Here is a 288,358-nt window from a genome sequence, read left to right on the forward strand (position 1 = left end):
TACAAGCCTGGAAAAGGACAAATGGTAAGAAGTTCATAAATATGTGCAAATGGTGGGTGGACATGTTTCAAGAACCTTAATGTATCAGTAACTCAGCTTATTGCAGAAGAAGTTGGTAGCAAAAAATATAGTTGCTGCAAACCTAAGGAAACCTATTTTACTTCCTTCTTGGATAGAGACACTTTGGGAGAAGTCACAAGAGAAAAAAATGACTAAATATACTGATATAAACATGGAAGACTTCAGATATTCTATTTTTCTTTGTTGCATAATCTGTGTGACTGGCTGATGTAGTGCAGACAGGAAGGCATTTCAGCAACTGACAGTCAAGTCTGGCAGTCAGTAGATGGGACAGCTGAAAATGAATGAATGTACATACCTCAGTGTGCAAGAACCAAAAGGTCAAAAACATGAATGTGCCAAGAAGTGGAATGTACACTGTATGACCCTACAGTGGTTTTTTGACAGTATTGAAAAAGGGTTTTGCCAGGATGAATCCATGTACAAGACAATCTAAACGATGGGGATAAATTTTTTATATTGGTTTTAAATCTTTAAATTTTACTGAATTATTTTGTTAGTTCTAACAGCTGTTTAAATATTTAGGATTTTCTATATGTACTTTCACATTATCTAAAAGCAAAGACACTTTTTATTTTCTAAATGGATTCTTTTCTGGTCATTTTCTTGACCTAATTTCTCTGGCTAGGACTTCCAGCACAATGTTGAACAAAATTGGTGAGAACAGGAATCTTTGACTGGCTCCTGATATAAGTAGAAAATCTTTCACTTATTCATCATTGAGTATGTGATTTGCTGTGAGTTTGTCATTTATGGTTTTTATGCAATATAGTAAATGGGGGGATGCCTAGATCACCACTGACTCCAGAGTATAGAAAGGATAAAGGAGGAAAGAAATCTACGCGGAGAAGAAGAAATGGAGTATAGGAGGTAACAGGAAGCAGGGTCAGGGTCTCAGGCACATCAAAAATGTGAGGGAGGGGGTGACCCTGCCTACCCTGCCCAACGAAGAGGAACTCTTCTATTGTCCCCCTGCCCGCGGTCTGGGGCTCTGAAGCTCCCAGCCCTGCCTCGCTGCTCTTAGTCACCTCTTCTCACTGCTCTGAGCTCCAGGTTGTTCAGGGCATGTCCTCACTTTAGGGGACATGGTCTCAAAAGGGGTCGTGGCCTCCTTTTGGAGCGGCAGTCGCTAACGCGGACGCAGTTATTTCTCCCATTCCATGTATCGCCCTTTGATCACAATCTGTATAACCTATTCCTCTGAAGAATACCCTGGTCATCTTAGTCACTATGTGCTAATAGTCAACTGGCCTACCCTATCCTAATTTCACAAAAACTGTTAGTGAACACATCAAGCTGCACAAAAAGACGAGAGCCCCACATCTTCAACTGAGGCCCCTCACAAGCTAAGAAAGTGCGCCTGACAGTAAAGCCCATAACAACATGAAGAAACAGTGAAAATCCCCACCGCCAGGAGAGATGGAAGAGAGGATCTCAGAAACCTCAAAAGGGACTTCCCAGAAATACAATCTCCTCTCAGATAAAGGATTCAGAGAGGAAATCATAAAGATGGTTGACGAACTCAAAACAACTATGGAACGAACATCCAATAAATTAAGGGAGGATATGGATGCAGCTTTGGAATGGTCCACCAAGATAATCCAGGAAGAAATGAGAACAGAAATTTCAAAGCTACGAACAGAAGTGACACAATTAAAAGAATTGGTAGATGAAATAAAAAACTCAGTAGGAGCCCTCAATAGTAGAATGACTACAGCCGAAGACAGAATCAGTGAGCTGGAAGATGAGCTGCAGAAAGCATATAGGCAACAACAAATAATGGCAAAAGACCTCAGAATGGGTCTAGGGTGAATTAGAGTCTTAGGAGATGACCTCAAGATAAACAACATAAGAATCATTGGAGTACCAGAAGCACAGGGAACCAATTCCAATGAAAAAACCACAATTAAAGACATCATTGCTAAGAAATTACCAGAGCTAGAGAATGCAGGCATCCAGATCCAAGATGTCCGAAGGATGCCAGCTAAAAGGGACCCAAATAAGAAATCCCTAAGGCATATCATAATCAGAATGATGGATGCCGTGGATAGAGACACAATACTGCAAGCAGCAAGATCAAAGAAGGAAATCACATACAAAGGAGCACCCCTTAGATTCACAGCAGACCTATCAGAGGAAACCTTCCTAGCCCAAAGACAATGGTGGGATATAGTGAAAAAACTTAATGAAATGAACGCCTCACCAAGAATACTTTACCCAGCCAAACTCTCAGTTAAATTTGAAGGAACCATACACTATTTCACAGAGAAACAACAGCTCAGGAACTTCATAGACTCAAGACCAAACTTAAAAAAAGGACTAAAAGGGGTACTATAAGACAAGAAGAAACCCTACAAGAACAACAAACCCTACAGAAAGATGGCACAAAACCCCATGACAATAATTTCTCTTAATGTTAATGGTCTAAATGCACCAATCAAGAGGCACAGAGTGGCAAAATGGATTCAGAAACTAAACCCAACTTCCTGCTGCCTACAAGAAACACATCTGAATAGCCAGAACAAACACACACTCAAAGTCAAAGGATGGAAAACAATCCTGCAAGCAAACAACTCCCTCAAAAAAGCTGGGGTGGCCATAATAGTATCCGACAACATAGATTTCAGGCTGAAAAAGATCAGAAGAGACAGTGAAGGCCATTTTCTATTCATCAAGGGATATGTACAACAGGAAGAAATCACACTCTTAAACATATACGCACCTAATGAACGACCAGCAAAATACTTAAAAGAATTCCTAACAGAATTTAAGAGGGACATAACTAGCACCACGATAGTAGTTAGAGACTTCAACGCTGCCTTATCACCTCTGGATAGGTCGACAAGAACAACACTCAGCAAGGAAACAATGGCTCTGAAGGAAGAAATGGAGGAGACAGGGCTAATAGACCTATACAGGGCTATACACCCCAAAAAGAAAGAATACACATTCTTTTCCAGTGCACACGGAACATTTTCCAAAATAGACCGTGTTCTGGGCCACAAATTATACCTTAATAGAATCAGGAAGATAGAAATTGTATCAACTATCTTTTCAGACCATGATGCACTGAAGATGGAAGTTAATCACAAACAGATGCGGAGAGCCAAATCAAACACCTGGAAATTAAACAACTCACTGTTGAACAATGAGTGGGTCATGAAGGAAATCAAGGAAGAAATAAAAAAATACCTCAAAACAAATGAGAATGAAGACACAAGCTACCAGAACCTATGGGATGCAGCTAAAGCTGTGTTAAGGGGAAAATTTATAGCTCTGCAAGCTTTCCTCAGGAAGAAAGAAAGGGCCTATATAGATAGCTTGACTTCGCAACTCAAGATCTTAGAAAAGGACCAGCAAAAGGAACCCAAACCAGACTGAAGGAAATAATAAAATTTAGAGCAAAAATTAATGACATGGAAACCCAGAAAACAATCTGAAAGATCAATGAAACCAAGACCTGGTTCTATGAGAAAATAAATAAGATTGATAAACCACTAGCAAGACTCACAAAGAGAGAGAGAGAGAGAGAACCCTAATAAACCGAATCAGAAATGAAAAGGAGGACATCACAACAGAAACCAAGGAGATTCAAAAGATCATCAGAGACTACTTTGAAAGTCTGTATGCCACAAAACAAGAGAACCTAAAAGAAATGGACGAATTCCTTGATTCCTACAATCTCCCAAGACTGAACCAAGAAGACTTGAAATACCTGAATAGGCCCATAAATATCAAGGAAATCGAAACTGCAATCAAAAGTCTCCCCAAAAACAAAAGCCCAGGTCCAGACGGATTCACTGGCGAATTCTTTCAAACATTTAAAGAAGACTTGTTGCCACTTTTCCTCAAGCTTTTCCAGAAAATTTAAAAGACAGGAGCCCTCACGAACAGTTTCTATGAGGCACATATCTCCCTAATACCAAAAGCAAACAAAGACACCACTAACAAAGAAAACTATGGACCAATATCCCTGATGAACACAGTGAGCCACATCTATTCAAGTGTAATCGTCCAATTCGGGTTGTTAGGCATTTGAATGAATCAATGCTAATGGCCAAGTTTGTGTTGACAAGGACACCAATGCCACCAACACCTCTGTTGTCACATGTTCTGAGGAACAATTCTTCTCCAGTGTCGAAAATGACGTGATGTGATTGATGTCTCCTCATTTCGGCCAGACCAATGATGTTGTGCTTGATCTTCTGTGCTTGCACCATCAGGTCCTCCATGGATTCTTCTGATGCCAGTGTCCGTGCATTGAAAGTATAGACAATCATTTTAGTCTTTCTTCGTTTTGGCAGTCTAGTTCATCCCCGAGATTTTTTCAGCCTCTCTTTGCTCATCTTTCTTAACGCTGCCGTATTGGGGGCTCTTTCGGTGACAGGTGAATGAGGCCAATTGTTGTTACTGTTGTTGGCATTTCGAAAACATGACAGGTAGCTTGCTAGGCTCTGCCGTTTGGGCAAGATACTCTTGGTAGCTTGCCGGGCTCTCTGAGAGGGATGGAGGCTTTTAGGGTGGCCTCCAATCACCCTTAGAGTTGTTACCATGATTCACACCAAATTTGAACCCAATAAAGTATGGTGTGGGAATAATAGGTATTAAGTGTTTTGTGGTATGTTGCGTGGCCGCAAAGCGACCACGCAGTCCAGAGAGCAATCTGGAGGGTGGTGGTGGTTGGGTAGTGGATGTAATGGGGGTCGGCCAGTGAGGTATTTATTTTGGGTAGGGTGGGGTGTCTGGGTTGGACCCCTCCCTCAGATGCTGGAGATTGGAGGAGGCAGACAGAAGATCTTGTTTCCAGGTTTCGTTGAACCTAGAGCTAAGGTCACAAAGTTCTGCTTACCTGGCTTTGCGGGGCTTCACTCGTGTATGAGGTTCGGCCCAAGTTTCCAGAGAGCAACCTGGAGGGTGGCAGTGGCTGGGTAGTGGATGTAGTGGGGGTCGGCCACTGAGGTATTTATCTTGGGTAGGGTCCCAGAATGACCACCAACTGGGAGCTCTTTGGCACTATTGCAGCAATGTGGGATGATGCCGTCCTTGACAACATCGACGAGGAATATGATTGACTGGTTCAGCACCTCCATGTCTGTGTGAAGAATAATGCTGAGAGTGAGAAAGCCACAAACAGATGCCTGTCTTCGAAAACTCTCTAGCTCATTCGTCAACGTTGTATGGCATGAGCCTCCGGCAACCACAAGCTAACGTCTGAGCTCACAAAGCTGTGCAGAGATGGAATAAAGGAAGACCTCAAAGAGAGAAGAGCAGCAGTGTTGGCCAGTGCAGCAAAAGCCAGGAAAAGTATTCGCAACGCTTGCCTGTCCTTCGCCAACTACAAGACAAGATGACTGTGCTCCGATGTCCCGATGGATCTATCACATCCTCGAGAAAGGCAATGGAGAAAATTATTCACGACTTCTACTCAGATCTCTTTGACAGCCATGTCCATTTGCCCATGTACCAAATTCTGCAGGATGGATATGTCGTTCCCAATGTTCTCCCTTCTGAAATTCGACACGCCATTTCGCTAGTAAAGACGCGAACAACGCCTGGTCCACACAAGGTCAGACCCGAACACCTGAAGACTCTGCAGCCAGTACTCATCAATACACTGGCCCAATTCTTCACACACTACCTGTCTGAATGCAAGGTTCCGTCCCAGTGGAAAACCAGTTGGACCATTCTGTTGTACAAGAAGGGAGACATCCACTACATCAGCAACTATCGCCCAATCTGCCTGCTGTCTGTCATCTACAAATTGTTCACTTGTGTCATCCTGAATAGAATAGGCAGAACACTAGACAAAGGACAACCATGTTAACAAGCCAGGTTCCGAAGGGGATTCAGCACGATAGACCATATCCACACAGTGACCAAACTCATTGAAGTTTAGCGAGAGTTCAAGATGCCGCTCTGTCTAACGTTCATTGACTTAAAGAAGGCCTTCGATTCTGTTGAGACTGAGGCGGTCATCAAAGCCCTGGCCAAACAGGGCGTTCAAACTCAGTATATCAAAATCCTCCACGAGCTGTATTGTGGATTCACTACCAGGATCTCACCATTCTACCATTCTACAAGGAAGTGATCATTAATGTAAAGAGAGGGGTGCGGCAGGGTGATACCATTTCACCGAAAATCTTCAGTGCTGCCCTTGAGAACATCATGCGACGACTGGAATGGGAAGGAATGGGAATGAAGATAGATGGTCGGCAATTACACCACCTCTGCTTCACTGGTGACATTGTTCTCATAACACCAAACATTAGCCAAGCAGCACAAATGCTGACCAACTTCGACCATGAGTGTGGAAAGGTCAGATTGCAGCTGAATCTCAACAAGACGATGTTCATGAAAAACGAACTGTTCCCTGAAGCTCCATTTGCTCTCAATGGAACAAACATCTCTGAATGCAGCAGCTATGTGTACCTGGGTCGAGAAATCAACATGAGGAATGGCTTGGTGCCAGAACTGTGCAGGAGGAAGAGAGCAGTGTGGAATGCATTCAAGAGCATCAAAGAGGTGGTTAAGAGAACGAAGAATCTCCGACTTCGGGCACATTTTTTCAATTCCACCATTCTTCCTGCACTAACATATGCCTCAGAGACCTGGGCCCTACACAAACAGGATGAGAATGCTATAAGGGTATCCCAAAGAGGAATCGAAAGAGCTATGCTGGGAATATCATGTCTCACTCAAGTGAGAGAAGGAATCCGGAGTTCTGACCTCCGTCGACGGTGAAAAATCAGGGATGCTGTCTCATTTGCCAAGGCATCAAAAATGAGATGGGCGGGTCATGCAATGCGATTCAGAGAGGACCGCTGGACTAGAGCTTTTACCGACTGGATTCCACGGGATGTCAGAAGACCTCGTGGCCGCCCACCAACTAGGTGGTCAGATTTCTTCATCAAATCTCTGAATGAACGATTTGAGGCTCTTCTTGTTCCTGGAGAGAGCAGATATCACTGGGCTGCACTAGCTCGCGACAGGAACAAATGGAGATGTTACTGGCACCCATTTGAGCAAATCGAAGATCAACGGGTCTACAAGTGATACAAGAGATTTATTATTGTATTATACACCCCTATTATGCCTAGTACAGGGCCCTCAAACTCTGTAAAGATCCAGACAGGAACATCTTATGCTGTGTGAGTTTATACAGCACAAGAGCAGACTTAGAAAAAATAAGAAAGAATTAGCATGAAAGACTTCAATTAAACTTTATATTTGGAAGCTGAAATAAAAATTTCACATATAGTTTTATGTCATAAAGCATTACTCTTCTTTTTAAATTTTTTTTTATATTTTATTAAATCACCATGAGATAGTTACAAGCTTTCATGTTTGGGTTACAATCTCACAATGATCAAACACCCATCAATACACCAGTGCACATTCCCCACCACCAGTATCCCAAGTATACCCCTCCTTTCCCACCCTCCCCCTGCCTCCATGGCAGACAATATTCCCCATACTCTCTCTCTACTTTTGTGCATTATAGTTTGCAACACAGACACTGAGAGGTCATCATGTTTGGTCCATTATCTACTTTCGGCATGCATCTCCCATCACAACTGGTTCCTCCAGCCATCATTTTCTTAGTAATCCCTTCTCTATTCCATCTGCCTTCTCCTCTCCACTCATGAAGCAGTCTTTCAGCAATGGGGCAATCCCCCTGACCCTTGTATCTACTGTACTTGGGTGTCAGCCTCATGTGATGTTATTTTATACTCCGCAAATGAGTGCAGTCCTTCTATGTTTGTCCCTCTCTTTCTGACTCATTTCACTTAGCATGATACATTCTATGTTTATCCATTCATAAGCAAATTTCATGACTTCATCTCTCCTAACAGCTGCATAGCATTCCATTGTGTAGATGTACCAAAGTTTCTTTAACCAGTCATCTATTTTAGGGCACTTGGGTTGTTTCCAGATTTTGGCTATTGTGAACAGTGCTGCAATGAATATATAGGTACAGATGTCATTTCTACTGTGCTCTTTTGCATTCTTGGGATATATTCCCAGAAGTGTTATTGCAGGGTCATATGGAAGCTCAATTTCTAGTGTTTTTTTTTTTTTTGGAACATTTTATTTATTTATTTTATTTTTTTAAATAAATATTTTATTTTATTAAATCACCGTGTGGAAGATTACAATGCTTTCAGGCTTAGGTCTCAGTTATACAATGCTGAAACAACCATCCCTTCACCAGCACCCATATACCACCACCAAAAAAAAAAAAAACACACAGTTCACCTCCCATCCCACCCCCCCTACCCCCCGCCTTGTAACTGATAAGTTTCATTTTACTTTCTGTTTACTTTGGTTAAATTCAATAATTCAACACAAACCTCACTATTGTTGTTAGGAGTACCCCACTAGATTCAGACCTACTGTGAAGACAAATGAGGTTGCGCGGCCGCACTAGTGGCCGCATGGTTTTGAATTTCCATACTTTAACAACTAAGTCCAGGAAGATTTCTACCAGATATTGGATCATTTCAGGCTTGAAAATCCAATCTGTGGTCGTCATAATATGGCGGACACTGCGCCCTTCATCCCCGGAGAGAAAGAGGCGAGAGAGAGAGAAATACCTTTCCCCTCCTGGGTGGGCATGGGGCCGAGGCTTAGTTCTCAGGCTGGAGACATTCTGGGAGGAGTTGCCTATGCCGAAAGAGGTTTTGCTGGGTCTGGATTCACACTCGTGCAGCTGCGGAGAGGTCGCACATGCGTGCGGCCCCCGGGATCACATCTCGGCAGTGGGAGGGGCCGGTGCCACCCACCTTCCCAAGAGCACCCTCGTGTCCTTTTGCCGCAGTTTTTGTCGTAAATCCCATCTGTGGTCGTCTTAATATGGCGGACACCGCGCCCTTCATCCCCGGAGAGAAAGAGGCGAGAGAGAGAGAGAGAGAGAGAGAGAGAGAGAGAGAGAGAGAGAAATACCTTTTCCCTCCTGGGCGGGCACGGGGCTGAGGCTTAGTTCTCAGGCTGGAGACATTCTGCCTCAATTTCTAGTTTTTGAAGTACTGTCCATATTGTTTTTCAGTAAGGCTGGATCAGTCGGCATTCCCACCAACAGTGAAGGAGCATCCCTTTTTCCCCACATCCATGCCAGCACTGGTTGCTTTTATTCTTTTGAATGTGTGCCAGGATCTGTGGTGTGAGATGACATCTCATTGTTGTTTTGATTTGCATCTCCCTGATGACTAGCGATGTGGAGCATTTTTTCATGTGCCTTTTGGCCATTTGTATTTCTTTTTTGAGGAAATTTCTGTTCATTTCTTCTCCCCATTTTTTGATGGGGTTGGAGGTTTTTTCTTATACAATTCTACTAGTGTCTTGTATATCCTGGATATTAATCCCTTATTAGATGGGTATTGGGTAAATATTCTTTCCCATTCTATGGGCTCTTTCTGTATTTTGATCACTGTTTCTTTTGAAGTGCAGAAGCTTCTTAGTTTGATGTAGTCCCATTTGTTTATGTTTGCTTCCACTTGCATGGTCAGTGCTTTTCGTCCTTAAAGATGCTTTTAGCTTCAACGTTATGGAGAGTTCAAAGCATAACTTTTCTGTTGGTATCCTTCACCCTAATCACTTCAAAATATAAATAAATATTCTCAGAAGAATCTAGAAGTTATAGCATACTGCATGGACATATATTATTAATCAATTCAAGTATATAGTCAAAAAGTTAAATTGTCTAAAATGACAGAAAAAAGAAAATGAAATTAGTTGACAATTGAGTCTTGAACTAAATGTATCTATCTATCTATCTATCTATCTATCTATCTATCTATCTAATATCTTAAATACAGAGAGTGATTTGGAGTTAGCTGGAAGATATCTGGCTCAATGTCAGGTAAATATGACTAAACTTAAAAGAAATTTAATATTATAATAGCAGTATTAGCAGTGTCCTCTCTTTCATGAAAATAAAAGTTTACAATGACAGACCTTTGTACTCATAACTTTCCAAAGGTTTGACAACATTGGAAAAAATAATTTTGCCTTTTCTTTTATTACAAGATAATAAGGAGGTTTTAGAAATACGGGGTAAAGCATGAAATTACTTAGTGAGCTCATTTTTCTTATACTGCCTCTTTGAAAGTGAAACTCTGTTTTAATGGCAACTCTCAGGAGATTCTGCTTTAAATAAAGCCTTAGAGAGGCACCAGCTGCAGCTCTGTGGAAATTTTGTGTAAGCCATTCTGACAGTTCTTGGACTTTGTTTTCCTCAGGTCTCTTACCTCTCAGTGGGAACACTCTTTGTCTGAGAGAGCTGCTATGTGTTGTTGCCTTATGGCTACCGCATTGAAGAAAAAATATTGAAGCTCTTACTGAACCATGGGTACAGCCCCCAGATCAGGAAACAGTTTTCCCACAATTTATTTGAAGAGAAATAAACTAAAGATAGCATTTCAGTGTCCTTCCAATCTCGGGTTTAAACCTTTTATTTGCTGGCTCCTCCTACAAAATATAAGTTCTCTGCAAACCAGGATTGTTATCCAAGGACAAAATTCTGTACAGTTGCTAGAATGGATTTTAAAAATCTATCTGAGAGGCCAGAATGATAGTAAAGTGGGTAGGACACTTGTTTTGTGTGCATCTAATCGGAGTTTGATCCATGGCACTGTATTTGATCCCTGAGCCCTGATCAGAGTGATACCCAAGCACAGAGCCAGAAGTAAGCCCTTAGCACAGCAATGTATGGCGCCACCTCATCCCCAGACACACAAGAAAGCAAAGCAGAACAAAAGTCCACCTGAGACTTAAAAATCAATAGCAAGTAGCAACAAATGCAGCAAAACGAAAGAACTGATTCATACAACTGAGTCTGTGTGTGTGTGTGTGTGTGTGTGTGAGAGAGAGAGAGAGAGAGAGAGAGAGAGAGAAGGGGCAATCATTATTAACAATACTATGAGTCACAGTGTCTCAGTAATAACAACAACAACAATAGAATTAAAACTCCACTTGATTCCAAACTTTTGAAGTCAAGCATTCCGTCTGGCCTTTTGTCATATCTCTCATAGCTACTATTAACCACTTATATGTGCTGTACTGTGGAAATGAATTTAAAAATCCTACTTTTTTAAGTTATTTGTTGAAGATAAACCAAAAGAAAAGAGAGTAGCTTGAGTCAGGTAATAGCTGGAGATAGACCATAATTAATCTATGGGATTCTTTTCATGTTTTCAGAAAGCTAACTCCAGTGTACTGGCACACAGACCCTTAATGTGATGACTTGGATGCCAAAGACACAAATTGTCTGAATTGTTCCAATTTTCAGGAAAGAAGAATGTGTGTCTTTTAGAGTCATTTCTTACTTGAGAATGGGTCCCAAAAGGAGACATAATGGTACCTTTTTTTTCCTGGAAGCCTTTTACACAATGCAGTCATTGGTCAAGGAAGACCTCAATAAACTGTGAGTTCTAGGCAAATGTAAGATTACCTTTATTATTATACAAATGTTCTTTTGTTTTCATTTTGTTTTTGACTTTGGGCCATGCATGGATTACTCCTGGCTCTGTGCTCAGGAATCACTCCTGGCAGTAATGCTCAGGGGACCACAAGTGGTACCAGGGATCCAACCTAGGTCAGCCACATGCAAAGCAAGTGCCTTGCCCACTGTACTATCTCTCTGGCTCATCAAACAAATGTTTTATTTTATCAAAAATTACTTAGTTAAATGTTTTGACATTAATAGTAAGATGAAAGAACAAACCATAACATTTTTTGAAAAATAGGTCTCTTGTGCACCAAAGTTGCATGCTTCCTCCATGGGTACCCTTGTAAACAGTGAAGTTATGTCTCTGACCAGCCCTTCACTGATGGCACAATGTTCCTTCTATTCCTTGCAGGAACTGCCTGAACCCAAGCATCAATAGGAGACTCCAGATTTTGGAACCATGTCTTACGTAATCATTATAACATTTATGCAAAAATTAAAATATAGACAGTGTTTTAAAAATAGATCCAACTGATGGCATCACCTCAGTTGGATCTTACTGCAAATGTCTTTAAAATGTAATAATTTAGAGACCAGAGAGATAGCTCAACAGGCTGAGGGCATGCTTTGCATTAAAAAGGCCCAGGTTCTATCTCCAATACTGCATCGTCCCCTGAACAATGCTCAAAATAACTGCTGAGCAATAAGGAAAGTGACCTGCAATCATTGCCAGATGTGGCTCAAAATCACTTAATTGAATGTGCCATTACAAACCAATCATTTAATTGAATGTGCCAAGGGATATACAACCTAAGAACAAAAAGAACCATGGAAAAATTCCTGAACTGTTTTTGAGTAATCAGCTATTGAAGGAGTGGTTGATGTGGAGAACTGTTGCCCAGATTTCCTTTTAGGGAAGGGAGTGTGATGTGATTAAAACAAAAAGTCTCATGTAGGAGCACCAACAATTTCTGGAACCTCAAGGCAAACCCAGTTTCTCCCCCATTTCTATTCTGTTTTCCCGTGTCTGGTTTGAGCACTAAACAAGCTCTCTCACTATGGTGAATGGGCGTCAACCATCCAGGTCAGAGAACATTCTCTCTGGTTGACTATGTTATATCCTAGTCACAATCTCCTGGTCATTGTCAGAGCAAGGAACAGAATTTGCCCTTGAAGCACCTGCATCGAAAATAGGGGAGTGAGCTTTCTAGAAGAAAACGTGAACCTGAGAGTTCCAGAGGGAAGAAGCCACCTAGAGAAAGATGCTCATGAGCAAAGATAATCAATGAAATATCCAAACAAATGCATTAGAGATGAGTAGTATGAGGCCTGGGAGATAGTGTGAGTGTGAGTCCATGGGTTGCACCATCAGGACCTTGAAACAAGTCACTAAGGCAACCACCCCACCTCCAGGCAGATACTGTCCAGCCTAGTCCTACATCTCTAGGAGTGGTCCCAGTTCTCCTCACTATCACTGTCATCCCCATAAAAAAGAAGCATACTGTTATGTAACATAACTTTCAGTTATGTTCATTGAAAGTCTCTCTAGGGTCAAGGCAAATCTGATTTTCACTGCGTTTCTGGAGGCCATTTCCCATGCTCCTCCAATTCTTCTTCAGAATTTTCTTGGGAGCATTTGTAGTTTCCACTGTGTTTAGGGAGTGTCTTGACCAGTGACAATTCTTAGAAGAGAAGAGCCACGGGGCTGGAGAGATGGTACAGGAAGTGAAGAACTTACCCTGCATGTCACTGAGTCTGCCACAAACCTGGCTTGAATCCTCAACTACCACCACGGGTCACTCCTGAGCACAGAGCTGGGAATAGTCCCCTGAGCACCACGGTATACGACCCAACCCCGAAGTAAGTATATCAACACATTGCAAAAATGGATTAGTTACTAAAGGAACTATAGGATTTGAGAGCTAATCTCAGTCCCCTGTGGATAAGTAAGTCACTCATTGAGACTTAGACACCTAATACTAGATGTTTAGGTTGTGTCTTTGTTGTTGTATTTATCACTATTATTTTTTAAATATTATTTTATCTCCAAAGATCAGTTCTTTTTATATAATATTCTTAGTCCGGGTTACCCAATTTCTTATTTTCATATATATTCTAAAAGCCCACCATTTCCACCCTAAATTCTTCCTCCCATCTCAGAAATTTCCTATTGCTCCTTTAAAGTTCAATTAGATTATTAATTTCCTTTGTCTAAACTACCCTAGCCACCTTGAGCTATTAGCCGCACCACCCTCCTTTACTAATACATTTCTGATAACTAAAGACTTTAGTTATCTTTAATGAAATATAGTTTATATACAATGAGCTGCACTCATTTTTACTGTATAGTGCCCTGAACTTGGTAGGGGTGGAGGGTTTGGTCTATCCCTGGCTGTGCTCAGGGATCACTCCTGTATACTCAATGATCACTTCTTGGCAAGCACCTCACCCACTGTAGTATGTCTCTATCGCCAAGTACTATGAATTTTGACAAATATTTATACCTGCTTATGCACTATCATAGTACAAAGAACAGTTTCATTACTCCCAAGAGTTATTTCATGCCCTTTTCAAATAGTCATTTCCTACTTCCACCTTCATCTGAGGCAATCATTCATTCACCCTCTGTCACCATAAATTAGATTTGTGGGTTTTTTTTCAATTTCTTATAAATAAAATTCAACAATAGTCCAGTTCCTGACATTTTTGTTTAGGCTATTATTATGCAACTTGACCACAATGTTGCTACATCAGTTGTTTGTTCATTTTCTGGCCAACTATTCCTTGTATCGATATGTTGTATGGATAGAACAGATTTCATTTTTCGACACTCCTATTACATTTCATTTCCACAATGCTTTAAACATTAATTTGCACTATCAGAGTTTTCAAGGTAATTGCCATTATATTTAATAAGTAGAAAAGCTTCAAAGCTAGCTCTAACATCTAAGCTTCTGATTCTAAGATAGTGTATGTGAATAGCTCAACATAGATACATCAAATGGTAAATACTAACTGTTGTTTTTCTTTTAGCTCTGTGACGACAGGAAGTTACAGGTCCTCTCTGAGTCTCAGTTTCTTCCTATGGAAAAGGAGAAGATACAAAGCCAATATGCGCTGCAGGGTTCTCCATCTCATGAGTGATGTCCTCCCAGTGTGGGATTAAAATAATTTGCTATCCCAATTCAGAAAGAGGTACACAGAAGCTCACCATAAAATTAAGATATTCAGTAGAACTGCAGTAGGAGGAGGCAGATGGGTGCAGGGAACAGCAGGTTCATGGGAGGTCATACGTAGAAATATGGGACATAGGACAGAGTATTCCTCTGAGTGTCAGAAAGCATTTCCAGGATGGACTAGGTGCTGAAGTAAGTGATTATCCCAAAATAGCTTTGCTAAGGATATCCAGTGATGCTTAAAGTTGCACAAGCCTTTAAAGTTGGCCTTAAAGGCCTTAAAGTTGCACAAAGCCTCATACTCAGGCCCCCTTCCTGGCACTGCTTTCCTTCACTAACTAAATTAAACTCTTCTTGTCAATAAGGTAGTCTCCCAAAGACTGGAAGAGTCATTTTGCACACATTATGATTTGGTATTTCAGTTGTCTCAGGCTATACACCTCAGCTCAAATTTCTTCTTTAGCTACTGTCTTCTTTCACCTGCCAGTAATGCTTAGTGATGCTTGATCCCATTACAGGCTGGTGGCCTGCCAGGTATAAGCTGCTCACTAATAATCACAGTGGCTGCTAATTCGTAGAGGAAAGCCTGTGAATTGCTCATGTATCTGTATAGTGTTCTCATATGTATTTCAGTTGTAGTTACAATGTACCTCCACTACCCAGCTACTGCCATGCTCCAGGCTGCTCTCCAGACACTTGGGTCGAACCTCACGCAAGCCCCACAAAAACAGGTAAGCAGAACTTTGCGACCTTGGACTCTAGGCTCAACGAGACCCGGAAACAAGATCCTCTGTCTGCCTCCTTCAATCTCTGGCACCTTGGGGGGGGTCAAACCCAGACGCCCCAACCTACCCTACCCAGATAAATACCTCACCGGCCAACCCCCACTACCTCCACTATCCAGCCACCGCCACGTTCTAGGCTGCTTTCCAGACCGTGCGGCTGCAAAGACACTTAATAAGACACACCATAAGACACTTAATGCCCATTTTCCATAATTCCCACACCATATTTGATAGGGTTCAACTATGATGCGAACTATGGGAACACCTCTAAGGGTGCTTGGAGGCCACCCTAAAAGCCTCCATCCCTCTCAGAGAGTCCAGTAAGCTACCGAGAGTACTCCGTCTGCACAGCAGAGCCTGGCAAGCTACCTGTGGTGTATTCGATATGCCAAAAACAGTAACAACAATGGGCCTCATTCACTTGACACTGAAAGAGCCCCCAGTATGGCAGCATTGAGAGGGAAGTGCAAGAAGAAGCTGCTAAAATCTCAGGGCCGAACTAGGCTGCCAAAATGAAGAAGGACTAAAATGACTGTCTGTACTTTTAATGCTCGTTGGCTGGCATTGGAAGCATTCATCGAGGACCTGATGGTGCAAGCACAGATCAAGTACGACATCATTGGTCTGACCGAAACGAGAAGACATAGATCACATCATGCCATTTTCAACATTGAAAAAGAATTGCTCCTCGGAACATGCGACAACAGAGGTGTTGGTGGTGTCGGTGTCCTTGTCAACACAAACTTGACCACGAGCATTGATTCATTCAAATGCCTAACAACCCGAATCAGACAACTACGGTTGAATAGATGTAGCTCACTGCCAGCAGTTTTTATCTTCATCGTCTATGCACCAACATCCAACTACGATGAAGAAAAAATTGAGAAATTCTACATGGAACTGGAGAGGTTCTATAAAGAAGACCACACCTTCTACAAGATCATTGTTGGTGATTTTAATGCCAAGATAGGACCGAGAAAGTTGCCTGAAGAACTCCACATTGGGACCCATGGCCTAGAATGGAACTATCAGGGTGAGAGACTTTCTGAGTTCATCATATTGACCAAGACCATCCATGGTAGCTCACAGTTCCAGAAGGCTGAATCTAAATGTTGGACATGGGAGTCTCCCAGTGGACAGTTCCACACCGGGACCACATCATATTCAATCAAAGGTTTTCCCTGACCGATTTGCTGTTGTCCCAAAATTCCAAACGGGATTGGACCACTGTCTCCTTTGTGCAAAATTCTACTTCACGGAGCGGGGAGAAAGGTCTGCAAAGTTTAAGTTTAAGAAAAGAACTCCCAGAACGACCACCAAGTGGGGGCTCTTTGGCACTATTGCGGCAACGTGGGAAGATGCCATCCTTGACAACATCAACAAGGAATATGATTGACTGGTTCAGCACCTCCATGACTGCAAGAAGAATGCTGAGAGTGAGAAAGCCATAAGCAGACGCCTGTCTTTGGAAACTCTCGAGCTCATTCATCAACGTGGTTTAGCATGAGCTTCAGGCAATCACAAGCTAACGTCCAAGCTTGCAAACCTGTGCAGAGAAGCGATAAAGGAAGACCTCAGAGAGAGAAGTGTCAGTAGTGTTGACTGATGCAGCAGAAGCTGGGAAAAGTGTTCGCAACACTCGCCTGTCCTTCGCCAAGTACAAGACCAAGATGACTGCCCTCTGACGTCCCAATGGAGCTATCACATCTTCCAGAAAGGCAATGGAGAGGATTATTCATGACTTCTACTCAGATCTCTTTGACATCTACCTCCACTTTCCCACATACCAAATTCTGCAGGATGAATATGTAGTTCCCAATGTCCTCCCTTCTGAAATACAACACGCCATTTCGTTGGTAAAGACGCGTACAGCACCCATCCAGACAAGGTCAGACCCGAACACCGGAAGAATCTGCTGCCAGTACTCATCAATGCACTGGCTCGGCTCTTCACAGGCTACCTGTCTGAATGTAAGGTTCCGTCCCAGTAGAAAATCAGTAGAACCGTTCTGTTGTACAAGAAGGGAGACATCCACGACATCAGCAACTATCGCCCAATCTGACTGCTGTCTGTTGTCTACAAGTTGTTCACTTGTGTCATCCTGAATAGAATAGACAGAACACTAGGTGAAGGACAACCATGCAAGCAAGCTGGGTTCCAAAAAGAATTCAGCACGATTGACCATATCCACAGTGACCAAACTCATTGAAGTTTCGCGAGAGTTCAAGATGCCGCTCTGCAAAGAAAGCCTCTTCAACAAATGGTGCTGGCATAACTGGACAACCACATGCAAAAGAATGGGCTTAGACCTTGACCTGACACCATGCACAAAAGTCAGATTTAAATGGATTAAAGACCTCAACATCAGACCACAATCCATAAGGTACATCGAAGACAAGGTTGGCAAAACCTTCACAATATTGAAGCTAAAGGTATTTTCAAAGATGACACGGAACTAAGCAATCAAGTAAAAACAGAGATAAACAAATGGGACTTCATTGAACTAAGAAGCTTCTGCACCGCAAAAGACACAGGGACCAGAATACAAAGGCAATCTACAGAATGGGAAAGGATATTCACCCAATACCCATCCATATCAAGGGCATACAAAGCACTGGTTGAACTCTACAAGAAGAAAACATCCAACCCCATCAGAAAATGGGCCGAAGAAATGAACAGAAACTTTTCCAAGAAAGAGATATGAATGGCTAAAAGGTACATGAAAAAAATGCTCTGCATCACTAATCATCAGGGAGATGCAGATCAAAACTACCATGAGACACCACCTCACACCACAGAGAATGGCACACATCCAAAAGAACAAAAGCAACCGCTGTTGGAGAGGATGTGGAGAGAAAGGGACCCTTCTACACTGCTGGTGGAAATGCCGACTGGTCCAGCCCCTTTGGAAAACAATATGGACGATTCTCAAAAAATTAGAAATTGAGCTTTCATTTGATCCAGCAATGCCACTTCTGGGAATATATCGTGGAGAAACAAAAAAGTATAATCGAAAGGACATCTGCACTTATATATTCATCGCTGCACTGTTTACAATAGCCAGAATCTGGAAAAAACCCAAGTGCCCAAGAACAGATGACTGGTTAAAGAAACTTTGGTACATCTATACAATGGAATACTATGCAGCTGTTAGAAAAAATGAGGTCATGACGTTTGCATATAAGTGGATCAACATGGAAAGTATCATGCTAAGTGAAATGTGTCAGAAAGAGAGAGACAGACATAGAAAGATTGCACTCATCTGTGGAATATAAAATAACAGAGTAGGAGACTTACACCCAAGAATAGTAGTATATAATGCCAGGAGGTTGGCTCTATAGCTTGGAAGCTGGCCTCACATGTTGGGGGAAAGTCATCCCAGATAGAGAAGGGAACACCAAGTAAAATGTGATTGGAGATCCTGTGCAGGGAGGGAGATGTGTGCAGAAAGTAGACTAGAGACTAAACACGATGGTCACTCAATACCCCTGTTGCAAACCACAACACCCAAAAGGAGAGAGAGAGGACAAATTGGAATGCCCTGCCACAGAGGTTGGGTGGGATGGGGGGATGGGACCGGGGAGTGGGAGGGATACTGGGTTCATTGGTGGTGGAGAATGGACACTGGTGGAGTGATGGGCTCTCAAACATTGCATGAGGGAAAAACAAGCACGAAAAGATGTGAATCTGTAACTGTACCTTCACTGTGACTCACTAATTAAAAAAACAAATAAATTATTTTTTAAAAAAAGATGCCACTCTGTCTAATGTTCATCAACTTAAAGAAGGCCTTCAATTCTGTTGAGACTGAAGCGGTAATTGAAGCCCTAGCCAAACAGGGTGTTCAAACTGAGTATATCAAGATCCTCTGTGAGCTGTATTATGGATTCACCACCAGGATCTCACCATTCTACAAGGAAGTGATCATTGACATAAAAAGAGGGGTTCGGCAGAGTGATACCATTTCACCGAAACTCTTCAGTGCCACCCTCGAGAACGTCATGCGACAACTGGAATGGGAAGGAATGGGAGTGAAGATAGACAGTCAGCAACTACACCACCTCTGCTTTGCTGATGACATTGTTCTCATAACGCCAAATATTAGCCAAGTGACACAAATGCTGGCCAACTTCGACCGAGAGTGTGGAAAGGTCGGACTGCAGCTGAACTTCAACAAGACAATGCTCATGAAAAACAAACTTGTCTCTGACACTCCATTTGCTCTCAATGGAACGAACATCTCCGAATGCAGTTGCTATGTGTACCTGGGTCGAGAACTCAACATGAGGAATGACCTGGTGTCAGAACTGTGCAGGAGGAAGAGAGCAGTGTGGAATGCCTTCAAGGGCATCGAAGAAGTGGTTAAGAAGACGAAGGACCTCGGACTCTGGGCACATCTTTTCGATTCCACCATTCTTCCTGCACTAACATACACCTCAGAGACCTGGGCCCTATGCAAACAGGATGAGAACGCTATTTGGGTATCCCAAAGAGGAATTGAAAGAGCTATGATAAGAGTAGAGTATCATGTTTCACTCAATTGAGAGAAGGAATCCGGATTTCCGACCTCCGTTGATGGTCAAGAATCAGGGATGCTGTTTCGTTTACCAAGACATCAAAAATCAGATGGGCCAGACATGTAATGCGATACAGAGATGACTGCTGGACTAGAGCTGTTACTGACTGGATTCCACGGGATGTCAAAAGACCACATGGCCACCCACCAACAAGATGGTCAGACTTCTTCAGCAAAACCCTGAATGAATGGTTTGAGGCTCTTCCTGTTCCTTGAGCAAGCAGATATCATTGGGCTACACTAGCATGCGACAGGGACAAATGGAGACGTTACTCAAGGCGCCTGCTTGAGCAAATTGAAGATCAACAGGAAGACAAGTGATGCCAAGTGATAAGTTACAATTCAATGAAATGTAAAACTCTTCAGTTACAAATAGAAACACCGTGTTCTATTTTTAGGATCATGTGAGTGGCAGAACCAAAGCCAGCAATCAAGACAAGGAAAGAAAAGGCTCAGAATTAAAGTTTGTCTTTCATTTTTTACCTGCACTCCGCGGTCATGGCTCCCGGTTCCTTTCTGCCCAAAACACACAGTTTTCTTATACTGGTTCTGTCATGAAACTTATTCTCCTGTAGTCTATTTGTATTCCATTAAAAATACAGAAAACCTGTGTTTCTAACTGCCAAGAACCCTTGAATGTTTGTAAAGTATTTCAGTGCTATTTAAGTTCCTTTGGAGAACTATAATTCAACTCATAATGATTCCTAGACTAAGAATTCCAAGTGTTTTGATTCATTGCAGTTAGATTCTTGTCGTAGACAGCTATTGAAAATTTGTTTTCTTCACATCAGCCCCTAATGCTAGCTGAAAAAACCTAGGAAATGAGTAGAAATCGTTTACAATGTTTGTGATTCTACACAAGATTCTACACTTTATCTTACATGATTTTGTTGAAAACTGAATCAGGAGCTATTATCTGAAAAGCAAAACTGATTTTCACATTATCAGCATAAAATTCAGACATATGAACTGAGCCTATTACTTGTTCATGTCCAGTTCTTCTATGGCTGTCTGAAAAGTGCATTTTAAAATACATGTCTATCTCTGGGAATTAGTAGTAGTATCCTTCATAAGGAACGGAAAGAGCCATCAGATATTAAATCATAACCAGGCCAAAGAGATTACTCCAAACTGTAATTTGTCAGAATTGTTTTTATCTAGATAGACTTTCAGAATTTGGTGTCCTTTGAAAAAGCCAGTTAGTGTCAACATGTAACCGGTGTATTTACCTTTGATGAAAACTACTGAAGTTTTGTATATAGGTGGTTTTGTTTATTTTAATTTGTAGTTGTTGTTTTGGAACCACACCAGGCAGTGCTCAGGGTTCACTCCTGGCTCTTCCCTCCAGGATCACTCCTGGCAAAGCTCATGGGACATGTGTGGTGCTAGGGATTGTTTTCTTGGTTCAAGTTGGTCTTGCTGGTTCTGTCTCTCAATGTCTCTGTGTGGTCAGTGGCCTGCTGGTCTGGTGGTGATGCTCTGTGGTTTGCCTCTCATTGCTGCTGGTCTTAGTCCTTTTGACTTCCTTTGATTTCCCACACACACGCACACACGCGCTAGAACTCACTCTCTCTCTCTCTCTCTCTCTCTCTCTCTCTCTCTCTCTCACTGTCTGAGACACATACACACACACCCACACACACAAGACTGGCTGCTTTCTCCCATTCAGCCAGGCACAAAGAGGCTGCAGTGTGTTGGAGAGGGAGACTAGGATCCATGAGGAGATTGACTGACCTGTATTACTAGCTTCTTCCTTTAGGCTTTTCCATGATATAGGTCACTGGTTACCCCTCATGTTGATTTAAAATGCACTATCAAGAGGCTGAAGAAAGAATGCAGCAAAGTGGGTGTATGCCTTGCACAAGGCCAGCCAGGTTTCAATACCTGGCACTACTTACGGTCCCCAGATGCACCTCCAGTTTCACCTTAACAAAATGCATTTGACTATTCATGTTGAAAATTAGACCCACCAGCAGGTTGTATATTTTAGCTTTTATAAAAATCCACATATTCAATGACATAGACAAGACTATTTCAAAGAAGAGTTTCTTCTTCCCCTCCCTCTCTCCCCTCCCCTTCCTCCTCCCTCTCCTTTCCCCCTTCCCTCTACTCCTCCCCCTTCTCCTCTCCCTTCTCCTTCCCTTTCCCTTCCTTCTCCTCTTCCTCCTCCTCCTCCTCCTCCTCCTCCTCCTCCTCCTCTTTCTCCTCTTCCTCCATGAGATGCACAGTTACAAAGTTGTTCTTTACTGGGGTTTGTTCCAACACCTGTCCCTTCATCAGTGTACATTTCTCACCACCAATGCCCCCAATTTTCCTTCTGCCCACCACTGCCCCCACTCCCAGCCTCTATGGCATGCAATTTTCTTCTCCCTCTCTCTCTCTCTCTCTCTCTCTCTCTCTCTCTTCCTCTCCTCTCCGCCCCCCCGCCTCACTACTTCTGGTTTGCAACACAGATCCTGAAAGGTTATCAGGTATATCCCTTTATTTACTTTCAATACTCAGTTCGTATTCAAAGTGATCATTTCCAGCTATTATCATCATACTGATTCCTTCTCTATCCTAACTGCCCTTTGTCCCCTTATGGCAAGCTTCCAAACGTTGACCAAAGTTCTTGACTCAAATTCGTAAAGTTTCTTTGCCATGAAGGTAATAGACTCATGTGTGTTCTAATGTGAACATATTTGGTGTGGGGGCATGAATCTGCCTATCTCAGGATCCAAGATAAATAAATTCCCACAGAAAAGAAGTTTTCCTTCTATGGAAGGAAAGCTGTGTTGTGAGGGATTTGAGGGAAAATCCTCAAAGGTAAGCTGAAATGTCTAGTCCTAGCCAAATGATAATTTTTTATTGCTTATAGTTACAGTATACCTCAGAATATCATGATATGGTCCATAAGAAACAAAAGCAAGAGTGACTTCAATTTATTTTCATAAATCACCAAGTACCATCCACTAATCTTGTGATTAATATTTCTTTCATTACAAATCCTTTCCAATTCTTTTTGAATATGTATTCCTTTTCACAAAAGCAGCCTTATTTTAAAAGACTTCAAAAATAGTCAATAGAAATTAAATAATTTCTTTTTAATCATAAGTTTGAACCTCAAGAGAAGTTGAGTTTTACCAAGGTTCCAGAATTAAAGCTTGTTGAGTCTTGCAGAGACCATACTGCTGTCTGTCCTCAATATTACAGGAATAATGAAATGTCTGTAGCTTTTTGAATAATTGGGGATTCCTCTCTATAGAAGGAAAACTGAAAACATATCATCAAACAGAAAATCATAAAACCATAATACCTACATACTTGGAGGACATTTGCATATTTCCTTGTTTGAGAAAAAAAAATCAAACCTCATTTATAGATAGATGTCTGTACAATAAGCTGAGACCATCTAACAGTGGACAGCTGTCTAGGATAGCTGCCTTCAGGGATAGCCCTACAGAACAATGGCATAGGAGTTTCCTTCCTCTAAATAGCAGTGAGCAATGTACCTGCGTGTTCCTGTTGGGAGTGAAAGATGATCAGAAGTAAGAAACAATATTGCTTCAAGGGTAGTTGCCAATTATTGGGCTGATGTGTCAAAGACTTAAAAAAAATACAATTGAGGGGGCTGGAGTGATAGCACATCGGGGAGGGCGTTTGCCTTGCACATGGCCGACCCGGGTTGATTCCCAGCATCCCATAGGGTCCCCTGAGCACCGCCGGGGGTAATTCCTGAGTGTAGAGCCAGGAGTGACCCCTGTGCATCGCCAGGTGTGACCCAAAAAAGCAAAAAAAAATACAATTGAAATATTGGTATAGGAAGTTTTGGAGAAGTATGCAAACGGACCCCTGTAAATGAGAAACGAGATACTGCAACAGTATGTTTGAGATTTTAAAATGGGCACACACTAAGAAGGTAAGTGTGATTTATATGAAAGCCCACCAATTCTCTGAGTGATCAAGCAGACAACATGGTGCTCTCTGAGTTGTGTCACTCTCCCCAGTCACCCCAGGGTTTGCTCAATGCTGTCCCCTCAACAATATGGGGGTTTTGTATGGGCTCAACTAGATGGACTTACCTTTGCAAAACTGAATGTTCTCAAGCTGAATGTTCAATTTTATAAATCTAAGTCTGTAGAAAAAATACAAGTGCTTTGTATAATTTCTGCTTTAAGGGCTGTTGTCCATCCAGTTGATTGCACAGAAGACATCAAATGTGAAGGAGACTTCAATACTTGCCTTTGATCTCAAATTGATGCAATCTATTTAGGTTTATGCTTTTGTTTCAAAGTCTGAAAAATAATAAATCCTTGTTGCTGGCTTATGATTACATAATTTTATCTTCTATGCTTTTGAGTTAGTTTTCATGCTTTGTTTACACTTGGAAATTGGCTTGACCTATAACTCTGTAGGGTTGTTTTTTTTTCTTTTCTTTCTGAAAATCTGATACTAGTGATTTTTGTTGGCTGTGTCTTGTCTGGGTAGTTACAAAGCTCATGAAATGTCCATTTGATCTCATCCATCATTCCCATAGCTGTTATTTTAGGTGAGGACTTACACATTTCTGCTCTTCAGTTTTATCCCTCTTGATCACACTCAGTCTTCCATACCACATCTTGGTTATCTTTGTCAGAGCACAGTTATGCTCCCTGAGTAAAGAAATGATGACTGCTTCCCCACTGACCAGCTAAAATTTGTGCATCAGGACCTATTGTTTTCTGTCCTTGGCCTGCTTTTCTGTTCTTTTTAATGCTCCCTAGGGCTTTCTAATGCTCCCTAGGGCAACTCATCAAACTCATCCCTGCTCTGTATCCCCATCTTGTGCTTTTCTTTCTGTCTTTGCTTTAAAGTCTTTTATCCACCCCTACACATCCTGGTCATGCTGCTCTTAGGCACTGTATAAATGCTTGCTTGTTTAGTATACTCTCCATTCTCTATTCCTAAACTGGAAGTAATATTTCTCTATTCTGAATGGGGGTGCAGGGTTGTATTTTTTTTTATTCTGGTACATATGGCAGTGCCTCCTGGCTCTGGGTTCAAGCATCCTGGTGGTGTTCAGGGCAATGTTGGAAGGCAGCTACCTGGGGATTGAATCTGGGTAGCTCTACCTGGCAGGTACCTTGACATTGAACTTGGACCATACACTTGAAGGCAGCTGTCCAGGACTGAACCTGGGTAGCTGCCTTCAAGGCTAGCGCCTAAACTGTTGTACTGTCTCTCTGGTCTCTAAGCAAAAAAAAAAAAAAAAGATTTTCATTTCCTCTTTACACATCTCTGGTGCTGGAGCGATAGCCCAGCGGGTAGCTTGCACGAGGCTGGCCCTGGTTCGATTCCTCTGTCCCTCTCGGAGAGCCCGGCAAGCTACCGAGAGTATCCTGCCTGCATGGCAGAGCCTGGCAAGCTACCCATGGCGCATTCAATATGCCAAAAAAAGTAAAAAAAAGTCTCACAATGGGGATGTTACTGGTGCCCACTCAAACAAATCGATGAATAGGACGACAGTGCTACAGAATTTAAAGGTGTCCTTTTAGTTTCTTTTTCCTTCTTTTAAAAAATTTTTTATTTTTTAAATGTTATTGAATCACCATGAGATAGTTACAAGCTTTCACATTTGGGTTACAATCTTACAATGATCAAACACCCATCCCTCCACCAGTGCACATTCCCCACCACTAATATCCCAGGTATACCCACCCTTTCCCACCCTCCCACTGCCTCTATGGCAGACAATATTCCCCATACTTTTCTCTACTTTTGGGAATTATGGCTTGCAACACAGACACTGAGAAGTCATCATGTTTGGTCCATTATCTACTTTCGGCATGCATCTCCCATCACAACTGGTTCCTCCAGCCATCATTTTCTTTTTCTTTTCTTTTTTTTTTTTTTTTTTTGCTTTTTGGGTCACACTGGCGATGCACAGGGGTTACTCTTGGCTCTGCACTCAGGCATTACCCCTGGCGGTGCTCAGGGGACCATATGGGATGCTGAGATTCGAAGCCAGGTTGGCCGTGTGCAAGGCAAACGCCCTACCCGCTGTGCTATCACTCCAGCCCCAGCCCTCATTTTCTTAATGATCCCTTCTCTATTCCATCTGCTTTCTCCCCTCCGCTCATGAAGCAGTCTTCCAGGTATGGGGCAATCCCCCTGATGTGGCCTTTTAGTTTTTCTTGTTAAAATATGATAGAAAATTTAACAAATAATGAATAAAAAAATAAAATTTAGGTGACCTGTAACTCACTACCAAAGGTTAAAATTTTTAAAGAATACTTTTTCAGACAGTATTTATACACACAAAACATGTTTATAATATGGCACAAAAGATTTGCAACAGACATATATCCAATAGCTTATTAACTGATGCTTTACCTACTAATATTCACCACAGTTTTATTGAACATATATTAGGTGAACAAGCTGTAACTCCTGTTCCCAAATTGCTCATTAGACTTTTTAGGTAGACCTATATGGAAAACATAAATATAAGTGTAATTTTTAAAAAAATCACTATACTCCCAGAAATTGCCCCAGTGAGTGGCAGATGAACAAAAAGTGATGATAATAAAAATAAACTATAGCTATCCAAAAGGTAAAAAACTGAAAACTTTTCATAATCCAATTTAAAAAAAGCTATGCCATCTACATAAATTTGGTGTTTTATTTTTCTCAATAGCTTCTATCTTGAAACAGATTTATAGAGACAAAAGATAAAATTACATAGATTTATGTTTCCTTAAAAATCACATATTTGAAACCATCTAATAAAATTGACTTATATTCTGCTTGGAAATATGTTTATTCTAAATATTTTTCACACATTTAAATTCTTTTGTATAAGATTATTTTTTAAAAATCTTGGGACATTATTGGATTCATCATGATTAATTTGATTAACTATTGGGTAACTAAATTCTACAGTAAACTAGTGTTCCTATCTGATGGATATTGGATAACTAATTTTTTCCATTTCATAGGATCTTTCTGTATTTTGATCACTGTTTCTTTTGAGGTGTAGGACCTTCTTAGTTTAATGTAGTCCCATTTGTTTGTGTTTCCATTGCTTGGTCAGTGGTGTTTCATCCTCGAAGATGACTTTAGCTTCAATGTCATGGAGGGTTCTGCCTAAATTTTCCTCTATGTACCTTATGGATTCAGATCTGATATTGAGGTCTTTAATTCATTTTGATCTGACTTTTGTGCTAGGCCTTAGACAGAGGTCTGAGTTCATTTTTTTGCAGGTAGCTGTCCAGTTTTCCCAGCACCACTTGTTGAAGAGGCTTTTCTTGTTAAACTTCACATTTCTTGCTCCTTTATCAAAGATTAAGTGGTCATATATTTGAGAGTCTGTGACAGAATATTCAACTCTGTTCCACTGGGCTGTGGGTCTGTTTCTAGTCTAATACCATACTGTGAAGTTGGGGAAGGTGATGCCACCCATATTCTTTATCCCAAGGATTGCTTTAGCTATCCATGGGGGTTTATTGTTCCATATGAATTTCAGGAGTGTTTGATCAATTTCTTTGAAAAACTTCATAGGTATCCTTGTAGGGATCACATTGAATTTGTATAATGCTTTGGGGAGTATTGCCATTTTGACAATGTTAATCATCCTTATCCACGAGCAGGGGATGTGTCTTCATTTCCTTATGTCTTCTTTTATTTTTGAGGTAGTGTATTGTATTTTTCTTTGTACAGGTCCTTTACCTTTTAGTTAAGCTGATTTCGAGGTGCTTGATTTTCTGAGGCATAATTGTGAATGAAATTGCTTTTTCTTCATAGCACTTCCTTCTCTTTCATTATTTACCTATAGAAAAGCCATGGATTTTGGGGTATTGATTCTGTAGCCAGCCACTTTACTATATAAATCTATTTTTTCTAGAAGCTTCTTGGTAGAGTCTCATGTCATCTGCAACAGTGATAGCTTGACTTCTTCCTTTCCTCTCTGGTTTCCCTTAGTATCTTTTTCTTCCCTAACTGCTTTGGTAAGTACTTACAGTACTATATTGAATAGAAGTGGTGAGAGTGGGCATCCTTATCTTGTCCTTAATCTTAGAAGGAGGGAAGGCTTTTAGTTTTTCCACAGTGAATAATACTTGCTGTGGGCTGTGGTAAATGAATTTGACTATATAGGAATGTTCCTTCAATTCCCATTTTTTTGAGAGTTTTCATCATAAGTGTGTGATGTATCTTGTTAAATGCATTCTCTGCATCTATTAATATAATCATGTTTTTTCATTCTTTTATTGATATGTTGCATTATATTAAATGACTTGCAAATGTTAAGCCATCCTTGCATTCCCAGGATGAGTCCCACTTGGTCTTTGGAAGAGTCATTGAATCTATTTGCTAATATTTTGTTGAGGATCTTTGCATCTGTGTTCATCAGGAATGTTGGCCTGTAATTTTCTTTTTTGGTGGTGTCTCTGTTTTTCGTATCAGGGTGATATGTGCTTCATAAAAACTGGTAGTGTTTCTGTTTCTTCAATTTCCCGGGAAAGCTTGATAAAGACTGGTAATAGGTCCCCTTTAAAGGTTTGGAAGAATTCACTTATGAATCATCTGGACCTCGGCTTTTGTTTTTGAGAAGACTTTTGATTACTGTTTTAATTTCCTTGATAGTGATAGGTCTATTCAGTTATTATAAATTTTCAGCCTTGGGAGATAAAGAAACCAAGAATTTATCCATTTCTTCTAGGTCCTTTTGTTTTTGTGGCATACAGCTTCTCAAAATAACCTCTGAAGATCTTTTGAATTTCTGTGATTTATATTGTGATGTCCCCCGTTCATTTATGATTTTCTTTCTTTCTTTCTTGTGAGTCTTATGAGTTAATCAACCTTGTTTATTTTTTCAAAGAACCATATCTTGATTTCATTATCTTTTGGATTGTTTTTTGGGAATACAGTTCATCGATTTCTGCTCTAAGTTTTATTATTTCTTTCCTCCTGCCTGGCTTGGGCTCCTTTTGTTTGTCATTTTCTAAGATATTAAGCTGTGAAGTCAAGTTATTTACATGGGCCTTTTCTTCCTCCCTGATAAATGCTTGCTGCACTATAAGCTTTTCCCTTAATACTGCTTTAGCTATTATGTACCATAAGTTCTGGTAACTTGTGTCCTCGTCCTCATTCTTGTTTGTTTCCAGGAATCCTTTTATTTCTTCTTTGATTTCCTCTCTAACCCATTGGTTATTAAGCATGAGCTGTTTAACTTTCAGGTGTTTGATTTGATTCTCTATTTTTGTGTGTGTTCAGTGCATCGTGGTCTTAAAAGATAGTTGATACATTATCTATCTTCCTGATTCTACTGAGGTATGTTTTGTGGCCCAGAATTTTGTTTATCTTGGAAAATGTCCCATATGCACTGGAGATATGAGTATCTCCAGTGTATTTGGCTTTTGGGGCTCTATAAAAGACATATAATAGTCCTCCTTACATCTATTAGCCCTCTCTCTTCCATTTCTTCCTTCGGAGCCAGTTCTTCTTTGCTGAGCTTTAGTCTTTTTGATCTACCAAGAGGTAAAAAGGTGGTGTTGAAGTCTCCAACTGCTATTCTATTGCTACCAATGATCTCCTTGAAGTCTATTAGAAGTTGTTTTAAGTATTTTGCTGGCCCCTCATTGGGTATATATATATTTTTTTATTGTAGTACTGGTATTTATTCAGTCATTGATTAAGCTGATTGAATTGGGCAAAGTCTCTTGCCTGCACGCCTGGCTGTCTTCCCCGGGGCCCCTCGGAGGGGATGGGCTCCAGCTTCCCTCCCCACCCCGAGCAGAGCTCCCGGCGGCCGAAGACCACCGGAACCTAGCTACAGCCATGCTTGAGGCCCTTAACCACACATTCGGACAGGCCTCATGCATGAAGGTACCGGCAGAGGAACCCAGGTGTGTGTAATCCCATCAACGGCCAACATCCAAAGACTTAAAAGCAAGCTCCTAGAAGTGCGTGTCCACTTCTTGGCTGCGCGATATTTTGTAGCCTACTTCTCCCTCTGGGAGAAACTGGCAAGCTTCTGAGAGTTTCCTGCCCACATGGGACAGCCTTGCAAGCTTCCCATGGTGTATTCATATGCTAAAGCCAGTAACAAACTGGATCTCATTCCCCTGACCCTGAAAGAGCCTCCAGTGCGACATCGTTGGGAGGGCCGAGTCAAGAGAGACTTCTAAGATCTCAGGAAAAGGACCAATTGAGAGGTTACTGAGCCGGCTCGAGAAATCGACGATTAACAGGATTTCGTGATCGTGATTATGATCATGTGAATTGGGTATGAACTCCACATTACGTTTTTTTTAATTGAATCACCGTGAGATAGTTACAAAGCTTTCATGTTTGAGATTCAGACATATAATGATCGAACACCCATCCCTCCACCAGTGCACACTTTCCACCACCATGTCCCCAGAATATTCACCACCCCTATAACAGTCCTCACCTTGTCTCCATGGCAGACAATCTCTTTCTACTTTTGGGCATTATGTTTTTCCAATTTTTTCCAAATTCCAAATTTGAATTTTCCCACCACCATTCAAGCCGGTCTGCCAGGGTCAGATGCTAGATAATTTATTGTCCATTGCTCATTTTGAATTTCATGGGCACCATGGCCATGTGCAACTGGAACCCTAGATTGTAAATGGCTGGGTTCCAGAGACATTTCTGTAGGGTACTAATTCATTTTGGGATTCAATTGTGCATCTCTGGACCAGTGCTGTAGGTGTGTTAAGATGATGCCTGGAGGCACATTGTGGGGGTGATAGTCAGGCCAATGAGTGGGCAGGGAGCTGGGGAAGGACAGCCTGGCATCTCTGCCGCCATAGAGCATGAAGATTTATTCCTGGAACCCTCATACCTGGGTCTTGCTGTAGAAGCTCTTGGTCGCCAGGATTCCATCTGGAGTAGGCGGGGAGACTGCACCTGCTCCATCTGGGGTGTTCCGGTGAAATTGGCCCAGTATGGGGCCCGGAAAGATCTCCAGCTCTGTAGTGTCTTCTGGGAATCACTGCTATGTCTCTTTCTTTTGATCTCTTTCAAGATTAATTTATGGGTCTCTGAAGCAAGGCCAGTAATAGAGTTTACAGGGTGGGACTGTAGTTGGTTTATGGGGGTGATTGCCAGTGCTTCCATGTGTATTGGGAAGTGGGGTGAAGTAGCCTACCTCCACTCTGAGAAAGACTGGAACTTTCCGTCACAAAACCCACCTACCCAAATTTTCAGCAGATTATATCTTGGTGAGGTCCATCCTGAGATGGTGGAGTCAGGCCGGGCATATGGCTGTGATTTTGGATTCTGGAAGCAAGCTGCTGTTGGGGGCTCTGCTTGGGCAGGCATAGACCAACCTGCCCCCTTCCGGCTTACCCCAGTCTGTTCAGTCATGTGCGGGTCTGAGATTAACTGTGGCTTCTGATCTCTTTTGAGATTTATCTATGGGTCTCTGAAGTAAGCCAATAAATGAGCTTGTATAGCTGAGCTGTAGGTGGTTTGTGGCATGGCTCCCACAGTCCTAAGTTTTGGCCATTTAATTTCTTGGTAAACTTGGTCCCAAGTTGTTGGGGTCCAGCCAAAGGCACAGCGCCAATTTTGGGGTGTCAGGAAGCCTGAAGGCACCATCAGGATGCTGATGCACTCGCCCTGCAGGTACAGGTTGACCTGTTGGCAGCATCGTACCCCCTGCATATATGTTGAGGAGCCTAATTTCTTCTTGGTGTACACATCGCTTGAATATTAAGCAATGGCCTTCACTATCCCTTCTAATCTTTTTCAGCCTGAAATTTATGTTTTTATTTTTATTTTTTTTGCTTTTTTTTTTGGGTCACACCTGGCGATGCACAGGGGTTACTCCTGGCTCTGCACTCAGGAATTACCCCTGGCCGTGCTCAGGGCACCATATGGGATGCTGGGATTTGAACCCGGGTCGGCCGCGTGCAAGGCAAACGCCCTACCCGCTGTGCTATCTCTCCAGCCCCTAAAATTTATGTTTTTAGATACTACTATGGCCACTATGTCTTTTCTGAGGGAGTTGTTTACTTGAAGGATTGTTTTTCATCCATTGACTTTGAATTTTCTGTTTTCTCTGACTGTTCAAATGTGTTTCTTTTTTTTTTGGTGTTTTGTTTATTTTTTAAATTTTTAAAAAATTATTTATTTTATTGAATCACCATGTGGAAAGTTACAAAGTTCTCAGGCTTTTGTCTCAGTGTCACAATGTCACAATGCTCAAAAACCCATCCCTTCACCAGTGCCCATATTCCACCACCAAAAACCCCGTTATACCTCCCACCCCTCAACCCCCCTGCCTGTGTAACTGATAAATTTCACTTCATTTTCTCTTTACCTTCATTACATTCCATATTTCAACACAAAACTCACTATTGTTGTTGGAGTTTCCCCCCCAAAAAAGAACAGCCCTACTGACAAGGAAGCATTTGATAATTAGTTTTCCATTGCTGAGAATGAAGAGATATGCAGATATGCTACCGCAGCTGCATGGTTTAGGATTTCTGTATTTTAGTATTTTAGTAATTAAGTCCAGGGAGATTTATGTTAGAGATCGCATCATTTCCCTTCCTGGGGAAGTATGGGGTTACCGCTTATTTCACAGTCTAGAGACATGGCTGCAAGCAGTTGCTGGTACCAAAAGTAGTCTAGCTGGCCTCCGGATCGTGGATGATCAGCAGCAAAGCGGCCGCACATAAGTGTGGCCACCTGGGTCGAATCTCAGCGGAGCACGAGCCAGTATCGACCCTGGCCCGAGACTGCCCAAGCGTCCCGCTGTTTCAAGTTCATAACACTTTTTTTTTCTCCTTCCCGCCAAGTTTGTACCTGCTTAATAGTCCTCATAATATGGCGGACGCCACGCCGCTTCTCCCCATAAAGGGGGAAAAAATGAGAAAGGAGGATATTTCCCCTTCTCGGCCGGCGTGAGGCTATGTCTTAGTTCACAGTCTAAAGACATGGCTGCAAGCAGTTGCTGGGACCAAAAGTAGTTTAGTTGGCCTCTGGATCATGGATGATCAGTAGCAAAGTGGCCCCACAAAAGTGTGGCCACCCGGCTTGAATCTCGGCGGAGCGCCTCAAATGTGTTTCTTATAGTAGTAGAATGTTAGCTTCAGTTTTTCAATCCATTTTGCCACTCTGTGTCTCTTAATTGGTGCATTTAGTCCATTGACATTGAGAGAAATTTTTATCATGGGGTTTTATTCTTCTTTCTGTAGAAGTTTGTTGTCCTTGTGTGGTTGTCTTGCCTTACAGTAGCCCCCTTAGTCCTTCTTTTAAGGTTGGTTTTGAGTCTATGAAGTTCCTGAGCTGTTGTTTATCCATCAAGTAGTGTATCGTTTCTTTGAGTCTGAGTGAGAGTCTATTGGGATTAAGTAGTATTCTTGATGAGGCATTTGTTTCACTGAGTTTTTTTCACTACATCCCACCACTGTCTTCGGGCTCAGATTTTTCCTCTGATAAGTCAGCTGTAATCTAAGGATGCTCCTTTTTATGTGATTTTCTTCTTTGATCTTGCTGTTTGCAGTAATATATTTTTATCTATGGTATTTACCATTCAGATTATGATATGTCTTGGAGTCTTTTTATTAGGTTCTCTTCTATTTGGTACTTTTTGGGCTTCTTAGATCTGGATACCTGCATTCTACAGCTGTGGGTATTTGTCAGCAATGATATCTTTAAAGTGTTAGTACCTCATTGGGGTTGCCTCCTTATCCTTCTGGTAATTTGATGATTCTTAGGTTGTTCCTCTTGAATTTATCTCATACAGTTCTCAGTTGCCCTTAAGCTATTTTCAGGTCTTTTCTCATCTTCTGTTGTAGTGTGTATGCTTTCTGCAGCTTCTTTTCAAGCTTACTGATTCTTTCTTTGTCTATTGTCATTATACTGTTGAGGGCACCAACTGAGTTTACAAGTTCAGCTAGCGAAATTTTTTTTTATTAGTGACACTTTTGTAGCTTTCTTATTTCTGCCTTCATTTCTTTCTATATTTTACTGGCTGTCTGTTCCACTGTTTCGTTTATATCCTCCTGTATTTTATTATATGTCTATTCCACTGTTTCTTTGAGCTCATCGAAAATCCTCACCATTTCATCTCTGAATTCTTTATCAGAGAGACTGTGTATGTGGGTTCTCCATTGAGTCTTCAGGGTTCTTTTGTTCTTCCACTCCTCTTGCTGGGTGTCTGTGTTGTTTCTCTTGTTGCTGTAGTTGTATGGAGGTGGATCCTTCCAATTCAGTATTGGTGTCCCTCTCCCACTGCCAGGGAGGACTCTGAACAAGCTCGATTGATGGTGATCTCCTCTTTCCCCTTCAAGGATATTAACTTCCTCCTTGGTGCTCCTGTGTGACTTATGTGGGGTCTCTAGTCAGCTTCAGGGAATATGTTCTTTTAGATTAGGTTTGTACAGATTCTTGAGTTCACCATTATTTTCGTGAGTTTGGGGAGTATTTTGACTGGAATAGGCTAGTAGACTATTGAGGGCTGACTATTGGCCTAATGTGGTTGGGGTAGCCAAACTGCCCTCATAAGAGGTAGGTAACAGAGGTTGAGATATAAGTCCAGTGCACTGTGAAAGGGGAAATTAACTGGTGGCTGCCCTGGAGGCAACACCCCCCACCACTGATTTACCTTTGGGGGAGGGACCAATCAGCGTTGTTGCTGATTTTGGGATACAGCTTGACTTCCGATATACTTCTCAAACAGCAGGTGTCCCCTGTCATTTGGGCACCTTGGCTGAGGAGGGGCCTTCCAGTTTACTGTGCCTGTTTGCTTGGCATGCCACCCTAGAGCTACCATATCATTCTTAATGGTTGCAGTGACCCATCCCACAGACTGCAAGAATGTTTAATTAGATGCCTTCTGCTGAATATTTAACATGGAATTGCAAACAGCTTTGAGATAATCATCCTTACTGTTAAGTCCTTGCATACTTCTTTTCTTCTTTCCTTATTATAAATTTCAGTAAGTGGGCAAAGGATAATCCAAATTATAAAAGTTTGATTTGGCAGAACTATTTACCATTTATTTCACAAATAAATAAATTAAGAATGTAATAGTGTCTTAGCAGATACAGGTCTTAGCAGTCAACTTTTCTGAATCCCAAATAGAGATCATTCAAAGACTGCCATCACATGAGCATGGAAGCTGCTCACCACTGTACCAGGTTTTGCTCCCCAAATGACTGTGTCGTGGGAGCTGCTGTCTATTATTGCATGTCTATTCTACTGGTTCTTTGAGCTCCCCCCCGACACACACACACTGTTTCAACCCTTCCCCTGCTTGTGTGTGGCAGGCAATTTCCCCCATACTCTCTACCTTAGTTACATTCGATATTTTGACACCAGTTTCACCACCACTCAAACCTGCTGAAAAGGCAATGCTCGATGATTTGTTTTGTATTGCTTGTTATGGATAGAATATAATGTCCAGAAAAATCTGTGTCATTTTCTTCTGGGATCTTTAGTTTATAGTCTCTGGGTCTTGGCCATTGATGAGATTACATGGCGCCATGGGCATTTGTGGGTGTTACTGCCAAGCTTCTGGAAAACTGGGGATCTGGGGAGAGGAGGCCCAGTCCTGATCCAAGCATGCTTGGAGATATCAGTCATGGGTTCTCGCATATCTGGGTTTTCCTGCCAGTCTGCTCTCTGGTGAGGTTCATCCCGTTTTGGGTGAAGAGAATAGTGCTCTTGGGCATGGCGGTGGTTGGGTTCTGGAGGGTTTCACCTGCTGGGAACAACTGATCTTAAAACAGTGCCTGTCAATATGGCAGGGTGGGGGTGGGAGTTGGGGGTAGGGAAAAGAACCTTGGAACCCTGATGGAGGGTTGACACTGGTGGCAGGATGGGCACTGGAACATTGTATGTCTAAAAGTCAACCATGAATAACTTTATAAATCAATGTGCTATAACAAAATAAAATTTAAAAAATGAATTGTGTCTAACACATAAAGAGAAGCTCAAAAAAAAATAAGTGATATTGAATACTTTCAACCACAACGCCAGAGGATTTCCCCTTTCCCTCTCCCAATCCTTTTATATGTAGCTGTTCTAGTTGATATGGTTTCTGTGGTCCTCTAGGGCTGTACTGCACTTGGGCATGGTGCTAGGTGTGTTGCCTGACTGTGGGCTGTGGTGTGAGTAGAGTCTCACCGCAGGCTGCACTACACACACTTCTCTGAAGCCTCTCCACCTAAGAATTGTACTTCTCCAGCTGCTGCACTGGCACATGCCCTTGTGTTCTTAATTGGGCACACAAATCTTGTTGAGATGCTCTTACAGGGGTGGCTGCTGCAGCTCACACACAGGCTCATACCAGAGGTCGAAATTCCTGGTTGTGACATTTATACATCTTTTAGTTTGCTCACTGGAGGCTGTACCTCCTTTCTTGATGATGCCCTCTCTCTCTCTCCCACACACAGCCTTACTGTGGTGCCATTGTAAATGCATATCACAGACATCAGAGCTGCAGGAGCAAGCTGGTGCAATCTGCAACGCATGGGGCACTTCCAAGGTAGGTGCACTAAGCTCTGTGCCCCAGCATTCAGGAAATTTCACCACTGAACATATGCTTCTAAGATTTAGCGTGCTGGATGAAAATGGCTGTAGACTTTTGAGAAGTACACTTTTATTTTTAAAATTTGTGGCCATAGAATTGTGTTATAAAAGTTGTAGTATTTTGTGTTACTCTATAAGGGGTATGGAGATTAGGAAATCAGCAAAGATGAGATGCTGCGTTGTCGTGTTTACTTTTCTATTCTTAATAACTAGTACAAAGTTAAAATAAGCAAAGATTTATCCAACACCTACATGGCATAGGGTAAGCTAATTTAAAGAATCGCAAAGAAATAGAATTCAACTGATTTTAAAAAAACTGGCCAGACTCTGATCTACATGAAAGTTAACTTGTATTTAGTTTCCTCCTGTTGAGGAAACAGTTTAAAATACAGGAGCACACAGACAAGCCCTAAGCACCACAGGAGATTCCCCGAACATCACCAGGACACACTTCTGAGAATAGTGCCAGGAGGAGCTGCAGAGCACCGCAGTGGCCAGGAGGCTCTGCCTTTTACCTGCTTGTGTGTGTGTATTACTACTGAGTCTCCCTTGACCATCAGATCGATCATATTTGCTAAAATAGAGTTCAAATTCTACAAACACTTTCACGCTTGTTGCGTTTTTAAGAAATGCTTTTCACGTTCGTAAGGTATTACGACCCTTAAACAATCATGTATTCTCAGATAGGGAGGTTTGGAGTGGGAGATGTTTTAAAATTCCTGGGGTTAGATATACAGCCGGTCAGGTACTTGCCTGCCACGGAGCAGGACCCTGGAGAGAAACGGCCACGGAACATTGCTGGGGTCATTCTGAGCAGAACCAGCGACAGCCTCCCCAGCGTCGCTGGGTTTGGCTCAAACCTCAAACTACCCCCAAACGATAAAAGTTTTTATATACGATAAATACACAGATGAAAACACCTTTGCCACCGACAAAGGGGAGCGGCAGGGATGCTCGGCAGGGGTGCTCGCGGAGGGCGAGCTGCACGCGGGCGGAGGTGGCCCAGCTCCTCTCTCGGACTGCCCCCTGCCCCGCTGATCCCGTCAAACACGACAGACGGAACCGCTTTCCGTGTGTTTCCCGAGCCCTGAGACCGCTTCAGTCTTTCCCAAGACTCCGAGCCTCAAGGTGGAGGCTCCCTTTGTTCTTGGGACAAGTCAGTGTTTATCCCGACTGTGCCCTGCGCGCTGGCTCAGGGGAGGCTGGATCTGGCAGCCTGGGCTCAAAGCGGACCTTGGCGTCCTATCGCCGAGTCCGCACTGGCGTTCCCGCCACCCGGTGCGGGCACAGCAAGTAGGCGGCAGTACCTGGACCAGCCGCGCCGCATTCCCGCGGGGTGCGGGGCCTGGGGCGCGGGTGCGGTCCCGGAGCCTGATGTGGGCGTCGGTCCCGCAGGACGAAGCTTCCGTGCGGCTGTGAGCGACTGGGAGCCGGGTCGCAGCACTCGCCGCGCGCCTCGGTGTCCAGCGGAGCCAGAGACCGTCAGGCCTCGCCCCTGAGCGCGTGCCCGCTACTGGGTGCGTGCAGCCGGCGGGTCCTGGGCGCGCGCTCCCGCCCTCCTCCCCCCCCGCGCGCGTCCCCGTCCCGCTCCTCCCACCCGGCTCGCGCGCTCCCGCCTTCCCGCGCGCCCCTTCCCCGCCCCTCCCCCCCGCCGCGCCCCCGGCCCCGGCGCGCTCGAGCCCCGCCCGGCGTGCGGGGGGCGGGGCGGCGCGCTGACGTTGGCCGCGGTGCGGCCGGTTCCGCCGCCGCCTGGCCGAGCCGGGTGCGTGCGGGACGGCGGCGGGGCAGGAATCCGCCGGCCGCGGGCGCCCAGCCGTGCCTCGGGGCTCCTCGCCCCGCAGCGCCCAGCCCGAGCCGGTGAGCGCCGCGGCCGCAGGCGGGGGGCGGGGTTGCCCCTTCCCCGGGGCGGGAGGGAGGGAGGGAGGGCGGGCGGCGGGGCCGGGTCTGCGCGGCGCCTCCGCCCTCCCGGGGCTCCGGGCGCCGGGCTGCTCGGGGCCGAGCCCAGGCCAGCGGGCGGGGGCGTCCAGTCCGGGTCCCGGTCGGGCGCCGGGCGGGCACGCGGCGCGGAGGCGGGCGCGGGGCCTCCGGCGGGCGCGCAAGACGCGGGCGCCGCGGCCCCGTCAGCGAGGGACTGGCCGCGTCTCCTCGGCCGACTGTCACCGGGTGCCGGATGGGAACCCGGGCCCCCTCGCCGGGGACAGTGCGGAACGTCCAGCAGCCCGTTACTTCCGTAAGCCTCCGGTCCCCCGAACTCCGCTCTCGCTCGGCCCTTGGACCCTGGCAGCCCCCATCGTACCCGTGCACTCGGGGCTTTCTCTCTCCCTGGGCGTTTGTCACATCCTGATGTAGCTGGACCCTCCTAATTGGGTCCCTGTTTGTGTCACTGACCCCGCACCTGTCCCTTCAGTGCAGCAGGCACGTCGGGACACTTGGAAATGTCTTGGGCTATGCAGAATGCAGGGGTTAGTACCGGAGGGATCAGCGTTCTAGTCCTGGACCGCTCATCACAAATCTTTTGATTGCTTTCTTTGCGGCTCATGCCCTTTATTGTAAACTGAGTCATTACTTTGTTTACTTCTGGAATTCTTACCAATTCTCCCAGTCCGGCTGGAGTAAGCCATAAAGTTACTTTTGTAAATGCACTGTGAAATATTTTCATTTCGCTAAGTCCCACAAGCAGTCGTTTATTTCAGACAGTTTAAATAGTCCATATCTTAAAATGCGCCAGATGATCAAACAAAAAACCCGAAGGGTCTGTAATCGTTTCTTAGTGATCCCCATGAGTGAGTTCTGATCCCTCTTTAATTTCTGTTTTGGAGGTTTATAATACTGCTTGTTGCCATTCCACTTTCTTGAGTCCAATTCCACAGTGCTTTGCCTGCTGCTGCTGACCCTGGTTCCAGCACAGTAGGGAGTAACCCCTTTCCCTGCCCCCTTCCTCCCCCTCTCCCCCCCCGCCGCCCCAATTTACAGTGAAGTTTTACTTTTTATTCATTTTAAGTTGAGTTTTAGCATGTAATGTTCTAACACCATCCCAACACTAATGTCCGCAATTTGGGCCTTTCTCCACCCCACTTCCCCCCAGTCTGCTACCTTGACCGGCACATTTTAAAGTTCGGTGGTTGTAGTTTGGATCTCACGTTTCAGTATTGCTGAGTCTATGTTTGGATGTATAGTTTTACTGTCTGTTCTCCCTCCTTCCTCCCCACATTACTGATGTACCTGAGGTCCCCTTAATGAAGTTTTATTTTGTGGGGGAGTGTATACCTGGTGGTGCTCTTGGCTTACTCTTCGCTCTGCACTCAGGAATTACTCCTGGAGGTGCTCTGGGGACTGGTGATCATACCCAGGTCAGTCCTGTGTGCCCTAACCGTTGTACTACACTTCTGACCCCCAAGATTACTTAAGAAAAAAAAAACCCTATATATAAAAGTTAGGACTGTGATTTATAGAATTTTTAATAACAGCTTGGGGTATTCAGTGTTCCTGAAGTTTACTTATAATGATCTCAAACTGCCTTGAACTGCTTCAGTCTATATTTGAGGGTAAGACTTGGAACTATCCCAGTACTAGCTGCTACAAAAACATTTAAATGTGCTGAAGTGTTTTAAGCTTCTGCAGGAGCAGCTTTATAAAGATTTCCCAATTTACTTGTATTGTGATACTTTCTTTAGAATAGCCCAGCTAATCTCCCATGTAATATGCGTGTGTATGTGTATACATATGTGTATATATATGTACATATGAATACATCTCTATTAGCAGGATGAAGAAGTCCAAGAGTTGTGAAAAGATCTGTTTGTCTATTGGCATAAAAGTAAATCTCCCCACATTCACCTTCCTACATTTACTCTTCTTGCCTGAAGCCCCCTAGTACCTGGAAGTAGTGGATCAATTAGAAACTTTCTTGCAAGTTAGGAGTGTTCTGTGAGCATTGGCATCTTAGCATAGAAAACAAGACAACAGTAGAATGGGCAATGAATTTTACACTTTCTTGCCTCCTGTTAACTGAGCTGTGTCTTTGTGCTGTGGTTAGCATGTAGTATGGAGTGGTTTTGTACAGTGGCTTCAGAGTCAGAGTGGCTGCCTTTGAATTCTGGCTTTGCTGTATACAAGTGGTTTATACTTTTTGTGTTTTTGAGAATTAAAGGCCCCAATCTAAGACAATTGAAAACACCTCTGATTTAAAGAGCTAGGTGATCAGGGCTGGTGAGACAGCAAGGGCAAGTGCTGACCTCGCACTCTGCTGGCCTCTGTGTTCCTAATTTGAAAGAGGGGCCAGTAGTTGTATATAGCTATAAGATCCTGACTCTTACATGAGTTAATAGGTATAAAGTGCTTATCCTAGGTGCTTAGTGCAGAGTAAGTACTCAGATTATTATTACTTCTGATTTGTCCTCAATGTTCCCGGGATCTAACAATCTAAAAAAGGACTTGGGGTTGACTGAACATTATTAGCACATATTAATTTCATTTTGGCCCAATTAGTGCCTTGGGTTCAAATGAGAGCATAGTTTCACTGTCCTTCTTAGGGAGCATGTAATTTAGTTTTAAATAGAACAGCTCTAGCCATGAGACACGGCCAAGGGGCTGCTGAGGTGTTGCTGTCGCTCATGACAGAGCACTGGATGGTCTCTCTAAGTTGGGATGGCTGCTGTTTTAATCATCTGTCTTGGATTTGTGGTGTTATTTCTTTAGAATGTGTCACTTGAGAAATTTTGACCTGTCAGTCTGTTAATGTGTATGAGTATGTGTTTTTTGATCAAGTTATTAAACATTGTTCCTGGAATTTACAAAATCACTTTTATCTAAGCATTCTGTTTTGTTTTATTCTTTATTATACAGAGTAAAGTTAGCCTTGATTTGACATTGGGGCTTTGTGTTCCTTTTAAAGTTCTGTGTAACTTTCCTAATAAAAATATTTTTCAAACTTTAGACACTGTGATTTACACAGTTGTTCATAATATAGTCATTACAGGCATTCAGGACTCCAACAACAATCCCACCACCAGAGTGACCTTCCCTCTACCATGTCCTAATTTTCTCAACCTTCACCCTTAACGGGCACAAAATAACTTACTTTATATTGCTTGTTACAACTAAATGACTAATAGAGTTATTAAGAAATAATTCAGTAAAAGGAAATTTGTGAAAATTGTTCTATCTCACCAGGGCATCATTAAGTTCTTTTCTGAGAGTTCAATAAACTATTGAGCCTTTCCTGTTATTGTTTTCATTTATTTATTTAGCCTTTTTAGGGGGGGGTCCACCAGGCAATGCACAGGTGTTACTTCTGGCTCATGCATTCAGGAATTACTCCTAGCAGTGCTCAGGAGACTGTATGGGATGCTGGGAATCGAACCCAGGTTGGCTGCATGCAAGGCAAACACCCTACCCACTGTGCTATCGCTCCAGCCCCCTGTTTTTGTTTATTGAGCTTAGTTGCTTTCCATGTTACTTTCCCATCTCATTTGGTGTGCTCTTACTGGGCTGTGAGTTATTGTGGAATTTTCTTTTTCTTTTTTTTTTCTTTTGCTTTTTGGGTCACACCCAGCGATGATCAGGGGTTACTCCTGGCTTTGCACTCAGGAATTACTCCTGGCGGTGCTTGGGGGACCATATGGGATGCCAGGGATCGAACCCGCGTCGGCAGCGTGCAAGGCAAATGCCCTACCCGCTGTGCTATCACTCCAGCCCCTATTGTGGAATTTGGAGGTGTCGCTTCTTGAGGATATGTAGAACTGAGCAGATGAGTTTACGTGATGGGCTATAGAATGTGTGTGTGACTTCTGGGGCTTCTGGGAGTACAGAGGTCAGTGGGTGTGGGGAGTCTTCCCGCCCCCATTCCAAAAAAAAAGCCCAAAACTCTCAGTCTGCACGTTTATCTGGAATTTTCATAGGTACAGCTTCTCTGCGGAGATTAGTCAGAAGCAGTGGAGTTGGGCCATTGGCACAGAGGACGCTGTGGGGTGTGGTTGCCGCTGCTGGAACTCCAGCAGTGGGAGTCTCGGCTCACTACCCTCCTGATGGTGTCCCAAGGATATTAGCTGGGAGACTGGCATACCCACAAATGTTAGCATCTCTTCTGAGATTTTGTCATGACTATGTAGAGATGGGCCGATGGATGAGTTTACTTGTTGGAAGCTGTGGGAAAGTTTTTTTAAAAGAATTTTACGGGTTTTTGTTTGTTTGAGGAATGCTGCATTCTTACTTATTTTTGATATAAATTTTTGGTCTTTAGGTCACACCCAGATGTATTAAGGGCTTACTCCTGGCTCTGTGCTCAGGGCTTATTCCTGGCTCTGCACTCAGGGATCACTCCTGGTGGGATCACGGGACCATATGGGGTGCCCTGGATCAAAAGCCAGGTTGGCATTGTGCAAAGCAAGTGTTTTATCTGCTGTACTATCTCACCGGACCCTAACACCTTGTTCTTTACATTAGATGGTTTTATTTATTTTATTTTAGATTTCCTTTTTCTCAAAAGATTATTGAGCATCCAAAGAACTTTTTTGATTATTCTACAAATTAGGACAGTATACTTTCATTTTATTGATTCACTTACAGTGACATTATAAACCCATTACATGTTAATATAAACACCGTATTTGTAATGTAAAGTGAGTTTCAAAGAAAAGATAGTGAGAAAATGGCATTTACATTTTTGTAAATTTCTAATAGAAACAACTTATTTCTTTTTCTGCATTGTCTATTGCAGCATGTTTGAGTTCCTATATATACATGTATATATATACACACACACATATGCATTATGTACATAGAATGTTTTATATATGTATACATCTGTATCCTCATGGTTAATCATTGGAAAGGGAGGAATATTTTAATAACCTTCCAGATAATTGTGGATATTTTTCTTGGTACTGTATACAAAACAGCATGTGATAGATTTTAGTTGCAATATGGAATCTGAAATGTTAGGTATTTCCCTTTTTTGAGGGGGTGTTAAGTGACACTCAGTAATGCTTATGGCTCAGTACTCAGGAATTACTCCTAGCAGTGCTTGGAGTGCCATATGGGATGCCAGGGATTGAACTCGTGTTAACCACATGTCAGGCAAGCACCCTCCCTGCTGTACTGCCTCTTCAGCCTCAATGTTGGATATTTCATACTATTAAATTAATATCCATTGGTCTGAACTTTGAATTGATCTTATGCCAGAATTTTTAATTCATGCGTTGGTCATTTGTAAATATTGCAAGTTATGCAAAACTTCCAAATTGGATGTTTTATTCTACACTAGTAAAAATCACATTTGTTGACATTACATCCTTACTATGTCAGAAACTTTACTGGGAATCATGGTGTGATAGTGGAGTTTTCAAGAAGTCAGTTTTATTTTTGCCTTAAAAACAAAAATACCACAGGTAACAAATAATACCTTCTAGGTATTACCTTGAGAAGTATCTCTTCACTTGTATCACTTGTCATCTCCTTGCTCATCGATTTGCTCAAGTGGGCGCCAATAATGTTGCCATTCATCCCTGTTGTGTGCTAGTGTAGCCCAATGGCATCTGGAACACGAAGAGCCTCAAACAGTTCATTCAGGGTCTTGATAAAGAAGTCTGACCATCTCGTAGGTGGGCGACCATACAGTCTTTTGACATCCTGTGGAATCCAGTTGGTAACAGCTTTAGTTCAGCGGTCATCTCTAAATATCATTTCGTTTCCAGCCCATCTGATTTTCGACGCCTTTGAAAACGAGACAGCGTCCCTGATTCTCGATCGTCAACGGAGGTCAGAACTCTGGAAACCTTCTCTCTCTTGAGTGAAATGTGATACTACAAGCATAGCTCTTTTGATTCCTCTTTGGGAGACCCGAATAGCGTTCTCATACTGTTTTCATAGGGCCCAGGTCTCTGAGGTGTATGTTAGTGCAGGAAGAATGGTGGAGTTGAAAAGATATGCCCTGAGCTGGAGGTCCTTTGTCCCCTTAACAACTTGTTCACGCTCTTGAAGGCGTTCCACGCCGCTCTCTTCCTCCTGCACAACTCAGGTGCCAGGTTGTTGAGTTCCCGACCCAGGTACACATAACTGCTGCATTCAGAGATGTTTGTTCCATTGAGAGCAAATGGAACATCAGGAACTAGCCCATTTTTCATGAACATCGTCTTCATGAGATTCAACTGCAGTCCGACCTTTCCACACTCATGGTCGAAGTCAGCCAGCATTTGTGCCACTTGGCTAATGTTTAGTGTTATTAGAGCGATGTCATCAGCGAAGCAGAGGTGGTGTAGTCACCGACCATCTATCTTCACTCCCATTCCTTCCCATTCCAGTCGTCGCATGATGTTCTTGAGGGTGGCACTGAAGAGTTTTGGTGAAATGGTGTCACACTACTGAACCCCTCTCTTTATGTCGATGATCACTTCTTTATAGAATGGTGAGATCCTGGTGTTGAGTCTATTATACAACTCATGGAGGATCCTTATGTACTGGGTTTGAATGCCCTGATTGGCTAGGGCTTCGATGACGGCTTCAGTCTCAACAAAATCAAAGACCTTCTTTAAATCAATGAACGATAGACAGAGCAGCATCTTGAAAGCTCATTGAGGTTTCACAACAGTTCAAGATGTGAGAGTTCCTTGAGCAGTATCAAACTTTCTTTATTTCTGAGAAAACTAGGCCAAAATACGTAAGTATGATGGACCATTATCATTCATTTTTTTAGATAAAAATGTTGTTTCTTGATAAAAGGGACTAGTCCAAAATCTCAGTGAAGTTATGCTTTTTTATGATGCTCAGTTATGCTCAGTGAATCTTATCCTTTTTTAAAATACTTTTTTTTATGAATATCCATGAGATGGACCATTACAAAGCTGTTCGTGATTGGGTTTCATTCAAACAATGATTCATCATCCATCCCTCCACCAGTGTACCTTTCCCACAACCAGTTTCCCCCGTTTCCCTCCCAACATTCCCATCCCCCAAATTTCCCCCCACCCCCAGCCTTCCTGTATGGCAGGAACTTTTCTTCTTCCTCTTTTGTGCAGTATGGTTTGCAATACAGGTACTAAGATGTCATCGTGTTTGTTCAGGGTGTTGCACTATTTTTGAGAAGGTAAGGCTGGAGTAGCTTTATTTTTAACTGGGTGGCAGCCTTGGGGTGTGGACATGATTGACAAAGCTTCTGGAACCCAGGGAGGTTGGGGGAGGTAGCCCCTTTGCCCATCCAGACCCCAAGAAAGCTTGGAGATTTTGGTCTCAAAACCTGCGTACCCAAATTTTCAACAGATTGTATCTCAGTGAGGTCAGTCCCAAGATATGAAGTCTGGCCTGGGCATGGCAGTGATTTTAGATTGTGGAAGCAAGCAGTTGCCATGGGCTCTATTTGGGTGGGCACCAGAATGACCTGCCCCCCTCCAATCTATCCCAGTCTATTCAGCCTTGCGTGGGTCTGAGTTTAACTGCAGTTTTTGATCTCTTTTAAGATTTATTTATGGGTCTCTGAAGCAAGGCCAGTAGAAGAGTTTATATGGTGGCACTGGAGTTGGTTCGTGAGGGTGACTGCCAGTGCTTCCAGGAGTATTGGGAAGTGGGGGGAGGTAGCCCATCCCAACTCTGAGAAAGCCTGGAGATTTCAGTCACAAAACCTCCATCTCTAAATTTTTTTTCTTTTTCTTTTTCTTTTTTGGCTTTTTGGGTCATGCCTGGTGATGCACAGGGGTTGCTCCTGGCTTTGCACTCAGGAATTACTCCTGTTGGTGCTCAGGGTACCATATGGGATGCTGTGAATTGAACCCGGGTTGGCCGCATGCAAGGCAAATGCCCTACCCGCTGTACTATCTCTCCAGCCCATATCTGAATTTTCTGAGATCCGTCCTGAGATGGTGGATTCCAGCTGGGGGCATGGTAACAGTTTTGTATTGTGGGAGCAAGTGGCTGGCCGGGGCTTTGTTTGGGTGGGCACCAGGCAAACCTGCCTCCCTCTGACTTACCCCGGTCTCTTCGGCCTTGCATAGATCTGAGATTAGTTGTGGTTTTGATCTATTTTGAGATTTATTTATGGTCTCTGAAGCAAGGCCAATGAGTGAGCTTGTATAACTGATGGTTTGTGGGCATGGCTCCCACATACCTAACTTTTGGTGGCTTAATTTCTCAGGAAACTTGTTGGAGTTGTTGGATTTGTTGGAATCTGGCCAGAGCACAGTGGCAGTTTTTGGGGTATCAGGAAGCCTGAATGCACCATCAGGCTGCTGATACACATGCCCCATGGATCCAGGTTGACTTGCCGGCAGCACCGCACCCTAAGTACTTATCCTTGAGACAGCCAGCCAACCATTGTAGTTTATGTAGTCCAATATGGCACCATTGGAAAGGATATGTAAAGAGTTCATAAGTTTGTAACTGTACATCACAGTGATTCTCTAATAAAAAAAAATAAAACAACAACAACAATAACAACAACAAAAGAGAGACTTCTAAAATCTCAGGGCTAGGACGAATGGAGACGTTACTGAGACCGCTGGAGAAATTCCACCATCAATGGGATGATGATGATGATGATGATGATGATGATGATGATGATGTAATCGGAAATGTGCCAAATAGGCATAGAAATATTAAATGGACTTATTTTAACAGTGGGATTTAATAAATTTTTAACAATCAGGGATATTCTTAAGTGAAAGAAGTGCAAGAGGCCTCCCTCCATCCCTCGACCCCTCCCTACTGAAGAGTTCACAGAAAGTTGAGAGGTTTCTTATTCTTTGTTGTTGTTCTAGGGCCATATCTGGCGGTGTTGAGAGTCACATGTGGCTGTGTTTGAGGGCTGCCTCTGGCTGTGTGGTGGGAACTGTGTGTTCCTGAGGGTGGAGTCTGGGCCTCTTATGCAGAGCATGTGCTTGACCTGTCGAGCTGCCAGGCAGTTTCTTGAAGGTTTTAGTCAGCTGCTGATACAGTAGTAGAGTTTATAGGCAACTATTAGTAATCTGAAATTACACTGAAAACAAGAATCAGGCTTGGCCGTTCATTTCTACATGTTCAAATTATTTTTTAAAATTATAATTCTTTACTATAATGTTCTAAGCACAGTGGGTAAGGCATTTGCCTTGCACGTGGCTGACCTGGGTTTGATTCCTCTGTCCCTCTTGGAGAGTCCGGCAAGCTGCCGAGAGTATCCCGCCTGCATGGCAGAGCCTGGCAAGCTCCCCTTGGCGTATTCAATGTGCAAAAAACAGTAACAAGTCTCACTATAGAGATGTTACTGGTGCACGCTTAAGCAAATCGATGCACAACAGGATGACAGTGATACAGTGCTACATTGCTACTATAATGTTGATCATATTTATGTATCTGGTGTGCAGTTATGCATGCCCACTACCACCAGTGTGCCAAAAATCATCTGCCATGATCCCTCCCCTGCTTTATTTGTGAGGAGGGAAGCCACTGCCAGCCATTCTCAGGGCTTACTGATCTGTGCTCAGATCCCTTCTGAGTCCTTGGGGGAAATATATGTGGTGCTGGGGAGCAGAGGAGGCGTGTATTGGTCACATTTAAGGCAAGTGCCTTGACCCCCAAACTGCCTCCCTACCCTCCCTCCACCACCTAAGTCACTTTTAGTCTATCCCTCCCTTCCCAACCTTTGTGAGTCCCCAGTTCTGCTGTCAGAGCCCAGGGGTCTATTTCCGTTTGCCACTGTTCGTTTTTCTCCTTGTTTCTTGACACACCACAAAGGAGCGATGGTATCTGGCAGCTCCCACTCACTTAGCCTGGCGACCTCTAGTACCACCCAAGTTACAGCAAGACCAGGGTTTCATCTGAGAGTGGAGTAGTATTACCTTGTGTATATTGCTATAATTTATCACTCATCTATCATCTGGTAGCTGTTTTGGTTCTAGACCATGGCTATTGCAAATAGTATTTCATTGAACATTGGTGTGCATATATTTTTTCAAATTAATTTTTTAAATTCTTTGCGTAGATGCTAAGAAGTGAATTTGCTGGATCACATCATAGTTTCAGTTTAAAGTTTTACTATTTTGCATAGAGGCTGAACTGGATGACATTTCCACCACATGGAATGAAGGGATTCCTTTGTTCCGCACTGCATCTATACCAATACTGGTTGCTTCTTGGCGTTTTGATAGAGGCCGCTTCTTACTTATGTTAGGTGGCATTTCATTTTGATTGCATTTTCTCTAGTATTTGATGATGAATACTCTTATTACATGCCCTTTGGCCATCTCTATGTCTTTGAGGAAGTGTCTATTCAGTGCCTTCCCCATTTTATGATTTTTTTGAGCATTATGAATCTTTATATATTTTGTGTATTCACCTATTATCATATGTATGTTATGAAAATACTTTCTCCCATTCTGTAGGCTCTTTTTATTTCAGTTATTTTATCAGTGCAGGAACTTTTTATTTATTTTTGCTTCTGTTCTTTTTCCTTTTTGCCAGTGAAAGGGTATCATTGAAGACATTCTGAATTCAATATTATGGAGAGTTCTGCCAATATTTTCCTCAAATTGATGTATTTGGGTCTAATTTTGAGGTCTGTAGTCCATTTTGAATCAAGTTTTGTTAATTGTGTGAGGTAGAAGTACAATTCCATTTTTTTGCTAATTAGTTTTCCCAGAATCATTTGTTGGAGAGACTTTCCTCCTTCTCCTTAATGCTCCTGTGTCATAAATTGACTGTCTATATTTTTGAGAATACTCCTGGGCTCTGAGACTATTACACCGATCTAAGAGTCTGTTTTGTTTCTAGTACCACACTGTTTTGATTACTATATAAGGTTTGGAAATGTATTGCCTCACATTTTTGTTTTTAAATTTTCTATTTTCAGAATTGCTTTGGTTAATCAGGGAATTGTATGATCCATACAAATTTTACTTCTGTGTTTTTGAAGAATGGCTTTGGAAATTTGATACAGATTGCAGGAAGTCTACGTAATGCCTTGGATAGGACAGTCATTTTAACAAATGTGACATCTTTCAAACTATGACAGGGAATATTTTTCTATTTCCTAATCTTTTCTTTCTTTCCCTACATTGCCTTTTCTTGCCCTCTCATTTCCTTTCTTTTCCTCCCACACAGGGACCACAGCCTGTGGTACAGGGGCCCATACAATATTGGGGACTGAACAGGGGTCAGCTGCATGCAAGGCAGAACTTTGGTACTATCTTTCTCACCTCTATTTTTAATAGAAAAAATAATGGGAAGCGTTCTGTTTTGACTTAATACTATGAAAGTATAGTAATCAAAGCAATGTAGTTTTTGCATAAAAGTAGGCACACGGAATAGTGTAATGGAATTGACAGCATAGAAATAAACCTTGAAATCAGCCCTAATGTACATGTTAATCAAAATTCATTTGCAACAAGAGAGCTAAGAACATATATTGGAGAAAATAAGCTTTCTTCAATAAATGTTACTGGACAAACTGTATAGCTATATGCAGAGAATGAAACTGGATTGTTGTGTGAAGTTGGGCACAGAAACATTCAGAATGGGTCAAAGACTGGGTTGTTAAGCCTGAAGCCCTAAAACACATAGAAGAAAACATAGGCAAACACCTCCTGATGATAGGCTCAGTGGTGGACTCCTTTGGCATGGAAAACAAAAACATGAATAAGCACACAGACTTTGTCACATTATAACAGGTTCTACATAGATAATAGTCATCACTATCATCCCGTTGCTCATCACTTTGCTCGAGCGGGCACCAGTAACGTCTCCATTGTGAGACTTGTTACTGTTTTTGGTATATCGAGTACGCCCCGGATAGCTTGCCAGGCTCTGCTGTGCAAGTGGGATACTCCAGGCTCTGCCATGCGGGCAGGGTACTCTCGGTAGCTTGCTGGGCTCTCCGAGAGGGACAGAGGAATCACAGACAAACGCCCTACCTGCTGGACTATCGGTCCAGTCTCCATCTCCTCAGGCACTCTGATGATTCTTAATTGTTCCTCTTGAACTCATCCTCTAGTTCTCTGGTGTCCTGCTCATTTCTTTTCCTTCTTTCATTTATCTTATTTTGGTTTCTAGAGGTTTTCTGTGTCCCACCTTGGAGTGCACTAATTTTTCCCTCAGATATTTTCACTCCGTTTTGAGGCCTTCCTTTGAGGTTGTTATGATTATTTTTGATTTTACCCAGCATACTCTTCAGTTCTGTCATTTTTTATTCTCCCCCACTCCACTTTATCTAAACACCGTTGTTACAAAGTTATTCATGGTTAATTGTTACAGATACACAATATCCAACACCAGTCCCACCACCACTGTTTCCTTCCACCACTGTCTGCATTTTCCCACCCACACCCCTCAAGTCTGCCCCCATAACAGGCCCATAGTAATTTATTTTATGTTGCTTGTTACCACTAAATAGCTAACTGGATGATCAAAAAATATTTTTGAAGAAGAAAATTTGTGGAAGTTGTATCTCATCATGGGAACTGTAAATCCTTGTCTGAGGAATTTACTAAACTGTTGTTTTAAGTTAAGCCTTCTGTATTTATGCTTGTGTTAGTTGAGATTGGTTGGCTTCCCATCCAATCTGGTATACTGCTACTACTGAGATGTCAGTGTTTAGAATTGTTCAGAGTTTGGAGATGTCCTGAAAATCCAGAATATTTAACAAAGTCTGGTCAGAGGCATGGTGGTGCCTTTGGGCTGTGGGAGCGACCTCCACGAATTTATTTGGGTGGGAGCTGGCCCACCCACCATCCAGGATTGCCCCAGAAGTCTCAACGGGAATAGGTTACAGAGAAATTTTTGTGGCTAGTTGATCTCTTTCAGGATTTAATTTTGTGTCTCTGGAACAAGGCCAGTAGATAAGCTGACATGGTGGAAGTGGTGGGATTGGACGGGTCTTCTGGAAGTACAGTAAGGCAGGGGGAGGTCTCTATCCCAAGAAAGCCTGGAGTTTTAAGCTACCAGGACCTCTGTACCCGGGTTGCCAGCAAATTAGATTCTCTGTGAGACTCAGTCCTTAGGCAGGGGGCGGGGGAGGGGGTGGCCAGCCAGAGGCATGGTCGTGGCTCTGGGACATGGGAGTGGCTGCTGGGGCTTTGGGTGGTTGCTGCCTGACCCCTTCTGAGATGGCCCTGGAAGCTCAGCCTGGGACTGGTTTCTGAGAAATCGTTGTGGCTAGTTGATCTCTCTTGAGATTTATTTATGAATCTCTGGAACAAGTCTGGTAGATGAGTTTGCATGGTGGTGGCAGTAGGACATGGGCGTCTTCAGTCCCCGTCATTTCTGGTTGTAGCTTTCTCATTTCTGTGCTCATGCTTCCTTGTGTTTGTACCATTGTATTTTTTTTTTTTTAGCTCCCTCATGTCGTGGTGTCTCACTCATCATTCATATCATGGTGTCTCCAAAGTTTATCTGAGAGTTATAGAACTGGTTGTTGCAGGTAGTCTTGTAGGCTGTTATCTTCATTTCTTGGAGTTTGTGAACTCTGGGGTTCTCTGGGGTGAATTTTCATAGTTCACTCATGGAGACTTTTAGTGATTCAGTCTCTGGAGGCACGAGGGTTTTGTGGACTTCATTGAGGGCTAGTGTGTCTTTGGGGTTAAGCTGGAGAAAGTCTTGTGCTGATGCAGGTTGAGTACTTGGTAGTGGAGAGAAATGTTAGGGCTCTGTTTGGTTCCCTTTGAGGTTGGAATGTCACTAGCAGCTGCAACCAGAGGCTGCCACCCAGAGCTGCTCTGGGACAGGAGACTGGCCTGACATGCTTGTTACATTTATGTCTAGTCAGATAATAGAAGCCACATAATAGTAGTGAAATTTTAATATAAATGATTATAATAGGGACTGGGCCAATAAGGGATTAAGCTGCTAGCAAGTAAAGGTAACAAGGATTAGGAATCTGGTGAATAGAGCCCCACCAACGCTGAGGTGTAGGCCTTGGAAAGGACACTGTTAAGACAAAGCTCTGCTTGTGGCACTAGTGAGATTTGTTGACTATCTGCTGCTTGTGCCAGAGAAAGCTTTTCCCGGGGGGCCTCCTGGAAGGCTCTGAAGTGGCTTGCCTCCTATGAGAAGCTGCATCTGCGTAGAAGCCTGGAGCGTCTGTTTCTGGGATGCCAGCCTGCTTCTAATGGATGCCAGCCTCTGGATCCTGGAGGACCTTTGCCTTCCGTGACCAAGTGAGCACAGTCCTGTCCTGCAGTGTCTGTCCAGTGCTCTTTTGACAAGGCTTACTAATATTCTAGCTTGCAAAGAAGTTATTACCACATGGGGCATAAATTCATTCTCAAAAAATGGACAGAGCGAATTTGGAATTTGGGGCATTTGATAAAGGTTGCTACTGATTTGTTGACACTATAATTTTTTTGATCAGTAATATGGCATGGGTATAGTAATCGGTTCACAAAATTGTTTGGAGATCTAAAGATGTAGGTTGAACAAGTTCTTTTTTTTTTTTTTTTTTTTAACTTTTGTCTACACCCAACACTGCTCAGCACTGAGCCCTGACTGCGCTCAGGTATCACCCTTAGCAGAATTCAGGGGACCACATGCAGTACCAGGGGCTGAATCTCTGTTATATTTGCTGGCTGTAGAAGAATCATCCTGGACTGAATCATGCTTCAGTATTGCCTGTAAGACCCTAAATTAGTGTTTTTCGTCTCTATAACTTGAGGAATGTCTAAAGCAGTTTTCAGAGTTTCAGAGAGCTCCTTCATAAACATGAGATTTACAGCTCGATAGTAATTAAACAGAAGATGTATAGTAATTGTTCTTTGGAAGGGGGAACCCTGATGGTAAGGAGCTCGTTAGCCCCGGGGGCAGACAGTGGGGAGAGTGCTGCAGGAGCAGTACCCAGGGAGAGCTGCAGGATACAAGTGTGGGGTCTGAGTTTGCGTCACAGGAGGAGGCTTTGTCAGGCCTCGAGGGAGTATGTGAGTAGTTTAATTCTCAGCACAAGAGGCACTGGAACTCCTTAGGTGGAGGACCCAGTTCATCGACACTGGGACTAACTGGGTGAGGAACCTTCTCTGCTCTATGCACCCTGACTGATGGGAGAAATCTCTGTGGGTATTGGGGTCCCAGCAGGCTCAACCGTGTTCACTGCAACATTCTTCACAATAGCCAGGATCTGGAAACAGCCTGAGTGTCCAAGAGCCTCAGAGTGGATAAAGAAGTTGCGGTATGTATCCCAATGGAATAGTACTTAGTTGTAGGAGAAGATGCATTCATGAAACTGGCTGCAAGGTGATGGAACTGGAGGGTGTCATTCTGAATGAAGCCTGGCAGGAGGAGCAGGACAGATGCAGAGTGACTGTCAGAGGAGGGAGAAGCACGTAACTCGAGCACCTGACCGGAGTTTGATCCCTGATACCACATATGGCTGCCTGAGCCCCTCTGGGGTTGGTTCTTGAACCCAAGAGTCAGGATTAAGCCTGCCACAGCTGGGTGTGCCTAAACCCTGTCCCCATTACCCCACCCCAAGCTCTGTGGAATTGATCGGGAAGTGGGGTAGATGGAGGGATCCTTGGGATCCCTGTGAGGTGTGCGTGTGGTGAGTGTGGTGTTGCAGTCTTGTGTGCACAAAACTATCATCATGATGTCTCAATTAAAGTCAAAAACAAAGAACTAAAAACGCCAGAGTAATACTTTATATTTTAGCCTTTATAATATAATTCTCAGGTAACGATTGCTGATGTTTTTTTGAGAGACTCTTTTTTCTGTCCATCTTTATTTTTGGCCATGTAATTAACCTCCTCTTGTGTGGGTCTCTGTTCCCACAGAAGACATCAGTGTTAATGAAAATAATACAGACAGAAAGCCATTTCTCTGAACTCAAATAAGAATTTTCCATTTTAAAATTTCCTTAAATTCATTTTTTTAATATATTGCAGTAGTGTTAAAATACATGGTATTGATGTTCAGTTAATGTTGTTCCCCCCCGGCTCCCGAAATTGCCCCTGGCCCTCCACGCTGTCCCTGGCCATCTCTGAGTGCCCCTGGCCACCTTAGTCTCCTCTTCCTTTCTCAGACTCTCCCTGCTGGTGGTCAGTTTTATGATCCAGGACCAAGGGTTTGTCACTGATACTGTCTCTTTGTATTCTACAGATGAGTGAGTTAAATTTCCTTATTTCTTGTGTTTGGGGCCATGCCCATCTGTGCTCCAGGGATGCTCCTGGCTCTGTGCTCAGGATCATTTCTGTGTTGTGCTGGGCCCGTGCAGTGCTGGGTATTGAACCAGCCATAGTCAGGGCTTTTATGCTATCTTTCTGGCCCTAAATAATCTTTTATTAAAAATAGTTTGAGTGATCTCAGAGTCTCGCCACTTCTACTATTCAAGATACTAGTAAAGCTTTACTTGTTTTCAGTGTGTGAAAATAGCATTTTTTTTTTTTAAAGCAAGTAAGTGTTTAACAAATCTTGAAAGAACAGAAGTAAACTTAGTAACCTTTCTGGAAACTAACTTTTCTTTTCATGATTAAAAATACTTTTTTTTTTGTTTCTTTCAGTTGTTGAGTATCTATGTTTTTGCAAATGGCAGAAGCATTTAGCAACAAAAAAGAATTTTTAATGGCAGAAACATGTATCAGTAAAAAGAATTTACTAACAAAAAGAACTATTCTTTTTGAATGTTGAGTAATTGTTATATATTATATAATTCTATATAACATATGTCTAACATGACAGCTTGTTCATCCATGGATGGGTCTGTAGATTGTTTTTATTTCTTGGTTATTGTAAATATTGTGCAGTGAATATGGGGATTTTCAAATGAGTAAACTTTTTTTCTTTGGCTAAATACCCATAAGTGAAATTGTTGGTTTGGGCCATAGCTCTAATTTCTGACAAACCGCTGTTTCTTATTGTGGCTTTACTGAATTACATTCTCAGTAGTAGTTGACAGAATTCCCTTTTTCCCTCTACTCTTGCCAACAGCTGCTATTCTAACAGGTATGAGGTTTCCAGCTTTTTGTGGTTTTGATTCCGTTTTCCTGACAATGGGTTGTGTACCTTTTCATGTATCGGTTTGCTGTCTGTGCCTGTCTTTGGAAAAATGTCTTTAGATCTTCTTCCCATTTCACATTATTTGCTTTTTTCAACTGTTGAGTTGTCTGGGTTGATGTATTTTGTATATAAACCCCTTGTCAGTGATTTATATACATTTATTTACGTGATTTGTAAATATTTTCTCTGAGTTAATTGTTTTCATATGAAATTTTTTTTTCATGTTGGAGTACTGCTATTTATTCAGCCACTAATGATTAAGCTGACTGAAGCAGGCATAAACTCCACATGACTTTTAAAAAATTATTTTTTAAATTTTATTTTCATAAAGTTGTTCACAATAATTATTTATATTCAACATTCCAACACTAATCCCACCACCATTACACCTTCCCACCACCATTATTTCGAATTTTCCCACCACCACCCAAGCTTGCCCCATTGGCAGATGCTAAATAATTTATTTATTTTTGTATTGCTTGTTATGAGTAGTGTGAGATGTTGTGAGGCTGCAAAAGCTGCTGTGCACTCCTGGAATTCTAAAATTTTTAAAAATTTGGGGTTCAGAGTTATCTCTGTGGTGTGCTGCTCTCTTCCGAGATTCATTTGTGAGTCTCTGAATCTTGGCTGTAAAGCACTTAAATGGCGCCCAGAGGCAGTTCTTGGGCATGACTGCCAGGGAGCCCTAAGGGCGGGGAGATAGGGGGAGGTTGTCCATCCCCTGCGCCATGAAGCCTGGAGTTTCAGTCACTGATCCCACATACCTGCTTTTTTCAGCGGATTCATTTTCATACGTCAGGGGGCTTCTGAGGAATCTGTGAATTTCGGCCATGAGCGTGTTGGCGATTGGGTTCTGGAGGTTTGTGGCTGCTGGGTCTCATGTTGGCCAGGTGGAGGGACACATCTGCCCCCCTCTGAGGTGCCCCAATGAAATCAGCCTGGTGCAAGGTGGGAGACTTCTCTGTGGCATGCTGCTCTCCTTAGAGATTCATTTTTTAAAAAAAAGTTTATTAGTGAATCACCGTGAGGTACAGTTACAGACTTACCAACTTTTGTGCTTGCATTTCAGTCATACAATGATCGAGTATCTATCCCTCCACCAATGCCTATTCTCCATCACCAATGATGCCAGTATCCCTCCCACCACCCCCACCCCATCAATCGTGGCTGTTACTGTGCTTCAATGGCCTGATTTTGGTCTCTTTTGAGATTTATTTATGGGTCTCTGAAGCAAGGCCGATAAAGGAACTTGTATAGCTGAGCCAGAGGTGGTTTGTGGGTGTGACTTACACACTCCGAACTTTTGGCCGTTTAATTTCTTGGGAAACTTGATCCAAAGTTGTTGGGATCTGGACAGAGAGGCACAGTGGCAATTTTGGGGTATCAAGAAGCCTGAAGGCACCATCAGGCTGCTCATGCACTCGCCCTGCAGGTACAGGTTGACCTGCTGGGTGACCCTCAGTGAAACTTATTTTTATTTTGCCTTGTTGAATTTGAAATAGCCATTCGCATATTTTTTTTAACTGATGGGAGATTACTACCTCTTAGTATGTTTGTGAGGTGAGAAAAAGTTTTCCATTTATTCGCAGGAATGAAAACTTGAAATGAGTTTTCATGCTTTTTTTTTATACATCTTATTTAATAAATACTTGCATTTTTATTTGTTTGTTTAGTTTTTGTGGTCAAGTGGCTTTTAACAAGCTACAGCCCCTGCCTGTGCACTTCCTTTTTTGTGGGGGGTGGAGGTGTGCATAGCAGGTGCTCAGGGCCTGGCTGTGTGGTATAGGTATCCCGTCTGGGCCTCTGATGTGCTGAATGAGGACTGCACCCTGGTTGGGCTATCTTTCTGGCCTGACAGGAAGGTTATTTTTCATGGGAATCTTTAGCAGTTTGGGGATGCATCGGTAAACCTCATCTTGAGTATATAATCAGATTGTAACATAATGTGTACAATTTGTAGTATAAAGCTTTCAGCTTGAGCTTAATGTTCAGAGAAATGGACGTTCCATTCAGCAATACACACTTGAGCTGAAAGGGGGGATTTGTTCTTTTTGCTAATTCATGCATGTTGAATTGGCTATTTTAAGTCATTCTTCATACTGCAGCTAGGTACACAGACTTTAGCTTAATGTAGTTGTGAAAGTACCCTTGCATTTTTGCCTTTATACTGGGATATTTTACTGAAAAGTCTTCCTCTGTCTAGCTCTTTATTAAATAAAATAATTAAAAATATATTTTATAAGTATTACTGTAGCACTGTCATCCCATTGTTCATTGATTTGCTTGAGTGGGCACCAGTAATGCCTCCATTGTGAGACTTGTTGTTACTATTTTTGCCATATCGAATACACCACGGGTAGCTTGCAAGGCTCTGCCGTGCGGGTGAGATATTCTCGGTAGCTTGCTGGGCTCTCCAAGAGGGGTGGATGAATTGAACCCAGGTCGGCTGTGTGCAAGGCAAACGCCCTACCCACTGTGTTATTGCTCCAGCCCATATTTTATAAGTACATAAATTAAAAATTAATACTATTTTGTGTTAATAAACTTTGTGTTAATTTTGTGTTAATAAATTTTAAGATTTACATAAAATAGATAAATTCTAAAAATGTTAAATTTAGGAAGACTGAAAAGAATTAAGAAAACTTTAAGGGGAAAATCTGAATAGGTCTATAAAGAACAAAAGAGTGTTTTATCCTAAGAAAGGGAATATTGACTTTATGTTAGAAAATGTTTTAGATACTCTCTAAGCATCAAAAGATTGTAATAAAAATCTCCATGGGTGTGAAAAAAGAACTACCTTATTCAATAGATGATTCAGTATAAATGGAGTGTGAATTTATTATTGAAAATTCATTATTAAAAATGAAAAAACCCCTTAGCAAGCCCGGAGTAAACAAACGGTTCTTAATCTGTTAGAGGGCAGCAGTAAGTGCCAGGAGCGAGTCTTACCTCAGTGTAAAGGACTGTGGAGTTTGTTCTTTAAAGGAGCTTGTTGCAAAACTGGGTTTAATGCTATGAGTTCCCTAAGCTGTTGCCTGTCCATGAAGCTCTTTGTCTTTCTTTCAAATCTAAATAATAATCTAGCCGAGTAGAGTGTTCTTGGTGAGGTGTTCGTTTCATTGAGTTTTTGGGCTGCATCTCTCCTTCTGTTCTGGCTCTGAGTGTCTCTTTGGATAGATCTGCTGTGAAATCTTATGGGCATTCCTTCGCATGTAAGTTCCTTTTTTGTTTTTGCTGCTTTCAGTATTCTGCTTCTGTCTTTGGTTTTTGTCATTCGAGTACAATGTGTCTTGGAATATTTCTCCAAGTCTGTTTTAGCTGGGACCCTCTGACCCTCTTGGATCTGGGTAGCAGTATTCCTGAACTCTGGGGAATTCTAACCAATGATTTTAGAAACTGTTGTTTCTTCATTGAATTTGCCTCCCTGTTCCCCAGGGACTGCAGTGATGGCTATATTGTTCCTCATGATTAGTTCTCTGTGCTATTGATCTTCTGCTTTTTTCCTAGCTGTTTTCTACATTCATCTAGGAGCTCCTCAGCCTTCGCCAGCAGTTCTTATTCTGCTGCTCAGACCTTCTGTTGAGGTGTTTTTTTTTTTTTTTTTTAATATGACCTCCCATGCTCTTAACTTCTGATATTACTGATTATAATGGCTGGAGTGATAACACAGCAGGTAGGGCGTTTGCCTTGCATGTGGCCAACCCGGGTTTGATTCCTCTGTCCCCTCTCAGAGAGCCCAGCAAGCTACCGAGAGTATCTCACCCGCATGGCAGAACCTGTCAAGGTCCCCTTGGCTTATTCAATATGCCAAAAACAGTAACAACAGGTCTCACAATGGAGACGTTACTGGTGCCTGCTCGAATAAATCAACGAGCAACGGGATGACAGTGATACTGATATAATGTTCTCATGTTAAGGTTTTTTTAATTAATAAATTAATTTAAAAATTTTTTAAAAATTTTATTGAATCACCGTGAGATAGTTACAGGCTTTCATGTTTGGGTTACAATCTCACAATGATCAAACACCCATCCCTCCACCAGTGCACATTTCCCACCACCAGAATCCCAGGTATACCCCCCCTTTCCCACCCTCCCCCTGCCTTTAAGGCAGATAATATTCCCCATACTCTCTCTCCACTTTTGGGCATTATAGCTTGCAACACAGACACTGAGAGGTCATCATGTTTGGTCCATTATCTACTTTCGGCATGCATCTCCCATCACAACTGGTTCCTCCAGCCATCATTTTCTTAGTGATCCCTTCCCTATTCCATTTGCCTTCTCCCCTCCGCTCATGAAGCGGTCTTCCAGCTATGGGGCAGTACCCCTGGCCCTTGTATCTACCATCCTTGGGTGTCAGCCTCATGTGATGTTATTTTATATTCCACAAATGAGTGCAGTCCCTCTCTGTCTGTCCCTCTCTTTCTGACTCATTTCACTTAGCATGATGTTAAGTTTTATTCTTTCTTTTGTTCTGCTATCTATGCCATTGTTACTCTGAGTTCTTCAAACACCCTCACAGTGTTGTCACTAAAGTCAGTCTCAGATAATTTACGGAGTTGGTTGGTGCATGCGAGCCTGCCATGTTTCTGTTTCCACCTGCTGGACTTGCTGGGCTCTTCAGTGTTCTCTGTGTGCTTGAGGACAAGAATACAGCTCTTGGGGTCCTCAGCAGTGGGTTTGCAGTGCTCCTGCTGTGCTAAGGTTGAGTCTTTGCAGCTGGTCTCCTCTGGGGTCTCTGAGGGGTTTGGCTGGGAGCTGCTCTTTTCCTGCCCCTGGTGTTCACTCAGTGAGTGGATATGTGGGTATGTGTAGTATGGGATTTGATGGGAGGCCTCAGAGGTGTGTGGCTGGGCCTGCTGACATGGTCATCAGGTGGTGGTCAGGCTGAAGGCTAGGGAACTAGCAGGAAGGGAGGGGATGGCTTTTCATTCCCATAAGGGCCCAGAGGGGTCAGCTGGGAGAGATATTCTACTTGGGAGGGTCGGTGACTAGGCAGAGGTTTTCTTTTCCCATCTAGAACTTTTGATAACAGGCAGACCTCTTTAAGAAAACACTGTTTGTAAAGTTCCAGCATTTTTGTTTAAACAAGAGTGACATAGTTTATAGAACTGACCATTGATGGGATCTGTATAGGTGGCAGGGTTGTTTTTCCAAGACATAGCTTTTCTTTTCCGATAGGAGGCCCACATAGCACACACCCTGTCTTTTGCTGGTTGGGGCCTGTGCTCTAGGAAAATAATTTTTAAAATTTCATCATCTAATCTTGTAAATATACTTATGAGCACCTAATTCATTTTTTTAATTACTAAATTTTAGGACTGGAGCGATAGCACAGCTGGTAGGGCATTTGCCTTGCATGTGGCCGACCGGGGTTCCATTCCTCCATTCCTCTAAGAGAGCCCGGCAAGCTACCGAGAGTATCCTGCCCGCACGGCAGAGCCTGGCAAGCTACCTGTGGCATATTCAATACGCTAAAAACAGTAACAACAAATCTCACAATGGAGACATTACTGGTGTTCGCTCCAGCAAATCGATGAACAATGGGGGGGTACAGTGCTACAGTGCTATTAAATTTTATTTTATAAGGTTGTTCACATTAATTGATTATATTCAATATTTCAACACCTGTCCCACCACCATTACATCTTCCCACCACCATTCAAGCCTGCCTGCCATAGGCAGATGCTAGGTAATTTATTTTCTGATGCCTTTTTATAAATATCATGAGTGGTTGCATATCCGCACTCCTGGAATTCTAAAATTGTAAATGATTGGGGTCTGGAGATATCTCTGTAGGGAGCTAATCCGTTCTGAGATTCATTGGTGAATCTCTGGATTATGTGGCCTGGACTCTTCAGTCCCTGGTCCCGAGTACCTGTTTTTTTTTCCCTGGAAGTTTGTGACCACCAGGGGTTTATTTGGAGTAGGCAGAGAGAATACCTGCTCCATCTGAGGCACCCGGTGAAATCAGCTCGGCATGGGGTCCGGAGAAATCTCCAGCAAACTGCTGTCTTCCTGGATTCACTGCTGAGTCTAATCCAATTTTATATATACTACAGGTGATGAACACTGTAGATTTATCAATCTAGGTGGAGTAACTGCATGTTTTGTTTGTTGCAGTGGCCTTTAAAACCATGAAGTGTCAGTCTGTTAGCTTACTTCACTAATTACATTTTTTTTCTTTTTAAAAAATTGAATCACAGTGAGATACAGTTACAAAGTTGTTTATGATTGGGTCTCAGTTATACAGTGTTCCAGTACCCAATACCAGTGTACATTTCCTACCACCAGTGTTACCAGATTCCTCCCCTTTATCCCCATGGCTCTATGGCAGGCACTCTTTTCTCTGTCTCTGTCTCTCTCTCATTCTATATCTGTCCCTCTCCTTTGGACTCATTTCACTCAGCATGTCCATCCATTTATTAGCAAATTGCAAATTTCATTTTTTTTATAATGGCTGCGTAGTTTTCCATCTTGTTAGATGTATTGCATTATGTAGTTCTTTATCCAGTCATCTGTTCTTGGGTACTCAGGATTGTTTCCCGATTCTGAGTATTGGGAATAAAGCTGCAATGAACATAGAATTACACATGACGTTTCTAATCTGTTTTTGAGCTCCTAGGGTATATTCCCAGTAGTGACATTGCCAGGACAAATGGAAGTTCAATTTCTAGTTTTTGGAGGAATGTCCACATTGTTTTCCAAAAAGGCTGAATCGGTCGGCATTCCCATCAGCAATGAAAGAGAGTCCCTTCTCCCCACATCTGCACCAGCACTGGTTGCTCTTTTTTTAATTTTTTTGATGTGTGCCAGTCTCTGTGGTGTGAGATGATACCCCATTGTTGTTCTGGTTTGCATCTCCTTGCTGATTTGGGATGTAAAACATTTTTTCATGTGTCTTTTGGCCATTCGTATTTCTTTTTTGAGGAAGTTTCTGTTCATTTCCTCTTCCCATTTTAATGGGGTAGGATTTTTTTTTCTTGTGAAGTTATACCAGTCTTACATAACTTTAATGTAAGTAACTTTAAAAATCCGTTGGGTATTGGATAAGTAATTTTTCCCATTCCATGGGACTGTCTTTGTATCTTGGTCATTTTTTCTTTTGAGGTGCAGAAGTGTCTTAGTTTCATGTAGTCCCATTTGTTTTATCTTTGCTTCCACTTGCTTGGTTAGTGTTGTTTTATCTTTTTCTTCCATATACCTTATGGATTCAGGACTAATGGTGAGATCTTTAATCCCCATTTTGATCTGACTTTTGTGCATGGTGTTAGAAAGAGGCCTGAGGTTTTTTTTTTTTCTTTTTTCTAACATGTAGCTGCCCATTTTTCCCAGCATCATTTGTTGAAGATGCTTTCCCTGCTCCACTTCATTTCTTTTCCTTTCTCAAAGATTAAATGGTCATATATATGAAGCAGGATGTTCAACCCTATTTCATTGGTCTGCAGGTCTGTCTTTATTCCAGAACTATGCTGTTTCAATTCTACCACTTTGTAGTACAGTTTGAAGTTGGGGAAGGTGATGTCTCCTATCTTTTTTTCCCCCAAGGATGGCTTTGGGTATTCATGGGGTTTTATGGTCCATGTGAATTTCAGGAGTGTTTGATCTCTTTCTTTGAAAAATGTCATGAGTATCCTTACAAGGTTTGCATTGGATCTGTAGAATGCTTTGGGGAGTCTTGCCATTTTGACAATGTTAATTCTCCCAGTCAATGAGCAGGGGTTGAGTGTCCATTTCCTGGTGTTCTCTTTTATTTCTTGGAATAGTATTTTGTAGTTTTTTTCTTTACACAGGTCCTTTACCTTCTTAGTTAAGTTGATTCTTAGGTACTTGGTTTTATAAGGCACAACTGTGAACGGGATTGTGTTTTTATAATATTAGTTTCTCCTCTTTTATTATTCATATATTGGAAAGCTATGGACTTTTGTGTTATAAATGTTACAACCTGCCACTCTACTTTATAAATCTATTATTTCTAGGAGCTTTTTGGTACAGTCTTTAGGTTTTTAAGTATAGTATCATATAATCTCCAAATAGTAAGAGTTTGACCTTTACTATCTGGGTGCCCTTCATATCTTTTTCTTACCTAACTGCTATGGCAAGTACTTTTAGTACTATATTGAATAGAAGTGGAGAGAGTGGGCATCCTCGTCTTGCCCCTGATCTTACAGGGAAGGCTTTTAGTTTTTCCCCATTGTGGATAATGCTTGTGTTGTGTTAGATGTCTTTTCCCTGTTGTGGATAATGCTTGTGGACTTGTGTTAGAGGTCTTTGACTATATTGAGGAAAGTTCCTTCAACACCTGTTTTGTTGAGAGTTTTAATCTTGTCCAATGCTTTCTTTGCACCTATTGTTATGATCATATGATTTTTATTTTTTATTTTATTGATAACTTGTATTATGTTGAGTGACTTGTGTTAAACAATCCTTGCATCCCCCAGATAAATCTTTTTTTGATGAGTCATTGGATTCTTTTTGCTAATATTTTGTTGAAGATCTTTGCATCTGTGTTCATCAGGGATATTGGCCTTTAATTTTCTTTTTTTTTGGTGATGTCTCTGTCTGCTTTTGGAATCAGGGTGATATGTGCCTCATAGAAACTGTTTCAGAGTGTTTCTGTTTCTACAATTTCCGGGAAAAGTCCAAAGATGAATGGCAGTAGGTCCTCCTTAAGGGTTTGGTAGAATTGACTAATGAATCCATCTGGACCTGGGCTTTTTTTTTTTTTTCCCCTTGGAAAGACTTTTGATGACCATTTCAATTTCCACGATAGTGATAGGTCTGTTCTGGTATTCTAGATCATCTTGTTTCGGCCCTGGGATGTTAAGAGAAATCCAGAAATTGATTTATTTCTTCAAGTTTTTTTTTGTTTTGTGGCATTCAGATTCTCCAAGTAATCTCTGATGATCTTTTTAATTTCTGTAGTTTCTGTTGTGATGTTCCCCTTTTCTTATTTGATTTATTAGGATTCTCTCTCTCTGTTTTAGAATCTTGCTAGTGGTTTATCTACCTTGTTTATTTTTTCAAAGAACCAGCTCTTGGTGTCATTGATCTTTGGATGATTTCTGCTCTAACTTTATTATTTCTTTCTTCCTGCCTGAGTTGGGCTCCTTTTGTTGATCATTTCCTAAGAACCTAAGCTGTGAAGTTAAGTTTTTTATGTGGGGCTTTTCATCCTTCCTGAAAAACGCTTGCAGAGCCATAAACTTTCCTCTTAACAACTGTTTTAGCTGTTCTGGTGGCTTGTGTCATTCTCATGTGTTTCCAGGAATCTTTTGATTTCTTTTTTGATTTCCTCTCTGCTCCACTGATTGTTCATTCAGCAATGAGCAGTTTAATTTTCAGGTGTTTGATAATTCTCTGTTTCTGTGTGTGATTAACTTCTATGTTAAGTGCATCATAGTCTGAGAATATAGTTGATACTCTATCTTCTTGATTTTATGGAGGTAAATTTTGTTGCCCATCATGTGGTTTACCTTGGAGAATGTCCTAGTGCATTGGAGAAGAATATGTCTTTTTGGGGATGAAAAGCCCAGTTTATATCTACTTGTCCTCTCTCTTCTATTTTTTCCTTCAAAGTGAGTATTTCCTCCCTGAGATTTAGTCTTGTTGACCTATCAAGAGGTGACAAGGCGGTGTTGAAGTCCTATTATGTTTCTGCCAATGTCCTCCTTAAAGTCTACTAGCAGCTGTTTTAAGTATTTTGCTGGCCCCTCATTGGGTGTGTATATGTTTAGGGGTATAATTTCCTCCTAATGTACATATCCCTTGAATAGTAAGAAATGGCTTTGCTGTACCTTTTAACCCTTTTTAGCCTAAAATCTATTTTGTCAGATATTAGTATAGCCACCCCATTCTTTTTGAAGGAGTTGTTTGAAGAATTATTCTTTCATCCTTTGACTTTTAGTGTGCGTTTGCTCTGACTACTCAAATGCGTTTCATGTCGGTAACAGAATTTTGGATTTAGTTTTTAATCCATTTTGCCACTCTGTGTCTCTTTATTGGTGCATTTAGTCCATTGACATTGAGAGAGATTATTGTCATGAAGTTGTGTACCATCTTTCTGTAGAAATCTGTTGTATTTGTAGGGTCTGTCTTGCCTTATAAGGTTGGTTTTGAATCTATAAAGTTCTGAGCACTTGTTTATCCATGAAGTTGTGTATCATTCCTTCAAATCTGAATGAGAATCTAGCCGGGTTAAGTATGCTTGGTGAGGCCTTCATTTCATTTAGTTTTAAAATTTTATCCCACCATTGACCTCAGACCTAGAGAGTTTCATATGATAGGAAATGTAAATAAGGGACTATTCTTTGTATCTAATTTCCTTCTTTGATCTTGCTTTCAATATTGTATCTCTATGATGTTTGGAGTTCTGATTAGGATATGTCTTGGGGTCATTTTATTGTCGTCTCTTGTGTATTCACAAAATGAATGATTGGAGGTGAGGGTGGGCTGGTCTCTCCTGCCACATGCAGTCAATGGCCATCAGCTGCTTCCCCACCACGGCCTGCAGCAGCTGCCAACAGATGCAGGAAGGGGGGAACAGGGCTGTCCCGCTGCTTGGTGGTCAGTCGCAGTTTATTCCAGTTTCATCTACCTCTGCTTCCTTGCAGTCTCACCCACTGTTCCTCCTGCCCCGCCCCCCTCCTCCCTGTGCTCTGTCTTGCTGTCTAGCCCCAACCTCCCCAAAGGTTGGGGAAGCAACTACACCCAGAAGAGCTACCGAAGAATCAACACATGAAAGCCCCTCCTTCCCAGGAAAGCTCTTCTGAAATAAAACAAAGATCTCCTGCAGCCAGGAGATCTGCTCTAGGGCAAAATACAGCTATGGGTATGTTTTTCCTTTCCTTATTCTAACAACCATTTAAACATTCATCTTAATTCTGTTTCTTAATAATATTAGTCATTTTGTATGGACACAGTAAGAGATACAGTAAGCTTATAGGGTGGCTCTCCTGGAGACATCTAAATACAGATCCCAGACTACAGTACTCAGGCCAGACGAGCCCTTCCTAACCCTAAGCAGGGTCCTTGTCCAGTTGTTTCTCTTTGGATCATGACATAATTTGTCCATGGCTGTGCTCTTAACTTATACTTAAGTATGATGGCGCTTGGCCCATTTTGATGCCAGGATAGCTCACAGCTTACCACCTAGTCCCTTTGTCAGGACCCTGCTTCTGAGGTGGTAGGAGCTAAGGGCAGCTGAGGCTTACGTTGAGAAAATATGAGTGATGTCCAGGAGTAAATATTATTCAGAGATAATTAACTTCGAAGTTACAAAAGCATAGCATTTGTCTTCCTGTGTCTATACAAAAAGAGCATTGCTCTAAAGTAAACTATGCAAAAGGACATAAGGGAAGGAGAAAAGCAATAACTCACAAATACAAATCCAGAGATCTCTGAAGAGTTTGACTTTACAAGTCACAGGTACTACTTAGGGGATATAGGTGATTAGCCTGTTGGGGAAGAGAGCACAGAGAAGTTATAGATAAACACAGAGGAATGGGAGTGTCTTGGGAGCACTGTGATGGGTGTAACCCAGTAAAACCTAAGCTCCCTGCAGCAAGAAAGGACAAACTAATATTATCCTGCAGTGTCTTTTAGCTGGTCCTTCAGGCTTCTTTGATCTGGATGCCTGCATTTTCTAGCTCTGAATTTTGCATCTTGCAATAACTTTTCAGTGTCATAATTTTACAACCTTTCTTTGTTCTTAAATTCTACTAATAGCTTCCAACTTGAGCCTTTTCATCATAGGTGATTTTGTGGGGAGGGGCTTCACCTGTGTTGCTCAGAGTGTTGCCTCATTCCCAGGCCCACCTGACTCAGTGATGGGGCTGAATGATGGGGTGCTGCTCGGTGCTGAGGTGCTAGGACCATTGGAAGCACCCTGAGTCACACTTGGTGATATCTGGGTGGTCCTGTGGTTTGGGGGATAGTTCCCTGGTTTATATGTAATTTTAAAAAAGATTTTTGATTTTTTTGAATATGCAAAATGGAACTTGCAAAATGACTAAAATGTGTAGTCAGGCTTTGATCCATGCCTCTGCATTTGTAAAGTTGTTTTCCAAAGACAATGCAAAATAGGACTGTGAGTTCTAGCACACGTACAGCCTTTGATTAATTGGTTTTCATGGTAAACTTTCTTCATTTCTAGTTTTGTTGCACTAGTATACTGAGTAAGTTGCAGTTCTCCACTATTTTCATTGAATTTCCAAGTACATTTGTAATTAATACAAATATTAGTATGTAAGCCATCAGAGGATAATAACTGAGTGAGAAAGACACATGCAGAACACTTACAATAAAGGTCTCTTGTAATTGTTTCAGCCCAGGTTTTGAAGGATTCATACCAACAGCAAGACATTAGAAACGGGAGCATTAGATTGTAGGGTGTAAATATTTTGTGTTTCCATTAAGATTGAATTTCTTAGACTTTTTCATTCTGGAGAAGCCTGTGTTCTCTCTTGAACATGTATTTCTTTTCTTTCTCTCCCCTCATGTTTTACTAAGTAAATCTTCATTTGATAAAAACTAACTCGTTTCACTAAAAATTTATATCTATATATATATAGATAGCATTTTCCTTGTATTTTCATCACATTCATAGGACTTGTTTTTTGTAAGCCAATTGGAAGTGCTTAAGGGGAGATTATGAGAGGTAACTTGAGAATGCAACTGAGAGACTCAGTTTATCAATCATTCACTTGCTCTGTTTCATGCAGCTTTCAGTGGTACAAATTTTCAGTTCCTGTGATGCCACCATTGCCTGCTGCGCAGATTTCCTTCCCACTCCCCCACAAAACAAAACAAAACAAAACACCCACCTCAAAAGCTCTTTAGGTAGGTCCATAGCAAATGGACCTCAGGCTAGAAATCCTGCACCAAAAAAATTAGGAGTATATTAAACATGTCTGTGCTTCTAGTTTTCTACACCTTTCACAGATTATGCAATTGGTCTTATATGAAGCCAAATATCTGAAACCTGCAGGGATATATGGGATTTTTTTCCTTTACAGTATTAGAGATTAAACCCAGGGCCTCACACATGCGCCACGAAAACCACATCCAAATTTTTATAAGCCCCCATGGTAGAGGTGGATCTAATGTGTCATGGTACCATATTCACTTTACTGGCGGATTGTTTAAAATGAAGACTCCATAGGCTGGAGAGAGAGTACAAGGGGTAAGGTGTTTCCCCCATGTTCCACTAACCCGGGTTTGAATCCCTAGTACCTCCCCTGACCATGGCCACTGGTCTCTTAGCACAGAGTGAGGAATAAACCCAGAATACTGCTGGGTGTGACCAAGAGCCCAGGGATTTTCTTGTTTGCATAAAACGTTTTCTCACATTTAAAAATTTAGCATATGTAATATGCTGGCAGTAGTATAGATACCAGGAGCCACTTAAGGGAAGAAAGCAAAGGTTTCAGCCCTCATGGAGAAAGGCAGATAAATGTTATGCATAATTAAGTTCTTAGGTTTATAAGGTCAATGACTCTGGCGATTCAGTATATAGTCATGTAATTTCTTTTGTGGTTCTGTCAAGAATCATGGGTTTCTACCCACTTTTTCTTCAAATCCTGGAGGAATTGAAGGAGCTGTTTGTGGTTGCCTTCGTGATTATAAATGGCGATTAGCTGTTAAGGGTCTGGAACAAATTAGAATACATGAGTGATGCCTCTTGAGGGGTATTGAGTATTTGTAAATTTATACAACTGAGCTGACCCATTCTAAATTGATTTTTTTTTTTTTGTTTTTGGGTCACACCCGGCGATGCACAGGGGTTCCTCCTGGCTCTTGACTCAGGAATTACCCCTGGCGGTGCTAAGGGGACCATATGGGATGCTGGGATTAGAACCCGGGTCGGCCGCGTGCAAGGCAAACGCCCTACCCGCTGTGCTATCGCTCCAGCCCTCTAAATTGATTTTTTACATGTGTAATTAGTTATTTAATTTCTTTTTATTGTTTATTTTGCTCAGGAGTTACCCTTGGCTCTGCTCAGGGATCACTCCTGGCAGTGGTTGGGGGACTTAGTGATGTAGGGGATTGAGCTGGGGTAGACCACATGCAAGACAATTGCCTTAGTCCCTCCATTACTGTTCTGACCCTTGCTGTTATTCATAGAATTTTGAAACTGTTCAGGTGTGTTTAGAAGATGGATAAGTACTCTGGAGAAAGACAAGCTAGGTTCAGACAGGGCGGTGGGTGTGCTGGATTTCAAGGCAGTTGGCGGTCTATAGAAGAGGTGGGCACAGAGTTGAAAGGGTGCTCTCCTGACAGGTGGTGGTTGGTTATTGGGCATCTGGTGGAAGGTCATTTCGTGCATACGCCTTTTTCTTGGGTAGGAGTGAGCCAGAGGGGCTGCAGGGGAGCAGGAAGCCCTGGCTGTGCTGGAGGGGCAGGGAATTGTCGCAAGGTTGTCCCTCAGTGAGAAGGCACGCAGGTCAGAACTCACCACAGTGATGTTTATGAGTGGGGTGGGGAAGCCTGGCCTCGGTGTGTTCCACAGTGAAAGCACTGGGGAACTGGCCGCCTGTGCGCGAACAAGTCTTCTTTTCCGAGCGGACCAAGGATGGTGGCAGAATTGAAGTGGGAGCAAGGTGATTTCTCCCTGAACGGGAAATCAGAAGACTTTACTGTGATGACAGCCACCCAGCAGAGAGGAGAGAGTGAATTCCACAGTTGGTAGTTACTGTCCCTCAAAGAGACTGTACTTTGTTTCTTTCTTGTTTTATCACACTTGTTTGGCAGAGCCACAGCATGGTGAAATTGCTGTCTGTTCTTCCTGTTACTACACCATCCTGTAGTGAAGACAAATTACTTTGTTGCAAAAGTAAAGACATCTCCGGCTTCTGCAATAAAAGTTCTATGAGAAGCACACTAGGTTTAGCCCTGGGATAAAAGGTTAGTTTGGGAGACTCTTAAGTAGTCCCAGAAGGTAAAAAAAGTCGCCTCTTGGGATTCTGGCTATTAACCATTTCCACAGTGGTCAGCCGTGATGTGTGTAGGTGGTAAGAGGTTCCTCTTCTTCATTGTCTTTGGCATTTCAAGTCCATAGCTTTGAGTTTCCAGTTCTTCTGCATAGGGTGCTGGAGGGCACTAAAGCAACAAAGTTGCTTGGGAAGCGGGGCAGATGGTGCTTAACACTTTGGAAGTTGAGGGGCTGGAGCCCTCATAAAGTGGATATGGCACATGCCTTCACACGGCCTGCTGGGTTCTGATGCCTGATACCCCAAGTGGTCCCCTGAGCTCTTCCAGGACTGATTCCTGAGTACAGATCCAGGAGTACCCACTGAGCACCTCCACGTGTGACCCCAAAACAAACAATCAAGAAAACCCAAAATAAAACCCTTTGTTAACTTGGAGATTGCTTTGACTTTGTAGCTGGTTAGGAGTGTAGCACTCTTCTTCTCTCCCTCACTGCTCCTCCCGCCCCCACCCAGCTCTGTTTTCAGCCAAACTGCCCCTAGAGATTGCCTTTGGGCCAGAGGCAGAGCCCCGTTGGGAACAACACCTGAGGGAATGTGTGCACAATGCAAAGTGTCTTTAAAAGCACACTGTCATGGTATACCATGTGTGATGACTCTTTTCTTGGTTGTAACAGGCACTTGAAAGAACATTCCGAGTCTTGCCACAGCCTGGAAGCAGCAGTCCAGTCCGTTCTTTTGGAGGGGAACTTTCCAGGTGTTGCCTTTTGCCCTCTCCATAGAGAAAGGAAAGGACAGGACCTGACTTATAGAGGTGGACAGCCCAGAGAAAGGTGCCCGGTGGGAGGCCTCCGTGCTGTGTACTAGCCAGACTGAAGGAAAGGGCTTCCAAAAGGAGGCAGCCAAAGAAAAAGGTGCTGTTTAGGTTTCCAGCTTTAAGGTATTTCAGGGAAACTTTCTTCCCTTTTTTTCTCTTTCTTTTTTTTTCTTTTTTTCTTACTAAAAGACTTTTCTAAAATTAAATCACTGTGAAATAATCACGAAACTTTCATGATTGAGTTTAATTCATATGATGATCTAACACCCATCCCTCCACCAGTAAACATACTCTACCACCAAAGTTCCCAGTATCCCTCCTGCCAACTCACCCCACCCCATCCCCTGCCTTTATGGCAGACAATTTCCTTCTTACTCTCCCTACTTTTGGGCATTACGGTTTGCAATATAGATACTGAGTGCCATTATGTTTGGTCCTTTATCTACTTTCAGCATGCATCTCACCATCTGGACCAATCCCTCCAACCATCATTGACTTAGTGATGCCTTCTCTATCCCAGCTGCCTTCTCCCCCAGCTCATGAGGCAGGCTTCCAACGATGGAGCAGTCTTCCTGGACCCTGTGTCTACTGTCCTTGAATGTTAGTCTCATACTATGTTGTTTTATATTCCACAAATGAGTGCAGTCTTTCTCTGTCTGTCCTCAGTAATTCTAGGTCTGTCTCTCTCATTCTGACTCATTTCACTTAGCATGATATTCTCCATGTCCATCCACTTTAAGCAAATTTCATAACTTCATTTTTCCTAATAGCTGTGTAGCATTCCATTGTGTAAATGTACCCAAGTTTCTTTAACCAGTCATCTGTTCTTGGGCACTCGGGTTGTTTCCAGATTCTGTCTCTTGTGAACAGTGCTGCAATGAACACACAGGTGCAGATGTCATTTCTACTGTGCTTTTTTGTACCCTTGGGATATATTCCCAGAAGTAGTATTTCTGGGTCATAGGGAAGATCAGTTTCTAGTTTTTTGAGGAATTTCCATATTGTTTTCCATAAGGAAAGGACCAGTCAGCATTACCACCAACAATAAAAAAGAGTCGCTTTCTTTCCACGTCCATGCCAGCACTGGTTGTTCTTGTTCTTCTTTGGCATGTGCCAATTGCTGCGGTAAAAGATGATGTCTCATTGTTATTTTGATTTGCATTCCCTGATGATTTGTGATGTGGAGCATTTTTTCATGTGTCTTTTGGCCATTTGTATTTCTTTTTTGAGGAAGTTTCTGTTCATTTCTTCTCCCCATTTTTTGATGGGGTTGGGGTCCTTTGTTGTATAGTTCTATTAATGCCTTGTATATCTGGGATATTCACCCCTTATCTGATGGATAGTGAGTAAATAATTATTCCCATTCCATGGGCTCTCTATGTATTTTAGTTACTTTTTTTTTTTGAGGTGTAAAACTTCTAGTTTAATGTAGTCCCATTTGTTTATTTTTGTTCCCACTTGCTTGGTCAATGGTGTTTCATTGTCAAAGATGTTTTTAGGTTCAATGTCATGGAGGGTTCTGCCTACACTTTTCTCCATGTACCTTATGGATTCAGATATGATATTTCAGGTCTTTAATCCGCTTTGATTTGACCTTTATGCCTGGCGTTAGACAGAGGTCTGAGTTCATTTTTTGGCAAGTAGTTTTTCCCTATTGTGGATAATGCTTGCAGTGGGCTTGTGGTAGATGGCTTTAACTATACCAAGGAAGGCTCCTGCAATTCCCATTTTTTTGTCTTTTTTTTTTTTTTGTATCCGGAGCAGGTGCTGGATTTTGTCAAAGGCTTTCTCTGCATTTATTGATATGATTATATGGTTTTTATCTTTTTTTTATTGATATGTTGTATTATACTGATTGACTTGCGATTTTTTTTAATAATGTAGGAATACTGCTATTTGTTCAGTTATTGATTAAGCTGACTGAGTTGGGCATGAACTCCACATTACTTTTATTTTATTGTATCACTGTGAGATAGAGTTACAAAGCTTTCTTGTTTGAGATTCAACATACAATGATGGAACACCCATCCTTTCACCAGTGCACATTTTCCACCACTCACATCCCAGTCCTCATCCTGCCTCCATGGCAATTTCTCCAATACTCTCTCTGTAATTTGGGCATTATGTTTTGCTCGAATTTTCCCACTACCGTTCAGGCCTACCTGCCAGGGGCAGACACTAGGTAATTTATTTTCTATTGCTCATTTTGAATATCATGAGAACTCCCGTGGTCGTGATTGTAAATGTAAATTTCTAGATTGTAAATGGTTGGGTTCCAGAGACATCTCTGTATGGTCTGTTTGGCACTAATCCATTTTGGGATTCAATTGGCAGTCTCAGGGCCAGGGCTGTTGATGTGCTAAGATGGCACCCAAGTCAAATTGTGGGCGAGACAGCCAGTCTGATAGGCAGGTGGGGCCTGGGGAGGGACATTCCAGATCCTCTGCTGCCATTTGGTCTGGAGATTTAGTCCTAGAACCCAGATACCAAGGGGGCTTGCTTGTGGAAGCTCTTGGTCACCGGGATTCCATCTGGAGCAGGTGGGGAGACTGCACCTGCTTCATCTGGGATGCCCAGGTGATATTGGCCAGGTAGGGGACCTGGAGAGATCTCCAGCGCTGTGGTGTCTTCTGGGACTTGCTGCTATGTCTCTGGGCCAGGGCTGTTGATGTGCTAAGTTGGCGCCCAGAGGCAAATTGTGGGTGTGACTGCTAGTCTGCTGGGTGGGCGGGGATCTGGGGAGGGCAGCCTGGATTCTCTGCTGCTGTGCTGTCCGGAGATTTAGTCCTCACTGTGAGTAAGTCAGTCTTCTTTAAACATTTGGAAGAATTCACTAGTGAATCCATTGGGGCCAAAACTTTTTTATGGGGAAACTTTTTATTACCATTTTAATTTCTTTGATGGTGATAGGTCTGTTCAGATATTCCAAGTCCTCTTGGTTCAGCCTTGGGAGGCTATACTTTGGAGGCTATAGGAATCCAGGAATTTATCCATCTCCTTGAGGTTTTCTTGTTTTGTGGCATGAAGATTCTCAAATTAATCTCTGATGATCCTTTAAATTTCTGTAATTTCTGTTATGATGTCCCCCTTTTCATTTCTGATTCTCTTTATTAGGGTTTTTTTCTCTCACTTTCGCTGTGAGTCTTGCTAGAGGTTTATCGATCTTGTTTGTTTTCTCAAAGAACCAGCTCTTGGTTTCATTGATCTTTTGGATTGTTTTTTTGGGCTTCCATCTTATTAATCTCTGCTCTATGTTTTATTATTTCCTTCCGTCTTCCTGATCTAGGCTACTTTCGTTGGTCATTTTTCCAAGATCTTAAGCCATGAGATTAGCTTATTGATATGGGTTTGCTTTTTTTTTCTGATAAATCCTTGTAGAGCTATAAACTTTCCTCTTAACACTGCTTTTCCATGTCCTATAAATTCTGGTAACTCATGTCTTCATTCTTGTTTGTTTCCAGGAATCTTTTGATTTTCTCTTTGATTTTGCCTGTAAGCTATTGGTTGTTCAGTAGTGAGCTGTTTTATTTCCAGGTATTTGATTTGATTTTCTGTTTGTGTGTGTGATTCACTTCTATTTTCAGGTCTGATACAAATATCTTCTTAATTTTATGGAAGTATATTTTGTGGCCCAGCACATGGTCTGTCTTTTTTTTTTTTTTTAATTTATTTATTTTTAATTAGAGAATCACCGTGAGGGTACAGTTACAGATTTATACACTTTTGTGCTTATACTTCCCTCATACAAAGTTTGGGAACCCATCCCTTCACCAGTGCCCATTCTCCACCACCCGTAAACCCAGTGTCCCTCCCACCCTCCCCAATCCCATCTCCCCCCCACCCCACCCTGCCACTGTGGCAAGGCATTCCCTTCTGTTTTCTCTCTCTAATTAGCTGTTGTGGTTTGCAATAAAGGTGTTGAGTGGCCTCTGTGCTCAGTCTCTAGCCCTCATTCAGCCCGCAACTCCCTTCCCCCACATGGCCTTCGACTACAATGTAGTTGGTGATCGCTTCTCTGAGTTGACCTTTCCCCGGAACGTGAGGCCAGCCTCGAAGCCAGCACATGGTCTGTCTTGAAGAATGTCCCATGTGCACTTGAGAAGAATGTGTATTCAGCTCTTTGAGAATGAAATGTCCTGTATATATCTACTAAGCCCCTTTCTTTCATTTCTTCCCTCAGAAAAAGTATGTCCTTGCTAAGCTTGAATCTGATCTATTGAGAGGTGATAAAATGGTGTTGAAATTTCCCACTAGTATTGTGTTGCTATCATTGTCGTTCGTCAAGTCTATGAGTAGTTGTTTTAAGTATTTTCCTGGTCCCTCATTAGGTGCATATACATTTAGGAGAATGAGTTCCTCCTGAGATACAGATCTCTTGATCAATAAGAAATGACCTTCACTGTGTCTTGTGACCTTCTTCAGTCTGAAATAAATGTGGTCTGATACCACAATGGCCACTCCAGCTATTTTGAGGAAGTTGTTTGCCTGTAGAATTGCTTTCCAGCTTTTGACTTTGAGTGTTTATTTGCTCTGACTGTTCAGATGTTTCTTGCATGCAGCAGAATGTTGGGTTCGATTTTCAGATCCGTCATGTCACTCTGTGTCTTTTTTCATTGGTGCATTTAGTCCATTGACATTGAGACAGATTATTGTTAAGGAGTTTGTTCCCTTTTTCTGCCAAACTTTGCTGTCTTTGAGGTCCTTGTCTTAAAGTAGCCTGTTTAGTTGTTCTTGTAACCATGGTCTTGAATCTATGAAGTTCCTGAGTTGTTTGTCTGTGAAGCTGTTTGTTCCTTCTGTTATGAATGAGAGTTTAGCTGGGTACAGCATTCTTAGTGAGGTGTTTATTTATTCGAGCTTTTTCACTATATCCCACCATTGTCTTTGGGCCCTGAGGGTTTAATCAGATAAATTGTCTGTGAATCTTAAGGAGGCTCCTTTCTAGGCAATTTCTTTCTTCAATCTTGATGCTTTCAGAATTTTATCTGTCTATGGTTTTCATTGGACTGAAGCGATAGAACAGCGGGTAAGGCGTTTGTCTTGCACGTGGCTGACCCAGGTTCAATTCCTCCGTCCCTCTCAGAGAGCCAGGCAAGCTACTGGGAATATCCCACCTTCATGGCAGAGCTACCTGAGGCATATTCGATATGCCAAAAACAGTAACAAGAAGTCTCATAATGGAGACATTACTGGTGCCTGCTGGAGCAAATCATTGAACAGTGGGATAACAGTGCTACAGTGCTATGGTTTTTAATCATTCTGATAAGGATGTGTCTTGGAGTATTTTCATTTGGATTTTTTCTAGCTGGTACCCTTCAGGCCTCCTGAAACTGTTCGCATGTGCTCTTCAGCTCTGGGAATGTCTCAGCAATGATGTCTTTGACACTTTCTTCTTCATCAGGGTTTTCTTCCTGTCTCTCTAGGACTCCAACAATTCTTATGTTATTCCTCTTGGCTTCATCCCTATTTTCTCTTGACATCTGTTGGTTTATTTTGAGGCTCTTTTCCATTTTCTTCTATATGGAGATTCTCTGCAGCTCATCTTGGAGCTCACTGATTCTGTCCTCAGCAGCTGTTCCTCTGCTGCTGAGGCCTTCCTCTGTGTTTTTTAATTCATCTACCAGGTTTTTCAGATCTGTCATTTTTTTTTTGTGATTTCATTTGCATTTTCCTCATTTTGGCTCTCAAATTCTCTTGGATTTTATTGGCACTGCCTTCCATTGTTTCTTTTAGCTCCCTATGCATCCTCAGTAGCTCCCTTCTAAATTCCTTGTCAGAGAGCTTAATATAGTTCACTATTACTGTTTGGGGTATCTGGGCTAGCTTCACTTACTAAGCCTGGTGGGCTTCTGTGTTGTTAACCATCCGTTTTTGTTGATCAGGCTGCTGTAGTGAAAGTTCCACATAAGAGGCTAATTTTTCTTATGTGACGTGGAGGGGGAGATTAACCCAAGGTGCCATATCCACCAGGCCTCTGACCTGAATTGAGAGCGATTGAGTTCCTGGAGCTTGGGTCCTTGTGGTGGAGGCACCCCATTTTGGCTGCTGTTCCTCGTAGGTCCTTTTTTCTTATTTTTAAAACAGTGAAGTGACTCCAGGGGCCATAGAGATAGTACAATGGGTAAAACACTTTCCTTGCATGCGGCTGACCTGCGTTTGGTTCCCTGAGCATTGCCAGGAGTGATCCCTGGGCACAGAGCCAGGAGTAAGCCCTGAGCACAGCCCAGTATGACTCCAACACAATCAACAAGAAAAAAAAAAGTGACTCAAATTAAGATGATGAGACCGGAAACCAAATCCTTGTTCTATCTCACTCTGCTTTCCTAGCAAAACAAATCATGTACCGTTCAGGTTGAGGTCACCACTTACTTGCTCTCCTGCATTCTTGAAAGAAAGAAAAAAATGTTATTGCCACTGATTTAGCCATATGAAACTCATATCTTTGCTGCTGTCTCTAAAAGTCCATCTCATGGTGCCTTATATTGGTTAGTGCTGGAGAAATCTTGAATTGTTTATATACAAACCTTTTTATATTATTTTGAAACAACTTTGCTTCTGTAGGGTTGGGCACAGTGACCCACCTGGTCTGGGCTGCAGTGTGGTCTTTGAAAACATTCCTTCCTTCCACCCAACTCCCCATTTTTAGTGAGATTCTGTGAGTCTGGTCAGTGTGCATCTACGCTGCAGCTTAGTGACTTAAAATGCCGTCTCAGTGGTTTGGCCTCTTTGGAAACCAATGGGGTGACAGGGGAACCAATAATGCAACTGTTTTGATACTGAAAAGTGACATGTGTCTTTTTGAAATAAAGAAACACTCCTCCACTTCTCCCCTACCCCCAAAAGAAAAACGGTAACAATTTAAAATTTCCTACAGGCTTTAAACATAGTTCATGTAATCTGTGTAAATAATATTCAATATGTTTCTTTTTTACAATTCATTGAATTAATAGAAAGTGATGTATATTTTAAATTTTAATTTGTTTTGTTTTTGAGCCACACCCAGCAGCAGGGCTTACTCCTGCCTCTGTCCTTAGGGATCACTCCTGGCTGTGCTCAGGGAACAATATGAGATGCTGGGGATTGAACTGGGTCAGCTGTGTTCAGGGCAAGTGCCCTACCCACTGTAGAATCGCTCAGGCCCCTAAAGAATTGTATTTTTGAATTAAAAATTTTGAACATCCAGAATACTTGTATTTTCTAGATCCTATTATGTTAAGGAATTTGAAGCCTGTCCCCCCCCTTTTTTTTTTCCGAAAAATTATTTAGGTAGCGTTGCCTTACATTTCTCTACATGGTTCAGGAGCGCTTGTTCATGTATCTTCCAGAACCTTAAGAAAGCCCCCTGTGCCGGCTATGGAGTGCTGAGACTGCTCTGCCACTGTTGCTTGGCTGTCTTAGCCCCTTTTCTGCCCTTTATCCTTCTCTCTGCAAACTGAGGTCTGTGGCCAAACCCTAAGTATTAGCTTTAGATTGGTTTTTGTCTTGCTTTCTTACTTCACATTCCATGTCAGGCGGAATACCTGATATTTTGTCTTTCTCTTCCCAGCTTATTTTTCTTAACAGTACCTGCTCATCTATTCGTGTTATCAGAAATGACCTGACTTCTTCTGTTGTTCAGCTTCATATATTCTTTTCTACCACATATATTTAATTCACTTGTCTGTTGTTGTGAAGTTTGTTGTTTTGCTTACTTTCATTAAGATATATAGCATGTTAATTTATAGCAAAGTAGTTGTGAGTGACTTGTTGAATTGATAAGGGTTGTTTACTTTACTGTCATCCCGTTGCTCATCGATTTGTTTGAACGGGCACCAGTAACGTCTCTCATTGAGAGACTTATTGTTACTTTTTTTTTTTTTTGGCATATCTAATACGCACGGGTAGCTTGCCAGGCTCTGCCGCACAGGCTCAATACTCTTGGTAGCTTGCCGGGCTCTCTGAGAGGGGCGGAGAAATCGAACTCTGGTCAGCCTTGTGAAAGGCAAATGCCCAACCGCTGTGCTATCGCTCCAGCCCCAAGGGTTGTTTACTTAGTCACAAAATTCTGCTCCAGTGAGCACTGATAAGTAAATAAAAAAGTATTAATTTTCTGGGTTTGTTTTTGTGTTGGGGGCCGCACCGGATAATGCTCAGGGGTGCTCAGTAACCTGACTGCACTCAGGAATCACACTTGGTGGTGCACGGGGAGCCTGGGTTAGTTGCATGCAAGGCAAACACCCTACCCCACTGTACTATTGCTCCACACACAACCTCCCCTCCATATCTGCATTAAAAAAATAATTGGGATAAATAATTCTAAAAGAAATTTTAAATATTATAAAATAGTATGAATCAAGATTTAAGGTTTAGAAATTATAGTATGTGTTTTCTAAAGAAAAATTCTATAGTTTTTGAAGGAAAATATATACTAGGTATATTATATGAGATGATACTACAGAAAGTTTTCATTATACTAAACTGTTAACTGAAAGATGTGAATAGGTAGGAACACACATACATGCATGCACAGACACACACAAATATTTGCTTTGTAAATAATGGACAGTACCTACACTCACCAAAGTTTGCTATCACTAGGGTCTTTAAGGTGAGATTAAAACAGTAAAGGTAATCTGAACTGTCATGGAAGAAATTTTAACACTAGTAAGCTGTGTTATGTTAGATGTTTGCATTTTCATAGTTTCAGGATTTTTCATCTTACTGGTTGATTTAGGTAATTTAATTGTCACACATTGTACATTAAAGTTACTGTCAGACACCCAAGGACAGTAGATACAAGGGCCAGGGGGATTGCCGCATAGCTGGAAGACTGCTTCATGAGCGGAGGGGAGACGGCAAATGGAATAGAGAAGGGATCACTAAGAAAATGATGGCTGGAGGAACCAGTTGGGATGGAAGATGCATGCCGAAAGTAGATAATGAACCAAACATGATGACTTCTCAGTGTCTGTGTTGCAAGCTATAATGCCCCAAAGTAGAGAGAGAGTATGAGGAATATTGTCTGCCATGGAGGCAGGGGGAGGGTGGGAAAGGTGGGGTATACCTGGGATATTGGTGGTGGGGAATGTGCACTGGTGGAGGGATGGGTGTTTGATCATTGTGAGATTGTAACCCAAACATGAAAGCTTGTAACTGTCTCACGGTGATTCAGTAAAATTAAAAAAATAAAAAATAAAGTTACTGTCAGAAGCATGTAAACCTTGAACTTGCTCCTTTAGTTTTCAGTGTTATTTTACATTGTAATAAATTTCAGTTGTATGGTTTTATGGGCTGGAATGAGATCGCAGTAAACTGAGTGCATGCTTTGTGGGATGCCTGGGTTTGATTCCTGATTATGTGTTTTTGTGAGCACCACTCTGTGTGTATGTGTGTCTGTCAGTCTGTCTCCCTTTCCTCAACTCCTAATATCAACTAATATCATTAACATTTTTCATTTAGATTTTCTGCAATGGTGAAATGAAGTAACTCAAGATGAGCAAGTTAAAAGTGATATCAGAGAAAAGGTATGGTTATTAAAAATATCAATATGTGTAAATTGCAGAAATACGAAGAACTTATTTGAAATTTATTACTTTAAAACTGCTTAGCAGTTAGCCCCCAACCCCAATACATATATTTTCCCCCCTAACTTTATTTAAACACCGGGATTTACAGAGTTGTTCAAAAACAACAAATAGAGTTGTTTTGGGCATTCAGTGTTCCAACCCCAGTCTTATCACTAGTGTGACCTTCCCTCCACCAGTGTCCCCAGCTCTCCCCTGCTTCTCCAAACCTGCTCCCTTAGTAGCACAAAATTTATTTTATATTTTTGCTGCAACACCATGCTTGAATCTCTCTGGTCTGATTATAATTCTTCACTTCCACCCCGTTTTTCACCTCAGACAGCTACTGATTTGCTTTCTGTCACTGTAGATTTGTTTGCTTTTCTCGAGTTAATTTAATAGAACCATGTATTGTGTCTTCTGGAGGCTGTGGGTCTGATTTCTTTTGCTCAGCACAGGAATGGGATCGTTGAATCATATGTTAGGTTTTTGTTACCTTATGGCAGAGCCTGGCAAGCTACCTGTGGCGTATTCGATATGCCAAAAACAGTAACAACAAGTCTCACAATGGAGATGTTACTGGTGCCCACTTGAGCAAATGATGAACAATGGGAAGACAGTGCTACAGTGCTAGGAAATTGCCAGCAATGATTTTTCTCAAATATGTCATCTTAATATTTCTCTATCTCTCCTAGCATGTATGAGTTTTGTTTATATGTTGTTTTATTTATTTTAAAATATACGTTTATTTTAGCATGTATGAGAATTAATAAACTAATATTATTAATTTATTTTGGGAGATGGCCACAGCTGATGGTTCTCAGGACTTCTATCTCTGCACTCTTGGCAGGGATCCAGGGATCATTTGGGGGTGCCAGGAATTGAACCTGTATTGACTGTGTGCAAAGCGAGTGCCCTCCCTGCTATACTATTGCTCTGGCACCGAGAGTTCTATTTGTGCATGTTCTGCGTTAGGTCCCACCATCATTTATGACCATTGTGACTATTCTTTTAAATTTATTTATTTATTTATTTATTTATTTATTTATTTGCCACGTTGGGGGTGCTCAGGCCTTAACACATGGCTCTGTGCTCAGACATCACTCCCGGTGTGGCTGTGTGGGTGGGTCTTGGAGGCTTGGTCCTGGGCTGGCCATTTGCAAGGAAAGTGCCCACCTTCTTCACACCCACTCAGCTGTCCTCAGCTAATGAATTCTTCAGTTCTTAGGGTTGTTATTTAAAGTAATGGTCATCCTAATAGGGTCATATCGATACCTCATTTTAGTTGTAATTTGTATTTCTTTAATCATTAATGGTGTTGAGCATCTTTTTCACATTTTTATTTGCCTTCAGTGTACCTTTTTTTATTGCCACATTTGGCAGTGCTCAGGGACTACTTTGATACTCAGGGATCACTACTGGTTGTGCTGGGGGAACAGATTGTGGTGCTGGGCCCTCCCCCCCGCTTGCCGAGCATGCACATGGCCACTGAGCTGAATTATGATCATGGTGTCCTTAGAATTTCAGAGTTTCTAAATGTCTCTTTGAGCTCTGGATGTACCCTCTACCCCCAAGGTAGGAAGCTGTTATGTCCTGCAAGTTGTTCCAGAATCAGGAACATGATGATGATGATTTTAGTTTCTAGAATAAGAAGGAAAATTTTGCTCATCCAACTTTTATAACTTAAATTTTTTTTATAGGGTTAGAGGAGCCTTTTACTTCCAAAAAAGAAATAAAGAGGATTGGGCCAGTGTGGTGCTTGCCTTGTGCACAGCCTGCCCCGGATCAATCCCTACCACCCATATGGTCCCCTGGGCACTACTAGGGGTGATCCCTGAGTGCAGAGCTAGGACTAAGCCCTGAGAACTGCTGGATGGGGCCCCTCCCAATCCAATAGAAAAAAACCTAAGTGAATAATGATTTGGACTTAGATACAGGATTTCATATTAATTCACAATGATTCATTCATTATTTGTGCACATTAGGAGGGCTTTCAAAGTCTTGTGCATTTGTTGTCTTAAAATGGGGGAAAAGTTCTGGATTATTTACTTCCAGGTTTATAACCCATCTAGTGTTCTTTGTTATGTGCTCATGAAATAGGAATCTATTTTCTAAAGACAAATCCAGCTTGTTCAGAGTCTGGAGTTTCTCAGGAGCCGGGTCTGTGGGAGCTGGAGTTCTCCCATAGGTTCTCTGCCCTAAGGTCCAATGTGAACAGTTGAACTAGTCACAACCAGCAGGGAGGCTGTTCGGGCAACAGTCTTCACAAGCCAGCATACTATTGCAGTTGCTACATTAGGTTCATTTTCAGGTACCTGCAATGCCTGAGAGCTTTAATATAAAGTTAATATATTATTATATTATTATTAAATAGAAATATTTAACTTTAATAATAATTGCAGAGTTTGTCAGCAAGGTTGTTTCAGTTTTTTTTTTGTTTGTTTTTGTTTTTTGTTTTTTGCTTTTTGGATCACACCTGGAGATGCACAGGGGTTACTCTTGGCTCTGCACTCAGGAATTACTCCTGGCAGTGCTGGGGATACCATATGGGATATCGGAGATCGAACCTGAGTCGGTCCCGTGCAAGGCAAACGCCCTACCCTCTGTGCTATTGCTCCAGCCCCCAGCAAAGTTGTTTTGGACAGTATACAGAACTAAGTTAGAAATTTACATCTATGTGATTAGAGAGCTCTCTGTGTAAAAGACCTTACCCCGAGCAATGCAGATATTAAGAAAATCTATTTTTTTTTCCTTTTTGGTTCACACCCAGCGATGCACAGGGGTTACTCCTGGCTCTGCACTCAGAAATTACCCTTGGCGGTGCTCAGGGGACCATATGAGACGCTGGGATTCGAACCCGGTTTGGCTGCGTTCAAGGCAGAGTTTCTTTTATCAAAACCCCTCTACCAACCCGTAAACAGACATTTCCTATTACTTCTTCCAAAATGATTGTGGATTGGTCCCGCGCTACCCGGACCAATACGGAGGAGGGTCTCCAGGCCAGGGCCCGCACCTCTCCTACTTCTGAGACCCTACCCGCTGTGCTATCGCTCCAGCCCCAAGAAAATAAATATTTTTAAGTCATTCAGCATGAGTTTTCAAAATGTAATTCAATTGTAAGATGACACTGTAGTTTATGTATTTTATATATTAAAGCATGTGTTAAGGCCTGAGCTATAGTACATGGGTAGGGCACTTGCCTTGCGCGGGCCAATGCCAATTGGATTCTGGCACCTCATAGAGCCCCCTAATACCAGAGATGGTCCCTGAGCACAGAACCAGAGTTTTAAATGTTTTAAAGCTTGACAGTAACACTCAAAAGACCTAGAGTTTCTCTTATCAAAACCCCTCTAACAACCCGTAAACAGACATTTCCTGTTACTTCTTCCAATATGATTGCTGATTGGTCCCGCGCTACCGGGACCAATACGGAGGAGGGTCTCCAGGCCAGGGCCCGCGCCCGCCCCTCCTACTTCAGAGACCCTGCCCGCCCCTGTCCTGTGAGCCTGCTTGCCATGTGGCCCCTGTGCGCCCAGCGCCCCCGGGGACTGCAGGCCCCGGGCCCCTAACGGTCCCCAGTCCCCAGACTCAGCGCTGGGGCTCGAGGCCACAACTGCAAAACGGGCGCAGGGCGGGCGGGGCAGAGCTGCAGCGTGGCCGACACCGGGCGGGGGGGGGGGGTCACCGCGCACCCCGGCTTCAGTGTTCTTCCGGGCCAGCTCTGCACTCCAGTGCTCCTCTGGCCCCGGCTCCAGGCTTGTACAGTGCTCTCCCAGACTCAGCTCTGTGCTCCTGGCTGCAGTGCTCTCTCAGGCCCAGCTCCGCGCTCCAGGCCCCAGTGCTCCTCTGGCCCCAGCTCTGCAATGCCGCTGCCCCTGCCTGCAGGGGTCGGGCAGGCCCCTTTGAAGATCACAAGCCCTCTTGCAGGATAGTTTGTTGCCAGATTCCCGTCTGAGAGTCAAACTCATATTTTTATAGCCAGTATTTGTCCTTTTCTTCCACAAAAGTTCTATAGTTTTATATTAAGGCCTATGCTTCATTCTAATGCACTTTTTCTATATAGTGTGAGGTAAGTTTGAGGTGTGTGTGTGTGTGTGTGTGTGTGTGTGTGTGTGTTGGGATGTCCAGTTCCAGCACCACTTTTGGAAGTACATTCCTTTCCTCGCTGAACTATCTTACAATGATCAAACACCCATCACTCCACCAGTGCACTTTTTCCACCACCAGTGTCCCCAGTATCCCCCCATCCCACCCCTACCCATGTTAAATATCAGTTGTCCTTGTGTGTGTGTGTGTGTGTGTGTGTGTGTGTGTGTGTGTGTGTGTGTGTGTGTGTGTGTGGAGTGTCTCTTTTGAGTCTGTCTATTCTCTGATCTAGTAGTTGGTCTTAATGCTAGTTCTGCGATGCCAGATCATTGAAACTTTGCAAGGAGACTCAGAAAACTTGGGTCTCACTAACTTGACTTTTCTTCTTGAGTGTTTGCCTGCTTTAGGTCTTTGCCATCCCGGTGAATTTAGCATGAGCTTGACAGTTTTACATGCCTATTGGGATTTTGATGGTCGTTGTATTAGTTGCATGGATCAGGTTAAGAATAATTGGCCGCTGAGTATTGGGTCTTAGACATGGTGGGACTGTTTTCTGTTCATGATCTTTAACTTCTTTCAGCAGTATTTTGTAGTGAACAGAGTGCTGGTCTTTCAGATTATTTCTCAAACTTATGCCTACAGTTTACACAATAACTTTTGGGGGATTCACAGTAATTTGTAAGAGCATGACAGTGTTTTGAGATTTTTTTAAAAAGACACTCTGGGCCTTCACATCAGGTTAAAATGAAGCCGAGAATGATGTTAAAACCCTGTTAAAAGGGTCCCATAAACCTGGTTAAAATCTGTGGTGTGAAAGATAGTTATTGGAGAATGCTAGCAATTAACTTTGGGGAGAGGATTTAAAGGACATTTTGGTAAATTATTCCTGGTTCTAGTATAAATTTATGTAGTGAAGTAGAATTTATTGTTTAATAAATATATATATGTATATATGGTAATTATAAAAGAATATCTTTTTTTGGCCATACCTGGCACTGCTCTCAGCGGAGACTTTTGTGGACCAGGAGGTGTTGGGATGGAGCTGGCTGCCTGCATGCAGTGTCTGTAGTCCAGACTGTAGAGTATCTCTCTGTCATGAGTACTTTTTTTTTCTTTTTGGGTCACACCTGGCACTGCACAGGGGTTATTCCTGGCTCTGCACTCAAGAATTACTCCTGGCGGTGCTCAGGGGACCATATGGGATGTTGGGAATTGAACCTGGGTCAGCTGCATGCAAGGCAAAAGCCCTACCTGCTGTGCTATTGTTCCAGCCCCTGTCATTAGTATTTTTTAAAAAAAGTTTTTATCGAATCACCATGGGATACAGTTATAAAGCTTTCGTGTTTGAGTTTCAGTCATACAGTGATTGAACAGCCATCCTTCTGCCAGTGCACATTTTTTATCACCAATGTCCCCAGTGTTTCCCCCCTCCTTCCCATCCTCCTCCTGCCTCTGTGTCATACAATTTCCCCCATACTCACTCTCTACTTTGGGGCACTAGGGTTTGCAGTACAGATATGAGGTTACCACATTTGGTTCTTTATTTACTTTCTGTACATACCTCCCATCCCAAATTATCTCTCCAATTATCATTGACTTAATGATCCCTTCTCTATCCCTGCTGCCTTCTCCTCCAGCTCATGAGACAGGCTTCCAACTATGGAGCAATATTCCTGGTCCTTGTTTCTACTGTCCTTGGGTGTCAGTCTGTCATGAGAACTTTTACCCAGAGTTATATGTTTAAATATTTGACAGTCTCTATGAAGGAATGATGGTGATATTTTTACTTTTATTGTTCTGTGTTTTGTGGTGGAGCTCAATATTTGGAGAGAACTGTGATAAAGCAGAATAAAAATGGAGGAAAAAAGTGAAAAAATAGAAATGAGGATCAAACACTTGAGATTAATGTGCATTTTGAAAAACGTTTGAAATTAGATCTGATATTTGTTTTAAGTCTAAAATTGTTTTTGCTGTCAAAATATTTTAATTTTATTGACAAAATCATCCTTATTACTTGCATTCATTTTAAGTCTTCAGGTAAAAAAAATGAAAGTGAAAATGGATTCTCTCTTCTTTGGAGGACTTGCTTGGGAATTTATTGCAAAGAAAATCTCTGTGTACCATGGAACTTTTTTAAATTCCAAGATTGTTTTCTTTTTTGAAAATAACCCTAAATAGTAGGAAGACTGCTGTGAAGCTATTTGAGTGATAATGTCTTTAAAACATACCTTTTAAAGTTAGCTTGTTTCACGTTGATCATATTTTCAGCTCCGCAATTTTCTTAATTATAAACTAAAACTAATTATAAATGATCCTTCCCAAATTTGGTTTGGGGTAGAGCAGGGATAGTGAATCCTTTTTCTGCTTTATACTGTATCACTGTATCACTATCTGTCTTCCCATTGTTCATCAATTTGCTTGAACAGGCACCAATAACGTCTCTATTGTGAGACTTGTTACTGTTTTTGGCATATCGAATACGCCACGGGTAGCTTGCCAGACTCTGCCATGCGGGCGATATACTCTTGGTAGCTTGCTGTGCTCTCCGAGAGGGGTGGAGGAATCGAACCTGGGTTGGATGTGTGCAAGGCAAATGCCCTACCCGCTGGGCTATAGCTCCCTTCAAATTATTCATTGTTAGTTTTGGTGTCTCTCAGACTCTCTGTAGTCTTAAGATTGTTCCAGGGCCAGAAAGATGCCAGTGGCTCAGAGTGCTTGCCTGGTGAGTGCTGGTTTTGTGTCCCCAAATTAATCTTTGTGTAAGGTGAGAGACAGGATCCAGTTTCACTTTTGACAAATAGTTATCTAGTTCTCTTGCCTTGATCCACTCACGATACTTTCGGTAGGACCACTCCTTATTTGCTAAGATATTGTTTAGGGTCTTTACTGGTGTGCTAATCAGGGATGTTATCCTTTAATTTTATTTTTTAGGATTATCACTGTTTGATTTGGGTTCTGCAGTAATGCTGGCTCTTAGAGTCTGGAGTCTGTTGGAAAAATTCCTGTTTCTTTGATTTTACAGATGAGCTTGACTGTAAATAGTACATTTTATTTGAGTGTTTGGTAGAATTCAGATGTGAGCCTGTTCAGACCTGAGCTTCTGTTTTGTCAGATTCTTGAATTCTGTTACTATGTGGCAACAGCCTTACTCACTATTGGGTCTGTGCAGTCTCTCTTGTTCCTTCTGACTCAATCTTGGGAGGTTGCGTGAGTCTAAAATGCATTCATTTCTTCTAGGTTTTCCTCCGTGGTGATACCAGTCTTTTATGATCTTTACTGTTTTTGAGGCATCTTTTGTGTTTTCTTTAATTTCTGGTTCAAAATTTTTGTGTTTTCTCTCTTCTTTCTTCATAGACTAGTTACTAATTTCTGCTCTTTTATTCTTTTCTTCTCATCTTTGTTCTCTTTTTCGGTTTCTCAGGTTGTGAGATAAGTTTATTATTTTTAAACATTGTTTATTTTTGGGGTGGTGTTGGGCCAGACCTGGCTGTGGTCAGGGATTTTTCCTGGCTCTGTGCTTAGGGGTCACTCCTGGTGGTGCTTGGGGTACCATATCCTGTGCTGTGTTTGAACTGGGGTTGTCTTCCTACACGTCAGCCAGTGAACTTCTTGTATCATCACTCTGGCCAGAAGGATAGATTCTTCCTGGAACTGTATTTTGATCCTGCTAAAGGCCTGTATGCTTTCATTGTATTACTTTCCTCTGAGTACTTCTTTTCTCTTAGAAAGTATTTACTATATTCCATAGTTTCTGATAGTTCGTATTTTCATTCTCATTTGTTTTCGAGAACTTTAAATTTTTTTTAAATTGTATTTTCTCTTTGACCCAATAGTTTTTCAACAATATATTTGAGACTCACGTGGTGTTCTTTTTCTATGCTTAGTAATCACCTTCATGGCATTATGGACTGAAGAGGGACTTGATTTCTCCTTGGCTTTCTAGCCATTGATACAGTGTCCTATTATATAAAATATCCTGGAGAATATTTTGTATGTGCTAGAAGAATGTGTATTTAAGGGGAAGAGCATCTTATATATGTCTGTTAATTCTAGTTTTTATTTCTTATTTAGAACTTTTATTTTTTTATTTGCCCTCTTGTTCAGTTGTCCCATGATGGGAGTGGGGTATGAAATTCTCTTATATTGTTATGTTGCTGTCAATGTATCACTGTATCACTGTATCACTGTCATCCTGTTGTTCATTGATTTGCTTGAGCAGGCACCAGTAATGTCTCCATTTGTCCCTGTTTCATGCTAGTGTAGCCCAGTGGCTTTTTATTGGGGGCTTTTTCAGGGTCAGGGGGATGAGGACCGTCATTGTTACTGTTTTTGGCATATCTAGTACACCACGGGTAGCTTGCCAGGTTTTGCTGTGTGGGCGGGAAGCTCTTGGTAGCTTGCCAGGCTCTCTGAGAGGGACGGAGACTTTTGGGGCAGCCTCTAATCACCTTTACAGGTGTTCCCAGTCTAACGAATGTAAGCTTTTAGTCAACTGGCATGTTGTAATGATCTGCACACTGATAAACACGCACCTGCCTGCGTCTCTGGGCAGCACCTGGGACATCTGCGGCCTCAGGTTGATCTCCTTAGGTTGATGGAGTGCAACCAGAGGTTATTGAGCAGCTGGCAGAGCAGAACCCCATTGCGGGGGGGTCTGTGCCAGGTCGAATACCTGCGCCGAGTCCCAGGTCACCTGGTGGTTGGCAGACAGCACCCACAGTGGATGAGCCACTGTGCACACTGCAGCCACGGCTCTATGTCTGATGGCGCTGTGACTCGGCCCGGCCAGGGCAGGTAGTGACACTGCGGCCGCTGCCACGGTTTCTCCGTGCCCCACCTACAGCATTCTGTTCGAATCTTGCAAAACAACTGGCAGTGTCCATCAGGAATCACATGAAGAGTTCCAGTAGGGATCACGCGTAGAGTTCCATGCTTGGTGTGCTGAGCCGCATGTTGTCGAGGGGAGATGGTGAACCGGGTTTGGGAGAGCGCGAGGGGTTCGGGTGGCGTCGGTGCCTTCTTACCTCTGAAGATGTCAATGTAGGTAGATCCTTAAATCTTACAAGTGGTTTGTGAACCTTGCTACCACATTGATGCATATATTAATAAGAGTTATGAACTCTTGATTGATCCATCTTCTAAAATTGTGTGTGTGTGTTGTTTTTTGGGCCACGTCCAGATTTTTCCCTATCTCAGAGATCATTACTGGTGATGCTCAGTGCTGGAGATAGAACCTGAGTCAGTGGTGTGCAAGTAAATTACTTGCTGTACTATCTTTCTGGCTCCAACCACAATATATCTTAAGTTTTCTTCACTTAAAAAAGCATGAAAGCTTGTAACTATCTCATAGTGACTCAATAAAATTTAAAAAATTTAAAAATATAAAAGAAAAATGAAAAAAATTCTTTTCTGTTACCTCTTCTTTATTGATAAGGTGTGTGGCTTGGGTTTGAGGTCATTAATTCAGAACTGACCTTTCTGTTAGGCTTCTGTAGGTCTTTTGTTTGCTTCCTTTCATTTTTCTTCAGGTTTATTTTCTTTCTTTTCTGATGACTTCCTCAGTTTAAGGAACACCGAGTGGATTGCTGCTTGTACCATTCTCAGGCAGCATTGAGACTTCTGATGTACTTGTAGACTTGTCTGGGTCCCTTTCCCGATCTGTTGATCTGATTGAATTCATGCATTTTCTCATTATTCCCGGCAATTCTTGGCAGCCAAGTTGTTGCTCCAAATTTTGCTTACCCGAGCACTTATGCAGTGCTTCCAGTTACAATACCAGTTTTTGGCTAATGTTTATGACTTTACTGATTTCTGGCAGCCACAGATTTCTTAAATGATTGCACATTCTGTCTGGTTCATGTGGCTGTGATCTGTGTGACAACAGCAGGGGATTTGTGCCATGCATGCCCTGCAGCTGCTGTTGCTCTGAGGTCTGGCTGGCTTGGACTCTGGCCTGGAATCCCAGCTGGTGGTGTCCTGCAACTGGTGCTGATCACAGTCCACTTGCCTAGGATAATGATGGGAGGCTGTGATCATGTGCGCCCAGTCACTGCCTCCAGCGGGCTCTTCACTGTAGGGTGGGGTTTGGCTAGGGGGTGGCTGCCTGGACCTGTAGTTGGTGGGCTGGCTTCCTCCGAGATGTGTGCTCCCTGCTCCCATGGGCTCCTACCTGTGACTGGGACTATGGTCCCCAGTCTGTGATGACCATGGCTGGTTCTCAGTCTCCCTGATAAAATGGTATGGGCAAGGAACTGAATCTTTTTGGATCCTGTGGGCTTGGTGCCCTCCAGCTCCGGTAGAAGATGAGGTCTGGTGTGGGGAATCTTCCTTTGCTCCTGAGATGGTGTGTGTACATATGGGCAGATAACTTGCAGGCTGGACTGGGCACTGTGTTGCTTCTGTGGCGGGGCTGTGGTTGTCGCCTGCTGGCCTGAGTTCATCCTCTGACTGTAGCCAGGCTGGACCTTAAGTTGGTTTGCAGTGTCTGGACTCTCTATCTTTGCATATCCAGTGCAGACTGAGTTTTGTGAGAAGCTTGAACTTTGACAGTTAATGTAAGCCTATGGAATGGTTTGAGGCTCTATCAGCTCCGACTGTCCGGGCAGAGCCACGGCGGCAGCCCACTCGCTGATCTGCCTCCTCTCGGGTTGGACTGCTGCCTGTCTGCTTTGCTGGCCTTAACAAGTCCCTGGTCTGGTTTTGACTGGTATAAAACCAGTCATCTGTAAGTCCTCTGTATTCATCAGACTCTTGCCCTAGCTTGGTGTTTCTGGTCCAGTAACAGATTGCTGGACAGATCGAATAGCTAGAATAGATTCTCTTCCCTAGAAGACTGCGCCTCCCTTCCCCCCTCACCCAGGGGCAGCACCCCCTACCACTGCACCGCATACATTTGGGATGCCCTGAGACTATTTTCTGCAGTAAATTTCTTCCGTGAGACCCCTGATGGTTGCTGGGATCCTTTCAGGTTTTACGTGCTACTTGTGCTATCTGTGGTTGCTTATTTTCATCTGTGCGATAGCCAGACGGTGTATACCTGCACGTGAAGAATCCACACCGCCAAATCAAGACTTAGTCCGATGAATTCTTTGGATTTGTTTTAATTTGGGGCCACATGTGTTGCTGTTTGTGGGCTGCTCCTGCTCTGTGCTGGGGCTTGTTCATGGTGGTGTCTGGGAGTGCAGCTGGGCCTCCTGTACGCAGTGTGCACTCAGCTTGATGAGTTATGTTTCTGGCTTCAATATCAGGCCTCCCAATGCAGCTGCTAGTTTGTAGAATATATAGAGGAAAGGCAAATATTCATGATACCATGGAAGTATAGTGGGCAAACTCTAGAACCTGAGAAACTCTAGGTGACACCAGCATCTTCAGATAGTGTGAGCCTGTCATCATGTTTGTGTGCACGTGGATGTGGTCCAGTAGGAAGGGAGAGATAGATGATGGAATCAGAGAAAGGAGAAGCAAAATGCAGAGACTGAGGCTAGTGCACAGTTGAGGCAACTGCTCTGAGATTCACAATACATCAGCCAGAGGCTTTCAAAAGCATAGTTCAGTGGGTAGGGCGCTTGCCTTATATGAAGCTACCCTGTTTCAGTCCCTGACACCCAGTATGGTCCCCTGCACCCTCCAGAAATGATCTGAACACAGAGCCAGCAGTAAGCCCTGAGCACAGCCACAGCCAAGTATACAGCCAAGTATACCTGTTTCTCCCCCCTCTCACCCCCCCCCGCCCCCCGCCAAAACCAAGTCAGAGCGTATCACTCTCCTGTTCAAAAACATCCCACCTCCCTTAGAGTAAAAGCTCAAGTTCTCAGGCCTGCAGATGGCCTGCTCTCTTCCTGTGTTTGGTTTTATTTCTCACTCAGATCTCAGCCCTCACTGTTCTCTTTCCAGTATGCTCTGGCTTCAGTGCTCTGACTGCTCCAGCCTCAAAGTCTTGGTGTGACTTCTTTTTTTTCTGACAGGTAGAGTTCCACTGATAACTGCTGGGCTTCATTTCCAGACCTTTTTCTGACTGCCCCCTTTCATTGAGGCTGTACCTTACACACTTCGTGGAAGCACACTGCTCTTCTGTTTGTCTTACCCTGCTTTTTCCCACAGCACTTCCTACCATATCTATAGCATATGCTTGGCTTTATTTTGCCTGTCATCAGTAGACTGTTATTCTTTGTTCTTTATAGGGAATAAGGATGAAACTATGGGTAGAGAACTATAGGAAGATAATAGAGAAAGCTAAGGTGTGGTGGGAAGATGAGGTTATTCTTGTTATATTTAATTAAATCATTCATTTTTGGTTAGGGGAAATACCTGGTGTTGCTCAGGGGCTGCTTATGACTCTACTTGGGGACTCCTGGTGATGGCTCGGGGACCAAGTGATGCTGGGAATGGAGTCTGAGCCTCTCATATAGAGCACATGTTCCAGCTCTGTTCTCTCTCCAGCCCTTCCTTCCTTCCCATCCCCTTCCATTTTGTTTTGGGGCCACATCTAGCAAACCTGAGGGCTTACTTCCAGCCTTGTGTTCAGGAGACACACCTGTAGAGGATTGGGGACAATTGGGGTGCTGGGTACCCAAGCTTTAACTGTTGTACTATGTCTTCAACATCCTAATTTTTTTGAAAAAGTTTTTTATTAGTGAAACACCATGAGGTACAGTTGTAAACTTAAAAACTTCCGTGTCTGCATTTCACTTGTACAGTGATTGAGAATCCCTTCACCAGTGCCCATTCTCCACCACCAGTGATCCCAGTATCCCTCCCACCACCCCCACCCCATCCACCCCCCCCCACCCCGCCTCTGTGGCAGGGCATTCCCTTTTGCTCTCTCTCTCCTTTTGGGTGTTGTGGTTTGCAATAGAGGTACTGAGTGGCCGTCGTGTTCAGTCTATAGTCTGTTTTCAGCCTGCATCTCCCATCCCAAGCGGATCCTCCAGACCCCCTTTACTTGGTGTTCCCTTCTCTTTTTGGGCTTCCCTTTCCCCCAGCACGTGCAGCCAGCTTCCCAGCCACGGAACAAACCTCTTGGTACTTATCTCTACTATTCTTGGGTGTTAGTCTCCCATTTTTTTGCTTTATATTCCATAGATGAGTGCAGTGTTTTTATGTATGTCCCTCTCTTTCTGACTCATTTCACTATTTTCCATGTTGCTCTACTTGTATGTAAAATTCATGACTTTATCTTTTCTAACCAAGGCATAGTATTCCATTGTTAGATGTACCAAAGTTTTTTTAGCCAGTCATCTGTTCTCGGGCATTCGGGTTTTTTTTTTTTTTTTCCAGGTTCTGGCTATTGTAAACAGTGCTGCAGTGAACATGAAAGTGCAGATGTCACTTTGCTATACTTTTTTGCCTCTCTGGGATATATTCCCAGAAGTGGTATTGCTGGGTCAAATGGGAGCTCAATTTCTACTTTTTTGAGAAACGTCCATACTGTTTTCCAAAAGGGCTGAGCCAGTTGGCATTCCCACCAGCAGTGAAGGAGAGTCCCTTTTTTCCCTTATCTGCACCAACGCCGGTCACTTTTGTTCTTTTGGATGTATGCCAGTCTCTGTGGTGTGAGGTGATATCTCATAGCTGTTTTGATCTGCATCTGCCTGATGATTAGTGATGAAGAACATTTTTTCATGTGCCTTTTGGCCATTTGTATTTCTTCTGTTTCTTCCTTGAGAAAGTTTCTGTTCATTTCATCCCCTCATTTTCTGATTGGATTGGATGTTTTCTTTTTGTAGAGTTCAACCAGTGCCTTGTATATCTTTGATATCAACCCCTTATCAGATGGATATTGGGTAAATATCCTTTCCCATTCTGTATATTGTCTTTGTTTTTTGGTCACTGTATCTTTTGAGGGGCAGAAGCTTCTTAGTTTAATATAGTCCCATTTGTTTATCTCTGTTTCCACTTGTTTGGTCAGTGGCGTGTCATCTTTGAAGATACCTTTAGCTTCAATATCATGGAGAGTTTTGCTGACCTTGTTTTCAGTGTACCTAATGGATTCTGCTCTGATGTTGAGATCTTTAATCCATTTTGATCTAACTTTTGTGCATGGTGTTAGTTCGAGGTCTAAGCCTATTTTTTTGCATGTGGTTGTCCAGTTATGTCCAGTTATGCCAACACCATTTAAAAAATCATTTAGTTTTTATTAGTGAATCACTGTGAGGTACAGTTACAGACTTAAAACTTTTCATGCGTGTGTTTCAGTCATACAATATTTGAGTACCCATCTCTCCACCAGTGCCCATTCTCCATCACCTGTGACCCTCTCTTTCCTTCCCCCCCCATCTCCACTCCCCCCCCCAACCCTGCCTCTGTGGCAGGGCATTCCCTTTTGTTTTCTCTCTCCTTTTGGGTGTTGTGGTTTGCAATAGAGGTATTGAGTGACTATCGTGTTTGATCTATAGTCTACTTTCCGCGCATATCTCCCATCCCCAGTGGGTCCTCAAACCATACTTTACCTGGTGTTCCCTTCTCTAAGCTGCATTTTCTTCCAGCATATGAGGCCAACTTCGAAGCCATGGAGCCAACCTTCTGGTATTATCTATACTATTCTTGAGTCTAGTCTCCCATTCTGTTACTTTATATTCCACAAATAAGTGCAATCTCTCTTTTTGACTAATTTCACTTAACCTGATACTTTCCCTTTCCATGTTGATCCACTTATATGCAAAGGTCATGACCTCATCTTTTCTAAAGCTGCATAGTATTCCATTGTGTAGATGTGCCAAAGTTTCTTTAACCAGTCATCTGTTCTTGGGCACTTGGGTTTTTTCCAGATTCTGGCTATTGTAAACAGTGCTGCAATGAACATGCAAGTACAGATGTCATTTCTACTATACTTTTTTTTAACTTCTCTGGGATACATTCCCAGAAGTGGTATTGCTGGGTCAAGTGGGAGCTCAATTTCTAATTTTGTGAGAAGCATTCATACTGTTTTCCAAAAGAGCTGAACTAGTCGGCATTCCCACCAGCAGTGAAGGAGGGTCCCTTTCTCCCCACATCCTCCCCAACAACAGTTGCTTTTGTTCTTTTGGATGTGTGCCAGTCTCTGTGGTGTGAGGTGGTATCTCATAGTTATTTGTTTCTGCATCTTCCTAATGATTAGTGAGGAAGAGCATTTTTTCATGTGCCTTTTTGCCATTCATATTTCTTCCTTGAGAAAGTTTCTGTTCATTTCATTGCCCCAATTTTTGATGGGGTTGGATGTTTTCTTCTTGCAGAGTCCAACCAGCGCCTTGTATATTCCTGATATCAACCCCTTATCAGATGGGTATTAAGCAAATATTCTTTCCCATTCTGCAGACTGTCTTTGTATTTTGTCTCTGTATCTTTTGCAGTGCAGAAGCTTCTTAGTTTAATATAGTCCCATTTGTTTATCTTTATTTCCACTTCGTTGATCAGTGGCATGTCATCCATCTTTAAAGATACCATTAGCCTCAGTATCGTGGAGGGTTTTGCCGACCTTGTCTTCAATGTACCTTATGGAATGTGGTCTGATGTTGAGGTCTTTAATCTATTTTGATCTGATTTTTGTGCATGGTGTTAGGTCAAGGTCTAAACCCATTTTCTTGCATGTGGTTGTCCAGTTATGCCAGCACGTTTGTTTATGCCAGCATAAACAAATAAATACAAAACTATACCAGAGGCTTTTTTTGCTCCACTTCACATTTCTTGCTCCCTTATCAAAGATTAGATGCTTATACATTTGGGATTGTGTGTAGGGATATTTCACCCTGTTACATTGGTCTGCGGCTCTGCCTTTGTTCCAGTACCATGCTGTTTTAATTGTTACCGCTTTGTAGGAGAGTTTGATGTTGGGGAGGGTGATGCCTCCCATCATCTTTTTCCCAAAAATTGCTTTAGCTATTTGGGGGTTTGTTGTTCCATATGAATTTCAGGATTGCTTGATCCATTTCTTTGAAGAATGTCATGGGTATCCTTACAGGGATCACATTGAATATGTGTAATGCTTTGGGGAGTACTGCCATTTTGACAATGTTAATTCTCCCAGTCCATGATCAGGGGATATGTTTCCATTTCCTTGTGACCTCTTTTATTTCTACTAGTTTTCTTTGTACAAGTCTTTTACTTCCTTAGTTTAGCTGATTCCGAATTACTTGATTTTCTGTGGCAGGATTGTGAACGGGATTGCTTTTTTCTTGTCAGTTTCCTCTGTCTCATTATTTTCTTATAGGAAAAGCATGGACTTTTGGCTATTGATTTTATTGCCTGCAACTTTACTGTACAAGTCTTTTGTTTCTAGGAGTTTCTTGGTAGAGGATTTAGTGTTCTCTAGATATAGTGTCATATCATCAGCGGATAGTGAGAGCTTGATTTATTCCTTTCCTATCTGGATGCCCTTAATATCTTTTTATTGCCTAACCGCTATTGCAAGTACTTCCAGTACTATATTGAACAGCAGTGATGAGAGTGGGCATCCTTGTCTTGTCCCGGATCTTAGTGGGAAGGCCCTTAGTTTTTCCCATTGAGGATAATGCTTGCAATAGGTTTGTTTTAGATGACTGACTATTTTGAGGAAGGTTCCTTCAAAACCCATTTTGGTGAGAGATTTTATCATAAATGGGTGATGGATCTTGTCAAATTCTTTTTCAGCATTTCTTGATAATGATTATATGGCTTTAATCTTTTCTTTTGTTGATATGATGTATTATGTTGATTGATTTCTGAATGTTAAACCATCCTTGCGTCCCCCTGGGATGCATCCCACTTGGTCATGGTGTATGCTCTATTTGATGAGTTGTTGGATTCTATTTGCTAATATTTTGTTGAGGATCTTCACATCCATGTTCATCAGGGATATTGGCCTATAGTTTTCCTTGTTAGTGGTGTCTTTGTTTGCTTTTGCTATTAGGGAGATATGTTCCTCATGGAAACTGTTTGGAAGAGTCCTGTTTCTTCAGATTTCTGGAAAAGCTTGAGAAGAATTGGAAATAGATCATCTTTAAAAGTTTGGAAGAGTTCACTAGTAAATCCATCTGGACCTGGGCTTTTGTTTTTGGGAAGACTTTTGATTAGTTTCAATTTCCTTGATATTAATGGGTCTATTCAGGTATTCCAAGTCTTTTTGGGAGATTATTGGAATCCAGGAATTTATCCATTTCTTCTAGGTTCTCTTGTTTCATGGTGTACAGACTTTCAAAGTTGTCTCTTATGATCTTTTGAATTTCATTGGTTTTCTTCTGTGATGGCCCCCTTTTCATTTCTGATTCAGTTTATTAGGTTTATTTCTCTCTCTTTCTTTGTGAGCTTTGCTAATGGTTTATCAATCTTGTTTATTTTCTCAGAGAACCAGCTCTTGGTTTCACTAATCGTTTGAATTGTTTTTTGGGTTTCCATGTCATTAATTTCTGCTCTAAGTTTTATTATTTCTTTCCTTCTGTTTGGTTTGGGCCCTTTTTGTTGGTCCTTTTTTAAGCTCTTGAGCTGTGAAGTCAAGTCATTTAAGTGGGCCCTTTTCTCCTTCCTGAGAAATGCTTGCTAGCACTATAAATTTTCCCCTTAACATGGCTTTAGCTGTACCCCATAGGTTTTGATAGCTCTTGTCTTCGTTCTCGTTTGTTTCCAACTATCTTTTGATTCCTTCCTTGATTTCCTTCCTGAGCCATTCGTTGTTCAGCATTGAGTTGTTCAGTTTCCAGGTGTTTTATTTGACTTTCTGTGTCTGTGTGTGATTAACATCAATCTTCAGTCCATCTTGGTCTGAGAAGATAGTTGGTACAATTTCTGTCTTCCTGATATGTTCCTATCTTCCTATTGAGATGTGTTTTATGACTCAGCACGTGTTCTGTTTTGGAAAATGTTCTGTGTGCACAGGAGAAAAATGTATATTCTTTCTTTTTGGGGTGTAAAGCCCTGTATAGATCTATCAGTCCTCTTCTATCTCTTCATAGAGATAGCCAGTGTTTTCTTGGTGAGATTTATTTTCGTTGATCTATCGAGGGCTGATAGGGTGGTGTTGAAGTCTCTGATTACTATTGTGTTGCTAACAATGTCCCCTTAAAATCTGTTAGCAGTTGTTTTAGGTATTTAGCTGGTCCCTCATTGGGTGCATACATTTAGGATTGTGATTTCTTCCTTTTTTTATATATCATTTGATAAATAGAAAATGGCCTTTGCTGTCCCTTGTAATCTCTTTCAGCCTGAAACCTATGTTATCGGATACTAGTATGGCCACCCCAGCTTTTTTGAGGGGGTTGTTTGCTTGCAGGATTGTTTTCTATCCTTTGACTTTGAGTCTGTTTGCTCTGACTGTACAGTTGTTTCTTGTAGGCAGCAGAATGTTGGTTTCAGTTTCTGAATCCATTTTGCCACTCTGTCTCTCTTAATTGGTGCATTTAGACCATTGACAGTGAGAGAGATTATTGTCATAGAGTTTTGTGCCACCTTTCTGTAGGTTTTTTTTTTTTTTTTTTTTTGGTGTTTATAGGTGTTTTTCTTGTCTTACAGGAACCCCTTTAGTCCGTTTTTTAGGTTTGGTTTTGAGTCTATGAATTTCTTGAGCTGTTGTTTATCTATAAAATGGTGTATCATTCCTTCCAGTTTGAGTGAGAGTTTAGCTGGATCAAATATTCTTGGAGAGGCATTCATTTCATTTAGTTTTTTCACTTGTCTCAGTATTGCCTTTGGGCTTGGAGGGTTTCCTCTGATAGGTCTGCTGTAAATCTTAGGGTGATCCTTTGTATGTGATTTTCTTCTTTGACCTTGCTGCTCGCAGTATTTTGACTCTATTCGTGCCATCCATCATTCTGACTATGATATGCCTTGGAGTGTTTTAATTTGGTCTTTTTTAGCTGGCATCCTTCTGGCTCCCTGGATCTGGATGCTTTCATTCTCTAACTCTGGGAACTTTTCAGCAATGATTTCTTTAACTGTGACTTTTTCATTGGGGTTTCCTCCCTGTTCTTTTGTTATTCGATGATTCTAATGTTGTTCCTCTTGGAATCATCCTCTAGATCTCTAGCTCTGATTTGCCTTAGAGCTATTTTGAGTTTTTTCCCCCATTGTTTGTTGTTGCCTGCAGGCTTCCTGCTGCTCATCTTCAAGCTCACTGATTCTGTCTTCAGCTATAGCCATTCTACTGTTGAGGGCACCCAGTGAGTTTATTTCATCTGAGACACTTTTATTAGTGACACTTATCATTGTAGCTCTCTTACTTCTGCTCTCATTTCTTCCTGTATTTTGTTGGCTGTCCATTCCACTGTTTCTTCTATGTCCTTCTTTAATTTACTGGATGTCTGCTCCATTGTTTGAGTTCCTTGAACATCCTCAGCATTTCACCCTGGAATTCTTTATCGGAGAACTTGTATTTGTGGGTAACCCCTGTTAAGGTTTCCAGACTCTTTTGTTCGGCCTCTCCCCGTACTGGAGATTTGTGATTTTCTTCATGTTGTTGTGGTTTTTGGAGATGGAACCATCTAATTTGCTAGCACTGTTCCCTCTTATTGCAGGAAATGATTTTGGATGGGCTTAGTCAATGGTGGTCACCTTTCTCCCCTTCTAGGATATGTCTTTCCTCACAGGCCTCTCTCTGTGACTTATGATAGGCATCTAGTGAAGCTTTGGAGGATGTGTTCTTTTATGTTGGGCTTGTACAGCTTCTTGTGTGCACTTGTCATTTGGTGAGATTGGAGTAGGCCAGTGGACTATTGTCCTATTGTGTTTGAGGTGGCCAGGGTGTTCTGCACAGGATTAGGTGATGGAGGTTGGGTTATGAATCTAGAGTGCTGGGGAGGGGGAATATAGCTGAGGCAGGTGAGTGATCACCAGCCACATAGAAGGCCATGCCCACTTCTGTGGAGGCCACGTCCCCTGAAGTGGGCCACCCCAACTCCCCCCCAGCCAATCCCAGATGCTAGTCTCAGAGCCCAAGGTCCTGAAGGGGTGCACAGACCCATGAACCTGCAGGGAAGAGTGGTGGGGTGGTGGCTAGGAGGGCGGCACTCAGGCGGAACTGGCCAGATATCCCGCAAGGCAGCTGGCAGCAGCGGTGGGGGAACACTGCGCTGGGCAGGGGCGCTTTGGGGAAGGGCAGCATCCTAATTTTTTTTTTTTTATTCTTTAATTAGTGAGTCACCATGAGGGTACAGATACAGATTTACACATTTTCGAGCTTGTTTTTCCCTCATACAAGCATCCTAATTTTAAAAATGAGTTTGAAGCAGGGAATTAGCTGAGAATAAAATGTATTAGAAGAAGGATACCTTAGAAGTTTTGTTTTTGTCTTTTTGTTTATGATTTTTGCTCTTTGGGCTTTACCTGCCTGTGCCCAGGGCTTACTCCTGGCTCTGCACTCAGGGATCATTCCTCGTGGTGTGTGGGGGACCATGACTGGTGCTGGGGATAGAAACCATGTCAGCTGAACGTACCTGCCCTTCTTCAGCTCTGAGGAGCACAGAGAAGTTATAAAATGTCTTGGAGATGGAAAGCGATCCCAGAGGGTGTGGTGAAGACAGAGGGACAGGATTGATAGCACAGTTATAGTCTGTATTTTTTCTGAGATAGTGTTTTTCCTCACTTAAATAACTTTAGCAACATTAAATTATAAGCAGTCAGAAAATGTGGTGTGTTAAAGAAATTTTAGAAGATAATGGTTTTGTTTTTATAGTAGTGATGTTTGTAGTAGTGGAATTACAATTATTATGGAATAAGCCCTAATTTATAATAATATTCTTTTTAGCCTTGCCAATAATTCTAGGATCGTGGGACTTCTGGCTCAGCTGGAGAAAATCAATCTGTCAGCAGAATCTGCAGAAACAGAAACTGCCAGATATGTTACATCAAAAATTCTTCATCTGGCTCAAAGTCAAGGTATATGTTAATTTGTGTTTGGGAATGCTTTTCTTCTCTTGTATTCTGTCAAGGTTTTTAGTATGCTTTTTAGTTCTTTAAGAATGTTCAAGTTTTTGTAAATGGATGTTTTTCTTAAAAATAGAACCATACTTAAAAATGTGCCTGTCAGGGTGGCAGTCTGGGGGTGGGAGTGGAAAGGAACTGTGGTGGAGGCACTTGGCACTGGTAGTGCTGGCATTGGTGCTAGAACATTGTAGATCTAAAACTTAAATATGAATATATCTTTTAAAATCATGGTGCTTTAAATAAAATTGAAATATTTAAAAAACGGAATTTAAAAATAATCCACCTAGGAAGCAGAAAACTGAGTAAGTATTGAGAAAATTGACCTACAAAGTTTGTTTCTAAAGATTACAATTTTGTTTATGTACTATTTGAAAACCATGCATAGTGGTATTTTTAAATATCCCTATTTCCAAATATCTAATCACAATGGCCTTTTTTCTTAGAATGCTGACAAAATTAAAAAAAATTAAATGAGTCACAATGAGATATACAGTTATAAAGTTGTTTGTGATTGGTTTCAGTCATACAATGTTCTAGCACCCATCCCTTCACCAGTTTACATTTCTCGTTGTCTATGTCTCTGCTTCCCCCCACCTGTTTCTATGGCAGATACGTCTCTCTCTCTCTCTCTCTCTCTCTCTCTCTCTCTCTCTCTCTCTCTCTCTCTCTCTCCTTTTTAGGTACTGTGGTTTTCAGTATTGTTACTTAAAGTACAAAGAGTATCATGCATAGCTCTCTCCTTTTTGTTTTATTGAATCACGGTGAGATACAGTTACAAACTTTCATGATTAAGTTTTAGTCATACAATGATCGAACACCCATCCCTCCACCAGTGCACATTTTCCACCACCAATGTTCCCAACCACCCCCAGCTACCCCCACCCAATCCCACTTTCTGCCTCTGTGGCAGATACATTCCTTTTTACTCTCTTTCTACTTTTGGACATTATGGTTTTCAATACAGATACTAAGAGGCCATCATGTTTGGTCCTAAGTCTACTTTCAGCATGCATCTCCCATCCCGAGTAATCCCTCCAACCATCATTTATTTAGTGGTTCCTTCTCCATCCCAACTGCCTTTTCCCCCCAGTACGTGGGGCCGGCTTCCAGACCGTGGAGTGATTCTCCTGGCCCTTATCTCTATTGTCCTTATGTTAGTCTCACATTATTTTACTTTATATTCCACAAATGAGTGCAGCTTTCTGTCTGTCCCTCTCTTTCTGACTCCTTTCACTTAGCATGATATCGTCCATGTCCATCCACTTATATGCAGATTTCATGATTTCATTTTTACTGACAGCTGCATAGTATTCCATTATGTAGATGTACCAAAGTTTCTTTAACCAGCCATCTGTTTTTGGGCACTCAGGCTTTTTTCAGATTCTGGCTATTGTGAACAGTGCTACAATAAACATACAAGTGAAAATGTCATTCCTACTGTGTTATTTTGCATCTCTGGAATCTGTTCCAAGAAGTGATATTGCTGGGTCATATAGGAGCTCAATTTCAAAGTTTTGGAGGAATGTCCATTATTATTTTCTAAAAAGGCTGGACTAGTTGGTATTCCCACCAACAATGAATGAGAGTCCCTCTTTTCCTTGTATTCACAGCAGCACTGATTGTTCTTGTTCTTCTGTATATGTGCCATTGTCTATGGTGTGAGGTGATATCTCATTGTTGTTTTGATTTGCATCTCCATGATGATTAGCAATGTAGAAGATTTTTTTATATTACAGGCTAGCTTTATTTTTTTGAAGTTTTAAATTTTCATAAGGTTGTTCACAATAAATTGATTACATTCAATATTTCGACACCAATTCCACAGTCATTATACCTTCCCACCACAATTATTTCTAAGTTTCCTACCACCACTCAAGCCTGTCCCACAGACAGATGCTAGATAATTTATTCTGTATTGCCTGTTATGAATATTAAGATGTCTTTAAGGGTCTGTCTTGTAGTGATTCAAAAAACAGCAAAAAAAAAATTGTTTTCATGAGATATCGGCTGTTTGCTCCTGAGAACATAAAATTTAAATAACTGGGGTCCGGAGCCATCCCTGCAGCTAGCTGCTGGGTTCTGAGATTCACTTGTGAGTCTCTAGATCATGGTCATCAATGCGCTTAAATAGCATCCGGAGGCAGTTCGTGGGCATGACAGCCAGGACCCCAGAGGGATGGGGAGATGGGAGGGAATGTCCCAGTCCCAACTCCATGAGGTCTGGCGTTTTCAGTCACTGATTCCTCATACCTGGGTTTTTCAGCGGATTTAGCCTCTTGTGTGGGAGGCCCAGGATAAGCCTGTGATGAAGGTCAGCCATGAGGTTGTTGGGGATTGGTTTCCGGAGGTTTGGGGCTGCCCGGGTTCATCTGGTGCAGGTGGGGAGAGAGAATGCCTGCTCCCATCTGAGGTGCCCAGTGAAATCAGCCTGGTGCATGGTCTGGAGCCATCCCTGCAGTGAGCTGCTCGGTTCTAAGATTCATTTGTGAGTTTCCTAGAGCATCTTTTTCATGTGCCTTTTGACCATTTGAATTTCTGTTTTGAGGAAGTTCTCCCCATTTTTTGATGGGGTTGGAGGACTTTTTTCTTGTAAAGTTCTACCAGTGTCTTGTCTATCCTGTGTATTAAGCATCTATATGATGGATATTGGGTAAATAATTTTTCCCATTCCTTGGGCTCTTTCTGTACTTTGGTCACTATGTATTTTGGGGTTCAGAAGCTTCTTAGGTTGATGTAGTCCTATTTGTTTATGTTTGTTTCCACTTGCTTGGTCAGCAATGTTTCATCCTTGAAGATGCCTTTAGCTTCAATATCATGGAGGGTTCTGCCTACATTTCCCTCCATGTACCTTATGGATTCAGGTCTGATATTGAGGTCTTTTTCCACTTTGATTTGACTTTTGTGCTTGGCGTTAGACAAAGGTTTGAGTTCATTTTTTTGCAGGTAACTATCCAGTATTACCAGCACCGCTTGTTGAAGAGGCTTTCCTTACTGCACTTCTCATTTCATGCTTCTTTATCAAAGATTAAGTTGTTTGTGATTGATTTCAGTCATTGTGTTCCAATACCCATTCCTTTACCGTGTATGTTTCTCATCATATGTGGCCTTGCTCCCTCTCCCCCACAGCCTGCTTCTATGGCAGACACTTCACTTCTCTCTCTCTCTTTCTCCCTCCCTCCCTCCCTCCCTCCCTCCCTCCCTCCCTCCCTCCCTCCCTCCCCTCCCTCCCACCTTCCCTCCTTTTTGGTACTGGTTTGCAGTATTGTTACTAAAAATATCATGCATATCCCTTCACCTTCTTTCAGCACTCAGTTCTTGTCCAGAATAATCATTTTCAACTATTATTGTCCCACCCCCCTCCCGACACACACACTTGTGGCAAACTTCCTATCATGGGCCAGTCCTACTGGCCCTTGTTTCTGCTGAGAATGCTGACAGAATTTTTCAAGTAACTTAAAACATAATTATTAGTGTGGCTGTTACTTTGAAATGAAAACTCTGTTGTTAAGTGGTTGGATGACATTATGGAAAGGTTAGAACTTGGTTGACCATCTCTGAAATAAGTGCAGTATGCATGGGATTGTCATGAAAAAGCGATGATATTTGTGAATATACATATTGTCTCTTATTTTATTGATTTTTTAAATTTACCATTTTATTTTATTTTATTTACCATTCACTGGTAAATGGATATCAAAACCTGTGTAGTGTACAAGAGGTATTTGTACTTACAGCATAATTTTGAAAAATCTCACAGAACATTAGTGAGTTAAATATATTGATACCTTTAATATGAAAAAGTTTATGTCACTGAAAAAAAGACTCCCAGAATGTAAAAATAGTGTCATATTAAGAATTTTGTTTGTGATTGGTTTCAGTACAAATATCATTAGTTGAACAGGTAAAAATAAAATCCTTCTAATTATCTTAATATGTGCTTAAAAGTCTTTGATTAAGGCTCTTACATTTTTGCATAACTGAAACAGAAAAAGTAGCAGTCTCAGTATTTAACAGTGTCATATTAAAGGGATTTCTTTGAAAACTTTGAAAACTGATTTCCAGAAATTCACAATATTTGACTTTAATGTATTCATATCATTCTGGAGGTTTAAGTCTTTGATTTTGCTTATCTAACTTTCTCATAGTTTAGATACAGTGCTCATAGTGATTTTGACATGGGTGGTCTCTCTTTACACATGAGCCAGAGTGGGTGAGACGCTGCCCGAGCCCCGTGTCTGCAGGAGGCCACCTGCTGCCCCGCCCTGTGTTCTGTTTGTAGCCCAGCACCCAGAGTTCCTTCTTGGTCTGTACCGTTGCTATTGCTCTATGTGGCTCAGGCCAGTTTATGGTGTCTTGGTGCTCTGGATGTGGGTTTTTTTGTTTGTTTTTCTCTTGAATCACTGTGAGGTACAGTTACGAAGCTTTCATGTTTGAGTTTTAGTCATACAATGATTGAACACCCATCGCTCCACCAGTGCACACTCTCCACCACCAGTGTCCCCAGTATCCCGTCAACTCCCCATATCCTAACCTTCCCCTTGCCTCTATGACAGACAGTTTCCCCCATATTCTCTCTCTACTTTTGGGCATTATGGTTTGTCGTACAGATCCTGAGAGGCTATCATGTTTGGTCCTTTATTCAGCACACATCTCCCAGCCCGAATGATCCCTCCAACCATCATTGACTTAGTGATCCCTTCTCTGTCCCAGCTACCTTCTCTTCCAGCTCATGAGTCAGGCTTCCAACTATGGAGCAGTCTTCCTGTGCTTGGGTGTCAGTCTTATATCATGTTATTTTATATTCCACAAATGTTTCTGGTTTCCCTCTACTGTAGGGATTTTCAGATTTTTTTCAACAATGAATTAACATTTTATTTATATTGAATGTTCTATGTCTTTTCACAGAAAAGGTGATTATTTTACATCTACTGATATTTTTATTATAATCCTTTATTAATGCTGCATTATCTATAATATAGTATTTCTCCATAATAGCTCCAAACTAAAAGCCCATTCAATGTGCAAATGGATAAACAAATTGTAATATTAACATAAAAATGGAATTAAGGAGATAAACTATTGCTACAGTAGTAGCATTCATAGATTAATCTCAAAATAAATATACAATTTAAAATAACTCAGTTAAAGTTCTCCATAATATACAATGCCATTTATCTTAACTTGTGTGAAATATTGGGTTAAAATGAGGAGGAGAGATGAAAAAGGGAAATGATGGAACTTTGGTGGGTTCACCATACTGATTGTGATGTTGGATTTGTAGGTCTATAAACATGTCAGAATGGATCACAATGTACACTTTCCAAATGCATGGTCTGTGTGCAAGAACCCTTCCTCAATAAAGCTATTTTATAAATAAAATAAAGCTATTTTTAAGAATTTCAAAATAAATATGGACCATTCATATTTACCTTAGATATAACAATATGAAAAATTTGGAGAACTTTTTGAACTGTTGTACGTCAAGTGAGAGGATCAGGTGGGATTTATTCCAGAGATGCAAGGATACTTCACTTAGCACATGCAGTCAGCCCACATAATCACCATGTCAGCAAAAGAAAAGATAAATCCACATGGTCCTTACAACAGGTACAAAGCTTTTCACAAGTCTCACCATTCATGAAAGAACCCTCACAAATAGTTACATGAGGAACATTCCTGAAAATAGCATTGACAATTTACAATAAAACAGTCAAAATTATACTCAGTGGCAGAAAAATCTGAAAGCCTTCCTGCTGAGTTCAGACACAGTCTAATCTACCTTTTTCACTGTTATTCAACATAATGTATATTGAAAGTCCTGGCAAAAGACCTCCTCCCCCTATCCCTCTCCCCCCACAGAGAAATGAAAAGCATTCAAATTGAAAAAGAAGTTAAAGTTGTCACTATGTGCAGATGACACAGTGTACATAGAAAGCCCTAGAAACTTCACTATGTAACTCTCAGACACAGTTACCCAGTAAGGTAATCTAACAGATTTCAAATCAATACACAAAATCTGTCAGTAGATAAGGGACATTAATATCCATGTCATGCAAATGTATCACTGTCATCCTGTTGATCGTCAGTTTACTCGAGCAGGCACCAGTAACATCTTTATTCCTCCCAGCCCTGAGATTTTAGCAACTTCTCCTTACTCGTCTTTCCCAATGACTGGAGGCTCTTTCAGGGTCAGGGGAATGAGACCTATCGTTACTGTTTTTGGCATATTGAATACACCATGGGTAGCTTGCCAGGCTCTGCCAGTGTGGGCGGGATACTCTCGGTAGCTTGCCAGGTTCTCAGAGAGGGTGTGTGTGTGTGTGTGTGTGTGGTGTATGTATTATTCTCTATGATTTGTTGCCTACTGTCTTAATTCCATCAAATATGGTGTGGTAATTATGGACTGGAAAGTGGCCTGGAATGTGGCGGCAGTTGGGTAGTGGAGGTCGGCTGCCCGGGCTAGGTCCCTTGGAGCGGGGAGGGTTCTCACCGGCCCCCCCTCTAGGGCGCCCGGAGTGAAAACAGCCTGCTGCAGAGTCCCAAGAATGGAAGTATGACCATATAAATAAAATTTTAACTGGAAGGCATCTTCACCACTAAGTAAAACAAGATAAACTGAAGTGCTTGGTACATTTTGGTGGGAATCTGTTCTCTCTTAAGAACCAACATGAGACTTTTAGCACCAGAGAACTGGAACGCGCTGGTGCTTGGTGCTGCCATCGGGGTTAACCAATCCATTACATTCAAGTGTAATCACAGTGGTACCTGTGTGTTACCAAATTTTATGACTAAGAAAAGATTCAAAAGAGTTGGCATGAAGTGAGCGAAGGGCAAAAGCCAGTACTAGAACTCAGCTCTTCTGGACAGATGTTTACTTGCTTCTCCAACCATCATTTGAGGAAACAAGATTCACATTCTGTAGGGGCAGAATAGATTATTCCATGCTGATGCTTTTACAAATATCAAGGTGGTAAAAATCATGAATTTACAATATAGGTAATGAAAAATCAAGATAATGGTGCTAATCACAACAAAAAACACTGACATACAATTAATTAGAAAACAGCAGGGCCTGTCAAGCCAAAGAATCGTTCATGTGGGGTCCGGCACATATCTACATATTTTAAAAATTCATGCATTTCATACTTTAAAGTGATCCCATAAATAATTCATTGTGCTTTTAATTACTGTGAAATTACTTGAACTCTAAATTTATTAGTCAATGATCCATCAATTAGTAATGACAAGATGGATATTACTAGAGATTCAATATAAAGCAAATAGGCAGTTATAACTATCCTTCAATGTAATTATCACAACGACCCTACCACCACCCTCTAATACTACTTATCATAATAATAAAATAACTACCCTACTGCCTTATAGGTGAGACCCTTGCAGAGATTCTCCTATTCAATAATAAGGTTTGATGGTTTACCATAGACAATTCACGTGTCCCAGCATTTATAGGTCAGTTCTCTCTGGATTTCTGTGAACCCTTTATCGATACCTTTCCTCCCAAACTCTCGGTCTTGTCCCCATTCCAGGTTCCAGCCTGTGCATGGGCTCAGCTGCTTAGCTTACCAACCACCCCATGTCCAGGCCCTGTCACACACACTAGTCACCTCTTCCCCCCCCCCCCCGCAGTGTGTGAAAAATGTGCAACTGCTCTAGTGGAAAGGAATTGTTTTTTTATCAACTCTTCCCTAATGTTTAAAAAGCCTAAAGAACCTTCATTCTGTATCCAAATATTTCTCATCAGGATATAATTAACCCAGAAATCAACAATATGATTAGTAATAATAATAATAATAATAGTAATAATAACATGATAAACTAAGAAAGAGAAAAAATTAAAAATAACCGCATTTATAATTGTGCCCAAAATATTATAAGTATCTAGGAATCAAAAAAGGATGTGAGACTAATACATCAAACACTATCTATTTAAAGAAATAGAACATAAGGAAATGGAAAAATATTGAATGATAATGGCTTGGCAGGAATAACCATGTCAAAGTGACTATCCTGCCAAAACGTGTTATTTTAAACTGTTAGGAAGGCTTCCTGTCTCTTTAATATCTGGAAGAGCTTGAGGAGTAAAGATTGTAAGTTTTTCTTGAAGATTTGATAAAATTTACACAGTGAAGCCATCTGGACCAGGGTTTTTGTCTTGGGGAATGTCTTAATTACAATTTTAATTTTCTTGCTTGTGATTTACCAGTTCAAGTTTTCTATTTCCTCCCTGATTTATTTATTTATTTATTTATTTATTTATTTATTAAGTAAATAATGTTACTTAGTTATTTTCCCCATATTTCCTCTTACTTAGTTTTGGGAGGTTAATTGACATCTTGAACTTCTGAGGGATCTGTAGTAATATCTCCCTTACCATCCCTGTTCTGAGTCGCCTACCTGCCTCCATTCTTCTCTCTTTCCTCCTATCCTCCCATTTGAATGACTCTTTTTATTATTTTCTTAATTTCTTTAACATTTATTGCTGCCTTGCTTTTCTTCCTTTCTTGTTCTATTTTTGGGATTTGTTTGTTGATCTTTCTCCAGGTGTTTAAGATGTGTGTTTAGTTTAAGCATTTTTTCTTATTTGCTAATGTAGGCCTGAATTACTATGAATTTCTTATTTAGGAAAGTTTGTGCTGTTTCCCACAGATTCTAATAGTTTGTTTTTAAATCCCATTAGTTTCTCATAGTCTTTTTTTCTTTCCTCCTTGATTTCCTCTTTAATCCAGTTATTTAGTATTGTTTCATTTAACTTTCACTAGTTGGAGTTTTCCCCCAACTTTTTTCTAAGGCTGATTTCTGCTTTCATGCCACTGTGATCTGAGCAGATGCTTGGCATGATTTCCATGTTTGTAAATTTATGTATGTTTGAGTTATATCCTAGTATGAGATCTATCTTGGAGAATGTTCCATGAGAAGAAGAGAAGAATGTATAGTCTGCCTTTTTATATATATGGTTCAGTGTAAGCCAATCAATTTCAGTTCTTCTAATTTCTTATGTAAAGCTCTTAATTTCTTTACTGGTACTCTGTTTAGTTGATATGTATGTCTAATGGTGAAAGTGGAGCGTTAAGGTCACCCATTATTACTTTATTTTCATCCATATGTTTCTTTAGTTTTTTTATTTATTTTTTATTAGTGAATCACTGTGAGACAAAGTTATAGACTTAAGGTCTTCATGCTTACGTTTCAGTCATACAATGATTGAGTACCCATCCCTCCACCAGTGCCCATATTCCAACACCAATGGCCCCAGCATCCCTCCCACCACCCATACCCTATCCCCTTCACTCCACCCTGCTTCTGTGGCAGGGCATTCCCATTTGCTTGCTCTCTCTTTTTGGGTGTTGTGGTTTGCTACAGAGGTATTAAATAGGCATCATGTTCGGTCTATAGTCTATTTTCAGCCCATACCTCCCATCCTTAGTGGGCCCGCCTAGCACCCTTTGCTTGGTGATCCCTTCTCTCTTAGAGCTGCTTCTTCACCTAGCATGTGAGGTCAGCTTCCAAGCTGTGGAGTACTCCTCTTGGTACTTATCTCTACTATTCTTGGGTGTTAGTCTCCCATTCTGTTACTTTATATTCCACAAATGAGTGCAATCTTTCTGACTTTCAGAAAGTCCCTCTCTTTCTGACTCATTTCACTTAACATGATACTTTCCATGTTGATCCACCAATATGCAAATTTCATGACTTCATTTTTTCTAACAGCAGCATAGTATTCCATTGTGTAGATGTACCAAAGTTTCTTTAACCAGTCATCTGTTCTCGGGCACTTGGGTTTTTTCCAGATTTTGGTTACTGTGAACAGTGCTGCAATGAACATATAGTGCAGATGTCCTTTTGACATCTCTCTATACTTTTTTGCATCTCTCGGATATATTCCCAGAAGTGATATTGCTGGGTCAAATGGAAGCTCAATTTTTTTATTTTATTTTATTTTATTAAATCACCGTGTGGAAGATTACAATGCTTTCGGGCTTAGGTCTCAGTTATACAATGCTGAAACAACCATCCCTTCACCAGTGCCCATATACCACCACCAAAAAAAAAAACAAACAACAAACCCACACAATACACCTCCCATCCCGCCCCCCTACCCCCTACCTTGTAACTGATAAGTTTCATTTTACATTCTGTTTACTTTGGTTACATTCAATATTTCAACACAAACCTCACTATTGTTGTTAGGAGTACCCCACTAGATTCAGACCTACTGTGAAGACAAATAAGGTCGCGCGGCCGCGCGGTTTTGAATTTCTGTACTTTAACAAGAAGTCCAGGGAGATTTCTTCCAGATATTAGATAATTGCAGGCTTGAAAACCCAATCTGTGGTCGTCTTAATATGGCGGTCACCGCGCCCTTCATCCCCGGAGAGAAGGAGGCGAGAGAAAGAAATACCTTTTCCCTCCTGGGTGGGCACAGGGCCGAGGCTTAGTTCTCAGGCTGGAGACATTCTGCGAGGAGTTGCCCACGCCGAAAGAGGTTTTGCTGGGTCTGGATTCACGCTTGTGCAGCTGCGGAGAGGCCGAACATGCATGCGGCCCCTGGGATCACATCTCGGCGGTCGGAAGCTCAATTTCTAATTTTCTGAGAAGTGTCCATACTGTTTTCCAAAAGGGCTGAACCAATCGGCATTCCCACCAGCAGTGAAGGAGAGTCCCTTTCTCTTCTTATCTGCACCAACACCTGTCACTTTTGTTCTTTTGGATGTGTGCCAGTGTCTGTGGTGTGAGATGGTATCTCATTGTTGTTTTGATCTGCATCTCCCTGATGATTAGTGATGAGGAGCGTTTTTTTCATGTGCTTTTTAGCCATTCGTATTTCTTCCTTGAGAAAGTTTCTATTCATTTCATCGTCCCATTTTCTTTCTTTTTCTTTTTTTAAAAAATTTTTATTTTATTGAATCACTGTGACAAAAGTTACAAAGCTTTCAGGTTTAAGTCAGTCATATAATGATCAAACCCCCATCCCTTCACCAGTGCACATGTTCTACACCAAGAACCCCAATATACCCCCCTCCCAACCCCCCCACCTGAGTGGCTAATGATCTTCACTTTATTCTCTCTATACTTTGAATACATTCAATATTTCAACACAAAAATCACTATTATTATTTGGAATTTTCCCCCAACAATAAAACTTGCTGAAAAGGCATCATTTGATAATTTGTTTTCCATTGCTGAGAATGAGAATTATGGCTGCGTGGTTTTGGATTTCTGTTATTTTAGCTCAGTTCACAGTCTAGATGCATTTCTATCAGAAGCTGCAGGGTGCCAAAAAGGGTTAGTAGACCTCCTGGATCGTAGTCTTTAAGGAGCAGAGAGGCCATGGTGCGCATGGTTGCTCTGGATCTCATCTGGGCCTCATTGTCCCATTTTCTGATGGGGTTGGATGTTTCTTCTTGTGGAGTTCAACCAGTGCCTTGTAAATCCTTGATATCAACCCCTTATCTGACAGGTATTGGGTGAAGATCCTTTCCCATTCTGTAGACTGTCTTTGTATTCTGTTCACTATATCTTTTGAGGTAAAGAAACTTCTTAGTTTAAGATAGTCCCATTAGTTTATCTGTTTCCACTTGCCTGGTCAGTGATGAGTCCTCTTTGAAGATACCCATAGCTTCAATGTCGTGGAGGGTTTTGCCGACCTTGTGTTCAATGTACCTTATGGATTCTGGATATGGATAATGTTGAGGTCTTTATTTTTTATTATTATTATTATTTTTTAAATTATAAATCACAATTCTTTATTTAAAATTAAAAAAATTTAAATTCTAATATTCATGAGATAAACCATTACAAAGCTGCTCATGATTATGTTTCAGTCATACAATGATCCAACACCCATCCCTCCACCAGTGTATGTTTCCCACCACCCATGTTCCTAGTTTCCCTCTCTCCATCCCCCAACATTGACCACCACCCAACCTATCTTTATGGCAGGCACTTTTCTTTCTTTTTCTTCTTTCTCTCTCTCTCTTTGTGCATTATGGTTTTCAATACAGGTACTACGAGGTCATAGTGTTTAGGACTTTAGATATTTTTATCAGGAAGATAGGACTGGAGTAGCTTTTTTTAACTGGGTGGCAGCTTATTTTTTAACTGGGTGGATGTGACGCTGAAGCTTCTAGAAATTCAGGAGGGGTGGAGGTAGCCCATCCTGACCCCAAGAAAACTTGGAGATTTCAGTCATAAAACTGTCATACCAGAATTTTCAGCAGATTATATCTCGATGAGGTCGATCCCAAGGCAGTGGAGTTCATCTGGAGGTATGGTGGGCTTTTGGATTGTGGAAGCAAGTGGCTGCTGGGACCTCTGCTTGGGTGGACACCACCAGACTGACCCACCTCCCCACCCTTCAATTTACCCCAGTTCAGCTGTGCACGGGTTCGAGATTAACTGTAGCTTTTGATCTCTTTTGAAATTTATTTATGGATCTCTGAAGTAAGGCTGGTAAATGAGCTTGTATAGCTGAGCTGGAGGTATGTGTTGGGTGTGGGGTGTGATTCCCACATACCTCCGGGTTGAGGGGTCTTAGAGGGTGGCTCTCACCACGTGGCTGCTGCCGCTGCCGCCATTTTCGCTCAGAAAAATGGGGTGGAGAGGGAAAAATCCCTCCCCGGGCTGCACGAGGTTGTAGCTCAGTTCACAGTCAAAATGCATGGCTGCAAGAATCTGCTCTGGTGCCAAAATGGGTTAGGAGACCTCAGGATCACAGTCTCTAGGCTCGGAGGGTCTGCTTCTCGTGCTGCGGCTCTGGTTCATCCTAATGTTGAGATCTTTAATCCCTTTTGATCTGACTTTTGTGCTTGGTGTTAGGTTTAAGTCTGAGCCCATTTTTTTTGCATGTAACTGTCCAGTGTTGCCAGCACCATTTGTTAAAGAGGCTTTCTTTGCTCCACTTTACATTTCTTGCTCTCTTATCAAAGATTAGATGATCATATATTTGAGGTTGGTCTATTGCTCTGCCTTTGTTCTAGTACCATGCAGTTTTAATTATTACCGCTTTGTAGTTGAGCTTGAGGTTGGGGAGGGCGAAGCCTCGCATCTTCTTTTTCCCCAAAATTGCTTTAGCTATTTGTGGGTGTTTATTGTTCCATATGAATTTTAGGAGTGTTTGGTCCACTTCCTTGAAGAATGTCATGGGTATCCTTATAGGGATCGCATTGAATCTGTATAATGCTTTGGGAGGTATTGCCATTTTGACAGTGTTAATTCTCCCAATCCATGAACAGAGAATGTGCTTCCATTTCCTTGTGTTCTCTTTCATTTTGTGAAGTAATGTTTTGTAATTTTCTCTGTAAGGTCCTTCACCTCCCTAGTTAAGTTGATTCCAAGGTACTTGATTTTCTGAGGCATGATTGTGAACGGGATTGCTTTTTTCATATCACTTCCTTTTCTCTCATTATTTGCATATAGGAAAGCCATGGACTTTTGGGTATTGATTTTTTAGCCTACAAATTTACTATATGAGTCTATGGTTTCAAGGAGTGTCTTGGTAGAGGCTTTGGGGTTTTCTAAATGTAATATCATATCATCTGCAAATAGTGAGAGCTTCCTTTCCTATCTGGATGCCCTTAATGTCTTTTTCTTGCCTAATCGCTATTGCAAGTACTTCCAGTACTATATTGAACAGAAGTGGTGAGAGTGGGCATCCTTGCCTTGCCCCTGATCTTAGAGGGAAGGCCCTTAGTTTTTCCCCATTGAGGATAATGCTTGCGATAGGCTTGTGGTAGATGGCTTTGACTATATTGAGAAAGTTCCCTTCTATGCCCATTTTGGTGAGTGTTTTCATCATGAACGGGTGCTGGATCTTGTCAAATGCTTTCTCTGCATCTATTGATATGATCATATGTTTTTTATCTTTTCTTTTGTTGATATGGTGGATTATGTTGATTGACTTCCAAATGTTGAACCATCCTTGCATCCCTGGGATGAATCTCACTTGGTCGTGGAGTATGATCTTTTTGATGAGTTGCTGGATTCTATTTGCTATTACTTTGTTGAGGATCTTCGCATCCGTGTTCATTAGAGATATTAGCCTGTAGTTTTCTTTTTTTTGTGATGTCTTTGTTTGCTTTTGATATTAGGGTGATATGTGCCTCATAGAAACTGTCCAGGAGTGTTTCTGTTTTCTTGATTTCCTGGAAAAGCTTGAGAAGAACTGGCAACAGGTCCTCTTTAAATGTTTGGAAGAATTCACTAGTGAATCCATCTGGACCTGGACTTTTGTTTCTGGGGAGACTTTTGATTACAGTTTCGATTTCCTTGATAGTAATGGGTGTATTCAGGTATTCCAAATCATCTTGATTCAGCCTTGTGAGGCCATAAGAATCCAGGAATTTATCCATTTCTTCTTGATTCTCTTGTTTCGTGGTGTACAGACTCAAAGTAGTCTCTGGTGATCTTTTGAATTTCTTTGGTTTCTGTTGTGATGTTCACCCCTTTCATTTCTGATTTGGTTTATTAGAGTGCTCTCTCTCTTTCTTTGTGAGTCTTGCTAGTGGTTTATCAATCCTATTTATTTTCTTAAAGAACCAGCTCTTAGATTCATTGATCTTTCGGATTGTAATTTGGGTTTCCATATCATTGATTTCTGCTCTAGGTTTTATTATTTCTTTCCTTCTGCCTGGTTTGGGCTTCTTTTGTTGGTCCTTTTCTAAGGTCTTGAGCTGTGAGGTCAGGTTATTTATGTGGGCCCTTTCTTCCTTCCTGACATATGCTTGCAGAGCTATAAATTTAACACAGCTTTAGCTGTGTCCCACAGGTTCTGGTAGCTCGTGTCTTCATTCTCATTTGTTTCCAGGTACCTTTTGATTTCTTCCTTGATTTCTTCCCTGACCCACTCATTGTTCAGCATTGAGTTGTTTAATTTCCAGGTGTATGGTTTGGTCCTCTGCGTCTGTGCATGATTAACTTCTATCTTCAGTGCATCATGGTCTGAGAAGATAGTTGATACAGTTTCTGTCTTCCTGATTCAATGGGGGTATGCTTTGTGGCCCAGCACATGATCTATTTTGGAGAATGTTCCATGTGCAATGGAAAAGAATGTGTATTCTTCTTTATGGGGTTGCAAAGCCCTGTAAAGACCTATTAGCCCTCTCTCTTCTATTTCTTCCTTCAAGACCAGTGTTTCCTTGCTGAGTTTTGATCTTGTTAATGTATCCAGAGGTGATAAGGTGGTGTTGAATTCTCCAACTACAATTGTGTTGCTAGCAGTGTCCTCTCTTAAATCTGTTAGCAGTTGTTTTAAGTATTTCATTGGTCCCTCATTAGGTGCATATACATTTAGGAGTGTGAGTTATTCCTGCTGTACATATGCCTTGATTAGTAAGAAATGGCCTTTGCTGTCCCTTCTAAACTTTTTAAACCTGAAATCTATATTTTCCGATACTAGTATCGCCACCCCGGCTTTTTTGAGGGAGTTGTTTGCTTGAAGGATTGTTTTCCATCCTTTGACTTTGGGTCTGTGTTTGCTCTGACCATTCAGATGTGTTTCTTGTAGGCAGCAGAATGCTGGGTTCAGTTTCTGAATCCCTTTTGCCACTCTGTGAATCTTGATGGGTGCTCGTAGACCATTGACGTTGAGAGAGATTATTGTTGTGGACTTTTGTGCCATCTTTCTGTAGAAGTTTGTTGTGCTTGTGTGGGTTTTACTTTTCTTACAGGAGCCCTTCTAGTCCTTCTTTTAAGTTTGGTTTTGAGTCTATGAAGTTCCTGAGCTGTTGTTTATCCATGAAATTGCGTTTGGTTCCTTTGAGTTTGAGTGAGAGCTTAGCTGGATAAAGTGTTCGTGTTGAGGCGTTCATTGCATTGAGTTTTTTCTCTATATCCCACCATTGTCTTCGGGCTTGGAGGGTTTCCTCTGATAAGTCAGCTGTGAATCTAAGGGGTGCTCCTTTGTATGTGATTTCTTTTTTTGACCTTGCTGCTTGCAGTATTGTGTCCCTATCCATGGCATCCATCATTCTATGATATGTCTTGGAGTCCTTTTATTAGGGTCTCTTCTAGCTGGCACCCTCTGGTCTCCTATGATCTGAACATCTGCACTATCCAGCTCTGGGAACTTTTCAGCAATGATTTCTTTAACTGTGACTTTCTCATTAGGGTTGCCTCCCTGTCCTTCCGGAACTCCAACGATTTTTATATTATTCCTCTTGGCATCATCCCCTAGGTCTCTGTTTTGCCCTAGAGCTATTTTGAGGTCTTTTCCAATTATTTTTTGTAGCTTGTGGGCTGATCCTTTATTTGGTGCATATATACTAAGAATTAGTCCTTCTTAATCTGAATATTGTTCCCTTATTAAATTGTGTCCATTCCTGTTTCTAATTACTTTAGATCGAGTATTATTTGTTTTGATATAAGTTTGGCTGTCCCAGCCTCTTTTGGTCTATCATTGGTTTGTATGATTGTTTTCCATCCTTTCACTCTGAGTTAATAGATATTTTTTGAGTCTAGGTGTGTTTTCTGCAAGCAGAAAATGGATGGATTTTGTTTCCTGATCTATCCACTGCCTCCTGTTCAGAGCTTAGTTCCTTGACAACCATAGGTATTATTGATACACAGGGCTGTGTTACTATATTTCTGTGTGTGGTTTAGTTGTTTTGAAACCGTCTATTTGCTTTTTACGGTGGCCTTTCAGTAATTCTTGCAGGTTATTTAATTGTAGCAAATGTCACCAGCTCTTGTTTGTCTGAGAATGTTTTTATCCTTCCCTCAAATCAAAATGACATATTTTCGGGATAGTAGACTCTGGGTTTGATGTTGTGGACCCCATGAGTGGCTTATGTGAGGCAGGAGGAGAGAGACAGTCACTTTCTAGTGAGTGACCTGCCTCTGCCATCCTTAGACCCAGTGGGGAAGACTAGGACTGGTTGCTGCCACTCCACCAGGTGGCCATCAAGCTCGGTCTTCTTGGCACAGAGATTGATTCCTGCTATCTGATTTCTCAGGGAGCCAGGGCTCAGGTTGGAGCGAGAATTTGCTCTTTGTAGAAAAGGAGAAGGCAGGGTAAATTGGACTAAAGGAAGGAATTGAGGGAGGGGTCTCATCTACTTCTGGAGAAGGTCTTACAAAGTCTTGCTTTCAGTATCCACAAAGATGGGGCAGACTTAGGACTGGTGGCTTTATTACTTCCAAGAAATGTGTGTGTGTGTGTGTGTGTGTGTGTGTGTGTGTATAGTGTGTATAACTTTATTCCTAATCTACCTGCAAGGGGTGTGTGTGTGGGGGGGGGAGGAACCTCCCTAATCTACCTGCTTACATTATGTTGAAATATTTTTCTTGCAGTTCTTTGAATATATTATTTCACTCTTTTCTTGTGTTTCATATGAGAGATCTCTTGTGATTATTACGCTATTGCCTTATATTTGATTAATCAGATTAAAGGAAGGTTTTTTTTTTCTTTTTTCCTCATGATACTTGAAGAAGTTTGTCTCTCAGACTTTTGCCACTTTGGCCCCAGTGTGTCTTGATGTTATTCTGGTTTAGGCTGTTTCATTTGGTTCTCTCTGAGCCGCTCCAGTTTGTACAGGGCCTCCCTACAGCAAAGCTTCTTAGTTCTGAGCCTTTATCTTTTCCAGTCATTCTTCCCCTTTCCCTTTTTGTCTCCTGGTATTCCTGTAATTTGAAGACCATTCCTCCTGTGGTTATCTGTTAAATATCTTATTTTCTCTCACATTAATTTTGTTCTCTTTTCTTTTGCCATTTCATTGTTATTATGAGTTATATTTCTCTAAGATGCTGATCTGGTTTTCCACATGCAAAATTCTATTTCTGTGGTTTGCTTTTGTATTCTTATTTGTATCGACTCTTTCATACTTTGAATCAACTCTTCTTTGAGTTGACATTCCCACCAACGGTGAAGAATGAATTAGTGAGAAATGGAATTTCTCTTCTAATGATTGCTCACTTTCCACCCCCACTGATTGCTTAGTTTCCATTGCCTTTGCATGGAGTGTTATCCAGGCTTGAGAATTTTGATGAACTCAAGGATTTAGTTGGATTTCTGTCCCTTCTGTTTATACAGCTGAATTCTATTGTTTTCCCCATTGTGGGGACTGACACTGGTGCTTTAAGTACCTGATTATCTGAGTACTAACATGCTTTTTTTCCCTCTCCTTCCTTCCTTCCTTCCTTCCTTCCTTCCTTCCTTCCTTCCTTCCTTCCTTCCTTCCTTCCTTCCTTCCTTCCTTCCTTCCTTCCTTCCTTCCTTCCTTCCTTTTCTTTCTCTTTCCCTCTTTCTCTCTCTTTTATTGAACCACTCTGAGATAGACCCTTACAAAGCTGTTCATGATTAAATTTCTGTCATACAGTATTTCAACACCCATCCCTCCACCAGTGTACATTTCCCTGCATCAGTGACCTCCGTTTCTCTCCGATAACCCCACTCCCCCACCCCAGTGTGTCTCTATGGCAGGCACTTGTCTCTCTCTGTCTCTCTCTCTCTCTTCCCCCTCCCTCCATTTCCCTCTCCCTCTCTCTCCCTCTCCCCCCTTCCCTCCCCCTCTGCCCCTTCCCCTCTTCTTTGGGTATTGTGGTTTGCAATTCAGATACTGAAAGGTTCAGATATTGAAAGGCTGTGGTGTATGTATATCCCTTTACCTTCTTTAAACACTCACTTTGCTCCTGCTGGATCTTCACTCAGAGGGTGGGTCCAACCTTCTCTGGTCTGGGCTAGCTGAGGGTTAATCAGATTAAAGGAAGGAATTGAGGGAAGGGTCCAGTTGACCAGGGGAACAGGTTCGGCTGCTGGAGAAGGTCTTATCAAATCTTGCTTTTTATATCTACAAGGTGGGTCAGATTTAAAACTTGTGACTTTATTACTTCCCCAAAATTTCATTGCCAGGATGTGGTGGTGGTGGTGGTGGTGGGGGATCTTCCCATATCAGTTATTGTCCAGCATGATCATTTCCAACTGTTATTGTCATATTTGTCCCATCTCTATCTTACCTACCCTCCGCCCCACATACACTTGTGATAGATTCCAGCATTGACCAGCCCTCCTAGCCCTTGTTTTCCTTGGCCTTGGATATTAGTCTCATAATATATATTTTTTAATTAAAATTTTTTTTTTTATTGAATCACCATATGGAAAGTTACAGAGCTTTCATTCTTAAGTCTCAGTTATACAATGCTCAACACCCATCCAGTGCACATATTCCCCCACCAGGAGCCCTAGTATACCTCCCCCTTCCCCCCGACCTGTGTAGCTGATAAATTTCACTTTACTTTGATTGCCTTCAATATTTCAACAAAAAACTCACTATTGTATGGAGTTCCCCCCGCCCCCAAAGTCTGACCTGTTGACAAGGAACCATTTGATAATGTTTTCCATTGCTGACAATTAAGAGATAAGAGGTTATGCGGCCACAACAGTGGCCGCGCGGTTTTGGATTTCTGTATTTTAGTAACTAAGTCCTGGGAAATTTCTGCCAGAAATTGCATCACTGCAAGCTTTTACTTCCCTTTTGTGGTACTCATAAAATGGAAAAGCCAAGAGAGAAAAACTCTTCCCCTCCTGGCGCAGCATGGGACAGTGGCTCAGTTCACTGTCTAGAGACATTTCTGCAAGAAGCTGCTGGTGCCCAAAGTATTTTATCTGGCCTCTGGGATCATGCTCACGCATCTGTGGAAAGGCCACACACGTGTGGCTGCTGTGCTTAAATCAGGGCGGAGGGTAGGGCTGGTACCACCCCCACCCCGGGATCTCCTGCGAGTCCCGTTGCTGCAGGCTTGTACCTCCTTTTTGTGCTCATAAAATGGTAGTCGCCATGCTGTGCCTGGAAAGGAAGAGCTGAGAGAGAAAAACCCTTCCCTCCTGGTGCAGCATGGGGCAGTGGCTCAGTTCATAGTCTGGAGACATTTCTGCAAGCTGCTGGTGCCCAAAGTAGTTTAGCTGGCCTCTGGAATCATGCTCGTGCAGCAATGGAAAAGCCAGTATATATTTTTTATGTAGCACAAATGAATAGAGCCAGTCTATATCTGTAGTTATCCGTCAGACTCATTTCACTCAGCATGATATTCTCCATGTTCACCCATTTATAAGCAAATTTCATGACTTCATTTTCCCTAAGAACTGCGTAGTATTCCATTGTGTAGATGAATAATTATTTCTTCATCCATTTATCTGTTCTGTGGCATGAAGGATGTTTCCAGATTCTGGCTTTTATGAATAGTACTGCAATGAACATAGGAGTGGAGATGGTGTTTCTGCTGTCTGTTTTTGAGCCCCCCAGAGTATATTCCCAGAAGTGTTGTTGCTGGGTCAAATGAAAGCTCAATTTCTAGTTTTTGAGGAATGTCCAAATTGCTTTCCAGAAGGCTGAATTTGTTGACATTCCCACCAACAGTGAAGGAGAGCCCCTTTCTCCCCGCATCTGCACGTGCATGGTTGCTCCTGTTTTTTTGGATGTGTGCCAGTCTCTGTGGTGTGAGATGATATCTTCCTGTTGTTTTGATTTGCATCTCCCTGATGAAGAGCATTTGTTCATGTTTTTTTTTTTTTTGGCCATTTGTATTTCTTCTTTGAGGAAGTTTCTGTTCATTTCTTCTTTTTTGATGGGCTTGGATGTTTTTTCCTTGTAAATTTCTACTAGTGAGGTACATAACTTTGATATTATCAGAAGGGTATTGGGTGAATAACCTTTCCCATTCTGTAAGCTCTCTTTGTGTCTTGGTCACTGTTTCTTTTGAGGTGCAGAAGCTTCTTAGTTTAATACATTAACTTTGTTTATTTTTGCTTCCAATTGCTTGGTCAGTGGCATTTCACCTTTCAATATACCTTTAGCTTCAATATAGTGGAGGATTTTGCTTATATTTCTTCCATGTACCTTATAGACTCTGGTGTGATGTTGAGGTCTTTAATCCATTTTCATCTGACTTTTGTGCATTGTATTAGACAGAGATCTGAGTCCATTTTTTTCAATGTAGCTGTTCCCAACATAACTCTTTAAAGAGGCTTTCCATGCAACCACGTATTTCTTGCTTCCTTATCAAAGATTACATGATCATATATTTGAGGGTGTGTGTCAGGATATTCAACTCTATTTCATTGGACTGCAGATCTGTCTTTATTTCAATATGAGACTGTTTTAATTAATTACTACCACTTTGTAGTAAACTTTGGAAAAGGTGATACCTCCCATTGTCTTTTTCCTAATGATTGCTTTGGCTATTTGTGGGAGTTTATTTTTCCATATGAATTTCAAGAGTGTTTGATCTATTTTTTTGAAAAATGTCATGGAATCCTTATAAGGACTGCATTGAATCTGTATAATGCTTTGGGGAGTATTGCCATTTTGACAATGTTAATTCTCCCAGTCCATAAGCAGGTGATGAGTTTACATTTACTTGTGTCCTCTTTTATTTCTTGGAGTAATGTTCTGTAGTTTTCTTTATACAGGTCCTTTACCTCCATAGTTAAGTTGATTCTGAAGTACTTGGTTTTATGAGACACAATTCTGAATGGGATTTTTAAAAAATATCACTTACTTCTCTTTTATTATTTGTATATAGAAAGGCTGTGGACTTTGGGATATTGATTTTGTAACCCGCCACTCTACTTTATAAATCTGTTGTTTCTAGGAGATTTTTGGTAGAGTCTTTAGGGTTTGTAAGTGTAGTTTCATGTCATCTGCAAATAGCAAGAGAGCTTGACCTCTTCCTTTCCTATCTGGTGTCTTTGATATCTTTTTTTTTTTTTTTTTGCCTAATCGCTATTGCAAGTACTTCCTGTGTAGTCACAAAAAAGAAAAGATGAAGATCCTCGGGTGGCTGCTGCTGCTGCTGGACACCTGTCTGCGTTCGATGGCCCTCAGCTGCCTCCCCGGCTCCCCACCTCCCCAGGGCCCCCCAACAGAGATACAGAGAGACGGGGAGACAGGGAGGCTGGGGCCCATAGTCAGGTGGTGAAAATGGCCCCTTTAATGCAGAGTTGCTAGCATACTTATAGAACATCTGAAGGGGGGTTGAGGTAAGCACAGGTGTGATGGTCATTTACATAGATGAACATTTGGCAGAGGAAATTCTTTTAGGGAGATCAACTCAAGGAGACACACTATCTCCCAGGGACAACTGTGTTGCTTTTATGTTTCCCTCTAATTGTATAAGTTATCGATACTAGCAGTTGTTTGGATAAACACAGCAAGAGACAAAGATCCCAACACTTAGTTCTCTGGGCTGAGAGCAAACAAGGCTTTAAACACTTGGTTGTCTGGGCTCTGAGTGCAAGCAAGGCTTTTACTGTAAATCCCAGACTAAGTCCTCAGGCCAGTTCAGCTAGTCCTTCCCCAGGGGGGTCCTGTCTCTAAAGTTGTAACAGTTTGCATGAAAACCATGCATTTATGCATTCTAGAATGTCCCATTTTGCTGCCGGGTAGTTTTGCCACTTGTCCCGGGTCCATCCCAGTCCCACGGCGGGACCTCCTCTTTGGGGTGTCAGGAACTACAGAAACTGAAGCCTGAGTCAAGTAGTTATGATCAAGTAATTATGCCCAGGAGCAGTTATATTTCAGAGTCAATCAACTCCCAAATATTAGGAGCATAGCAGTAATGGTCTGTCTGTGTTTAACCAAAGAACATTGCTCTATGGTAACATATAAAAAGGCTATAGGGGAAACAGAAAAGCAAGTACAAATATACAGCACTTCAAATACAAAGCAGTATCAATACAAGTTCAGAATTACCAGAAAGTTTTGTTTTACAAGCAATCAAGATTAACATGGGGGACTGTGACAATGCGAGGTAAAATACAAGGGAAAGATTACAAATAAACTTTAAGTTAGGGATGCTAGCAAGGGTAATATAAATTCCTCTAGGAGGAAAGGAGATGATACACTGATTAAGCCTAAAGCACTTAGGGTTAATATCCAACACAAAGGGGAGGTTGAAGATAGACTTTGGCTAAATTAAGCATGGTAAGCTTCTCTGGGAGGAGGAAAGGGGCAATTCACTGATAAAACCTAAAGCACTTAGGGTTGATATCCAACACCTCCAGTACTATATTGAAGAAAAGTGGTGAGAGTGAGCATCCTTATCTTTTCCCTGATCTTAGAGGGAAGGCTTTCAGTTTTTTCCTGTTGAGAATAATGCTTGCAATGGGCTTGTGTTAGATGTCTGACTATATTGAGGAAAGTTCCTACAACTCCTATTTTGTTGAGAGCTTTATTTTTGTCCAATGCTTTCTCTGCACTTATTGATATGATCATATGATTTTTATTTTTTCTTTCATTGATATTTTGTATTATGTTGAGTGACTTGTGAAAGTTAAACCATCCTGGCATCCCTGAGATGAATCCTACTTGGTCCTGGTGTATGATTTTTTTTTTTTTAATGAGTCAACGGAAGACTTTTTGCTAGTATTTTGTTGAAGACCTTTGAATCTGTGTTCATCAGGGATATTAGCCTGTAATTCTTTCTTTCTTTCTTTATTTTTTTTTGTGGTGTCTCTGTCTGCTTTTGGAATTAGGGTGATATATGCCTCATAGAAACTGATTGGGAGTGTTTCTGTTTCTTCAATTTTCTGTAAAAGTCTGAAGAGAATTGGCAGTAGGTTCTCTTTAAAGGTTTGAAATACTTCACTGATCTATCTGGGCCTGGTCTTTTGTTTTCAGAAAGACTTTTGATGACCATTTCAGTTTCCTTGATAGTGATATGCCTGTTTAAGTATTCTAGATTATTTTGTTTTGGCCTTTGGAGGTTATAGCAACCAAGGAATTTATCCATTTCTTCAAGGTTCTCTTGTTTTGTGGCATAAGACTCTCCAAGTAATCTCTGATGATATTTTGAATTTCTGTGGTTTCTGTTGTGATGTTCCCTCTCATTTTTTATTTGGTTTATTAGGGTTCTCCTCTCCTTTTCTTTGTGGTTCTTGCTAGTGGTGTATTGACCTTCCTTTTTTCCCCCTGAGAACCAGCTCTTGGTTTCATGATCTTTGTATTATTTCTTTTTGGATTCCAGCTCATTGATTTCTGCTCTACCTTTTATTCTTTTTTCCTCCTGCCTTAGTTGGGCATTTTTTGTTGGTCATTTTCTAAGATCATAGCTGTGAAATGAAGTTATTTATATGGGCCCTTTCTTCTTTCCTGATAAACGCTTGCAGAGCCATAAACTTTCCTCTTAACACTGCTTTAGCTGTATCCCACAAGTTCTGGTTGCTCATGTCATTCTCATGTGTTTCCAGGAATCTTTTGATTTTTTTTTTATTTCGTCTCTAACCCACTGATAGTTCAGCAGTGAGCTGTTTAATTTCCAGTTGTTTGATTTGATTCTCTGCTTCTGTGTGTGGTTAACTTCTACTTTCAGAGCATTGGGGCCTGAAAAGACAGTTGATACCATTTCTGTCTTCTTGATTTTATTGAGTTTTGTATTGTTGCCCAGCATATCTTGGAAAATGTCCACATGCATTGGGGTAGAATATGTATTTGACTTTTGGGGGATGAAAATCCCTGTACATATCTGCTAGCCCTCTCCCTTCCATTTTTTCTTCAGAGCCAGTATTTCTTTGCTGAGTTTTAGTCTCATTGATTTATCAAGAGGTGACAAGGCCGTGTTGAAGTCTCCAGTATTGTGTTGCTACCACTATCCTCCTTGGAGTTGATTAGCAGTTTTAAGTATTTTGCTGGCCCTGACTTGCTTTTCATTTTATACTGACAGGCTATTATATATGCTTCTGTTATTTGAACTGTTTCCATTACCATGTACATATATCTCAGTGGCATGTGGCAGTGTTGATCTAGTTACTCTTACTAGGATTTTTATGGTGACTGGAACCAAAATAAAACTGTTGTTTCCCAGCTGCCCTTAGAGTGTGTGAGGTAGACTTGCGTTAACTAGGGGAGTGTCTGCACCAAGTGGCCTGTCCGTCCTGCTCTCCTCAGAGTTCTTGCTGGCTCACTGTCTGTGTTTCTTCTCCTCTCTGAGGTACCAAGTTTGTGGAAAACTTTATTTTTCCATAAAATCATTGCCACAATGGAAACATTGCACCCTGTTTTTAAGTAATAATGGCACATTTATTATTTTTATTTTTTATTGAATCAATGTGAGATACACAGATACAAGGTTGTTCATGATAGGATTTCAGTCATACAATGTTCCAGCACCCATCCCTTCGCCAGTACACATTTCCCATCACCAATGTTTCCAGATCCCCGCCCCCCCTTGCCTTTTCCCCATGGCACTATGGCAGACACCTTTCTTCTCTCTCTCTCTCTCTCTCTCTCTCTCTCTCTCTCTCTCTCTCTCTCTCTCTCTCTCTCTCCTTTTGGGCAGTATGGTTTGCAATACTGGTACCAAAAGGTTATCATGTATATCTCTTTACCTACATTAAAACTGTTGTGCAGAGTCATCACTTCCACCTGTCAATTGTCATAGTGGTTCCGTCTTTATCGTGATTACCCTTTCCACCGCCACTTGAAGCAAGCTTCCACCCATGGGCCAATCTTCCTGGCCTTATTATCTACTGTCCTTGGGTATGAGTCTCATATTATGGTTTCTTATATCCCACAAATGAGTGCAATCATTCTGTGTCTGTCACTATTACTCTCCTTCTGACTCATTTCACTCAGCATGATACTCTCCATGTCCATACATTTATAAGTAATTTCATGAATTCATTTTTCCCTGGTGACTGTAGTTTTCTAATGACACAATTTAAAGGTTTTACATAATTGTTGCACTTCACTTCTTGGTTAAAAAATATTGGTCAGAAATCTGTGATGGCTATGTAGTGAATTATATGGGTAATCAGTATTAGTTTCTTTCCTTTACCTGTTCTCTTTTTTTTTTTCTTCAGATGTTAATTGAGGGAGGAGCTCTGGAAACTTGAATGTAGTAGAAATGCTTCCTAGTATTAGATATCCATCCCCTCCCTTCTGTGTGATGTAAAGGATCACATAGTTATTACTGTACAGATCTCTCTCTTGATTTTCTTTGTATTTATTCCTGTTTTTGATGGCTTCCCTGGAGGTGCTGAGTGACCAAGGGGGTAACTTCTGGGTCCTGGGTTCTGGTGTCTGGTGTCTGAGCCTGACCCGTGTGTGCTGGAAGCCCCAGGTCTATGCCCTGTGTGCCAGCGGGCATGGTGCAGTGCTAGGGCCGCAGGCAGGACGCACTCCTGCAGGGTGTGCTTGAGGCATGCTTAACCGCAATTTGAGCTGGCTTCTTGACCCCAGTTTTATTTATTTTTGATTCAGAATCTCGAACTACATGAATTTTATTGAAACTTTTAAAAGTGATACTAGACTTTTTTTTTTTATTTTTGGTCTCCCACCAATTTTGGTTAAATGTTTTCTGCTTCTAGTTACAAAGATCAAAGGCTTTTATTAGCTTTTCTACCTCCACTTCTACCTCTGCACTTGTGCTCTGTCTTCAGTTTTAAAGTTTAGCTGGGTTGATGCTTCCCCTCTCCATGGCCGGAGCTGTGGTAGAGCTTAGAGGGTCCTTATGGTTCTCTGGACTTGGACTTAAATTAGCAACAGTGGAGGAAGGAATATCTGGAAACCAGTTCTGAATATTTACTGGGGCCAGCGGGGACTTGTTAATTTTATGTTTCTGTGTAATCCAACTAAATGTTACTTAGAAAACTGTTTGCTGCTTTACAGAAAAAACAAGGAGAGAAATTACAGCTAAAGGTTCTACAGGGACGGAAGTTCTTCTTTCAACATTAGAGGTAAATAAACAAGTTCTGAATATGTATAAATATTAAATTTTTGGTTTAATTTTTGGGCCACACCGAGTGGTGCTCAGGGCTTGCTTATTATTACTTTGGCCCCACTGAAAAATATCCGAACAGCATTTTAATTGGTAGCAGAATGTAAAGGTTTAACTAACTAGAAAGAACTCAGGTTTTTTTTTTTGTGTGTGTGTGTGTCACACCCGGCGATGCACAGGGGTTACTCTTGGCTCATGCACTCAAGAATTACTCCTGGTGGTGCTTGGGGGGGTATATGGGATGCTGGGAATTGAACCCGGGTCGGCTGCGTGCAAGGCAAATGCCCTACCCACTGTGCTATCGTTCCAGCCCCGGAAAGAACTCAGTTTAAAATAATGATTGACAGCAGAGAATGTAGACCAGCAGAGAGACCATGTGTCTAAAATGACAAGTGGCTGATGTTAAAAATTATTGCTTTATGTTTAAAATATTGTTTTATGTTTGCTGGTATATACTAGTGATTTAGCTTTACTACATATGTATGTGGATGGATTTTTTTGTGTGTGTGGTGCTGGGGACTGAATCCAGGGTCTCACATGTGAGTCTTGTGTTCTACCACTGAGCCACATCCCGACCCTTCCTGATAGTTAATATTGATTAACTGCATCATATTGCTTGTGTGAAAGTTTTGGGTGGGGTCAGCTCATCAGAATATATTTAGAATCAGGATTTTTTATTTTAATCAGTGCATTGTTAAGAACCTGGAGTATATTGTTTGCATTAAATAGTCTTTTTTGTCATTGTATCTTAAAAAAATTGGGGAAAAAAGGGCAGGCAATGTGTTTCTAGACAGAAAGTCTAAGGGTTTATTTACTCCTAATTTGGACAATTAAAGCAATTTCAATGAAAATAACTATAATTTTGTTAATAAAGTCTAACAGGAAAGATAATAAGCAAAATTAGGTAATTGGGAAAGGATCGGCACCACCATCTGAGAAAAAATGAAAACTTTAGTAGTTAAAATAGTTGTGTGTCAGTAGATAACAGGTTCTACCATGTCTCCAGACGTTATTGCTTATGTTGAGTATAATGCACATCATGTTGATAATAATTTAACAATACATCTACTATACTAATAGAAAATCTAAAACAAAATACTGTTGGAAATTTAGTACTACTTAATAAAGTAGTATTTGAATTACATAGGGATCAGAGGGATCAGGATTACTTAATATGTGCAACTTAGACAAATTAATTGGTAGCCATCTAGAAAAACCTAATTTTGGATTTTTCCTACACCAAAATAAATTTAGTATCATACAAATACTTTAGCATAGAAAATAAAATTAGAATATTTGAGGATGCCTATCATAGTAGAAATTTTCAAATAGTCTTATGTTGGGTCGGGGGATAGTGCCAGGCGGGGGCTTGCCTTGCCTTCCTCTAGCCTGGTTGGATCCCTGGCACTGGTGGACTCCCAGACAGTCAGAAGTACTACTGGAGCACAAACCAGAAGTAAACCCTGGGCATCACTGGGTGTGGCTCAAAACCAAATATTACAAAAAGAAAAAAATCTTATGTCAAAACTTTCTAAGTATAAAAAAAATACAAGGAGTACAGAAGAAAAGTAAATTCATCTACATTAACAAAAATATATGGAAAACCGCCATAATGATTTTAGATGACAAATTAGTTTCTCTTATAGTAATGGTAAAAATAGGACTATAATAGCTGGAATGACTCTAAAACTTGAAGGGTGAGAAGAGACTAAAGTGATAATTACAAATAATTGAAAACTGAGTATGTTTATTTTTAGAGAAATGGGAAACACCATCTCTAATCTAGGTAGTTTCCAACAGGTAGAAAAGTTGGGGAATCACAAATTTGCATTGGTTTAATAAAGCAAATAAACTTTATTTCAGAACACGAAAGATCTTCAAACTACACTTAATATCTTAAGTATTCTTGTTGAACTGGTGTCAGCTGGTAAGTTTTTGTTTCTTTTGGTCTAATTTATGTTTGTAAACAGTGATCTACAATATATTATGCACTTTATTCAGTATTTTTTAATACTTACATACAGAGGCGATTGAGTGTTGAAATTTAGGCACTGAAATACTTCTTCATTGCTGCTTTGGTGTCTTAAGAATCCATTTAACTACCCTGGAAACCCATGTGTTTCAGAACCTTGAATGTAGAATTTTTCTGTCACTTGAATTTACCTCCTGTACTATTTTGTAATTAAAATAAATTAAATTATTTGGGGGTGTGGGGTGGACACATGGCAAGTGCTCAGGGATCACACCTGGTTCTGTGCTCAGGGATCACTCTTGGCTCTGTGCTCAAGGTTCACTTCCAGCTATGTGCTCAGGGTGACTCCCAGCTCTGTGCTCAGGAATCACTTTTGGCTCTGTGCTCAGGGATCACTCCCGGCTCTGTGCTCAAGGTTCACTTCCAGCTATGTGCTCAGGGTCACTCCTGGCTCTGTGCTCAGGGTCACTCCTGGCTCTGTGCTCAGGAATCACTCTTGGCTCTGTGCTCAGGGATCACTCCTGGCTCAGTGCTCAGGGTCACTCCTGGCTCTGTGCTCAGGGTCACTTTTGGCTCTGTGCTCAGGGTCACTCCCGGCTGTGTTTAGGGCTCACTCCTGGCCCTGTGCTCAGGGCTCACTCCTGGCTCTGTGCTCAGGGCTCACTCCTGGCTCTGTGCTCAGGGTCACTCCTGCCTCTGCTCAGGAATCACTCCTGGTGTGCTGGGGATCGAATCCCGGTCAGCTTGTGTGCAAGGCAAATGCTATAACTCCTGTCGTGTTTCTCCAGCCCTGAACTAAGATTTGATTTTGATCCAATTTGTTTGATTTCAGAGGTCATCACTTTAAATATTTCTTTAATATTGACTAGTTATAATATCTAATATGTATTATTGGAAGTTTTACTTTTTAAACAAGTTTAAAAGACTATTTTTTTCAGGTGGAGGGCGAAGAGCAAGTTTTTTAGTTGCCAAGGGTGGTTCCCAGATACTGTTGCAGTTACTTACCAGCACCAGCAAAGACTCTCCCCTGAATGAGGAGTTAATGATACAGATTCATTCTATTCTTGCAAAGATTGGGCCCAAAGGTAAGGCTTTGCTTTCATTATCATCTGTGAAGCATTGATTCTTTCTGCCTTGAAATTGCAGTAGTCATGGTGCTGAGATCGGCCAGGGAAGGCCTCCCTCACGCCCCGCTGTCCAGTCTGCAGCCCGGCTGCTGGAGTTTAGCATGGAAATAGAAAATGCTGCTGTTGTTTTATTAGTTTGCTTCCATCATGGAGTCCTTTTATTGTTCACTGGTGACCTCCAATAATTGAAGTTCCTAATTCATGAGAAATTTTATTGGCTATGGTAGATAAAAGATGAAAAATGTGTCAGAATACAAGTTTCTTTCTCTGTGTGCTTGCTTGTGTTCTGTGTAGCAGGGATACTGTTGGGTCTGGGAGAGGGAGGCTGAATGGGATGGCTTTGGGCATTTGCTTTTTACTTAAGAGCATTCTGTAGACTCTGGTACTGAATAGTCTCCCTAGCCATCCCCTCTCCACCCCGAACTTACACTTTAGTTATAAAGCCCAGAAGATAGAAAAATGTTAGATGATTGACTATTATAAGACTAAAATATACCTAATATTGAAAGAATACGAATTGAAGAACATACAGGCTTATGGCCTGGAGTGATAGAACAGCTGGTGCCCACTCTAGCAAATTGATGAACAGCAAGATGACAGTGACAGTGACAGTGACAGGCTTATGAAACAAAGAAGGAAACTAATTTCTGTTACGTTAATAAAAAAAAAAACAGTTTTGGCTAGAAACCAAGTTCAGCTTATGTCTGCAGAACCTGCACAGCGATTTCAATCACTCCTGAACTCTTAGGATAGTAATTTGGGGGTGGGGGGTTGGAGCAATAGTACAGCAGGTAATGTGTTTCCTTTGCATGCAGCTGACCCGAGTTCAATCCCCAGCACCCCATGTGGTCTCCCAAGCCCTCCAGGAATGATTCCCAGCGTAGAGGCAGGAGTAATTTGCGGGGAAAGTTTTGGGCTAGACTCATTGATTACTCAGGGATTGCTCAGGGATTATTCCTAGTTGGTTCAGGGCACTGTCTCACTGTCGTCTCTGCTCAAGTGGGCACCAGTAACGTCTCCATTATGAGACTTGTTGTTACTGTTGTTGGCATATTGAATGCACACGGATAGTTTGCCAGGCTCTGCTGTGCGAGCAGGATACTCTTGGTAGCTTGCTGGGTTCTCTCAGAGGGGCGGAGGAATTGAACCTGGGTCAGCCGTGTGAAAGGTAAACACCCTACCCACTGTGCTATCACTCCAGTCCAGGGCACTATATTTCTCCTAATTTTCAGTTTTGTGGTTTTTTTTTTTTTCATTCTTCTAGGAAAAGAGTCTCCTTTCAGAGGCAAAGGCTTTTAGAGGGATTGAGGACAGGTAGACAGTGCTGTGAAGACCAAGCTTTCCTTGGGCCCTGCAGGGCAGGCAGGGCTGCTAATTCAGGACTCTGCAGCTCTGACCCTCCTCAGCACCGCAGCTCTGTTTTGGCTTTGCACTGCAGCAGCAAAAATGTCTAATAGAAAATAATTTTTTTTTTTTTGGTTTTTGTGTCACACCTGGCAATGCACAGGGGTTACTCCTGGCTCTGCACTCAGGAGTTACCCCTGGCGATGCTCAGGGAACCATATGGGATGCTGGGAATCGAACCTGGGTCGGCTTCATGCAAGGCAAGTGCCCTACCCGCTGTGCTATTGCTCCAGCCCCAGAAAATAAAATTTTTATTAAAAAAAATTCTTATCAATCCTCCCTCTACACACATCAGTTTCTAGTCTAAAATGAACCTGTTGCTTCTCCTTTTAATATTTGACTAATGATTAATTGTAAACTTATTCCAAAAGAATGAAACTGGATCTTAACCCTCAGATGAAAGCCAAATAAAGAACCAACTCCACACTGAGGGCATGCAGTCAGCCAACACTCACAGAAGGAGAGGGGCGGAGCAGCGTGGGAATTGCTGCCGGACTCGGGGGCGTTAGGAGAAGCTCCTGCGGGTCCTCAGCAGCCGTCATTTCCGAAGCGATTGTCCTTTCTCCCTTGTCATGAGGGTCATCTTTGCTCTGCAATATTTAGTTCTTTCCTACTTAACATTCTTACTGATCGTGAAATAGTTGGTTTTTTTTTAGGCCTACTTATTTCTTTGTGTGAACTCTTTAATGTTCTTTTTTCCAGATTATGTTTTTACTCTTTCAGTCTCATTGTGAGAATAAAAAGAAGTAACTTCTTTTCTTTTCTTTATTTTTTTATAAGAATTCTACTGCATTAGAAATCTGGTTGTTAGATTATCTTCTATATAAGTGGTTAATACTTTGATTACTTCTATAATCATGAATACAGTATTATTTATATTAACTTAATATTGCTAGTGGACATTTGCATCTAACTGCTCTCCCTAGTCATGTGATATATGTTCCTCTCATACATCGAATATGTAGTTGACTAGCTAAGTCCTTCTTTCCATCACAGTATTGTGAGGCTGGACCAATTTCTGTTCTTGCTTCTCCTCCCATCCCCTGGGTCCTCCCTGGTACCTTTTTAAAACCCATGTTGGAAAAATGTAAAGAGTATTTTAATAGCAATACAAGGATTATCTCAGTTTTAGTTACTCTAGGTAACCTATATTTGATAGGATGAATTATAATAAAAGCTTTAAAAATTCACCGCTCTCGATTTTTTTACAGACAAGAAATTTGGAGTAAAAGCTAGAATTAATGGGACTCTGACTATAACCCTGAACTTGGTCAAACAGAATTTACAGAATCATCGCTTAGTTTTGCCTTGTCTTCAGCTTTTACGCGTTTATTCAGCAAATTGTGAGTATTTTAGAGAGTATCTCTTTTGGGGGAAGCAGTGGTTGGTTTAGGCTGATCTGGTGGTGCTTGGGGGCTACTCCACGTTTGTGCTCAGGGTTTGCTCTTGACAATGCTCGGGAGACCATGTGGTGCCGGGATCAAACTTGGGCTTGTGTGTGCAAACTCCACGCTTCAGTCTGTTGATTTCTCTGCATGGCCCTAGGAAGTAGCTTTTAATTAATGCCATGTTGTCACATTGCACAAAGGAAACATTTGAGTGTACCTTATGTCTTATCAATCTATGTAGTAAAAAAAAAATCTCTCACACATACACGTGCATGCATGCATATGCACATCCTCTCAACTATGTAGACAAGAAAATCTCAGTCTTTCTCTTGTTTTCTCTCTTTCTCTCTTTACCCACCCACACAGAAAAACCCACACACATCTCAAATACATAGGGTTTTATTTATTTATTTTAAATTTTATTTTATTGAATCACTGTGAGATTCACCCTCATGATATAGTAAAAGATATACCTCTCGGAGAGCCTGGCAAACTACTGAGAGTATCACACCCGCACAGCAGAGCCTGGTAAGCTACCCGAGACGTATTCAATATGCCAAAAACAGTAAGGATAGGTCTCATTCGCCTGACCTTGAAAGAGCCTCCAATTGTTGGGAAAGACGAGTAAGGAGAGGCTGCTAAAATCTCAGGGCTGAGTGTAATAGAGACGTTACTGGCGCTCGCTTGAGTAAATCGATGAACAACAGGATGATAGTGACTGTGACTTACAAAGTGACTTACAAAGCTTTCATATTTGAGTTTCAGTTATACAATGATTCCTCCACCAGTTCACATTTTTAACGTTAAACACCAGTGTTCCCAGTAACCCTTCTGCCCCCTACCCAGCCCTCCCCCTGCCTCTGACAGATATTTTCCCCCATACTCTCTACTTTTGAGTATTATGGTTTGCAATACAGATACTGAGAGGCTATCACATTTGATCCTTTATCTACTTTCAGCACACATCTCCCATCCTGAATGATCCTCCAACCTTTGTTGACTTAGTAATCCCTTCTCTATTCCAGCTACCTTTTCCCCCAGCTTCTGAGGCAGGCTTCCAGCTATGGAGTAGTCTTCTTGGCCCTTGTGTCTACTATCCTTGGGTGTCAAGTCTCATATTATGTTATTTTATATTCCACAAATGAGTGCAGTAATTCTATGTCTGTCTCTCTCTGACTCATTTCACTTAGCATGATACTCTCCATGACCATTCACTTATAAGCAAATTTCATGACTTCATCTTTCCTAACAGCTGCATAGTATTCCATTGTGTAGATGTACCAAAGTTTCTTTAACCAGTCATCTGTTCTCGGGCACTCGGGTTGTTTCCAGATTCTGGCGATTGTGAACAGTGCTGCAATCAATGTACAGGTGCAGATGTTATTTCTACTGTGCTTTTTTGCACCTTCAGGATATATTCCTAGACGTGGTATTAGGGGTCATAGGGAAGCTTGATTTTTAATTTTTTAAGGAATATTGTTTTCCAAAAAGGCTGGACCACCTGGCATTCTCACCAACAATGAAAGAGAGTCCCTTTTTCTCAACATCTGGCCATCACTGGTTGTTCTTGCTTTTTTGGTGTGTGCCAGTCTCTGTGGTGTGAGATGATATCTCATTGTTGTTTTGATTTGCATCTCCCTGATGATTAGCAGTGCAGAGCATTTTTTCATGTGCCTTTTGGCCATTTGTATTTCTGTTTTGAGGAAGCTTCTGTTCATTTCTCCTCCCCATTTTTTGATGGGGGTGGAGGTTTTTTCTTGTACAGTTCTACTAGTGTCATATATCTTGGATATTAAGCCCTTATCAAATGAGTATTGGGCAAATATTTTTTCCCATTCTTTCCCACGGGCTCTCTCTGTATTTTGGTCACTGCTTCTTTTGAGGTGCAGAAGCTTCTCAATTTAATGTAGTCCTATTTGTTCAGTTTGTTTCTGCTTGCTTGGTCAGTGGTGTTTTATCCTTAAAGATGCTTTTAGCTTCAGTGTCATGGAGGGTTCTGCCTACATTTTCCTCTTTGTATCTAATGGATTCAGGTCTGATATTGAGGTCTTTAATCCACTTTAATCTAACCTTTGTGCTTGGCATTATACAGAGGTCTGAGTTCATTGGTTTTTTTTTTCTTTTTATTATTTATTTATTTATTTATTTATTTTTAATGGAATCATCATGAAACCAGTTACAGGGCTTTTAGGATCAAGTGTCAGTCATACAATGATCAAACACCCATCCCTTCATCAGTGCACATGTTCCACCACTAAGAACCCAAGAACCCTAGCATATCCCCCCTCTCACTCCCCCACCACCTGTGTGGCAGATGATTTTCACTTTACTCTCTCTTTACTTTGATTACATTCCGTTTTAGACAGAAAACCCACTATTATTATTTGGAGTTTTCCCCCCAACAATCACACCTGTTGAAATGGCATCATTAGAACATATGTTTTCTATTGCTGACAACAATGAGCATATAATGTTGCATGGTCACATACGCGGCTGCCCAGTTTGGGGATTATGGTATTTTAATAATTAAGTCCAGAGGTATTTCTGCCCACAGCCGCTACATTCCTAGATTGGTTTGTGTGCCTCTGGGATCATGGCTGTTCAGGAGTGGAGGAGCTGTTCATGGGCAGCCGCTTGCGGTCTCATTTGGGCAGGGAGCAGGGCTGATTCTGTACCCCCCTACCCCATCACGAGATTTCCCCATGCGTCCCATCACTGCAAGCTCCTACCTCTCTGTCCAATAGCTTTAAAAGGTGGCAGTCGCCATGCTGCCACAAAGGGGATAAGGCTGAGGGGCAAAACCCTTCCCTTCCCGGGGCTGCACGGGGCCGTAGCTTAGTTCACAGTCCAGGAGTATATCTGCCAGCAGCCACTGCGTTCGAGGTTGATTTCTGTGCCTCTGGGATAATGGCTGCTCAGGGGTAGGAGAGCTGTTCCTGAGTGGCTTTTTGTATATCAGGAAAGATTTGGAGAAAATGTCCCAGTCTCACATACCGAGCCATGTTAGTAGAAGCTCAGTGTCACCGGGACTCCATCTGGAGAAGGCGGGGTGGCTGCACCTACTCTGTTTGGCACCCTGGTGTTGTTGGCCTGGTCTGGGGTCCGGAGCATTCTCCGGCTTTCAGTGCCTGCCGGCCTGGATTCTTCACATTGAGTTCATTGTTTGCATGTAGCTGTCCAGTTTTCCCAGCACCACTTGTGGAAGAGGTTTTCTTTGTTCTACTTCACATTCCTTTCTCCTTTATCAAGGATTAAGTGATCATATATATCATATATATTCTGTGACAGAATAATTTCTAGTCTGATACCATGCTGTTTTAATTACTACTGCTTTGTAGTACAGTTTGATGTTGGGGAAGGTGATGGCACCCATCTTCTTTTTCCCAAGGATTGCTTTAGCTATTTGTGGTTTTTTTTGTTCCATCTGAATTTCAAGTGTTTTATATACTTTTTGAAAAATATCATGGGAATCCTTATAAGGACTGCACTGAATCTGTATAATGCTTTAGGTAGTATTGCCATTTTGACAATGTTAATTGTCCACAAATATTATTGTTAAGTCTCCACAAAAATGTTAAATGTCCACAAGCAGTTGATGAGTTTACATTTTCCTTGTGTCCTCTTTTATTTCTTGGAGTAGTGTTCTGTAGTTTTCTTTATACAGGTCCTTTGCCTCCTTAGTTAAGTTGACTCTGAAGTACTTGGTTTTATGAGGCACAATTCTGAATGGGATTTTTCTTTTTTCTTTTTTGGTCACACCTGGCTATGCACAGGGGTTACTCCTGGCTCTGCACTCAGGAATTACCCCTGGCGGTGCTCAGGGGACCATATGGGATGCTGGGAATCGAACCCGGGTTGGCTGCGTACAAAGCAAACGCCTTACCCGTTGTGCTATCGCTCCAGCCCCTGAATGGGATTTTTTAAATGTCACTTCTCTCTCATTATTTGTATATAGGAATGATGTGGACTTTGGGGTATTGATGTTGTAACCTGCCACTCTACTTTATAAATCTATTGTTTCTAGGAGATTTTTGGTAGAGTCTTTAGGGTTCGTAAGTATAGTATCATATCATATGCAAATAGTAAGAGAGCTTGACCTCTTCCTTTCCTATCTGGTGTCTTTGATGTCTTTTTCTTGCCTAATCGCTATTGCAAGTACTTCCAGTACTATATTGAAGAGAAGTGGTGAGAGTGAGCATCCTTATCTTTTCCCTGATCTTAGAGGGAAGGCTTTCAGTTTTTTCCTGTTGAGGATAATGCTTGCAATGGGCTTGTGTTAGATGTCTTTGACTATATTGAGGAAAGTTCCTACAACTCCTATTTTGTTGAGAGTTTTATTTTTGTCCAATGCTTTCTCTGCACTTATTGATATGATCATATGATTTTTATTTGTTCTTTTATTGATGTTTTATATTATGTTGAGTGACTTGTGGAAGTTAAACCATCCAGGCATCCCTGAGATGAATCCTACTTGGTCCTGGTGTATGATTGTTTTTTTATGAGTCAATGGAGTCCACCCAGTCTTTTTGTGGGGGATTTTTGCTTGAAATATTAAGTTCCAACCTTTGATTTTGAGTTGGAAGTTTTTGATTTTGAGCCCTTGCTATTTAAATGTGTTTCTTATAGGTACAGTTTGGATTCAGTTTTCTAACCCATCCTGGCACTTGGTGTCACTTAATTCCTACATTTAAATCAATGAAGTAGAGTGATGTTGTTATAGAGTTTTTTTCAGCCATTTTTCAGTAGAAGTTTCATTTGTTTGTAGGATTTGTCTTGTCTTAAATAAATCCCCTGTAATACTTTTTGCAAAGTTGGTTTCGAATCTATGAATTTCTTGAGTTTTTTTAATTTGTTTTTTATCTTGAGTTACTTTTTTTTCTGAGTTTTTTTTTTTTTTTAATCTGATGAGAGTCTGGCTTAAAAACAGCAAGAAACCTCAATGAAACAGATACCTTACCAGGAATACCATTGTCTTATGACTTGCAGGTCTTCTTTGATAAATCTGTTGTAAATCCTAAGTATGCTCTTTTTCATGTAATTTCTTTCCCTGATATTCTTTCAATGTTCTATTTATATCTTTGGCTTTCATCTTTCTAATTAGGATGCTTCTTGGAGTGTTTTTATTTGGGTCTCTTTTAAACTGGTACCCTGCCAGTCCTGTTGGATCTGGGTGAGAATGCTAGCCAGCTCCGAGAACTTCTCAGTAATAATTTTTTTTTTAATCTACAAAAGTTTATTGAAAGTTGAAGAGAGAAGGAAAGAAGTCCCCCAAGAGAGGAGGAACTTAGTATAACACTAAATTTGCTAAGATTTTCTTTTTTTGACTGCTTCTTCATTGGAATTGCTTCCTTGCCCTCTGGGACCCTGATGGTGATTCTTATGCTGTTCTTCTTAAGTCATCCCAGATTCTCTTGTCTTCTGTCAATTCATTTGAAGCTTTTTTTCCCATCTTTTGCTGTTCCTAGAAGTTTTCTTCATCTTATCTTAGAGCTCACTGATTTTCTTTAGATGCTGTTATTCTTCCATTGAGTTTTTCATTTCTCCTACCAAATTCTTTAGTTCTGTCATTTCTGACTCTGTTTCACTCACACTTTCTTGTGTTTTCTTGGCTGTCTTGGTCACTGTTTCTTCCAGCTCAGTGTACATCCTCCATTTCCTCTCTAAGCCCTTATCTGAGAGACTATGCAGGTGGCTCTTGCAGGCTCAGGCTGAGCATGGACTCACTAAATGTGGGATTCTGCACTGGTCTCTCATCCTGCCTGTTTGCGCACTGCAGGTCACTGTTTCGCAGAAGTGTTGCCAGTGCTGGCTCGAAGGGGGTCACCTCCACAGTGTTCTCTTCCTTCTCTACTGAAGGTGTCCGGTCCAGGTTGTTACTTGCTATTTGGATTTTCCTGCTGGTCCCAGGAGCCCCTGTGCTGTGTTGGCTGTGTAGGAGGGTTGAGTTTGCACTTCTATAGTGGTGGCACAGCTGCTGGGTCAAGGCAGGGGAGAGGCTTGACCGCCTCACGGAGAGGTTAGCTGCTGTCACTCCTGTCATATGGCTTATATTCATAATCGTGGAGTTTAAGATGGGAGGAACAAGTTTGTGGCTATGTGACACATTTTCGTGTTCTGTGTTGAATATCAAGGTTGCTATTTTCACAGCCCTCAGCGCCCTTCACTCAACACAGACACACTGAGTGTTCAGACGCTCCGGCCCAGTAGGTTCTGATAGCTGATCTCTGCAAGATGACCATCTTTATTGTCACTCCTGTGGAGAGTTCTTCAGAGCTGAACAATGAAACAGCTTTGAGAACCCTTTGTGATTTCTTTGTAGTCCTCTTATCACTGATATACCTTGTTTGTACAGTCCATTTTAAAAAGAGTATATTTTGACAATAGTTGTTTACATGAATGGTGTTCATGTTGTTGACTTATGTGTCTTATCTCTGTTTCCAGAGACATTTCAGAGAGCCACATTCTCCTTTCTGCAACTTGTATCTGTAGCTCATTTCTCCTCATTTGTAAAGTTTGTCCAGACATCCGGTACATTTGCTTCAGATAGGGTTTACAAGGGGCTGGAGCGATAGCACAGTAGTTGGGCGTTCATCTTTCACGCGGCTGACTTGAGTTTGATTCCTCCGCCCCTCTTGGGGAGCCTGCAAGCTACCGAGAGTATGGAGCCTGCACGGCACAGCCTGGCAAGCTACCCGTGCATATTGGATATGCCAAAAAAAACAGTAACAATAAATTTCTCAATGAGAGACATTACTGGTGCCCACTTGAACAAATCAATGAGCAATGGGATGACAGTGACAGTTACAGGGTTTACAAGTGTAACCTAAATATCCTCTTGCTTTTCATCTATTTAGAAGCAATTTTTAGTAATAAATTTTAGTAATCTATTTAGTAATAATTTAACTGGTAATTTAACTATTTATTTAGTAATAAGTTAACTTTTCCTTCTTTTTTTTTCTCTCTGTACTGTGTTCTCTGAGATCAAACACTTTGTATCCTCAAGACCTGGCACTTATTTTTAGGAGTTCTTTAAATTTATTGGGAAAATAATGGAGCATATAAGGGGACTTTTTTTTTTTTTGGTAGTAACATTTTTTTACATAACTTAGTTCCTCTACAACTTTACATTTGAAAAAAACAGGAGCTGGAGTGGGTGGGCGCTTGTCTTGCAGGCAGCCAACCTGGGTTGGATTTCTGGACCCTTTATGGTCCCCTGAGCCTGCTAGGAATTATTTCTAAGTGCAGAGCCAGGATTAACCCCTGAGCATCGTTATGCGTGGACCCCAAATAACCAATAAATAAATAGTAAATAAACCAAGAAATTGGTTTAGAGAGATAGCTCAAAGGACTGAGTGCCTGATTTGGTCCCCACTGCATAGTGCCCTGAGTACCATTGGGCGTTGCACTTGAGCACAGTGCTTGGGGTAGCCCCTGAGCACTGCTAGGTGCAACTCAGCTCCCCCACTCCAGTATTTTAGTAATTCACTGTAGTTGACTTTATGCGTCCTTGTGTTCACAAAACAATTATCTGTTCATGTTGAGGATGTCTTACCAAGCACACATATATCTATTTGTAAAGTCATCTTGTATTTTTTCTTCTTTTTCTAGCTGTGAATTCTGTCTCCTTAGGGAAAAATGGAGTTGTAGAACTGATGTTTAAAATCATCGGGCCATTTAATAAGAAGAATTCTGGTCTTATGAAGTGAGTACAAGTTCTGAATGGTGAATGTAGCATAGCCTTCATTGTTTTGGGTCTCATCATCTTGATGTGCATGATGTGTAGGTCCAGTTTAATTGGACTAGGGTTCTTAGTTCTTAAATAGTGATTTTAACATAGTAAATGTTTCCTTTAAAGTTTCTTCAGAGATTTATCAAAATTAGACAGTTTTGTATTTAGTGATTAGATCATTTATAAAATATTATTCATTCAGAAATATTGAGTGCCTACTATGTTCCCTGCTCAGTTTTGCAATCTTTTAAACTATTATTTTTATTCTCAAAATCACTTGAATGTATTTTAATTTTATACATTTCTGTTTTATCAAATGCCATTCTTTTTGTTTTATCTTGCTTACCATGCTATATTTTTAGTCTTAGCAAATTTCAGACATCATTCATAAATATGTATGTCTATATTATATAAAGATACTTCTATAAGCAAATTTTGAATATTTTGTGATTTCTTTCATGTACTGAAATATGCAGTTCTCCCCTATAGTGATTTGTAAACTAACCATATTGTAGTATAATCCTACTTAACAAAATTATTAATTCCTTAATATAATATAAAATATATTAATATAGTATCAATATATAATATAAAATCCAGTTGTATTCAGTTTTTTCCAGTTTTAATAAAATGCCCTATTTGAATTGCTTCTCAGTGAGATATATTATCATTATTACTATATTTAGAAATTTTTCAAACCTATACAAAAATAGAGTAATGGATTTTGATATATCTGTCATTCAGTTTCAACAGTGATCAAGTCTGCCGTTTTTATTTTGTCTTTTTCGTCCCTGTCTTTTCTTTCTGTAGTATCTTAAATTATATATCAACTTTACACTTGTTCTGTAAGTTCTTTAGTATAATCACTTTCAGATATGGAGCTTTTTTCTTTCAATGTTACCATAGTGTAATTTCTGTATCTAATAATATTATTCTTTAATCTGTATTATTTTTCTGATAGTCTAAAACATTTTCTTCTTATTCTTGGCTTGTTCAGATCGGGAACCAAATAAGGTGTAAACATTCTATTTGTATGTTTTGTAATCTTTTAAATAAATTAGTAGCACCCACCTATTTTTGGTTCTGTTGTGTTTGTTAAAGGAACCTGGGTATTATAGAATATCCCAGCATTTTTGGTTAAGATGATTGAATTCTGGGGCCATTTAACACATAGTATATCCCACTCATTTCTGGTAGCCTGGTCGAGCAAGAGGCTTCTTTGGATTCTGATTCTTTTTGTTCCTGCTCGAAAGTCTTTTGTGAGTGGTATTTTGTGCTACTAGTCTGTGATTTCTTCCATTAAGAACTCCAAATAGTCCACAGCAGCTCATAAAATGAGTAGGGAGGGAAGGGCTGTGATGGAGTGAGCCTGGATCTCTGGCTGCTCACAGTCGCACTCTTGTAAAACAGGGTCACCTCAAAAATTACAATTTCAAAAAAGTTTTTTTACCAGTAAATAAGGTTAGAGCATTGCTAGGCCACTAATTCATTTCTACACACAAGATAAAATGTTTCCGCATCTTGAAAATGGGTGGTTACCGCACCTAACACGCTGACCTGCATTTGTATGCTGCTGTGTCATTTGCTGGCTCCATGAAGTAAGTTGCTTATTATTCCTCAGTTTCGTGTTTGTAAACTGGTAATATTCATGCTTCCATCATTTATTGTGAAGACTTAGATAATTTTTACAATTAGCAGAACACCTATGTTAATACATTATTTAAGAATTAGTCTAACTAGGGGCTGGAGTGATAGCGCATTGGTAGGGTGTTCGCCTTGTACAAGGCCGACCCGGGTTCGATTCCTCTGCCCCTCTTGGAGAGCCCGACAAGCTACTGAGAGTATTTTGCCCGCACAGCAGAGCCTGGCAAGCTACCTGTGGCGTATTCGACATGCTAAAAAACAGTAACATACAAGTCTCTTAATGGAGACATTACTGTTGCCTGCTCGAGCAAATCGATGAGCAACAGGATGATAGTGACAGTGACAGTCTAACTAGAATAGTAATATGGCATGAATGAATCTCAGTTTATGGTGAAAGTTTTTAAATTTATATTCTGTAATTCCCCCTGATTTTCAAAAGGCTTAATACTCTTTGTAAGTGTTTCCTGCGCTACCCTCGGGGTGCTTGGGGCACCATGTGGTGTATGAGTTGAGCCTAGGCTTCTGCAGAGCATGCACTCCTGCCCAGGGGATTATACTCACAGCTCTATGATTTAAAAAAAAATCCAATAATTATCTCCTACTTAAGATGATATGTATTAGTTTATTGTAACCCCATTTCATAGATATTTTAATAATATCAAGTTACTATATCCCAAACCATGTAGAAATGAGTGGGTCTAAACTTCTGAAAAATATAGTTATCTAAACTATCAGCTAATTTTTATCTCTACTTTTAAAAATAGATTTTTTGCCTTAATGAATAAACCATTTATTGACTAAATTTCTTCATCTCTTTATTATTTTTAAGAATGTTAGGGTCTTAATTAACTAAAAAAAAATCTCATCCATGTCGAGAACATTTGTACTGTATTTCTCTCTGTAAACAATGCCTTACATTTAGTGGAGTAGATTGAGGGAAGTGACTTAAGGACCATATATCCTATTAGAATTTTATTTTCTTTCCTCTAGATTTTGGATTGAAACTGTTCCCATAAATATTTTTAAAGAGAATGTATAACTTTAAAAAATCCGCAGTAGTTTTTAAGAGTTTTATTTCCAGAAATTCCTGTGAAGTTTTTAATAAAACCATTTAAGACATATTTTGGAAAAATATCAATATGATATTGCCCCATACTTCAAAATTTCTTTTAATAGAGTGGCTCTTTGGAGCAATGATGACATGTCTTGGAATCAAATTGCATTTGGGGTCATATCCAGGTTTTGTCAGTATGTCAGAAGAAATATCAAAATCCCTAAAATGGAAGATTTTAGGCTGAGAACCTTCGGAACAGTGTCAACTGCTTGCATGTGTTGTAAATAGCTACCCACAGAGAGTTTCAGTCTTTAAGGAGCCCTCTGAGCATGCTCTATTTTTTTTTTGATTCAATTTTTTTACAGTGGTTGGGTGTTCGCCTTTCACGAGGCCCACCCGAGTTCTATTCCTCCGCCCCTCTCGGAGAGCCGGGCAAGCTACCGAGAGTATCGAGCCCGTGCAGCAGAGTCTGGCAAGCTACCGGTGCGTATTAGATATGCCAAAAACAGTAACAATAAGTCTCTCAATGAGAGACATTACTGGTGCCCGCTCGAACAAATCGATGAGCAATGGGATGACAGTTCAGTCCATGATAATTTTTTAAAAATTTATTTATTTATTTATTTATTTATTGAATCACCATGTGGAAAGTTACAAAGCTTTCAGGCTTAAGTCTCAGTTATACAATGCTAGAACACCCAGCCTCTGAGCATGCTCTTAAGGCTGTGATCATTTCAAGTGTTTAGCCGAAGATGGGGAGATCTGTAAGTTCATTGCAGGCGATTAGTTGTATTAATTTTTGAGGGCTATTAAACAATCCAGTATACATTTATGTATATTAAAAGAAATGTCTCACTGTTCTGCAAACTAGAATTGTTTGTTTTTTGTTGTTGTTATTGTTTTGTGTGTGTGTGTGTTTGTGTATGTTTGGGGCTGCATCTGTAGTGTTCAGATTTTACACCTGGCTTTGCATTCAGGGATCACTTCTGGCAGGATTTAGGATGGGGTGGGGTACTGAGGATTGAATCTGGGTCAGCACTGTGCAAGGCAAATGCCCCACTGGCTGTACTATCTATTATTGCTCTGGCTCTGGCGCTAACTCTTCAGAAAGACTCTTTCTTTGTGTCTTCCGAGTATTTTTGGTTTGTTTCCAACCTTTTGTGTTTTGGATTAATTTCATTTGTGTTTCCATCAGTACATGATATGTATGCTTTCATGTTGTCTTCCTCTTCTAAGGGAGCCAAGTCATGGTGGATCAAGTGCTTTCCATTCCAGTGCGATCTGCTCACCTAATTACATTTCTGACTACTCTGCTTCCAAATAAGGTCACATTCCAAGCTGCTGGGAGTTGGGGATTCAATGTATTTTTCTAAGGAGATAGTTATTTTTGATTTTACAATTTCTTTTTTCAGCAAGAGACTTCAATTCTTCCAGCCATTTGTTTATCTTCTGAAGTCGTTATTAGTGTGCTGGTACTGTGGGCGGAGTTTTTTTTTTATAAATTAAGCAAAACCTGAATCAGTTACATAGGAGAGTTTTATGCTATTTATCAGATCTTGCCTTTCCCTGGTAATATCTAGTTCTGTGTTTCATTTTGATGAGCCGAAAAACCTCATTACCGTGACAATCTTACAACTTACATCATTTCATTGGTGACTAAAACTAAGAACAGTTTCTTATGATTCAGTGCTGTGAAAATTTAGTATGTAAGCATAATCTTCATTTACTTTTAACTCACCATTTCTGAGGCTTTAGTTTTGAGGAAGTTACAGGAATGAGTTTATAATATATAAAAACATACCTAGTTTTGTTTTTCTTTTTGTTGGGAAGGACACACCTGCTTTGCTTAGGTCTTACTCGACTCAGGAATCATACCTGGTGGGGCTTGGGGGACATTAATTGGGACATTAAGTGGTGCCGGGGTTTGAAAGTGGGTCAGCTGTTTGTAAGAGAAGCGCCCTACCCACTGGACTATCTCTCCAGCCTCTGTTTTTATTTTTCAAATGCTACCTAACGTTTAGTTTGTAACAGTAAGCCAGAATGCTCTGTAGAGTGGCAGTATGAACATTTTTCACAGATGAGCACATAACTCAGAGCCTAGTCTTACATAATTTTTTCAGGTTTTTTTTAGGAACTGATTTGCAGCTTGAATTTTCTAATCAGTTTTGTGCTTTACCTTCACTGCATCCAGTCATGCTGTCTCCCTTACCTCTGATATATGCAGCTTTTGCTTTTTTGCCTTGTTTTTGGTTTTAACTTCTTGAATAGGTTTCCTATATGTATACACTTTTTTACATTATTTAGGTTGCAAAATCACCTGTTGAAAAGATAAATAAGATTGCTTTTTTCTTACCCATGAGGATCTGCTGCTGTGGGTATCTAGTAGGCATTCAACAAATTCTTAGTGAACAGAAAACTCTTGATAAGTCAAATGCTTTTTTGATTGCATGTACATTTTTATATAAATTAAAGTTGATAAAACCTTTTAGTGGAGATACCATAACCATGTAATTTTTAAGTTGCAGAAATTGTCTTTTTTTCAGTAATTTTTTTAAAACAGTAGTAGATTAGAGATTTTTTCATACTAATATACATATATTTATAAGCCAACTAATGGCAGTTGACTTTACTATGTGTAATTGAATATTTATGTTTAATGAAAATATAATACTTCAATTTATATTTGCAATTTCTTTGTTTTCTATTGAGCAATCAGAGTTTTTGAGTTATTAGTATTCTCTTTGGTGCTCTGTACAGATGAAAATGTTTAGTGATTCAAACATCCCCTCTCCAAGGTTTTTAGGTTTAAAATGTTTTACACTTATGGTCAATGTAAATATTAGAAATATTGCATGATAGAGTTAAAATATGTTAAAGTCAAAAAGCTAAGAATATCTGTATGATTTTGGAGTTATAAAGAACTTGTTTTGAGTTAAGCATGTGAAAGCCTTAAGATTCTTTGTGTGTTCTGTTGTGATCTGTCCAGGTCAGATCAGGGCCAACAGTCTGATTTCTCATGTGAAGACTTAGGTGTAGTTTCTTCTTCTATCTTCAATATTTTTGAGTGCATTTCTGTAGCATTAATTTTCCTCCTCAAATTTTAACATGAGAGAGATATATATTAGAAGCACCAGATGTAATATGACTTTTGAAATAGATAACAGAGTAGCTACTTAACTGAAAAGATTGCATAAATATACTATTGTAGATTAATTTTACTAGTTTTGTTGTTGTTTGTGTTTTCTCACGTTGACAGGGTTGCTTTAGACACTCTTGCTGCATTGCTAAAATCAAGTAAGTTTTTAAATACTAAAAATAATAGATACTATTTTTCCAAGTGTTCTATCTACTATGTAAAAAAACCTAGAAATAAAGATTTGCACTGCAGTTATAAATCTTGTTATATTTTAATATCAGCATTGATTTTATTTTTAGTATAGTTGATCTATATCCCAACTGATGTCAGTTATGTCCTTTCAGCTTTATTTACTGTACTTATATAATTTGAGAAAATAACTTCCTTTTTCTAATTTATTTATATAAATATAAATCATGTTAATAGAGGAAAAATAATAAATACTGTATTATTTTATATGTGATTTTTTATAACAGAATGGTAAGCATTCAGTATGGGAAATAACTAGCTGTACTATTAGGCACCTGTCTACAGATATGATTTTGACATAAACCTTCTTATCAAAATTTTTTGTCCATGGTAATTCAGTTTATGATATTAAATGAATGTAAGTTTATACTAAATTCTTTTAGAAACTAAAGCAAAACTTTTTTTTTTATCAAAACTGACATATGGAAGCATTACAGTAAATATATCTTCTTATATATGAATCTGCATTGTAGACTTTCTTTGTATTGTACTCACAGCAGATATGTTTTAAATCAGTTGTTAGCATTCCTACCATTGATTATACTAACATTTATTTAACCACACTAACATTTATTTTTCAGAATGGCTTTCAGTTATTTTAAACTGTGTATAAAGATTGAGACCTGTTTGCCTTGCATCTGAATTACCAGTGTTGTTCATTTGAATATAGGATTACTTGATGGGAAGTTAGATGATACTAAAGGAATTATCTATTGAAATTTTAAAACAATGCCAAATCGTGTTTTTTAAATATACCACAATGTATATCGATTTATTTCCTGTTTTTGAAATGAAATGTATGGTTCTCACTTAGCCATGGATTAACTTTAAAGGATATTTATATCCTTGCTTTTATGTCCTTTCTGGTTCAAATTGTGTAAAGGAAAATTAAAAAAAAATCTATAAAGGCATTGTTCTTTAATATAGCTTAAAATACCTATTATAATTTTATAATTTTCAGAATTCTTGACAGTAATTAATTCTAAATGAGTAATTAGCCAAAAACACTCATAAATTTCAAGAACTTTATAGAAGCTAATTAACAGAACAGGATGGAAATGTAGCATGTTCAGTTTAAAATAGTTGGGGTTTACTCCTTCACTTCTCCTTCACAGGAGATTGGTGAGAAAAACAACTCTTATCATGTAAAAAAGCAACTGACAGAATAACTGTTTTTTATTTGAATTTGATTTTTCATTTAAATTTTGGGCCATACCCAGCAGTGTGCAGGGTTTACTTTTGGCTCTGTGCTTAGGGATCACTCCTGGATCTCATAGGATGCTGCAGATTGAACTTGGGGCAGCTGTGTGCTTCCTCACTGGTTTCTGTTTTTAAAGTATTTTTATATGGCACATGGCACTAAATAATCCTATTTGATAATGCAAAATAATATTTAACAGCACACTGCACACTTTTAAGTACATTATATACGTTTTGTGTATTCACTTGATGGGTGCATTCATACACAGTGCAGAAAGGCAGGCACCTCTATTACTGTGCTAGAATGTAAATTTAACAGAGAAACTTCACATCAGTGCCTTGAATATATGAGGGTGAAACCTAAACAAACAGAACCTATCCTACTGATGGGTATTCAAGATTGCAGAGAGCTTTGTTCATTTTCTGGAGATGCTCAGGGATTACTTTTGGCTCTGCACTCAGAGACCATGCCTGGTGTTGCAGAACCAAGAGGAAGCCATATAGGGTGCCAAGGATCGAACTCGGGTCAGCAAAGTGCAAGGCAAACACCTTACCTATAGTACTCTCTCTCCAGTGCTTTTTCCCTTTTCTTAATCATTCAGAACCTTGTTGCAGTTATGGATAAGCTTTTTTAAAAGTTATTTTAATGTTTCTCATTGAAAATATTTGGGCTGCTGGGGAGTTCTAGTTGAAATATACAGGTTGTGGTAAGAGTTATGCTGATCCTAATGGCTTTTATAAACATACACAGGTAGAAAGCAAAGGAGTTATATAAATTCCAGTTGGAATAAGCAGCATGTTTATTAAAAACGTGAGACTTTAGTCAAAACTGTTGATTACATTTTATAAGCAGCCCATTTCCTTAGCCAACTAAAGGGTAAGAACCTTCCACCTTCATAAGGTCAAATATTAATTTCTAAGAAAGCATATACATTTGCAGATCTCAATTTGTTTGTTATGTTTTATGTTTGTATTAGTATATTTGGAATTTATAGTAATTTTTATATATAACAAAAGTAGTGAAGCCTGGATATTTGTTAATCTTAGTATTTCTGCCATGAGCCATGAGCCAGGGGGTATTTGTTGGATAAATTTGAAATTAAAAAGAGATTAGACTTTTTTTATTGGGGTGGGAGGGTTGTCCACAACCGGTGCTGCTCTAGGCTCACTCCTGGCTCTGCACTTAGGGCTCACTCCTGGTGGTGCTCAGGGGGACACAGGGGATGCCATTGGCTGCGTGCAAGAGAGGCACCCTAGCTGCTGTACTAGTGCTCCAGCCCCAGAGCAGTTTTGATTATATTATGAAACTCTAATGCTGAAAAAGCACCATCTTCTAATCATATTATGCTCCTTTATTTACCTGAAGTTTTTTGTTTCTGGGCTACCTAGAGGTGCTCAGGGCTTACTCCTGGCTGTCTGCTCAGCATCACTCCTGCTGGGTTCAGGACACCACATGGGGTATAGGGATGGAACTTGGGTTGGCTATGTGCAAGGCAAGAGACCTAGCGATTGTACTATCTCTCTGTCTCCTTAATTTTTTTTTTTAACTTCACATTGTTGTGGCATGGATATATATATATGGGGCTTTTTAAGCACTTAATTTCAATAAAAACTTAAAGTCAGTATATTCGTAAGTCTTAAAACATGAAACTTTGATAAAAATTTAACATTTAAAAAGTTGTAGCTGTAGTCATTAAGGTGATTTTGGTTTTTATAAAGCACAAAACATTACGCAGGTAGGTTTTTATGAAAATGCAGTTTGCTATCTGAAACTTGCTTTGTTAGATACCATATATGACTACATAAGCATCACAAATTACAATTTTTTAAAAAAGAGTGGAGTGCTACTGCTATGTGAAACTTTTAAAAAATTGTGCCATTATTACAGGGGAAAAAAAGAAGCAATGATTATGTGGTATTATATATTACATTGATGTAAAATGTGGTTCCTCTGTTTCTGTTTTTTTTTACTGAGATAAAATGAAAATCACTTACTATAGTCTTGTTACATTTCTAATTTGGTATATTTTACTATTTTCTCTGTCATTTAAAAAATATGCTTTCTCAATTTTCTTTTGTTAAAGAAACAAATGCCAGGAGAGCTGTAGACAAAGGATATGTCCAAGTTCTTTTAACTATTTATGTAGATTGGCACCGCCATGATAGTCGGCATAGAAACATGCTCATTCGAAAGGGAATTTTGCAGAGTTTAAAAAGTATCACAAACATCAAGTTGGGAAGAAAAGCATTCATTGATGCCAATGGGATGAAAATTCTCTATAATACTTCACAAGTGAGTTTTAAATTTTTTCTTCTTGTGATTATAAATGATCTATAATTTGGTTATTAAGACATACTTCAGAAAAGCCCAATAAAGTATAATAGATATATATTTTTAAATGAGCCAGTCAGGGGCTAGAGTGATAGTACCTGAATTGGAGGAAGCTGTCAGATATTGATGGATGCTTTTTATCTGAGAAAGGGCTACATGATGTTGTTCATGTTATTTAACCTTCCTGAACCTTAATTTCTCATCTGTTTTGATAGGACAGATATGAATCTATGCATTAGAAATTTGTAGGTCAATATTTTGGTATAAAAGTGCCATAAATAGCCAGTAATAATAATAATATTACATGTTAAAGTTTTGAATTCTCTAGTCCTGTTTTGATATCAGTACAGTTAACTACTGATAGGTTTAATGGCCAGCTTTCTGGGAAACCGCTAACTGTTGCTTGATAACTGATTCTGAGAAAGACTTGGCAAGATGCACTTTCTTTTTATATCTTAGACCTTTCTTTCTTTCTTTTTATTTATTTTTTTTTTTTGCTTTTTGGGTCACACCTGGCTATGCACAGGGGTTATTCCTGGCTCTGCACTCAGGAATCACTCCTGGCGGTGCTCAGGGGACCATATGGGATGCTGGGAATCGAACCTGGGACTTTCTGTATTTAATTCTTTCATTTTTCTACTTTTAAAGTTTAAAAGATCTGTGTTCTTGATTTGCTAACTGCCTCCTAAACAGTCATACACAACACTTCTTTTACCTGAGATGATACATATTTCTCTCTAGAATATTTAAGGAAAAATATCACTAGAACTGCTACATGAAGTACTTACAAGACATACTTCTGAATAGTGGAGCTATCTTATAATTATGTGGAGTGTGTTGAGTATTCTGATAAAACTCTAGAAAATTAACTCTAGAAAGTTGTTCATCTATTTCTGAAGGAATGCACTAAATTGGTGCAGTTTTTCACCAAAGGCACACTGTTACTATATTTTTCTCCCTTTCTTACAAAAACAGGAATGCTTGGCAGTCAGGACCCTCGACCCTCTTGTGAACACCTCCAGTCTGATAATGAGGAAGTGTTTTCCTAAGAACCGCCTGCCACTCCCCACTATTAAGAGCTCTTTCCACTTCCAGCTGCCAGTCATCCCTGTCACTGGCCCGGTGGCCCAGCTCTACAGCTTACCCCCTGAAGGTAGGCTCACAGCTTAGCGCCGCTTCCAGTGCTTCTAGAAACTGTGCAACTGCCAATGTTTTCAAAAACCTGTTCCATCTCCCTACACATATGAAGGCTGTGCTGAGCACAATAAATATTCAGCTTTTATTTATTTACTATTTTTATAGGGCCAAGCGATAGCACAGCGGGTAGGGTGTTTGCCTTATACGCAGTCAACCCGGGTTCAATTCCTCCATCCCTCTCAGAGAACCCGGCAAGCTACCGACAGTATCCTGCCCATGGCAGAGCCTGGCAAGGCACCCGTGGCTTATTCAGTATGCCAAAAAGAGTAACAACAAGTCTCACAATGGAGATGTTACTGGTGTCCGCTTGAGCAAATTGATGAACAATGGGATGACAGTGCAACATTGCTACAGTGCTTTGTAGGGCCACACCTGGTGATTCCCAGGGTTGATGCCTGACCCTGCCCTCAGGGATCACTTCTGGTGGTGCTCAAGGGACCATGTGTGATGAGGGGATCGAACCTGGTTCGCTGAGGACAAGGCAAATGCCCTACCTGCTGAGCCTGTTGTTCTGGTCCCAACATTTAGCATTTTAGTAAATATTGTAATATGTAAATTTGAGGTCTCTTAATTTAGAGAAATAACTTCGGGTTTATTAATTTATGTAAGTTTAAATTGTGAAAAATCTATGCACCATATAGAGACATAGGTACTTTAAATAATTTTTTTTTAGTAACTATTAAGCTGTTGTGTCTGCATGTTGTGTCCTCTGTGTCTGCTCCCCTGTTGATGTGGATTGTTTCCATGCGTGCAGTGGTGTATATGTCTCCTTAAGTGTGGGACCTGAAAACAGACTCCACAGAAGAACAGGTCACAGAGTCACAGACATTGGCCTCAGAGATGCCTTTGGCAAGATCACACGGAACAGAGGAGACCACAGCACTGTGCAGCTGCAGGCAGGGGCCAGCACTAACTGCAGGCTCGCCCCGGCTGGGTAGCCCTTGCAGTGACCCAGCACTTCCCAGTGTCCCTGATTGAAAGACAAACAAAAGCCTTGAGAACATTAACAGGATAACATCAAACCAAAAGGCTTCTGAATAGTGAAAGGAATCTTTTTCTTTAGTGGGAGAAGATATTTGCAAACATTACATCTGACAAGGGATTAATATACAAAAATATAAGCGGATTAATATGCAAAACATATGAGTTGTATAAAATATATACAACTTCACAACAAAATAACATGGTTAAGAAAATGGTAAAGGGTCTAAATAAACATTTCACCAAAACGTGACAGTAGACTCATGAATATATCTTCACCGTCACTTAAAAGAAGGAAAATCAAAATACAACGCAGTTTGAAATGTTTGCCTTGAGTCTCTATCATTTATATTATAATTACTTGTTTATTTTCTTTCCTTTAATCTAATGAGTTAAAGGAAGTTAGTATGTGTTTTAGAAGTGTATCTTTCAAAAAATTCCCAGCACCTAACACAGTAAATGGTAAAAGGCATTTATTGAAATAAATGAGAGTGATATAAAGAGATTGAAATTTATCATAAATAGTAAGCAAACTTCACTGATTAAAACAATTTTTTTTTAAAGAAAACTGAACCATTGTTATAAAACCCATTAAATTTTATATATTTTCTAAAATTTAAAGCACTTTGAGTTTCTAACATCTAGTATAATCTTAGAGATGCTTTGTTTCCTAGAAGGTGTTGAAAGAGTGTGTTTACGTGTAAATGTGTGTATGTGTTCATGGATGTGCATGTTCCGAAATGCTTACCAATGACCTACTTATGGCACATTTTGTATCACAGTTGATGACGTAGTAGATGAAAGTGATGACAATGATGATATTGATTTGGAAACTGAAAATGAAACTGAAAATGAAGATGACCTAGATAAAAATTTTAAGGTAAGTATTTTTTTTTCTTTTTGACCTATATATGTGTAGTACTCAGAGTTTACCCTGAATGTGCTCAGGGATCATTCCTTGTGGGACTTGGGGACAATTATGTGGTGCTGGGGATTTGAAGCCAGGCCAGTGTGTGCAACTCACATGCCTTCCCTGCTGTGTTATCTCTCTGACCCATAGTATAAAATTCTTATTGTTATCTTTATAAAATATATACACAGTTGTAAAACATAGATCCAGCAAGCATGCGATATTAATGGTAGGTTAATTTACTTTGTCCATATATATATATATGTATATATATATATGGACATATATATATTATCATGAATACTTAATGACAGGGAAAATAATGTGCTTTGAGTGCATTAATCTGAAAGGGATCTTAAATAGCTTATTTTCATCATTTCTAATCAGAAATATTTTATATAAGTTTTCTGACTTAGTCTTAAGTGTGAAGGAAAGTGCTGGAGATTGTGACAACTTACTCCTCTCCAGACAGACTTCTGGGGATATAAAAATGGTAGGAAAATAATCTGTAGCTGAATCTTTGTTAAGATGAGTCTGGGTTTGGACATGAATAGAAGTATTGAACTGAGAAAAAATTAATATATTGTCTGTTTTTGTAAAATTAGACTTAGAAGTAGGTAGTTTTCAGAATTTCATGAAACATCTGAAAACCTTGCTTTATTACATGATGGCATTTTGTAGAAAAATACATTTGTGTCTTTCCCTCGCAGAGCTTGCTGGTTAAACTGGTGCTTTGGTGAGGAAGGGCTTCATCTGACTCTTCACTGACTCTGTCTTTCTTCTGTGATATTCTTACCACTCTGTTAGAATCAGGTGTACTGTGTTGACACTTTCCTTCCTTTTTGCATTTGGATCCCCCTCGTCCTCACGTGGCTGGAGACCCCCTTGGCGGCCTGACTGTTTGGCGTCTGGCTTCCCGGGCAGCGCTTGTGTGGGATCCAGCATGTGCTCTGACCCTTTATGTCCTGGAGGTAGAATGGGAGATGCAGAAGGTGCAGGAGGAGGTTATCACAGAGGGATATTCAGTTTCATTTTCCTCGAATGTGATCACCACAGCAGGTGCTGGGAAAATGATAAAGTTAGCCAGTGTGGCCCTGTGATGTTTTATGTACTGACCGCGAGAAGACAGAAGGAGCAAGAGCAGTACAGCCTCTGGTGGCCAGGGCAGAACCATGAGTGAAGACAAACGCCGCCAGAATTCAAGTTAGGAGAGTATAAATTCCATATATTTACCTTAGATAACAGGAACTGTGTTAAAGCAGCTCTTTGGGGGCTTTGCCAAATACTTGAGGGGAGTAAAATTTCTCAGATTAATGCTAAGTTTTCAAGTTAGAATACTGATTTGGATAGAGAACGTTCCTCTGTGCTATATATTCATGTCTGTTAAAAACCAAGTACACTAAATAGAATAATCTTAAGGCTCTGGGTTGTCATTACAAAGTTCTGTTGTACATATTATTTTATGACTCCACTCACATGTAATTTATAAAGAAACAAAATTAGATGAATACACAGTGTACAATGAAACAAAATCTTAGACTCTTGATCATAGCATTGAAGTTACCAAGGTGGACGTTTTGCTGGAAAGAAAGAGCCCGTGTACAGTCCATATACATATACACATATACACAGAGCTAGTAACCAGAAAGTGGAGCACAGTTTCCTTGTCCCCTGCCAGAGGTGGGCACAGGATTCAGAATAAAGCAGTTTACTGAGACTGTCCCATTTCACTTCTAGGCTCTCCTGCTCCCCCGTCGGCCTGCTCTGTTGGCTGTGATGCTTCGCCCAGGGCATTTTCCCTCCTCTATCCGAGTGCAGCCTGCCTGGGGCTGCTGCTGCCCTGGACGGGTGGAAGTGCTCTGTTCTGGCAGGAGGACCACCTGGTTTTTGCACTCCAGAGTGATTCCATTCTCTCTCCTTGAGATTTTTCAGTTCATTGTTTTAGCACACTTGCAGAGCCTCTCATCTCCAGACAGGACTTGTCAGTATCGACAAGCTTCCTGCGCTCTTTCTTTCTCTCCATGTTTCAGTAATACTTGAGGAGTAAGCCTTAGCTCTTCATCTTGGTTTCTGTGCAAACCTATCTTTTTTCTACTGAGCTTCACTATGGCAGTTTTACTGGAAATTATTTTTTCAGTCGTCTTATATGGCTCTTTTTCACATATCTTGAATGTTGTGCTTAAAAGTTTATAGAAATGAATAATTATCATTGTACCATTTTTTAGTTTGAAACAATGTCTATTGATACCATAGAGAAATATCTTTTTTCTGGTTATATAAGCAAAAGCTAAATGTTCAAATATGAAATATGAGAAATACACAGTGTATCTTCTTTTGAAAAGGTGAGTGGGCCGCACCCAGCTGTGCTTAGGGCTTACTCCTGGTTCTCTGCTCAGGGATCGTTCCTGGCAGTACGTGGGGAACACTTTGGTGCTGGGGATTGAACCTGGGTCAGCTGCGTGCAAGGCAAGCAGCTTGCCCACTTGCTATCTCTCTGATTCCTACCTTTTTAAAAAACAAACTACTTAACAATATGAAATATGAGTCAGATAAATGTAGAAATATATACCTATAAATCTGACTTATAGTCTGATGTATAGTCCAATGTATATAAAGCATTTTAACAATTGAAGCCTAATAGAATAGTTTTAAGACTGAAAAACAAATAATTTGGTAGTAAGATAAACAAACTGAATGTGAGAACTGGGGATGATCGTGGAAGGGGCGCTGGTTCCCACAGGTGGCCTAGTGCTCCTGGCGTCACAGGCCTGAATAGCACTGCATCTAGAAAGGCCGAGCACTGTCAAGAGTGCTTGCGAGCCCCAGGACACGACTGAGAAGACCCTGTAGGAACATCAACTTAAAAGTGATTTTCCTCTCTAACCATCAGTGAGGATAGTTAAGTGAGACCAGCACATAAAAAAAAAAACCAAGTTTTTTAATTAAAGCATTGTGATTTACAAAGCGAATCGTTGAGTTTCAGACCTTCAGAGTTAGTGCTCCAGGAGGAATCCTGTCCCTAGTGTTAACTTCCCCAACCTGTGTCCCCAGGTTCCCTCTTACTTCTCACCCCATCTAGCCCCAAACCTGCCACCTTGACAGGAACATTTTTAAGTTTGGTGTTTCCAGTGTTTGTCGACTCTGTGACTTGGATGTGTGGCTATCCCGCTCCTTATACCACCATGGACTCCGATCCCCTTGACCCAGTTGCTTCTTCTTGATCACCTCTCGGGGTTTTCTTTGTCCTCCCTACTCTGGGCTAAGGATGATCCGGGCATCCCCCTTTAGAACATTGCGTCCCTCCTCCAGTCATTCTTAGACCAGGTGAGACCTGTGCATCCTTCTGGTGGCTGTGTTTAGTGTGACATCTTCCAGTTTCATCCAGGTTCCAGTGGATTGTATGGTTCCTTCATTCCCTACAGCTGTGTGGTGTTCTGTTGTGTATATATACTACATCTTCATGACCACTGCCTATTTTGGGACATCTAGATTAATGCCAAATCTTAGCTGTTGTACTGAATGCCACAATGAATAAGTTTGTGCACATGTCCTTTTGAAGGATTATTTTTCTGTCCTGGGGGTAGATACCCAAACGTGGAATTTCTAGGTCACATTTTTTAGTTGCTGGCTCAATTTTGAGTTTACTCAGAACCCTCTATGCTGTTTTCCAAACAACATTTTCTCCCAGCAGGATGAGAGACCACATCCTCACCAACACAGATTGGTACCAGCATTTTTTTTTTTTAATTCAATGACTATGTGGAAAGTTACAAAGCTTTCAGGCTTAAGTCTCAGTTACATAATGCTCGAACACGCATCCCTTCACCAGTGCACATATTCTACCACCAAGAACCACAGTAACCCCTCCGCAGCCCCCCAGCCCCCCACACCCCACCTGTGTAGCTGATAAATTTCACTTTACTTTCTCTTTACTTTGATTACATACAAACAAAAAACTCATTATTATTGTTTGGAGTTCCCCCCCCAGAGTCGGACCTGCTGGAAAGGAAGCATTTGATAATTTGTTTTCCATTGCTGAGAATGAAGAGATATGAGGTCATGTGGCCGCAAGGTTCTGGCACCAGCATTTTTGACATGTGTCACCATCACTGGTATAAGATGGTATCTCATTGTCATCTTGATTTGGATTTACCCAATAATAAGTGATAATGAGTATTTTTTCATGTGTCTGATGACCATCTGTTGGTCTTCCTCTGAAAAGTCCCTGTTCATTTCCTCTCCCCAGTTTTTGATGGGGATTTTTTGTTTTTTTGGTTTATTTTCATGAGTATGTTGAAAATGAAACTGTTAATTTTCCCACTGATACACATCATGATAACTTACAAGAAATACAAAATTTCAGGAGTTCAGCTTCATATCTTTCTGTGTGTGGAGAAGCCTCACTGTAACCCACCATTAGACTCACTGAGACTAAGAGTACCCGAACACAAACCAGTTCCCATACTAGTGTACCTGAGCTTTTATCTTTTTACTTTTTGTCTCTTGGGCCATACTTGACTATGCACAAGGCTTTCTCCTGGCTCTTAGGAATCACTCCTGACTGACCTTGGGGTGCGGGGGGGGGGTAGGGGGACTGTGAGGCATATAGTTTGCCAGGGGTTGAATCTGGGTTGACCGTGTGCAGGCGCCCTCCCTCGTGCACTGTCTCTCTGGCCCTAAGAGCTAGTGAACCTTAGCCTTTAGAACTCTCAGCTCACCACAGTGATGAGAGTTAAACCATCTCACCTTTTTCTGTTAAATCATATTCTTTAAATTTATCTGGTCTTCTCGAAAGGAGCATAGAAATAATTTCTCACTGGTATTTTACTGCTTGCTTTTGTTTTCTCTGAAAACAGAGTGAATCTTTTTTTTTTTTTAATAAAAATTTTATTTCATTAAATCACCATGTGGAAGATTACACTGCTTTCAGGCTTAGGTCTCAGTTATACATTGCTGAAACAACCGTCCCTTCACCAGCACCCATATACCACCACCAAAAAAAAAAAACAAACCACACAATACACCTCCCATCCCGTCCCCCCATCCCCCGCCTTGTAACTGATAACAGAGTGAATCTTGAAACTGAGCTTTTCCAACAAAATTCAGTTGGCTGTGGACTATGAGCATGATAATCAGTGGTATCTGGTTAACCCACATTATCCCACCCACGGCCAGGTGTCACGCGGAGAGTTTCCTCTGGGATCATCCTCACTTGCACCGTGTGGTGTGTGGATCAACAGTGTTCTTAGGAGTCAGTTTTACATCTTGTCCATTAGCAGCATCTCTCTGAGGCTTTGTAATTTCGAGTAACCAGTTAACCTCTTTGAACCTGAGTTTTCTCTTCGCTTACATGGAGATGTCTCATAGGGTTTCTTTTTAAATTTTGTTTTGTTTTAGGGCTATGCCAGTGGTTCTTGGGGGTTATTCCCAGATCTGTCCTCAGGACAGTAGTGAGGGGACTGTGTGGTGCGGGGAAGGGCCTGTGCCTCATGCAGGAAAGCTGTGCTGTTTATTTCACCCCTCATAGCATAACATTGCCATGCAATTTAAATTAAGTGATTTATGTGGAAGGCTTAGCAGAATGCTTCTTATAGCTGTTGTTCAATAAATGTTTGGCATTTGGGTTATTGCTGCCTTCTTTTTTCTATTTGTTTTTGGGCCATATCTGGTGGTGCTCAGGGGTTACTCTTCAGTCAGTAATTACTCCTGGGTTGGGGGACCATATGCGGTACCAGGAATTGAACCTGGGTCAGCTCTGTGAAAGGCAAGTGCTCTACCACTTGTCTATTCTTCCAGTCCGTTTGTTTTTCTTAATTTTTTTCTGATTTTCAATCTGAAGCAAAGAATGTGAGAGAGATGGAGGAAACAGACTTTAGACTTTAGCCTTTTTTTTTTTTCTTTTTGGGTCAGGGGTGATGCTCAGGGGTTACCTGTGGCTCATGCACTCAGGAATCACTCCTGGTGGTGCTCGGGATGCTGGGAATCGAACCTGGGTTGGCTGCGTGCAAGGCAAATGCCCTACCTGCTGTGCTATTTATTGCTCCAGCCCACATACTTTAGTCTTAATCTGAGTACTGCGTTTTGTATCTGGAGGAGCCCAAATTTTGTTCTATGCTAGGATAATTAACAATAAAACCAAAACATAGAAAAACAATTAGAGTAACAGTAATGAATACCCCAGAATACAAATAAACTAAGATAAAATTGAAAGTATCCTTATTTAGAGATTATTTTCTAGTCATAAAGAAAATTTTGAAAACTTCATAAACAAAATATATTCTATAATTTTAACTTTTTACTAATAACATGTCATTTTTATTATTTCAGAACGATGACATTGAAACAGATATTAATAAACTGAAACCTCAGCAAGAACCAGGACGAACGATAGAAGAACTTAAAATGTATGAACACCTTTTCCCTGAGCTTGTTGATGATTTTCAGGTATAATCTGGAAAATTCACTGTCTTAAGTAATTTTTAGAAAAAGTTCTTCCCCAGGGTTGCGCTTCTCCTGTCTTACTCCTGGCCTGGGTTGTCCTCCGAGCGGAGGCCCTGAGGGTTGCTGTGGTACTCGCTGGGGAGTGCTGCAGTGTGCATGCTTAGTGCTCTGCAGAGGCCGCATGCTCAGTCGGGGTCACACACTCCCCTTGGTAGCACTACACTGTAGCACTGTCCTCCCTTGTCCCTTGTTCATTGATTTGCTTGAGTGGGCACCAGTAACATCTCCATTGTGAGACTTGTTGTTACTGTTTTTGGAATATCAAATATGCCACGGGGAGCTTGCCAGACTCTGCCTTGTGGGCGGGATACTCTTGGTAACCTGCTGGGCTCTCCGAAAGGGAAGGCGGAATAGACGGGCATGCAAGGCAAACGCCCTATCCCCTGTGCTATAGCTCCAGTCCACTCCCCTGGGTAATGTCCACAAACACATGACAACCTGTGTGGCCTGGAATGCAGTTCCCTGCCTTAGATTCTAGGTGGTCAGTCCTTTTATTGTTCAAATACTTGTCTCTGTGTTTTTGAAGTGTGCTTAAATGACATATAGGCATCTATATTTAACTGATCATCTCTAGAGAATTAAAAAAAATTGTAAGTGTTAATTGGGAACCAGAGAGATAGTACAGTAGGTGAGACTCTTGCCCTGATCTTTCCTTGCTATTTCCCAGTGTCGATCTTCAAAGCTTTTATTTATGTGGTATATTTTTTTGCAGCCTGACCACCACCCACTCTTTGTTTCTCAGTGTTATGGGCACTGTTCTAATTCAGTGCTCAAATGGACACAGATGAGTGCATCTGAAGGAAAAATGCAGTCAGAAATTCTTACAAGACTTTTTGGGGAGACCTTACTATGCTTTGGAAGCTATGATTATTATGTACTTAATAATAATAATAATAATAATAATAATAATAGCCACATTGCTTTCATAATGACAGAAGATTGAAAGTATCAGAATTTTGGTAGGAGCAAGCCTGCAGCTCTGACCCCAGCCACTCAGGCTGGCCAGAGTGGCTGGTGCAGGCACAAGTGTCATTTGTGTGGGAGGCCCTTTAGATGTGGGTGGGGGTGCTGGGCAGTTCCCTGCAGAATCTAGCCCCCTACCAAGACGAGGGGGTGGGGGAATGAAGGCTGGGGAAGGGGCTGAAAGACAGCAGGTGCAGGAGAGAACTAGAAAGGCAAATACAGACCCCATTTCCTGCTCCCCTAAGCCCCTAAGGGACAGCTGTTTCCCTACTACCCAGTTTTACTCCTTCCCACTGTGCCCCTCACCTCTAAGTGATCATTTGCACATGAGGAGAGGTTCTGTGGGCTCCAGCCCCTGGGAAGTGTGTTCTCTTTGTGCTTTTACTCAGAGCAGTGATTTTTCTCCCATCAGCCTTTTTTGGTGAAAGGCCTCGCCCCCTCCCCTGCCTTTTTTTTTTTATGGGGCTGTTTTTTGCTCTGCTTTGGTTGCTGTTGAGCTCTGAGAACACTTTGTAGGTCCTGGGTACTAGTCCTTTGTCTAGTGATGGTATGCAAATACTTTCTCCTAACTGGTAGGGTGTCTTATTTTAGGTCTCATGTCTTTGGCAATTGACATTTTCTAGTTCCATGTGTCCCTTTCTTTTGTTTTCTTTGCCAAAAAATCATTGACCATTCCTTTGACTCAGTTATTTAATGGACCTGCCTGCACTTCTGGTGTAGCTGATGGAGGCTGACTTGATAAAGTCTGTAACCCATCTCGAATTGCCCTTGGGGGACCCGATTTAGGTAGAGGTCTAAAATCTTTCTGTTTTGTCTTGTTTTGCATGTGGTTAACCGTCCCCTGCCCCCTGCCCCCTGCATCTTTTACTGAAGACACTATCCTGGCTTCACTTCCTGTACTCAGCCTGTCATCAATTAAGCTGTCCACACTTTTTTGAGGGTTTATCCCTAGGCTTGCAATTCTGTTGCATTGATGTGAGATTAAAAAAAAAAGTACCATGTACCCTTTTTTACCTTTTCCTACATTTAATTTTTAGTCGTGCTTTACACAACTGTTACTGGCATGGTTTCCTCCATTAAAATCCCAGCATCACACCTTCCCAGTATCTACTACCTCCAGCATCATCCCAGGCCCTTATATCATGTAGTTTTATTTGCTGTTGCTCTGTCACAAAGATCAATCTCAGAATAAAATACCTCCCATCTTTAATAGCTTTGGCTATATGAGAGGTTTCACACAAATTTTTAAAGTTTTTATTCTGTATTCCTAATATCATGGAAATTTAGATGGGGGCCATATTCCCTCTGTAAATTACTGTGAATAAGATGGTCATTTTAACAGTGTTAATCTTTTCCAATCTTGAATAAGTAATATGTTTCTATTTCATTGAATCTCTGATTTTTTTAAAGAAGTCAATTTTAATTTTTACTAAGTAGACCTTTTATCTACTTCCTTTGTTAGATTGATATGTAGACACTTGAGTTTTTTGACATGATTGTAAAGAGAGTAAGTTTTCAAATTTCTTTCCCTTTTGAATAATTGTTTGCATGTAAGAATGTAACACATTTCTATACATGGATTTTGTAGCCTGATACTAAACTATATTATTTCCAGGAGATTTTTGTTGGAGTCTTTTGACTTTTCTATGTATAATATGTCACCTGCTAATACTGACAGTTTAACTTCTTTTATGTTTTTTATTTTTCTGGTTTGGGACCACACTTAGGGATTATTTATGGCTCTGTGCTCTGAACCTCACTGCTGGTGGGGCTCGGGGGATTGTGTGTGAGCGGGGCCGCTAACTCTTGTCAGCCACATGGGAAGCAAGCAGTCTACCCGCTGGACTATCTCTCGGCCCCAGTGGTTAGTTGAACTTCACCAACTTTGTGTCCCTTTATTTCCCTTTCTGGTTGAATTTCAGTGGCTAGAATTCTCAGCACTATGTTTAGTAATAGTGGTATCACTGTATCACTGTCATCCCGTTGTTCATTGATTTGGGCACCGGTAACATCTCCATTCGTTCCTGTAGTGTGCTAGTGTAGCCTAATGGTGTATTGGGGACTCTTTCAGGATCAGGGGGATGAGGACCATTGTTATTACTGTTTTTGGCATATAGAGTACGCCACAGGTAGCTTGCCAGGCTCTGCCGTGTGGGCGGGATACTCTTGGTAGCTTGCTGGGCTCTCCAAGAGGGACATAGGCTTTTGGGGCATCCTCTAATTGTCTTTACAGGTGTTCCCAGTCTACTGAATGTAAGCTTTTGGTCACTGGCATGTTGTAACGATCTGCACACTGACAAACACGCACTTGCCTGCGTCTCTGGGCAGCACCTGGGACATCTGCGGCCTCAGGTTCATGTCCTTGAGGTTGGTGGAGTGCGCCCGGAGATTGTTGAGCAGCTGGCAGAGCAGGACCCTATTGTGGGGGGGTCTGTGCCAGGTCAAACACCTGCACCAAGTCTCAGGTCACCTGGTGGTTGGCTGACAGCACCCACAGTGGATGAGCCACTGTGCACACTGCAGCCACGGCTCTGTCTGACAGTGCTGCAACTTGGCTGGGGCAGGTGGCGATGTTGCGGCCACCACCGTGGTTTCTCTGTGCCCTGTTGACGTCATTCTGTCCGAATCTTGCAAAACAGCCGGTGATGTCCATCAGGATTCATGTGTAGAGTTCCAAGCAGGGATCACACGTAGAGTTCCATGCCTGGTGTGCTGAGCCACTCATTGTCTAAGGCGAGATGGTGAGCCAGGCTCTGGAGAGCGCGAGGGGTTTGGGCGGTGTCAGCACCATCTTGCCTCCAATCAAATGTGGTGTGATAATAGTGGTAGAGGTGGATATTGTCATCTGTGCCTTTTCATCTGAGGCAAGGCTTCCACGTTATGGGATGCATGCCGTGGAACAGCGAGGGAGTGAATGCTCAGCCATGCGCTTGCTCCTCAGGTGCTCTCTCGCCTGCTGAGCCATCTCCCAGGCCCCTTGTTTTCTTTTCTTTACTTTTGGGGGTTCCCTGGGAGCTCAGGGACCCCACTGATAACTCCAGGCTAAGTGGGGTGTCAGTCCAACGCCAGAGCCCCGGATGTGATGCTGCTCAGGACACGCAGCATGGGGGTCTCCCGGACACGGCGGAGGTGCTGGGTCTCCAGGGCTGCGCCAGCTGTGTACAGGGACCGTGTGGTGCTGCGAATAGAACCGGGCGTGTGCTTCATACACACATTACATGTTGCAGCTCAGCAGGCACTGCTGAAATTTGTTGAATTAATGAATCACAGTTCAGTTTTTCCTGTAGAACTTTGGATCATTTTCATTTATTTGACATTTATGATTTTAAAAATTTTCTGTAGGCATTTTTATAACAGTAAAGGTAAAATAAATATAATGAATTATTTGTAATGAAATATTTTGTCTTCTATTATCAAACTTGATGCATACCTTTGTCCATTAAAATTTTTGTTGACTGTTAAATTTCTAAAGTGACATATATACCTTATTTCTTGTTAATTGACTCTAATAAAATAATTAAATGTATGATTTTCTCCCCTCAGGACTACGACTTAGTCTCCAAAGAGCCGAAGCCTTTTGTGTTTGCGGGGAAGGTGCGCAGTCCCATTGTTGTCCCCACCGCAGGCCCCGAGCCAGGAAACTCGGGCGGTGTGAGGAGAGGAGCTGTGAGCCAGGCAACGGGGTCTTCCAAAGGACATGACAGCGACAAGAGCACTAGCCTTATGGATCTGGCGAAGGAAGATCTGAAAGAGAGTGACAGAACATTTCCGGAGCTGCTGGTCAGTCAGGGTAGAACTAGCTCCTCAGCTCATGGTTTCAGCAGTGACATTGTGAAGGCCCTGGACCGCATCACACTGCAGAGCGTTCCTGCTCAGGTGGCCCCTGGTTGTCCTGCAGGTGTGAAGAAGGACCACGGTCTCCCGCTGACCATCCTCCCCTGTCCTCTGGCCAGCCCGCCTCGGGCCCCCTGTGGCAGTGTGTGTGAGGGCAGGGCGGCGCCCTTGGGGAAGCTGTGCTGCGCGGGAGTGGAGGCTGAAGACGATGAAGACAGCGGGTCTGCCTCGTCAGTGGAGCAGTCATCTGCGGACCTGTCGGACGCACCGACCCTCCACGACCCCGATCTCTATATTGAGGTTGTGAAGAATACCAAATCTGTTCCAGAATATTCTGAGGTGGCTTACCCTGATTATTTTGGCCACGTTCCACCCCCATTCAAAGAACCTATTTTAGAAAGGCCTTATGGCGTCCAAAGGTGAGTCACAGGTGGGTCAGTGTCAGCTGTGAGTGCACTTTAAAATATATGTTTTGGGTAATTAAGAAAAAATTTATCTGAATTAAAGTTTGGTTTATTTGAATATTTTTTCACTCTGTACTGAAACTTTGCATTACTTTGGATTACTTTGACATGGGGTTTGTGAATGTGTTATCTAAGCTTATCACTTAGTGCAGGATAGTGTAAACCTGATCATTGGACAATTTTTGTTTCATTTTATTATTTATTTATTATTTTTAAAAGATTTTATTGAATCACTGTGAGAAATCACAGGCTTTCATGTTTGGGTTACAGTTACACAGTGATCAAACACCCATCCCTCTACCAGTGCACATTCCCCACCACCAATATCCCCAGTCTACCTCCACTTTCCCGCCCTCCCCCTGCCTCCATGGCAGACAATATTGCCAAAACTCTCTCTACTTTTGGGCATTATGGTTTGCAATACAGATACTGAGAGGTCATCATGTTTGCTCCTTTATCTACTTTTGGGACACATCTCCCATCCCAACCGATTCCTCCAGCCATCATTTTCTTGGTGATCCCTTGTTTATTCTAGCTCCCTTCTCCCCTCCGCTCATGAGGCAGACTTCTAGTAACGGAGCAATCTTCCTGGCCCTTGTATCTACTATCCTTGGGTGTCAGTCTCATATTACATTATGTTATACTCCACAAATGAGTGCAGTCCTTCTATGTCTGTTCCTCTCTTTCTGACTCATTTCACTTAGCATGATACTCTCCATGTCTATCCATTTGTAAGCAAATTTCATGACTTCATCTCTCCTGACAGCTGTGTAGTATTTCACTGTGTAGATGTACCAAAGTTTCTTTAACCAGTCGTCTGTTCTCGGGCACTCAGGAGCAAAAACTCAGCCAGTTTTTGGCTACTGTGAATAGTGCTGCAATGAACATGTAGGTACAGATGTCATTTCTACTGTGCTTTTTTGCATCCTCGGAATATATTCCCAGAAGTGGTGTTGCGGGGTCATATGGAGGCTCAATTTCTAGTTTTTGAAGGACTGTCCATATTGTTTTCCAGAAAGTCTGGACCAGTCGACATTCCCACCAACAGTGAAAGAGCGTCCCTTTTTCTCCACATCCACGCCAGCACTGATTGCTTTTGTTCTTTTGAATGTGTGCCAGTCTCTGTGGTGTGTGATGATAACTTGTTGTTGTTTTGATTTGCATCCATTGAACAATTTTAAAATGTAGATTGAATCTTGGAATGCAAAAAGACTTAGTTATTACCTTCGTGATATTTGCAGATTTAGCAATATATTGGTTGAATTTGATTTACATATGTGATTTTAAAATGGAATATAAATAGAGTAATATGGCCAGCGTTATTTTGTTTTTAATTATAAAATGAAAATATTGTTTAGTATTTTGAAGAGCAGTGCCTAAGTTTTGAAGTATTAACTATTACTAAGTAATGAATAGGTGGCACGTAGTATTTTTTTTTTTTTTTGAGCAGCTGTGGTGTTCTCAGTGATTCTGGTTAAGGTTTTGTGAAGATTGGTCACTAGTACCTAAGAATGTTTGTGTGCTTTGTTATGAGTATAGCATGAATGGTAAAGGCCCCATTTGTTTTCCATAGGCAATAAGCACTTTAAAGGCAATCACAGTATTTTTTTTTTTAAATATCTAGTGTAATCCTCCATTTTACTTTGGCTGTTTCCTCTCTGCTGATGTGTTCCATTTGATGCCGTGACCACCGTTGTGGAGTGGCTGTGCAGGCAGCCTGTGCTCTGGTTCCATGGATGGCCTCAGATATGGCCCTGTCCAGAAGCAGCTGGCCTCTTGCCTTCCTCAGGTGACTTTTGGCACAGTTGAAGCAGAATGCTCAGAGGAAATACTCTGCAAGGTTGAGGCAACGCTTTTTGAAGTGCAGCATCTTCACTGAGTTGGAAGTGTCTGTGTGCTTCTAGATTCTGCAGAGAAGGAATGGAAGGGTCTTGGGCCAGTAGGTAGCAACCGCTGCTGCCCATGTCCTCCCATTGGAGTGGCCCATGCACTTGATGCTCCCTGACCCTGTGCTTCGAGTGCCCGAGAACAGATGACTGGTTAAAGAAACTTTGGTACATCTACACAATGGAATACTATGCAGCTGTTAGGAGAGATGAAGTCATGAAATTTGCTTATAATTGGATAGACATGGAGAGTATCATGCTAAGTGAAATGAGTCAGAAAGAGAGGGACAGACATAGAAGGACTGTGGTGGGTTTGTACAGTCCCACAGTGGGTGTGGTCTTACAGAAGGGCATAGGCAGTGGACAGGGAGACTGTGGGGCTTACTCACTTGAGCAGTGCCCACGCCTGCAGTGATAAACAGGCTCCATCCTGACCCAGGCACTCACCCAGAGCCACCAAGGGGAGGAGCACTGCAGGGGTAGGACAGAAATGAAGTGCAGGTACCTGCTAGTTGCCCTCGGCCCTTTTTTTTTTTTTCCAGTTCTTAATGTGAGTAGAACTATCAGCCTCCAGGAAGGACAGTGACACGATTGCTCGAGCTTGGCTCTCTCAGGAGAGAGCATTTGGGTCAGTGACGGACCTTGCACGGGATTTCTAGACTGGTGGACAGATGTGGGAGTCCCAGCCGGAAGGAAATGCCAGGAGAGGGACACTCTTTGTTCTGCTCGTACTATGTCCTGAACAGTCAGGGTGATCCCTGCAGGCTCCGTGCAGAGTCAGGGCATGGCTGCCCCACCTGTTCCCTGAGAGTGGCCGCCAGCAGCCCTTAGCAGCCTTCCCCTTGGTCTCGTCCAGTCATTGCTGAGGCCGTGCCCTCTGACGGTGCCTGCAGCCCTTCCATACCCCGGGCAAGCATGCCTCTCCACACTGCAGTTAGAGCAATGGTCAGTGCCCGGCTTCCAGCCCTGCAGGCAGTGGAAGCTTCTCTGGACGTCACTGGCTGACCGCACAGCAATTATTGCTCAAACAGAGCCCTCTCAAGTTCTTTTTTTTTGTTTGTTTTGTTTTGTTTTGCTTTTTTTTGGGTCACACCTGGCGATGCACAGGGCTTTACATTCAGGAATTACTCCGGGCGGTGCTCAGGGGACCATATGGGATGCTGGGAATTGAACCCAGGTCTGCTGCCTGCAAGGCAAACGCCCTACCCGCTGTGCTATTGCTCCAGCCCCATTGAGTTCTCTTCTTATCAGCTCTCTGCCACCAGGCTCCAGTGCCTGGTGGAACTGCCTGTCACACCAAAGCCTGGGGGTGTCCAGCAATGTTTTCACCTGTGCTCAGTCCCAAGCGAAGTCAAGGAGGAACTAGGCCTGGGCGCCTGTTGGGTTGTTGTTTTCAAATAAAAACTTTTAAAAACAGTTGAAAATATTATCATTTTCTAAATAGCTCTTTCTCCTTATTGTTTGTTTTGAGGCCACAGCGTCAGTGTTCAGGGTCCCTCCTGTCCCTGTGCTCAGGGATCATCCTAGGCGGTTCAGGGCCATATAGGTTACAGGAGGTGTACTTCTGGTCAGCTGCTGTGGCTCCCTAGGAGGTTTGCAGACTCTCCCCTACACCCCCCCCCCCCCAAACGCACACTGATTTTTATGACCTTGATAATGATGTGACTTTGGGGCTGGAGGTTACTAGAATGTAACTCAACAGCCTGGGGCTCCTCCTGGCTGTTGCTGACCAGCCATCCCAATAGTACCTCCCTAGGCTTAACTTAGGGTGGTGGTTCTTTAGCCCTGGGTGTTGGGGAGCACAGCACCAAGGCCACTGTTGGGTTCAGGGGCTTCCAGGGCCACCCTAGCTATTCTGGGGAGCCTTTGAGGTTAGCCCAGGCAGTGCTCAAGGGACCACGCCATGCTGGGGAGAGGACTGAGCTGGTGCGAAGCTTGTGCCTTAGCCACCTGCCGTCTCTCTGCCCCTACAAGTAGTGCATGCAGGTTTGCTGGAGGAGGAAGATGCATACACTGTGGTGTAATGGAAAACTTGTGTCTGCTCCTGTCTTTTGCTGCATTATTATGTTTGTTGTGTGTTAGAGACTGTCAGTGGTTTGATTTATGTAGCCTATGTTTGTAAGAAACACTTTTTTATAATATCATAATTTTCATTTTTTTCTTACTCAGTAACTAAAATTTCCATAACATTAGTTACTGATATTTGGCAAGAATATCAACTACATTTAAATGAAATATTGTGATCCTGTCCCATGAAGCTATGCTACTTCACTATTTGGTTCTAGATTTGTGATAAAATATCACTGTCACTGTATCACTGTCATCCCATTGTTCATCGATTTACTCGAGTGGGCACCAGTACCATCTCCCCCCCCAAGATCTTAGCAGACTCTTCTTACTCGTCTTTTCTAATGATTAGAGGCTCTTTCAGGGTCAAGGGAGTAAGACCCATCATTACTGTTTGGGACTATAATATATCTGATAAAACATCAGATGTGCAAATAAAAGGTATTTCTACAGTATTCACAAATGCTTCTTTTTTTGAAATGCATTGATTATATTGGTTCTAATTTCCTTATTTACTTATTTTCAAAATATGTTTTGTGCAGTTGATAAACATTTTATAAGTTATTTGCCAATTTATATCCTTACTCCTATTTGGAGATAGTAATATTACAAATGAGTGTCATTGTAATGAGGTTTTGGGTTTCTTTTACCACTTTATTATTTTCAGAAAATAGGCAGCATTCCTTAAAATTGGTAAAACTTTATTTGTTGTTTTGAGGATCTACTTTATGATCGGTGTGTAATCACTGAATCTTTTTTTTTAAAGAAGTACAGAAGAAATAAATTCAAACTTTACTCAGAATCTCTCTTTCTCACTTGGTAAGGGCAGTGCCCATTGTAAGATGAGTATCTGGGGGCTGGGCAGAGAGGTGATCATGTGCCAACTACAGCTCAGTCCTTGGGACTCTGGTGTCTGGGAGTGTCCAGGTCTAGCTGTAGAGCCCAGAGCACTGCAGGCGTGTGATGGGCCCAGCATCCCTGACTGCAGGCCAGGCTGATGGCTTGCCTAAGGACCCTGAGTGTTGCGTGAACATTCCTGCAGTCGGAGGCGCTGAGATAGGAATGCGGAAGAAATGCGTTTATTGGAGAACTAAGGCTTGCTCTGGCTCTTAGCAAAGGCAGAGGGCCTCGTGGACCTCCTTTTATTGATCATGGTACCCCTAAAGGGCGCAGTACAGTGACATCACCAAAGGCATTAAAAGATGTTACAGGAAGAACATTGAGGCAACATTATTTCCTTGTATCCAAAGGCCAGTAATCTAGGCCTCCATAGAAGATGCAAAACCAAAACTGAAACCTTCCTTAGGCTAAAAGCACTTGTATTTACATCCCAAAGACAAAACTGTGCCCTGCACCTGAAATCTACATCCCAAAGACTAGGCTGGGCCAGAGCCTACAATTTACAATATCAAAGGTCAGGCCTGGCTAACACCATCTGCATGTCAAAGACCAGCCAGGCTTCTGTGAGAGAAGGAAAACTGCCTCTGAAATTATTTCCAGAAGGCAGTTGAAAAGGGGAAAATATTCCTGTCTGCAGTATAGTGTCCCCAACACCTGAGCACTCCACGGGATGCCACTTCAATTACTTCAGTCTGTAATTTCGTTCTCAGTTGAATTAAAAATGAGGGAAGGGGGTCACAAAGAAGAAGGGCTGGGAGCAGATCCAATGGTGGAGGTGTGGTGTTGGGAGTGGGTGTGTAGGAGACTCAGTAACAGTGTTGTAGATCTGGCTGCCTCCACAAAATTCATCCTCAAAAAGCTTGTCTCAGATTTGAAAGTGTTCTCACTAATTTCTGGGTGCACTTTTCCTCTCCTATGATGTTAAAAAGTTAGAAAAATAGAAAGTGGAAGGTTGGGCAATGGGCAGAGACCAAGGGGAGAATCAGGCTGAAACAGTGGGGCCCCTCAGTGGTCAGTGACCTCTGGAGACATCAGTTGCTGGGGCCGGTTGATAGGAGTGGAAGGGAGGACTGCTTAGCTTGTTCTGAGCCCCGAGGCCAACCCTCAGAAAGAAAGGTCACTCTTTGCTTATATTGCTTTGACACCACACCTGCTGTGCTCTGGACTTACTACTGATGCTGTTTTCAGGGATTGCTCCTAGTTGTGCTCATCTTATACTTCGTAGTATTAATTTTTATATATCAATATGCTCCCTATTCATAAAATTAAAAGTGAAGAAATAGTGTCAAAAGGAAAATAAAGGAGTCAGATATTTTGTACACTTCAAAATATGTTTATATTGTGTTGACTTCTGAATGGATACAGTAGTAAAATTATTTGTAAGACCAGTAGCATATAACATTTTTATTTTCTTTTTAAATTGGTGTTTGAGCACCACACCCAGAGGTGCTCAGAGCTTCCTATTGGCTCTATGTCCAGAGACCTGGCAGTGCACAAAGGACTGTATACGGTATCAGGGTCAGCAGCATAACACCTTATCCTCAATACTGTTTCTTGCACTAGGAGCATATAACTTTTGTTGAGTGCTTCTTATTAGTCAGACACTGTACTAAGTAATAAGTACTTTAGAACAGCTCTGTAAAGAAATTGTTCTTATTTCTGTTCATTTACAGAGAATTATGATGAGACTTAGATTTCTTGAGTTATGAGCTAAAAATTAAGCCCAGATCTAAGTAACTGGTATGTATGTAGTTATACTATAAACTTTATAGAGTTATTTTTCTGTGGAACATCAGAGAACACTCATATAAGGATTATTTATCCTTACAGTAAGTAAATGTAGCAATGAAATTTCTAAAAATACTGTTGGTGTATATTTGTTTAAACAATCAGAATGCAGTTTTGCTGGTGGCCACACACCATGTAAAATTTTAAGTATGAATTGAATGGAATGGTATATATTCTATTTGTGTGTTTTTGGGTGGGGGGTGTTGGGCACATCTGGCAGTGCTCCGGGATAGCTTCCAGGTCCATGCCCAGTTGCTCATGGTGGGAGCACGGGAACATGGGAACTGTGCGTGCTAGGGTCAGACCTGCACTTTGCTCGTCCACTCAGCCCTCAGAGCTCCCTCAATGGCCTTGGGCTGTGCATTGTTAAACTACTCTGTCCATTGGGCTGGGGCGATAGTAAGTGGGTAGGGTGCTCCTTTGTACTCACCTGGCCTGTGTCCGACCTCCAGCATTTCGTATGGTCCTCCAGCACCATCAGGAGTGATAATCCCTGAACATCACCTTGTGGCCCAAACCCTGCGGCACAATTGTCCTGTTGTTCATCATATTTGCTTGAGTGGGCACCAGTAATGTCTCCATTGTGGAGGACCATCATTGTTACTATTTTTGGCATATCTAATATTCCACAGGTAGCTTGCCAGGCTCTGCCATGTGGGTAGGATACTCTTGGTAGCTTGCTGGGCCCTCCGAGAGGGATGGAGGAATCGAACCCGGGTTGACCACATGAGCCCAAACACAGAAACATAAAAACAAGCCCCCAAAATTACTTTGTACAAATTATTTTTTCTGAGCCAAAAGTCTGATACATATTTAATGTGGTAAAGTTAGAGGATATAATCCCTGCAGGTATTAATAAAAAACATTGTTTTATTTGGGCTAGATAGTCCTATTTTAATAAGGAGTTAAGGCTAAGAACAAAGTGACATTGTTCTATAAAGTTTAGCAGCTTAGCACAAATAGTGTTATCTGACTAGAAAATTATTTTTCCTGCTCATGAAGACTATGAGCAGGGCAGAAATTTCCCTCAAATATTAATGTCCTATCTAGTCTTACAGAGATGAGTTAGGAACTGGAGAGATTGAAGGGTAAGATGCTTGCCTTGCATGCAGCTGACCCACGTTTGAGTCCCCTGTCCCCACATACGTCTTCCTCAGCCCTGCCAGGGGTGACCCCTCTGCACAGAGCCAGGAGTGAGCACTGAACACTGCTCAGTGTGGCCTCCAAACAAAAGGAAGCAGACAAAAACAAAGAGAATAGATTAAATTCCCTAAAACGCAGTGTCAGATGAAGACCACCCAGAACACTTTAATTTGTACGTAGCTTCGTTTCCACTTGTAAAGTGTTTAGACAGTCTGTCAACATGTAAAATCTGGGATTCCACATAGAAATCCAAATTTCTAATTTTTCTTGAAAATTTGGCATGGCAAGTTTAATGTTTGTTTTCTACTTGGCACCCAGTTTAATTTTAGAGAGTCTGTGTTCCTGGTTTTCCGCCCTTCACCAAGTCAGCCCCCGATGACCTGCTAGCCCTTCTGATATCTGGCCTTACCCTGTTTACATTTCACAGTGCTATTGTTTCATGCAACCATTACAGCGACCTTTTAATACAGTATTCCTGTACTTAATTGTGTATATCAATCTTATTTAGTAAATAATTCTGACAAATAATATGAAAATGCTTTTGCTTCATTATTTAAGGTTTGGATGATAAAAACCAAAAGTTTGGATTTGTTTTTATTATAATTAACAGCTTTTAAAGGCTGTTTCTTTGGAAGCAATTTGGTATTTGCTGTAAGGTTTTGTTATGATCTGTTCTGGCAGAAATAATTTTTGGTAGAATAAAAATTAAGAATGAAATTTGCAGGCTGGGGAGAAAGCTTAAATGTTTAGGACCCCAGTTTCAGCCTGAGAACTGCATGCCTTCCTTGATCCTGAGCACTGCCAGGAGTAGCCCAGCACCCCAGGCTAGTGCTGTTCCGTGATGGGGCCAGACTGTCTGCCTAGAAGTCACACTGTTCTCTGGACAGTTTTTGGACACCTCCAAAGTAAACCTAACAAATACAAATACTAGATTTTTAGATTTAGACTTTCTTCATTTTTAGTATTCTTTTTTCATGTGTTTAATTATCATCTTTTTGTGAACTTTCTGATCATTTTAGTTTTATGGTGGCAGGGATGGCACCCCAGCACATCACACATGCAAGCTTTCCACCCTGAAACTACATCTTTTTATAATAACCTTCATTAGATTGGTTCCCTTATTTATTTGAATTTAAGACTATACTATGATCCTGGTAGATTTATTTCTGAACTATGTAAAACTTGATACTCTTTGATCACAGAGAAACACATTTTTGCTAATTTGTAATTAGCAAAATTAGGACTGGAGAGATAGCACAGTGGTTAGGGCGTTTGCCTTGCATGCAGCTGACCCCAGTTCCATTCCTCCATCCCTCTTGGAGAGCCCGGCAAGCTACCGAAAGTATCCCGCCCGCACAGCAGAGCCTGGTAAGATACCCATGGTGTATTCGATATGCCCAAAACAGTAACAAGAAGTCTCATGATGGAGATGTTACTGGTGCACGCTCAAGCAAATTGATGAACAATGGGATGGCAGTGCTACAACAGTGCTAGAGACAGTGTAATTAGCAAAATGTGAAATATAAGTTGTCAATGACTAATTTTACATCTTTCTGAAGTTTAGGAGGTTCAATATTTAGTGTATTGAAGTCTTGTTAAAATCATTTTGGCAAACTTTTTTACTTTGCCTTTTCATTGAACGAACCCATAGTTCCTATCTGCAGCAGCAAATTTTAGCTGAAACAATCTTGAATTTAAATTAATACATTAGTAGGCTTCTCCCTTAATATTCTAACCCTTACGATGTGACCTCTGGAATTCTGCTTTGTTCCATGTCCCTGGCTTTCTGATCTCAACCTGTTTTGTCACTTGAGTGTTAGGTGCTTCTGGATTTAAACACTGGCTGGAAAGATTGTGAAATTCGTCAGTAGCTTAGTTTTCTGGGACACTTGGGGGATTGTAGGAATTTTCCAGTTTATTACACTGATGAGTGGGTGGGGGGGCCCTCAAAGCTAGAGAATTTTTTTGTTTTTGTTTTGAGGCCAAACCCTGCTGTGCTCAAGGATTATCCCTGGCTCTGTGCTCAGGATTCACTCTTGTGAGTGCTCAGAGACCCTAGGGGGTGCCAGGAATCAAACCTGGTTTAGCTGCCTGCAAGGCCTGTGCCCTCCCCCCGCTCTACTGTCATTCTGGCTCTGAGGCTGGAGAATCCTATCACACAGGGATACTGGGTTCTTTTCCTTCACATTTCTTTCTAGCCACAGAAGAGATAAGATTTGCAGAATGTAGAAGCCAGTTGTGTCATTGCTAAATTCCTGGTAGTTGAGGACTCAGTGTTTCCTTCTGCAGCTTCTGCCTTTTCAGATTCTCACCACATGTAGTGATACTGTCACAGATGCAGGTTATTTACTGAAAAACTGCAGAAGGGGTCTGGTCACTGCTATACATCATCTGATGGAATAACCTGAGAAGACATTCGGGCTTGTTTTGTTTTGATTTCTGATGTAGCTTAACTTCTGCATGACATGTTCTAAAATTCAGATTCAGATCATTGGTCTTAGTATTGCTTGTTTTGATAGTTTGTATATACAGATTATAAAGTTAGAGGGATGATCACTTTTATTTTAATGAATGTCTTTTTTTAAGATTCAAGCTTATTTTGGAGAAAGTTGCACACTGAATTTTATGAGCTTTGATCATACTTTTGTTATGGTTTCAGGACAAAAATTGCCCAAGATATTGAAAGGCTGATACATCAGAGTGATATCATAGATCGAGTGGTGTATGATATAGATAATCCAAAGTAAGTCTGGCTTTCCTCTATAATTGCTTTCTACTATAAAATTTCAGTGTTATTACTGTAAAATTTCAGTGTTATTTTTAAAAGACAAAAAATTGTACTTGTATTTAGTTTTTTATCATGATGTTTTTATCACTGGAGAGAAATACAATAACAGTGTAGTAGTGAATCATGTTTATTTAAGTATATCACAGGTTTTTGTTTGCTTCTAAAACAAACAAAATTTAAGGCAAAACAAAAACCTAAGGCAAAGGTCACAAATTGATACTACCTTTTTTCTCTTTTAACTGAAATTACTTCAGTTTAAATGATGGAGATTTAACATAAAATGCTTTTATTTTCTCCTGTACTATTGAACTTTAATTTGCTTAAGACTGCAAAGTTAGAAGAAACGCTTGCTAGTTCTCCATAGTCTCTACTTGTTCCTGTCTCTTACTGGCTATATGTCTTTTAGTTTTACCTGTTTCAGAGACCAAGCAGATGAAGTAAAAACAGAAACTCCAGAACCCTAAGTATATTATACTGTGCTATTTCTAATTGCACTGACTTTGCACATCACTTAAGGCTTAGTTTTACCCATTTAGAATGCAAACTTTATGGGAGCAAGAATTTTTTCAATCAGAGAAGCAAATAACTAAAACAGTATCTGATGTTTATTAGATGCATAGTAACTAAAATTCACCAAAGTAGGCCCTGGTCCCAGGAAACTGAGAAAGTTCAGGCATGGGGGGTGGGGGATAAGGGGGGTATTCTTTACTTAGAATCACCATTTTGCCTCCAGGTCAGGGTTCTCCCTGCAGCCCCCCCCCCCCAGTTTATCAGTTTATGAATCAGATAAGGAAGGGGAAGGCTGCTTAGCCACCTTGGCTTGACTGCCCAGCCCTAGGCCTAGGAAATTGAGGAAATCCAGGTGTCTGGGCCCTCCACAGCCATGCATTTCTGCCGCTCTCCACAGTTCACCATAAACATCTAATTTCTTCCTAACTGTAGGCACCCAGCCACACAACAACACACAAGAAACAATTGCAAGCTGCAAAGGTCACAATGCAGAAACCCACAATCCTTAGTGAGTGAAGAAGATAGTCAGATGACCCAGCCAGTAATGCTGAGCTATATAACCTCTCTGATACGGAATTTAGTATAGGTACATACTAAAGTTAAGTTAAGGATGCATAAGGAGCTCAAACAAACAATGGAATGCACCGTCAATAAGCCAATAAAATACAAGAGGATATGAGAGCAGAAATGAGGAAAATACAAATGAAAATACAAGCAGAAATGGCAGATCTGAAAGAAAAATCTGAAATACCTGGTACATGAAATGAAAAATTCACGTGAAGACCTCAGAACCAGAGTAACAGCTGTTGAGGACAGAATCAGTGAGCTCCAATATGAAGTGCAAAAAAATCTCCAGACAACAGCAGAAGATGGAAAAGAGCTTCAAAATAAACCAATACATGACAAGAGAACTTTGGGATGAATCAAAGAGGAACAACATAAGCATCATGAGGGTTCCAGAGGGTAAGAAACCCTTGATGAAGAAATAACAGTCAGAGCCATCACTGATGAGAAGTTCCCAGAACTAACAAGTGCATGTGTCCAGATCCCGGAGGCCTGAAGGGTACCAGTTAAAAGAAATCCAAGTAAAAATATTCCAAGACACATCCTAATCAGAATGACTAAAACCATAGAATACTGAAAACAGCAGCATCAAAGACGGAAATTGCTTGTAAAGGAGTGTCCTTAATATTTTCAGCTGACAACCCTCTGGGCCTGAAGTAGTAGGACAAAGTGGAATATTGTGGAAAAAACTCAATGAAATGAACACTTCACCAAGAATACTTTACTTAGGCAGACTCTCATTCAAATTTGAAGGATCAATACACAACCATAGGAAGGAAGGGAGGGAGGGAGGGAAGAAGGAGCAAATTACAGGCCATTGTCCTTGATGAACACAGATGTAAAGCTCCTCAACAAAATATTAGCAAATAGAATCCAACAATTCATCAAAAAGATTGTACACCATGACCAAGTAGGATTTATCCCAGGGATGGAATAACGTACGCAAGGCAATCAACATATGTTATACACTACATCAAAAAATAAAAGAAAAAATAAATACCATGTTATCAATAGACTCAGAAAGCATTTGACAATATTCAGCACCCATTGATGATAAAAACTCTCTACTAAATGAAAGTTGAAAAAACTTTTCTTGATTTAGTTAAAGCCATCTTCCACAAGCCCACAGCAAACATTATTTGCATCAGGGAAAAATCTGAAAGCCTTCCCTCTAAGATCAGGCACAAGATAAGGTTGCCCACTCTCACCACTCCTATTCAATATAGTACTGGAAGTACTTGCCATAGCAATTAGGTAAGAAAAAGATATCCAGATAGGAAAGGAAGTAGTGAAGCTATCACTATTTTCAGTTAACATGATACTATTATTAGAAAATCCTAAGGACTCTATAAATAGCTCCTAGAAACAATAGACCTATATGGTAAACTGGCAGGCTACAAAATCCATGGATTTGTTATATACCAATAATGAAATAAAAGAAAAAGTCAATTAGAAAACAGTCTCATTCACAATTGTGCCTCAGAAAATCGAGTACCTTAGAATTGGCTAAACTAAAGAGGTGGACCTGTACAAAGAAAATGATAAAACGCTACTTCAAGAAATAAAAAGAGGACACAAAAGAAATGGAGACACATCCCCTGCTCATGGATGAGGAGGATTAACATAGTCAGTCCCCAAAGCATTATACAGATCCAATGCAGTCCCTATAAGGACACCAATGCCACTTTTTAAAGTAATATATCAAACACTCCTGAAATTCATATGGTCATATACACCGCCCCCCTCCCAAATAGTTCAAGCAGTCCTTGGGAAAAATAAACTGGGATGCATCATCTCACCAGGTTCCAACCTACAAAGTGGTAGTGATTAAAACAGCGTGATATTGGAATGAAGACATCGTCAGGGATATGATCAATTAATCTTCAGTAAAGAATTAAAAATATGATGTGGAGAAAGGAAACCCTCTTCAAGAAGTGGTTCTGGGAAAACTGGTCAGCTTCACACACACACACACACACACACACACACACACAAGGCCCTCAGACCCTTTTCTAATGCCAGGCACAAAATCCACATCAAAATGGATTAAAGATCATCATAGCAGACCTGAATCCATAAGGTACATAGAGGAAAATGTAGGCAGAACTCTCCATGACATTGACATAAAGACATCTTCAAGGATGAATTACCACTGGCCAAGCAAGTGGAAACAAAGATAAACAAATGAGACTGCATCAAACTAAGAAGCTTCTGCACTGCAAAGGGAACAATGACCAGAATACAAAGACAGCCCACAGACTGGAAGAAATTATTTACCCGACATATATAAGGCTCTGGTGGAACTTTTCAAGAAAAAAGACAACCAACTTTATCAAAAAAAATGGGAAGAGATGAGCAAAAACTTCCTCAAAGAAGAAATACAAATACCCTAAAGGCACTTGAAAAGTGTGCTGCATCACCAATTACCAGAACAATAAAGGGATCTCACCTCACACCAGAGTTGAGCAGACATCACAAAGAAAAATCAGTGCTGGTGTGGGTGTGGAGAGAAAGGGGCTCACTCACTGTGGGGGGATGGCAATTGTTCCAACCTTCTGGAAAGCAGTTACTCAAAAAACTGAAAATTGAGCTTCCATATAGCCCAACAATATCAGTCCTTAGTGGCGTAAAGGAGTTTGCCTTAGTGGCCCAAAAAACACAGCAGAATAAACCTGCACTCCCAAGTTCACTGCAACACTATTAACAATAGCCAGATTCTGGAAACAACCAAAGTGCTCAAGCATAGATGAGTGGATAAAGAAACTATGATATATCTGTACAACAGAACACTACACAGCTGCTAGGAAAAATGAAATTGTGAAATTTGCTTATACATGGAAGAACATACAGAGTATCATGCTGAGGGAAAGGGACAACAGAATAGACAATGGCATGGTTGTTCTCATTTGTGATATGTTTAAAAGAAAAAAAAAACATAGTATGTGAAAAATATCCGGAGACATAAAAACAAGGAGGACTGGTCCCTGAAGGCGGCTCACCATAAAGTGGGGAGAGAGAGTGTGGTTAGGACAGAGAAGGGACACTATGCCGGGGATAGTCGGAGATGACCACTCTGGACAGGACTGAGTACTGAAAGGAGGGAGTGGGATGGACCCTTTCAGTAACAGTGTTGAGAACACGGTGCTTACAAGGAGAGTAAGAGAGAGGGAGAAGAACAGAGCCTGCCGTGGGGCAGACAGCGGGGACCAGATCAGGGGAGGGGAAACTGGGGACACTGGTGGTGGGATATGTGCACTGGTGAAGGGACTGGTATTAAAACACTATATGATTGAAACTCAATCATGAGCAACTTTGTAACTAAATATCTCACTGTGATTTAGTAAAAACAATTTTTTTAATTTACCGAAGTAATGAGTAATGGCTATGTAAAATGAGAATACCACAGACACTTTTCATTTCTAATTAAGATGACATAGTTCAGAGTTAAATATTTTCATCTAAGAAATGCCTAGTTTATTAGAATTATTACTGCTTTATAGGTCATATGCATTTTTAAAAAATAAGTCTGGAGCCAGAGGCAGTATTTCTGGTAAGGCATGCAGCTGGGTTTGCTCCCTGGCACCACATGTAGGTCACTGAGCCCCACTAGGAGTGACCCCAGAATGAAGAAACTGGGGAGCATCAGATATGGGCCCAAAATAAGGAAACGAAGAAAAAAAAAGGAAGACCTTTTTTTTCCTTTAGTGTGATCTTTAGAAATGATGTTTATTTAATGAAGCAAAGATTCTGATTTGGGATTAGATTTAATTTTGGTGTGGGAAGGTATCCTAATCATCCTCATCTTCATCATCACCATTTGCCTGTAACCACTTGCCACAGTCTGCTTGACTTGCTTTGGTTATGGTATTTGGTTTAAAGAGATGAGAATGGTGAGGTTGCTATAGTGCAATAGTGGTTTATTTTTAATTTGCAATATGGTTTTATTTAATTTTTGTTTCCTGTTTAAATGAAATGTATTTTGTTATAATTAAATTTTCTTAGTTACACCATACCTGAAGAGGGAGACATTTTGAAGTTTAACTCCAAATTTGAGTCTGGGAATCTGCGCAAAGTAATTCAAATTAGAAAGTAAGTCATTTAAAATTTTTTTCATTTTGTATGAGCAGAAATATTTTTCTCAGAAAGAAAGAGACATAGAAAGATCACACTCATATGTGGAATATAAAGTAGCAGAATAGGACACTTACACCCAAGAGTAGTAGAGATGAGAACCAGGAGGTCTGCCCCACAGCTTGGAAACTGGTCTCACATGCTGGGGGAAAAGGCAGCAGAGATAGAGAAGGGAACACCTAGAGAATGTTGGGAGGACCCACTTGGGTTGAAAGCTTTGTACCAAAAGTAGACTATAGACCGAACATGATGGCCACTCAATATCTCTATTGCAAACTACAAAACCCAACAGGAGAGAGAACAAAGCTAATGCCCTGCTGCAGAGGCAGGGTAGGGTGGTGGGGGTTGGGGTGGGAGTGGTGGGAGGGATACTGGGAACATTGGTGAAGGAGAATGGGCACTGGTGGAGGATATAAACCAAATGCAAACATGAAAGTTCATATGTTTGTAACTGTACCTCATGGTGATTCACTAATAAAAATTTTAAAAAATGAAATATTTTTCTCAGTATACGCACATAAGTAATAAATATTTTCTTAAATTTTCATCAGACTTCTTTATTTCTATTTTCAGGAATGAGTATGATCTTATTCTGAACTCAGATATTAACAGCAACCATTACCATCAGTGGTTCTATTTTGAAGTCAGTGGAATGCGCCCAGGTGTAGCTTACAGGTTTAACATAATTAACTGTGAAAAGTCCAACAGTCAATTTAATTATGGTAAGACAATTTTCTTCCTCAATTGAGAGGGTATGCAGTCACCCTAACTGTACAGCAGATGTTTTTTTAAAAATGATCAGCATTTTTGAATATTTTACTGTTCTTTTGTTTTCTCTAGTTCTCAAAATTTAAATATTTAACCATATTTGAAAGAAATTTAATCTTTGCTTTGTTGGTGAAAAGAGTTATACTTCTATAAGCAAGCCCTTTTAAATGTAATTTTATGGGTAAGATTTACTGTGTTTTATGTGTCCTGCTTAAAGTTTTTGATGTCAGTTCATGAGGATAGAATGACATAAAGCAGCCTTTTTATGACTATTTATTTTAATAGATTCATAGAAAATTTAAAATCTTATGGAAGTTGCAGAAAGGGTCATGATTCTCCTCACCAAGTTTCCTCCAGAGATTGTGCCTTGTGTAACTGCAGTAACCACACGCAGGAACTCACACTGCTGCAGTGTGGGCACATATTTTCACATCATTTTGCTACACCCAGAGATTCTTATAATTGTCACCCCAGTCAAGATGATGGATAATTGCATTGCCATAAGACCTAGTGCTTTTTACAGTTGTTCCTTATTCTATATGTTAGCTGTAGTTTTTGTAACTCAAAAAACCAGTAGTTATCATCACTGAGGTGACAGCATTGATGTTTCTGTATTGATGTACAAAGCTGGACCCTCACCAACAGAGTATCCCAGACCTGAAGCCTGTCTGTAGGTCAGCTCTTCATCGACACCAAAATGTACCTTGCACTGTTGGCTGCTGAGCTTTAACCGGTCAAGTGTTTGTCTCTGCTCTGTCCTGTCTGCTCCTGTGTTCTGTTCCTCCGGCACAGTGACAGTGCCCATATTGGTCCCTCTTCCTTTGGCTTGTCTCACATGAAACAGTTCCCTCCAGTCCCAGCCTAGTTGCACTGGGCTGCGTGACTTCATTCCTTGTCGAGTTGAATGATATTCTGTGTATATGCACCACAGCTTCTCTATTCATTCACCTGTCCCTGGACATTTGGGTTGTTTCCATATCCGGAGCTGCAGTGAACATAGGTGTGTATACAACTTTCCAATGGAATGTTCAGTGTTTTGGGATATATTCTAAGATTGGAATTACTGGTCAGATGGAACACCATCGTACCTTTGGGAGAAATCTTCATGCTGCCTTCCATAGAACTGACCCAGAGGACACGCAAACCAAAAGTGAATGGCAGTTTATTTTCTCTACATCGTCTGTTGTTTCCATTCATTTTGACATATACCATCTCACTAGTGTGATATCACATTATTTTGATATGACTTGCCCTGGTAATAAGTGATGAAAACTTTGTCACTTTTTGATATGCCTAATGGCTATCTGTATGTTTTCTTTGGGTGTCTTTTTCTGAAGTTTTTTTTTTTATCTGGTTATTGGTAGGGTTTTTGTTTTGTTTTGTTTTCAGTTTTCAGAGTGCTTTATATATCAAGGATCATCAGCCCTTTACCAAATGCATTTTTTAAAAAAGTATTTTCTCCAGTACACATGATATTTGTCTTAAATCATTTCTTTTGCTATGTAAACCTTTTCAATTTGTTGTGGTATCATTTGTTTACAATTACAGGTTTTGGTTTTTTTTTTTGGACATGTGGCTATTCAAATTTCCCAGCTTTATTTGTTGAAAAGAGTTTCTTGCTTTACTTCATGCACCCAGATACTTTCTCCATGAACTGATTCATTATTGATAAATCTGAGGGTTTATCCTTAGACTCTCAGTTTTGTTCCATCAGTCTGAGAACTTTCCTTATTCCAGTACTGTAGAGTTTTGACTATATCTTTCTACTATAACTTAAAGTCAAGAAATTCTACTTCTGGGCTGGAGTGTTAGCACAGCGGGTAGGTCATTTGCCTTGCATGCAGTCGACCTGGGTTCAATTCCCAGCATCCCATCGGGTCCCCTGAGCACTGCCAGGAGTTACTTCCGAGTGCAGGGCCAGGAGTAACCCCTATGCATTGCCAGGTGTGACTGAAAAAGAAAAAAAAAAAAAAGAAATGGTACTTTCGGTTTCTTTTTTTTCCTCCAAATTCTCTTGTATGGGGAGTTTTATCAATCCATGAAAATTTTTGGTAGCGTTTATTTTAAGTCCTTGAAGAATATCATTGGAATTTTGGTGCAGATTGCTTTGAATCTATGTAATTAGATTGTTTTGAATCTATATAGTCTGTGCATTAGCTCTAAATAGGATGATCATTTTTACAATGTTTATTCTTCTGATCAATGAGCTTGGAATGTTTTCCATTTTGTGTTACCCTCTGTTTCTTTCAGTAGTGTCTTATGATTTTGATGTGTAAGTCTTTCACGTACTTTGTTGATTCCTAGATATTTGCATTTTTGGACACTAATTCTGTTGTTGTTGCCACTTGGGCATCTCACCCAGCTTGTCCAGGGCTTATGTGTGATTCTTCACTCAGGGATCACTCAAGTGAAGGTCAGGGGACTGTAATGTGGTGCTGGGGATCAAATGCTGGTTGGCTGCACATAGAAGGTGAGCTCCTTACTTGTCCTGTCTCTCCAGCCCCTGGACTCTGTCTGACATAGGTTGTCTTTTTTATTTCTATTTTATTTCATTATTTGCATATACAAATTAATTTTTGTGTATTTGTTTTGTAGTCTAATTTCACTGTACTGGTTGGTTGCTTCTAAGAGTTTTTGGTGGAATCTTTAGGATTTTCTATGAATGTTATTACTATGCCATCTGCAGATAGTGAGGGTTTAGCTTCTTTTCAAATTTGAAGACCTTTGATTTTCATTTCCTTGCCTTGTTAATGTGATGAGAACTTATTGAGTGATAGTGGAGACAGTGGACATTCTTGCCTTCTGCTTGGTCTCAAATGGAAACCTCTCAGTTGTTTGATATTGCATACAATATTGACAGAATTTTCTGTAAATGGCTATTATTTTTCCGAGGTATGTTATTACTTCTATCCTTGTTTGAGTTTTTTTTTTATCATGTTGAGCATTTTAATCATGAATGTTATCAAAAGCTTTTTTCTCCATCTGTTCATATGCTCATGTGATTTTTATTATTCCTTTCATTGACATGATTTATTACAATAACTAATTTGTGTATATTGATCCATTCTTATGTCCTTGGTATGAAATCCACTTGGTCATGATATCTGATCATTTTGATATGTTGTTGGATTCAGTTTGCTAAGATTTTGATGAGGATCTTTGTGTTGATGTTCATCAAGGATATTGGCCTGAGTTTTCTTTTTTAATGATATATCTGTCTGCTTTGCTATTAGGGTGATACTTCCTAGAAGCTGTTACAAGGATTCTTGTCTCTTTGATATTTTCAAAGATTTGAGGAATATAGGTAATATTGGGTGGGGCATTTGCAGTCAGCAGGCTGTAGAATCCAGAAATGGAAATTCCTGAGTGTGGTACTGGCAAGGTAGGATCAGCACTATGTCAAGGACACTCTGAGCCCTCAAATTGTCCTTGAGGTGTTTTGGGGTATATCTATTAAATACTTAATTTCTCCAAGGATCAATGATCTCACAAATGCATGGTTTGAGATTGTGTTATATTCAACACTTGTTCCTATTCCTCCCCGATTTCAAAGGCGTGTGAGTAGGTTACCACTAGGTGGCATCTTGCACCGCTTTTTCTGGTGCTTCTTTCACAAGCCCACTTCCTGCCCCTGGCCTGCCTGGCTGCCAGCTCCTATGAAGAATTTGTTCTACTTTCTTGCATAAACCTAATGAACGCAGAAACAGCCAATAAAATAGAATTTTAGATCTTCCCTGACTCCCTGAACTAGATTAGTCTCCATAGAAGTGGTCTTTGTAACTCTTTCACTTTAAGGTGCTTTTTTTAGTTTCATGTTGTTTATGTATGTATCTCAGTAATACCCCTTCCACAGCAGGGACAGCATCTGGGGCTGACCCCACAGCAGGAACTGTGTCTCTGGTGCTGATCCCATATTTAAAGTGTAGCATTTAGATTTCTATAAATATTTGTTAAATTAATGAAGCAAAGAATAGGTAAGTTATGAAGATCCCTTTAGTGTACGTTACATGAACATGAACAGAATATTTACCTAGACTGATTTATGATAGTCATCTTTTTCTCAATATTTCGTAATGATATCAGGCTTTGTGGTATCACATTTGCCCTGTGTTGAGCATCTAGAGTGGTGGCGCCTCAGGTACGATGCCCCGTGTCCTCAGAACCCTTGCACTATATCTCCCATACCCAGTGGTGCAGCCAGTGTCAGGAGATTATTGTTGATAGATGGATCCTGCCCAGGCCCTGCTCACTGAGGTGGCCCTTTAGGAAAATCACTAATGACTTTTGTAGCTAAAGGATCCAGCCAGCTCAAACTGCATGTTCTGTGTAATTAAGTCTTTTTATTTTAATCAGGAGCACTTTGCAGTCCTTAATAAAGCTCATAACTTTGATACTTTTGAAAATCATATGAGAGGTATTTCAACAGAAATCAGAAATGTACTCAAGAGGAAGGTGTATTTTCTGTCAGCACAATACGTAATAGTGGTTCTCTACCTGGAGTTGTCCCATGTGCTTTCTGATACAGTTTAAGTTCTGCAGCCTTGGGAAGAATCACAGAATTGTGTCCAATGACATAGGATTTTCATCCCATTAGTTAAGAGAATTGTTTTATCACTTGACTAAATAGTCTTTTTTGAGTGTTTTATTTTCTTCTTCTTTTTTTAAATTTATTTTTTATTTTGGTGTGGGAGGGGGGCATGCTTGGTGCTGATCAGGCCTTCCTCCTGGCTCTGCACTCAGGAATCACTCCTGGTGGGTTTGGGAACCATATGGGATGCTGGGGATTGAACCTGGCTTGGCCGCATGCCCCATCATTTGTTAAGCGTGTCGGTGCTTTGTGGTATAAGTGCTCAAAACTCTCTTTGTCTTTCTTTTCCCAAGACTGGAACGAGCCCTATGATCAGAGTTCTAGTTTGTCTCTGGGGCATCACTTTATTAAAACCTAGTGTGCATATGACTAATATTCTGAGGAACAATGCTTAGGGAGTACATGTTCATATATACTAATATAAAGGAACTTGCATTTGCATTGATATCTATGTGTTTGATGTGTTTGTACATGTGTGTTCTAGACACATGAAATCTGATTCCTTCAATTCCTCAGGGCTCACTCTAGTATCCTTTCCATATTTATTTCTTCCTTTTCCAGTATAAATAATGTGGGGGTCCCGGAAACAGTAGAGTGGATCAGTTGCTCTACAAGACTGACCCTGATCATATCCCAGTACCAAATGCTCCCTTGCTTTTTGTGGGGTGTGTCCCCCGAACACTGCCAGGAACTGCCCTGGCATGCCTCCATCCCTCTCCCTAAGTAATTTTGACTTCCATTATTTTTTTTAATGTATATAGGAGTACTGCTATTTTTTCAACCGTTGATTTAGCTATTTGAATTGGGTATGAACTCCACGTTACTTTTTTTTTTTAATTGATTCACTGTGAGATACAGTTACAGAGCTTTCATGTTCGAGATTCAGCCATACAATGATCGAACACCCATCCCTCCACTAGTGCACACTCTCTATTACACTCTCCCCAGTATATCCCCACCACCCCTATCCCAGTTCTCACCCTGCCTCCATGGCAGGCAATTTCCCAAATATCCTCTCACTACTTTTGGGCATTGTATATTTTGCTTGAATTTTCCCACTGCCATTCAAGCTGGCCTGCCAGGGGCAGATGCTAGATCATTGCTTATTTTGAATATCTTGGGTGCTGCAGCTGCATGCTTCTGAAATCCTAGATCGTAAGTGGTTGGGCTCCAGAGACATTTCTGTAGGGCACTAATCCATTTTGGGATTTGCCATGCCCAGCGCAAACTTGAACCTTGGTCAGAGAGAGGGAATGAGAGTTGAAATGGGCTAGGGAGGACTGCATGCAATATAAGGCATACAGCATGCAGCAAGTTTATTATAGTCCAAGCTGGTTTGTATAGTCCAATTTTTGCAATAATCAGCAGGTTACATAAGCTGCATAAACAATATTAATCAAGCTGTGCAAGCAACTTTATTTTTGCCAATATTACTTGTTTTTTGGTTTCTTCTTGTTGTTCTGTTCCATATCTCAGCCCTGAGATATGGAAGGAAGATGTGGCCTTAGGCCTGGCCAAGGTGGATATGAGCCAATCCTCCTTTTAGCCTCCTCTCGAGTTTACCTGCCAGAGCACGGTGTCCTTTCAGTTTTTCTCTCAAGGCAGGTCGCCAGAGCATGGTGGCCCTTCAACCCCCTTTCCAGACTGGCCGCCAGAGCATAGTGACCCTTCGGCCGCCTGTCAAGGCCTGTTATCAGGGGATGGCTTGCCCTCACACCAAGTTTCTCCACACCCATCCCTGTTTACAGGGACAGAGGCAGGGGGTGCCTAGGCCTGTCTCCAACAGGGATTCAATTGGGTGTTTTTGGACCAGGGCTTGTGGTACACTAAGTTGGCGCCCGAAGACACATTGTGAGTGTGACAGCCAGGCCAACAAGCAGGCAGGGAGCCAGAGAGGGACAGCCTGGTGCCTCTGCCACCATGTGGTATGGAGATTTAGTCCTGGAACCTGCATACCTGGGCCTTGCTTGTGGAAGCTCTTGGTTACCAGGGTTCCATTTGGAGTAGGTGGGGAGACTGTACCTGCTCCATCTGGGGTGCCTGGGTGAAATTGGCCCCATATGGGGCCTGGAAAGATATCAGTGCTGTGGTGTCTTCTGGGACTCGCTGCTGTGTCTCTGGCTTTTGATCTCTTTTGAGATTTATTTATGGGTCTCTGAAGCGAGGCTAGTAATAGAGTTTGCAGGGTGGTGTTGGAGTTGGTTTGTGGGGGTGACTACCAGTGCTTCCATGTGTATTTGGAAATGGGGGGAGGTAACTTGTCCCAACTCTGAGAAAGCCTAGAGATTTCAGTCACAAAACCTGCATTACCTGAATTTTCAGCAGATTATATTTTGGTGAGGTTTGTCCTGAGACAGTGGAGTCAGGCCAGGGATATGGTGGCGATTTTGGATTGTGGAAGCTGTTGGGGCTCTGCCTGGGCAGGCACAGGCCAACCTGCCCCCCTCTGATTGACCCCAGTCTGTTCAGTCATGTGTGGATCCAAGATTAACAGTGGTTTTTTGGTCTCTTTCGAAATTTATCTATGGGTCTCTGAAATAGATGAAACAGCCAATAAATGAGCTTATATAGCTGAGCCAGAGGTGGTTTGTGGGTGTGGCTCCCACGTACCTAACTTTTGGCCGTTTAATTTCTTGGCAAATTTGGTCCCAAGTTGTTGAGGTCTGGCCAAGGGCACAGCGGCAATTTTGGGGTGTCAGGAAGCCTAGAGACACCATCAGGCTGCTGATGCACCACACAGGTACAGGTTGACCTGTTGGTGACATCATATTCCCAACTTTCATGATCTTTAATGTATTTATTTATTTGATCATTCCTATTGCACATAACAATCTCTGCTGCCCTTAGGCATAGAAATAGCTATGCCATACTGGTGCTTCATCTCAGTGTTAGTGGGGAATCATGTAGTTAGATAGGTAATCATAAATGTGTTATATTCTTACCTTAAAATTGTAAACCTTAAAGGAGTATATATTATATGGGGGGTGAGTGTGTACAGATATGTATATATTCCTTTATTTTTTATTGGTCTAATACAGAAAAGGTTGAGAGAAGTTTAATGACTTTTCGCCTGTTGAAGTTAAATAGAAAGTAAAAGTGTATTAATTGATGGTTTCAGAAAATCATTTTTATACATACTAAAAAACTGAAATGTATTTTCTTTTAGCTTTCCTGAATGTTTGGTGCTTTCTACAATGGCAAGAGTAATTTTTAACTCAAAGCTTCTGAAAAGAATTTTCTCTTCTTCTTCTTCTTCTTTTTTTCTATCATTCTCTGTCAAAGGTATGCAACCACTCATGTATTCGGTTCAGGAAGCATTAAATGCCAGACCATGGTGGATTCGTATGGGGACTGACATTTGTTACTATAAGTAAGTATTCTAAGAATAATAGGACATCAATTCACAGAAGGGGATCTGGACTGCATTCTGTTTAATTAAAAGATAAAAAGAGTCATTTCATTCTTTAAATTGTGATTTTTCTTGAATTATGTCTAATGGTAACATCTTTAAAATTTGAGATTCAGATAAGGGTTAGATTTAAGTAAATATAATATGATTTGGAGACAGATTCTTGTCTCCACGGCTTAGATAGCTGTCTTCAGCTTTTTAACTTTAAAATTCTGGGAACTTCACTGACCAGGACTGAAATTAGAAGTTCTAGGATATAATTTTCTGTCACTTTTTGTTGCTTCTGTGATATTAACTGTAATTCTTCTGTCTTTACCTTCAGATATTTATTCATTTTAATTTTTAAAATATTTTACTAGGAGCTGAGTTCCACAATTAGGTTATTAATTTATACAATAAATTAAACTTTGAGTTATATGGGTAATCTATTAAGGTAGATATAAATGCTATAAATAATTTATTAACTGACTAATTGAACTATTCATTAGCTTTACATGTAATTATGGGTTATAATTTACCTTGCTTTCAAGTTTGGCTGTTTCTGGATGTTCAGATTGTTTCTGCTATTTAGTATACTTTATATCACTGCTTCTTCTTTCTTAGTCTTAATCCTGACATTTTCTGTTTACCGGGTTTTGACATTTCATATTCTCCTTACTTCATGTCTTTTAGTTTTATTAGAAGGGAGCTTCCAAATTTAAGCTGTTTTTTAATAATTTATGATATGATGTTAAGAAAAGCCTAGACCCAAGTGTTACTACTTTCCGGGAGAGCAGATGTTCTTAAAAAATCATGTTTGTTAGAAGCCAGAGAGATAGTATGATGGGTCAGGTGCTTGCCTTGCGCATGGCTGGTCAGTCCCTGGCAGCCCCAGCCAGGATTGATTCCTGATTACAGAGCCAGGACTAAGCCCTGAGCACAAGGTGTTCCTCCCACCTCTGTGCCCTGCCAAAAATAATCTCAGTGGAGTTTCACTGAGAAATAAAATTTCATTTTATTTTAGCAAAATAAATAGTACATAAAATAGTAATAGAAATATGAAATAGTAATAAAAATATAATATGTAATTCATCTAAACCTAAGTAAAATTTGCGTTTCTTTTAATGTTGGCATGCTAATATGAACATAGTCTATTTTTAAGTTTAATTTTATTTTTATAAAGTAGTTCACAATATTTGATTACATTTAATATTCGAACACCAATCCCACCACCATTACATCTTCCTAACCACCATATTTTGGTTGTTTCCATCCTGAACCCCAACCCCTGCTTCAAACCAGAATTGAAGTAATTTATTTTGTATTGCTTCATATGAATAAACTGCTGAAAATGCTCCAAAAAAGTTTCCTTAGAGCAAAGTGCATAAAGATTGTTGTATTTCACCCAGGGACTATTAAGCCCTTTTTTAAGAGATTACTAACATGTTGTTAAAGGTTGAACCTTGTGTGCTTATACATATGAGATGGTGACTATGTACATATATATATGTATATATATACATATATATATGTATATTCATCTGTAAAGTTATGTTTCCCTCTAAGATTGGTTGCCTTGTACTATAAACTCCATCAAATGTGGTGCACTACTCTCGGAATATGGTTTGAGATGTCCAGGAATAGGTTCATTCATGAGTGAGACTTGGCAGGAGCGTGTGGAGAGCAGCTGTGAGCATGGCTGCGGTTGAGTTTTGGAGGTTTTTGGCTCCCTTAGGCAGGGAGGGGCCTCTTCTGCCCCCCTCTGAGGTGCCCCAATGAAACAGCCTGGCACGGGATCTGGTGGCATGGCTCCAGTGAGTTGTTTTCTGCTCTCCCGATAGAGTTGTGAGTCTCTGGATGATGGCTTTTGATGAGATTTTCTGGTGCCAGCCAGAGGTGGCTTGTGGGCATGACTGCTACGTTGTGGGAAACAGGGTGAGAAGGGGGAAGGCCACCCATCCTGGTTTCATTGAACCTGGCGTGTCCAGTCACAAATCCCACACACCTGGGTTTTCTGCAGATTCACTCGTGGTTGAGGCTTTGCCCGAGAGTGTGGAGAGCGATCGTTTTGGTGGTAGCAGTTGAGTTCTGGAGGTTTTCGGCTGCTGAGTCTGGATCCCATGGGGCGGGGCAGGGTCTAACCCACCTCCCTCCAGGTGGTATGGCTGTGACAAGTTGTTTTATGCTCTCTTCCAAAAGAATTTTGTCTTATCCGTTATCTTTTTCTTTTAAAATTGGATTAAGACAATGATGATCTGAACAGTGATTGTTAAATTTTGGCTTAATGAAAGTTTTGTTTGTTATTTGCTAAGTTTGAGTGTTAAAGAATTAAACAGAGTTTTAGCAAATATCTCTCTCCTTCGTGTTTTTCTTCTTTAGCCCATTAGAAACCAGTGTTTCATTATGTGAAAGACAGAGCAGGTTTTGTAGTTCTGAGGACTTTAAGGAGTGGTGACAAGGGCTGTGCTTAGCTCAGCTTCAGCTTCCCCTGCCCCACTTCTGGCGACTTCCACGTCTGAGACTGGAATTTTGTTACAGTCTGACAGTCTCTCTTACTGTAGCAAGCACTTGTTTTTGCTCACAACTAGTAAAGATTGAAATCTAGGATATTTGCATTGTGTCTTAGCTTTTCTCATTAGTTGGGACTCTGATGCCTGCATCATCTGTAAAATGAAAATAGAAATAAATCCCACAAACATATGAGGAAATGCAGTCTGTAAACTGCCACATGACAGTTTGTGGTGCAATAAATTAGTTGTTAGTTATGTGTTTAATTTTGTGAGAGGAAGGAGTTGGCAGGGCCCGGTTTTGAAATGTACTTTCATTTCTACAACCCTTAGTCCCTTGGTGGTGAGCAGGTATTTAAGTGGCTAAGTTCATGATAATTATATCACTGTAGCACTGTCATCCCGTTGCTCATCAGTTTGCTCAAGCGGACACCAGTAACGTCTCCATTGTGAGACTTGCTGTTACTGTTTTTGGCATATCAAATAAGCCACGGGTAGCTTGCTAGGCTCTGCCGTGTGGGTGAGATACTCTCAGTAGCTTGCTGGGCTCTCCAAGAGGTGTGGAGGAATCGAACCCAGGTTGGCCACGTGCAAGGCGAATGCTTATCTGCTGTGCTATTGCTCCAGCCTGACAATGATATTAATTTTAAAATATCTTACATGTTTATGTGAGTGAAAATTTTCCTAGCCATGCTATTGTTTTTCAGTATGTGATTCAGATAATACAAGAAGAGTTAGGACTTTAGGAATTGAGTTGATAAGCCAGATATTTAAAGTGGAAAATGTTGGGTAGATTAAATAACTTTTTATTCAGACATTTATAAATGTGAAACCCCAGTGTCTTAATGTCACCTAAGAAAATGTCTTTGTATGACCAGATATGTCACCAGCTCTTCAGAGTTCCCTGGCTCTCTTGTGAATGTAGTTTGATGGTTGGTTTGATCTCACTGACAAAGGACTACACGTAGCACTTGGTTTTTATTCATGAATATCTTGTGTTTTAAAACTGTAAGATTATTTATCTTTTAAAAACAACAATAGAGCTGGAGCGATAACACAGTGGGTAGGGCATTTGCCTTGCACGCGGCCGACCGGGGTTCGATTCCCAGCATCCCATATGGTCCCCTGAGCACTACAAGGGGTAATTTCTGAATGCAGAGCCAGGAGCGACCCCTGTGCATCACAAGGTGTGACCAAAAAAACAAAAAATAAAAATAAACAACAACAACAAAGTTGTTCATTTATTCTAAAGAATAAATAAATAATATTTATTCTAAAGAATAAATAAATAAAGGATAGCTCACATTTTGCATTTTGCAGATTGTTTTCCAATGGTATAACAGTCCTTTGTCTCACCAGTTTCTTATAAAATAGTATGTCCAGAAGCTTGATCAACCTCAGATTAAGTTTTCAGTAAGAATATTTCATAGATTTATAGGAGCAGTGAATTCTTATTGCATCACAACACAAAAATAAGTGTCTCAGCTTCTTTTTAGTAGTCTTAAGACATTTGGATTTGTTGATTGATTCATCCATAATGTACCCTTTGGTATCTGAGAATTGTCAAAGCCATTGGTGATCATTATGCAAGCCTAATAACGTGTATACATATCAAAGAATTGGGTTCTAAAATTGTTATTGTTGTATAGAGTACTAGATTTATTTAAATTAGTAATTCAGAAGCAAAGAGTAATATTTTGGGGGAAGGTGGAGCCAGGGGCCAACACCATGCAGTCCTCAGGGACTATTCCTTTCTCTGATCAGGCATCCCCCTGATGTTGCTTGGGGAACCGTATGTGGTACCAGGGAAATGCACTGGAGTTTGCCACGGCAAGGCAATAGTAAATAGTAATGTTGTTAGCTAGTAGTCAGTAACTGCTTCATTATTACTTACCACATGACACTGGCACGTACCACATTGTGGTGGCTCACATTGAATGTTGCTTAATTTGTACAAATGGCAGTGCCAGTATCTGTGTTAATCTCTTTTTTAAAAAATATGTTAAACATACAATCCATAATGTTTCTGGGTTTATTTTTGTTTCCTGAAGTTCCTTTTAGAAAATTTTTGAAAGAACTTTTTTTGTATAGATAAAATAAACATACTTTATGCTTTGCTGTTGCAGAAATCACTTCTCAAGGAGTTCAGTTGCTGCAGGTGGGCAGAAGGGAAAGTCCTACTATACTATTACATTCACTGTTAATTTTCCACATAAAGATGATGTTTGCTACTTTGCTTATCACTATCCATATACATATTCAACTTTACAGGTGAGTATTCAGTTATATTTTATCATGATTATTTTTGTATCATATGCGCATGGATCATATGAATAAAGAAAATTTTAATAAAGATTCTTAAATATTTAAATTTAAACATAAAGCAAATTTGTTGACTAGTAAAATATGTGAGTATAATATTTGGTAGAAATACTAAGAAGTTTGACATAATTTTTACTCCCCATGTTTATATAGAAAGCTACAGATTTTAATAAGGTAAAATTTCCACTTGTTTTACCCAAAGCATTAGATCTCATAGAAAATAGTATAGTTGGGAAATCTGAATGAAATATAAGTTTTTATTGGGGAATTAAGAATATGGAATGTTTGTCATTCTGTGGGTTTTTTGTCATTCTGAGTTTATATGTTGTATAAAATAAAATAATTCAGTTTATTGCTGTAATAGACTCATTCTCTTAGGAGAGTAGCTTCAGGATTAAGGATCATGAAGGGAAGCACAGTTACCCAGGAAGAAACTATGGCAATATGATTAGAAATGAGCTTGCAAATATGAAATGAGTTTGCAAAATATGAAATGAAAGGGGAAAATGAAAGGAAAAATATGGTCCAGGAAACAGAAGAGATAGCAATACCGAAAATGCTAAATGACACTTACATTCAATAAAGATATACTAGGTATCTTTTTGTACTGAATAGAGTAGCATCAGGATATAGTTATTTACATGATCAGGTATAGAATGTGTTTACTGATGTATTACCTTTTTAATTTTTAATACATACTTGAGTTTTTACTTTCCTTTCTTGTCCCACACACAACCTTTCTAGGTATTGCATTGTTTCTTACCTGGACTTTGCGCAGCAGTTTCTAACCATTGTTCTAGAATTTGCTTTCATGCACTTTTATCCCCTTTCCTCTTCAGCCTTTTCCTCAGAGGATCTTGATAGCAAATCTGTCATGTAACTGTCCTGCTTAAAACTTCCTAGTGATTTTTCTTGAAGTTTGCATGAAATTAAAAATTTGCCATGATTTATTCATTCATTTCTGTGCTTTGCAGAATTTTACCATATCTACATGCTATTTTTGAGCTATTATTCACTTTGGCTGATCTATAGTACATGCCTTGATTCAGTCTTCAAAGTTTATTCTCTTTCTAAGGTTCCTAATCATAGAATCATAGGTTTAATAAGATACAATTTTTTCCTAATTTATAGCCATTAATGCATATCTATAATCACTTATTTGTGTTATATAGAATAACTGGATGAGGAACTATAATGTAGTTAAAGGGGGTTCCTAGATCACCCTTGACCCCAGAGCTTAGAGAGAAGGACAGAGAAGGAAAGAAATCATGGGGGGAGGAAGTAGATAGGAAGGGAAGTGATGGGGAAGAATGGTCTTCAGTGGCAGACGCAAAGTGAGAGACGTGATAGCTCTATACCCAAAGTACAGACTCAACCATGTTGAAAACATGAGCTGAGATGCAGCCACTGAACTTTGTAATGTGCCTGTCAAGGTGGCAGATGGAAGCGAGTTGGAGGCACAAAACATTGTAACACTGGTGGTGGGATTGATGTTGAAATATTACATGCCTAAAATTCAGCTATCAATAACTTTGTATATCATGGTTCTTTAATTAAATAATTATTTTTAAAATAAAATTTTAAAATTATTTTAAAAATAAAAAAGATTTCTATTAAATTTTAAGCGAGGCGGTTTTCCATCTATCAGTTGTCTCAAAGCCATTGCTGTATGTTCTTACGTGTGGGTACCTGTCTGCCAAGCCCTTGGCTCTGTAACAGATTCTGTTACTCCTTCCTTTGAGGGGAGGGGGTTCCCTAGATTGTGCTCCGGATGCCTTGGGCCTCTCCCAGTGAGTGTGGCCAACCAGGCTGGTAAGAGTGTGGCAGTGCTGGTCCTGTGGTGCTAGGGGTCACCCAGGCCCCCACTGCTTCAGGGCTGCATGCGGGTGCAGCCTCTGGCCCCTGTTTGCCCCGCCCCTGCCCGGACAGCTCTCTGAAGTGCCTCTCTGACTTTGCACCTTTCTGTCAGCTTGGGACTCTCTCTATCCCTCTATCCCTTTCCTCGCTTTCCTCTGCTGAAATGTGATTTTTTTTTTTTGTAGAAGAGCTTTTCTGACGTCAAGAGTCAGCTACCTTTCCTCAGCACCATTTTTCACAACACTTTGTTTGTTTATATTCCCAGTGCATGGCCAGTACTGATGACAGTTACCACACAGTAGACCAGATTATGTGTATGAACACACAGAAACTTTAGGGACTCAACAGAGTTTAAAATAAGGGATTTAGCCATTTGTTTTTTATATAATCCTATACTGAAATAATTGAAACTTGTGACTTGAAGGGACAGTATATTTAATAATCTAATTATTATGAATATGTGTGTATAAATTATTAGCTATAAAAAGAAAATTATATGCAAGTAAACAATTATAGTTTTGTTTATAGACATTGCTATATGTCTATAATATACATAAACATTTGTTTGTATACATTTATATAGCATTTTTAATGTTGATGTAGGTGATACAATCCTGGGTGTACAGTGAATAGACCAGAATTGCTCTCTCCTGTCAGAAGTTGCTGAGAGCAGTCTGTAGTACAGAGTTGTAACTCTTTGCATTATAGACCACTCTCCAACCAATTACAGTCTCAAAATTCTTAAGTCCTTGAGAACCTGAAGCTTTCTTATACCCTGTTTACCAGCAGAGGCCAGCTGGACTAGTGGGAGCTTTTGGCATATTCCTGATTCCATTCGGAGTGCTGTGTGCTTCCCCCAAGCCCGCCTGGTGTGGCATTGCCTGGGTAACACGCCCGTGCACATCTCTCCTCTCCTGGCGGAACCACCTCTGGCCCCAAGAGTTTCTGCAGAGATGAGAGTTCTGATTTGCTTTAGTTCTGCAGTCCTGGGCCTGCCATTATTTCCCTGCATCATAGGGTATTTTAAAGTGATTGCAAACTTGAGATTTCTTCAGACCCCAATTATCCAAAATTTTAGAGTTCCAGGAGCATGCAGCCACTCTCATGGCCACACGGCATCTTATGCTATTCATAACAAGCAATACAAAAGAGAGTGTGGGGGAGATTATCTGCCATAGAAGTAGGGAGGAGGGTCGGATGGGTGGGGATACTGAAAACCTTGGTAGTGGAAGATGTGCACTGGTGGAGGATTGGGTGGAGATCATTGTATGACTGAAACTCAAATAGGATAGCTTTCTAACTATCTCACAGTGATTGAAACTAATAATAATAATAATGATAATGATAAATAATAAAATAAAATTAACATTCTGAAAAAAAGTGATTGCAAACTTTGCTTTTGAATTTCATATCAAGATGCACCTTAAGAAATTGGAATCGGGACACAATCCTCAGCAGATCTATTTTCGAAATGATGTGTTGTGTGAGACCTTGTGTGGGAACAGCTGCCCGCTAGTGACCATCACTGCGGTGCCGGAGTCCAAGTACCAGGAGCACATCTACCAGTTCCGTGAGTTCCCCTGCCCTGTTCCTGCCTGGCGTCTGGGAGGGAGATCAAGCTAGAAGCAGGTGCCAGCGTTCCGATTAGCCTTTGGCCTCCTGCTGCCTCTCCCTGGGTCTGCTTTTGGGCCTGTTTACTCATCTAGAAAGTGAAGGCGCTTTATGCATTGATTTCTAAGATTTCCTTTGATACTAATCCTGTGCTTCTTATCCAGAGAAATCATGCCCAAGTGCAGTGTATTTAGCACTGTTTTATTGGGTCATGTAATAGCACATAGGTTAAAAATGCTTACAACTAATTTTATTAATAAATGAGAAGAAACCCACAAAGTATTTTGATGCTATCACCGAAAAGTTTTGCAATGCCATGCTATATAAATTTTAAGTTTCCTCAAATGTATGGCTGTTGTAATTAAAATTTAATTTTGATAAAGTATTATTTTCAAAGAGGAGAATGAACTGGCCATGCCTGGAAATAGTACATTACTGGGATGGTTCTTTTAAATACATGCATCTAAATGTGTACTTTGCAACTGCGTGAGCAGATTGAACCTTTCCCCCTTCCCCCCATGTATGACACAGTGACTATGGCATATGGATAATTATTTTATGAGAGAAATAATTTTATATTTAAATCTGCATTACTTGTTCTTTATGAAACCAAGATGATGTTGAATAAGTGTCTCAGATGCCCGTTTCTGGGTGTGTTGTATTAAGCTGCTTCTAGCTCTGGCTTTTACAGGTTTTGCATTTGCTTCCTCTTCAGACCCTCCCGCAGGTGTTCACTGAGTTCCTATGTGAATTTTGATCATATTTCAAAATTGAATAGAAGTATTTAAGATTTTTTTTAATTGACTCACTGTGAGATATACTGTTGCAAAGACATTCATGATTGAGACTTATTTGTAAAGCTTGAAAGTCAAGCATAGTGCTGGCTTTCAGTAGCTGCTCATTGTAACTGAGGTTTCTGTGTGCTTTAGGGAATCGTCCTTATGTTTTCTTATCCGCGCGAGTCCATCCTGGAGAGACGAATGCAAGTTGGGTGATGAAAGGGACACTGGAGTACCTCATGAGCAATAACCCTACTGCTCAGACCTTACGAGAATCCTATATTTTTAAAATTGTCCCCATGCTAAATCCAGATGGTGTCATCAATGGAAAGTAAGTTAAGCAGCAATTATAGAAATATTATAGATCACTATAGCTGGACTGTATAAACTTGTTGACAAATGACATAAGTGAATTTGGAGAATAAATGTACTTTTTCTAGAAAATTTTTGGTAGAGAATATGGTGAATTTTTAATAAAAATAATTTAATTTTATATGCTTACAGGTAGTGTACTTGAAGAAATTCTGATTATTCATGAAATATGATATAAAGTATCTGTATATCATGCTTAAATTATTTCAGAAAATATCCGAGTGTCAGAAATGAGAGCTACTTCTTTCACATTGTTGCTTTGGGCCAGAGAGATGGCACTAGGGGTCAGGGCACTGGCCTCCCTGGCATAGAGTCTACCCTGGTTTGATCCCAGATGCTATAGACAGCCCCCTGAGCACTGCTGGGTAGCAGCCCCTGAGCACAGGTCTGAATAGTCTGTGCACTGCCAGATGTGGCCCCAAATCTCAGCCTACACTCCCCCCATCTCAGATTTGTCGTTTGTTTTTTTAAAATAGTGGACTACTCCCGGCAGTGCTTGGAGCCTCCAGGGTCTCACTCAGCAGTGCTCAAAGAGCATGTGGTGCCAGTACTCGAATTCCATATGTCAGATATGTTCTGCCTGTGAGCTGCGTCCCTGGCCCATGTCCATGACCCCCCTCCTTACTCCTTCCTCCTTCCTTCCCTCTTTCCTTGTGTCACGTTCTAAAATTTAGAATCTTCTGGAATACCTTTTCAGTGATGTGGAATATTAATTAGTTCCATCTGCCAACCTCATTTTTTTTTTTTTTGCTTTTTGGGTCACACCTAGCGATGCTCAGGGGTTACTCCTGGCTCTGCACTCAGGAATTACTCCTGGCGATGCTCAGGAGACCATATGGGATGCTGGGAATCGAACCCGGGTTGGCGTCATGCAAGGCAAATGACCTACCCTCTGTGCTATTGCTCCAGCCCCCTGCCAACCTCCTTTGACCTGAGGAGGTGACCTATTTCTGACGAGTAACCTTTTCCACGGACAACACTGGACAGTATTTCATGTAGTCACAGGTTACTGATCACACATTTCGTTTGTTCTGTGCTCAGCCAAGGCCTCCGTAGCATTTGTGAAGGATGGGATTTATTTGAGCTCTAATGAGCCTCGTAAAGTTGAGCATACCCTAGTTTGTTCATTCCTTCAGGTAGAATATGTCTCACATTTTAATAAACCATTGTTTCATTGTTTACTGAAATATATTCTTTTTAGAATTTTATGCTTATTAAACTAAAATGAGGTTTTAAAAAATAGCCTTTTATTATTTTGGACTTCTCAGTGCTACTCAGGGCCCACCAGGGGCGTTTCCACTGGTTCCCGACAGCTGGGTCAGCAGTTGGGTCAGTGCTAGAGGCTGGAGACTTGATCCTGCCCAGCTGGTCCAGCAGAGCCGCACTGGGCAGTGCTCCCAAGACCGAGTGAGGCTGGGTGCTGACTCAGATTCTATTTTGGCTCTTCGAGGGACATTTTTACGTGTGGTGTCATTCAGGAATGTTGAATTATAAATGAAATTTCTAAATCACTTTTTATTGTTTAAAATTGTAATGCCTATGAATAAATAGAAGGCTATTGAGGTCTTGTAAGGCTGTATAATATGTTTGTGCTTACCTATCTCAGGAATGCCCAGATAGCGCTTTTATAAAGTTAATGTAATTAAGATACAGACCAATAGTAGGAAAAAATGACAAATAATTATAATGTAGTCTGAATAGAAAATATTACCATAAAGTTTATAAATTTTGGAGTAAAACTATGGAGCAAAAACTCTGAATTGAGAATTTTATATATGATTTGAAGGTTTTTGCTGTATAAATATGAAAATTTACCACAGTTAAGAGCATGTAATGCAAAATTTTTCAATAGCAAATGCTGAGGTATAGTTAATAACGTAATTTGCAGTTGGCCGAGCCCAACTAATTTAAATACTTAATGGAATAAAATCAAATAATTACAAATATGAAAATTCATTGGCACAAATCTGTGGCCCCTGTGTGTGCAGTCACCGCTGCTCCCTGAGCGGAGAGGACCTGAACAGGCAGTGGCAGAGCCCGAACCCAGACCTCCACCCTACCATCTACCATGCCAAGGGCCTGCTGCAGTACCTGGCTGCTGTGAATCGTCTGCCGCTGGTGAGTGGCACTGTTTGTTTACAATTTGGTTGGGTTTTAACTTCGTTTTGATTTTTATGGTGTGTATTTGTGTTGGGGGGAATATAAGGGGGGGTGGGCCACACTTGGCGGTGCTCAGGGCTTACTCCTGCCTCTGTGCTCAGAGGTCACTGTGGGCTGCTGGGCATCCGGTGGGCCCACAGCATGCGAGAGGAGCACTCTGGCCTGGCCTCTACTTTGTATGGTTGGCAAAGTGAGTTTATTGATTAGGGATGTAGTATTGTGTATACTATTTTTAATCACATATATTAACAATTTCAAGAGCAGTTTCTTTATGTTGTCTGCTCTGTCCTAATTATGGCATCAAATGTACCCAGTATAGTCTTACTTTTCGTTAATTTTTTTGTTACAAATCTCAAGGGACATTTATATAAGCTTTTTGTTGTTGATGAATATTGGAACTTCTGTTTGCAATTATAGGTCTGTAACTTTGCTGAACACCTAAAGTTACAGTTCTTTTCAAAGACTAGAAGTTGATTTGAATTTCTTTATGTACTGTGAGCAGTGGTTCCTGAGAGAAATGTGCTGGGATGCCGGTTGGGCCACAGCTGCTTCTGTCCCAGCAGTTCTGTTTGGCAGATTCCCATTATGGTAGTGTTGAAATTTGGTAACTTTGCTTGGTAAAGAGAAAAAAACTTGTACAGAAAGGTGTATTTCTTTCTTTTTCACTTAAAAAAATGTGAGTCATGAGAGTCTTTCTTTTTCACTTAAAAAATGATGCTTTTTATTTAACCCATATGCTTTCATATATATGTGTGTGTATATATATATATATATATACACATTTTATATATATATATAATAGTTGAGGTAAGATGGTTACAGTAAAGCTAAGGGTTTTAAATGTCCAGAGTCATGGCACTTCCACCACCTCCACTGACCTCACATCACTGCTATTTACCTCCTAGAAGTTTAAATAAAACTATACCTCTTTTTGTGGGCTAGAGCAATAGCACAGCGGGTAGGACTTTGCCTTGCATGCGGCAGACCTGGGTTCGATTCCTCCATCCCTCTCGGAGATCCTGGCAAGCTACCAAGAGTATCCTGCCTGCATGGCAGAGACTGGCAAGCTACCCATGGTGTATTCGATATGCCAAAAACAGTAACAGCAAGTCTCATAATGGAGATGTTACTGGTGCCCCTTCAAGCAAATTGATGAGCAACAGGATGACAGTGCTACAGTGATACCTCTTTTTTGTACTCGTGTGGGAGAGAGAATATTTTGATCATCTTTTAAATTAGGTAAATGTTGAAGTAACCCTCAGGGTAGCAAAGACAAATGCAGTAATTGAATAGATAAAAAAGAAAAGAGTGGAAGTTAGGCCTTCCTCTAAGTAAGGCCTGAAAAATATTTAGCCTTTTTCGGGAGGGAAACTGGGGACATTGGTGTGGAAAATACACTGGTAAAGGGACAGGTATTGGAAACTGTATTACTGAAACCCAGTTAGAAACAACTTTATGACTATATAAATAAAATAAATTAAAAGATTTAGCCAGTATAGAATGAATCATAGATCCTTCGTCTCCAGAACTAAATATTACTTTTATTCTTTCTTATAATCAAGTCATGACTTGCTTACAATAAAGAACAAAGAAATAGACTGGATTATTACCTTGATGTTGATTGTCTGGGTTATATGTGTTGAAAGGTTGTAATGTTGAGAATCACATTATGTCTTGGAGGTTTACTGTGACTATCATGGCCACTCCCGGAAGAAGAACGTGTTCATGTATGGCTGCAGCATCAAGGAGACGGTCTGCCACACCGGTGACCACGCTGCCTCCTGCGACGTGGTGGAGGACGCCGGCTACCGGGTCAGCATTGTGCCAGGGCCTTAGTCTCTAGTTTGCAGGAAGCTCGGAAAATAATTTGATACATGTCAGTCAACTACTCAGGTTCACTTAATTTTGGCATTGTGGGGTATCAGTTTTTTTCATTGTAAAGATTTCTTCTAAAAGTTTTTGCTTCTTACATTCAGATTGTAATCTGTTTGATATGAGGTGTGGGGATCTAATTTCATTTTCCTCATGGATAACCAGTTGTCTAAGCCCTGTTTTCTACCTGTGTCCTTCCGCTGCTGCCGGGAAGCCGTCTGCTCAGCTCCCTCTCTCTGCTTGCAGGGGCTTCTCAGAAGCCCACTGGAGTCGTTCTTCCTGCTGTTTCCCAGCATGGCACGTTGCTCTAGCTGCTATAGATTTATAAGTATTGATACCTAGTAGGGCATTTTTTCCTTTCTTACTCTTTTTTTTTAAACTTGTATTTAGTTGTTTTGTTTGCAGTTCTTCCTTGTGAATTTTAGGATAACTTTTATGGATGAACTCGAGATTTGGATCAGAGTTGCTGAATTTTAACTAATTTGAAAATGATGATGATGATAATGACGATATAGCATTCATGTCTATAACATTGCTTGGTTTGTTTTTTCAATTGAGTCTTTCATATTCTACAGTAATGCTTCCACAAATTTTAGGCATTTTTTTCATTACATTTATTCCCAAATGCTTCTTCATTTTATTTTTAAAAATTCTTTATTTAAAGAACCATATTTACAGAGTTATTGGTAGTTGAGCTGTAGGCATGTAATATTCTATCGCCAACCCCTCCACCAGTGTTCACTTCCACCTTTGTCCCCATGCTACCTCCCACCCGCAAATTGCCCCAAAATGCCACCTTCCTAGTCACGGTGGTTGCAGTTCAGATTTCATGAAATCTCTTAGAGTCAGCACTTTGAATATATCTCCGTACCACTCCCCCACATCACCCGAAGTTCTCCCTCCTGTCCCCCATTACTTCCCTTTCTCATCATCTTCCTTCTCCCCTTGACTCTGCCTTTCTCCCTCCTAAGCTCTAGGGCCAAGGCTGATCCAGACATATCCCTTCACTACATTGCATTTCCAAATCCAGTTATTCTGTCACCATGGATAGGTGAGATAATCTGGGAGAGTCTTCTGGGTGTGGTGCAGAGGCTGCTCCCCACCATCCTCACTGTCTGGGTAGGGCTGATGGGGCAGTCGTATGCACATGATGCAGTGCTGCTCAGGTCCAGTAGTGCTGGGGCCAGCAGGGCCACACCTAGTGGTCCTTGGAGGCCACTGTGGTACCAGGGATTATACTCAGGTCTTCCAAATGCCCCAGTCCTGAGCTGCCTGCCCGGCCCTATGCTCAAATGCTCGTGATTCGTTTCAGTTGGGATCTCCTCTCACTGACATTTTTGCCCAACCTGTTATTGATGGTGTTTAGGAAAATTACTGACTTTCTGAAAGAGAAATTTCAGCAAGTTTTCAGATCTTTTAACAAGGAATGATGAGAAATGAGAAATGTACCTGATTTCTCAGTAGCAACACTGGAAGCAAAGACTTAGTGGAGCAGTTCATTTTTGTCAGCTAGATTATCAGCTAGATTTTCCATTTATAAATTTTGCATCTCATTCTAGTAATAAATGTGAATATACAAAAATGTACTCCAAACATTTTGGAAAGGATCCAGTGGGCAAGGCACTCATCCTACATAGGGCTGATCCGGGTTTGATCCCGGGCATCCCTTCAGTTCCCCGAGCACCGCCAGGAGAGATTGCTGAGCACAAGGCCCAGGGTAACCCCTGAGCATTGCCAGGTGTGGCCCAAAAAATCTTCAAAAATCCTTTATAGAAGGTTGTGTATGTAAGTTACTTCAGCAAAAGAAAGTGGTTTTTAGGAAAGAAGAGGGACCAGATGTTTTTGTTTCCGATGTCTTCATTTTTTAAATTCTCTCATCCCGAATTTGCTTATTTGGATTTGGTTTGAAAGGAAATATAAAATGATTCTGTTATGAATGTATTTCTCCAGAGTGTACTAGGTATTTCGTACCTCCTATAAGAAATATTTCATGACCAGTAATTTCTTGTTAGTTTATTCTCGTATTTAGGGCCCCTAAGAAGCTCCATGTACTAATGAGTATTTCTGTTTCTAGCTCAGGATTGTGGATGTGAGTGATGGAGAAAGTTCTCAGAATTTTACAATTTTATGATGCTGTGTGTCAGTTCTGTTGCTGGTAATTACTACAAACTTACTGTCTTAATAAAAAAATATTGGGGCTGGAGCGATAGCACAGCAGGTAGGGCGTTTGCCTTGCACGTGGCTGACCTGGGTTCGATTACCAGCATACCATATGGTCTCCCGAGCACTGCTAGGAATAATTTCTGAGTGCATGAGCCAGGAGTAACCCCTGTGCAACACCAGGTGTGATCCAAAAAGGAAAAAAAAAAGTATTCACAGTTCTGTCAGTCAGACATCATATGTGTGGGTCTCATTGGGCTAAAATTTAAGATGTGAGCAGGCCTACATTCTGTGTAAGCCTCCAGATAGAATCCCTTTCTCTCCCTCCCCCCTTCTGCTGGCTGCCTGCACACCTTCCCCCTGGTCCTCTTGGTCAGCAGCTGTCACTGAGCTCTGCTTCCATCCTTCCGTCCCTTCCTGGGACTGTCCTGGCTTCGACTTTCCATAGGAGCCCCTGTTGGATTACTTTGGACGCACTGGGATAATCCCCATCTCCAGTTCCTGCACTTACATCTCAAAAGTCCTGTTGGCTGTGTACGCCCTGGGGATTAAGAGCTTAGTGGGCTGATAGTCTGACTACCACATTTGAAACTTTTTACTTTTTGCAACTAACTTGGGAAATGGTAGATTATCATATTTACATTTTGATGATGAAGCATAGTACTCCTTTGTCCTTTTAGAACAAAGTTTATGGTTCATGGAAAAATTTTAAAAGTAATACATATAGGGGCCAGATAGTACAAAGGGCGAGGCATTTACTTTGCAAGCAGCCAACCCGGGTTTGGTTCCCAGCATCCCGTACGTTCCCCCGTGTACTGCCTGAGTGCTGATCCGGGAGCGACCCCTGAGATTGCTGAGTGTAGTCCCCCCACAGAAAGTACAACATGTAAAAATGAGGGGTATATGGTGAAATAACTGCCCAGCACTGTTCAGAATTGTCTAGATGTGAAAGATAAAAGATTACCGAACCACCCCTTACAGATGCAGAAACAAAAGGGAAATAAAAATTATATGCAGTATTTGATTTCATGTGGAATCCTGAAACAATATGAGAAGAGTGAATGAAATTTGAATTAGGTCTATAGTTTAATAGCATAGAATCGGGGCTGGAGTGATAGCACAGCAGGTAGGGCGGCTGACCCGGGTTCGATTCCCAGCATCCTTTACAGTTTTCCAAGCACCACCAGTAGTAATTCCTGAGTGCAGAGCTAGGAGTAACCCCTGTGCATTGCCAGGTGTGACCCAAAAAGCAAAAAAAAAAAAAAAAAAAAAAGAAAGTCATTAGCTTGTAAGCATATTCTGATGGTAGTATTACAGACCAGGGTTTCTGAGACAACTGAGTGTTACAGACAAGGACTTTGGGGTTTCTGACTATGTCTTCCTAATAAATAAGGTTTTTGTTGAATGAATGGCTGAATGATATAAGTGCAGATATCTAATAATTATATTATTTTGTATTTGTGGCCTCTAATGTACTTTTTTTTTTTTGCTGTGGGTTGGGTGTTGGTGTTGGACCACAACTGTTGTTGCTTCAGGGCTGACTCCTGGCTCTACAGTCAGGTCCCTCCTCAAGCTCAGGGGCCATGTGGGAGGCCAGGGGAAGCTCTCTACCTGCTGTACTCTCACTCTGGCCCCTTCTTCTATTCTTTTTTAAAGAAATATTTTTACTTGTGTCTCACATGCTACATTTCTTTACCACTAGTCATCTAAGACTTCATGGGTCAGTCTTGACAGGGCTGGGGAAGTCTTAAGGGTCACTCACCCTCATGGTCTTTACTGAAAACAAACTGCCTTGCCTGAAGTGAGAGCCGGCTCTCGGCCGGTGCCAGTGCCTCCTCTCCTGCACTCCCGCCTCAGAGCTCCTCAGTGTTCTTGCAAAGACAGACTCAAGCAATACTCAACTGTCTTTAGCAGACTTCAGAGCGCATTTTCTTTCAAGAATCTCCTTTCTTCTGCCCCTTTCCTAAATAAAATGAGTCATATATAAAATGGATTCTTTCCAGGAATATAGAAGATGGTAAGTTAGAGTTGCCTTCTCTCTGTGTCTGCTATTCTGCTCTCCTACATGTGTTGTGGACTTGCCTCTGGGCACGTTCATTCATGAATGTAGTGAGTGAAGTGTTCGATTGCTTTTTTAATTTTTTATTAGTGAATCACCATGAGGTACAGTTACAGACTTACAAACTTTCGTGCTTACATTCCAGTCATAGTGGTTGAGTGCCCATCCCTCCACCAGTGCCCATTTTCCAACACCAAAGTCCCAGCATCCCTCCCACCACCCTCACCCCACCTCTGTGGCAGGGCATTTCCTTTTGTTCTCTCTCTCCTTTTGGGTGTTGTGGTTTGCAGTAGAGGTATTAAGTGGCCATCATTTTCGGCCTGTAATCTACTTTCAGCCTGCATCTCCCGTCCCAAACGGACCCTCGACTGGCTCACATTCCAAAGAATAAGAGCAACCGGTGTTGGTGTGGATGTGGGGAGAAGGAGGATTTGCTTGCTTTTGTTTGATGCTACACAGCAACTTGTTTTTCATGCAGAAATGTTTGCCATCCAACTTTCTGAGTCTGCCTTTTCAAATTTGTTTCAGTCTTTATGACAATGATGTGGGATGTCACTATGCAATTGTATAGTGAGTTCATGTGCATTTATATAGGTGTTCCAAAGCATATTAACTCAAGTCCTCATAGTGGTCATTTGATTAATGTCACCAAATTGTCCTTCATAAAAGAGTAGCACTGCACTGTAGCACTGTTGTCATATTGTTCATCGATTTGCTCAAGCAGGCACCAGTAATGTCTCCATTGTGAGACCTTTTGTTACTGTTTTTGACATATCAAATACGCCACAGGTAGCTTGCCAGGCTCTGCTGTGTGGGTGGGATACTATGGGTAGCTTGCCAGGCTCTCAGAGAGGGACCAAGGAATCGAACGTGGGTCGATGGTGTGCGATGCAAACACCCTACCTACTGTGCTATTGCTCCAGTCCTTCATAAAGAGTATATATAAAAATTGACATTCCCAAATATAGTGAAAAGATACATATTTCTTAATATCATCCTGCATTCTACTTTCATATTTGCTAGGTGAAAAAAAAATCTGATGATTTAAAATTTGTGGATATATGACTTTACAAGAGATTGAGTATATCATTTCACATCTGCTCAGTTATCACTTTTGTAAAATAAGTTTTTCTCATCCTCTGCTTTTGTGCTCATCATCTTACTGTCTTCAAAATAAAAACTGTTATAAACACAGTAGAAAAATTTTATCATGTATAAAAATAATTTTAAACTTTTATTTCTTTGGTGTTTTGAAAATGGGTTTTGAGACTTACAGAGGTGTTTCTCATCGTAAGATTTTAAAAGTTTACTGAAGTTTTTTATTTCATCTAGAATTTTTCTTCCTAGTTTCAAGTTAAATTTTAAGCTAGTTAGACTTGATTTAAGGAAGACTAATCATCTGTGTTTTTCAGTGGCGGTACAGTGCCAATCCTTAGTGAATGATCATTTGATTTCTCCACTAATTACTGAATTTAACAAGTACATTTAGTTCTAATTCTGGGCTCTTTCCTCTTAAAAGAAAAAAACTTATATATTTATATCTAAACATGTGCATCAGTGTCACAATTTCTCAGTGTAGATGTGTAGTCTATGTTGATATCTCTTTGATTATTTCTCCAATCTTCACCATTTTTTTTTTTCAGAACTTCTCAGCATTTACTACCAGGTTTACACTTTTGGGTGAAATTAAGTATATCTACAAGTTGCAGAAAATACTGTCACCGTTTTGGTTGTGGTTGTCTCCATCATTTATAGGCGATGGACATTTGCAGTGTAAAAATCTCCAGGGGAAGTAGCTTAAATGACAAGTTCTATTTATTTAGTTTTATGTTGCCAAGCATGTTTTATATATTTTAAAATGACTTAAAATACTTTGAATTAGATCTTGATTTATCTTGTTTTCTTTTAATGTGCAGACTTTGCCTAAGATATTAAGCAGTATTGCTCCAGCATTTTGCATGAGCAGTTGTAGCTTCGTGGTGGAAAAATCTAAAGAATCCACAGCACGCGTTGTCGTCTGGAGGGAGATCGGAGTGCAGAGGAGCTACACCATGGAGAGTACTTTGTGTGGCTGTGATCAGGGGAGGTATAAGGTAAACCATCTCCGGACCTGCAGCTTTCCCACAGGCACCTGTGCTCTTCAGATCTCTGCTGAATGATGTGTCTTTGTTGGTTGGGTCACTGTGATTTGCAGAGGTGGGATGGGATCACACAGTCTGTCAGGATGGCAAGGGGAGGGGTGGCCTTGCGTCCTGGAGCACAACTGGTCCATACCCCACTGGGGGCTGCACTCTGCATAGTGCTCGCTCCCAGGTAGTGGTGCCATTAGGCTGGTACTCAGCTCACGTGGGAGGTACTCATGTTCAGGCTCCAGGGCAATGCTTAAGCTCCTGAGGCATGAGCATCCTGCTGCCTCAGTTCTCGGGCCTTCCCAGTAGCATTTAGTAACATGAGGGCCCCGAGGGTGGTGCTCAGGACATTGTGAGGTACCTGTAGCATGAACCCCTTGGTGCCAGGCCTGTGCATGAGCCTCAGCCATCTGTCTTTCCAGTCCTCATGACAGTCTGAAGAGTGACTTTTAAAAATCTTCTCTGAACTTAATGCCTTGCTGGAGGTTGTTGCTCAGTCTTGTTGCTATGTTCATAGTTTTTAAGAAGGCACACAGTGGGATCCATTTAAATGCCAGTTAGTAATTTATATGCACCACATGAAATAGTAAGTAGTTAATAGAATCTCAGTTTATTGGCTGTAAGAATTTTTTATGCCTTTAAAAATAGAGACATTATTCTTTCATTTGTTTGGCCACATCCAGCAATGCTCAGAGGTTACTCCTGACTCTCTGTTTAGGAATCAATGCTGATAGTGCTCAGGGGACCAGATGATGTGCCAGGGATCAAACCCAGGTTGGCCACATGCAAGACAAGTTTTCCCAACCTGCTATATTATCACTCTGGCCTCAGAGTGATTCTTAATAGGATTTTTGTGTTTTTTTAAAAAAATTTTTTTTATTAGTGAATCACCATGAGTTACAGTTGCAAACTTATGAACTTTCATGTTTGCATTTTGTTTATATCCTTCCACCAGTACCCAGTCACCTCCACCAATGTTCCCAGTATCCCTCCCACCCTCCCACCCCATCCCCCCCACCCTACCCCACCTCTGTGGCAGGGCATTCCCTTTTGTTCTCTCTCTCCTTTTGGGTGTCATGGTTTGCAGTAGAGGCATTGAGTGGCCATTGTGTTCCTCTATTCTGCATTCGCTACCCTGACATACATACATGATATACACTTTTCATATTTGCCAATGTCAGCTAATAAGTTATGCGAATCTAGTATTTTAAGAAGTAAAGTTTCAAGATATAGGCCTATTTTTAATTTATATAAACCAGTTTAGAAATAAGCATAGTCTCTTTGAAGCTTCTAAATCAAGGCAGCATAATGTGAGGCAGAAAGATAGTCTAGGAGGCAGGTGCTTGCGTTGCATATGGCCGACCCCAGTTTGATCCTCTGGGCTGCTCTACCAGGTGTGGCCCAGAACAAACCAAAGTTATGAGAGAAAAAAAAAGGAAAAGAATGTTCTTATATAATGATTTGCTAAAGTGATTTTATTAGTGTGTTTGGGAAATGGGCAAACTTATCATTCGCTCAGTTATCATGGACTCATATGAACCGGTTTATAGTTCCTCTTCAGTTTTAGTGTGCATTTCGTTTTGTCCCTAGAAAGTGATTTTGTAGTGTGTCCCTTCACCTGCAGCTTTTATTGGCGTAAAGTTTTCATGTAGGAGATCGAGTTTTATGTGAAAATCCACCAACAAGCATTGACATGACTTACAGCCCATCTCTGGTGTGTGGCCCTGTGGCCAGGGACTCCAGCGGTGCAGCCCTTCAGGCTCTTGCTCAGCCCTGTCCAGAAGGTTCTGGCCCCAGGTCCAGGGAGCTGTGCTAGAGGGACAGATGAAGAAGGCAGCTCTTAGTTTTCAGCTACAAGTTAACTGATAGTGAAAGCACACACTGAAGAGAAGTGCAGCATGTTCATTAGGGAGTGAAGCCACGTGGAGCTTTGTGATCCCACACCATCCTTGGGAGGTGGCATTTTCAGGAGGGTTCAGGAGTTGCATCACTTCCAGCTCTGGGTACTGCTGGGTGAAGATGTTGACCTTTTGCACTGCATTTCCTTTTTCTCTTAAACTAGCCCTTACAGGTTTAGCACCTCCTCTAGGATGGGCACGCAGCAGCCATTGGCACCTAAAGTCTTTATGCACACGTGTGATGGTGCCCCTGTTTGTTTTTTAACATCTTTTTTTAAATTTTATTTTGGGGGGTGGGTGTTTGGGTCACACCTGGCAGTGCTCAGGGCTTACTCTCAACTCTGTGCTCAAGGATATCAGGTTTGGGGGACCATATATGGTACTGGTGATCAAACCTAGGTTGGCCACATGCAAGGAAAGCAAACGCCATACCCCGCTGTACTATCTAGCACCTGTATCCTGTTTAGACTCCAGAAATATCTTCAGGAGGTGTGATGGGTGATAGTGTGGAGGGAGCCCAGTAGAGGTGTGCGTCTCCAAGCAGTGGCTGTTGACTGCTGCTTCAGTAACATATAGCTGTAAATCTTACATTGGCCTAGTAGGAATACTGTTTTAAAAAGTTATGAGAGTACAGGCCTTGAGGCAGTTGCTCTGCATCCTGCTGCTCCAGTTGGAATATGCCACACCACATATGGTCCCCTGCGCCAATGGGTATAGCCCAGACCTCCCCCTCAATCCCCAAAGAGGGGGGTGTACAGGGGCAATAGTAAATGTTCTCTACACAGTGTTGTAGACAAAATTTTCAGTGGGCATCCTTAATTGGGAATGTAGAAGCTTATTTTACCACTAACTCATTATTGTAAATTTATGATTCTTGGCAGAACCACCCTCTTTTTGTTTTTCACTTGCCAATTTCTTCCATCCTCCAGTGTAAAATTGTAAGGAAATGTTCAGATATCCACATTGAAGTCTTGCTATTGATGCTGTAATACTTCAACAGTGGCACCCAAAGTAGTAGGTCTCATTGTTGGGGAACAGTTTTTTCCCCAAGGTACACAGACACGTTGCACACCAGGTCCGAGCAGATGCGTGGTGAAGGAAGACAGGCGCTTGGAGAAACCACTCCAGGAGACAGCTGATGGCCACTCACTTTATTGCCAGACACACACACATTTTATAGAGGGTCTCGGCTTAAGAGGATGGTCCAATCACATGAAGTTTAGCATTACTGACCTATCACCTTTTCAACTCTTCTTTGCCTAATCCCAAATAGGACTAGATGCTGCAGTTAGGAATGACTCGCTAAGATAGGTGACAATTCTTGGTGAGGGGGGTGAGACTCAAGGCCAATCCTTGGTGCTTGTCAAATGTACCTAGACACTCCCTGCTGGGTCGCTCTGCAGGGACAGATCTTATCTGCCCTGGCACCTGTTGCCATGGTCCATGGTCTCATGAAAATACTTAATTACACCTAAAACCCAAGAGTAGAACTTCCAAATGTCTCATTATATTTCCCAGTATGTTCATGAAAATAGAGTACATATAATCATTAAGAATGGACATTTTGAAACTTCCTTCATTAAGTTTTTCATTTGACCTGACATACTCATTAAATTAAGACTTTTTGTGCTTGTTGAGTCCTAGTTCTATACAGAATTTAATTTTATTCATACTCTTAAGTTTCTTTTGTTAATCTTAACAAGATAAAGCCAGAGAATAGCAAATACCCTAGCTTTATGTGTAATTTTGTTTTCTTTGTAGGGTTTACAGATTGGTACTCGGGAGTTGGAAGAGATGGGAGCAAAATTCTGTGTTGGACTCTTGCGTTTGAAGAGACTGACATCCTCCTTGGAATATAATCTGCCTTCCAGACTGCTTGACTTTGAAACTGACTTAATTGAATCAAATTGTAAAGTAACTAGGTGAGACATTTGCTCTTTTCTGTTGTTGGTATTGTAGATTTCATTGAACTATGCAGAGGAAAGGCACAAATTTTAATAGCAACAGACTTGGGCATTTTAGAATCAACATGATTGTACATATATCTTTGTGATATTATTTTATTACTGATATGATTTTAATGGAATTGTATTATGTTTTAAATGCTTTTTTTAGTGTTTAATTGTATTATGTTTTAAATGCTATTCTTAGTGGCTTAAATTTTAATCCCCAAATAAATAATGTGCAGTACAGTACGTATATGAGATGTATACATTTTTAGAGGACTTGGAGTGAGGGTTAATAATTCAAAAGAAGTTTTTGATGTCTATACATAAAACTGTCAAATAACTTTTGTCATAGAAGCAGTGAACTTAGAATTTGGAGTTTTTAAACTATATCTGTCTAATATGTCTCTGAATACTCTTTGCTTCTAAAGTTCAATAAAATAAAATTTGGTGAGATACAGATAGAGAGATAATTCAGTATCTTAATCATAATGCCATACCTTAACATTTTATACTTTGATATATTTGATACTCCCATTTTTGTGTGATCTTCATCATTTTTGTTACATACTGACTTGTCATATTTGTTAATATATTGCCAAGCTATATTTAATATATATACATATACATGTATAATACTATGTGTATATCAGTTTTGTGCTTTCAAGTATAGTAAAACTAAGTTGGAATATTAATTCAATATACTGTGATAATTTAGACCTTGATCACCTGAATTCTTTTCACAGAGCTTGCTAAGCAGTAAATATAAAGGAAATAAATATAAAGATTTTCTGTGTTTTCTCTGATATTTCGGAACCTTCTTTTAAGTTAGTTCATCAATTGTTTTCTTCCCTGTTATTTTATTAACATTCATTGCACAAAGAGAAATTATATGACGTTTCAGGTATACATTGTGATGATTCTGTATATGTACACATGTGAGCAGACTTCCAGATTGTGTTTTAACATGTATGTCCATTAACTTTCTCACCTAACCTTTTGTGTATTTTTCTATACTCAGCAAATTTCAGTAATACAGTAGTGTTAGTTTATTTTAAAAGTTGCTAGCATATTGTCACTATGTTACATGTTATTTTCTCAAATCATATTCATCTTAAAAGTTGAAAGTGACATTTTACAAATCTCTTCTCTTTTCTCACTCCTCAGCTTCTGGTTACTTTTCTAGTTTGTGCTCTGAGTTTGATTTTTTTTTTTTTTAACATTTCACTTGTGTCACCATGTAATACTTGGCTTTGTGCAGCTAATTTCACTATTGTAATGCTTGCTCTCAGATGCGCAATAGTGTTTTTACTCCACATCCCCACTAATATTTTGGCAAGGATGGGGCTGGAGGGTTGGGTCACACCTAGCAGTGCTCAGGGCTTACTCCTGGCTCTGTGTTTGGGGATCACTCCTGGTGAAGATTGGGAATCAAACCGAGTCAGCCTGGCTATTTAAATGGCAAGTACACTAACTTCTGTAATATCTCCTAAGCGTCTTCCCCACTAACATTTATCTTGTTTTATCTGTGCTGCTGAGTAACTTTCTGTGAACTTGTTGATCATTTGACTTCTTCGGGAAAAATTTTTATCTCCATTTCACTCTGTTTGGTTCTTTGTATTTTACTATTTTGTAAGTTCTATATATTGGATTTGTGGTTTGAAAATACTTTCAACTGCTCCAAAGTTTGGCTTTTGACTTTGTTAATAACATCTTTTGATGTGTGCGGTCATTTTAGTTTAAGGTAGTTCCACTTTCTCTTGTTTTTGTTGCCTCTGCTTTTGTTGAAGATAGTTTTTTTAAAAAAAAATTGCCAAAATCTCTAGTTTTAGCACTTCATATCTTACTTGAAACCTGAGTTTTGTGTGTGATGTGGGTAGGAGTGCATATTCCATTGCATGTGGCTGTTCAGAGTTCTTAGCTCCATTTAGCCTTCCCTAATTTCCTAAATATTCTTGATTCTTTGTCTAAAGTAAACTAATCATACAAGCATTGGTTTATTTGTGGGCTTATATCACTGTAGCTTAGATCACTGTAGCTCTGTAAAAGGGTTGAAATGAAGAAGTGATGCCCCTATTCTTCCCTAAAAATATTTGGATGTTTGAGATCCTTTGGAGTTCCATACAAATTTTTGGATTTTTCCCCGATTTTGGTGAAAAGTACTGTAACTCTCTTATCCACAAAATTTTTTTCTGCATCTGTTGACACTTCATATGGATTTTGATGTTGTTTTGTTTTGGAGCCATTCCCAGCTGTGCTCAGGGATCACTGCTTTCCTCATGCACCAGGGTCACCTTGGCAATGTCAGGGTAATCATATCCTATGCTGGGGATTGAACATGGATTAGCACAATCATGTGTTTTTTTTTCTTTTATTCTTTTATATCATCCTTACGAACCTGGATACATCTCACTTGATCATAATTCTTGTGATAGCTTATTGGATTTGTTTTGTTAAAATTTTGTTAAGGGTCTCTGCATCAATGTTCATAGATACTGATCTGTAATTTCTTGGTTAATGATGGCTCTTGGTTAATGTAATTTCTCAGGCTGTTGGCATGAGAAGAACAGTGGCTTCAGAGAGACTTTTTGGGAAGATCGCTGCTCCTTACTAGTTGCAAGAGTTTGGGGAGTTGGCTCACGTTGAGGCTCGAGGGAACTCAGTACTGAGCTCATCTGAACCAGGGCTTTCTTGTGGGGGAGACTTAATTACTCTTTTAATTTCTTTTCTTGTTATGGTCTGTTCATATTTTCTCCTTCCTCCTTTTAACAGCTCCTTTTAAAAGTTTGAATGATTCAAAAATTTACCTATTTCTTTTAAGTTCAACAGCTTAATCTCATAGAGTAATTCATAGATCTTTTGTATTTTTGAGGTGTCTGGCAGAGGAACCCAGGCATGCGGGACCCGGGGCTGATGTCCAAGCCTGCTCAGATCAGGACTGAGCCTCCTCCACCCAGACCCCCTGTTTTCCAGTAGCTTGGCAGTCACACCCACAAACTGCCCAGGCCCATGTAATCTCATCAACAGCCAAGATCCAGAGACTATATAAAACAGCTTGCTTGTATTCTCTGATATAAATTCTGTGTCCCTCTTGGAGAGCCTGGCAAGCTACCGAGAGGATCCCACCTACTATAGCGTATTTGATATGCCAAATACAATAACCTGACTCTGAAAGAGCCTACAATCGTTGGGAAAGATGAGTCAAGCGAGTCTGCTAAAATCTCAAGGCTGGGACAAACTGGTGCCCACTCAAGCAAATCGATGAACAACATGATGACCGTGATACAGTAATACAGTGAGGTGTCTGTTGTAATTTCTCCCTTTCATCTCTGATCTGACTTTTTGGGGTTTTCCTTCTTTTTTTGCCTATATTAGATTAAAAATTTATCAGTCTTTTTCAAAAATTTTTTGAAAGAAAACAAAAAATAATGAAATCTCTGGTTTCATTGATCTTTGTATTGTTTTCCTGATGTTTATGCCAGTGATTTCTGCTCTGCTTTTATTCTTTCCTTTCATATACCCTATGATCCATTGTTCTTTCTCTAGTCTCTCAAGCTATGAAGTTAGCACAATGATTTGAGCTTTTATCTTCTTGCCTGGTGTGTGCCTTTATTGCTTTGAATTTCCCTTCGTGATGCATCTCTTGTATCCCAGAGGTTCTTACAGTTTTTGTTTCCATTCACAGTCATTTCAAAGAACCATTTCATTTCTTTCTTTTCTTTTTTTAAAAATTTTTATTGAATATCCATGAGATAGACGATTACAGAGCTGTTCATGATTGGGTTTCAGTCCTATAATGATCCCAGCTCCTGTCCTTCCACCAGTGCACATTTCCCACTGCCAGTGTTCCCCCTCCCACTATCCCCCAACAACACCCCCTCTCCACCCCCAGCCTGCCTCTGTGGCAGGTACTTTCCTTCTTTCTCTCTATTCTCTTGTGCATTTTGGTTTGCAATGCAAGTATTAAGAGTAATTGTGTTTGTTTAGAGTGTTCAGTATTTTTAGCAGAAAGGTAAGGCAGGAGTAGTTTTTTTTTTTTAATTTTTAAAAAAAAATTTATTATTTTTTTAATTAGTGAATCGCTGTGAGGTTAGAGTTACAGATTTACACATTTTTGTGCTTGTGATTTTATCATACATATTCGAAAACCCATCCCTCCACCAGTGTCCATTCTCAACCACCGATGAACCCAGTATCCCTCCCACCCCCCAATCCCATTTCCCCACCCCACCCCACCTCTGTGGCAGGGCATTCCCTTTAGTTCTCTCTCTCCTTTTGGGTGTTGTGGTTTGCAATAGGGGTATTGAGTGGCCATCGTGTTCAGTCTATAGACTACTTTCAGCATGCATCTCCCTTTCTGTCTTCCAATCACATTTTACTTGGTGTTCCCTTCTCTATCTGAGCTGTCTTGCCCGTCAGTACGTGAAGCCGGCTTCAAAGCCATGGAGCAAACCTCCTGGTACTTATCTCTACCATTCTTGGGTGTTAGTCTCCTATTCTGTTATTTTATATTCCACAGATGAGCGCAATCTTTCTATATCTGTCTCTCTCTTTCTGACTCATTTCACTTAGCATGATACTTTCCATGTCGATCCACTTATATGCAAAGTTCATGACTTCATCTTCTCTAACAGCTGCATAGTATTCCATTGTCTAGATGTACCAAAGTTTCTTTAACCAGTCATCTGTTCTCAGGCATTTGGGTTTTTTCCAGATTCTGACTATTGTATTCAGTGCTGCGATGAATATATAAGTGCAGATGTCATTTCAACTATACTTTTTTGTTTCTCCAGGATATATTACCAGAAGTGATATTGCTGGGTCAAAAGGGAGCTCAATTTCTAATTTTTTGAGAAGCATCCATATTGTTTTCCAAAAGGGCTGATCCAGTCGGCATTCCCTCCAGCAGTTTCTCCCCACATCCACGCCAACACCAGTTGCTTTTGTTCTTTTGGATGTATGGTGGTGTGAGGTGGTATCTCATAGTTGTTTTGTTCTGCATCTTCCTGATGATTAGTGATGAAGAGCATTTTTTCATGTGCCTTTTGGCCATTCATATTTCTTCCTTGAGAAAGTTTGTGTTCATTTCATTGCCCCAATTTTTGATGGGGTTGGATGTTTTCTTCTTGCAGAGTCCAATCAGCACCTTGTATATTCCTGATATCAACCCATTATCAGATGGGTATTGGGTGAATATCCTTTCCCATTCTGTTGATTGTCTTTGTATTCTGATCACTGCATCTTTTGCAGTGCAGAAGCGTCTTAGTTTAAAATAGTCCCATTTGTTTATCTCTGTTTCCATTAGGTTGATCAGTTGTGTGTCATCTTTGAAGATACCGTTAGCTTCAATATTGTGGAGGGTTTTACTGACCTTGTCTTCAATATACCTTATGGATTGTGGTCTGATGTTGAGGTCTTTAATGCATTTTGATCTGACTTTTGTGCATGGTGTCAGGTCGAGGTCTAAGCCCATTTTTTTTGCATGTGGTTGTCCAGTAATGCCAGCACCATTTGTTAAAGAGGCTTTCCTTGCTCCACTTCACTTTTTCTTCTTCCCTTATCAAAGACTAGATGATCATACATTTGGGGTTGTGTATAGGGATATTCCACCCTGTTCCATTGGCCTGTGGCTCTGCCTTTGTTCCAGTACCAAGCTGTTTTAATTGTTACCACTTTGTAGTAGAGTTTGAGGTTGGGGAGGTGATGCCTCTCATCGTCTTTTTCCCAAGAATTGTTTTAGCTATTTGTGGGTGTTTGTTGTTCCATATGAATTTCTGGATTATTTGGTCCATTTCTTTGAAGAATTTCATGGGTATCCTTATAGGGATTGCATTGAGTCTATATAATGCTTTGGGGAGTATTGCCATTTTGACAATGTTGATTCTCCCTATCCGTGAGCAGTTTTTCCAACTGGGTGGTAGTTTGATGTGTGGACATGATTGCTGAGGCTTCCTGAAGTACAGGGAGGTTAGGAGAGGTACCCCACCCAACCCTGAGAAAGCCTGGAGATTTCACTCACAAAACCTGCATACCCAGATTTTCAGCAGATTCTGTCTCGGTGAGGTCCATCCTAAGACAGTGGAGTCAGTCAGGGGTCATGGCATTGATTTTGGATTGTGGGAGCAAGAGCCCTTTCCAGTTTATCCTGATCTGTTCCACCTTGCTTGGGTCTGAGATTAACTGATCTTTTGATATCTTTTGATATTTATTTGTGGGTTTCTGAAGCAAGACCCATACATGAGCCTGTGTAGCTGTGCCGGAGGTGTTTTGTGGGCGTATATACCTCACTTTTGGTCATTTAATATCACAGGAAATTTGGTCCTGAGTTGTTAGAGTTTGGCCAGAGGCACAGCGGCAATATTGGGAAGTCTGAGGCACCATCAGGCTGCTGATGCACTCGCCCTGCAGGTACAGGTTGACCTGCTTGGCAGCACATCACCCCTTCATTTCTTTATTTTCTCTTGATCCTATTACATAACATCTTCAGTATGTTGAAACTTTTCAAAACTTTATTTTCATGACCTTGATTTGCATTAATTGCAGTGTGGTCTGAAAAGAGAGCTTGATATTATTTCTATATTTGTGACTGTGGATCTTTGAATTCTGTCCCATATTATATCTAGGATAGATTTCTGGATGACATTCTATTTGTACTAGAGAAGGCTGTGTATTTGGTTTGGAGGTGGGTGTCTTGTACATATCTATTAGAAAATTTTCCTTTGATCATTTAGGGATGTTTATTCCTTTATTGATGGCCTGCCTTAATTTCTCTAGTGACCAGTGTGGAGTGTTAAAGTCTCGATGTAATCATATTAATGAAGTTTAAGTCTTCATGATGTATTGATCCTTTAATCAGTATTAATTTTCATTTCTTTTCTTATTTTCTTTAACTTAAATTTTATTTGATGTGATACAAATATGAATGTGCCTGCTTTAATAAAATTTTTGGATCTTTTTAAATTCACCATTAGTTTATATAATTGTTTTCCAGTATTTCACTGTGAACTTTGGTTATAATGAGTCTTAAGATGTGCATCTTGTAAGCAACAGAAGGTTGGATTTTGGATTTTGTTCCCTTCTTCATCCAGCCACTCTGTGACTTTTAATGGAAGAGTTCAAGCCATTGACATTTGGAGAAGTTCTGACATGAAAGAATTTGCTGCTGTTTATCCATGAGGAGTTTGGTGTTTATGCCATTTGGTCTTTGCTTTCAGCATAAGCCATTCAGCATCCCTGTCAGATTTGGTTTAGATTCTACAAATGTCCTCAGCTGTTGTTTGAGAATGTTTTTGCCTCTCCAATTTTGAGTGATAATCTTGCAGGGTAGATGTTCTTTTCATCCGATACCTTGTGTATGTCATTCCATTCACTTTTTGTTTGTAGAGTTTTATTAGAAAAATCTGCTATGACTCTTACATTTCTTCCCTGAGCTATGAGGTCTTGATTCTGTTCTGCTTTTAGGGTATGTTTTTGGCTCTTGCCATTTGATCACAGTGTGCCTTGCTCTCTGTCTGGGTTTGCTCTAATGAGCACTCTTGGGGCTCTGGGACCAGTGCTCCTGTCTCCCTCTTCAGATTGATCAGACCTCACAGATTGTTTTCTCTCCCGTACTATTTTCTGTTAGGAGTCTGTGGTCCTGAGATTGCCCCTCCTAGTATTTTTAGTTGTTTCCATATACTCTCCTCATTCGATTTTTCAGCTTCATCCATTCTGCTGCTGAGTCTTATTTAGTATTCTTCAGCTTCTTCTACTTAGCGAATGCTTTGATTTTTCCCCCCATCAGGCTTTCTTTAGTTATCAGTTATCAGTTCTCTGTTCCAGTGCCAGATCACTAAGAATTAGTTGGAATGTCGTTCTGGTCTTCCAACTCCACATAGACCCATGATTTAATTGGGGGTCTTCCTTGACTTTTGTCACCTTCTGTTAGCTTGGCTGAGTTTTCTGTTGGTTTATTGCTCCCTTATGTGGGACTCCCTATGTTCATCCTGCTTCAGTACTTCTTTCATCAGTGGCAGCTGTTTGAATTACATCCTGGGGCACCTGCTGGCCCTGGTTTGGCTGGTCTGGGCATGTGCTGGTGTCCCATTCCCGTTAGCCACCATGCAGTAATGCCGCCCAGGCCAGCAGTGGTTCTGCAGCTGGTGTTTGTTTTTAGGAGCTATCAGGTGGGTCTTGTTGGTTTCTGTTTAGTCGTCTGTAGATAGAGATCATTTTGCTTCTTCCTTTCCAGGGTGAATGTTTTCCCTCCCCTCTGTGTCAGGGTCCTAGCCAGTCGACCCCGACACACTGGAGTATGATCCCCCTGGTCGCCGGACTTACTCCCTATGGGGGAGATAGTGGGAAGGGGAGAAGCCTCTGCCCTGGACCTCCGCTTACTGCGGACTCCAGCCAACTCAGAGAAAGAACCACGTGGAGGGGGCAAAGCTGGTGGTCAATCAGCAGTCCGTTTATTAGCTCCCACACAGGTTTTTATACATGCATTTCAGGGAGTAATCCACGTGTATCACATTTACCTCGTCAGGCTCAGTACAGATGTTAGTCAGTGATTTACATCTCCCGCTCTCAGGGCGGGTGTATCAGCTAAGGCAGATGGTAACTGTTACATCCCTCATCCTCAACCAGAGTGCCTATGTGTGTGGAGTGCTGGAGCAAGCCCCTGGGCCCCTGCAAACAGGGCTGGCTCTTGCTTTCAGGGGCAGGGGATATGGTCAAAGTCTCAGGCTGGCTGCTGAGATCCCCACACCCCTCCCCTCCGCTTTTTTTTTTTTCTTTTGCTATGTAGAATGGAAGTGGTGGTAGTGGGCATCATACCTTGTTTCTGATGTTAGTGGGAATGCTTTCAGCACCTCACTGTTGCTGTGGCTTTGGGCTTGTATTGCCTTTATTATGTTTCAGTTCTTATTCTTGTTTTTAGTATTATTATTGTTATTATATTATGTTGGAGGTTGAATTCTAGCACCTCACCCTCTAGGATGTCCACTAGGGTGTCCACTTTCTTATAGCCTTGATTCACTGCACTACCCTATTTCTCCCCATCATCGTATCTCCTCCTGATTTCCCACATCTTAAGTTTCCTACTGAAGACAAGTTCACAATTTCTGTTGCCTTTGGGCACTTGTTATTTTCTTGTTTTTTTTCTTATATCCCACATATGAGAGATCATTCTGTAATTTCACTTAGCATAATACTCTTCAGATCTACCCGTTTAGTAGCAAACTGCATGATTTCATCTTATGTTTCTTGTCCAGCCATCTGTTCTTGGACACAAGGTTATTTCCAGGCTTGATTGTTATGAGTAGTGCTTCAGTGAACATAGGAGTGCACATGTTTTGGGTTTTTTCCCTTAATTGAGTTTTGGGGTCCTTGGGATAGATGCCAAAAAGTGAAATTGCTGTGTTATCATATGGGAGCTTTTTGAGAAGTTCCCATATTGCTACTCTGTAAGATTTGATAAATTGGCATCCCACCAACAGTGAATGAGGGTTCCTTTTTCCCCAGATCTACACTAACATGGGCTGTTTTTACTCTCTGTGCTGTGTGCCAGTCTCCCTGGTGTGAGGTGACCTCTCAGTGTTGTTTTGCTTTGCATTTCCCTGATGATAAGTGACTCAGAACATTTTTTCATATACCTCTTGGCCATTTATATGTCTTTTTTTTAAAAAAAAAAAGTTTCTGTTCATCCCACCCCACCCCCCACTTTTATGGTGATTTTCTTTTTTCTCTTGTTCTTCTAGTGATTTATGTAACTTGGATATTAGCCCTTTGTCAGATGAATGGCGGGAAAATATTTCTTCCCATCTGTGGTTGTCTTTTTATTCTTGTCATTGCTTCTTTTGTAGTGCGTTTGCCTTTCACATGGCCGACCCATGTTTGATTCCTCTGTCCCTCTCAGAGAGCCCAGCAAGCTACCAAGAGTATCGCGCCCCCACGGCAGAGCCTGGCAAGCTATCCATGGCATACTGGATATGCCAAAAACAGTAACAATAAGTCTCACAATGAGAGACGTTACTGGTACCTGTTCGAGCAAATCGATGAGCAATGGGATGACAGTGACAGTGACAGTCTGCTTGACTGGTGGCGTCAAATCATTGAAGTGGTCTCTACATTCAGTGCCTGTGTTTTCCTTCGTATAATTTCTGACTCAGGTCTTTAATTCCTTTTGAGTTGACTTCTGGGAATGATGTGAGGTTGGAGTCTGAGTTCATGTTGTTGTATGTGATCGGGTAGTATTTGCAACATGTTTGATAAAGAGGCTTTCCTTGCTCCACTTCATACTCTTGGTTCCTTTGTCAAAGATTAGCTTGCCATAGACATGCAGATCTGTCTCTGGGTCTCAGTTTTATCATACTGGTCTGAGAGTATGTCGACTCCAGCACCACACTGTCCTGATTTATATAGCTTTATAATACAACTTAAAGTTGGGGGAAAGAAGCCTCCTGTTTTCTTTTTTCCTATCATTTTTTCTTTTCTTTTTAACTATTCTGGATTTTATTACTCTATATAAATTTCAGCAGCACTTATCTCTTTCTTTTAAAAAGGTCATGGGTATTTTTTATGGGGACTGCATTAAGTCCTGTCAGTGCTTTGTGCAGAATTGTCCTTTTAACAACATTCTTCCAATTCATGAGCAGGAAATGTGTTTACATTTCATTATGTATTCTCTTATTTTTTTTAGTAGTGATTTAATTCTGTTAGTATTTTTGTATAACCTCATTTGTTAATCTGATTCAAAGGTACTTGATTTTATGAAGTACAATTGTGAATGGACTTCTAAAGATTTTTTTCTTTTCTCATTTATAAAAACTGTGAATTTCTGCATATTAATTTTGTTACCTGCACCTTATTGTCCAATTTTATTGTTTCTAGGTGCTTTCTTTTGAAGGTTTTTAGGGTTATTTTAGGTTGACACTAATGGTGGGACTGGTGCTGGAACACCGTGTGCATAAAACTCAACTAGGAATCAGTTCTAAACATAGTTTCTTAATAGAAAACAATTTTTTTTTAATTATGAACTGTTTAGGGTTTTCTGTTTTATATTATTACATCATTAGCAAACAGTGATAGTTTGCCTTATTTTCTGTTCAATCATAGTAGTGGTTATACATCCTTGCCTTGTTCTTATCTAAGAGGGAAGACTACAGTTCTTTGATTGTACCATGCTCTGTGTGTTTGTTGTATGCTCTTTATTCTGCCGGGGCATACTGTTGAATTTTTACCATGAATGAGTGTTAAATATTATCAGAAGCTTTCTTTGTATCTGTTGATAAGATCAGGTGAATTTTATCTTTTGTTGATATGGTAGAGTACATGAAGCGATTTGCATATATTGACCTATCCATGCATCCCTGAAATGAATCTCACTTGATCCTGTGTACGGTCCATTTGATGTGTTATTGAATATGATTTGCTAAAAATGTGTTCATAATCTGTATCTATTTTTATTACGTTTATTGGTCTCTAAGTTTTTTAAATAATGTTTCTCTCTGATTTTGGTAGTAAGGTAATGTTTACCTTATAAAAACTATTAGGAAGAGATCCAGTTTCTTCAGTTTTTCTGAAAGAAAGAAGACTATGTAATCAGTCCTATTGAAATGTTTGACAGAGGGTCCGGAGAGATAGTACAGCAGATAGGGAATTTGCTTGCACACAACCAACTGGGATTCAAACCTGGAATCCCATGTGGTCTCTGAGGACCACCAGGAATAATTTTGAGTGCAGAGAAGGAATAACTCCTGAGCATTGCTGGGTGTGACCACAAAAACAAGCAAACAAAAAACCCACAGAAGTTTGGTAGAGTAAGGGCATGTAGACTGGGATTTTGTTTGGAGGATTTTTTTTTAATTGTTTCAGTTTTTTGGTTTTATTTTGGTTTTGGGGTTTTTTTGTTTGTTTGTTTGCTTGTTTTTACTACTATTTATTCTAGTAAAGTTCTCTGTTTTTTCAGATTCAGTATTCAGAGGAACATGATTCCATTCATTTTAGGTCTGGTTTAGTGATATAAAATTGTTCATAGTAATTTTTTGTAGTCTTTTGTGTTTCTTTGGTATTTGTTGTAAATTCTCCTTTTTCACTTTTGATATGATTCATTAGTTTTATTCTTTTTCACTTTTTGAATGAGTGAGTCTAGCTAAAAATGTTATAATGTCATTTATTCTTTGATAAAAAGAATAGCTTTTGGTTCTGTTGAATATTTTGCATTTTTTAATTTCTGTATGATTTTTTCCAGTCTAACTTTTGTTTATATTTTGTATTTATTTTTAATATTCAGTTTCCAAATGCCTTTTCTCGTTTTTTTTTAAATGATTAATTTTTACCTTTGAAGCTTTGCATTCTACAAGGAACCTGATCTGATTTCTGCTTTCACTACCTGTGCTTGTTTTGTGATCCAACACATGTTCTATCCTGCAGAATGTTCCATGCACTGTGGAAGTATTGGTGTTTGACTTCAGGGAGTGAATAACCCTGAACATCTGTGATTCTCTACTCTTCAATTCCTTCTTTAGACCTGTTGTTTTGCCTGGTTGATGTGTTCAAGGATAAGAATGACATGCTCAAGCTTCCAAATACTATTGTGTTGCTGTGCATGTTTCTTCTCAGCTCTGATAGTTGCTGAAGAATTTTACTGGCCTTTCAACTGATGCTTACATGTCAAACAGCATTTGGACTCTTGCTTTTAAATTTGAGATGAAATCTACACAGAATAAAGTAGGCCACTTAAAAATGACATGTTGAATGACATTCAACACACTAGTAATATTGTACATCCATTTGTCACTAATTTATTCTCTGAAGAATACTTTGTCATCCAGTTGACATTCATTCCCCTCCACAGACAAGCGTTAATCTACTTTTGTTTTTTTGCCTCTGCCTCTTTATCTTTTTGGATATTTCAAATAAAGGGAATCAAACAATTTGTGGCCCTTTATATGACTTTTTTCATTTGTCTTGTTTTTGATTGGAAAATGTACCAGTACTCATTTTTCCTAACTTTGCATATAGCTTGAACATTAGAAAATTTTAATGAGAGCTTGAACTTGTTCCTAATGAACTGATAATTATTTGCTAACCTTAAAATGAATATAGTTCAAAGTAGCAGAAAACTTTTAAAACTTTGGTTGTTTTGTGTGAATACTCTTTAAAAAATCTAATTTGATTGTTTTAATAATGGGAGAGTACAAATATTTCTAGTAAGCTTTGGGATCTGATTATAGGTCTGTGAACAAATTGACATAATATTTTTTGATTAAAGACTATATCCTGTTTTACTAACATTCTAAGAGAAGTTGGCTGAAAGTGGTTGTGAAGTGGCACAGAGATGATTATTGTTACAGAACATCAACACTAGAATGAAATCTTAAGCTATTATCCTATTCTTTCCACTTGAAGCTAGTATTTGCTTACAAATATGTAGGAACTGTTTTTTCTGAGAAAAGTAATATTTTATAGAAAATATTATTGCTAACATTTCATAAAGAATGGAAGCCAGCCCTTTAAGATGACCACTACATTAGGGTTTTGCAGGAAAGGAGATTTATTCAGCTCTCAATAAATAAGGCTGAGTAGGGTTTTATAGCCAAATATAAAGGAGTGGGGTGTTGGTGGGGAATTCTCAGAGGGAAGCATTAGGAGTAAGAGAGACTTTGCTAAACTGACTTGGTAGAATTTTTGCTGACAGAAGGCCAGGGTATGAGAGCACTGAGGGCAGGAAACCAACAGGATTCTTGCTATACCTGGACTGAGCAGCCAGCTCCTGTGCACTAAGACAGAGCCCGAATGTGGGGCCTACTCCCCACAAGGACCCAGAGGAACTGGATTCAGCTTTGGTCAAGGAGAAAACCTCTGTTCGTGTGTATCATCTGTGACCCTATGTTGACACTATCTACATAGTAAAGCATACTGATAGGAACATGTTTTGTTTTTAATGTGAAGTTTACCATTTTAATCAACTTAATCTAAGAAAAATCCTTATGGGTTTTTAATGTTTTTTAGGTCTAGTTTTCTGAGAGTCTTCTTGTTATTATCAGGGAATTGTTATAATTTCTATTAGAATATTTTTTGGATAAGAGAAAGTTGACTATAATTGAACTTACTATGACTTCTAGATAATAGAAATCATAGGCATTTAAAAGTGGACCACTTTTGTTTGTGCTTAGTAAATGCTTATTTAGAGGAGATGTAAGGAACTGCATTTGGTACTGTCAGCACTCAACTTCAAGCCAGATTGGTTGTAATGAAAACATGAAAGCATATTGTAAGAAGGAAATGCCCTTTATCACTGAGTCCAGACAAATATCGGGTTAGTAGGTCTGTCTGTAGAAAGAATTTGATAACCATGTGTGTTTATAACATTTGTGTTCTCAGAAGCCCTTCTGAGAGTAAGTAATTTCTCTCACTTAACTGTTTATTTGAGATTACAAAATAAGAATAGATCAGAATGAGTAAAAATAAGTCATTCTTAGGGCTGGAGCAATAGCACAGTGGGTAGGGCATTTGCCTTGCACACGGCCAACCCGGGTTCGATTCCCAGCATCCCATATGATCCCCTGAGCACTGCAAGGGGTAATTCCTGAGTACAGAGCCAGGAGTAACCCTTGTGCATCGCCAGGTGTGACCCAAAAAGTAAAAAAAAAAAAAAAGTAAAAAAATAAGAGTCATTCTTCAGAAGATTTAGTCTGGCCTCTGGCAGCTTTCCGCAGGGCAGATCTCTGCAGTCCAGTGTGGGGCAAAGCCAACGTGAAGTGGCCCCACTGCACTGGTGTAGCCACTTTAATCCTTGCTTCATCTCCCTGCCCTTTTAAAGTGGTCTTCCAGGGGTCGTATGGAAAGGCTTGCACATCCCCTCTTAGCACTAAGATTGCCCGAAGTTCTCTTGCTCACTTATTTTCTGCTTTGTTTCTTTAACCTCTGCCTCTGTGTAGTTTCAGAATTTGTCAGATGGCTCTAGGGCAAAACTGTTGGGGTCACATATCTACAACTCTGTTCTTTCAGGGAACTTGGCAGCTCTCAACTCCAATTCTTGCCTCCAATCCTTTGACCTTGCTGAAAGCTCTGATGACTCCTGTGCCTCTTAGCAGCTGCTCTTGCTTGACCTGGTTTCTTCTGGACTCTTCCCCATGCACCTTTTCTCTTGCATTATTTCACTTTTTATCCTTTCATTGTAATAACCTTTAGTTGTGACTATGACTACGTTACATCCTGTACTTCTTCCCAGGAAGTCACTACACCTGGGTTGAGTTTAGGACACCTAAAACACATGCCATAATAAATTGCTGTTAAGTTTTATTATCCCAGAGAGTCAGTGTTCTACTGAGAATCCTCAGAGTCCATGGTATTGTAACTCCTTTGTGTATCTGGGTGAACCAAGGCTCAGAGATGAATTTATTTAAGGTTATCCATGTAGTAATTCCCAACAGAACCCAGTATTAGGTCCAGGGCTATTCTAAAATTCTCCTGTTCTTTTATTATACTTTCTGTCCTCCAGTTGAGCAAAGTTACTAAAATGTACTGGTTTCTATTTGTGAAACTCTCCAATATTATTTAGGAGCTTAGCCTTTTATCATTCATCCCCCTCATTATATAGAAGGTTGTTGTAGAGCAGTTGCAAGTTGGGGTTGGTGGGATTTAGTTACTGTTACTATTTCCTGAAGGCATCTTCAGTTTCACTCTGGGGGGGGGGGAATTGGGCCATATCTAGTAGTGCTCAAAATGTACTCCTGGCTCTGTGCTCAGGGATCACTCCTGAAAGGGTGGAGCTTGAGGGGACTATCTGGGGTGCTGAGCATCAAACTAGGACTTCTGCAGGAACCCCCAGATTAATTACCTCTCTAGCCCCAGTCTTATATATTTTTCCAATACAGTTTCAGGAAGTTAGAAACTTCCCATTTTTCTGATTTTTTTAAATAAAATTTTTAAAAAATAACTGTGTGTGTGTGCCAACGCATGTGTGTGCCCGCATGCATGTGCACATGTTTGTCATATGGTGTGTCTGGCTGTGGTTCTTTAGACAGTTTGTACTTATATATTTTATGGTTAATTTTGTTTGTGATATTCAGTAGATGATTTTATCACTAATAAGACCCAAACGGTATCATTAAATATCCTCTACATTTATATACACATTTTATTTCACCATAGTTCTGACTTTTCAACATATGGAACATATAATAATTCATAAATTGCCAATAACTTGGGTAATGGGTTGTTTCTTTTGGTTTGTCCTTAAGTTTCAGAAATTCTCATCCATAGTATCTCCATTGTATTGTCTTAAAGATGTAGTTTAATTTCAAGATTTCAGAAGAGGAAAACATATGATAATTTTTATAGCTCCATTATATGTAAGATTAATTTCTTAGTGTGCTTATTCCCCTATAGAAATTTATCTTTATTCTGGCCCCTATATAGTCCAGGGTCCCTGGGAATGTTTTCATTCATGCTCGTCTGTTCTCTCTCCTTTTGTAATTCTGCTTGAATTTTTATTTTATAAGTTTATTGAATCACTGATAACAAAATTTGAAAGTCGCTAATGATTTTTAGTTGTGTAATGTCCCGATCCAGTCCTTTCACCAGCGTCCACTTCTGTCCTCCACCATGTGTAGTTGTTTCCTTCCCACCCACCCAGCCTGCTTGACAGGCACTTTTCTTTTGACCTTTTAGGCACTATGGTTTGCAGTGTTGTTACTGAAAGGTATCATGAATATCACTTTACCTTACTAAAAAGATATCACATATCATTTTACTTTCTTCAGCACCTAGTTCTTGTCCAGAGTGATCATTTCCAATAATCATTGTCATTGTGGTGTCTTCTCTGACCTAATCACACTCCTCCATTGTGGCACGCTTTCTACAGAGGGACTGGTCCTCCTGGCCTTCATTTCTAATGTTTTTGTGTGTTATTTTCTTACTGTGTTCTTTATATCCCTCAAATAAGTGGCTATCATTGTATGTGTGTCCCTCTCTCTCTAACTCATTTCACTCCATGATATTGAAATTAGAAGCATCTTTAATGATGATACACCACTGACAGAGCAAGTGGAATCAACCATAAATAAATGGAACTACATTAAATTTAGAAACTTCTGTACATCATAGAAAACAAAGACCAGAATATAATACAGACTGGGAGAAATTACTTGCCCACCACTCATCTGATAAAGGGCTAACACTCAAGTTCTGTAAAGCACTGGTAGAACTTTGCAAGAAAAAAGTATCTAACCCCGTCAGAAAATGGGGAGAAGGGATGAACAGAAACATCTTCAAAGAAGAAATTCAAATGGCCAAAAGGCACATGAAAAAACTGTTCAGTATCACTGACCGTCAGGGAGATGCAGATCAGAACAATGAGAGATCATCTCACACTACAGAGATTAGTGCTCGTCACAAAGAACAAGAATGACCACTATTGGCATGATGTGGGGGAGAGAAGACCCTCATTCACTGGTGGTGGGAGTACCAACTGCTCCAGCTCTTCTGGAAAACACAGGCATTCCTCAAAAAACCTATGAATTGAGCTTCCATATGACCCGCAATTTCAGTCTTGGAAGTATACTTTTAAGGCTTCGAAAACTCAATGCAGAAACTCAGTTGCACACCTATGTTTATTGTAGCACTGTTCACAATAACCAAAAATCTGGAAACAACCCTAGGGCCCAAGAACAGACTGACTAGTGGATAGAGTCTGTGTATCTGCACCATGGAGTAGCACCCAGCTGAAGTCATGAAATTGGCTGACTCATGGATGGACCTGGAGAGTACACCAGTCTGATTCCGTCAGTCTGTGTGATAGTTGTGCTCTTCATGCACCCTTTGGGAGACAGGAGCCAGGAAGGTGCAAGTCATATGCATTGCCCTGGCCATGTGCTGCTGGCTCAGGATGTCTGACCCTAGTGTGTGTGTAGACCTTGTATAGCATAGCACGTGGCTTTTGAGAAGCTGTCTCTTTTCTTCCATTTCTAGAATAATTTCTTATTTCATTCTTCAAGGAGGTACATGACAAGACTTCTTGCTTGCTTTCTTCACGTCTCTCTTTATCTGCTTCAGCTAGTCTCTCATGTATTTTTTTTTTATTGAATCACTGTGAGAATAGTTACAAAGCTTTCATGTTTGAGTCTCAGTCATACAATGATCAAACATCAAACTTCACCAGTGCACACTTCCAACCACCAAAAATCCCAGTATACCCCCATCCTAACCCAACCCCTGCCTGTGTGGCAGATAATTTCTACATTATTCTCTCTCTACTTTGATTACATTCAATATTTTGACAACAGTCTCACCATTATTATTTGGAATTTCCCCCCAACACTCAGACCTGCCAAAAGGGCAACATTAGACAATTTGTTTTGTATTGCTGGTTATAAATATCATATTATGTCTGTGCTTGAAATTATAAAATTTTAATAATTAGGGTCTGGAGAGATCTGCCAAGAGCCACTTGGTTCCGAGATTCGTTTGTGTCTCTGGGATCATTGCCATTAAGGAGATTAATAAGGGGGCTGGAGTGATAGCAGAGCAGGTAGGGCGTTTGCCTTGAAAGTGGCCGACCTGGGTTCAATTCCCAGAATCCCATATGATCCCCTGAGCACGGCCAAGAGTAACTCCTGAGTGCATGAGCCAGGAGTAACCCCTATGCATCGCTGGGTGTGACCCAAAAAAGAAAAAAGCTTAATAAGTAGAGGGGGGCCATTCATGGGCATCATCTCAGGGTCCCGTCAGGACAGGGGAGAAGGGCTACTCCTATATCCCATGAGGCCTAGCGTTTGTTGTTACTGCTGCCCCATACCTGGGTTTTCCATTGAGTTCTGGAAGATGGTGGCCATGGGGATTCCTGGAGAACAGGCAGAGGGACCACACCCACTCCCATCTGGAGTGGCCCGGTGAAAGTAGCCTAATGCAAAGTCCAGAGGTATTTCTGCCAAGAGCCGCTTGGTTCTGAGATTTGTTTGTGTGTCTCTGGGATCATGGCTGTTAAGGATCTTAATAAGCAGCTGGGGGAACCATTCATGGGTGTCATCTCAGGGTCCCATTGGGGCAGGGAAGAGAAGGGACAACTTCTCCCCTATCCCGTGAGGCTGGGTGTTTGTCCTCTCATGTATTCTAAGAATCCCCTGTGACACACTGGAAATTTGGAACAAGGTGAATCATTCTTAAAGAGAACTATACAGTCATTATTTTTAAATGTAAGAGTACTGCTATTTACTCAGCCACCGACTAAGCTGACTGAAGCGGGCATGAACTCCACATTGCTCTTTTTAAATTTTTTTAATTGAATATCTGTGAGATAGACTCTTACAAAGCTGCTCATGGTTGGATTTCAGTCATATAATTATCCAACACCAGTCCTTTCATCAGTGTACATTTCCCACCACCAGTGTCCCCTGTTTCCCTCCCACCCCTCAACACCTCACCCCAGCTTTCCTCTCTGGGAAGCACTTTCCTTTTTATTCTCTCTTTTTCCTTTTGTGCATTATGGTTTGCAGTACAGGTACTAAGAGGTCATTGTGTTTGTTCAGGGCATTCAGTAATTTTATCAGGACAGTGCGGCTGCAGTAGCTTTTTAACTGGATGGCTGCTTTGGGGTATGAATGTGACTGCCGAGGCTTCCAGAAGTACGGAGCAGAGGAATTAGGCCATCCTGACCCGGAGAAAACCTGGAGATTTCAGTCACAAAACGTGCATACCAAATTTACAGCAGATTATGTCTCGGTGATGTCCATACTGAGACAGTGGAGTCAGGCTGGGAATATGGCAATGATTTTAGATTGTGGAAGCAAGCAGCTGCTGGGGGCTCTGCTTGAGCAGGCACCAGGCTGATCTGCCCCCCTTCGATTTACCTGGTCTATTCAACCATGCATGGGTCTGAGATTAACTGAGGCTTTTGATCTCTTTTGAGATTTATTTATAGGTGTCTGAAGCAAGACCGGTAGTAGAGTTTACGTGGTCTCGCTGGAGTTGGTTTGTGGGGGTGACTGCTAGTCCTTCCAGGAGTATTGGGAAGCAGGGTGAGGTAACCGATCCCAACTCTGAGAAAGCCTGGAGATTTCAGTCACAAAACCTGAATACCCTTTTTTTTTTTTTTTTTTCTTTTTGGGTCACACCTGGCGATGCACAGGGGTTACTCCTGGCTCTGCACTCAGGACTTACCCCTTGCAGTGCTCAGGGGACCATATGGGATGCTGGGAATCGAGCCCGGGGTCGGCCGCGTGCAAGGCAAATGCCCTACCCACTGTGCTATCACTCTAGCCCCCGCATACCCAAATTTTCAGCAGATTATAGCTCCATGAGGTCTGTTCTGAGATGGTGGAGTCAGGTGAGGGGTATGGCAGTGATTTTGGATTGTGGAAACAAACAGCTGCCCTGGTCTGCTACCCCAGTCTGTATATGATTTGCCCTGGTCTGCTCAGGCGTACGTGGGTCCAAGAATAATTGCAGCTTTTGATCTTTTGAAATTTACTTATGGTCTCTAGAGCAAGGCCAGTAGTAGAGCTTACATGGTGATGCTACACAGTCATTTCAAAAGGCAAAGGATGGCTTCTGTTCTTGTTTTTTCTAAAAACCAGCAGGTTCTTCATAAATATTTTGCATGCTTGATAGGATGGTGTGGAATTATTCCCATGAGTGTTAGGAATATCGCAGTCTCTGAAAGCCCTCCAGTCCCCCACCAGCATCATCCCTCAGTGCTGCTATTACAGCGCAGTATCAGAGCTTTAAGAGGAAATTTTTATGTAACATGGAGGTAGCTTTTCAATAAATTCCTATCTTTACTGAAGAAAAAAAATTCTGGAGGGGGATAACATGTTTACTAGATGAGTTTTGCTTTCTCAGAAAATTAAAAACATAATTCATTGACTTGACTTTTTTCTTTCTTCTAGATAACTGAACTAAATATTACAATAAATCTTGCATTTTACTTGCCTAATGGATGACATCTTACCTGCTAATTTAAAGAGATTGTTTCATTTTCATTGTCTTATTATATAGCTTTTATTGTATCAGCTGTGGAATTTCCTTTTAAAACCTATTGTTTATGAAATTAGTTTTGGTCACAAGAGGTATGGTGTGTGTGCATGAAATCTCCCAAGTGGGGAGAATACTTAGATTTTTTTAAGAGGAAAGACGATTTATCTTATAGACTCCAGTAAAATGGTTCTTTTCATTCCAGATGAGCTACCTCGTGAAATCTTCAGAAGCTTTTAGTGATTTTAAGCAAATATCTTATTATGTGTTTCACAGGAAGATTGGGTTGTGTTGGTGGAGGTGCACAGTGTTTAATTGATTTTCAATTATTTTTGCCTGATGGAATTTGGGAATGGGTATATGGACAGTTTTTCTGTGTTTGTTTTTAAGACAATATATTTTTAAGACAAAATATTTCACAAGAGTGTAATTGTTTCTCTTTTTTTTAGAGATACAATGTTAATAACAGTCCATGCCTACCATCACAGTGCATATGACCTTGCCATAGCCCATATGACATTTTGTGGTCTTTCATAGCAGTTAATCACTTTATAGACAACATTACTGGAGGAACCTTATAAAGCTTGCTATAATTGCCCATTACTTGATATGAAGTTATTAAAATAGAACTTTTAAATATTTTTCTGAAATACACATTTAATTATTGAGGTAGCATTGACTAAATGGATTTTATATCTCTCAGGTGCACATATCAATGTAATTATATCAAGTGATACGTGTTGATACTTGTTATATAATTAAAATATTTCATCCCTTATTATTAGTGTAAAGAGGTTTCTTTCAACTATTACAGATACCCTGTTCATTTATATGCCATATTTAAAGTTAATCCAAACTTAATCTAAGCTATTAATATGACAAGTTAATACAATGTGGTCGAATTATGTTCTGTTTGATCTTTAAAATCTAATTGTATTGTATATGTTCTGTGTACTTTGGCTACAGCCCAACCACTTACGTTTTGGATGAAGATGAACCACGATTCCTTGAAGAAGTTGACTACAGTGCAGAAAGTAATGATGAGTTAGATATTGAATTAGCTGAAAATGCAGGAGATTATGAACCTTCTGCTCAAGAAGAAGTGCTTTCTGACTCTGAATTGTCAAGAACATTCTTACCTTGAGCACTCTGTCATCTCTTATTAACTGCTAAGAAGAACTGTAATATCTTGGGTTTTATTACACAAGGAGTTCAAGTTTATAAAGAGCTGACTCAGAAGACAATAAACAACATGGGCCTGTTTGGTTTAAGACAATAAATAAGTTATTACTTCATGATAACATGGGCACTTGTTTTATTTTGCTATTCAGTGCACTTTATTTTGCATTGAAATATCAACTATTGGATTTACTTCTTAGTGTCATTGCATGATTTTATCTCCTAGGGTATTCCCTGCATCAAATGTATAATTTGAAGTGTGTGAGAATATAAACTTAAATTCTAGACTTGTTGAAAATAGTGTTATTGAAAATTAATCTATATGTACATGGATTTCTCTAGATGTGTCTGTGTAGGGTGAATAGATATTAAACTAAGACTGTTCTTCAGAATCATGTAAACTATTTAGTTGTGACTGAAATAATACAGTTTGCTTTGAAGCCATTACATTCTACAATGATCAAATTAAATAAAATTATATTCAGTGTTGTGTTCAATTCGTCCTATTTTTTAAGTGAGTTCAGATTTATAGACTCTGTGAGAATATTGCAAAATCTCACATCTGTACACACTGATAAAAATTTGTACTGATAAAAATTTGTTTAAGATAATACTTAGCACAGCAGGTAGGGCACTTGCCTTGTATGCAGCCAACCTGGATTAATTTTCTGGTACACTATAATCCCCAAGCACCGCCAGGAATGATCCCAGAGTAGAGAGTCAGGAGTAACCCCTGAGCATCACTGGGTGCAGCCCAAGACCCCCAGATAATAATTCTTAAAACCAGAGAGAGAATACAGCAGGGAAGGTATTACAGCAGTAAGATATTTGGCGTGGTCCAATAAAGAAAAAGAAATGCTTAATTTATTAGTGTTATTTTTTTTTATGATATAGGTTTAACTCTGCTACCAGAATATTTGAACAACTTGTTTTTCTAAAAGTATTTCTTCAGAAGCATCTACAGTTCATTATTGTAGTCAGCTTGTTAACAAAGGCTTAACACCTTTGACATTAGGCCATATTCTCACTACATTGGCATTTATATATTCAGTTAGGTAGTTTTTCCAGAGCTATGTTGTTAAATGTATTGAAGTAAATTCATTCAGAAGACATTTATGTCTGTGTCCTAGATAACAGCAGTGAACTGAAGACATTTATTTTCTTTTTTGTTGTTTTTTTTTTATGGGGGTGTGTTAGTAGTAGCATTTGGGTCACACTCGCTGATGCTCAGGAGTTACTCTTGCTTTTGCACTAGGAATCACTCCTGGCAATGCTTGAGGGACCATGCGGGATGCTGGGAATTGAACCCAGGTGGCTGTGTGCAAAGCAAATGCCCTGCCCTCTACTATCGCTCCAGCCCCAAGAAGCTATTTCTTAATTAGTGCATTTCCTTAAAGTTGTGCTATTGTAGGGAGGACTTAAAATAAAATTTAGAAACCTAATGACTTTGAATAAGCTCTCTAAAAACTTTGTTGTAATAAAACAAATGGGAAAGTTTACTTGTTCATGATTCTTGCTCATTCAGGAACTAAGATTTTCAATTTTGATCCAGGTGCACCAGCCCCACTTACCGGCCGCCTCAGCCCCCACAAGGGAACAAAAAGGGGCATGGCCTCCGGTCGCGGTTATTTTCCCCTCTTCCAGTACACTTGACACACATCTCAATCACCATTACCTAACTCTGTAGAGAACTCCCAGCTACCTCAAACATAAAAGGCCAGTAGACCACTAGCCTGTTCCACTTGCACCAAAAGAGGGTGAGCACAAGTCCTTTCCAATTACACCAAAATACTACTATGCACAAGAAGCTATAAGAGCCCAATGTAAAAGAACACATCCTCCGAACCTTCACCAGAAATCTCACAAAGAGAGAATAGCGCTAGTGAACTGGAAGGTTCCACCTCAATACAACCGTGACAAGATGAAGAAGCAGCACAAATCCCCACCGGGAGGAGAGGATGAAGAAAAGAGTTCAGAAGCCTCAACAGGGGTTACCCCCAAATATGATCTCTCCAATAAAGAATTCACAGATTAAATGCTGAGAATGTTTAATTAACTTTAAAAAACAGTGGAGCAGTCAGAAGAAATAAGAGCAGAAATAGGAAAACTGCGTTCAGAAATGTCACAAATAAAAGATGAAATAAAATTTTAAAAAGATGAAATAAAAATATATAGTGGGTACGCTTAACAGTAGAATGACTACAACTGAAGATAGAATCAGTGAGCTTGAAGACAAGCTGCAGAAAGCTCACAGGCTACAACAAATGGGAAAAAACCTCAAAATAGCTCTAGGGTGAGTCAGAGACCTAGGTGATGATTCCAAGAGGAATAACATTAGAATCATGGGAGTACCAGGGAGGCAAACCCAATGAAAAAGCCACAGGTAAAGAAATCATTGCTGAAAAGTTCCCAGAGCTGGATAATGTAGACGTCCAGATCCTAGGAGTCTGAAGGGTGCCAGCTAGAAGTGATGGTAATAAAAAGACTAAAGACGTATCGTAGAATGATGGATGCCACAGGTAGGGACACAATACTGCAAGCAACAAGGTCAAAAAAAGGAAATCACATACAAAAGAACACCCCTCGGATTCACAGCAGAATCAGAGGAAACACTTCAAGCCCGAAGACAATGGTGGGATATAGTGAAAAGAAATCAATGAAATGAACGTCTCACCAAGAATACTCTATCCAGCAAAGCTTTCACTCAAATTCAAAGGAACCATACACAATTTCAAGGATAAACAAAAGTTCAGAAACTTCATAGACTCAAAACCAAATTTAAAAGGACTAGAGGGGCTCCTGTAAGAAAAGAAAAACCCCTACATGCACAACAAACGCCTACAGGAAGATGGCACAAAACTCCACGACAAGAATATCTCTCAACATCAATGGTCTAATGCACCCATCAAGAGACATAGAGTGGCAAAATGGTTTGGAAACTGAACCCAGCATTCTGCTGCCTACAAGAAACACACCTGAATGGTCAGAGCAAACACAAAGTCAAATGGTGGAAAACAATCCTTCACGCAAACAACTCCCTCAGAAAAGCCAGGGTGGCCATGCTAGTATCGTACAACATAGATTTCAGGTTGAAAAAAATTAGAAGGGACAGAAAAGGCCATTTTTTACTAATCAAGGCATATGTACAGCAGGAAGAACTCACTACTAAACGTATATGCACCTAATGAGGGACCAACGAAATACTTAAAACAACTGCTAACAGATCTTAGGGAGGACACTGCTAACAACGCAATAGTAGTTGGAGACTTCAACACCACCTTATCACCTCTGGATAGATCAACAAAACTCAGCAAGGAAACACTGGCCTTGAAGGAAGAAATAGAAGAGAGAGGGCTAGTAGATCTATACAGAGCTTTGCATCCCCATGAAAAAGAATACACATTCTTTCCCAGTGCACACGTAACATTCTCCAAAATAGATCGCGTTCTGGGCCACAAAGCATACCTCCATAGAATCAGGAAGACAGAAATTCTATTAACTATCTTCTCAGACCATGTTGCACTGAAGATAGAAGTTAATCATGCACAGACACAGAGAACCAAATCATACACCTGGAAATTAAACAATGTTGAACAATGAGTGGGTCAGGGAGGAAATCAAGGAAGAAATCAAAAGGTACCTGGAAACAAATGAGAATGAAGACACGAATTACCAAAACCTGTGTGACGCAGCTAAAGCTGTGTTAAGGGGAAAATTTATAGTTCTGCAAGCATATCTCAGGAAGGAAGGGCCTACATAAGTAACCTGACCTCACAGCTCAAGACCTTAGAAAAGGACCAACAAAAGGAGCCCAAACCAGGCAGAAGGAAAGAAATAATAAAACTTAGAGCAGAAATCAATGACATGGGAACCCTAAAAAACAATCCAAAAGATCAATAAATCTAAGATCTGATTCTTTGATAAAATAAATAGGATTGATAAACCACTAGCATGACTCACAAAGAAGAGAGAGAGTTCTAATAAACCAAATTAGAAATGAAAAGAGGGACATCACAACAGAAACCAAAGAAATTCAAAAGATCATCAGAAACTACTTCTAAAGACTGTACACCATGAAACGTGAATCTAGAAGAAATGGATAAATTCCTAGATTTTTATAACTTCCCAAGGCTGAAGCAAGATGCTTTGGAATACCTGAATTAGACCCATTACTATCAAGGAAATTGAAACTGTAATTAAGTCTTCCCAGAAACAAAAGTCCAGGTCCAGATGATTTACTAGAAAATTTTTCCAAACATTTAAAGAGGACCTATTGTCAGTTCCTTTCAAGCTTTTCCAGGAAATCAGTTTCTATGAGGCATATGTCACCCTAATACCAGAAGCAAACAGATACATCATTAAAAAAAAGAAAACTATAGGCCGATATCTCTGATGAATATGGATGCGAAGATCCTGAACAAAATTTTAGCAAATAGAATCCAACAACTCATCAAAAAGATCATACACCACGACCAAGTGAGATTTATCCCAGGGATGCAAGGATGGCTCAACATTTGGAAGTCAATCAACATAATCCACCATATCAACAAAAGAGGAGATAAAAAACATATGATCATAACTTTAGATGCATAGAAAGCATTTGACAAGATCCAGCACCGTTCATGATGAAAACTCACCAAAATGGGTATGGAAGGGAACTTCCTCAATATAGTCAAAGCCATCTACCACAAGCCAATAGCAAGCATTATCCTCAATAGGGAAAAACTAAGGGCCTTTCCTCTAAGATCAGGAACAAGACAAGGATGCCCACTCTCACCACTTCTGTTCAATATAGTACTGGAACTACTTGTGATAGCGATTAGGCAAGAAAAAGACATTAAGGGCATCCAGATTGGAAAGGAAGAAATCAAGGTCTCACTATTTGCGGATGATATGATGCTATATTTAGAGAACCCAAAGCCTCTACCAAGAAACTCCTAGAAACAATAGACCTGTATAGTAAAGTCGCAAGCTATAAAATCAATACCCAAAAGTCCATGGCTTTCCTATACACAAATAGAGAGAAGAAAGTGATATGAAAAAAGCAATCCCATTCACAGTCATGCCTAAGAAAATCTAGTACCTCAGAATCAGCTTAACTAAGGAGGTGAAGGACTTGTACAGAGAAAATTGTAAAACATTACTTCAAGAAATAAAAGAGGATATGAGGAAATGGAAACATATCCCCTGCTCGTGTATTGGGAGAATTAACATTGTCAAAATTTCAATACTCCCCAAAGCATTATATAGATTCAATGAGATCTCTATAAGGATACCCATGACATTCTTCAAGGAAGTGGACCAAACACTCCTGAAATTCATATGGAGCAACAAACCCTCACGAATAGCTAAAGCAATGTTAGGGGAAAAAAAGATGGGAGGCATCACCTTCCCCAACCTCAAACTCAACTACAAAGTGGTAATAATTAAAACTGCATGGTACTGGAATAAAGGCAGAACAGTACACCAATGGAACAGGGTTGAACATCCTTACACACAACCTCAAATATATGACCATCTAATCTTTGATAAGGGAGCAAGAAATGTAAAATGGAGCAAGGAAAGCCTGCCAGCAACGCTGGACAGCTACATGCAAAAAAAAAAAATGGGGGGCTCAGACCTATACCTAACACCATGCACAAAAATCAGATCAAAATAGATTAAAGACCTCAACATCAGACCAAAATCCATAAGATACATTGAAGATAAGGTTGGCAAAACCCTCCACAACCTTCAAGCTACAGGTATCTTCAAAGATGACTCACCACAAACCAGGCAAGTGGAAACAGAGATAAACAAATGGGACTGCCTTAAACTGAGAAGCTTCTGCTCCTGAAAAGATACAGTGAACAGAATACAAAGACAGTCTACAGAATGGGAAAGGATAGTCACCCAATACCCATCTGATAAGGGATTGATATCAAGGATTTACAAGGCACTGCTTGAACTCCACAAGAAGTAAACATCCAACCCTATCAGAAAATGGGGCAATAAAATGAACAGAAACTTTCTCAAAGAAGAAATCCGAATGGCTAAAAGACACATGAAAAAATGCTCCTCATCACCAATTATCAGGGAGATACACATCAAAACAACAGTTAGATATCATCTCACACCACAGAGACTGGCACACATCCAAAAGAACAAAAGCGTTCACGTGGATGTGAGGAGAAAGGGATTCTCCTTCACTGCTGGTGGGAATGCTGATTAGTTCAGCCCTTTTGGAAAACAGTACGGACACTTGTCAAAAAATTAGTAATTGAGCTCCCATTTGACTCAGAAATACCATTTCTGGGAATATATCCTGGAGATGCAAAAAAGTATAGTCAAAATGACACCTGTACCTATATGTTCATTGCAGCACTGTTTACAATAGCCAGAATTTGGGAAAAACCCAAGTGCCTGAGAACAGATGACTGATTAAGGAAACTTTGGTACATCTACAGAATGGAATAACTCTGCAGCTGTTAGAAAAGATGAAGTCATGAAATTTGTATATAGGTGGATCAACATGGAAATTATCATGTTAAATGAAATGAGTCAGAAAGAAAGGGACAAACATAGGAAGAGTGCACTCATTTGTTGAATATAAAGTAACAGAATGGGAGACTAACATCCAAGAATAATAGAGATAAGTACCAAGAGGATTACTCCACAGCTTGGAAGCCAGCCTCACATGCTGAGGGGAAAAGCAGCTCAGATAGAGAAGGGACCACCAAGCAAAGGATGCTAGGTGGGCCTGCTCGGGATGGGTGATCTGGGCTACAAATAGACTGAATATGATGCCTACTTAATACCTCTATAGCAAACCATAACACCCAAATGGAGAGAGAGCAAAAGGGAATGCTCTGCCACAGAGGTGGGGTGAGGTGTAGGGGACGGTATGGAGGTAGTGGGAGGGATGCTGGGACCAGTAGTGGTGGAAAATGGGCACTGGTGGAGGGTTGGATACTCGATCATTGTATGACTGAAACGCAAGAATGAAAGTTTGTAAGTCTGTAACTGTATCTCACATTGATTCATTAATAAAAAAATTTTAAAATGATAGTAATAATCGTCACAAGCATATAGTGCCAGCTGTGATCTTTACAGCAACATTTTTCATTTTCAGGGAAAATAAAATGTATCCTGTATTACTGTATTATTTCTATTTCCTAGCTGTATAATTTTTATAATGTAACATTTTAGATTTTCAAACTGTGGCAGTGAAAATCAAAGTAATGGGCAACTCTGTTACCTAACAGAATAAATTAAACCTTATCCTGAATAGAAAAAAAAAGATTTTCAATTTTAACATCTTTACTTATATATTTTTTTCTTTTTGGGTCACACCCGGCAATAAACAGGGGTTACTCCTGGCCCTGCACTCAGGAATTACTCCTGGCGGTGCTCAGAGGACCATATGGGATGCTGGGAATCAAACCTGGGTGCAAGGCAAACGCCCTACCCGCTGTGCTATCACTCCAGCCCAAATCTTTACTTATTTTTGATTAGACTTTTTTTAGGTTGTAATAATGAGAAATTAATGATAACAATTTAATTAATATGTTTGTATTTTTTAAATGAGGGATTTTGTCTTAGTATTTGCAGCATTTCATCAGGTCTGATTTGTATTTGGTACCATAAAATCTAAAATGAAGTACGGAGGTAAAAGAGGTCTTTTGTTCTCAGAACAGCCTAATTCCTAATTTTAGAAAGTAAGATTAATTAGATTTTAAACTGAAAAGTCTTCTGTGTGTGTCATGAGACACTTTAGAAAAGACCAGGATGCTGCAGGTATTTTTCTTTAATAATTTGTAACAGCTGAAAAATCCCCAATTTTTACTTTTGTTTCTATGTTTGCTCATAATTTTCAAAGAATGAAATAACTTCAGTATCATAATCCTGAAAATTTTTTTGTAGCTGATAAATGGGTCTAATGGGGGGTGAGGAGATGTCTAGATTTACTTCACTTGCCTTATGTTTGCATCTGGATTATTGTAATCTTCTAATTCAGTGGTTCTCAGACTGCACGCTGTGCCTCAGGCCCTGAGGATTGGCTCTCCCCACACCGACTGGTCACAAGGGAGGTCTTGTGGACCCTCCTCAAGCATTGTTGGAGAGTGGTGCTGCAGGAACCGTGCTGATAAAAACCACAAGATGTGCTTTGTTTGTTCAAGTCAGTGTGGACTGAAACTTCGTGGCAGGGTAACTTTGGCCCAACTACTGTGTCGAGTCGTGCAGAGGCCACACAGTGCTGGGATATCCTCATAAACCTGTGGTAAAATTTCTGTTCAAATCCTTTACCTATTGGTCAGGGGGGATTCATGTCCATGGGCCTTAGGAGCTATTCCCAGTTCTGTGCTTAGGTGATTACTGGGGACCATGAGCCTGGAGGTGGTCCCTGAGCATGGTTCATTCTGGGAACCATGCTTAGGGACCACGTGGTGTTGGGGATAAAACCAGTTTGAAACATGCAAAGCAAGTGCTTTAACTCCTGTGTTTAACTGTAACTCTCTGCTCCCATTCTGAAAAGAAAATTAGGCTGTACTATAAATACCAGTAATAGAACTCCATCTTTATTGATTTCTTGGGTGGGGCACAAGACAGTGGACAGTGCTTGTGTCCATACCATGGAGGGGATTAAATTTGGGCTCTGCATACAGAAATAGCCTCCAGTCCTTTGAGCCATCTTACCAGTGCAAGTATTTGTACTTTAAGATCATAAAATGTCATTTCTTTTGCAAAATAAAGAGTTTAAATTATAGTTCACCAATAATAAGAACTATATTTCATATGATCCCCTAAAGGTGTCAAGAACTATATCCTGTATCCCTAGTTCAGACTCTGGAATAGGTGTAGATTTTGAGGGCCTTGGTCAAACAACTATAGTAATGTTTTCCTGAATATATTGACCCAGGTGGTTTGATCCCCAGAAGTCCATATAGTCCTCTAAGTTCTGCCAGGTATAAGCCCTAAGTATCTTTGGGTGTAGTTCAAATACTGGAAGAAGTAGAATCTATAGCTTCAGAAAAAAGAGACTTAAGGCTCATCTTCCATGGTTATGGAGCCCCCTGAAACTCACTACAAAAGGAAATAGTATATTTTATGTAAAAGGGTAGCATTCAAGTATATGGTACTGATGTACAAAATTACTGCATACCACAACCACCAAAGTACCCAAGCCCCTCCATACCCTCAGGTCACCTCGTGTCTGATCTTCCTCCCTTTCACCCCAGGTCCCATTCTTTCATGACTGACATGCATGGTTTTTATGCATACTGTGACCCCTGAGCTCCACCCAGGATCTCTAGACCCTCTGCCTATGTTCCTGTTACTTCCATTCAACATATTGTTGTCTATAAAATGACATTGCGCTAATCTTCTCACTTGTTCATTTGGGGTTCACTTTTGGCAGTGCTCAAGGCTTACTCCTGGCTCTATACACAGGAAGCCCTCCTGGCATGTTCAGGGGGTCATATGGGGTGCTGCAGATTCTACAGGACCAACTATGTTTTTGTTTGGGCCACACCCAGCAGTGCTCAGGGCTTACTCTTGGTTCTGTGCTGTGGGATCATTTCTCTGGGTTTCTGGGGACCATAAGTGCAAACCAGGGAATGAACCCAGATCAGCCCAAATGCAAGGGCTGCCTGTGGTACAACCTCTCCAGCCCTGTTTTGCTTTGTTTTAAATATACTTTCCTGTGTGCTTCCAGTCATTCCTGCCTGCCTGCCTTTCTGCCTGCCTGCCTACCTCTCTTCTTGCCTCCCCACTTTGCTATCTTTTCTCCCTCTCTCTCTCTTTCTTTCTATCTCTCTATTTCTTTCTTTTTCTTGTGTAAAGCAGGACATTATTTGTTGAAAGATTTGCTTAGCAAAATGTGAGGGTGTTGGGGTCTCAGCAGCCAGTCTGAGACTCTGGCCAAATCCCCTGCCCTTAGAAACAGGAGCAGGCTCTTTTCAAACAGGGCCCTAAGGCCCTGTGCCAGAACTCCACCCAGAAAGGCTCCCTGGTTGAGGAGATAATGGGAAACTTGAAAGTCACCACTTGTCTGAGCTAGCATACCCGACCTTGAGAGGCAAGGAACATAAATCATTAGCTAACATCTGTAAAGGGCCCAGCAAAATGTTTACTCAAGAGTTGATAACCAGGTGTTCATAGTGTCCACTCCTCCCTGAAAATTTGCCTTTAAATATCAGTGTGTAAGCGCTAATAAAAGGAGAGTTGCTTGACCTCCAACTCTCCCCACTGCGTGGCTCTTTCTCTGTGGCAGCGGTGGGGTGGCTGCGGTGCGCAGAGGGGCAGGGCGGAGGCTTCTCCCCTTCCCACTCCCTCTCCTATAGGGAGTAAGTCCGGTGGCTGGGGCATCATACTCCAGTTTGCCGGGGTCTACTGGCCAGGACCCTGACATGAGGGGATACAAAGAGGAAAACTAGTTCAAGAGAGAACACGGGCTTGAAAGAGCAGTTCATTAACTGGGACTTGTAACTGCCTGAAACCAGCAGGAACTGCCAGTCATGAAGTCCTGTAAAGTCCTGCCCTCACAAGCCCCTCTAGACACTAGAGGCGGCTGCCTGCTGGAAGCTCCTCCCAGAGTCCTCTGCCCCTGCAGCCTAAGCATCCTTCCCTCAGTGCTCGGGCTTGCCTGCTGCCTGTCCTCCAGCCTGGCCCAGCTGACCTGCCCAGCTGCTTCCCCAGGTAGGGCTCGCCTGGTTGACTATTTCAGGGATCTTCTGACTCTTAACCCAGGGGCTCCAGGAACCCTGGAAGAGTGAAAGGACTCAGGGGAGAGAGAGCAGGACTAAGAGCGGATGACATCCTGCTGGAGGCCAGGGCCAGAGCCAGACCCCAGGCAAGTCCTGCCCAGGAGGGGGGAGGCCGATGCCAGTGTCTGCCAAGTGGAGAGTCGAGGTCATGGTCCAGGCTGAGGGAGAGGAAGAGTCCCAGCAGGTGTGGGTTGGGGACTCTGCTCTGAGTAGGACGAAGATCTACCACACTCCCAGCTCAGAACCCTTAATGCCAGTGGGGAAAGAGGCATGGGAGGAGGGGGCTGCCCCATCTCTTAGGCCTTGGGACCTGGACCATGGGGACCTGAGCAGGAGACAGATTGCCCCAGGTGCTGCATGCTCGGGCTTTGAGTCAGCTTGACACCTTCATGTCCAGACTTAGGATCAGGCTGCTGCCTCTGCCTCCTGTCCTTTCTCCCAGAGTCCATCCTCAGGTAGAGGTTCAGCACAAAGTTGTAAAGGAGAGCGAAAGATATGAGCCTTGGGAGAGAGTGACGAGGAGAGGCAAGGGATGACAGATGGCCCCTAGATTGTGTCACTGGGGGGCTGATGAGAAGCCATACTCCAAATGTGGGTCCTGTGGAGGGCCTTGGGTGTGCCTGGGGCAGGCAATATGCCACCCTGGAGTTGACAAGGGAGGTCCTAGAGGCCCACAGGTATAGCAAGTGGTCGATGGCCCAGTCATGGAACAGGCTCTGGCACAATGCAGTTGCCAAGGACCCCATTGAGTTGAGAAGAGAAAAAACACTCTAACCACATGAGGCCTGTAGTTTGGGGAGTCTGAGATGACAGAATCTCACAGGAAAGAGAACCCTGCTCCGACCTTTTATGCTTGCTCTACAGAATCCAACTGAGGTGTGTGTAAAGTGATAGTTAAAGGAATCTGTATTTTTTACTGAGCTTATGCAAATTGACAGACAATATATAGTGAACCCATTGTAAACAGAACCCATTGCTATAATTGTTTAGTGTAAAGGAGGAGAGAAAACTGAAATGTGTTTCAGCAACATGTCCTGGGAAAGTCTTTCTGGGTGTGATCTAACAGGTTTGTTATAAGGCAGCAACCTGGCTCGTGGGGGATCTGCTGGCACAGCAGGTAGGCAGTTGTTTCGACCCAGGTGAATGCTCGAGGTTGCATGCATTGGACACAAAGGCACCACTGAGGGTATCTGTATTAACTCTGATAAACTACATGGAAAATAATAATAGAGGTGAAGCGTTGGGAAGTCCCCAGGGCTCAGCTGGCCTACACAACTGCACAGTGCAGTCCAGAGGGTGCTAATACAGATTCAGGGTATGCAGGTTCAAAGGCTTCAACCAAAAAAGTAACTAGAGAGAGCAGTGAGTCGGGGAGCAGGGAGTGAGTGATGGAATTCAGCAAAACATTATTGGCAGGTGAAGACCTGGTTAAAGTTAGGGCTTGATTTAGATTAGACACTTTACAAAACAGTGCGATTGAGAACACAACCTGGATAGTGGCACCTAGCTTGGGAGGGATGTGACTGCTGTGGTCTGATCATAGCCCGGACCCACACATCCCTACCCTTGCTGGCTGCTACTCACCTGCTCGCTGCTCCTAGGTCACCCGACTTGGTCTGGGGGTGGCTGTTTTGGGAACGGGCAAAATGTCATTGGCCCACCTGGCACCCAAGGCCATGAAGAGCTAACAGATACTCAGAATGCAAGAGCAAGGTGACTCTCTGGCCACGGTTGCCACTCAAACCCAACAGGCCAGGAGCTGTGCACTGCACACTAGGAAGACCCCTGCATCTTCTTGCATAAGAAGGCAGCTGTTGTGCCAACCAGTCAGCAGGAGTGAGGGAGACCAAAAACCAACTCAAAGAGCAGATTAGAGATGGCGCTAAGGAGAGTGAAGCTTGTCAGGTCCCACCATGCAGACAACCTTTATCATGGTCCCCATGGGTTCTGCCAATTCTGGGACCCCTCAGTGTAGTCCTGGCATGTCTCAGCCTTGGGCTGTGCATGAACCAGCTTGGAGATAACTTTGAATGCAAATACTAAGAGGAGAAACAAAGCAGGAAAGTTGGAAGCAGAAGAAGGAAACCAGAGGGAGGCAGATTCTCAGAGTAATCTTTGCAGGACGTGAGGAAATCAATCACTGAAGAGCAACAGGAAAGGAGAAAGAAAACAAGTCTGTCCAGGTTCTCAAGATGAATAGAATCACAGAAACAATTGGCAAATGTCTATAAGGGACTGAGAAATAATATTAATCATTGATTTACCAACTATGGATGTTAGCAACAATGTGAGCAAACATTTTGTATGTTAGATGAAAATTGTTCCTGTAGAATCGATGTAAATGTTTGTAGTATATATATAGGCTCTCTGTGAATTCTGTTCATTTATAGACCCATTTTGAAATTTACTGGATTTAACAGGCATGCAGAGTAAAACTGGGGTTCGTCCCTCATACATCTCAGGTGCTACCTGTTCGTTGGTCAGATTCCCGTGACACTGTAATAGGGGAGAGATCCAGGCTGGTCACTAAACTTCCAATGAGAACTGACCCCACAGAGGGGTATGGGAAGAGGGAAGCTCATTCCTACTCTCTCAGCTCCCCAGTTCTCAAGGAAAATCCTGGGCTTGTCCCTGCAGCTCTGTGGCTGCATGCAGGACATGAGGAGCTACCGAGGCCACCAAGTTCCACGTGTGGCATGAGAATGCTTGAGGAAGCCATTGTCCATAGCCAGGGAGTAGGGTGCATGAGGAAGAGGAAAAAGGCTTCCCAAGGCTGGGGATGTAGCCAGCTGGAGAACCTTCCAGAACACTTGAAGGTGAGTGAGACTTTTCTGGAAATTCATCACTGAAGGGCCATTATGGGACCACAGGATGCTCTTGGCAGGTAGGAGACCCCAGGATTCTCAGCAGGCAAAGCCGTGCCACTGGGCCAGCACACACAGTGGGCATAGTAGCTCCCCTGCAGGCCTAGTTTATGAGTGCACAGAAGTGAACTGACAGAAGGCTTCTATGCTGTCTGAGTCACTGTCAGGAACATCTAAGGAGCAGCATCATTGGAGGAACCATCCTCCTCACCTGTGCATGAGTGTGTGTTTGTGGGGATGCGATGGACTCAGGTGCCTCCCCAGAGAAATCTTGGGGCCCACACTCATCCCCCGCTGAGGGATTCTGGGGCTTCCTGGAACTTAGGCCACTGGAGGGTAAAGTATGGTGCTCACCTCTATGATGGGGTGACACTAGGGAAACCCTGGCTGGACAATCCTGAGGGCCCCCTCCATACTACAGGGCTCGTCTTAGGGGTTCTGGGTTGACTAGAACCTTTAGCCAAGCAGACAACTCTGTGGGCTCAGCTGGGCAGGGCAGTTTGTCTGTGCTGCCCCCCTGCCGGTCCTTCCCCCAATACTGAGACTTGCCCTTCTGGCCCCTAGAGAGAAGGGCCAGCCTTACCTTGGAAACAGTGGTCTGGTCCCCCTGAGACTCTGACCGAACTGCTTGTGACACTGTCATCCTCCTGCTGGTCCTCAGACCTGGCCCCACCTCCCTCTTAGGGCACTTCTGAGGATGCCCTGGTTTCCTTCCCACTCTGAGGGGGGCTCCAATACCTACCTACTCCCATCCACCCCTGTGCCCATACGCCCACTTCCCCACCCATCTCTCTCTCTCTCTCTCTCTCTCTCTCTCTCTCTCTCTCTCTCCTTCTCTCTCCCCCAGCACTCTCTCCAGTCTCCTTACTAGATGACCCATCCCGGTTAAAGCTAGGGGGGGAAACAGGGTGGTGTGACTGAGTGCAGGAAGGCGAAGGCCAGAATGAGGATGGTGGCGAGAAGCGTGGGAAGGAAATCAGAGACATCTAAAGTTCCAAGTTGCTTCCCCATCTCCAGTTGGGTAAACTACCCTTTCCAGGTCAGAGGAAGATGGCCTGTCCCAGGTTTCGCTGGAATTTAATGTGGCTAAAGAAACTCTGGAAGTGGAACTTGACCAGTAATGGAGGAGATCAAGTCTGGGGGCCCTGTCCTCCTCTGGCCTTCCTCTAGCACCTATTTTAGTTATTGCCATTGGTCCACACTCCACGGTTCTCAAGGTTGACTGCTGACCCTGAGTTCAGGTCAGTCCTCACCATTCTCAGGTATCATAAGTGGTGCTGGGTTTGAATCTAGATCAACCGTGTTCAAGTGTATGCACCCATCTCAGAGCCTTGTCCATTCTAGCCCTGCATTTGGCAGCTGGAGTGCCCCTCTTCTCTTGCCTGGGCCTGCCCCTGGGCACTGGAATGCTGTGTTAAGGCCACATCATAAATTCAAGGCTCCCTGTTCCCTGGGAGCCAGATATGCCCAGTTCCTGTGCCATCATAGATTAGTGAGTCTGAGTCTTGGTGCTCTGGGTGTCTCCCATCACAGGAGATTGACATTTTACTGTTGTCCTACTGTATCAGGTGGAAACAGAGCCCGTGAGGTATGCGTTCCAGCCCATCTCTCAGGGGGTCCTGCTCGGGGCTAGCTAAGCTCTCTGCTCCACCCCGCAGAGTGGCAAAGCTACTACCTGTATCAGGGCCAGTCCCTGGCCTGCTTTCTCCTCTCTGTTCCCCTTCATCCTTCTAAGACTTCCCGGAACCTGAGTTATTCAGCCAGAAGTTCCCTAACATGGTCAAGCAGGCCAAGACCTACCATGAGAAGCAGCTGGGCAGGTCAGCTGGGTCAGGTTGGTGGGAGATGAATCAGCTGAGCATGGCAATTGCGTGAAGGGTACTTTGTGCCAGTGCTGCATAGACAGCTCTGGGGAGCAGCAGATAGCAGCCTGCTACAAGGGGTATGGGAGCAAACTTTTAGGGGACCTTACAACTGGCAGGCTGTTGGCAGGCAGGTATGGGCGGGTAAGAGTTCCTATTATGGGTTGCCCTTTCAGGCTGTGTGCTCCCTTGACCTCTCTTTCTTACTCCTCATCTGCTCAGTAAACTTCTTTTAAAATCTTTCTTCACAGAATGAAAGAGAGAAAGAGAAACAGAAAAAGTTGGAAGGAAGGAAGGAAGGAACAAAGAAAGGAAGGAAAGAGGGAAGGAAGGAAGGAAGGAAGGAAGGAAGGAAGGAAGGAAGGAAGGAAGGAAGGATGGAAGGAGGGAAGGAAGGAGGGAAGGAAGGAGGGAAGGAAGGAGGGAAGGAAAGAAGGAAGGAGGGAAGGAAGGAAGGAAGGAGGGAAGGAAGGAGGGAAGGAGGAAAGGAAGGAAGGAACGAAGGAAGGAGGGAAGGAAGGAAGGAACAAAGGAAGGAGGAAGGAAGAAATGAAGGAACGAAGGAAGGAAAGAAGAAAGGAAGGAAGGAAGGAGGGAAGGAAGGAAGGAAGGAAGGAAGGAGGAAGGAAGGAAGGAAGGAAGGAGGAAGGAAGGAAGGAAGGAAGGAAGGAAGGAAGGAAGGAAGGAAGGAAGGAAGGAAAGAAGAAGGAAGGAAGGAAGGAAGGAAGGAAGGAAGGAAGGAAGGAAGGAAGGAAGGAAGGAAGGAAGGAAGGAAGGAAGGAAGGAAGGAAGGAAGGAAGGACTTAGTGGAAAGTGGAACAACAGCTAGAAAGCATGTTTAAAATAAAGCAAAGTTGAATATATTGTTCCAAAAGTAGGACGCGTTCAGCTGACCAAGATGCTCCCAGAACACCACTTCTGGTCCCAAAAGTCCCACCAGCAGTGAAACCTGAGCACAGAGCCAGAAGTAAACCCTGAACACTTTTGGGTGTGGCCCAACATCAAATGAGGTCAGCCACTGTACAATCCCCAGCATCCCAAGAGTAGCCCTTGTTGGTAGAGCCAAAAGTGAGCCCTGAGGACTGCGAGTGTAGACGAAATACAATCTAACAGAAAGATTCAAGCTCGAATATCGTATTAACCTTAGATCAGCAAAAAAGCAAGACTTGTTTGAAAGTGATATGAATCTGCAATATAGAACTTCTAACTCGCCCTTTGGACCCTGCTGCGGAGCGAGCATGATGGAAGAGCCCAAGGAAGCGCTCTTGGACTCCAAACAGCCCACTGAACTAATTCCGGCATGGGACCAGAGACCCCACGGTGCGCTGAAACAGTGGGAGCCGGGCATCCCCCAATTCTTTTAACCTCTCTCTCTCTCCACACCTCCCCCCTGAGCACAGCGCAGGATCCGCGGTTTTCCTGAGCGCAAAATGGTGACGGCGACCCAGCTGAAACGGGAGGCGCGCGCGCTTGCGGGAGGCCCCAGGGGGCGGGGGCGGCGACCCCCGCCCACAGCAGATAGATACTTAAACCCACCTCCCCCACGTGTGCTTCCCTTTGGACCCTGCTGCGGAGCGAGCATGATGGAAGAGCCCAAGGAAGCGCTCTTGGACTCCAAACAGCCCACTGAACTAATTCCGGCATGGGACCAGAGACCCCACGGTGCGCTGAAGCAGTGGGAGCCGGGCATCCCCCAATTCTTTTAACCTCTCTCTCTCTCCACACCTCCCCCCTGAGCACAGCGCAGGATCCGCGGTTTTCCTGAGCGCAAAATGGTGACGGCGACCCAGCTGAAACGGGAGGCGCGCGCGCTTGCGGGAGGCCCCAGGGGGCGGGGGCGGCGACCCCCGCCCACATCAGATAGATACTTAAACCCACCTCCCCCACGTGTGCTTCCCTTTGGACCCTGCTGCGGAGCGAGCATGATGGAAGAGCCCAAGGAAGCGCTCTTGGACTCCAAACAGCCCACTGAACTAATTCCGGCATGGGACCAGAGACCCCACGGTGCGCTGAAGCAGTGGGAGCCGGGCATCCCCCAATTCTTTTAACCTCTCTCTCTCTCCACACCTCCCCCCTGAGCACAGCGCAGGATCCGAGGTTTTCCTGAGCGCAAAATGGAGACGCCGAGCCTCTCTCTAGGCTTCTTCATCTTATGAGCACCATAAAAGGGTAAAAGTTTGTAGTGATATTTCTGGTTGTACTTTTCCTGGACTTTATACAGAAACCCAAAACCTAATGTCATCTTAGCATCAGCAATATGTAATATGTCCCTTTTTAATGGGTCGGACTTTTGTGGGAGATCCTAACAAGAATAGTAAGTCTGTTGCTGAAATATTGAAGGCAATCAAAGTGGTAGCCATCTCTCTAGACTGAACTAAGCTATATCCCCACGCCGGCTGAGAAGAAATATCCTTCTTTCTCGGGAAGAAACGCGGCGTGGTGTCAAACATAGTGTGATGTCCATTAAGCAAACAGACCTGGTGGCGTGGGAATGGGATATAAGGGGAAAAATTATGTACATGGAACAGTGGGACGCTGGTGGAATCTCGAGCCGGAGCCGATACCAGCGCAAGCCCTTCGGTTCCAGAAACTGCTTGCAGAAACTCTACTAGTCTATCAACTAAGCCAGAGCCCCACGCCTGCCGATGACGGGAAATAACCATCCTTTTCGGTTTTTTTTCCCTTGTCAGGCAGCGTGGCGATTACCAAACAGGCGTGAACTCGGTGGCGCGGGGCAAGGGGGAAAAAGAAAAGTTATGTAACAAACAGCGGGACTTAATATCTCTATATTCTTAGCAGTGGAGAACTATCAAATGCCTCCTTGGCAATAGGACTGCTTTCCTTTTTTGGGGGAAACCCCAACAATGGTAGTGAGTTGTGTGTTGAAACATGGAATGTAATCGAGATAAGGCATAAACGAAGTGGAACTTATCATGTACAAGGGTGGGGACTGGGGAGGTGGGAGGGGGTGGCAGGTATACTGGGGGGGTTGGTGATGGGAGATGGGCACTGGTGAAGGGAAGGGTGTTTGAGAATTGTATAACCGACATAATCCTGAGAACTATGTAACCCTCCACATGGTGATTCAATAAAATTATTTAAAAAAAAAAAAAAAAAAGAACTTCTAACTCATTTTAAACTTAGTTTTATTGTTCAATATTTCAAATGAACAATCAAAATATGAAAGATTTCACTGTACCAGAAAAAGGGGATGTAGGACTTTGGTCCTGGGCAGGGTTATCTTTCCTGACCAGGTGTCTTTCCTGGGGGATAGTATGACTGCTGGTCCAGAGGCCGCTGCCTCGGCTCCATGCAGGGCTGAGAAGGTTGTTTGTTCTTCTCCAGGCCCTTAATACTCAGTTCTCTGCCTGCTCATGCATATCTTTGAGTTTGGCTGAGGACTCCACCTAGGGTAAGAGGTATAATGTGCTGTGCTTGGTATGATGTGCTGTCCCCAGGAAGGACTGTCCCTACCTGACCTCAAACAGAGTACATGGGATTTCAAGAAGGAGTGAGTGAAGATGGCCCATAGACTTTCAGGGGGAGATTATTGGAGTGAGAGTGATTAGAGAGAAGAAAACCAAGAGTTCGGGGGGCTTGTCCCAGGGAACACAGAGTGGGGGATATCAGGCTCACCGTGGCCTCCATGGTGTTTTGTGGCTGATTTAAACTCTTTTCATTTCCAAAATAGCCACAAACTCTGCCACCACCTCATCATTTTGAACTTCATTGCCTGTAGAGAATCCCCAGGGTCTCAAACAACCAAGGGAGGTAGATCTCCCTGGGGAGGGTCCCACTGGGCTCCACCTCCCTGAGTAGTGCCTTTTGTCCCAGTCCGAAGGGACTTCTTCCCCCTAGGGACCTTGTCCCTCTCCTTCATGGGAATGGGCAGGGCATTGGGCTGGGCCTCGAGAAGCTGGTTCTGCTCCCGCGTAGTTGTCAGGAGACACTAGAGGTGATGACAGAAGGTGAGAGGAGGAAAGGGAGGGGCCCACCATGGGCTTGCAGGGCCCCGCTCTCACCTGCGCTGCCCTCAGGTTGGCGGACAACTTCTACCTTATTCCTCCTGTTTTGGTTGGTCCCGGAGCTGGTCCTGCTGCAGCTCCTGCCGGTGCAGCTGCTGAGATGTGGCCCGGTGCTCCCGGGAAGCCGCCCCATCCTGCTGCACTGGAGACTGGTCTTGCTGCTGGCACAGAGACCAAACCTCCTTTATCTCAGCCAGAACCTTCTGCTTCAGTCTTACTCAGTCCCACTTTTGCTGCCATCCGTTCTTCCACATGTTCTTCACTCTGCAATACCCAAGTGGGCCAGTCAGTGCCTCCCTAACCCCCCACTTGCTGGCCTCCAGCCCTACTGCTTCCCCCAACATCCAAGTAGGATGCTTTGCTCTCTCTTGTTCCTGATCCCTGATGGTGAGGGGGAAGAGAAAGAATCGTAAACCAAAATCAAAATGCCTGAATCAACCAAGGGGTGGAGGAAGCAGCAAGAGCAGATCAAGGGGGAACAAGAGCGATACTCCAGCAGCCGGAATGCAGCAGAGATGCATTCAGAGCAGCGAGTAGGTGTGTAGCAACCAGTAGGCGTGGGGATGTGTGGGTCCAGGCTGTGCAGGGAAGTCATCAGGCCACAGCAGTAACATCCTTCACACGCTGTGCATCACTAATCAGGTTGTGTTCTCAATCACACTGGGTCTTTTAAATTGCCTAATCTAAACCAATCACTAACAAGTAACCATGTCTTTGTGTGTGTGTGTGTGTGTGTGTGTGTGTGTGTGTGTGCAGTGAAATTTATTGATATTTGAAAAGTATCTCGACTAGTGGATTCAATTATGTGCATTTATTGAAATGAATATACATGGAAGCAATAAAAGACAAATAAAATGTGATAGTGTGGTGGGAGGGGGGCAGAGTGAGGTTAGATCCCCAGCATCCAATATAGTTCCCTGTGGACCCCCATAAGAAACTATTTTATTCATTTATGTCTTGCTGATTAATTCCTTGTAGGGGAACAGACAGTTAGTAGAAACACATTTGCAACATTGAGTAACAGGATATAGGTGTTGCCTTCAGGAATATCAAATTCAGTATATGGAGGAAATAGAGGGACAGGGCAGGAAGCAGATATGCCCAAATAACTCTAGATGAAGATGCAATAACCTGAGTACTCTAAGAATTACAAAATATATGGGAGAATGAAACATTTTGATTAAGGAAACTGACTTATAAAGAAGGTAGTATTTTTCAGGCCCTATAAAATGAGTAAGATTTTTAGATGCTTTATCTTAGATTTCTCTTAGAAAAATATTCTGGGCTGATAAATGACTGCACTAGTCTCCTGGGAAAAATAAAACTATGTTACGTATTTGGTTGAGTTGTGTGGCTCAGTACTGTCGGCGACTTGAGGGATTTTAGTAAGAGTTTACACAAGGAAGTGTGGAATCCTACAGGAAAGACCATAGTCTTTCTGTCTACTTTCATAGTTTACTGAAAATAGTGGGAAGCCTTTGCAGTTGGACAGTAGTTTTTTTTCTTTTTTTAAGGAAAGAGAAAGAGGAGGTAGTTTAATTTCTTGAGTACCTTTAAGTACCTCTAGATTCTGCTGCCAGGAATCTAAAATTTGCAACAGCGAGAGAGACTGAAATAGGATTTCTGCCCTGCAAAAGTTTTCAGGTCGAGGAGCATGAACAGGTTTGTGCAAAATACATAGTCCTAGATGAATGAGAAGACAGGAAGTGTATGATAGAGAAAATAGCAGGCGGCTGCCAGCTCGGCTGGGCACTGAGGGAGCAGGCTCAGTGTGTGAGCAGAGCTTTCAAGAATAAACAGTTGTTTTACAAGCTACTACTCTTTGCTAAGAAACACAGTCAGCTGCCTGAGGATTGAGCGAATGAAAAGAATGGTGCCAGCCTTGTAGGCTTGGAATAAATAATTCACGTAAAGCAATTGTTTGAGTGGCACACACACTTGATGCTGTTGCTGGAGAAGGCGCAGTGTCTAGAAAGGATCTTGAAGGCACTTCTAATGCTAATATGCTGGGGCGTGGGGGGTTGTTGTCGCTTTCTAGTTTTTAAGCCAGGGAATGGTAATGAAGAGGTTTACAATTCAGAACTGTTTCTTCGATGATAAAATGAAAAATGGAGAGGACTTAGAATGACATTGAGAGGACCCGTGGAGCTCTCGTGAGACTGAGTTGAGGTCTCCATCTGTTCAGGAGGGATGGCGATTCCTGAACTATTGAGAATTTCAAATTCCAGAAATCTTGATTAGGAGGTGAGAGTGATGTGAGTATGATCCGAATTTTTGGATAGTGGTTTCGATAGCTCGTGCTGCCTAAACCACAGAGATGACACGAGAGGGACATGAAGCTTTGGAGGGGCAGATGATGAGAACAATGTTGGAATTGCTGTTGGACTTCCAGATGCTTAGTAGAAAGGCATTGAAAAAAGGTGGGACTAAGAGCTGAATTTAGGCTTATTGTTTAGGGAGTTAGAGGAAAGCTGAAGGTGGATTTTAGAATTTTGTTCAGTTTTTAGAATAATTCTAAAATTAGCGATGTTAAGTTGTTGAAGGCCAGGATAGGATCACCCTGTAGGCGTCTAAGTAAAGAAGAGGGCCCAGGATAGAAATACGGCAGGGAAGAATCTACTTTTACTGAAGGAACACTAGGGATAATAAGCAGCCACAGGTGTCTAAAGGGAAAACCTGACTTGCCCCTTGGTTTGCCATAAAACGACTGCTGATTGCCCCACTCTCTGTTATTCTCCGGCTCTCCCCCCCGCCCTCCCCCATGCCAGTTTCATGCAGGAACCTGGGGTCTGTTTCAGGCACCAGGGGCCTGAGCCGGTTATGGCCAATCCTTGTTACCGCCTTTTTATTTGTTGGGGCAAGTGAGCATGTCTGCGCTGTTGGGCTAAGGACAGGAGCCCAGGTGGTTCTGTAGCTCTGCTGCTGTGGTTAGTCTGATCGCTTGATCCATTAAGGAAAAAAATATTCTTTGCCCTGGATGGAATCATTTGAAGAGTACAGAAAAATGTGAGGGAGAAAGTAACTTATAACCTTTATTATTGCTACTAATGATTCATGTTTTCTTTTTTATGCGCAGTGGATAGGGCATTTGCCTTGCATGCAGCCAACTCAGGTTTGATTCCTCTGCCCCTCTCAGAGAACCCAGCAAGCTACTGATAGTATCTTGCCCGCACTGCAGAGCCTGGCAAGCTACCGTGGCATATTCGATATGCCAAAGTAACAAGTCTCACAATGGAGATGTTACTGGTGCCTGCCCGAGCAAATCGATGAGCAATGGGATGACAGTGATACAGTGATACAGTGTGGTGAGAATGTGATCTCACTGGCCTTCAAGTTGATATCTTTCTTTTTTAAAAAAAATTTTTATTAAATCATCTTGTCACTTGGAGATACAGTTACAAAGCTCTCATGATTGTGATTCAGTCATACAATGTTCCAACACCCACCTCTCCACCAATGTACACTTCCCACCACCAATATTCCAAATGTCCCTCCTGACAACCCCCCAGCCTGCCTCTATGGCAGCCACTTCTCTCTCTCCCACTCTCTCCCCCTCTCTCTTTCTCGGTCTCTCTCTTGCTCTCTCTGTCTACTTTTGGGCATTATCGTTTGTAATACAGATACTGAGAGGCCATCACGTTTGATCATTTGCCCACTTTCAGCACACAAATCCAATCCAGAGCTATCTCTTCCAACTAATGGTCTCTTAATGGTCTCTTAATGTCATAATGGTCTCTTCTCTGTTTCAACTAGTCTCTCCCTCAGCACTTGAGGCAGGCTTCCAACTGTGGACCATTCATCCTGGCCCTTGTTTCTACTGTCCTTGGTCATTCTATTTGGTTTCTTTCTTTTTCTTTCTTTCTTTCTTTCTTTCTTTCTTTCTTTCTTTCTTTCTTTCTTTCTTTCTTTCTTTCTTTCTTTCTTTCTTTCTTTCTTTCTTTCTTTCTTTCTTTCTTTCTTTCTTTCTTTCTTTCTTTCTTTCTTTCTTTCTTTCTTTCTTTCTTTCTTTCTTTCTTTCTTTCTTTCTTTCTTTCTTTCTTTCTTTCTTTCTTTCTTTCTTTCTTTCTTTCTTTCTTTCTTTCTTTCTTTCTATATGACTATATATACACACATATATATATATACATATATTTATATTAACACAAATATATGCCACAAATGAGTGCAGTCATTCCATGTCTGTCCTTCTCATTTCACTCAGCATGATACTCTCCATTTCCATCCACTTATAAGGAAATTTCATGGCTTCATATATTTGGGGCCCCTGTGAAGACAGCCAGGTGCCGGGGCAAGAGACTCTGCATTGCTTTCTTCCGGGAGCTTGATTTTATAGTCTCTGGATGTTGACCATTGATGGGATTACATGGCTCCATTTAGCAACATAAAGACCCAAAAAGTCAATGTTGTAAAGACCTCTTGAGGGTGAGAGTGGGGGTTGGTCACCCACATCTCAGTAAGAGGTGTGCAATTCCTTTCTTCTACTTTATGGCACAATTTCCATTTTAGAGCCAGGCACATCTCAAACTGGTGGGAGAACAGGGGAAGCCCATATAATCCCTTGAACAATGTGTATCTCTTCCCTCATAGTTCTCAAAGTAGAACTATTTTATCAAGGAAAAAAACTGTGCTCAATAGTGATGACAGGTTTGAACCATCCAAAGAATGAATGGACGGCAGAAGTGATACTCCTATGGATATGTTGGATGAAGCAGACTGGGCTGATTCTCAGCACCCCATGTGGTCCCTTTAGCCCTCTGGGAGTGATCCCTGAGCATAGAGCCAGAAAAAAGCCTCAATCAACATTGAGTGTGGCCAAAAAAGGCCAAAAACAAACAAAAATAGAGTAAAAATTAAGTTTAGGAAGCTGATCTACTAGGGATTTTTTTTTCCCTTTAGACTTCCTGTGAATCATAAACAGTAATAGACCCTGAATCTCTGGAAGGAATACCAGACTGGGTTAAACTTATGTGACCTATGGCAAATTACTTATCAGGAAAATGCAAATAAAAACAATGAGCAATTACCTCACACCAGTGAGACTGGTCCACATTACAAAGAACAAAAATAGCCAGTGGGTGTGGAGGAAAAGGGACCTTCATCCACTGCCTGCAGGACTTTCAACTGGCCCAGCAATTTTGAAAACCAATATGGACTCTTTTCCATAAACAATATGGATATTTTCCCCAAAACAATATAGATAATTAAAAACCCCTAGGAATCGAGCTTCCAGGTTATATGTAATTCTACTTCTAGGTATCTATCCCAAGGACCCCAAAATATATTCAGAAAAGACATTACATTTCTATGCTTATTTTGGCATTGTTCACAATAGAAAAAAATATGGAAACAAAAAAATAAAGATGACTAGACAAATAAATTATGCTACTTATACACAATGGGATACCACTCAGCTACAAGAAAAGACAAAAAAATCATTCAATTTGTTACTCTGGATAAATTTGTAAAGCATCCTGCTGAGTGAGTCAGAAGGAGAGGGACAAAGAATGAATCCCTCTCATATGTGGGGTATAAAGAAACATAGGAGGGAATAACAAATAACAAATGTTCAAAGGTAACAAACTGAGAACTAGACTTTATTAGAAACCTTACTATGGGAAAGGGGTGAATGGAAGGTCCAAGACAGGGACAACGGTGGGAAGCAGACAATCTGGTGAGAATATTGAATGTTGTATGCATGAAAAAAAGTATTAACGGTATTGTAAATATCATGTCTCCTAAAGTTAAAAAATTTAAACTACTATATTGTGTGTAAGTTACATATTAATTAAAAATAATAGAAACAATTTTAAGAGAATCAATTAAGAATCAATTCTTAAGATTCTGTTACTCTGGAGCTCAGATAATTATCAAATTCTATATTGGTTAGTATTTACTTAGAGTTTCTGAATCACCCAGAGATTTTATAATATTTATCTATCTATCTACTAATTTTGTTATGGGATGGGACCTTCCTTACTGTTATTGTATTGTCTGTGTGACCAGGTTGTATTATTGATCTTTACTAATGTTTTTGTTTGAGTTTTCCCTGGTCTGGAAGAGTAGAAAATGCTAGAGTTGGAAGAGCAAGGACAGGCCAGAACCCAGAGTGCAAAAATAGGAGCCCATGAGGACAGTCTGGAGACTGTTCTTTCCTCCTTTGGTCTTGGTGTACATTTATAATGTAACTAAGCTTACATTCCTGATCCAAGAGGTCCAGAAGAAGGAGGAGGGTTTGCAGGATCATACACAAAAGTGACACCAAAGTAAGCAACATTCAGAATTACTGCTGCTTTTTCTTTCTCCATATTTTCCTCAAAAGCTCCAAATTTTCCTCAAGAGCCCCCCATTCCTCAAGAGCACCTCCACTGTGACTCACCCTACCTGAAAAATCTGATAGGAAGTGAATTCTAGGACGTGTGTTTAGGCTTTGGTGGACTCATTGCAAAGCCTCCTTAGCCAATGAGAATTTCTTCTCAGATCCTGTGTGAACAGGTTTGTGACAGAATTACATTTATGGAAATGTAGTGATTAGTAGTTTTTCTACTGGAAGCAGGCAGAGATGGCTTATGTCTCTGCAAGATATCCTTTGATTTTGGAAAGTTACTTCCTGCTCATTCTTTTGTTAAGCTTGTAGCCACTTTGAGTGCCCTGATTTTCTTAAAAGTTGTCATTTTCAGTGGTCTCAAAGGTTTGGTATCTTGCACTCTTTGGATGTAGCTGTGAATCCTTGAAATCTAGGCACCTGCTGTCAGCATTTGTCCCCACTCTCGTGAGGCACTAGCTACTGAATTTGCTTAATTTTATGCTTGCATGGTAGTCATTAAGGTATTTACTAGCTAGACAGATGTGTAACTGTGATAGGCAGGAGAAATATGACAAAAAAAACAGGTATACTTGCTACTATACTGGGTATTATATTCTAGTGTGGGTTGGAAGGAGAAAACAATGGGTAGATTAATGGAATATGTGTTATGAAGGCATTTTGTAAGAAACTGAGTTTGCAAATTAGAGACAAAGATCTTTAGAATATAAACACTGATGAGTATAAACATTGACAACCTTTTTCTCCTTTCTTCTAATAAGGGGAGATAGTTGAGGAGAAAATAATAGTGACAAAGGTAAATGGATCAAAATAGCTTGCAAAAATGAATGAGTTTTCTCTGCTTGTTTTGGGAGCTTCCTCAGCATACTCCATGGCAATGCTCTGGAGGCCATGCCATGTAGTGCTGGGGTTCAGCAGGGCAAGGTACATACCAGGTGTAAAATACAGATCTTTGAGTTCACTTTTGCCTTCAAGTCTGATCAGAAAGAGTCTGAGTCCTTACTCTGTCTGAGTCATTAGGTTGGTAGGAAGTTTAATTCATTTCTTAGGCCATTTAACCCTAATTTTCTTGGAATTCAACATCAGGTCCTCTGTTGCCTACTTTTCTGAGAATCACATTTGTTTGTAGATCAGCCTTCCGATGATTCCCTGAAAGATCTGATGTTAGGTGTTGAGGCTGTTTGTTGTGGCTTCCTTGACTGAGAATTATCAGACCTAAAAACAATGAATTAGGAAGTTGTAGCTATGCTACAATTAGGCTTTGACACAGAAGATCACATTAACTTATGTGATCATTAACTTAAACCATTCAAAATTTGTGTGTGTGCACATGTGCATGAACATGCATGTGCATACATTTATACATGATTGTATAGAAGAGTTCTGCAGCCATGAAAGAATAGATCTAACCCAGGGCCCCATGACACTGAGAATGACCACACAATTGCCACCTACACTGTGTGTTCACTAGGAACATTGTTGGTCTCAGACACACTCAGTCTCTTTAGTGATTTGCTTGTCTCTGTGACTGTATGTGCAGAGCGGGCCACTGGACTCCGCGGCAGGCTGTTTCACTCAGGGCACCCCAGAGAGGGGTGGGTGAGAGCCCTCCCCACCCCAAGGGTCCTAGCGCCAGCAGCCTAAAACCTCCAGAACCCAACCAGCACCACGCTCAAGGCCACTCCCCACATGCTTGGGCCGAGCCTCACGCATGAGTGAACACATTCTTGGACCACGCAGCCACAACACACCACAAGACACTCCCGACCCATTCTCCATAAGTGCCATGCCATATTTGAGGGGGTTCAGATAGTAGGCAACAAGTCATAGAGGGAAATATACATATATACAAAAGCTCACATCACTCAACCTTTAACAACAGGTTAGTGATATCCTAAATAATGTCTTAATGGCCCCTGGCAAAATAGAACAATTTTCACACTGTTTCCTATTGTCGTAAACATTTTCAGCAGTTCTTCATAACAGACAACACAAAATATATTATTTTGGTTGTGTTTTGGGACAGGGATTGGGACTTGAGATGGAAATATCTCAAATTTGGTGGTGAGAAGGTGTAATGGTGGTGAGATTGGTGTTTGAATATTAAATGTAATCAAATATTGTGAACTATCCTATAAAATTAAAAAAAATTTAAAAAACAAGTAAACTTCCATGATTAAACTATGGAAAAAAAGGATTATGACAATATCTTATCATAGAAAAGTACTTATCTAAAGTTTAACATTGTCTTTGTTTTCATTTAGTTCCCTTTTATAGTGATTTCAAATAATATGTTTAATACATTTTATTTGCGAAAACACTGATTATAATTTAACCCTCATCATCATCATCATCATCATTCCATTGATCATTGATTTTCTCAAGCGGTCTCAGTTACGTCTCCATTCGTCCTAGCCCTGAGATTATAGCCGCCTCTCTTTACTCATCCTTTCCAACAGTGTAGAATGAGAATACAATAATGACAAGCTATGTATCTGATATCCAGTATTCAAAATATATTTTACAAAAACTTTACAATTTATAACAATAAAAGTAAAAAACATCTGATTTTAAAATGAATACACAACAGAAAGATAGACAAATAATACCACAGACATAGGCTTGAATACATGCTTTGAATGCATGTTGCCGCTGCAGGGCCTTGCTGCATGCTGCGCTGTCTCAGACTCTGCTAGAAACGGTGGAAACCCCAGGAACCCCTGCTCAGTGATGGGAGAGTAGGGGCCAGAGCATATGACAGCCAAGGAAAAGGAAATCTAGAGCTCTTGGAGTTCAGTGTGGTAGGTGGGGAGTTTATTTGAGATAGCTAATCAGAGAGGGCTTCTTGGAGGTGGTAACCCTTTGGGGCATTGGGCATTTTTGTTTTGTGTGGTTTTATGTTTGTTTTGTTTTTGCGTGTGTGCTTGTGGTTCCTGATGTCTGTAACCCAGGACTTTATACACGTAGGGCATGTGCTGTGCTACTGGGTTACATCTGCAGAGGAGGTGACACTTAAGCTGAATTTGAAATAGTATCTGATTGTGGTGGTCTCTCTCTTTCAAAATTTCCAAGGACTCAGATCCAATAGACTACATTGAAACTGATCAAAGACATTTGAATTTGAATAATTTAGAGAGAATATTTCTTACAATTATTTTATCTAATGGAGAATCATATTTAAGAATACAAGTGATTCAGATGCTAGTCATATAGTGAGTTTCCTTCCCCAAAGTGTTTGTCTCTAGTAGTACTAAGATGAATGGCAAGAAGGGAATTCATTAAAGATAAATCTTTTAACAAATTGGAATGCTCTGCCACAGAGGCGGAGTGGGGTGAGGGGGATAGGATAAGGGGGTGGGAGGGATACTGGGTTCATAAGTGGTGGAGAATGGACACTGGTAGAGGGATGGGCTCTCGAACATTGCATGAGGGAAAAACAAGCACGAAAATGTGTGAATCTGTAACTGTACCCTCACTGTGACTCACTAATTAAAAAATCAATAAATTATAAGAAAAAAATTAAGAGAAAAAATATATTAAGTAACTATAAATATAAATAAATAGTGATGTCAACAGTAACACAATAAAAAAGAGAACTCTTTTAATTGAGCCTTTTATATGTGTTCAGAAAGCAATATGGAAAACTGATAGCATCTAACCATGCATGTAGGTAAAGGGAATTGAGTCCCATTCTACATTCTCAAAGCACAGTGTCTTTTATCCAATATACCATTAAGGGAAAAAAAGGAGCAAGTCTGGGGGATAACTCTCCCTCACCACCTCCTTTTTATCTGTTTTAGCTAGTCCTATGAGTAAATCAGAACAAAAACAAACAAACAAACAAACAAACAAAAACCCCACATGTAAAATAAAACTACCCTATGGATAAGGGTAATTTTAAGATTTCCCTATGGATGAAAAGAGATTAATTATGTACTTGGGCAACAATTAGCTAAAAGAGCTTAGATTCCTAAAAAGTGTCAAAGAAAGCATGCCCACTGAGGTTTTTAGTCCCTGTGGAAACAAAAGTTTGGAAAGTGTCTAAATGCCCAAAGCAAATACTTCAAATCATGTGGCTCATTCTGTGTGGAGACCCTTGGGATAAAGCACTCTCTTGAGCAGATCCCTTTGACCAGATACACAGATATTAAACTAAAAGACCAGTGAATTACCTCCTGTACTTCATTGAAGTGGAAACATTTTATTTTACTCAGAAAAGGATTTATCTGAACTTGAGTCTTAGTTTAGGTTAAAGCTTTTAACCTAACGTAACTTAATTTAAGTTTTCACCATATACTTTTTTGGGGTATATGTGGTATATTTTTTGGGAAAAATTCAGGTGTCTGCCAAAACCCAAGATCTATCTTTGCAAAAGAATGACTTTTTTTGTTGTTGTTGCTTTTTGGGTCACACCCAGCGATGCTCAGGGGTTACTCCTGGCTTTGCACTCAGGAATTACTCCTGGCGGTGCTTGGGGGACCATACGGGATGCCGGGGATCGAACCCGGGTCGGCCTCGTGCAAAGCAAACGCCCTACCCGCTGTGCTATAGCTCCAGCCCTAAGAATGACTTTTTTAACAAGGGAGAGGCACAGCTAAAGAGTTGAGAAATAAAAGTGATAAAGGAGAAGGAGAAAGAGAGGAACTAGCCAAATTGAATCAAGTAGGCCATATGTCTACAAGACTGGGGTAGTCAACAGATAATAATCAGTTGATGATGGTGTCAAAGGACGAGTTGAGTAATGAGGTTGTTTACAGAAAAAAGTCCTACAACTTAAAGGACAGATTTCACTTGACAATTTGAATACTTGAACTTGACTCTATGTGATGCTTATCCACTAGATGTCAGTAAAACACCTTATTCTAACAAGATAAGTGTTTAGGGTGATTTTTTTTTTCTACAGATGGATGTATCCCTAAGTTCTTGAAAAAAAAAATTACAAAAATTAATGATATTACTAGCAGAATCCTACTTTTTTTGCCTTATCTGCTTACTATTTAAAATAAACACATCTAGATGATCTCACTTAAATGTTGTATATTTTAAAAAAGCAAACAAATGGACAGTCTAAAGACAATGGACCCCTGGACTTTGACTACAGAATTGAGGTTACCACGTAGTTGGGGGAGGGGATGAGGAGGGAAAGAAGAACTAGACTAGTGACACAGGGGCAGGGGTAGTGGAGATGGAACAGTGACCTCATACGCCAAAAACATAAGTGTCAACACTATTGCAATAGCACTGTAGCACTGTAGTCCCGTTGTTCATCGATTTGCTCGAGTGGGCACCAGTAATGTCTTCATTGTGAGACTTTTTACTGTTTTTGGCATATCAAATATGCCACGGGTAGCTGGCCAGGCTCTGCCATGCGGGCCGGATATTCTCGGTAGCTTGCTGGGCTCTCCGAAGGGACACTATTACAATAATAAAACAAAAACATAACATCTCCGTGTTGCTCTAAGAAAGAAGAAAAAGAAAAGCATAAAGAAAACACCACAGTATTCTCTCCTCTGTGAAATCCTAGATCCAGGATCAACAAAGAAACAAATGAACTGAATTGAATGTAACTTTTATTGCAGTCAAATATATTTGATCCATGCCAGGATTTTTTCCTTTATTCACTCATGACAGCACGGTTCACTTCTTATATTCAAACTATGTATTCTGTAATTATCTACATTTATATTTGTTTCAAGCTTGTGAGCCTCCTTTAAGTAAAAAGATAACATTAAAAAATTATATTTTCATTTAAATAATGGATACGCATTAAGTTTATAATGAAAATCAGGAGTTATGTACTGATTTCATAATATGATGTCATAATTTGACTGCATAATTTCCTACCTTAAACTACTTGGATATGCTATTTTCACCTCTTTTCCCCGGTTATCTTACTGTGTGTAAGTACTTTTTAAATTAGTTTTTGCTTACATTCAGTGACGCTCAGGACTTACTCCTGACTCTGGGCTCAGGAATTACTGCTAGTGATGCAGTGCTGATAAGGTTGTATTCAAACCTTACCCACTGTACTATCTGTGTGGCCCACTGTGCTTAAATAATTTGCTTTAATATATAGTTCTTGATTTGTCATTTTTTTTGTTTTCTCATAGCAGCTGAGCTGTGAGAGTAGGGCTGTTTCACACTGAGAAACATCCTTTAGTTTGGAGCTGGCTGTGGCTACAAGCCTGAGATGTTGTTTGGCAGCTATGAAATCTGTAGGGTGGAGCCTACCCTATTAGTTTAAACTAAGGCTGTGCAATTTTAGGCAGAGCTCAATCGACAGCTGTGTATTTACAAAATAAATGTGTGGTGTGGGCTCTCACCACCATATGCGTTCAGTGGCCAACTTCTTCCCCACCTTGGCCTGGCCTGCAGGGCTGCCAGGCTGGTTGGTGATCAATTGCTGTTTATTCCAATCTTCTTTCTACTGTTTATTCCATTCTCCTCGCATGCCTGTTCCAATCCCACTGAGCGCCCCATTCCAGTCTCATGCTGCCCTCCTTCCTGCTTCCTTTCCCCCATGCTACTCTCGGCACCCAGTCTCCAAGCCTTAGTCTAGAGACCAACCACCAAAGGTTGGGAGAGCAACTACACCTGGGTCAGGTAACACAATCAACATATGCAAAACCTTCTTTCTGGGGAAGCTCTTCTAAGACAAAGACCTCCTCCTGCTAGGAGATCTGTTCTAGGGGAGCTCGGGTGTGTTTTTATCTAAGTATATACTTCTCCTTTCTTTAGTCCATAAACAATCATCTTAGATTTTTTACTTTCTAATAATCTTTAAAATCATTTTGTACGGACACAGTAAGAGATATATTAATCTTATAGGGTGGCTCTCCTGGGGACATCTCTCTATAGATCCCAGATACAGTTGTGGGGCCAGATTAGTCCTTCCTAACCGTAGCAGGGTCCTTGTCCAGTCACTTCTCTTTGGGGCATGACAGAATTTGTCCACAACTGTACTCTTAGCTTATTATAAGTTTTATGGCTCTTGGCCTGTCCAGTTTTGATGCCAGGGTTGCTTACAAGTTGCCCAGGGTCCATCCAATCCCTTTGTCAGAATCTTGTTTCTTGAGTGCTAGGAACTAAGGGCAACTGAGGCCTAAGTCGAGTAAATATGACAGATTCCCAGGAGTAAATATTATTCAGAGTCAATTAAGTCCCAAGTTACAAAAGCATAGCATTAACTCTTTCTGTGTCTATATAAAAAAAACATTACTCTAAAGTAAACTATGCAAAGGATATAAGGGAAAGAAAAAAACAATATTTCACTTATAAATACAAAATTCAGAGTCCTTAGAAAAATCTGACCTTACATGTTACAGGGTCTGATTTGGTGATAATGATGATTTTTAGGAGAAGCAGAGCACAGAGAAAAGGTTAAAGATAAACACAGAGGAATGGCAGTTCCTCAGGAGCACTGTGATGGGTGTAACTCAATAAGCCTAAGCTCCCTGTGGCAAGAGAGAAAGGACAAACCAATGTCATCCTACAGGCAGCTCCCAGTCTAAGCCAGGTGTAGGTGTAGCCACATCTTCTGTTGGGTCAAAAATATCTGAGTCTCCTAATGGGTGCAATCATAAAATGGAATACAAAATTCTGTAAAAGTCTTAGCTTACAGCACCACAGTTTAAACATTTCAGTACAGGGGCACATTAGCCCAGGAAGTAAGCCTTTAGGTGTAGAGTCGAGACTCAACCTTACTAGATAGGTCTCACTTTGGAAATGGCTATTTTCAACTCATGCAAGGAATAGCAGCCCCCTCTATTGGACTACACAAGAATCAATTCTGTGTTTTACATTGTAATTACTTGTCTAATAGCTAAAGTTATGTAAAACCTTTGCATCAGCACCCTCCCTCCTTGGGTTGTCATTTTATGCCCAATATTGACTTTTGGCCATCTTGGATCTGCCCTCTGGCAAGAGACATTTATCAAGGTATTACCTGATATAAATGATTTCTGTCATATCTTGGAAACTCTTAATTGGGTGCATAATTATAAAATTACATTTTATTTAGAAAAATTAATTTTATAAAGCAGTTTGAGGTCACAGTACAATTGAATGGAAAATTCAGATAATTACCATATTTCCTTCATTACTCTGTCTACAGCCTTTACATCATAACTGTACTTGAAAATTTTAATTTATTCAAAAATATTTGTTTTGTAAGATGATTATTTGTTGGGAGGTGGGATATGTAGCACAGTTGAATTTTGCATCAAATCTGTCATCAAGAAAAAACAGAACATACATGTGAATACTACTAAAAACCAATGTTCTATTTATACTGATGTTAGATTATAAATGCATTTCAAGTACATGATCTCAAATGGTCTGCTTGGATAAAAAAATATAAGAGGAAAAAAAGGGACAATGTAAATTTTAGATAATTTCATGTTTTATTCCACTAAAAAAATTATGTCTTACAATAAACGCAAGGGAAGGTGAAATGACTATTTCCTCCTATTTTATTAATCATTTTTATGCTGCTTAAAAGCGTAGAGTTTTAAAACAAAATAAGAATTATTAATGTTGACCTTCTACTTGATTTACTGTAGAATTGTGTCAATATTGTAAAAAATGTCTATTTTTGGTAGAAATAGTGACAAGTATGTATGATTCTCTTTTTTCATAGTGGATTCTTTAGAGGTATTTTTTTTGTTCTTGTTAGTTTTGGGGTCACACCTTATGGTGTTTAGGGCTTGCTTTTGGCTTTGTGCCCAGGGATCACTCCTGGGAGGCTCAGGCAATCATATGAGGTGCTGAGGTTGGAACTTGGGTCAGGGTGTGCAAAGCCCTACCCACTGTACTATCTTTCTGGTCTCCTGTTCTTCAGTGGTAACTTTATATCTGTAGATTTGTTTTTTTTTTGGGGGGTCACACCCTGTGATACACAGGGGTTATTCCTGGCTCTGCATTCAGGAATTACTCCTGGTGGAGCTCAGGGGACCATATGGGATGCTGGGAATTGAACCCAAGTCTCCCACATGCAAGTGTGCTTCACTGTAGCCCCAATATCTGTAGATTTTTAATTTGCATATTTTATGTGAAAAACTACTTGCAAATTATATCATTTCCAAATAGTAAGTTTTTTTTTTCAATTTGTGTCTCTTCTGCAATATTTATTCTTCACTTTCTCCTTCTCAATACATTGACTAGGAATCCCAGAACTAGTTTGAATAATGGATAAGAAAGCAGGCAATCTATTCCTGCTTCTTAATTCAATTAGCTAATGTGGATATTATTCATTATACTAGAAATCCATTTTACTAGTATTCATTCATTAATTCATCTCTTTTTAAAAAGAGAAATAAAATTTTAGTATTACCAAATATATTTTAATACTGTTTGAGAAGATCATATGTTTTTATATTTTGACCTTTTTTTTTTCTTAAAGAAATATTTTATTGAACCACCGTGAAAACAAGAAAAAAAAATACAAAGCTTTCAGGTTTAAGTCACAGTCAAATACTGATTAAACCACCATCCCTTCACCAGTGCACCCGTTCCACCACCAAGAACCCCAATACACCCCCCTCCCACCCCACCCTCCATCTAAGTAGCTAATGATATTCCCATTATTCTCTATATATATTGAGTACATTTCATATTTCCATACAGAACTCACTATTATTGATTGGAAATTTTCCCCAACAATCAGGCCTGCTGAATAGGCATCATCTAATAATTTCTCTTCATTGGTAAGAGTGAAGACTTTGAGTCTGCGCGGCCGCTATAGCGGCCGCGCGGTTTTGGGTTTCTAATATTTTAGCTTAGTTCACAGTAAAAATGGATGGCTGCAAGAATCCGCTCTGGTGCCAAAATGGGTTAGGAGACCTCAGGATCACAGTCAGTAGGCGCGGAGGCTCTGCTTCTCGTGCCGCGGCTCTTGGTTCATCTCTGGGCGGAAGGCGCGCCGGGAACGCCCCCCCTCCCAGGACCACCTACAGGCTACGTCACTAAAGAAAGTCCTACCTCCTGGTGGAGGGGTCTTAGAGGGTGGCTCTCACCGCGTGGCTGCTGCCGCTGCTGCCATTTTCGCTCAGAAAAATGGGGTGGAGAGGGAGAAAAATCCCTCCCTGGGCTGCACGAGGTTGTAGCTCAGTTCACAGTCAAAATGCATGGCTCAAGCATCCGCTCTGGTGCCAAAATGGGTTAGGAGACCTCAGGATCACAGTCAATAGGCGCGGAGGCTCTGCTTCTTGTGCCGCGGCTCTCGGTTCCTATTTTGACCTTTTTTAAAAAATAAATTACATTTGTTTTTCTTGATATTTAGTTCTTTTATCTCTGGAATAAAGTCCACTGGAATAGTGTATTTTTGCTATGTACTGTTAACTATAAGTTGATTATATTTTATTTATGATATTTGCATCTATGTTCCAATGTGAGATGTGAGGTTTTTCCTATCTTTGTTAGATTTGAATTTGTATCTGTCTTCTCTAACATTTTGTCTTATTTCATCAAATCTATGATTTTGACGGGCTGGAGCTATAGCACAGCGGCAGGGCATTTGCCTTTAATGCCTCTCACCCGGGTTTGATTCCTCTGTCCCTCTCTGAGAGCCTAGCAAGCTACCGAGAGTATCTCGCCTGCAGGGCAGAGCCTGACAAGCTAACCATGGTGTATTCGATATGCCAAAAACAGTAACAAGTCTCACAATGGAGACGTTACTGGTGCCTGCTCAAGCAAATCGATGAGCAACAGGATGACAGTGACAGATGATTTTGACATATAAATAATATTTTAATTTTATTATAATTTAATGAAGTATGCAAAGTATACTTTTAAGAACTGAACACTAACAAATTCTGTAGTTCAAAAACCCAAATCCTAAGTAAAAATGGTTTCAATTCTCAATCTAGTGCAATTTACATTCTATAGTTCTATAAAAATGCATATTAGAAGAGATACACAATAATGTTCACAGTAATATTGTTGATAATAACAAAATATTTGGAATAAATTACATACTTTTTGATAAAACATAATAAATTTATAGTATTATTCAGCATCTTTACTTAAGTTTAGAAAAATTACTGTGTAAAAACACAGGAATAACATATTAATATGTATGTATACTATATATACATATGCATATATAAAGTATGACTCAATCTTCATAAAAGCTTTAATCAGAAAAAACTACCCATTGTTTGGACATATATTTATGTTATAAAGAAATTACAAAGAAAGAGAAAGATATGCTTAATGCAGAATTTATTATAGTGCTGAGGGATGTGGTTATGGTGGGATGTAGTAGTGGCACTCTGAGGGTCTTCAAAGTTACCAGAAACTTTTTTTTAAGTCGTGAATAAATGGGTGTTTGCTGTCATCAATTTTGAACTATCTATATTATTATTCTCTTTTGAATATATTTTGCATGTATTTCTGTAACAGATTGTTATAACAGCCTTAAAACAGCAGAAATTAATTATCACAATCCTGGAGGCTACACCAAGGTGGGAAGAGGAATGTTTCTGCTAAGGGCTCTAAAGAAGCAGCTTGCAGAATTTTCACTAGCTTCATGTGGCTTCTGAGAGCATAAAATAGAGGAGGCAGGAACTTTTCTCAAGATAATAAAATCTAAATATAAAAAACCATAGTCACTATCATTCTTCTTGGTGCAAAACTGAAAGCATTCCCTCTGAGATCAGGTACACAGCAAGGATGCTCACTGTCCAGACTAGTATAATATTAGAAGTCCTAGCAACAGCAATCAGGCAAGATAAAGACATCAAAGGAATACAAATTGGAAAGGAGTGAGTCAAACAATTACTGTTTGTAAATGGCATGATAATACACATAGAGGACCATAAAGAGTTCACAAAAGGCTCTCATAAATAATAAACCCAGTAAAGTGCCCAGCTACAGAGTCAGTACAAAAAATTGGCCTCACTCCTACATGCAAATAATGAAAAAAATAAAAAGATTAAAATGTCTAATCCATCCAAAATTGTACCCCAAACCATTAAATACAGAGGAAATACCTAAACAAAATGTCAGAGCTATTTCCTTGAAAATTTTAAGTTACTTAAAAAAAAGGATAGAACATGACTTTAGGAACTATGGAACATGGCAATACAGAACATGAAAAATATATTCCACATCCATGCATTTGAAGAGTAAATATTGTCGAATGACCATACTACCTAAATGATTATATAGATTCAATGCAATCTCCATACAAATTCAGATGACATTCATCAAAGACTTAGATCAATCAATAATAAAGTTTATATGGAATCATACAACACCTTGAAAAACCAAAAACATACTTATAAACAATTGGAAGGTATCTCATTACTTAATTTGAAGCTACGTTATAAAACTATAGGGATCAAAATGGAATTATACTGAAATACGGAAAGACTCTAACCAATGGGTTAGAGTAGCCAAAGACCTTGCCCAGACTTATGATCAACTGATTTTCACCAAGGGAAACAGGTTCTTGAAGTAAGTAAAGACAGTCTCTTAAAACAATGCTATTTGGAAAATTGGATAACAACATGTTTAAAAAATGAAGCTGGATCCATACCATCCATACCTTCCATAGCATCTATACCATGAACACAAAAGTCACAATGTACACAAAAGTCAATTAAAATTAGACCAAAGACTGTGAGATCAGACCAGAATCCATAAAGTAGATTGAGGAAACCATTGGCAAAATGCTTCAAGATTTGGAACAGTTTTTAAATGTGCCTTTACCATTGGTGAAACAGAATGCCTTTACCATAAATGAAACAGAAACAAAAATTAACAAACGTACAATTAAAGAGATTCTGTGTGGAAAAATAGACATGGGTTAAAGCAAAAAGATGCACAGCTAAGAGAAAAAATATTTGCATTATTATATATTTATAAGATACATAAATACAAAGATGAACAGCTACAAATAAAAACACTCCATGGAACAGATGCTTCCATGAAGAAGAGAGATGAATGACCCAAAGGCACATGAGAAAGTGTTTATCACCACTTATCTTCAGGAAAATTCAAATCTAGATGATATGTTGTCATTTCAACCAGCAATAATGGCACATATTAAAAAAAAAAACTGTGGACACCAACTATGTTGGTGGGGATGTAGTAAAAATGGAACTTTCATCTGCTGATGGTGGGAATACTGTATGGTTCAATCCCTGTAGAAAACAATATGGAGATTTCTCAGAAAAGTAAGAATAAAGTTAACTTATGACCCCGAAATTAACTTCTTGTGTCTATCCCCAAGATACAAAAAACACATTTATTCCAAAGGACACAAGCACATCATTATTCATCATAGCATTTAGCACTAACGCTTGGATATGGAACCAATCTAGTCATCTGAACAACAGCTGAGTGGATAATGAAGGTGTGGTATATGTACACATGAAATGTATGCAGATGCAAGGGATGATGTAATTAGCTGCAACTTGGATGGAAGGGGAGGATATCATATTGCATGATGAAGTCTGAAGGAAAAAAATAAATATCAGATGAACTTACTTATCTGTGGTATATAGACTAACAGAACAAGAGGAAACAAGGTAATAAAGGGTGGCACCTAGATTACCCTGGAACCTGGATATGATAGGAAAGCAACTGAAGGGGGTGGGGCAAGAAGGGGATAGAGGATAACGGGGGGAGGGGCAAGGGCCATGAACATATTGATAGTGAAGTGGCATTGTTTAACTATATATATGAACCACAGAACCAACAAAACTCAAAGCATGAGATCCAAAATACAGCAAGCAAACGTAAAATGCTCCTGTCAAGGAGGCAGGCTGGGGGGTCATGGGAGGAAACTGGGGACATTGGTGAAGGGGAGTTGACACTGGTGATGGGATAGGTATGGGAACATGTATACCTAAAACTAAACTGTGAATAACATCGAAAATCATGGTGCCCTAATAAAAAATTAATTAGAAAAATATACCTGCTTTGTTCTAGTCTAAGTATTTGTCTTCATTTGGATTTCTTTGCAGTATAAGCCTTGCATGTTTCCTCATTATATTAGAGCATGAATCACTGGATTTACAACATGCCCTAAATCCAGTATAATCTAATTTAAGATTTTACTATTTATACCTACAAAGAGCATATAACTAAATAAATTTGCAACCTAACATTCTAGATAAATATGAGTGTTGGGAGAATACTATTCAAACAATTGCTTTTACTATATTTCACTGCATAAATGTTGCATCCTGTTGTTTCATTCTAAAACCTGGTTTATAACCTTTTATTGCCTAACTGTTGCATGGTAAAATTCTGTTTTTCAGGCTGTTAAAAGATAAACAGAGCAGCAATGTGTTCACCAGTGGCATATGGGCATGCATTTGTCTTTGTGTACTGTGAGCTACAAGTCTAGAGTACTCAGTGTACATGCATTGTCAGTGTGTGTAAACAAATTCTCTAAAGACCACTTACATCTTTTCAAAAGTGAGTGGCTGATGAACAGTGATTATCAATTGATGCTTGTTGGGAATACTAAGAATTTCCTTGGAACTGTTATGCATTTGGCTCATACAGAGTTGGGACCTTATACCATATGAGCAGTCATTAAGAGCTTCAGAAAGATGGGAATTTTGAATGTAGTAGATGGGGCTGAAAATGATGCATGGTAACAAAATGAGCAAGTAAAGTAACTTACATGAGCAGTGCTGAGGCTGGTGCACAGGATAACAAATCAATGATGGCATAAGATCTTTGAGAATCATCAGTAGAATTGGGAACTAAGAAGGCTAAGGGGATAGGAGGGGAGACAGTGCTGGAGGGATCTTGAAACACTCATGGAGAGACTGGTGCCAGTTTTAAAACAATGACTTCAATCCTATTGTCAACTATAACAATTCCATAAAAAATGAATAAAATATTTCTGGGGTGCCACACTCAAGAGTGTGTGGGCTTACATGTGGTTATGCACTCAGGGATCATCCCCGGTGGTGCTTGAGGGATCAAATCTGGGTTGGCATGTGCAAGGCAAGCGCTGCACTCGCTCTGGCCCTAAAAGAGTTTGTCAATGGGATGACAGTGATACAGTGATATATAAATCTGTAAAAAAATTTCCATCTAAGATTGGTTGCCTCCTATTTTGAACCCCATCAAAAGTGGTGCGGTACTCTTGGAGTATGGGTAGCTATGTGATATGAGTTGTCCAGGAATTTGTTCATTGCTGGGTGTAACCAAAAAGGCCTCCCAAAATAAATTTTCTCAAGTACATAGAAAAGTGTCTCCACAAACCTATAGTCCTAAAGTACTTTTTAAAAAGTGTTACTTTATGGAGGCTGGAGCGGTAGCACAGTGGTAGGGTGTTCGCCTTTCACGCAGCCGACCTGTGTTCGATTCCTCTGCCCCTCTTGGAGAGCCTGGCAAGCTACCAAAAGTATCTAGCCTGCACAGCAGAGCCTGGCCAGCGACCCATGGCATATTAGATATGACAAAAACAATAACAGATAACAAAAACAATAACATCTCTCACAATGAGAGATGTTACTGGTGCCTGCTCGAACAAATCGATGAGCAACGGGATGTGTGGGTGAGATTTGGCCCGAGTGTGTGGAGAGTATCCATGAACATGGCAAAGGTTGAGTTCTGGAGGTTTTCGGTTGCCAGGGCTGGGTCCCTTGGGGTAAGGAGGGGTCTCACCCACCCCTCTCCCAGATGCTCCGAGTGAAACAGCTTAGAGAGGCATCTGGCTGCCTGGTTATGGCAAGTGTCATGTTATGCTCCCTTCCGGGAGAGAAGGACATGAGATCTGGATGGTGGCCGAGGATGAGATTATCTGGCACCTGCCAGAGGTGGTTTATGAAGCCCTGTTAAGTAAAGACTCTTCATATCTCCCAGTCCCTGTCTGGGAACATGTCTAAGAATATTCTACTTTCTGTTTCTGAGTTTGATTATCCTATGCCCCTCATATATGTTACTTCACTCAACACAATGTCTTCAAGTTACACCTATGTTGTAGCATATGTCAGAATCCCTTTCACTTTGGGTCCAATAATAGCCCATTTAATGGATAGACCACATTTTCCCATTAATCTCTTAATGGGTACTAGGTTACATCCACACTTTATCTAATGTAATAATATGGGAATATATGTACATAAATATCTTTAAAATATCTGTTTTTCATTCATTTGAGTAAACACCTAGAAGATAAATTACTGAACCATGTGATAACTGTTTTAATTTTTTGATTAATTATGCCATTTCCTATAGTGGTTGCATCATTTTATGCTTGTATCCTTTTCTTTTTCTTTGTTTTGTTTTGTTTTTATTTTGTAGTCTAGCATCACTAGACTACATGTAGTGGTGATCAGGGGTTACTCCTGGCTCTGTGCTCAGGAATTATTCTTGGCAGTGCTCAGGGGACCATATGGGATGCCAGAAATTAAACCTGGGTTGACTGTATGAAAGGCAAACACCCTACCCACTTGCCCTACATCATTTTAAGTTCCTACCTTTCTATTCTTCTGTTGAAGGGTTGTTGCTAGTTTGGGCTATTATGTATAATATCAAAACTATTTTACATATTTTTGTCCTATGAGTTCTCATGTAAGCACTTATATATTGGTGCTAATTTTTATTGAGTTATTCTTGCCTGTGAGTGTAGACATTTATTCACTTCTAATAGGGAATGCCAACTTTACCAAGAGCATTTACACCGATTTACATTACTGCAAGTTTTGTTAGAGTTCTTGTTATCCTCCATTCTTGAAGATAAGTATCATCAGCTGCTTTTTTTTCATTTTGATGACTATGTAGGGTGTTTCATTATGACTAATTGCCTTGATTCTCTTGGATATGCTTACTGATGACCTTGATCACCTATTTTATTAAGTGTTTAATCCAAAATTTTTACTTTAAAGTGATAACTTGTCTTTTAATTACTTGTTAGTACTATTTATTATATATTTTGGATATAGTGTTTTTTGCTGGATACCTACTATCTAAATAGTTTTTTCATCTATTGAAAATGAAACATTTTTTATTTAGCCCTTATAATTAAAAAAACTTAAAGGCAGTTTGTCATCCCATTGATTTTCGATTTGCTCAAGGGGCACCAGTAATGTCTCCATTCATTCCTGTCGTGTGCTAGTGTAGTCCAATGGTATCTGCTCGCTCCAGAAACATGAAGAGCCTCAAACCGTTCATTCAGGGGTGACTGCCAAGCTACTAGAAAACTTGGGAACTGGGGGGAGGAGGCTCTGTCCTGCTCCAGGTGAGCATGGAGATTCAGTTATGGGTCCCACATACCTGGGTTTTTCTCTAGGTTCTCTCATGGGTGAAGCCCATCCGAGTCTGTGGATCCATCTTGAGCATGGCTGCGGTTGAATTCTAGAGGTTTCTGGCTGCTGGGGTTCTGCTGGCGCCAGGAGGGAAACCCAGCCTGCCCCCTCCGAGTTGCCCCAGTAAAGACAGCCTGACACGGGGTCAAGACATAATATGTAGCTTCTCTTCCGGGAGCTTTTACTTCAGAGTCTCTGGATCTTGGCTTTTAATGTGATTATATGGGGCCGGGGCAGTTTGTGGGTGTGACTGCCACGCTGCTGGAAAACTTGGGAGCTGTGGGGAGGCCCAATCCCACCCTGAGTAAGCTTGAGGATCTCAGTCATGGGTCCCACATTTATAACTAATTTTATATATTCATTGTATCCTATAGAAAATAAACCAAAATTTTCTATGATTATTTAGGATTCCTATGGACCTGTGTGCTTTAGATAATTTGGTATTTTGGGGTGTCAATGTATGATGCATTTTTTAAATTCTTTTTAAAAAGTCATTCTCTTTCAAAGATAGCTTTCCTTGTTTCTCCTTTTCTAATATTCCTGGCTGCTGTTGTACTGACTGGGGCCCCTGCTTGACTGTAGCCATCCCTGAGGGTCTCCCACACTCGTGATGGTGCTCATACATATGTTTATCTGGGACTGCGATCCTGTAGCTGTGCTGCTCAAACAATCTGTGCTGATTGTTTTGCTTCAAGATCACTACAGAGCTTGCACGAGTTTTAGCTAGAGTTTGTGCTCATAACTATAGTACTCACACATCTTTTGTTTGTGGTGCCCACAGGGACTTGTACACTTCATTTTAGTGCTTGTACATATCATTGTGCTGGGGGGGATGGGCCATAGAGAAGTGATAGCAGGGTTTCCCAGTGCGTGTGGGCACTAGTGGGTATTAAAATCATCACCAAACACTTGCAAGGAAGATGCAATTGACCACTGAGCTATGCTCTGGGCCCAACATGCTGATGCTGCATTTCCTGTAGTAAAGATCCAGTTATAGATAAAAAGAAAAAATTAATAGCTCTCACACGTATGGAAAAATATTTAATTCCCTTTATGATGAATTTCACTTTGACTATATAGTGTTGGTCCCTGTAGAGCTGGTAAGTTAATTAAGAGAAGCTCGACATTAAAAAAAATAATTCATTGCCTTTTTAAAATTAATTCATGCGTTGATTCATGTCCTGAATGCAATTGTGAAACTATTTCTCAGAGCAATATGAGGTCAATAAATGAAGTTTTATATGGTAGAAATCAGTATAAACCTAATTCTAGTTTTTCCTCAGTATTCTCTATTGGTGCTTGGAAAACAATGCTACATGAGCCAGGTGTACCCACTATCTATTTTTGTAAATATAATTTACTAAACTATGATCATACTGCATACCGCAGACTGCTTAGGATGGCTTTGTGTTAGAACAGCAGGTTTGAGTTCTTGCAATGAAGACCACATATCTTCAAAGGCCAAGAGAGCAACTATCTGGTTACTTACAGGAAAATTATGAAAAATATGAACAATTATAAAATGATATTAAATGCAATAAATTATTGCATTTATTAATCAATAAATCACTTATTGATTAATAAATATTTCCCTGTTACATCATGATTACTGGATTTATTATTTTTTAAGAGGACTGTCTAATAACCTAGCCATGATCATATGAGTGAACATCAGGATAAACTAGCTTATTTCTTAGTAGCAAACTGCTTCTAATTCTCAGTGCTCTAAGAGTAGGTTTTCTTTTCATGCCTGCTAAATGTCTGTCATGGGTCTGCAAGATATTTCTAGACAGAGGCTATTGGAGCAGCCACTATCTGGAAATCAGAAACCTGGGCACCTTTGAAGGGGCAAAGAACTGTAGCTGACTCTATGGTGAATATTAAAGCATTCCTCCAGATATGATGTGAGTCCCCTCATGAACTCCAAGAATCATGAATTTTGGCGCACATAGCCGGCTCCTTCCACACACACACCTCCCCCTCCATTCACCTCTTTCCAGAGGAAAGATTGAAGTTGAAACTGAAATTGAAGATTTGAGGGACCACTGACAAGTGAAGATGGGATTTTGTAGAGAAAATAGGTAAGAAGTCAAGAATTCCAGAGTACTTACTAGATATAGGGGGATGCCCTCAGTAAACCTGGTATTTGTACTTGGCTCAGAAATGTTAGGTTGGTTTCAAAGGCCAGATATAACACAGGTTACAGGTTTCAAAAATTGAAGCAAATACATTGTACTTGGTTAATTTATCTATCGGACATGCAACATTGGTGTAAAGAGGAAAATTGAATCACAAATCATGAAAATCCAGTTAATCACCAATTTCTCGGGCGGGCTCAGTAACCTCTCATTTCATCCTTTCCCTGAACCAACAATGTCGATGTCGCACTGGGGGCTCTTTCAGGGTTAGGGGAATGAGATCCAGCTTGTTACTGGATTTAGCATATGAATACACCATGGGAAGCTTGCAAAGCTGTCCCATGTGGGCAGGAAACTCTCAGAAGATTGCCAGTTTCTCCAAGAGGGAGAAGCAGGATACATGATATCGCTCCTGGGAGCTTGCTTTTAAGTCTCTCTCTGGATGTTGGCCGTTGATGGGATTGCACACACCTGGGTTCCTCTGCCGGTACCTTCATGCATGAGACCTGTCCGAACGTGTGGAGAGGTGCCCTTGGCATGGCTGTAGCTAGGTTCCGGTGGTCTTTGGCTGCCGGGAGCTCTGCTCGGAGTGGGGAGGGAAGCTGGAGCCCATCCCCTCCGAGAGGGGCCCTGGAGAAGACAGCCAGGCATGTGGGCAAGAGACTCTCTGCATCACTCTCTTCTGAGAGCTTGCTTTTAAGTCTCTTTCTGGATGTTGGCCATTGATGGGATTACACACACCTCTCCACATGTTCGGACAGGCCTCATGCATGAAGGTACCGGCAGAGGAACGAGGAAAATACTTAAAAATATTATACGTTTATTTAAAAATATTTGCCTTTAGTTTGTATCTGGAAGTGGATAGTCTCTTTTGGAATCTCCATGAAATAACTTCTTCAGAAAAAGAACAAAGAATATAGAAGTTAGGACTAATGGTTCTATTTTGGATGACTGATATACAAGTTTTTACTCTCATCAACCCTGGCAAACCTATGTAGGTTATCATCTCTGTGTATGTCTTCTGGTAATGTGTTTTAGTTTGATATATGAGGTTTATAATATGTGTGATTTCAACTCTATTTTGTTGTGGGTATTATAGTTTGGGTATTGGCAAACATAGGACCTATTACATGATTTCAGGGCTCATGGATTATAATGGAACCAGTCAATTCAAATTTAGTGAATTTTTCCAAAATAATAACTTCTGAAACATTTCAGGTGGGGAAGAACTAGTGAAGCTCCTGAAGGTCTACACAGCACTGCCACAGTTAAATCATGGCTTTGTGTCTCAAGTGGGTGCAGAAGTGCCTCTTGGGGAATCCTGCTTTTCTCTAAGTCAGTAGAGGCAGCAGTGAGGAGGCTTCTCTTTGCACCTTAACAGCAGTCACTTGATTCTACAGAGTCATTCAGTGGAAAGCAGGCACATTCTAGCAATAGCTACGAATATGCCATTTTTTCCCACTCTTGAAATGAGGGGTAGTGATATTTTACATATACAGGAAATTCTGAGAGTTGCTCTAAAAAACCTGGGCAGCATGACCTGATGTTTATCAGGCTCAGATTATTGATATGATGGTTTTGTGGTCTATCTTTCATGGCAGTGATACATTGAATAAATCTTCACAAGTGTTTAATTTGATAATACCCTCATGATTCTAAACTGCTGAATGGTGAAGTGTAAATACAGGACACTTTTTGATATATACAGGGGCTCCAGAATTTCATGAGAATCTCATGCAAGTGATGGCTGTGACTGGTGATCTGGGCTGTTTCCAGGAATGTACTTAACTGTTCAGGAATTTAGCCACCTCTGAAAATTCAACTTTGGAGTTTGGAAAATGACTTACCATGAATATTTATATTGGTTTAATCTATATAAATATTCTATACCTGTCTATAAAACTGGTATAAAGTTTTTTCCTTCCTTATTCATAGTTTAACTAAATTTTCCTGGGTTCAGCATCTGACTAAGGTAAACCAGTGAATCTCTTTCTTGGTGTTCTCTGACTTTGAATCAGACAAAATGGCTCTTCACTAATTCTCAAGTGTTTAAAGTTCTTGGGTGGATAACTCAGAATCTATTGGAAACCTCATTTTCTTCTTCATGGAATAAAACCTGCCATCAGTAAGATATACATGCCAAGAGTGATAAAGCAAGAGTTCTGGCTTTCCAGTGCCTGATTCTGATCTCCCTGAGGACCCAGAAACATTTTACCATCTCAGATTTCTTTGAGAAAACCTCTTTGTTCTTTATGTATGTTCTTTCTGTTTAAGCCAGATCAGGGTGGGATTGTCAGCTCTATCTTTTGAGGCTGTGTAGTCTTCTCACGAGAGATTATAAGACAAGTTATAAAAAGTTAGCATCTTGAAGGAAAGAATTGGATTTAAACTGCTCTTTTAAATGACCACCAAGGCATACAACAGAAACCAAAACAAACAAATGGGACTACATCAACTTTAAAAGCTCTTGCACAGAAAAAAATGCAAGCTTTAATAAAAAGACACCCCACTGAATGGGAGAAAATGTTTGCACACAATGTATCAGATAAGGGGCTGGAGCAATAGCACAGCAATGAACAGTTGTGCAGACATGCTTTTGAGTTAATGTTTTTGGGTTTAGTGTATAGATATCCAGAAGTGGTATTGCTGGGTCATGTGATAGTTATATTTTTTATGGATATCCATATTTCTTTACACAAAGACTGAACCAGACAACATACCCAAATTGCGGAGGGGGACTCTTCTCTCAACACACCCCTGTAAATACTGCTTGCTTACAGAATTTTTGATATGCGCCATTCTCATAAATGTGAGAAAATACCTCATTGTTTTGATTTACATTTCTGTAATCATGAGTGACAATGAGCACTTTGTCATGTGCCTGCTGGCCATCCATATGTCTTCTATGGGGAAGTGTGTACTCATCTCCTTGCCTCATTCGTGGCTAGAGTCACTGGACTTGTTGAATTTTTTTGAGTGATTTATAGATCTTGGATATCAACCACAGAATCTCAGTCAATAAAAATAAATTAAATACATTGTGAAACAAAGCAAAACAAATAAATTGTTCTTTTGCTTCACTAACACAGCTGAGCACAAATGAAAGTAAGAGTGTATTTACTGGGTAACTTAGTACTTCTTGGGATTCTTAGAAACATCCTCTTTGCTTATAGTTGACTCTGAGTTTGAAGACAACCTCAAGTGTTTCACCTAGAAAAACATGATGTGGAAGCAGATGAACATATAGGTACAGATGTCATTTCTACTGTGATTTTTGGCAGCCCCAGGATATATTCCCAGAGTAGTATTGTGGGTTCATATGGAAGTTCAATTTCTAGTTTTTGAAGGAATGTCCACATTGTTTTCCAGAAAGGCTGGACCTGTTGGCATTCCCACCAACAGTGAAAGAGCGTCCCTTTTTCCCCACATCCATGCCAGCACTGGTTGCTTTTGTTCTTTTGAATGTGTGCCAGTCTCTGGTGTGAGATGATATCTCATTGTTGTTTTGATTTGCATTTCCCTGATGACTAGTGATGTGCCTTTTGGCCATTTGTATTTATTTTTTGAGGACATTTCTGTTCATTTCTTCTCCCCATTTTTTGATGGGGTTGGAGGTTTTTTCTTTTTTTTTTAAATTTATTTTATTGAATCACCATGTGGAAAGTTACAAAGTTCTCAGGCTTATGTCTCAGTTATACAATGCTCAAACACCTGTCCTTTCACCAGTGCCCATATTCCACCACCAAAAAAAGATAAAAAAAAGCCAGTATACCTCCCGACCCCCACCCCCGAATCCCCCCTCTTCCCCTGCATAACTGATAAATTTCACTTCCTTTTCTCTTTACCTTGATTACATTCCATATTTCAATACAAAACTCACTATTGTTGGAGTTTCAACACAGAACTCACTATTCTTGTTGGAGTTTATCCCCCAAGAATACAGCCCTATTGACAAGGAAACATTTGATAATTAGTTTTCCACTGATGAGAATGAAGAGATATAGGTTTAGGATTTCTGTATTTTAGTAATTAAGTCCAGGGAGATTTAAGTTGGAAATTGCATCATTTCCCTTCCTGGAGCAGCATGGAGCAAAAGCTTAGTTCACAGTCTGGAGACATGGCTGCAAGCACTCGCTGGGACCCGAAGTAATATAGCAGGCTCTGGATCCTGGTTGTTTAGCAGCAAAGTGGCTGTGCAAAGGCATGGCCACTCAGGTCAAGTCTCGGCTGAGCTCCAGCCGGCACCGGCCCCGGCCCGAGACTGCCCAAGCGTCCCACTGTTTCAAGTTCAAAACACATTTTTTTTCCCCGCGCCACCAAGTTCATACCTGTTTAAAAGTTCCATAATATGGCGGATGCCACACTGCTTTCTCCCGGAGGGAAGAAAATCCAAGGAAGGATATTTACCCCCTTAGCCTGCGTGGGGCAAAAGCTTAGTTCACAGTCTGGAGACATGGCTGCAAGCACTCTCTGGGACCCCAAGTAATGTAGTTGGCTCTGGATCCTGGTTGTTCAGCAGCAAAGCGGCTGTGCAAAGGCCTGGAGATTTTTTTCTTATATAATTCTACTAGTGTCTTGTATATCCTGGATATTAATCCATTATCAGATTGGGTAAATATTCTCTCCCATTCTGTGGGCTCTCTGTATTTTGGTCACTGTTTCTTTTGAAGTGCAGAAACTTCTTAGTTTGATGTAGTCACATTTGTTTATGTTTGTTTCCACTTGGTTGGTCAGTGGTGTTTCATCCTAAAAGATTTAGCTTCAATGTCATGGAGGGTTCTGCCTACATTTTCCTGTATGTACATTATAGATTCATGTCTGACATTGAGTCCTTTAATCCACTTTGATCTGACTTTTGTGCCTGGCACTAGACAGAGGTCAGAGATTATTTTTTTTTGCAGGTAGCTATTCAGTTTTCCTAGCACTTCTAATTGAAGAGGCTTTCCTTGTTCCACTTCACATTTCTTGCTCCTTTGTAAAAAATTAAGTGGTCATATATTTGGGAGTTCTATGACAGAATATTCAACTCTGTTCTATTTGTCTGTGATTCTGTTTCTAGCCCAATATCATGCTGTTTTAATTGTATCTACTGTACCAATATCATGCTGTTTTAATTACTACTGCTTTGTAGTATAGTTTGAAGTTGGGGAAGATGATGGCACCCATCTTCTTTTTCCCAAGGATTGCTTTAGCTATTCGTGGGGGTTTATTGTTCCATATGATTTTCAGGGGTTTTTTGTCAACCCAAGTGCCCGAAAACAAATGATTGGTTAAAGAAACTTTGGTATATCTACACAGTGGAATACTATGCAGCTGTTAGGAGAGATGAAGTCATGAAATTTGCCATAAGTGGCTAGACATGGAGAGTATCATGCTATATGAAATGAGTCAGAAAGAGAGGGACAGACAGAGAAGGACTCACTCATTTGTGGAGTATAACATAAAGTAACATGAGACTGACACCCAAGGACAGTAGGTACAAGGGCCAGGAAGATTGCTCCATTGCTAGAAGTCTGCCTCATGAGCGGAAGGGAGAAGGGAGCTAGAATAGACAAGGGATCACTAAGAAAATGATGACTGGAGGAATCGGTTGAGATGGGAGATGTGTGCCAAAAGTGGATAAAGGAACAAGCATGATGACCTCTCAGTATCTGTATTGCAAACCATAATGCCCAAAAGTAGAGAGAGTTTCGGCAATATTATCTGCCATGGAGGCAGGGGGAGGGTGGGAAAGGTGGGGGTATACTGGGGATATTGGTCGTGGGGAATGTGCACTGGTGGAGGGATGTCTGTTTGATCATTGTGTGATTGTAACTCAGACATGAAAGCTTGTAACTATATTTCACACTGAATTAATAAAATTTAAAAAAAGTGTTAATAGCATGGGTAGAGATGGATGGTTGTCTCCTGTAAAAAACTAAAGCTCACTCAGGAGCGAGTGCACTCGCGGGCTCTCCGGGCGGCTCTGTCTCACCGCCTACATTCGGTGCCCTGGAACTGCTGTGTGTGGACTGGATCGGGACGGCCATTGGCCAAGGACCGGTGAGGGAAGGACGAGGACCAAGCTAGTTGCTGATTAGTTACCGTTTATTCAATCTTCCATCTTTCTCATCTCCCGCACTCCCAGCTCCGGCCTCTCTCTGGATCTACTGCCGCGCCCTTCTCTAGTCTTTCCTCCCTCCTCTCTCTCTCTCTCTCTCCTCTCTCTCTCTCTGAACCCCTT

General features: G+C 41.0%; 1 protein-coding gene across 2 annotated transcripts; it reads left to right on the forward strand.

The window, feature by feature from the left end:
• Window positions 1-38,311: 38,311 nt before the first annotated feature.
• Window positions 38,312-237,400, forward strand: AGTPBP1 (ATP/GTP binding carboxypeptidase 1). 2 transcript variants are annotated; one of them, XM_055146419.1, is made up of 26 exons: window positions 38,312-38,448; window positions 80,712-80,776; window positions 101,589-101,719; window positions 128,386-128,453; window positions 130,358-130,421; window positions 131,405-131,551; window positions 134,209-134,340; window positions 141,994-142,087; window positions 148,069-148,106; window positions 151,482-151,690; window positions 152,705-152,882; window positions 154,690-154,787; window positions 161,145-161,261; window positions 165,825-166,534; window positions 177,023-177,106; window positions 182,228-182,314; window positions 182,930-183,078; window positions 190,995-191,082; window positions 195,734-195,878; window positions 199,203-199,356; window positions 200,327-200,507; window positions 202,537-202,666; window positions 204,389-204,520; window positions 210,716-210,892; window positions 214,588-214,748; window positions 236,691-237,400. In XM_055146419.1, the coding sequence occupies exons 2-26, from the start codon at window positions 80,745-80,747 to the stop codon at window positions 236,866-236,868; spliced, it is 3,684 nt and encodes a 1,227-aa protein (XP_055002394.1). In that variant the 5' UTR covers window positions 38,312-38,448; window positions 80,712-80,744; the 3' UTR covers window positions 236,869-237,400. The 2 variants fall into 2 exon arrangements, with proteins under 2 accessions (XP_055002394.1, XP_055002400.1); XM_055146425.1 differs by lacking the exons at window positions 38,312-38,448; window positions 80,712-80,776; window positions 130,358-130,421 and having other exon boundaries at window positions 101,670-101,719.
• The last annotated feature ends 50,958 nt before the right edge of the window (window positions 237,401-288,358 follow it).

The sequence above is a fragment of the Sorex araneus genome, chromosome 1 (genome assembly GCF_027595985.1).
Source record: "Sorex araneus isolate mSorAra2 chromosome 1, mSorAra2.pri, whole genome shotgun sequence".
Classification (NCBI taxonomy): Eukaryota; Metazoa; Chordata; class Mammalia; order Eulipotyphla; family Soricidae; genus Sorex; species Sorex araneus.

Excerpts from the sequence above, each read along its gene's own strand:
- AGTPBP1 (XM_055146419.1), top strand. The coding sequence starts at position 80,745 with ATGAGCAAGTTAAAAGTGATATCAGAGAAAAG. Across the intron at positions 130,422-131,404 it reads TGTTGAACTGGTGTCAGCTG|GTGGAGGGCGAAGAGCAAGT; the intron begins GTAAGTTTTTGT and ends TATTTTTTTCAG. Across the intron at positions 199,357-200,326 it reads GGAGCACATCTACCAGTTCC|GGAATCGTCCTTATGTTTTC; the intron begins GTGAGTTCCCCT and ends TGTGTGCTTTAG.